This window comes from Schistocerca gregaria, chromosome 8 (assembly GCF_023897955.1).
Source record: "Schistocerca gregaria isolate iqSchGreg1 chromosome 8, iqSchGreg1.2, whole genome shotgun sequence".
Classification (NCBI taxonomy): domain Eukaryota; kingdom Metazoa; phylum Arthropoda; class Insecta; order Orthoptera; family Acrididae; genus Schistocerca; species Schistocerca gregaria.
This window is the reverse complement of record NC_064927.1, coordinates 114,157,740-114,431,138: the sequence shown is the minus strand read 5'-3', so window position 1 is coordinate 114,431,138 and position 273,399 is coordinate 114,157,740. Positions and strand designations below refer to the sequence as shown.

Sequence of the window (273,399 nt, the reverse complement as noted above, 5' to 3'; positions counted from 1 at the left end):
CTCGACTGTTATCATTGTGGAGTGGAAACGCGGAGGAACAACCATAGCGAAATCAAGAGCAGCGGACTTCATGTGCTGGCGGATGAGGACCGTCGAGTATTACGGATGGCGGTTATAAAAAAATCGCACAAAATCACTGGAAGAAATGATTCGTAAGTTCCAAATTATTAGCAGTGGCCCAGGCAGCACAATGAATATGAGTGGGGAGTTTAGTAGACTGGGTACAATGATCGAGAAGCTCCTCATAAGTCACACAATTCCGTATAGTGGTAAGCGCCGCTTGAGGTTGTGAAAAGAGCGACACCGCCAGAGAGTGAACTGGAAATGAGTGATGAATCCAGTGGAAAGTTTCAGCAAGTAGTGTACTCGTTACCAGCATGTGACGCGTTAGTAAACAAAAGATAATGTGGTCAGATTACTACTAGCGAATTTGAGGGTTAGCAGTATCTTCCACCGACACCTTCAAATGTGTGGCCTGCTGATAAGAAAAATGTTACGATCGTTCTTAATGAGAGACTATAGAAGAGTTTACCGAAATTTTTACGTTCGCACAATTAAGGCTTTCACGATCGGAATGCATAGTTGCTGGTGTCTTTTGGGTCGGAAGCCGTGGTCCAAAAAACTTTTCGGTTGCTGACGTTTCGTCCAGAGCTGCGTTGGATATCTGTGGATGTCTTCCTGGTACTACTGAGTCCTTATGACTAGTTATCCTGTTGCAGCATGGCATTTTGATTTGCCTGAAGGAGAACCAAAGCATGATGTATGACTCGCTGTCCGTACTTTCGATGCATAGACACCGAAACGACATGTTCAATAACGATTGTGTAATGATCGCGTAGCACGATTAAAGTGACGCCACCTCTCTGCAGTTGGCACCAAGGCTGTCAGTGATTTTCAGTCATGGCAGAGTGTATGTAGGGCATGAAAGCGGCAAACCAGCGACACAGTGAATCGACAAGCGGGCGAGAGCGACAACAGTATGCAGTCTTGTGTGAGGCAGCGGACCGGCCGGGAAAGCACTGTTTGCGAGCCTAACATTTGTTCACCGAAGTCTTAACTTGAACTGATGCTGCTATGCCTCACCAGATGAATACGCCAAACATGCATCCGTCAAAATTTCTTCAGCGTTAATGACAATAACATCCAGAAATCACTTTTATTTAGATTCAATTCACAATATAAGTGCCTCGTAATTATAAAGTAATTTTTAGTAAATAGACAAAATTACCCTTTTTGATTGTAATCTGAAATTAGAAAGGTATGAAAATAATATAGTCCAAGTGATATTACTTTGCAACATTTTTGACTTGTCAAAAAAGAAACTTCCCACTGTCAGAGGACACTGGCTCAGAAGGTCGTGCGAAAATTGATGAGATGATACTGACATCAAAGAAAAGAGATGCAAGGATGCAAACACGCATCAAACAAAACTCCCGCAATTGCATTAAAAACTATTTGTGATTTTATACGAGGGTAGTCATAAAATTTTCAGGTATTATCTCGAAATAATCAAGCTTCGCTCACGAAACGTGGTGGCGATGTTAGATCTCCTCTACACTGTCGCCTTTGCAGTGGGGAACATTTTTCACGACGATAACTGCCTTACCGGATACGTTGGTTGTAGAAGTCTGCATTGTGACTGTTAAGGAAACTTTTCACCTTAAAAATCAAGTCGTCTTGGTGTTCGAAAGACATCCCAGGAAATGATTTGTTCATGTGAGGAAATAACAACATAGTGGATGCATATCAGGAGTGTACAGAGGTTGACGTAAAATTTGAAAGCACACTAAAGTAGCAATGTGGCTGTATCCTATGCGGAATGAGCTGGGGCGTTCTCAAGAAGCGAAAACTTAACCTTGCACAGCTTTCCTCGAATCTTCGCCTTGACAGCCTTCTGTTATCTAACCAGGAGATTTCGTTGGTATGCCTCTGTGGACGGTTTTCCCGTTACCAGCACATCCATTCGCATCTGCAGGAATTTTTCCAAGAAGGAACAAATAGTTTTGATGTAACTGATTCGGTGAGTTTTAAAACGTGATATGCCCCAAGAGCCACGTTTGACAAGTAGTACGCAGAACTCACTGTACATCAAAAGGTCGAGAGTTATCTACTTAGTGCTTTCAATGTAAATTATTTTGATATAGTAAGCTTCTTATAACAGTATACGTGAGGTACAGCTTTTATGTTGTCGACTGAATGTGGATGCCACGTTTTCGATTCAATGATCAGAAATTACAGCCTTAAATAATTAAATACAGGGTATCCTATGACTTATGCAATTAAGCTAGCAAACATTCATAAAAAATTATTCCCATTCGTACAGTGTTAGGTTGAAATTCAAAAAACGTCACCACGACTTAGAAAATCCCACATTCATTCTTTTCGATATGAAGAAGCGGGGAATAAACGTAGAAAAGATGTTATTTACGAAAGTTCTTTGCTTATAAAACTTTACATCTGATCACATTAGTGTGTTTATGGCGCTAATTTCATGCTTTCCAATTTTATTGTGAAAGACATAACTGAAGTTGCACAAAATGCATATTATAACCTACATTTACTTTTTGGTTAGATACAGTTAATATAGGACACGACATATACGACACGATTAACGTGAGGAACATCTCAAAATCAACCTCAAATGGCCGGCAGAATCGACTTTTAGCAGACTAAGACTGCACCAACGTAATACTTGTGCCTCCAGTTTGTCACATTATTGTGCATCATCCTAACTGGAACACAGAATTCATAGCTCTGTGACGGCGTGTGATGCTACTTTGCTCACACAGAATTTGAGAAGGTCCCAATCCTCGACAGGACGCCATTTCGATCTTAAGATTTCACATTTTCCCCCTATCTTCTAGGGTACAAAATGGTATTTTCTTTTTTAGACTGACTTATTTGGGATTAACTCTACAGCGACACCTCTGCGATATATGATGACAGATTAAGTCTATAGATACACTTTTGCAATACAGAATGATAGTGTCTTTCGAAGTGTTCTACGATAGCTCTGTAGTGTGAAACTGAAAGAAGAATCAGGAACTCATCATCGACTTTTCTTGTCTACAGACTAATGGTAAGCTAGTGTTGAGATTCCGTGGTAGAACGTAGAGGGGGCATCCTGATGAGAATTTGGAAGTTATGTCTGGCGACGGAATCCGCGGAACATGATTTTGGACCGGGCTCTCTCTGCAACTCGGTAAGGGCTTGAACGAGGAAGCGGCCCGAAGAACGTTAACGACACACTTTCGCCATTGTTCTGTAGAGTTTCGCACCCTGATTGACTGCAGAACTGCTTCGAATTCACAGCCGGAATTGGCATAATTTCCCATCAACAGGAAGACATCTAAGAAAAGGCAAGATCTATAGGGAATGCTAAAAGCTGCAGTATTTTCTTTCGCGGTCAGCGATGTTATATCTGTAGTGAAGTTCCAGGCAATTAATGAAGGTACAAGTTGGAGAGAATTCTAAAGAAGTCATATACATTCTTCCTACACATCATCTGTAACATTTCGGCTGCTGCCTCGATGCGGCCGGCTTTGGGCGAGAACAGTCGCGGAACCCATCGGGCTTGCATCCAGAGCTGTGCAGCGAAGAGAGAATTGCGGTGAAGTTCAGAAGCCATCCTTCATTGAACTTCTATATCTTCTGTCAATGTAATACGGTACTCTGGAACTGTAGACAAGCAAGATAATCAGCGGGTCTATTGCACCTTCTAGGATTTCTTTCAACAAATCTTGTTTTTGGGTAGCCTTTCCTTTAAAATTTTCCATATTATTGTTCCAGTTTAATTCGTTCATATCTGTAATGCCTAAATATTTAGTTGAATGGACAACCACTTAAATTGTGCCATTTACGAGGTTCACTATGTGAGTACTACCAGAAATTCAACGAAATTCTGTTCTGGAACCTCATGCTTTTTATAGCTCAGGGAAAAATTACCACTTTTTTCACCATTCACGTATCTTTCCTAAATCATTTTATAATTAGTTTTGAACTTCTGTTAACGTCACTGCACAGTAATCAATGGCGTCAAATGCACACGATCTGAGAAGGCCGCTCAAATTTTTTCCTATTTATGTAGATCAAGAATAGCAAACTGCTTATTTTCCTTAGGTACCGCCAGGTGAATCTTCGGTTTACCTAGATGAGTTCCCACCTATCTGTGCTCTGTACTCCCTGCATTCTTGTTTTGATGCGATCTCTTACTTAATTTTGCTACTACGTGCACAAACCTGATCTCTTACTTAATTTTGCTACTAAGTGCACAAACCTGCTGTACTTAAGTTCGATTTTTCATGTTGTCATGATTGACCAGCAAGCACATCATCACTGAGTATCAGAACGGGAAGTCTGGGCATCTTATTGTTTAGCGATCCATTTACCGATTTCGCGGAAGGCCAGTGGCGTCATTCAGTTGGGGACATGTCCTGTGTTCACGGAACGACCTAACAGGGGGCTGTGTTTAGCTGCACGCCACGCGGCCCAGCATCCCTCCAGGCGCCTTGGAGGACCGTGTCATCAGCTACAAGGCCGTTGTTGTGCGTTCGCGTGACTTGCATTGGCTTTCCCAATGCAAGTACAAGGAAAAAGAAAGAAAGAAAAGAAAAACAGGTAAATGCCACGTCTCTGAATACAGAAGTTGTGAAAGATGTTCTCCCAACTACTGGAATCATCTGGAAAAGTGTTGTATGTGTTCTGTTCGAAGCGAAATAGCGAGAAAGTGACTCGAGGCCAACACTTGCCTTTCGTTTCATATAATGTCACTACTCTGTATGAAGACGTGTGAAAGTTAGCGTGCAGGGCCAGTGGAAAGGATGGTCTCATTGTTGTGGTCTTGAGTCCGAAATGTGACGCAGCTCCCCACGCTATTCGATAGAAATCTCTTCATCTGTGCATAACTATTTCAAGCTACATCCACTTGAAACAACAGTCGTGTGGGAAATGTAAAGACGACAGTAAGTTCCGCATGATGAGTCACTGCCAAGTAACATAACTCAATGAAACGTGGACCATACGTAGAAAGAAACGTTACACTGAAGTACAGAAGGTAACAAAGAAATACGCAATGAAATGAACAGAGGTGACACTTTTATTGAAAGACAATAACTACACCGAATTCACCGCGTTTTATGATAGTTCCCTGAACGTTATAAAAAAGGGAACATAGTTCGTAATAAGATGTCTGATCACGATAGATAGCTACACATACTCTGTAATGAGTTCCTAAGCTGGCCACAAGGTTGGGAAGGAGTTCTTGTGGCAGGACATTGCTCACCTCCGCCAGCACAGTTGATAATTTCTGAATCATATGGACGCTCAGCAGTACGACCCCCAAACCATCCTACAAGATCTCGATTGGGATTTATGTGGGAGGGGGGGGGGGGGGGGGAACGGACAGTTCAGTCGGCTGGAAGTCATTACGTATTTCCACCCTCAGTATATGAAGCACATCCAAGATCACTACTCAGACCAGATCTGCTCTCATTCGAGAGGAGCATGAGGCTCCACTACTCGTTGATCGAGTCGCTTTGCTGTTAGCACCATCACAAGCGATGCCGTCGATGCTCGGGTCTCAAAGGGAAAAAACGTACTGGTTGTCCAGCAAGGAGGCCATCTCCATGCAGTCGTTGTGCTTCTGTGGAGCGTGTGATTGTGTGCCTTGCAGTCCTGTTAAATGTGGTTGCAATAGCACATGCCCTTCCCTGTCTCACAGTGTAGTTGACCGTGGCCGACGATCTCCTGTCCTTCGGGCGGCCGTGCCTGCGATTTGGAACGCTCCTCTCGCACGTGGAATAGATTTGTGATCAACACCAAACTTTTAGGCTACACCCGTTGTAATCCGCCCAGTCTCCAGTATGAAGTCATCCAGATGTTGTCTCTGGGCCATGCTGTAGTAAAGAATATCACCACAGTTCGTGGTAAATACTCGCTTATCGACACACACCGTCTTTTCCCGTTCTTTCAACGGCCTCATGTTGTGCGGCCAGCCACATTTGGCGTTATAGTCAAGCGGACGTCATGACATATAACGTCAGACTTTCTGTGACCTCTGACAACTGTTTCTTTCACTTTAATTCATTGACTGATTAATACGTAATGTTTCTTTATCTATCTCGTCCTTATGTTTTGCAGAAAAGTGTACAAACTGTGATCAAGCTATGGTCACTTCTTACAGTTTTTACCCTCTGTTACCAAACTGTCTGTTCCTTGATGCCTCAGAATGTGTTCTGCCAACGTATCCCTTTTATTCGTCCTAGTTGTACCTTAAGTTTCATTTCATCCTGCTACGATTAGGTATCTGTACACTAGAAACGATATGAATTGAGACTGTTACTTAAAAATAATATTAGGAGGGCGAATGAAAAATGTGTTGTATCTATACGAGAAACTGGAGGCAAGATGTCTAGAGCACTCTTTCAGTGGCTGAAGCCCTTATGAAATAGGCAGGACAATAGGCGTCGAAAGAATTCAAAGATACCCTTCTGTAATTGTAAAAGTCGGTATAGCCCTTCCAAAAGTGTACCATAAATGCTCTGGTAACTTAAATGGGAATTCTTGGATAAAGACGATTTCGTTCTCACGAAGTTCTGTCAGGTAAATTTAGTGCCGCCGTCCTGGAACTTGACTGTGCGATCAGCATCCCATCAGCAGCGTATTTATCCTATGGTATCATGAGACAAGAGTACGAGAGATTAGCGTGCATACAAGGCAGAAAAACTGTAACTTTTCCCTCGATCAGTATGCAAATGGAATAGGGAAGAAAATCGGTAATATTGGTAATTCACCACACACTGTCGAGTGGCTTGCGAAGTATATAAGCAGATTTAGATGTAAATGCAGATATACTCATCTAATATTCAGATTTATCTTGTACTATGACGTTTCAAAAGCTACTATTCGGTTTTGTCTGAACTGTTTATCGTCCACGTTTCATTTCCGTACGAAACAGTACTTTGGACAAACACTTTTGCAAATACTTTGTAATAATTTAATTTATACTCCATGTTAGGATTTTGTGTTTCACGGAAACTATTCTTCCTATCGCTATTCTGCATTTTATATTCTTTGTGTTTGTGTCATTTTTCTACCCAAACACCAGATTGCGTCTAATCCTTTAAGTGCCTCATTTTCTTAGCTAATTCTCTCAGTATCATCGTTTTTAATTCTATTGCCCTTCATAACTTTTTTTTACTTTCCTTATGTACATCTTAGAACCTCGTTTTAAGACTCCCTCCGTTGCTTTCAGCAGCTCTTCCACGTTCTTGGAGATCTTAGAATTAAAATGTCGTCCGCACACCGCAAAACTTTTATTTCGTCTCTCTGAACTTGAAATCCTGTTCGAAATTTCTCTTTGGTTTCATTTACTGCTTGCTCGATGTACAGGTTGAATAATATCGGGTATAGGTTAAAATCGTGTCTCACTCCTTTTGCAACCACTGCTTCTTTCTCATGTATTTCAAGTCTCATAACTGCAGCCTGATATGTGTACAAGTTTGAGATAACGCTTCGCTCCCTGTATTTTAATCCTGCTACGTACAAAATTTCAAAGTTGTGTTCCAGTCAGCATTGTTGAAACCTTTCAACATTGTCAGAACCTACATGTTCTATAAACGTAGGTTTACCATTCTTTAACCTCTCTTCTGAGGTGAGACGTAAAGCCAGCATTGCCTCGTGTTTTCCTACAAGCGTCGAATAAAAGTCTTATATGCATGTGTTGTAGTTCGTACACTGTATCGCTAAACGCCTTGTCGTAATTTTGATACCCTCCTTGCAGTAGTAAAGGTGATTGTCCTATTCTTTGAGATACGGGGAACACTAACGGCTCAACGATCTGTTCAGTACACTACACGAAATTTGTCTCCCTGCAATGCGAGTGCGTTCTCCAGCGAGGCGTGGGAGCCAATACCCGCATAGGCAACTTGCCATCACCGCAGGTTTTATGGCCCGTTGCGCAGACAAGATGGTAGCAGGCGTTTCGCTTTCATCGACAGTAATAATAATAATAATAATAATAATAATTTTTTGAACATGGCCATGCTCAGCAACCGTAATTAATTAAAATGTTACAAACTTCCAGCCAACCGGTTGCAAAAAGAGTTTAAAATTTCAACGTCATCTAGGAGCGCGTTCCTCAGAAGAAACTGTTACCTTACCTAACAATATCATAGGAAGATACATTAATAGAGGGTGGGTATAGAACAAATACTTAATTTTTACAAGTTAAACTGCATAAAAATACTCACATGTGTTTAAAAGGAAAATATGAGTGACATCGCTCTAGTCAAGACGTTAAACCACAACTAAAACATTTTCCACCTGGATTCATAACAGATACAATCAAAATTTTAAAACAATGTGTAAACATACCTCTAAGGGCACTACAGAGGTGTAGGCCACGAGTAAGTAACAGCAGCTGTGCGAGCAGTCCGTGACAAATATCGACGTGAACATGATACAGATCGCGCCATCTGGTAGCAGAATTTATAAAAGCTTAAGAAGATCTACACGAAATTAATAAAATAGTGATTAATAGATTAATAAGATGTGATTATACAACCAATGGAGAGGAAAACAGTATTTAAGGGCTTGTCAAACAGCTTTTAGTAGCGGCTTTAGGCCAATGAAAAAATTTATATTACGCGAGTGCAGTTGTTCATTTAATATGAGGCCATACTTCAGAGAAAAATATTTGAAGATGTGTAACTCTTCCAAAATACACTCCTGGAAATTGAAATAAGAGCACCGTGAATTCATTGTCCCAGGAAGGGGAAACTTTATTGACACATTCCTGGGGTCAGATACATCACACGATCACACTGACAGAACCACAGGCACATAGACACAGGCAACAGAGCATGCACAATGTCGGCACTAGTACAGTGTATATCCACCTTTCGCAGCAATGCAGGCTGCTATTCTCCCATGGAGACGATCGTAGAGATGCTGGATGTAGTCCTGTGAAACGGCTTGCCATGCCATTTCCACCTGGCGCCTCAGTTGGACCAGCGTTCGTGCTGGACGTGCAGACGGCGTGAGACGACGCTTCATCCAGTCCCAAACATGCTCAATGGGGGACAGATCCGGAGATCTTGCTGGCCAGGGTAGCTGACTTACACCTTCTAGAGCACGTTGGGTGGCACGGGATACATGCGGACGTGCATTGTCCTGTTGGAACAGCAAGTTCCCTTGCCGGTCTAGGAATGGTAGAACGATGGGTTCGATGACGGTTTGGATGTACCGTGCACTATTCAGTGTCCCCTCGACGATCGCCAGAGGTGTACGGCCAGTGTAGGAGATCGCTCCCCACACCATGATGCCGGGTGTTGGCCCTGTGTGCCTCGGTCGTATGCAGTCCTGATTGTGGCGCTCACCTGCACGGCGCCAAACACGCATACGACCATCATTGGCATCAAGGCAGAAGCGACTCTCATCGCTGAAGACGACACGTCTCCATTCGTCCCTCCATTCACGCCTGTCGCGACACCACTGGAGGCGGGCTGCACGATGTTGGGGCGTGAGCGGAAGACGGCCTAACGGTATGCGGGACCGTAGCCCAGCTTCATGGTGACGGTTGCGAATGGTCCTCGCCGATACCCCAGGAGCAACAGTGTCCCTAATTTGCTGGGAAGTGGCGGTGCGGTCCCCTACGGCACTGCGTAGGATCCTACGGTCTTGGCGTGCATCCGTGCGTCGCTGCGGTCCGGTCCCAGGTCGACGGGCACGTGCACCTTCCGCCGACCACTGGCGACAACATCGATGTACTGTGGAGACCTCACGCCCCACGTGTTGAGCAATTCGGCGGTACGTCCACCCGGCCTCCCGCATGCCCATTATACGCCCTCGCTCAAAGTCCGTCAACTGCACATACGGTTCACGTCCACGCTGTCGCGGCATGCTACCAGTGTTAAAGACTGCGATGGAGCTCCGTATGCCACGGCAAACTGGCTGACACTGACGGCGGCGGTGCACAAATGCTGCGCAGCTAGCGCCATTCGACGGCCATCACCGCGGTTCCTGGTGTGTCCGCTGTGCCGTGCGTGTGATCATTGCTTGTACAGCCCTCTCGCAGTGTCCGGATCAAGTATGGTGGGTCTGACACACCGGTGTCAATGTGTTCTTTTTTCCATTTCCAGGAGTGTATTTAATCTAAAACTTTTTCTTTCGCAGTGCAAAATTCCGATGTCATGAATTTCCATAGAGTTGTGGCCTGTGATCAACAGGCGGTTGGCAAAGGTTGAGTTATGAATGTCTGAACCATTTTTCCCTAAAAGAAGTTCTTTGTATCTGGCAGAGAAAGCACGACCTGTTTGGCCTATGTAATTGGCTTTACATGTGTCACAACTGATTTTAAAGATTCCTGAGCTTTGGAGGCGAGACCGTTCTGATTTTAAATTACATATGAGGGTGCTACATAAGCTGTTGTTAGTAGAAAAGGCTATGTTGCAGTTATATTTGTTACTGAGTAATTACTGAATACTGTAAGATACTGGGCCTAGATGCGTAACGGAAAAAATATTTTTTTCTTTTCGTCAACTTCATTACTAAGACAAGTTCTGAGAGTAGTAATTCTAGCTTTGGTCTTATTTCTGAAAATTTTATCTTCTATAGTATCTTTATATTCGTTATTAACTGCAATGGTTTTAAACAGATTTATCTCAGTTGTAAGATTTTCGGCGGGCAGTGGTGTGGAAACAGCTCTACGGATGGCTGAGTGAAAAAAGGCTTTTTTTATGGGATTCAGGATGCGTTGAAGAGACCGGTGCAATCTGGTCCGTGAATGTCTCTTTACGAAAAATGTTAAAGGCTATTCTATCGTCAGCTATCGTTAATGTTAAATCCAAGTAGTTTAACTGACGATCGTTGCGTACAGGTATATTCGTATACAAAGTCTTAATATCAAACGAAACGATCTTGATATCTTGATCACATTACCAATTTTTGATTTTATGGGCTGAGTTCTGGGTATTGGATATTGAATAATTATTTTGAAAAACAAAGGCTTTTTTTAATACATCATGAAGAAACTTTGCTAAGGTGTGGTAGGCAGTAGTCATGTTATTAGAAATGGGACGAATTGGATGACCAGTCTTATGTACCTTAAACTGAGTACGCAATGTTGGAGGCTGCGGGTTCATATTGATTAACTGTTTTTTCTGGAATAGTTTCAGTAAAAATTTTGAATCATTAGCAGCGGACCTAATTTCTTGTTGCAACGTTGAGGTGGGATCATCTTGCAGCCCAGAAATACTGTTCTCCTCAAAGAACTGCAAAGTCTTACTCACATATTCATGTTTACTAGTGATAACCATAGAACTTTCTTTATCTGACCTCATTACCAGAGCATAATTTTGTTTAAGCTTCTTATTAATAGCATTACAAATTTTAGTGTCACGGCTGATGGTATTCTCAGCGGTAGACAAACTACGGCTGACGATATGACATACGTTATGGGCTATTCTAGTTTGACAAGTGTTATATATTTTTAAGCAATCGAGACCACATTTAAGGTCTGCTATCATATTTTCTACAACACAATGGTCAGATATATTAGGTTAAATGTTATACTTAAGACCTTTTTCAGATAGATTTCGTATTTCTGGATTTCCGCAAGGCATTTGACACTGTACCACACAAGCGGCTCGTAGTGAAATTGCGTACTTATGAAATATCGTCTCAGTTATGTGACTGTATTTGTGATTTCCTGTCAGAGAGGTCACAGTTCGTAGTAATTGCCGGAAAGTCAGCGAATATAACAGAAGTGATTTCTGGCGTTCCCCAAGGTAGTGTTATGGGCCCTTTGCTGTTCCTTATCTATATAAACGATTTGGGAGACAATCTGAGCAGCCGTCTTCGGTTGTTTGCAGATGACGACTAATAAAGTCATCAGAAGATCAAAACAAACTACAAAACGATTTATAAAAAATATCTGAATGGTGCGAAGGCTAACCAAAGACTGCGTTTTATTGGCAGGACACTTAGAAAATGAAACAGACCTACTAAGGAAACTGCCTACACTACGCTTGTCCGTCCTCTTTTAGAATACTGCTGCGCGGTGTGGGATCCTTACCAGATAGGGCTGACGAAGTACATCGAAAAAGTTCAAAGAAAGGCAGCACATTTTGTATTATCGCGAAATATGGGAGACAGTGTCACAGAAACGATACAGGATTTGGGGTGGACATCATTAAAGGAAGCTTCTCACGAAATTACAAACACCAACTTTCTCCTCTGAACGCGAAAATATTTTGTTGACACCGCACTATGTAGGGGGGAAAGATCACCTCGATAAAATAAGCGAAGTCAGAGCTCGTACTGAAAGATATAGGTGTTGATTCTTTCCGCGCGCTATACGAGATTGGAATAATAGAGAATTGTGAAGGTGGTTCGATGAACCCTCTTCCAGGCACTTAAATGTGATTTGCAGAGTATCAATGTAGATGTATATGTAGATGTAGATGTTGTACGTAAGACCCTTTTCTAGTAAGGATTACAGTTATGTTGTAAGATGTACGATCATTTTGTTTTAAACTGTGAACATCTTGAGAATTGTTTAGTGGCAAAAGAAAGAAAGAAAAGATATACAGATGTGAGTTAGTAATTCTTACCCAGCATCTTTCGTACATCACTGTAATACAAATTCTTCTACCGAACAGAACGAGTTGTCAAAGAGAAAATTACTAAGTTCGTTTTGCCAGACATCTTACGAGGGCTATGCGGAAAGTAAATGGAACCCACAGGGAAAATCCGGTGAAGCTTTGCGTAGATGTGCTGAACAGTGTCTCTAGTGCGCCATGTCAATCTTTTCAGTTCTGAGTGCACAGCGAGCTCGTTGAAATTCTTAGAATAATACTGTTTCCCTCCAAGTATGAGTGTCTGTGAGACATTTCTGTTGATCAGATGCAGCCCACAACGTAATTGGCACGTATTTCCTTTTTCACGACTATAATTTCTCTGCTGCACGCTGCAGGGTCAGTGAGGACGCTACTGCAGCATTTCGGTGGGAAGTGTTTGATCACCCGCTTTCAGTCCGGATTTGGATTCCTAGGATTTTCATCTCTGCTCGTATGAACCGCTGGCAGTGGAGACAGCATTCTGGCACAGGCAAAAAACTGCAGATCAGTGTGGAGAACTGAGAGGAAACAAGGGCGGCTGCCTTTTGTGGCGAGGGTACTGGAAAATTAATATAGAACTACGACAAATGTGAGAGGCGACTGTGTAGAGACGTAGCTGGAAGGTGTAGCAAGCTGTTTCAAATGAAACTTTTTGATTTTCACAGTGGTTTCCAATTCGTGACCGATTGGACCTTATTTTCCGAATAGCCCTCGTACACTCCTGGAAATGGAAAAAAGAACACATTGACACCGGTGTGTCAGACCCACCATACTTGCTCCGGACACTGCGAGAGGGCTGTACAAGCAATGATCACACGCACGGCACAGCGGACACACCAGGAACCGCGGTGTTGGCCGTCGAATGGCGCTAGCTGCGCAGCATTTGTGCACCGCCGCCGTCAGTGTCAGCCAGTTTGCCGTGGCATACGGAGCTCCATCGCAGTCTTTAACACTGGTAGCATGCCGCGACAGCGTGGACGTGAACCGTATGTGCAGTTGACGGACTTTGAGCGAGGGCGTATAGTGGGCATGCAGGAGGCCGGGTGGACGTACCGCCGAATTGCTCAACACGTGGGGCGTGAGGTCTCCACAGTACATCGATGTTGTCGCCAGTGGTCGGCGGAAGGTGCACGTGCCCGTCGACCTGGGACCGGACCGCAGCGACGCACGGATGCACGCCAAGACCGTAGGATCCTACGCAGTGCCGTAGGGGACCGCACCGCCGCTTCCCAGCAAATTAGGGACACTGTTGCTCCTGGGGTATCGGCGAGGACCATTCGCAACCGTCTCCATGAAGCTGGGCTACGGTCCCGCACACCGTTACGCCGTCTTCCGCTCACGCCCCAACATCGTGCAGCCCGCCTCCAGTGGTGTCGCGACAGGCGTGAATGGAGGGACGAATGGAGACGTGTCGTCTTCAGCGATGAGAGTCGCTTCTGCCTTGGTGCCAATGATGGTCGTATGCGTGTTTGGCGCCGTGCAGGTGAGCGCCACAATCAGGACTGCATACGACCGATGTACACAGGGCCAACACCCGGCATCATGGTGTGGGGAGCGATCTCCTACACTGGCCGTACACCTCTGGTGATCGTCGAGGGGACACTGAATAGCGCACGGTACATCCAAACCGTCATCGAACCCATCGTTCTACCATTCCTAGACCGGCAAGGGAACTTGCTGTTCCAACAGGACAGTGCACGTCCGCAGGTATTCCGTGCCACCCAACGTGCTCTAGAAGGTGTAAGTCAACTACCCTGGCCAGCAAGATCTCCGGATCTGTCCCCCATTGAGCATGTTTGGGACTGGATGAAGCGTCGTCTCACGCGGTCTGCACGTCCAGCACGAACGCTGGTCCAACTGAGGCGCCAGGTGGAAATGGCATGGCAAGCCGTTTCACAGGACTACATCCAGCATCTCTACGATCGTCTCCATGGGAGAATAGCAGCCTGCATTGCTGCGAAAGGTGGATATACACTGTACTAGTGCCGACATTGTGCATGCTCTGTTGCCTGTGTCTATGCGCCTGTGGTTCTGTCAGTGTGATCATGTGATGTGTCTGATCCCAGGAATGTGTCAATAAAGTTTCCCCTTCCTGGGACAATGAATTCACGGTGTTCTTATTTCAATTTCCAGGAGTGTATATCACTAGGTAAGCGATCAAAAAATTTTTGCTATATTGTGCACTACTTTTTGTACTCAAGACAGCCTTAATATTGAGTATTGAATGTCTACCAAGCCCCATAAAGAATTCACAGAATTAAATGCTTTCTGTAATAATATGTAAACAGCGATAGGCCATTGTCACATAAGGTAATTGGAAAATTATAACCAATAACTTAATTTAGGAAATTAACTCTTCGTATAGACCTACAATCAAATTTCGTATAACACTTGTAATGTCAGATCGAAAGGCATAATGAGCTCGATGGAATTGCTAGGGTTTCCTTTCCGATCATTGACGGTGGAAGGCAATCATCTTATCCATCCTTTCCTGTCTTTCTGATACTTTCTTGTAAATTACTGTTATCAGCACTTAATACCCCCGTTTCCTTTAAATAATTTAATTTTGTTTAGTTACACGCTATTTTTACAGTAAATATATTGGCATTTACTAATATGAACCACCATCGGCTGTATATTGGAATGACGGCAATGAAAATTGGTACCATACCGGAACTCGAACCAGGATTTCTCGCTTTATGCGAGCGGTCGCCTTACCACTTCGGCTATGCGTGAACAAATGATGCACGCAAACTTTCATATGCCGTCGTACAGGTGTCACAACCTGTACTCGTACGTTACGTATATTCCCTTCCAGGAAGGACATATTTCATGAGAGTCGAGGCCTTGATAATGGCGAATAAATACGAAACAACAGTGACAGTGTTATTATGAAGTACGAACGATTCAATGGACATGGACGACGACATATGGAAGTCTGAGTCTGGCCGTGATTCGTGCATAGTTAGCCGAAGTGTGGTTAAGGTGACCAATCGCGTAAAGTGGAAAATCGGGCTCAAGTCACATTCCATCACGAATTTCATTGTCGTCATACCAATATACAGCCAATGATGGTTTGTATTCCTAATGGTTAACAAATTTGTTGTATGTCTTGACAGCTTTAGTCGCTTCAGTACCTGTTCCTTTGGACATGCACCATAGTTCTTAATAACTCAGGCACTGCTGTTTCGTATTCGGACACTATTTTTACTTTGAGTTTTCGTTCCCGAAAACAATACTTGCTTTTATTGTGGAACAGTTTACGTTATTACATGAAAAACTGGAAATAGTAAGACTTATTTCAAAATACTAGTAATGGATCCTTAATTGTGCAGTATATGAAATAGGCTAACAGTTCTGTGGGCAAATGCTGCTGGCGCACCATCCTCAAGTGCTCTGGAGTGCAACAGCTCTCACCGACTTCTGTCGAAAGCTGCTCTTGACTGGTGTGTCCGAGTAACGGGTCGTGGTGGCAGCTTGTGTGCCTGTGCCACCACATCAACGAGTTTTATTTCTGCCCGCTTTGCACCAACAAAGAAAGTATTTGTGCTCGAACAAACACATTTTCCCATAATTCCGTGACGGATCATTTACAGGTCCAATACTGTACCGGTGATATTCGTGTAACCACAAATCTGTGGAGTCGCTCATTAGAGACGCCGAATTCGGCCTTTACCTGCCGCTACGGCAGTCGAGACCAGTAGAGTAGGTGCAGTGTGTGTGTGTATGAGGTTGCATTATGTGAAGTTATTTGTTTAGTGAAGCATCAGATTGGTCACCAATTGATAATAACCCTGCTAGTGTATTTCGATTGGCTGAAATGGAGTTACGACGAATTCTTCTGCGTGAAGATGGCAGAGGTGTAGATGATGAATCATTCACATGTTTTCTGGTGTCTGTCATAGTGCAACAATATAATCATCAGTTATAGACAGATACTACTGATGATGACAAAGGCCGAGCACGTCATTGGAAGCGGTAGTGATACGGAAGTTCGAGAAGAGTGGACTCAAACAGTGAAAGTGATTTCCAGCTTTCTCATGACAAGAATTTTAAGGTCGAAGGTGGTATCACAGTCTCTGATGGCAATCTATCAGAGGGCATACAGATGATTAAAATAGAGAGACAGAGAGAGATAGAGAGAAGGAAATCGTACGCTGCAATTCAATATCATCAAGCAGCTTGTATTGGCGAAGTCTGACGAAGCGAGAGAAAGTGGTTGTTCTGTGAGTTTACAACACTGGGCAATTGACGAAACCAGAAATGTCTGCTGTGCGAACTTTACAGCGTCATCGAGATTTATTACAAATTTTTGAAAAGGAGTTTAGGATAACATCACGCAATATAGTTCCAAAAGATAAGGACGACGAAGAGGAAATGATTCATAAAGCTCATATATTTGTTGCTGAAGTCAGTGGGCATATCACAACGCAAAACATCCAAATGGAATTTTGTGAAACTCAGAAGAACGCTGTCCATGAAATGGGAGAGAAACACTGTCAAACGTTGCAGTGAGTTAACAATGCAACAAGCATCTTGTAAGGTGTCAGGCAAATCCAACACCTTCCATGAAAACCCTGACATGATAAGCAAGTCCAGTAGTATGTCACATAGCTGCGAATAAATCGTGACATTAAATTAACCAAAGTAATACGAGTAACGAGTGAGCAAATGGAATACCACAGACTAACACAAGAATGCCTAAATGCATGTCATACCTTCCCACCGTGAGACAGACGCAGATCCGAGAGGAGAAACGAGAATAGAAGCCGAGAGCAGAACCATGTTAAGCTAGAAGGCCCTACGATAAGGGACGGACTGGACACCCACGTCGCCAGCTAACCACTAGGACAACGCCAGCTGCAAGTTTTAGCGTGAGACTTTTTCGCGTCCCTGTTACGTTGCAAACTTTAAAAACATTGCCCCACCTCGAAAAGTATAACGTTTCTCATTGGATAGACAGAATTTTTGTAGGCGGAGCTTAAGGTTAACATTGAGACCCTGATTGGTCAGATGAAAACATAGCCAGATAGTTTTTTTTAAAACCAACCTCGGTAAATGGTAGTAAGGAGAAGTTAGGAGAAATTAGTTAGTTCCGAGACGGCGAGCTTGATGGCTGCTGCGCCGGCCGCCGCCCTCTGACGAACACCAACAAGGTAATGAACGCACGCGATGCCGCATAACAGCGCATAAAGCTTCACTCAGAACTGCAGAAGTCTCATCTGTTACACCCCCTTTTTGCGTAATACTAGTGTCGATCGTCAATTAAAGCTCATGGTGTTCACATTTGCCACTTGAAGTAAAAATCTGAAACGCGATGATTTTTCTGTTATATAGTTATTGAGAAGCCACATCAGCCACTGTAATTTACGATAAGTTAGATAAGTAATTAAAGATAATTGAGGGTCACTGTAGACCATTTTGATAGTTTTCTCTTTTGTGAAAATTAATTTAAACCTAGATGATAGATGTGATATGGCACAGATCATCCTTCGATCCATTGTAGAACTTGGAAACCCATTCAGGAAATATTCGTTCACATTTTTGTTGAACGCAGTTGGTTTTTACTATCCTGTTTTAAAACACTTCCTTTTATCAATAGTGTAGTTTATAAGCAATGTTTTGTGAGTAGAATAAAATTTCCAATGGTAAACTTAATTGCTTTTTCGACGTTATTTTACCAGCTAACTAAAAATAGGAAAGCCTTGAACCGCTTCCATTAAATTTGCTTAGTATTAAGGTTCTTTTACAGGGAGTGCAGTGGAGCTGACGCTGAAATCATTAAGTATTTGGTTATATCATCGCTTGTCTCACTGAACTCTTCTGAATTCTACATGTCATGTATGGTCTGGCGTCTCCTTACCAGCAACATGTCCCAGGTTCAAACTATTCTATTCGTTGTGCGAAAGTGGTAGGGAGACACGATATAGAACAAACAGACACCACCCAGAATGTTAGAATCTAGACGATCAACTGACGAAAGACTGGAGGACAAACTCTCTACAGGTTGGTCAGAAACAGTCTGAGAAGTGAGAAGCTTGCAAGGGTGATACAGTGTATATTGTGCTGAAAAATAACTGTTAAGAAAGAAGTTCGCCACATTGTGCCGTTTCGTGTCAGTTAGCATTGAAGTTAGACAACCATGCCGTTAGCGCGGTAATTTAAATAGCCCGCCAAAGACGGTGTTGCGAAACATGTTCTTTGTTTGGTTTCCTAAAACCGAACAAGAGACCCATACAGAAATTGAACATATGATGAGTAGTAAGTATCGATCCCAGCCCAAAGGAGCAGTGCCTACGCCCGACACGCGAAGGGATTTAGTCCGGGACGCGCGTGAGTGACATTTTATTTAAAGCAGCGCTCGATTCTTACCGCCCGTTTAATAGTAAGAGAGGCAGTAAAAAGCATTGCCTCCACTTGTTCAGAAATAACAGATGTCGCCAGGAGCGTTCTGCCTGCTCATGACTGACTTCCTGGCTGTGTTTGCCACGCTGTTGTTACAAAACTTTTTTCATTCGAATATATTTGCAATGGGTCCAGTGAAACTAAAAAGAGAAAAGTAGATAGTGATTGTCGCATCTTGAATACAACGTAGCTCCTGAAATGTTTAGTTATAGAGAAAGACAACAAACCATTGCCTGTTACAGGGGCTCGTCAAAAACATGAAAAAGCCGCGACAAAAGCATGCTCGAGCATAAACGCTGATGGTAGCCAACCCTGCAGGTTGCGCCGTTGTGTTTGACCACGAACGGCAACAGTGCAACGTCGTCGGTCAGCGTCAAGTGTCGGTCGTCGTTAGAATAGTTGTCTGTGTAGCTACACTATGTGATCAAAAGTATCCGGACACCCCCAAAAACATACGTTTCTCATATTAGGTGCATTGTGCTGCCACCTACTGCCACGTACACCATATCAGCGGCCTCAGTAGTCATTAGACATCGTGAGAGAGCAGAACGAGGCGCTGCGCGGACTCTACCGACTTCGAACGTGGCTAGGTGATCGGGTGTCACTTCTGTCATGAGTCTGTACGTCAGATTTCCACACTCCTAAACATCCCTACCTCCACTGTTTCCGATATGATAGTGAAGTGTAAACGTTAAGGGACACGTACAGCACAAAATCGTACAGGCCGACCTCGTCTGTTGACTGACAGAGACCGCCGACGGTTGAAGAGGGACGTAATGTGTAATAGGCAGACATCTATCCAAACCATTACACAGGAATTCTAAACTGCATCAGAATCGACTGCAAACACTATGGCAGTTAGTCGGGAGGTGAGAAAACTTGGATTTCATGGTGGAGCTGCTGCTGCTCATAAGCCACACATCACGCCTAGCTTGGTGTAAGGAGCGTAAACATTGGACGATTGAAGATTGGAAAAACTTTGTGTAGAGTGACAAATCACGGTACACCATGTCGCGATCCGATGGCAGGGTGTGGATATGACGAATGCCCGGTGAACGTCATCGGGCAGCGTGTTTAGTGCCAACAGTAAAATTCGGTGATGTTGGTGTTATGGTGTAGTCGTGTCTTTTATGGAGGGGGCTTGCACCCCTTGTTGTTTTCTGCGCCACCATTACAGCACAGGTCTACATTGATGTTTGATGTGTTAAGTACCTTTTTGCTTCCCACAGTTGAAGAGCAATTCGGGGATGACGATTGCATCTTTCAACACGATCGAGCACCTGTTCATAATACACGGCCTGTGGCGAAGTGGATACACGACAATAACATCCCTGTAATGGATTGGCCTGCACAGAGTCCTGACCTGAATCCTATAGAATACTTATGGGATGTTTTGGAACGCCGACTTCGTGCCAGGTCTAAGCGACCGACATCGACACCTCTCATCAGTGCAGCACTGAAGAATGGTTTGCCATTCCCCAAGAAACCTTCAGGCACCTGATTGAACGTATGCCTGCAAGAGTGGAAACTGTCATCGAGGCTACGGGTGGGGCAACACCGGATTGAATTACGGCATTACCGATGGAGGGCGCCACGAACTTGTAAGTCATTTTCAGCCAGCTGTCCGGGTACTTTTCATCACATAGTGTATGAGTTCATTAGGTCCCAGCAAAGTGAAGTCGAACGTGGACAATTTGGAGGCGCTGCTATGGCGGGTGCTTCTGCAACCAGGACAGCCAAAGTCTTAGGTGTGTCAAAAGGCACCATAAGGAAGATACTTACCGCAGACGGGAAAAGAGGAAAAATATAATGTGCCAAGTCACACGCGAACGAATGTCTGTACTGAGTGATGGTCACTGACAGTCATTAAAGAGTATTGTGATGAAAACTAAGGGGACAACAGTTGCAAAAGTCGCTGGATAACTAAATGTCTCAGTCGCGACCCCTGACAGCAGTAAAACAAAACGAAGGGAGCAGGGAATTGAAGAGTGAGCTGTAAGTCCAAACCCATTCATCAGTGTTGCGAATGCCCACAACAAGAAAACGTGGAGCCGAAGCCGTAAAACTTTGCACGGTTGAGCAGTGGAAGAATGTCATTTGCTTGGCTTAGTCTTGTTCACGCTGTTTTCCAACTTCTGGGCGAATTTGCGTCGCAAGAGTGAAAAATTACGGAGGTTCGGTGATGGTTATGGCAGCCATATCACGGTATTTTATGGGCCCCTTGGTTACTCTGCGAAGTCATTTTACTGCCAAGGATTATGTGACCATTTTGATCAGGCCCAGCCCATCGTAGAATGTTTGTTTCCCGGTTGTGATACTGTGTTCTAAAATGAAAGGGCCCCTGTTCACACAGCTCGCATCGTGCAGGACTGGTTTTCTTAGCACGAGGATGAACTGTCGCATCTCCACTGGCAAACATATCAGATCTCAATGCTATGGAGCTTTTGCAGAGAGGGGTGCGTGATGGCTGTCCGCCTGCGTCATCTTTACCGAAAATTTCCGCTCTTTTTCAGGAAGAACGATATAAGATTTCCTTGACGACAACACAGTACCTGTTTTTATTCACTCGGAGACGCGTAGCACTTGTTAAGAATACCAGCGAGTTACCTATACCATGTTAGGGATGGTAATCTCTTGTGTTTTTGGTGTTTCCAAATTTCTGTCCGCTCCTTGTGTATAGAGCGAAATTATACTTGTTCTTAATAAACAAAATTTTTCGCAGCCTCTACTCAAAAATGATTGATACTCATTTTTATAAATAGACAACAACATACGTGAAGATAAATTCTAAATATTGAGACGAGAACTTTGTTTTCAATAAAACATTTCCAGGAAACGTGTTCAGTGTTCAAATCAAATGGCTCTGAGCACTATGGGACTTAACTTCTGAGGTCATCAGTCCCCTAGAACTTAGAACTACTTAAACCTAACTAACCTAAGGACATCACACACATCCATGCTGAGGCAGGATTCGAACCTGCGACCGCAGCGGTCGCGCTGTTCCAGACTGAAGCGCCTAGAACCGCTCGGCCCGTGTTCAGCAAGATGATGGTGTCGTTACAAAAGTACCTCTAAGAACTGCTAATGAACTCACCAAACAAAGCAAGCCATTCACTGATAGTGATAACATAAAGATGTTCATTTTAAGTACAGTTTAAGAACTATTTCCTGTTGTTGTTGTTGTGGTCTTCAGTCCTGAGACTGGTTTGATGCAGCTCTCCATGCTACTCTATCCTGTGCAAGCTGCTTCATCTCCCAGAACCTACTGCAACCTACATCCTTCTGAATCTGCTTAGTGTACTCATCTCTCGGTCTCCCTCTACGATTTTTACCCTCCACGCTGCCCTCCAATGCTAAATTTGTGATCCCTTGATGCCTCAAAACATGTCCTACCAACCGATCCCTTCTTCTAGTCAAGTAGTGCCACAAACTTCTCTTCTCCCCAATCCTATTCAATACCTCCTCATTAGTTACGTGATCTATCCACCTTATCTTCAGTATTCTTCTGTAGCACCACATTTCGAAAGCTTCTATTCTCTTCTTGTCCAAACTATTTATCGTCCATTTTTCACTTCCATACATGACTACACTCCAAACAAATACTTTCAGAAACGACTTCCTGATACATAAATCTATATTCGATGTTAACAAATTTCTCTTCTTCAGAAACGCTTTCCTTGGCATTGCCAGTCTACATTTTATATCCTCTCTACTTCGATCATCATCAGTTATTTTACTTCCTAAATAGCAAAACTCCTTTACTACTTGAAGTATCTCATTTCCTAATCTAATTCCCTCAGCATCACCCGATTTAATTTGACTACATTCCATTATCCTCGTTTTGCTTTTGTTAATGTTCATCTTATATCCTCCTTTCAAGACACTGTCCATTCCGTTCAACTGCTCTTCCAAGTCCTTTGCCGTCTCTGACAGAATTACAATGTCATCGGCGAACCTCAAAGTTTTTACTTCGTCTCCATGAATTTTAATACCTACTCCAAATTTTTCTTTTGTTTCCTTTACTGCATGCTCAGTATACAGATTGAATAACATCGGGGAGAGGCTACAACCCTGTCTCACTCCTTTCCCAACCACTGCTTCCCTTTCATGCCCCTCGACTCTTATGACTGCCATCTGGTTTCTGTACAAATTATAAATAGCCTTTCGCTCCCTGTATTTTACCCCTGCCACCTTTAGAATTTGAAAAAGAGTATTCCAGTCAACATTGTCAAAAGCTTTCTCTAAGTCTACAAATGCTAGAAACGTAGGTTTGCCTTTTCTTAATCTTTCTTCTAAGATCAGTCGTAAGGTCAGTATTGCCTCACGTGTTCCAACATTTCGACGGAATCCAAACTGATCCTCCCCGAGGTCCGCATCTACCAGTTTTTCCATTCGTCTGTAAAGAATTCGCGTTAGTATTTTGCAGCCGTGGCTTATTAAACTGATAGTTCGGTAATTTTCACATTTGTCAGCACCTGCTTTCTTTGGGATTGGAATTATTATATTCTTCTTGAAGTCTGTGGGTATTTCGCCTGTCTCATACATCTTGCTCACCAGCTGGTAGAGTTTTGTCAGGACTGGTTCTTCCAAGGCCGTCAGTAGTTCTAATGGAATGTCGTCTACTCCGGGGGGCCTTGTTTCGACTCAGGTCTTTCAGTGCTCTGTCAAACTCTTCACGCAGTATCGTATCTCCCATTTCGTCTTCATCTACATCCTCTTCTATTTCCATAATATTGTCCTCAAGTACATCGCCCTTGTATAAAGCTTCTATATACTCCTTCCACCTTTCTGCCTTCCCTTCTTTGCTTAGAACTGGGTTGCCATCTGAGCTCTTGATATTCATACACGTGGTTCTCTTCTCTCCAAAGTTCTCTTTAATTTTCCTGTAGGCAGTATCTATCTTACCCCTAGTGAGATAAGCTTCTACATCCTTACATTTGTCCTCTAGCCATCCCTGTTTAGCCATTTTGCACTTCCTGTCGATCTCATTTTTGAGACGTTTGTATTCCTTTTTGCCTGCTTCATTTACTGCATTTTTATATTTTCTCCTTTCATCAATTAAATTCAATATTTCTTCTGTTACCCAAGGATTTCTAGCAGCCCTCGTCTTTGTACCTACTTTATCCTCTGCTGCCTTCACTACTTCATCCCTCAGAGCTACCCATTCTTCTTCTACTGTATTTCTTTCCCCAATTCCTGTCAATTGTTCCCTTATGCTCTCCCTGAAACTCTGTAAACCTCTGGTTCTTTCAGTTTATCCAGGTCCCATCTCCTTAATTTCCCACATTTTTGCAGTTTCTTCAGTTTTAATCTACAGGTCATAACCAATAGATTGTGGTCAGAGTCCACATCTGCCCCTGGAAATGTCTTACAACTTAAAACCTGGTTCCTAAATCTCTGTCTTACCATTATATAATCTATCTGATACCTTTTAGTATCTCCAGGATTCTTCCACGTATACAACCTTCTTTCATGATTCTTAAACCAAGTGTTAGCTATGATTAAGTTGTGCTCTGTGCAAAATTCTACTAGGCGGCTTCCTCTTTCATTTCTTAGCCCCAATCCATATTCACCTACTATGTTTCCTTCTCTCCCTTTTCCTACACTCGAATTCCAGTCATCCATTACTATTAAATTTTCGTCTCCCTTCACTATCTGAATAATTTCTTTTATTTCATCGTACATTTCTTCAATTTCTTCATCATCTGCAGAGCTAGTTGGCATATAAACTTGTACTACTGTAGTAGGTGTGGGCTTCGTATCTATCTTGGCCACAATAATGCGTTCACTATGCTGTTTGTAGTAGCTTACCCGCATTCCTATTTTCCTATTCATTATTAAACCTACTCCTGCATTACCCCTATTTGATTTTGTGTTTATAACCCTGTAGTCACCTGACCAGAAGTCTTGTTCCTCCTGCCACCGAACTTCACTAATTCCCACTATATCTAACTTTAACCTATCCATTTCCCTTTTTAAATTTTCTAACCTACCTGCCCGGTTAAGGGATCTGACATTCCACGCTCCGATCCGTAGAACGCCAGTTTTCTTTCTCCTGATAACGACATCCTCCTGAGTAGTCCCCGCCCGGAGATCCGAATGGGGGACTATTTTACCTCCGGAATATTTTACCCAAGAGGATGCCATCATCATTTAATCATACAGTAAAGCTGCATGTCCTCGGGAAAAATTACAGCTGTAGTTTCCCCCTTGCTTTCAGCCGTTCGCAGTACCAGCACAGCAAGGCCGTTTTGGTTAATGTTGCAAGGCCAGATCAGTCAATCATCCAGACTGTTGCCCCTGCAACTATTGAAAAGGCTGCTGCCCCTCTTCAGGAACCACACGTTTGTCTGGCCTCTCAACAGATACCCCTCCGTTGTGGTTGCACCTACGGTACGGCCATCTGTATCACTGAGGTACGCAAGCCTCCCCATCAACGGCAAGGTCCATGGTTCATGGGGGGGTAACAAAACTGAAAAGCGAAAAGGAGCAATCAAGAAAAGGCATCTAAGTTAGCGTGGTAGTCAAAAGCCACGGACGAATCAACAGATCTACATGCCTGTCGGGTCGCATTGTTTTTTAGAAGTATTAACACTGACTTCGATGTTACTGAAGAATTAGGTGATCTGATTTCCTTCCATAGTATAACAGATGATATCTTTCAAGGGACACAGTAAACTTTATCTGAGGACAGAATCTGAAACATTTCGGAATGAGTAAAATAATCCTTTGGAAGCCCTGTCGGACAAAGTATGCCTATGGAAATTAACTTTCTTGGCTAATTTTACAGCCTATTTGATTGAATTCATTGTAATCCTTCAAGGGGAGGGCAATGTTATTTGTGAACTTTACACACACGTTAAAGCTTTCACAAATAAACTGATACTTTTTGTGTTGTATCCTGCCTACTCGTCGAATAGGGGTTCCTAGGAAACCTGCTTTCTCGGATCGCTAGACAACAATTCAAGCAAATCGTATTAATGAAATTTATTACAAAAGTAAATAATTACAACACTTAACTTTGTGAAATACAGATCTACCACAAGCAAATGGAGATAGAAAATTAAGAGGTCTCTTCATTATATACAGTTCGTAATACGAGTGAAATATACAGTTGTTGAGTCGCTGCTGTAGATCTCGTAGAACGGTTATCCTTCAACTGGTCCGTGGCCAGGTGGCGCGGCGCTTGTCCTCTTCGCTCAGAGGCCGCTGCCGCCTCGGTGTCGTCCTAGAGAGGGTTCTGACGTCGTCTTACAGCCCTCTATGCTCTACCGTTCCTTACCGTCGTGCTGGCGCTTGACGTTACGCCGGAACATTCTGAACACAACGGTAGACAGGCAATTTTCTCATACTTCGCCACCTGCCAGTCGTTGTGGGCGGAACGTGGGTCATGTTTCCCTCTCTTGTTTGCAATGATCTGAAAAAAAGGTCTCAGATTTAGATGCTATTTCCAAAGGGGTCCCAATTTCCCAGAACTCCTTTTTTGTAAAGTGGAAGATGTTCATGCAGCACTGCAAAAGGAGAAGAGTTGATATGCAAGCTGATACCACCATGAGAGACAAGTTTAAAGAAAGGAGACCTTTTTGGTTTTACAAGTTTCTTCCGGAAGGTAAATACGTGAAGATCGAGGGCTTTGCACAAGGTTTGTTCACTGTATAAACATTTTTGTTAACAAATATTTTCTTTGCTGAAATTTACATCTAGATACGGAAGCAGGGTGAGTTACGAATATTTTGAGGCGTTTTACTCATGCAAGAATCTAAATTAGAGCCACAGCTTGAGAAAATTTTGGAATCAAAAGACAGATTTCATACATGACACTAGAGTACTAAAGCGTGAAAAGGGTACCTGACGTTTCCACTAATATTCTGTGTGTTAAATGACAATATATTTCGTTATAATTTTCTTCTTTAATTTTTGAGACTACTTGTTATCCAACGCCCACTGAGATTCAAAATTTCACGTGTGAGCCTCATGGTGTAAAAATTTAGAGAATCTTGATCAACGCTGTGAGAATAATTGACACTAATTTTATCTGGCAGGCCGCTTGAATTTGCGCGAACGACGATCTGATTGGCTAACTTCAAAGCTAATTAAATCAGAAACGGTACAAAATATCGAATTTCTTTCTTGACAGTTATTTCTCAGCGCATCCTACCCTGCAACACCCTTACAATCTTTTCAGACTGTTGATAACCACCATTCATTTGCTTCCAAGAATCAAATGGAAAGTTTGGACCCCCTGTATAAAGGGAAATAGATAAATGGTGCCCTCTAAATGTCTTCTTAGACGCAAGTGCGAGCGGGAAGATGACGAAGGACATCTGAAGACGTTTCTTGTGTCAATTTTGAATCTATACATTCTGACATAGTGACTGGTACTTCGTGACTCATGGCCTGGACATATGGATAAACAAGTACTACTGGAAACTTCTGGAGGAAAAGCTGTCCTTTTAAAAATCATTCCACCTAAGGCCACAAAATATTCACAACCTCTGGAAGTGTATTTCTACAGGAAATACAAAATATGCCAAGAGAATAACAATCACTCCCGGAACAAGCACGAAAATTGCATGACAAATTCTTTCTGACGAAAAAGCATTCTGTCACTTACAATTATAGATTCATGCTTCGTTAGGCATTGCAGACCGCTAGCTACAATATTTGTGAACTTGATGACAACTTCAAGACTGCCAGTGATATGGCGTTCAGCATCGACATCATAGAACGTGCAGTTATGACATTTGATCAACTTGATGTTCTTCACTCTGCATTTGTAGTCATTCGTATTGCTGTGAGTATTTTATTGAAAGTCCTCACTTGCATTTAGGAGTAAGACATCGGCATTTCATTTGGCTTTTACATCTACAATACCATCTGGACCAAGTCTGCAGAGTCTTGCAGAAAAACGTGACTCACTAGCACATTGAGAGATGCGTAATGGTCCTGTAACCAATATTCCATACAAGTATATTCGTTCGAACGAATTTAGTTTCTTTGCAAGAAATATTTCTCACCGCGTTGGCTTGCGGACACGATTGCTACAACTGTTTTCATACTTGTGCTGAGTGTTACTCTATGGCGTTGTCTTCTAGGCATTTCAGCTAAGGTGAATAAAGTGTGTGATAAAAATATTGCATAAAGCTGATAACCAACCTCCGTGCAGAAGCCCCTTCAGGAACCTAGGATTCCTATAATTACGTACCAGTACATACGTTCTCTAATATTATTTGTGGTTAATAATGAGGCTTATCCTGTGTAGATAATATATTTGCTTCAAAGGGAGTAAGTAAAAAAAGAAGAACGAGAGGCAGGCTCACACATTTTGATTTTCATAGATTTACAAAAGGCATGTGACACCGTACCAATAAAGAATCTATGTCGCTATCTTGACGAAATCACAGTAAATAAGTCTGTCAGGGATTAGAGTCATGGATTAAGATAGGAAAAGAACACTCCCGGGTAATACGACCAACCAAAGAACTTAGACAAGGGTGCTGTAAAGCACCTTCTCAGTTTAAATATTGTCTGAACAAAGTTCTCGAAGAACAGCTGAAACAAGTATGGAGGATTGGGCTTGGACACAGATGGATGCTACCTATCGAGTTTACTATTCGCCAATAATCAAATAATATTGGCTGCAGATGACTATGGTATAGAATACATGATGAAGGAAACCTTAGAATCATACGACAAGACTTGTGTAACAATAAATTTTCCTAAAACAATAAATCTCTGTATAGGAAATTAACAACATAACATTATTATAGATGAAAAACTATTGACACATGTCAGAAGTATAAGTATCCAGGGGTTATAATCTCAGATTAGGATTACAGTAAGCAGGAAATAAGACAGATGACAACACAGTAAGCTCAGTTCCATCCTTTTCTCAAATAAGATTAAGAGAAAGATGCAAAAGGTTGTATGAATCTGTCACACAAAGCTTTTATCTATCTGGACACCTGGAAAATGAGAAAATAATGTAAAAGAAACTTTCAAGACGTTGATTTTTAGAGGAAAAGTTGTAGAATTTCATGGGAATCAGAAAGCGAACGAAAACTCCCACATACATCACCGAAAAGGGAGGCAACGGCGTTCAAAATAGCAGGGGCGTGTGATGAGATTAGGGGATGGGTGGCACTCGAAAAAAGTACTTTGTCGGCAACCTCCGTGCAAGAGGGAAATAGGAAAACCGTGTGCAGAATGGAAAAATCAGACTGAGGAAGAGACACAGGGCAGACATTTGAAAGCTATGTAGGGGTCTGAACCACCGACATTGCAGCGCACCACCTCGGACGCTCACCAATCTGCGGAGAACTTCGCCCAGCAGCGTCCGACTCACGTAATCGCCGTGGCGGCTGGATGGCCAGGCCTCGCTGGCAAGCATCGTAGCCCGTACAGGAGGCGTTGCTAAACAGGATGGAGATGGCTTGTTACCAGAGCACGATCGTAAACATCGAAGGGCTTGGCTCGGGTAATCTCTCAGCAGCTGTGCACGGTGCCGAGATGAACGACAACATAGCCCTCCCACGAAAGAAGGCCGGTGATGTTGATGGTTGCGTACAGATACCAGTCGAAGGCAGTATCGGATAGCAGGCCTCCGGAATACTGTGACAGTTGCACAGGGCGCAAAACACCACCAGATCCTCAGCAAGCTGGACGTACACTACTGGCCATTAAAATTGCTACACCAAGAAGAAATGTAGATGATAAACGGGTATTCATTGGACAAATATATAATACTAGAACTGGCATGTGATTACATTTTGACGCAATTTGGGTGCATAGATCCTGAGAAATGAGTACCCAGAACAACCACCTCTGGCCATAATAATGGCCTTGATACGCCTGGGCATTGAGTCAAACAGAGCTTGGATGGCGTGTACAGGTACATCCGCCCATGCAACTTCAACACGATACCACAGTTCATCAAGAGTAGTGACTGGCGTATTGTGACGAGCCATTTGCCCGGCCACCATTGACCAGACGTATTCAATTGGTGAGAGATCTGGAGAATTTGCTGGCCAGGGCAGGAGTCGAACATACTGTATCCAGAAAGGCCAGTACAGGACCTGCAACATGCGGTTGTGCATTATCCTGCTGATATGTAGGGTTTCGCAGGCATCGAACAAAGGGTAGAGCCACAGGTCGCAACACATCTGAAATGGAACGTCCACTGTTGAAAGTGCCGTCAGTGCGAACAAGAGGTGACATAGACGTGTAACCAACGGGACACCATACCATCACGCTGGATGTTAGCCACTATGGCGATGACGAATACACGCTTCCAATGTGCGTTCACCGCGATGTCGCCAAACATGGATGCGACCATCATGATGCTGTAAACAGAACCTGGATTCATCGGAAAAAATGACGTTTTGCCATTCGTGCACCCAGGTTCGTCGTTGAGTACACCATCGCAGGAGCTTCTGTCTGTGATGCAGCGTCAAGGGGAACCGCAGCCACGGTCTCCGAGCTGACAGTCCATGCTGCTGCAAACATCGTCGAACTGTTCGTGCAGATGCTTGTTGTCTTGCAAACTTTCCCATCTGTTGACTCAGGGATCGAGACGTGGCTGCACGATCCGTTACAGCCATGTGAATAAGATGGCTTTCATCTCGACTGCTAGTGTTACGAGGCCGTTGGGATCCAGCACGGCGTTCTGTATTACCCTCCTGAACCCACCGATTCCATATTGTGCTAACAGTCATTGGATCTCGACCAACGTGAGCAGCAATGTCGCGATACGATAAACCACAATCGCGAAAGGCTACAATCCGACCTTTATCACAGTCGGAAACGTGATGGTACGCATTTCTCCCCCTGACACGAGGCATCACAACAACGTTTCACCAGGGAACGCCGGTCAACTGCTGTTTGTGTATGAAAAATTGGATGGAAACTTTCCTCATGTCAGCACGTTGTAGGTGTCGCCACCGGCGCCAACATTGTCTAAATGCTCTGAAAAGCTAATCATTGAATACCACAGTATCTTCTTCCTGTCGGTAAAATTTTGCGTCTGTAGCACGTCATATTCGTGGTGTAACTGTTGTGGTTGCCAGGAGAGCCAACCGTGTTAGTAAAGGAGGACGAAATGCACGCGGTTTAGCTCACGCAGGCTGGCGCGAGATCTGGAACATGACAAGGGAATTAGAATTGAGAAAAACGGACGTAGCTGGTGGAATACTTAACTTTAATCAATTCATGGAGAACGTCGCTCTTTATGGTACATGATTCACAATATCAATAGTACGGATACTGGCGCCTTGCTAGGTCGTAGCAAATAACGTAGCTGAAGGCTATGTTAACTATCGTCTCGGCAAATGAGAGCGTAGAAGTCAGTGAACCATCGCTAGCAAAGTCGGCTGTACAACTGGGGCTGAGTGCTAGGAAGAATCTCTAGACCTGCCGTGTGGCGGCGCTCGGTCTGCAATCACTGATAGTGGCGACACGCGGGTCCGACGTATACTAGCGAACCGCGGCCGTTTTGAAGGCTACCACCTAGCAAGTCTGGTGTCTGGCGGTGACACCACAGTAACAATTTCAATAGCCAGTAGTATAGAAGTCTGCTAGTGTCCTCGTGAGTCGTTGCAACGTCGGCAGCTTATAGGAAATGAGGACAGCGGGCCATACATTTAGCGGTCTGAAAAGTGAAGGTCATGTAGCGAGTGATAGCGGCGAATCACAGGCTCGTCCCCGCCGTTGGTGCACCTGCAACATAAAAATGTCAAGATTCGGAAAGCTGACTATTTATCACAGCATATCTGAGGTAATGGCGATGTGTGTGGTCTGGCAATGGACGAATACTTTTCCTGCCTAGTCAGTGGTCTTCACATCCCTCTAATTCCAAGAATGACTTTCAGAGCTTCAACTCGTTGCCGTTCTGCCACATACTGTACGCAGGCTGATGGGTGTTCTTGTGAACTTTGACTCTCTCTTGCGAAATCAAACTGCCCTCTTAGAATGACGTGAGGTCTTCTCCTCGCTGGAGTCATTTTGCTGAGTTTACAATTCCGACCTCTCTCTCGCGCGCCATGCGAGGCAGTATCCTCCTGGTTTATTCTGCTTTCCACAATGTCGGCTTTCCCCCTGTTTGTCGTTCTTGATTGCGACACGGATCATTGGCGTGGCTTGCCTTTGCTTGTTTCTGGCTCGAGAGGACTTTGAAGAAATGTTACATTCTCCCATAATACGTTTCTGCTGTGTAACAGACGATTTATAAATACAAGGTTCGAGAGGTTCGGATGCGGGGCTGAGAGGAACAACCTAAGAGCTGTAAACAACGCCTAAAAAAGTTAACGAATCCAGAAATTCCCATTCACGTTCTAGAAGTACAAATACTTTCCATATAGACTTTGGATCCCTGTCTAGAGCCCAAAAGCAGTTTTATATTGTGATGCAAATGCCCATAGTAGGTTGCCGATGGATTTCAGACGAGAAATTGAAAATCCTCAAATATTTAGAAAGTACAAGAATACCTTATTAGCTACTTCTATAATTTATCATAATACTTGGACTCAACAAATCAAATTCCTCGTATCTCTAGTGCTTCTATCAGAAACATCTTGACTTTGCCAGTGCTTGGACAGGTGATGGTGGTTAATGTGAAGTTAGATAAATGCTTTGAAGTATTAGACGAAAACAGCAGCTGAGAAGGATACGAGGAGGAGAAGTGGCTTTTCCAAAGTTGTTTTGTTTCTACTGTAAATATATGTCACCTTTGTTGACAGCCATCGCTGGGGACGAGTGATCTATCGAAATTTTTTAAATGTACATTTAAGATTAAAAGTCTTTGTATACAAGATCTAAAACAAATTTTGTTGCGATTACTAGTTTCAGCTACACACGAGCCGTCTTCATATCATAGAAAACAGTCTTGATTAGTGTAATTACAATGGCAACTTAATGGAGCGCCACCAAAATTTTGAGTTTCTACATTCATACAGAATGTGTAAGTGGAGTAATTTGACACATCGAGCGTATACAGTCAGTTGGAACGTAGGTTATAAAAGTAAGACATTATATCGTTAAATATTAGCAACTCACATTTAATTAATATCTATGAGAAACACAAATACTAATTAAATGTGTCAGCTACTAAGCCTCAACAAATGTGTCAGTTACTAGGTCTTAACGGTATAATACCTTAGTTTTATAACCTTAGTTCGAGTTAATTGTATAAGAACAGTATGCCAAACTATTCCACCTGTTCGTCCTCTCCCACTCAACATTTTATGACGATACGTTAAGTCGTTATGACAGTTACACTAATCAAGGCCTTTTTTATGGCCTGAAGATGCTCGTGTGTAGCTGAAACCAGTAATCACAATAGGCGATATCGACTTCGAGGATATTCAATCGTTAATGTAAAACATACACACACGCAAACACACACAATAAATACTTAGCAAAAATTTCTTAAGGATTATATAGTCCATAAGAAATTTTTACAATTTGCAATTTGAGTAAATTAGCAAGAGTCATAGTCTGTTGTTAGTATACTCGTTCTTTGCAAAAGCAGCCAACAGGGGCTACTCCTACCTGTTGCTTATTTTGATTATTTTGACTCCATCCATGCCCCTGAAGCCTCTCACTTTAGAAGTAACGGAACACGATGTGTCAATGTGTTACTCTAGAGTCTAAACTGTGTCATAAGCTGATACGTGCCTGGTATTTCAGGCAGAATATCTTGGCCGCTTTCTAATATGTAGCTTTTGGCGTGTCGATTGCAACACCAGTCGATCGTCAGAACTTCGTTAGGACGCGTTTATGCTCTTCGTTCAGTTACCAGTCAGCAATACAAGGTGCTCCATGGGTGTGGAAAAACGCTTCTAAAACAAAAACCGGTGTATAGACAAGAATTTAATGTGTTGGGAGAAGGGGAAAGACTGTGAGTCTATGATAACAACTTGGCGGCCATTTCGGAACCCGAAAACTGGATGTAGCTCATATCTTTCAAATGGAAAAGGATTATTTGAAAGATGAAAAAGATAGCAAATGCCGCCAGAACAACAGTGGGTCCTTTCGCTTTAGGCTAGCTTCATTCGTTTTCGTCGCATTTTGTACAGAACGACGTAAATGCTGGTGGTAACGTATAGAGCTACCGTATGTGCTCGATTTGTTGTCTTGCAGTTTGTAAGGTTGTTGCTGTCTACTTCAGCTAACGTACTTTAACCAACACGTGTAGCGGAATGAGAGGAAAATCATCGGCATCCACTCCCTAAGGCGAGCAGAATTTCCGATATTCACCACACACGCACTATTCGCTTAACACGTCTCCAGAGGCAGAAATCTAATGCAATTGACGGAATATGCTGGCCCTCCAATGGATCTCCATCTCCGAGATAACTGGATATCATGCGATTACAGGTAGATGGACGAGCACAGTTTGCTCCGAGGTGCGAGCAGTATTGCTCTTAGGGCACATAGTGAACGATCCCAACACGGCCGGCCGGAGTGGCCGTGCGTTTATAGGCGCTACAGTCTGGAACCGAGCGACCGCTACGGTCGCAGGTTCGAATCGTGCCTCGGGCATGGATGTGTGTCATGTCCTTAGGTTAGTTAGGTTTAATTAGTTCTAAGTTCTAGGCGACTGGTGACCTCAGAAGTTAAGTCGCATAGTGCTCAGAGCCATTTGAACCATTTGATCCCAACACAGTCTTCCAGTCGTCTATGTCGTTTCACGCATAGCCTTTTACGATCGTCCAGCTTTTGGTTTCTCTGCAACAAGGACGATTTCGTGGAAAGCAGGGAGGAGTTTCATCACCGCACCTTGAGTGTCCTAAGCCGAAAATGAATAACGCTATGGGGAAACGGAAAACACCATTGTTTTTCTCGATTCTGTATGTCACATGACCCTTTTTTGCGAAAATTGCTATTTGCGTCGAAAGTGACGTTTTCCAAAATGACAGCCATGTTAGTAGCAGAGCCTTACCGGCTTGGGCCAATTCATTTTAAATTTAAGTTAAATCTACCTGTTTCCGTTTTAGAAAGTATGGTTCCACACGTATGGAGCAATCTGTATTGCCTCTCCCCTGGCTCAGAAAGCAGTTGGCAAGATTCTGCGTCAAGAGGAAACATCTATTTCGTGATGGCGGGAGCGTTTACTTACGGAACCTTGAACCGGATTTGAAGCGAAATCCTTCACGTAAGTTATAGCGTGCATAGAACCAATATTTATTTTCGCAGTGTTAGAGTTTGTACCCACAGGCGTTGGAAGGTTTTCTCCAGCCAAATAATACACCAGAGCTGTAGTTTTACACTCTGCAAGGACGGCACCTGTCACTTCCTGTTGACGTACGTAGCCACAGCACATTGTGGTGTCGCCGAAGTAAAAAGCGAAGCTCTGTGGAGGCGATTGCATAACATTCGGATGTAAATATGTCTCGAATTTCCAGCTGGACATATTTCCTAGACAACACAACGGCAATGAAAAGTGAAAAGAAAAGTTTTTACAGTCTTCCAAAGTAACTAATCTATGATATTTAGAAAGATTGTCAAAACAGAGAACCCATTACAACAAATTTCAATGCAAATTTAATGCCAATCTTGAACAATTTTAACAATTTAAAACCGTCAGCCTGTACCGAAGTCGTATACACACATTCGTGGAACATGTTGAATTATACTGAAATATTGAGGTGCGCTCATCTTTCTTGTGCAGCTAAGTGTGGCTAATGCGTATTTTCGCATTGTGGATGGATGCATGATTATGCTGCTTTAGGGGTTTCTGAAGAGGCTGAGGTTATAATTTACACATAAATAATTTTGATTGACGGTCCACGGAACATTTCAAATATATTAACGTAGATAATAGATTACTCCTTAATACTAATATATACGTAGTGCAACGTAGAAACATTGACATACTACATTAACGGTAGTATACTAAACCAACGTAACTAGAATGTTTGTAAACATATTTTGGAATTACAAAATGTGCAGTTACTTAAAATTTAATGCAATAATAGCCGTAAAGTATGTAGTATACATCTATAAAGCAGGCTAACCATCTAAAAAGTCAAATAATTTAAAAGATTACTAAAGTAATGCCTATCCGCTAAGGGAGCTACATGCAAGTATGTGGTTGTAATGTATTGTAACTCTTAATTTCGAGTTGCTTCGAGATTATACTGTTTTTACTAGCGCGGAATTGCTTCTAACAGTATCGAGTTGAAGAGAAAATAAATATCTGATAACGCTGTTGACGGAACAGAAGGCTACCTCACCAGTTGTTTTGCTAAATGAATTACAGTGTATTAATTTAGACTTTCAATATACACACGCAGATTAATATTTCTGATAGTACTTGCCTAATCACTATATATCCTTGCAGTCACACTGATTGATGCTGTAACAGTCCAGACAGGCTGAACCATGGGACTTCTGCCTCTGTCGCAACTCAACTACTCGTACTTGTGAATATTGGATTATTAACACACATTCCGAGCTAGGCTACTTCCAAGAGTTGAACATACTATGTACTTCTCCACACAAAAATTTAAATAATAATTAATAGAATGTAACAGCTAGTTCACTGGTTACGTAACGATAGTCTAAGTATTGAGATACGCTGATGTGTGAAACGCCGATACGCAACATCTTTGACATGGATATTGTAACTAGATTGCGCTGTGGAGTCTGAGAACGCAAATGAGAAGTTCAGCAAGAAAATTTAGAAGGGATTGTGGAGAAGGAGTAACTTCTCTGGCCAATAGAATTCTCCTAATGCAAGATACCGGTCTTAAAATGAAGAAGAAATGTCTGAGAATGTACGTTTTATACGGCGTGAAAACTGTAGGGCAAGGCAGAGATTCAAATACACTCCTGGAAATTGAAATAAGAACACCGTGAATTCATTGTCCCAGGAAGGGGAAACTTTATTGACACATTCCTGGGATCAGATACATCACATGATCACACTGACAGAACCACAGGCACATAGACACAGGCAACAGAGCATGCACAATGTCGGCACTAGTACAGTGTATATCCACCTTTCGCAGCAATGCAGGCTGCTATTCTCCCATGGAGACGATCGTAGAGATGCTGGATGTAGTCCTGTGGAACGGCTTGCCATGCCATTTCCACCTGGCGCCTCAGTTGGACCAGCTTTCGAGCTGGACGTGCAGACCGCGTGAGACGACGCTTCATCCAGTCCCAAACATGCTCAATGAGGGACAGATCCGGAGATCTTGCTGGCCACGGTAGTTGACTTACACCTTCTAGAGCACGTTGGGTGGCACGGGATACATGCGGACGTGCATTGTCCTGTTGGAAAAGCAAGTTCCCTTGCCGGTCTAGGAATGGTAGAACGATGGGTTCGATGACGGTTTGGATGTACCGTGCACTATTCAGTGTCCCCTCGACGATCACCAGAGGTGTACGGCCAGTGTAGGAGATCGCTCCCCACACCATGATGCCGGGTGTTGGCCCTGTGTGCCTCGGTCGTATGCAGTCCTGATTGTGGCGCTCACCTGCACGGCGCCAAACACGCATACGACCATCATTGGCATCAAGGCAGAAGCGACTCTCATCGCTGAAGACGACACGTCTCCATTCGTCCCTCCATTCACGCCTGTCGCGACACCACTGGAGGCGGGCTGCACGATGTTGGGGCGTGAGCGGAAGACGGCCTAACGGTGTGCGGGACCGTAGCCCAGCTTCATGGAGACGGTTGCGAATGGTCCTCCCCGATACCCCAGGAGCAACAGTGTCCCTAATTTGCTGGGAAGTGGCGGTGCTGTCCCCTACGGCACTGCGTAGGATCCTACGGTCTTGGCGTGCATCCGTGCGTCACTGCGGTCCGGTCCCAGGTCGACGGGCACGTGCACCTTCCGCCGACCACTGGCGACAACATCGATGTACTGTGGAGACCTCACGCCTCACGTGTTGAGCAATTCGGCGGTACGTCCACCCGGCCTCCCGCATGCCCACTATACGCCCTCGCTCAAAGTCCGTCAACTGCACATACGGTTCACGTCCACGCTGTCGCGGCATGCTATCAGTGTTAAAGACTGCGATGGAGCTCCGTATGCTATGGCAAACTGGCTGACACTGACGGCGGCGGTGCACAAATGCTGCGCAGCTAGCGCCATTTGACGGCCAACACCGCGGTTCCTGGTGTGTCCGCTGTGCCGTGCGTGTGATCATTGCTTGTACAGCCCTCTCGCAGTGTCCGGAGCAAGTATGGTGGGTCTGACACAGCGGTGTCAATGTGTTCTTTTTTCCATTTCCAGGAGTGTATATCCGACGAATAACTAAGGCCCCAGGGTGCAAGTGTTGCTCTGGCATGAAGAGGCTGACACAAGCAAGGAATCCGTGGCCGGCCGCACCAAACTCGTCATAACGCTAATGACAAAAAAAAAAGAAAGATGTAATTGTAGCTCAGGATTATAAACATCATTCATTTACCTTGAAATTTTCCGACAGAAGTCACAAAAAATAAAAAAAATATTTCGTGTTTAGTGCTACTTATCGGGTTATAAACATGTTTCGTTATTGAGATACGAGAATATAAAAAAGTCGAGAAATGTATATGGAGCTATTCCTCCTAACTTATAGACGTAGCAGGAAAAGGCTGTAGGTTTATTATACAAAACAACAGATTGTTGTAGCACTGTAACCTAACAGTCACGACTCTTACTTCTGTGAAAGTTGTTACCGTCTGACAGTGAAAGATGCAGTAGCGCTCCTGCCGAAATGAAATTCATTCGTCACTTAACGTCTTATACGCCATGACTTACTGTTTGTTTTTAATTCATTCCCTACTGGATTTACGAAATAATTATTACTGCATCCCAAGAGTTAAAAAGTGTTAAATGATTTTAGTAATCACAAAATAACTGTAAACAGAGCCAAAATTCATGAATGAAATGACATAAGCTAGAATGGAAAGTCTGGTAGATACAGACACTGTGGAAGATCAATTTTACCACGTTATTCAATCTACACTGAACAAGCAGTAAAGCAAACGAAGGATAAAATTGTGAAGAGAATTTAAAGTTCAGGTAGAAGTGGTTCATGGTGTGGGTTCCTGTAGTCATGACCTAGTTCATGAACCACGGCAATGTATGAGTGGCCAAGTGAGTGGTCCCGACAGTTGGGATACCAGTTACTTTGGAATAAGTGTGGGCATCTCCAACATATTCTGAGTCGTGGTCACCTTTGCGGCCATACGGCAAAGACTACCAAATCCACCGGTTAGTGCCTCAACCGTTAGGGGTTACTTTAAAAATGATGCTGGTAACAATCAGAGCAAAATGTCTCCCACCTTTGGAGGTGACGGAGTCCCACCTCTAACTGACAAATCAGGGACTCCTAAGATACGACTTGGCAAACAAATGGTAATGAGATGGGGAGCTATTAATATCAATGGGGGCTACTGTGGGAAGAAGGTAGAGCTGGCAGAGGCTGCAAGTAAGTTGGGGCTGGACGTTTTAGCTGTTAGTTACATTTGGGTAAGGGGTGAGAAAGAAGAGGAAGTGGGAGAATACAAGGTCTACCTGCCAGGAGTCAAAGCAGGAATAGCACAATGGGGTGTAGGGCTTTACATCAGGAAATTAATGGAACCCAGCGTAGTTGCAATAAGGTATGTAAACGAACGACTGATGTGGATAGATTTGATAGTGGCTAGCAAGAAAATTAGGATTGTGTCAGTATATTCGCATTGTGAAGTGACAGATCAAGATAAGATGGATAGTTTTTATGAGGCACTCAGTGATGTAGTTGTTAGAGTAAAGGACAAGGACAGTGTTCTGCTCATGAGTGATTTTAATGCCAGGATTGGAAATCGAACAGAAGGGTATGAAAAGGTTACGGGTAAATTTGGAGAGGATATGGAGGAGAACAGGAACGGGAAACAAATCTTGGATTTCTGTGCCAGTATGGGCTTAGTAATCACAAACTCTTTTTTTTAAACATAAGAACATTCACCGGTATACTTGGGAAGGCAGGGGAACCAGATCTGTCATTGGTTATATAACAACAGATCAGGAATTCAGAAAGGCTGTGAGGGACACACGTTTATTCAGGGGATTCTTTGATGACACTGATCATTATTTAATCTGCAGTGAAATTGGGATTGTGAGGCCGAAAGTGCAGGAGGTCAGGTCCATATGTAGGAGGATAAGAGTGGAGAAACTTCAGGATAAGGAAATCAGGCACAAGTACATAACAGCGATCTCAGAAAGGTACCAGTTAGTTGAATGTAGTCAATTACAGTCATTGGAAAAGGAATGGACAAGGTACAGGGACACAGTACTAGAAATGGCTAAAGAATGTCTTGGAACAGTAGTGTGTAAAAGTAGGATGAAGCAAACAGCTTGGTGGAATGACACAGTCAAGGCAGCCTGTAAAAGGAAAAAGAAGGCATATCAAAAATGGCTACATACTAGAACTCAGATAGACAGAGAAAGTTATGTTGAAGAAAGAAACAAAGCCAAACAGATAATTGCAGCATCCAAGAAGAAATCTTGGGAAGACATTGGAAACAGGTTGGAGACTATGGGTCAAGCTGCTGGAAAACCATTCTGGAGTGTAATTAGCAGTCTTCGAAAGGGAGGTAAGAAGGAAATGACAAGTATTTTGGACAGGTCAGGAGTTGGAATAGGAATGATGATGGAAATAGGATCACATTTGAGGAAGTGGAGAAAATGGTCAATAGATTGCAGTGCATTAAAGCAGCTGGTGTGGATGAAATTAAGTCGGAACTCATCAAATACAGTGGAATGTGTGTGAAAGTATGGCGCGGCGCCGCTGTGCGTGTCCAGTGTTACTGGTGGCTGCGACACTGAAGGCCCGCCTCTGCTGCTGCACCGAGGGAGGCCGCGGTGTTGACAGTCCGTGGTGCTGCAGACGTCGTCGCACTGTCTGTGTGAATACTTCACTTGCTGGAAGCTCGACCATTTCACTTGCTCGAGGTATGTGACGTGGCTGCACCGTCCTGCACAGTCGACTGATCAGTCTCCATTTTTATTTTTTATTTATTTTACCTGATTGTATTACAATAATCAGACGCTCCCTTATATCGGACCTAGATTTCACATATACAGTTTTTTGTTACCTAAGAAATATTAATTTTCATATGACAAACAGTATTAAAATTATTTGACTATCTATAGTAACAGTAAGAGTAAACACTACCGAATATAAACTAATAAGTCAGTACCGGCAGTCTTTCTACTGCTACTAATAGTGGTAATAGTAATAATAATAACGAAATTCAAAATAAAAGCATGTGTAAGGCAAGGTGACGGCCTATCTCCACTCCTCTTCAACTGCGTCCTAGAGAATATAGTAAGAGAATGGAAACAAAACCTGAAAGAACATAAGCCATCACCAATAAGACTGGTGATAAGAACATGTGTGTTGAGATTCACTGTGTAGCATTTTCCGATGATGGTGCCATTCTTTCTGAAAGCCTAACAAAAGCAGAAATACAAATCAATCTCTTAGAAGAAATAGCGAGCAAAGCAGGTGTAAGAATCTCCAGAAATCCTAGTAACAGATGTTCAACAGATAAAGGGGGTTAGGAAATTTAAATGATTCAAGAAAATACCTTAGAAAAATTCGCTGTAGAAGAAGGAGTATGTAAAATGGAGAGAGCGTGCGGTATAACCAGGAACATTTGCAACACAATGTCTCTAAAAATTTGAAAATACAGCGCTACAACACAGTATCAAACCATGATGTCTTTATGCAAGTGAATGTTTAGTACTGAAATATAAATTACACTAACTTGCAGTCATAGGAAGAAGAATCATGTCCACTAAGAAATGCAGAGGTATTGGAATCTAGAAGTAGAAGGAGATTATTCACTCTGCAGCGGAGTGTGCACTGATATGAAACTTCCTGGCAGATTAAAACTGTGTGCCAGACCGAGACTCGAACTCGGGACCTTTGCCTTTCGCGGGCAAGTGCTCTACCAACCTTTTTTTTTTATTATCAGATTGACTTGGTATATTTCACGAGAATTCAGACAACCATAGTCAAATCATCATTTAATATTAGCTGCAAAAAGAAAATCAACAAATTAGTTGAAACACAAATAAAACATTTCTTCTGAAGGGGAAGACCAACCCGTTATCCCACCCGTATGAATTTTGGGTGTATATATATACATGCAAAAGAGAAAAAAAAATTACGAAAAAATACAACAAGGGAGGGGACTCAAGCTCAGGGAAGAAACAGGAATCACAGGGGAACTTAACCAACACCTTGACGGTTAAACACAAGAAAAAGCATATTCGCAAAAAGCGTTCGGTATTGTGGTAACCGCTGCCATTTCCAATGCGCAGTTGACAAATAATGGTGAAAATCGCGGGGATCTGGGTCATTACCGCCTTCAATAACGTAGTGGACATAGTAACCCAAGAGCCAGACAATCGTGTTCGTTTTTCGTCTGAGGAAAATAAGAGATGTCCGGATGTAAGAAGATGTCGTCTGGGAATGCGGTTTCAGGCCCTCTAGTAAGGAAAGCTAATTGACGGCGGACCCAGCGCCAATGATCCCGTCCGCAAGCAACTAGCCTGTGAAGTAAGGTGTCAGTTTGATGACATTCCTCACACTGATCAGTCGGACGAAGGCCAATACGAAAAAGACGATCACCAGTAGGTATCAGACGGTAAATGACCTTATACCACGTTGAAACAATCTCCATCGGCAAAATGGGAAGACTAAGATGAGACCAGACCGTTTTCCATGACGTTGACGGGGAAGCAAGTTCAACAGAAGAAGGGAAACATGCTGTACCCCAACGGATTTGTAGCATGTTGGTAGTAATATGCGTCATAGAAAGTATATCAGCACCCAGAATACCGACAAGTACAAAGTATTCACGAATGTGCCGCAATTTAGGATTAATCCGTCCAACATCAACAGGAGGGGTCAGACTGGCCGGCCGGAGGCGGGAAAGTAAACGAGAGGTTTCTGAATGCGGAGCCCGCGTACAGGTTAAAACATTGCGGCGGGCAAATAAGATGGACGTCTTCACTTTGATATCTGAAAGACCCAATCCTCCAAGCTTCCGAGGCCTGGCCACAACTTCATACCGGACAAACAGCTACCGAAGCACGACTCATGCCCCATCCTCACAGTTTCAATTCTCCCATTACCTGGAAACATCCCCCAGGCTGTGGCTAAGCCATGTCTCCACAATATCCTCTCCTTTAGGAGTGCTAGTTCTGAAAGGTTCGCAGGAGAGCTTCTGTAAAGTTTGGAAGGTGGGAGACGAGGTACTGGCAGAAGTGAAGCTGTGAGGACGGGGCGTGAGTCGACCTTAGGTAGCTCAGTTGGTAGAGCACTTGCCTGCGAAGGGCAATTAAGAAATATATCGCAACATATAAAACATTACTCAAATACAACAGAAAGAGATTTTTGAAGAAAAAAGTGTTAAAAATGGAAGGATTCCAAGGCAGGAGGGAGAAGAAGACAGTGTTAAAATGGTCTTTCTTCTTCTTCTTTTAGTGTTCAACCCTGAGGTTGGTTTGCAGCAGAGCGCCATTCCTCTCTTCTGTCTGCTTTCCTCTTCATTTCCACATATGTGTTACATCCAACGTCATTCATGATCTGTTGCATGTATGATATCCTTGGTCGCCCCCGCCGATTCCTTCCCTCAATAACTCCTTCTGCTATTGTTCCAATGATATTGTTGTGTCGTAGGATGTGCCCTACAAGTTTGTCTCTTCTTGTTTGGATGTGCCTCCACAGAGATCTGGTTTCCTGTACTCTTCTAAGCACCTCTTCATTTGTTACATTGTCTGTCCAGCTGATCTTCATCATCCTTCTATAGCACCACATCTCCAGGGCCTCTAGCCGTCTTCTCTCTGCTCTTCCAACTGTCCAAGTTTCACATCCATATAGGGCCACACTCCAAACGAAACCTTTCATGATGCGTTTCCTTATTTTCAGACTGATGTTGTTGCTGGTGAGTAAGTTCCTTCTCCGATTAAATGCAATTTTGGCCTTTTGTATTCTGGTCGCAATTTCTTTCCGGCTTCTACCATCCCTTGTGATTTTGCTTCCCAGGTAAGTAAATTCCTGTATCACTTCCAGCTCCTCTCTTCCAATTCTAATTCTCGGAGGTTCATATTCTGCTCCTGTACTGCATACCATCACTTTAGTCTTTTTCTTGTTTATTCTCATTCCATACTGATTGTATAGAATTTTTTCCGTTGTTCTGAGGACTTCCTCTAGATCTTCTTCTGTCTCCGTGACTATAGCAATATCATCTGCATAACGTACCATGTCTATCTTCTGCCCATTAATTTTGATCCCCAACTCAGTAGTTTCTCGAACTTGGTCTATAGCTTCCTGGATGTAAGCATTGAATATAAGAGGAGAGAGAGCACATCCTTGTCTTACCCCTTTTCTAATATTTGCTTGTTGTTCCTGGTGACAGTTCCTAATCACTGCCACCTCATTCTTATAGAAACTGAGTATCACGCGGATGTCTTTGTACTTTATTCCAATTTTCCTCAGCACTCTGAACATCTCTTGCCAGATAACGTTATCAAATGCCTTTTCCATGTCTATAAAGGCAATATAAGTTGGTTTATTTTTCTGTAATTGCTTTTCGATAATGAGTCTTAGTGCCAGAATCGCCTCTCTTGTTCCCAATCCCCTTCTGAAACCAAACTGATCTTCACTCAGCATATCCTCCATCTTCTCTTCAATTCTCTTCAGAACTATTTTTATGAGAATTTTTGATGCATGTGATATTAGGCTAAGAGTTCGGTGCTGTTCACATTTTGTAGCTGCTGCCTTCTTTGGTATAGGAACAATGATACATTTCTGGAAGTCTGTCGGTATCTCTCCTGTGTTATAGATGGACCTAATAAGTTTAAGCAGCATCATTTTCATGCCGTCACCAGCATTCTTTATTAGTTCTGCAGGGATGTCATCAATACCCGTTGCTTTGTTGTCCTGTAGTTCTTTTAGAGCTCTGTCAAATTCTTCTTGCAGAATGTCATCTCCCTTGTCATCTTCGTCTACTTCCTCTTCTCTTCCTATTACTTCCTCCGAAAGAGGTGTTCCAGCATACAACTCCTCTATGTATTCTTTCCATCTCTTCAACATGTCTTCACCAAACAGCATTTTCCCCTCTTTATTTTCTATTGTGCCTGAGAGTACTGTTTTACGTTTGTTAAAAAAAATTGATTTGCTGTTCTGTAGGCTAAATCAGTTCTTCCGCTTTGCATATTTTCTTCTACTTTCCTGCACATTTCTCCAAGAAAATTTTCTTTTGCTTTCCTAGCTTCTCTATTAACTAAATTCCTTAGTCTTCTGTATTCAGCTTTTCCTTATTCCTCAGTTGCATTTTTGTATAATCTTCTGTTTTCTATAAGCTCAATAATATCTGCTGTAATCCATTTCCTCTTGTTTTTGGGTTCAGTTCTTCCAACTATCTTTTCTGCTGCTTTGTATATACCAGATTTAATCTGATTCCAGTCTTCATTTACTCCACCATGTTGAAAATTTTTAATTAGGTTAAAATGGTATGAGGAGAGAAAAAGGATACATCTACATCTACATCTACATGACTACTCTGCAATTCACATTTAAGTGCTTGGCAGAGGGTTCATCGAACCACAATCATACTCTCTCTCTACTATTCCACTCCCGAACAGCGAGCGGGAAAAACGAACACCTAAACCTTTCTGTTCGAGCTCTGATTTCTCTTATTTTATTTTGATGATCATTCCTACCTATGTAGGTTGGACTCAACAAAATATTTTCGCATTCGGAAGAGAAAGTTGGTGACTGAAATTTCGTAAAAAGGTCTCGCCGCGACGAAAAACGTCTATGCTGTAATGACTTCCATCCCAACTCGTGTATCATATCTGCCACACTCTCTCCCCTATAACGCGATAATACAAAACGAGCTGCCCTTTTTTGCACCCTTTCGATGTCCTCCGTCAATCCCACCTGGTAAGGATCCCACACCGCGCAGCAATATTCTAACAGAGGACGAACGAGTGTAGTGTAAGCTGTCTCTTTAGTGGACTTGTTGCATCTTCTAAGTGTCCTGCCAATGAAACGCAACCTTTGGCTCGCCTTCCCGACAATATTATCTATGTGGTCCTTCCAACTGAAGTTGTTCGTAATTTTAACACCCAGGTACTTAGTTGATACATAGTAAGTAGATGATAGAATACAGGAGGAAGAAGAAAGAACGTCGGAGGAAGCATTGAACGTGGCGCCTGGTCCTTCCTTAGATGACGGAAAAAGAAGAAGAAATAATACTGACAAAAATAACAATAATGATAGTGGTACACATGAAAGAATTTATTGGTGTACGTATTAGATTGTTTTTTATTTATACTACTTTTGAGAAACTGAAATTTAAGGAGACTGCTTCAGCTGAGAATACTGGGAAATGAGTAAGATCTAGTTGTAAAGAAGGCTGTACAAGGGTAACAAGTTTGTACAGAGACAATGGTAATCATTATTGTTGCTTTTGTAGGTACGCCGCTGTCCTGTGATGATCGACATGTTATTCAGTTTTCTAATATAAGTGGGAGATGATTCCAGATTCGGGTTTCTATTACTGTGAATGACTTCTAGAATGAGGCTGAACGATAGAGTGGGACAGAAAGGTCTTTGCTCTGATGGGAGCCGGTGTTTCTGCCATGTTGTTCAGACAAGACCGCTAAGGTCGAGGAGAGATATGGAGGACAATGTACAGTAGAGAAGTCAGAGCGTATGAAAAACTCATCGCATGTCTGCACACAGACGGGTCAGCTATGCATATGATGGTGCACATGACGAACGAGTCGAATATTACAAATATAACGAACACAACATTCATAACCAGCTCCAGATGATGTGAGCTCTCCTGAGAAAGCGCTTGCATCGCTGTAATCAATAATTGGAAGTATTTGTACAAGTTTGTTTTTCAGGTCAAGACGGACGAGCTGTTTATATTTTTATAGAGCATGGTGGTGCTGTCTTGCACACTGCAGTTACCTGCTCAGTCAAATTTAGATTTTCTGCTGTTGCTCCTAGACTCTTTGCTGAAGGAGAGAAGCTGTTATTTGTCCTATTTAGGGTTAAAATGCAATGGATTCTGGATAATTCGTGCTAATGAGCCTAGACCGACCATCCATTACCGCTTGGGTCCTGGATGGGTTGAACTTTAACCCTATATCCTGCGCCCATATTGACTGTGTATACAATAAATCTGTTCTACCAGGCGCTGCTTGCTTGGGAAAATTGAAACCTGCATGGCGTTGAGAATGTCCCTCCTGAACACGCCAGTTCCAATTTCAGTCGTTAGATCCTGCCCAATATGAGCAGCAATGACGTGGAACAGTCTCCACTGTATGGGCTAAGCCCATGCCGCTGTCCAGTTCTAGTAATGAGTGACAGACGTTTCTCGTCCTTGCACGGGGCACAAATAATCAGTCTGCCACTTTTTTAGATTTATTTTACTGTCATTTCGTCCGTAACACCTTACGGTCATCCTGTTTGGTTACTGGCGACGTTACGTTACCAGTACCATCCTTGTATTTTAAATTACTTATATTAATACATCTAATTAAAAAAATCATAATGGTAAATAAAACTGCACTGAAATTCCATGAATAAAATCACTTTTCGTTTTCAATGCAGTGGTTGCAGCAGGGACTTGCTCATTTTTCTCATCGGATGGTGAAATAATATTCTGTTGAAGCTGGACACGCACTGAGCTCTAGGATGAGGTTTTTCGTCGTAAATTCATATTTGCTGCAAGAGAACAACATATGCTTTAGATTCCATAGTGATTTACAACCACAGTAACGAAAAGGTGTCCAAATCTGATTTTGCAAACCGTGCTGATGGCCTGTTTTGATAAACTGCGATCTTTAAACCAGGTGCTGTTCCGGGTGGTAGGTTGCACCGCCAGGCGGCGCCACCGCAGAACGAGTATTGATTTGCTTCAATGATCGTGTATTAGGCGTAACCTGCAGTTCGTAAAATTCCTTGCCGTTTTTGAGAGCCTCAGTTTTCACATTCTTTTATTCTCCAACATTTAGATGAAAAATTTCGATATACAAATATACAATTACTTTCAGTACATTACAAATGCTCTCACCCCCCATACTCTTCCTCCCCCCCCCCCCCCCCCCTCTTCCTCTCAAACATCCACGTCTCTTGGGGCCACTGTTCTTCGTTCTCTAATTCTACAACCCCCATTGTCAAAAATATGCACTTCCAGACTGGAGACATCGTTTGCAAAATAAGTTTATCGTCCTGCACAAAACAGTTTTTACCTGCTTTTTCAGTATCCCCGGCATATTGCTAGGTTGGCTGCATAATTTCCCAGCAAACGAATGCAACCAATCTTATAAGCATACGCGAAACAGACGCTTGCAATAAATAAATATTGATCAGATGTTATCAAATATAGCTCAACATGTGTTTATTGATTCAGTTATTTCTGTATCATAGACAATCTCGGTGATACAGTGCCTGCAGAAACAAAGTACCTTGACAACATCTGGAGTTCTGAAATACATCCTTGAACTTATTATCAATGTTTCTGAATTTCTTTGCTCATAAAAACTCACTACCAGTGATCTTGTATTCAAATGATATCAACTTTCAGGAATTCTGTCTTACTGTCAGTTTAACTTTTATGTACAAAGCCAGTAACAGAACAGACTGATAAATGTTTTCTATAGTTTGCTGCCAATATATATGCAGCTGAATAGCTAAACCCATTTAAAGAAATTCTGCATCCCACAGCTAGCTACGTGTCCCTCCCTCCCCCCTCTCTTCCTCCCCCCCTCCCCCCCCCTCTCTCTCTCTCTCTCTCTCTATCTCTCTCTCTCTCTCTCTCTCTCTCTCTCTCAGACACACTTTCTTCCTCTGGCTAGTAGACTAAGATGTAGGGTGGGTTGATTGAGATCCAGTCCAATAAATCACTCTCATAATTACAATTGTAGGAATCAGTGTTGTACTGAACAAGAGTAACAGAATATACCAGTAAACCCCGAGTCTTTAAAGAATGGAACTCCCATGTACACAAGAGCTTCAAATGTCTGAGTACTTTAGAAATGAGTAAATGTGTTAGATATTTGAATTTAAGCACGGAAGCGAGAAAGTTATGAAATTATGCCTAAGGTTTGTCAAAAGTCGCTAAGGGCTCCTATTACGAAACACTGGATACGTCCCAGACAGCGCGGCTCCCGTGCGCGGCTGAGAACTTGAGTGTGATGGGAGGCACACTAGGGTAGCCCGTTCAGCTGTGCCGACCACTACCACTGTGTCTGCATTGTCACAGCATCTGCCTGCAACGCAGGAGGCCCATGTTCGAATTCTGATCTGGCATACATTTTCAACTTTTCCCCTTTGATTTAAATTAATGGCTGCTCACAGCCGTGGTTTGCAATTCCTTTTTGTCTTAATAAATTGTAGACTCATGTATAGAAAAAAAAAAACAGAACATCTTGAACGACTAGACGTAGGACTTTCATACTCACAGGACATGTACATTAGTGTGTGCTGCACGAATGATTAGCACTTGAACCGTGTTGGCACGTAGGTTCAAGGTCAACATTGATATCATGACGCAACACGACCTACTAGTAAAATGCGCCTGCGGCTCTCGCTGTTGCTATAAACCGAAAGTAATGGATCAGTGTGCCTTGAGCGGGTTTGCAGAATGCCTTGCAGACACGTGCGCGAACAGTACCATCAAGTCAGTGAGTTTGAAAGAGATTGCATTATTGACATGAGACAATTTAATACATACATTTGAAAAGTTGCTGCTTGTGTGGGATCAAGTGTTCCAGCCCTGCAACGAGCGTGTGCACAATGGTTCACGGAAGATAATAGAATACGACAAGAGGTCGTCCCACCCACCCTCCCCACTCCCGAGAAGATCGATACCTCATCCGAATGGCATTACAGGACAGATCTGCATCCTCCTCGGATCTGCCGCAACACTGACACATTGTAGCACATCATACACTATCAGGGCTGACAGTCCATCGCTGTTTATTATGACATGGGTTAGGTGCGTACCGTCCACTTCTCTGGCTACCTTTGACGTATGTGGAAAACCATACTAGACGGCAATGGTGTATGGAACGACGTGACTGCGATGGGAATGGCATTAGACAGTGTTTTTGGACGAATGCAGGTTCTGTTTGTTTGAAAATAATGGTGAAGGGGGAATGACATCACAGTGACTGCATTCTCACGAAAAATACAGCGCCAACTCCAGTCCTGTTGGTGTGGGGTGCTATTGGGTACAGCCACAAATGACAGTTGGTGCGTGTCCAGCGCACGGTGAGCAGTGAATGACATCCTGCAACGTGTAGCATTACCCTTTATTGCACAACACCCCAGACGGCATTTTTCAGCAAGACAATGCTCCACCACATGTTGCGAACACGTGCCTTCTGGGAGTCACGGGATGTCAGCCTTTCGCCCTGGCCCGCCAAGTCACAAGTCTTGTCGCCAATCGAAAATGTGTGACCCAATGTCAACTGTCAAAGACGATCTTTGCAACCAGATGAATACAATATGCCTTATACACGTTCTTGCCATCACGCATGGAACAGGTTATCAGGGTCCATGACAGACCCTGTGCCTAAGAGGCAAGAGGACACATGCTGAACTGAGGTGACTGAAATGATAATCACTTCTGTGGATCGTGGCAATGTGCATGTCCTGTGAATATGAACGCCCTATCTCTAGTTGTTCGAGGTGTTCTGTTTCTTTTGAACATGAATGTATATTCCTGCAACTGAGATGGACAAAATAAAAAAAAAAGAATTATCAAATTTTCCTCACTATTGTAGAGTTGTGGACCACTCCGAAGCAGCATGCTTCGAATCAGCAAGTCGTTGATTATAGTGATGCCGGTAACGGAGATGGTGGTAGCGGTGGCTGTGTAGTGATGGTGTGGTATAAAGGATATATGGGAATGAGGAAACTAGATGGTGTAGTTGATGGTGTGGTATAAAGGATATGTGGGAATGAGGAAACTAGATGAGGCGAGGAAGACATTTTGAGAGCAGTGGAAGGACAGTGACGCAGGTAAGAAGTGCTCTGTCCTTGGCCCCTTTGAGGTCGCCTGACGTGTGATGGAGGGGTGGGCCGCGGCCAACGCCCAGGTGGGGGCCGGCAGGCCACAGCCGCCTCCGCCGCCGCGGCCGCCGCCCCCGGCCAGCAGAAGCCTCCAGCACGCCGCCGCCAACAGACATGCCGCCCACCGCCGCCTCCGCCGTCGCCGCCGCGTCTCTCCTGCTGCTGGCCGCGGACGCCGCACACCTGCGTGAGTCGCTAGCCGTGCCTACAGGGCCCATGCAGAGAGCCGGAGTGCATAGGCCCCGCCGTGGCCGTCGCGTCTCTGAAGCCCATAGTTTCTACTGCGTTCTAACGTTATAACAAATAACTTGGATGTTAAGGCTTTTCTTACAACTCGTGGCTCGCTGCTCACGAGATGAACGTAGTGGCTATACGAGTCAAAACATCCAAACGAGAAATATTGTAAATAATTTATCGTTCGACACAGACGAATTTCGGACGAAATCAGAGGCAAGCTTTATTTGACGTCAATCAAGGAGCCCGCCCGGTTGGCCGTGCGGTATAACGCACGGCTTTCCGGGCGGAAAGGAGCGCCTGGTCCCCGGCACGAATACGCTCGGCTGATTTGTGTCGAGGTCCGGTGAACTGGCCAGTCTGTGGATGGTTTTTAGGTGGTTTTCCATCTCTCTCGGCGAATGCGGGCTGGTTCCCCTTATTCCGCCTCAGTTACACTATGTCGGCGATTGTTGCGCAAACAAGTTCTCCACGTACGCATACACCACCATTACAAACATAGAGGTTACACTCGTCTGGTGTTCCATGTGGGGGTCCACCGGGGGCCGAAGTGGATTACCGCAGTCGTCGTGGGGTTGTGGACCACTGCGGCTGCGTCGGGAACGGAGCCCCTCTGTCGTTTCCATGTTCCCGGTTAACATACAACACAATACAAAGTCAATCAATGTGGTTTTGGCAGTGGTGGGGATGAACCACGTTCGTCTACATCCACATTTTCATAAGTATTTTGCATTTCACACTTAAGTGCCTGGCAGAGGATTCTGCGAACCACCTCCACACTAGTTCTCTACCGTTCCATTCTCTAACATATTGTGGGATAAACGAAAACTTAAATATTTCTATACGATCTCTAATTTCTTTTACTTTGTTATGATGATCATTTAACCCTATGTACGTTGGCGACAGTAAAATATTTTTGCATTCAGAGGATTAATTTGGTGATACCGATTTCGTGAAAAGATCTCGCCGTAAAGAACACGCCTTAGTTTTAATTATTGTCATCCCGCTTATCTAATCTGTGAAACGCTGCCCCCCTATTTCGAGATAATACAAAAGAACTGTCCCTTTTTGAACTTTTTAGATGTCCTTCATCAATGCTATGTGGTAAGAATCCCATACAGCACAGCAGTATTCTAGCATAGGGTGAACACGGTTAGTGAAAGCATTCTCTTTAGCTGACCTGTTGCATCTCCTAAGAGTTCTGCCAATCAAACTTTGTCTTTGGTTTGCCTTCCCACAACACTATCTATGTGATCGTTCCTATTTAAGTTGTTACTAGTGGTAATTCCTAACTGTTTAGTCGAATTGACAGCCTTTATTTTTGTGATATTGATCGTGTAATTGAAATATAATGGCTTTCTTTTTGTACTCATGTGAATGACCCCACACTTATCCTTACTGAGAGACAATTGCAACTTTTCGCACCATTGAGGTAAGTCATTTTACAATTGGTTTTGATTTTCTGAGAGGAAATCACGTATACAGTCGCAGAGCTGAAGCATACTCCAAAGGGACGCAATCTGACTGGAAGTCTCTTATGAAGAACTGTGTCAAAAGCCTTCTGCAAATCTAGAATATGGAATCAATTTGAGGTCCTCTGTCGATGGCACTTATTACTTCGTGCGGATAAAGAGCTAGTTGTTTTCCACGAGAAACAGAGATTTTCTGAAACCGTGTTGACCTTGCGACAATAGACAGTTACCGTCGAGATAAATTATAATATTCGAACACAGTATATGGATCTCTAATTCAGCCAATGACTGCCATTTCCTTTTTTCAGTACTGATATGGCTTGAACAACTTTCCAGTCTTCTCGTACAGATCTTGTGTCGGGCGAACGATTGTATATGATTGCTAAAGATGAGGATAGTGCATCAGCATACTCTGGAAGAAACCTGATTGGTATTGGCATGTGCTTTTTGACCTGACGAGGGTAGGTTATTTCGTTTTGAAATTCGTGTGATTGTCTCGGACTATCAGTTATTTTCAAAACATTCAGACTGCGTCTCCAGCTCGATTGAAATTTGGATCTTCCCAAAAAGAAAATTTTAGTGACAGGTGCAGTACAGTGCCTTGGAAAAACACATAGGAATGATGTAAGACATGGGAAGAGTGGACTGATGATGATTTTCAGTAAATTAAAACGCGTGCTGTCTTAATATGACTTTATATAGACGCAAAAGACAGCAAAATCCCCATATTATTTGTGAAAGCAACGACTGCGGAAGAGACTACTGAAAAACAAAAAAACATGTACCGTCAAATAGCTCGGGGAAAAAAGAAACGATCTTTTGACACACAACCAGTACACACTAAGGAAATACCATCCTTGTGATACACATCTACTTATTTATTCACACGAAGTAACAAGCGTTATCGGCAGAGGCTCAACATTGATTCCACATATCTACTAGATTTCTAGAGGTAACTCCACACCACTGGTCACAAGCGACTTCTAATCAAATCGCGTACATGAAGAAGATCTTTTGAGCTGTAGGACTGCATTCGTCATTTTCTCTCAGGAAGTTGCCAGTTATCAGTCCTGTTCTTGAATACTGCAGCGCAGTCTGAGGTCCTCTCCAGGCAGGATTGACGGATGACGTAGAAGATATACAAGGGCATTTCGTTTTGTACTGTCACGTAACCGGTGAGAGACTGTCACGAATCTGATAAGCTAGCTGGGAAAGTAAAACTTAAAACAAAAGCGTTTTCCATTGCAGGGAGATCTTTTAACGAAATTTCAATTACCAACTTTCTCTGCCAATAGGCAAAATAGTTTGATGAGTGCCGCTTAGATACGAAGAACTGAATATCGCTATATAAAAAGAGAAATGAAAGCTCGTGCGGAAAGATTTAACTTCTAATTTTTTCCGTGTGTTAATCGAGAGGGGGACAGTAGAGGAATAGTCCGAAAGTGGTTCTCTGCAAAAGCCCCTACTTCATCTATGCTTCTCTCTCTCTCTCTCTCTCTCTCTCTCTCTCTCTCTCTCTCTCTCTGTCTCTCTCTCTCTCTTTCTCTCCCCTAGGAGCAGGCCTAGAAGACCCAACAATACCGACCGACAGCCGTGTCATCCTCAATCTATCACTGGGTGCGGATATGGAAGGTCATGTGGTCAGCACACTGTTCTCCCGGCCGTTGTCGCTTTTCGTTACCGAAGCCGAATCAAGTCGCTCCTCAGTTGCCCTAGCGAGGCCGAGTGAACCCCACTTGCCAACAGCGCTCGGCAGACCTGGACGGTTACCCATCAAAGTACTAGCCACGACCAACAGCGCTCAAATTCGGGAAGCACTGTTACCACTGCGGCAGGGCCGTTGGTGCTTCATCTAACCTTCACTCTACAAATTACTGTCAACTGCAAGGGGGTAGGTTACACGAATATGTCAGCGCGAATACGAAATAGTGTAGCGCATTCGTAAGTCCCTCATCCAAGGTTCCATGAAAATTTCTAAAAAAATTTGTCTCGCTCGGTACGCTATACTTCTGACGGTCGTCTGCTGAAATCACACTTCGTAATCCACATTCTACTGACTAAGGCGGCAGCCATGACGATATATTAATACGAGTATTATTAATACATACCTACGTCACGTATGTATTAATTAATACATACCTACGTCACCCTCCCCCCCATGAACCATGGACCTTGCCGTTGGTGGGGAGGCTTGCGTGCCTCAGCGATACAGATGGCCGTACCGTAGGTGCAACCACAACGGAGGGGTATCTGTTGAGAGGCCAGACAAACGTGTGGTTCCTGAAGAGGGGCAGCAGCCTTTTCAGTAGTTGCAGGGGCAACAGTCTGGATGATTGACTGATCTGGCCTTGCAACATTAACCAAAACGGCCTTGCTGTGCTGGTACTGCGAACGGCTGAAAGCAAGGGGAAACTACAGCCGTAATTTTTCCCGAGGACATGCAGCTTTACTGTATGATTAAATGATGATGGCATCCTCTTGGGTAAAATATTCCGGAGGTAAAATAGTCCCCCATTCGGATCTCCGGGCGGGGACTACTCAGGAGGATGTCGTTATCAGGAGAAAGAAAACTGGCGTTCTACGGATCAGAGCGTGGAATGTCAGATCCCTTAATCGGGCAGGTAGGTTAGAAAATTTAAAAAGGGAAATGGATAGGTTAAAGTTAGATATAGTGGGAATTAGTGAAGTTCGGTGGCAGGAGGAACAAGACTTCTGGTCAGGTGACTACAGGATTATAAACACAAAATCAAATAGGGGTAATGCAGGAGTAGGTTTAATAATGAATAGGAAAATAGGAATGCGGGTAAGCTACTACAAACAGCATAGTGAACACATTATTGTGGCCAAGATAGATACGAAGCCCACACCTACTACAGTAGTACAAGTTTATATGCCAACTAGCTCTGCAGATGATGAAGAAATTGAAGAAATGTACGATGAAATAAAAGAAATTGTTCAGATAGTGAAGGGAGACGAAAATTTAATAGTAATTGGTGACTGGAATTCGGCAGTAGGAAAAGGGAGAGAAGGAAACATAGTAGGTGAATATGGATTGGGGCTAAGAAATGAAAGAGGAAGCCGCCTAGTAGAATTTTGCACAGAGCACAACTTAATCATAGCTAACACTTGGTTTAAGAATCATGAAAGAAGGTTGTATACGTGGAAGAACCCTGGAGATACTAAAAGGTATCAAATAGATTATATAATGGTAAGACAGAGATTTAGGAACCAGGTTTTAAGTTGTAAGACATTTCCAGGGGCAGATGTGGACTCGGACCACAATCTATTGGTTATGACCTGTAGATTAAAACTGAAGAAACTGCAAAAATGTGGGAAATTAAGGAGATGGGACCTGGATAAACTGAAAGAACCAGAGGTTTACAGAGTTTCAGGGAGAGCATAAGGGAACAATTGACAGGAATTGGGGAAAGAAATACAGTAGAAGAAGAATGGGTAGCTCTGAGGGATGAAGTAGTGAAGGCAGCAGAGGATAAAGTAGGTACAAAGACGAGGGCTGCTAGAAATCCTTGGGTAACAGAAGAAATATTGAATTTAATTGATGAAAGGAGAAAATATAAAAATGCAGTAAATGAAGCAGGCAAAAAGGAATGCAGACGTCTCAAAAATGAGATCGACAGGAAGTGCAAAATGGCTAAGCAGGGATGGCTAGAGGACAAATGTAAGGATATAGAAGCTTATCTCACTAGGGGTAAGATAGATACTGCCTACAGGAAAATTAGAGAGACCTTTGGAGAGAAGAGAACCACGTGTATGAATATCAAGAGCTCAGTTGGCAACCCAGTTCTAAGCAAAGAAGGAAAGGCAGAAAGGTGGAAGGAGTATATAGAAGGTTTATACAAGGGTGATGTACTTGAGGACAATATTATGGAAATAGAAGAGGATGTAGATGAAGACAAAATGGGAGATACGATACTGCGTGAAGAGTTTGACAGAGCACTGAAAGACCTGAGTCGAAACAAGGCCCCCGGAGTAGACAACATTCCATTAGAACTACTGACGGCCTTGGGAGAGCCAGTCATGACAAAACTCTACCAGCTGGTGAGCAAGATGTATGAGACAGGCGAAATACCCTCAGACTTCAAGAAGAATATAATAATTCCAATCCCAAAGAAAGCAGGTGCTGACAGATGTGAAAATTACCGAACTATCAGTTTAATAAGTCACAGCTGCAAAATACTAACGCGAATTCTTTACAGACGAATGGAAAAACTGGTAGATGCGGACCTCGGGGAGGATCAGTTTGGATTCCGTCGAAATGTTGGAACACGTGAGGCAGTACTGACCTTACGACTTATCTTAGAAGAAAGATTAAGAAAAGGCAAACCTACGTTTCTAGCATTTGTAGACTTAGAGAAAGCTTTTGACAATGTTGACTGGAATACTCTCTTTCAAATTCTAAAGGTGGCAGGGGTAAAATACAGGGAGCGAAAGGCTATTTACAATTTGTACAGAAACCAGATGGCAGTCATAAAAGTCGAGGGGCATGAAAGGGAAGCAGTGGTTGGGAAAGGAGTGAGACAGGGTTGTAGCCTCTCCCCGATGTTATTCAATCTGTATATTGAGCATGCAGTAAAGGAAACAAAAGAAAAATTTGGAGTAGGTATTAAAATTCATGGAGACGAAGTAAAAACTTTGAGGTTCGCCGATGACATTGTAATTCTGTCAGAGACGGCAAAGGACTTGGAAGAGCAGTTGAACGGAATGGACAGTGTCTTGAAAGGAGGATATAAGATGAACATCAACAAAAGCAAAACGAGGATAATGGAATGTAGTCAAATTAAATCGGGTGATGCTGAGGGAATTAGATTAGGAAATGAGACACTTGAAGTAGTAAAGGAGTTTTGCTATTTAGGAAGTAAAATAACTGATGATGGTCGAAGTAGAGAGGATATAAAATGTAGACTGGCAATGGCAAGGAAAGCGTTTCTGAAGAAGAGAAATTTGTTAACATCGAATATAGATTTATGTATCAGGAAGTCGTTTCTGAAAGTATTTGTTTGGAGTGTTGCCATGTATGGAAGTGAAACATGGACGATAACTAGTTTGGACAAGAAGAGAATAGAAGCTTTCGAAATGTGGTGCTACAGAAGAATACTGAAGATAAGGTGGATAGATCACGTAACTAATGAGGAGGTATTGAATAGGATTGGGGAGAAGAGAAGTTTGTGGCACAACTTGACTAGAAGAAGGGATCGGTTGGTAGGACATGTTTTGAGGCATCAAGGGATCACAAATTTAGCGTTGGAGGGCAGCGTGGAGGGTAAAAATCGTAGAGGGAGACCGAGAGATGAGTACACTAAGCAGATTCAGAAGGATGTAGGTTGCAGTAGGTACTGGGAGATGAAGCAGCTTGCACAGGATAGAGTAGCATGGAGAGCTGCATCAAACCAGTCTTTGGACTGAAGACAACAACAACAACAACACCTACGTCACAGTTTTCTGTGACAATTACACAAACTGATGTTTTGAAATTTTCTGCTGAATATTTCCTCAAAGTTGGGAAAACAAATAAAATCGTGTTACTAGCCGTCTTCACATATTGCACATTGTTAGGTGTAGCTCATATAGCTAATTTACCAAATGTACATCAACTGTCCATTGTTATGCTTGATGATGAACTTAGACTGAATAAACAGCGAATCTGTAGTAAGTGTTAAAACTTGTCCTCTTCCGTTATTTTGTCGGGAGTGTAAGCGAAAAAAGTATTGAAATGGTTTGAAGCTATGAATAAAGACTGTTGACACTCCCTTGTACTCTTTTTTTTTTCATGAACACACCCCACGCCTCTGAACGGTACAATGGAGCAAGTGAGTCAAGGCAGATCATTATAAACAATAAAATCTGGACAGTCAATAATAGGCAACTACAGAAAAGAAGATTAATGGGTCATAAAAACAGAACAGGATGAACCAGTCGTTCTCTAATACACTCCTGGAAATGGAAAAAAGAACACATTGACACCGGTGTGTCAGACCCACCATACTTGCTCCGGACACTGCGAGAGGGCTGTACAAGCAATGATCACACGCACGGCACAGCGGACACACCAGGAACCGCGGTGTTGGCCGTCGAATTGCGCTAGCTGCCCAGCATTTGTGCACCACCGCCGGCAGTGTCAGCCAGTTTGCCGTGGCATACGGATCTCCATCGCAGTCTTTAACACTGGTAGCATGCCGCGACAGCGTGGACGTGAACCGTATGTGCAGTTGACGGACTTTGAGCGACGGCGTATAGTGGGCATGCGGGAGGCCGGGTGGACGTACCGCCGAATTGCTCAACACGTGGGGCGTGAGGTCTCCACAGTACATCGATGTTGTCGCCAGTGGTCGGCGGAAGGTGCACGTGCCCGTCGACCTGGGACCGGACCGCAGCTACGCACGGATGGACGCCAAGACCGTAGGATCCTACGCAGTGCCGTAGGGGACTGCACCGCCACTTCCCAGCAAATTAGGGACACTGTTGCTCCTGGGGTATCGGCGAGGACCATTCGCAACCGTCTCCATGAAGCTGGGCTACGGTCCCGCACACCGTTAGGCCGTCTTCCGCTCACTCCCCAACATCGTGCAGCCCGCCTCCAGTGGTGTCGCGACAGGCGTGAATGGAGGGACGAATGGAGACGTGTCGTCTTCAGCGATGAGAGTCGCTTCTGCCTTGGTGCCAATGATGGTCGTATGCGTGTTTGGCGCCGTGCAGGTGAGCGCCACAACCAGGACTGCATACGACCTATGCACACAGGGCCAACTTCCGGCATCATGGTGTGGGGAGCGATCTCCTACACTGGCCATACACCTCTGGTGATCGTCAAGGGGATACTGAATAGTGCACGGTACATCCAAACCGTCATCGAACCCATCGTTCTACCATTCCTAGACCGGCAAGGGAACTTGCTCTTCCAACATGACAATGCACGTCAGCATGTATCCCGTGCCACCCAACGTGCTCTAGAAGGTGTAAGTCAACTACCCTGGCCAGCAAGATCTCCGGATCTGTCCCCCATTGAGCATGTTTGGGACTGGATGAAGCGTCGTCTCACGCGGTCTGCACGTCCAGCACGAACGCTGGTCCAACTGAGGCGCCAGGTGGAAATGGCATGGCAAGCCGTTCCACAGGACTACATCCAGCATCTCTACGATCGTCTCCATGGGAGAATAGCAGCCTGCATTGCTGCGAAAGGTGGATATACACTGTACTAGTGCCGACATTGTGCATGTTCTGTTGCCTGTGTCTATGTGCCTGTGGTTCTGTCAGTGTGATCATGTGATGTATCTGACCCCAGGAATGTGTCAATAAAGTTTCCCCTTCCTGGGACAATGAATTCACGTTGTTCTTATTTCAATTTCCAGGAGTGTATACTAAAAGCGTCGACCTAAAGAGCTTAGGTAGAATTGAAGACAAAACACAAAACCATAAAACATGTGCCACATTCAGCTCATCATCACTTAAAAATTGGGGGCAGGTCTGTGGGTAAACAAGCTTGAACCCTCTCGACACTATATGAAACACCGTCGGTTAAAATGTGCCGAATCGTAATCAGCACCCCACATGGATCACAAACAGGAGGTTCTTCAGGTCTGAGGAGGAAGAGATGGGTCAGGGGGTTGTGGCCTATCCGAAGTAGCGTTAAGGGGGGTAGGACGTCAAACGGGCCGACTTGGAGCAGGAAAGGCATCACATGACATTTTAATTTCCAGTGTCCATTATTTTTCAAATTAATTCATAACACTTTGTCAGCATCACCAGGAAGGATTCAGGATTCACACTCATTGCAGTGGAAGTTCGAAAACATAACAAAATTTTTTTTTACGTGCGAAATTTCATCATTTTTTCACTTACTACTGACTGCATTTGTTGCTATAGGTACACTTTTCTTCATACGTTAGAGAGATTATTCGATGAATTTTGTACAGCATACAGACCATACTCACAGGTGTATGAAACTCTACAATTTATTTAATTTATGAAACAACGAATTAACTGTTATATTTTAAACTTCATGTTTAGAAAAAACACAAATTTTATAGTTAATTGCCTTAGTTTTACCACAGCTTTTAATAAATTTGGAAAATTCTAGAGTTTCATACACCTTTAAGTATGGTTTGTATGCTGTGCAAAATTCATCGAAGAATCTCTCTTACTTATGAAGAAAAGTGTACCTATAGCAACAAATGCTGCCATTAGTAAGTGAAAAAAATGATGAAATTTCACATGTAAAAGAAATTACTTCGTTATGTTTTAGAGCTTCCGCTGCTATGAGGGTGAATTCTGAATCCTTCCTGGTCATGCTGACAAAGTTTTATGAATTTATTTGTAAAAGTATAGACACTGGAAATTGAAATGTCCTGTGGTGCCTCTCCTGCTCCAAGTCGGCCCGTTTGACGTCCTACTCCCCTTACACTTCATCAACTCTATCTGGCCGGAAGGAGGTGGGCCATGGTCTCACTGTGTCTCTTATTGACCGCAGCTTATTTCTCCTGACGCCCAGCTCTCAAGGACGCATGACAGACTTTCGCAGCAAAGAGAGCGCAGCGCACAGGGCGATAGGGCACTCAGTTACGCTGGGAAGGGTACAAGCCTCCTTGGCCGTCGCGTCGGCCAACTCATTCCCACAGACACCCACGTGTCCTGGAACCCAGCAGAGTAAAACCTCATTTCCTTGTCGTTGCAAGTGCAGATTGGCGTCGTCGATGTTCTGGACAGTTCTATCCGCCGGGTACTTAGACTGGATTGTTTGCAGCACACAAATCGGGTCAGAACAGATGAGGAATTTGGACCCACGTTCACGTTTCATTTGATCCACAGCTTTAAAAATAGTATAAATTTCGGCGTCAAAGATAGTAAACGCGCATGGTAGACGGAACCTAAAGACAGACGCAGAAAAAAATGACAGAACAACCGACAGCTTGCCCCTTTTGGACCCATCTGTGTATACCACGTTACGGTCCTGTTGCTCCTTTAAAACGATAAGAAATTTATTCTTAAAAACGTAAGCTGCAGTGAACAATTTGTTGCACTCTGCCAAATCTAGAATTATCCTAGGTTTCAATAACAACTAGGGCGTAGCTTTGCACCAACCCTCTCGTTGATAGTTTTCCGGAGGCACTCCTAAATCCAATAACAGCTGCTTTGCCCGTACACCGAACGTTTCGTCCCTCGTGGATACGTGCGATAGAGTGGTTCTAGGGATGTGCAGATATTAATAGCTGCAGGGAAAGCCAACGAAGTCGGAAACGACCAGAGCTTGAGCGCCTGTTTAGCCACAAGGAACCACCGCTGAGCAGCGAATGGCGGCTCCCCTGTCTCTAGACATAGGCTCTGTGTGGGGATCGTCCTATAAGCTCCTGAAGCCAACCTTATGCCCTCGTGGTGTATGGATTCCAGCATATTTAAATATGTTGGTCATGTCGAGCCATAGTCCGTACAGCCATACTCAAGACGCGATCGCATGAAACCCTTATAGAACTGCTGCAGGCAGGACCTACCTGCACCCCAGTTCTTCCCATTCCAGCATTTCACGATATCGAGCACTTTAAGGGCTCGTGTTTTGAGCTCCTTGAGATGTGGCAGCCAAATAAGTTTGCTATCAAATAAGAGACCTGAAAACCACACCGTCTCCTTAAAATGTAAAACTGTATCCCGCAGGCCTTCGTTCAGGAGGTGTAAAAAGAGAAATATGACGATTAAAATCAGTACGTACTGTTTTCTCTGGGAAGAAATTAAAACCTGCCCGAGAAGAGCACAACTGTAACTGACGAGTGGAAGATATCGGACTAGAAGTGGAACAGAAAATAGAAAAATCATCCACAAACAATGAGCACTGCACAGGGCTCCTCAATGCAGACGATCTGCCATTGATCGCAACTGCGAACAAAATCACGTTTAAAACGTTAACGTTCAAGAAAAAAAAAGCGTAGGAAAACAGGGAGGCGCCCTCGAAGGACCCATTCGTGTAGCTTAAAAAGTATATTGTGTCTCTGCAGAGTGTCGTATGCGTTTTCAACGTCAACGACGGATATTAAAGGCTGTTTCCATAATAATGCCTCTTGTATAGTCGCCTCCAGTAGGGTGAGATTATCAAGAGTATAAATCCCCGCTGGAAACGACTGAGGAGATTTTGAGATTCCAGAGTCCAGACTAGCCAGGTGTTGACCAACCGCTCTAGCGTCTATACTACACAGCTGGCAAGAGCGACACGCCGATAGTTGCCAGGTAGTGTGCGCTTCTTCCCTGGTTTAAGAATCACGAGATTGACGTACAATTTTGCAGTCACGGTGCGCGAGATAACCACGATACGAAATCGCACCCCAGATCTTAACTCCAGGTGTACATCCATATGTCTAGCATGGAGACAGATTGGCTGCAGGCCATCAACTGGCATCCATCTAATCAAGACACGGCCATCAGTGGCACCGAGGCAGAACAGGCGTTTGCCAGAAAACGCAACAGACCCCATCCTGCCATCCAATGAGCTCTCGCTGGACACCACTGACGTCGCAAACGGTGGTGCTTCGGGGTCAGTGGAGTGCGCTTACAGGACGCCTGGCTCGGCACTCTCCTTGCAGGTATCGGTTTGTAACAGTTCATTGTATAAATCTGGTGCCAACTGCTACTCATATTGCTGCTACAGATGCAGTATGATGTGCCAGAGCCATACGTGGAACACGACGGTGTGTGTGTGTGTGTGTGTGTGTGTGTGGATGTTTGGAGCTAATGGACGCTAACGCCGGGTTTATCAGCGCCTTTACTTACACTACCGTTTATGGAAATTGCAACACCAAGAGGGAAACGCATGAATTCAATTAATTTAATACCACAGGTTAGGTACATGACAGACAAATGATTACCTTTTCAAATCTGTACATGCCCTTTGAGCCCTATTATTCAGTAATGTCGTGTGGCCACCATATGCTGCAATTAGGGCTGCTATACGCCGTGGCATTGAATCAATGAAGTTCTGAATACTTTCCTGAGGGACTTCTCTCCACGCAGTTTATATCCGAGCCCTGGTGGACTGTGACGCACCAGGTGCCGATCAACCATGTCCCAGACATATTCGATGGGCGACATGTCTGGCGAACGTGCAGACCAGGCCAGCAATGGTACCCGTAGCTCTTCGAAGAAGGCCTGTACACTCCTCGCAATATGTGGCCTGTGGAGATGCCTGAAGTTGGGGGAGTACCTCAGCCTCCACAGTCTCCGTTAGGTACCGCTTGCTGTTCAAAGTGTCCGCAGTATGTATGAGGCGAGATCGATTATTGTAACCAGTGGCGCCACAAACCATCATTCCTGGTGTTTGTCCACTATGCCGCTACACAATGCTGCTCACCACGGTACCGCCGGACACGTATGCAGCCATCACTGTAGGACACGTTGAAGCTGGATTCATCCGAAAAGACTACATGTTACCACTCAGCAGCCCAGTGTCTGTGTTCACGTGTCCATTGCAGTCGGAACGGCTTGTGGTTTCTGGACAATGGAAGCCGACGTAACGGAAAGCGTGCAACCAGTCCAGCCTGCAGTAGACCGCAACGAACTGTCGATGCAGACAAGCTCACACCTGTTGCAATGCTCCAGCGAAAAGCCAACACTGTGGATGGCGCTATACGGTCCGTAATGGGCATGCGGACAAGACGACGGTCATCCCGTGCTGTGGTCGTGTTCCGTGGTCCAGTTCCCGCTCGTCGCTGCGTGCGACCTCCCTCTATCCACTGCTTCCACACACGCATCACTGTCGTTGCAGAATGCCCTGTGCGAGCCGAAATGTCAGGGTATGACAACCCCGTTTCCCGGACACCGATCATTCTGACCCGTTCGAACTCGTCCTCGTGCCGGTATGGCTCCCTTTGAAGTTGACGTCACTGTATTTTTTCCACCTAGTGTAACAGCTCTGCACTAGGAGCAACACCGAACCTGTCGGACCGAAACAAGAGGGCTCTGCTCGGCCTACGTGTACCCCATCTCGCTGCAAGACGTATCACGCATTGCTTGCACACCTGTCGCCACTTCTACCTAGTGTGGCGCTATTCGGGTAGTTTGTTCTCCATGTTGCACTTTTCACAAACGGCACTGTATATTAAAAGAAACGAATGTGGGTAAAGTGACTAAAACCGCTACGGTCGCATGTCGAATCCTGCCTTGGGCATGGATGTGTGTGATGTCCTTAGATTCTACATCTACATCCATGATTGGTTAGGTTTAAGTAGTTCTAAGCTCTAGGGGACTGATGACCTCACATGTTAAGTCCCATAGTGTTCAAAGCCATTTTGCTATCACACAGTAAGGAGGAAATCTATGAAATGACATTCACTCACCCCCATCTCACTCGCTTTGATCCACAGAATCACATTATCTCACAGACCTTACTACAACGGAGAAGGGTCGAAAGGTGCTTAACATGCTATTAAAATAGAAGTAAAACCACAGAAGAGCTAAAGGAAAGGCACGGATAAATGTGACTGGCTGACTACTTACAAAAAATACAAGTGAACTAGTCACCGTATTAACGCATTAAAAACGTCTCCCTAAAATTTTCGAAAGTATCTTGGACAAATCACAGAACCTTAAAGCTCTCCCCACATTCGTTTGAACGTTACTTACGATAGAGGTCAGATCTGTACGCATAGCAATCTGTACGCCACAAACACCGCACATTGGAGGGTCCTCTCGCCGGAGTAGGAAGCCATGCGTCATAGGACTGTGGCCTCTACGTGGACGAGTAAGGAGTAACTCATTCCGTCGACGTAGATGAAAGGAGATACATCATGGCCGCGTTGTATGCTTCACTAGACGGACCTTATTACGTGTCACTTCCAGCCATTCATCCTCCCATCGGCGCGAGACCCTGCATCTCAACAGCGAAGCCATAGAATTTGGGGGGATGGCACACTGAACTAACTGAGTCTCGCGACACGCATTCCCGGATGCTGCATCTTCCCTTTCATTCCCTACAAAATTCATGTGCCCTGGCACCTAGCAAAAAGACACCTACATCCCGAGCCGATGTAGTTGGAGGAGAGCATACTGGATATTTTGGAGTACTTTATCTGGAGGGTACAAGCGTTGTAGAGTGCGAAGGGCACTCAGAGAATCGGAAAAGGCAATGAATTTATGACTCGAATTCCGTCTCATCTGATCTAGTGCCCGCAAGATCGTGTAGTTTTATAATTTTAGATCGAAGACAGTAAAGTCTTGAGGCAATCGGACCTTCAGGACACGGTCAAGGAAAAAAAACAGAGTCCCCCTGTTTCAAGCATTTGTATAGATAGCTGTAAAGGTGTGGGGCACAGTTAAATTGTCCTTAAGTATTGTACTCAAAAGATATGGAAGAGGGTAATGTCTCCTGCACTGCACTAAATCTAAAATGACGCTGGTCCCCTGCAGTAACCAGAGTGGCAGACAGTTGAAACACTTGATTTGGGCTTGTGTTTCCTCCACACCAGGTGGCTCCTGCATACATTTCGCAAGCATCCCAAATGGCCTCGTTGCCAGTGGACGTTTCGTAAAGAGACGTTCCATAACTGGACTAGCAACATATGGAGTGTTGGGGAAGTGGGAGTAGCGAGAAGCTGACACGCCCGACGCACGTGACGAGTATTTACATCTGATTCTTTCTTCCTTTCTTTTCGAGTTCTTGAAGCTCCATTTTTTAATTTATTTTATATTTAAAATAATGCACTCCAGAGCGTACGGGTCTTACTACGGAGTTGTAGCACAAAAAATTTATTAAGTAACTTTACTTTTTCGGGGTGACAAGAAATTAAGACTAACTCATGTGGAGTAGCGATTGCTAACTTTTTAATACGTTCTATACAGTAAGCCCATCGACTATTTACGGCTATGTTTTTATGGCTGCAGTATTTGATTAGATAAAAAACACACTCTCTTTTTAGCAACAACCTTATTTAAATTTTCTGAATGGTTGTCAAATATTGTGAGTGTTTCGAGTAAAGACTGCGGTTTCTTTGCCGAATCTGCCCTTTTAATAGCTGATTCCGCAAATAAATCCAAAAAAATTTAACCCTTCTTGCAGTGACAGACCATCAGCAATACAATAGCTTTGTGTAGATGTATGTAAGATGTAATCTCCTACGTTGCAGTGCTTCAGACAACTCTGCTGACTCTGTTATGTTGTTTTTTCCAGCCGCCGAGTTCGCCGTGTGCAAGAGGAATGCCCCTGACACGGGGAAATGTCTGAAGGCTGCGTTGCAGGACGTGATCAGCCATCTGTCGCCAGGTACGTAGCTACCCATACCCCTCCGTGTGTACGCTGGGGAGCGTCCTCAAAGTCTGACTGAGATGCGAACTGAGGCGAGAAGTGTTCGGAAGGAGTGCGACGGGCCTTCGTTCCAACCTCAACAGCAACTTCACCCATCCCTCTTCTCACTCTTGCCCTCCACCTGTTTTACCGACCTACTTGATCACAAGACACTAATCACGTCCTCCTATCACACGCTTTCAAACAACAGGATGTCAATACATTTTTGCACGCATTGCTTCAGCATTACGAAGTTTTGTAAAGGCAGCGCCATGTTGATGCAGGTACTCTTGTCTTTTTTCCGACATCTTTGCCATTTTGTTTCAGTGGGTGCAGTTTAATTCACTGATAAAATTTTATACTAGTGTTCCGGGAAAGCCTTTTGATTTTTACCGGAATTTTTTCATCTAAAATGTTTTATAGGAAGCCGTCGTGTCGCATTAGATGTCCAATTAATTTAATTTTCTTCTATCATGTTGATCAACGTCCTTTTTTCTTTAAATACTTTTATTATTTGTCCAATGGATTTTGTTTCAGGCTAGGTTGTTTTTGCTGCTCTTCTCCATTTCCACATCTCTATCGCTTTTTTATTTTCGTGTTTCCTCAGAATCTACCCTTCAAAAGCTTAACTTAAAATGCTCCACATAAATGTCTCTCTGAATTCTTTTCTTATTTATCTATTAAGACTGTTGTTTGTTGAAAACTGATTTTATGCTTCTAGCTTGTTTTCGGTATTATGCTTATTATTTTAATATCCATTATACTTCTTCGTCATTTTATCATACTTTCTCAGCACCAAAGTTCGTTTACTTGCATTAGTATTGTATTTCCTGTCTTAATGTTTCCCTTCATTTGTGTCCTCGATTTATCTGTCACCATTGTTTTAGTCTTTTTCTCTTTATTCTTAGACTGCGGTTGCCCAAAAGCACCGTTCGTTAAAAATGAAGTTGTTTACTCTTGTTTACTCTCATCAACGATATATCTCTCCATGAAATTTTTGCCAGTTTCCTTAGTCATGGATTTAAAGTTTTTTTTTTTTTTTCAGCATTCATTTGGCTGCTTTGATGCGGCTCTTCGCGACTTGTGACAACCTCTTCATCTCATGGTAGCACTTGCACCGGACGTCCTCGATTATTTCTTTGGCATGTCACAATCTCTGTCTTCCCCTACAATTTTTGCCAATTACCAGTACACTTTGATTCATGAAATTCACATGTCCAATCATTCTACTCTTTCTTCTAGTCACTCTTTTCCACACGTCCTTTTGCAAAGAACCTGATAGTTTACTATCTTGATACAAACTTATTAAAGATAGACAATGTAATTTTAGCCAATGAAATTCCTCTAAATGGTGTATCAGCTAAAAGTTGTGTAGGTAATTCCGCAATTCACTGTGTGCTTAACTTTTTGAGAAATGTTTTGACCTAGCTTTATACAAGTATTTGCTACTGAGGCTAAAAGCGTTTGCTGTGATAATGTGTCCTAGTAGTGGGATGTCAAACAAAGCTCAAGCACGATCGTAGATAAATGGAGCCCCAGTGTCGGATGGTTCAAGGCGACCAGCAAAGCTTTCTAGAATGCAAAATTGCCGTTGAAAGCTGCACATCTCTTCAGAATTAATTACAATGGTATAATTCAAGTAATAGACATTAAATTAAATTGCCTGTAAACTTTTTGTTTACTGATGTAAGTTGGTTTGGTCATGGCATAAGATTTTGTGATTAAAAGGAATGCTAGAAAATATAATAGCACAACATAACACTTTTCTTGCTCTTGCTTATGTTATTTTGTTTTCCATATGTGTTTCCACATTGTGTCTCAAATATACCAACATTAGTAGCTGAATTACCATGTTGTGGTACCAGTCAATTAACACGACTGAAGTGACCAATCTATAGGGTCAAGCTGAAGCGGCACTGTGCACCTAACAGCAATAGAAGAAGGTAAGTAGAAACTGTAATGTTTGTATTTCTCATTAAACAAATGTAAATACTGTATTCATAGCTGTTAAATTATGATGCCAAGTTAACGTGTACGCCTTGTTTCACTGCCCAAAGCCATTCAATAAGCGTATCGTCAAAATATTTGTTAAGTAGAGCCCTTTGGATAAAGTCATTTCACAATGAGTGAAAACAGACACAAACACTACAAGAAACACTCATGAAAATATTTCTTTGCTGCTGAAGCCACTGTAACAAATTCAGCAGTTGACGGTAGCGTGTTTTGTGGGGCTAGCTTGGATTTAGATGTTGTTTGGGATAGCAGAGATGCTCATTCAGAAGAACTGAGGTGAACCTTAAGCGGTCAGAACTGAAAGACATTTGTGGAGCTGTTATCGAAAGCTCTCTCAGGCAAAGAGAAAAGTTTCGGAAACGAAAAAATCAGGGAACATTCAGAACAAAGAGGCGCTGTTGAAAGTCATTAATCAGGCAGAGGGGCAGCCTGGTCACGGGGAAAACTGTAGTTGTGAAAGGAGAAGTCACTCTGTAGGCAGTCAGACCGGACGAGACCCAGCACCTTCGTATCGGGTAGCCTGCGAAAAAAAAGCACCCAGCAAAGACTGGCGAGCATCCAGCAACAATTTGCTCCTAGCATTCTTTGCTGATATGCAATACGCAACCGCTCCTGCGACAGTGCCGAAAGTGATCTGTAGGTCATTTCTGCCATTGATTAATACATCGCTAAAACCATTATATGGTTGATGGGGGACCGAAATTCGGTAGTAGGAAAAGGAATAGAAGGATAAATAGTAGGAAATTGTGGGCTGAGGGAAAGGAATGAAAGAGGAAGCCATCTGGTATACACAGAACATAATTTTATCGTAACTGGTACTTGGTTTCAGAATCATTAAAGAAGGTTGTGTAAATGGAAAAGACCTGGGAACGCTGGAAGGTTTCAGACTGGTTACCGATATATGACGGTAATTCAGGGATTTCGAAAGTAGATTTTAAGCTATAAGGCATTTGCAGGGGCAAATATGGACTCTGACCACAATTTATTGGTTATGAACTGCAGATTACAGATGAAGAAATTACAAAGATATATAAAATGAAGGACATGGACCTGGACAAATTGAAGGAACCAGAGATTGAGAGGGAACACTTTGAACTGAAGCAAGGGAAAGAAATACAACATACAACTGATGGGTAAGTTTGAAAGACGAAATCAGGAAGGCATCACAAGATCAAACAGATAAAAAGAAAAGGCATAGAAAAAGTCTCTGAATAACTTAAGAGATACTAAATTTAATTGACGAAAACCTTTGTAGCTTGCGCAACCACAGTGTAAGTTACTTGGATTGCTAGCTCATCCTTCAGCTGATGGATTACGTCTGCTTGTTATGGTTTTATTTTTATTTTAGATATTAATGGGAATCCTTACACTGCAGTCCATTTTCCTTTATATACTGCTATTATGGTGGCAAAAGTTTTTAGCCGGTGGACTGTCACTTGAGTACCAGATGATAGTGGATGTTCACTTCTAAACGTTGACGTACAGTGAATGCCTCTTACATCTCCTTTTTATACATTGTGACATTACTCAAATAATTTCTCTTCATTGTTTTTTAACGTTCACCAAAGATTCTACGGAAGCGTTCTCCACAATATCTTATTACTTAGGACAATGCCTTTTCTTCGGATAATCTGTTGCATGGAAGTGACTATGAAAGCTGGGTATTCCCGTAATATGTTATGTATATTATGACTTGACTACAAGGACTACATATTTCATTACGGTTTCACCTTAGGTTTTGGGTTATTTATTTCGCTGTTTGATTGTTTTCCACTTGTATACAGATTTTCACCTGAAGATGCAGCTGTAAGTGCTGTGAAATCTGCAGTGCCTAAGAATAAAGGGACTTTACAGCTGATGCGGTTTTATTTGTCAGTATGATTAACTGACGAAAGGAGAAAATATAAAAAATACAGCAAATGAAGCAGGCGAAAGAGAATGCATAAAGTGCAAATTGGCTGAGCAGGCGTGGCTAAAGGACAAATCAAAGACTATAGAAGCACGGACAACTTGGAAAAAGACAGACTCCACCTATAAGCAAATCAGGGAGACAATTGGAGGAAACAGAAGCACGTGACAAGCCGGTATCGAGAAAAGAAGGGAATAGAAGTAGGTGAAGATGACACGGGAGATATGATAGTGCGAGAACAACTGGACGGAGCACTGAAAAAGTGGAAACAGTGCCCCTGGAGCAGACGAAATTCCCTCAAAATTGTTGACATCCTTGGGAGGGCCTGCAATGAGAAAATTATTCCACCTTGTGTGCAAGATCTATGAGAAGGTAGAGCGAGTTGGAAATGTGATAATTCCGATTCCGTAGAAGGAAGGTTGTGGCATATGTGAAAACTAACGAACTATCAGCTTAATAAGTCATGGTTGCAATACTTTGACATGAGTTACTTACAGAAGAATAGAGAAAATGCTAGAAGCCGTCCTCAGAGAAGATCACTTTTGGTTCTGGAGAAACGTGGGAACATGCGAGGTGAAGCAGACCCTGCAATTTATCCTGGAAGGAGGCAAACCTGCGTTTATAGCATATATAGATTTAGAGAAAGCTTTTGACTATTTTAACTCAAGTACACTCTTGGAAGTTTGTATGGCCATAGGGATAAAATAGAGGAAGCGAAATGTTATTTACAAGTTGTACAGAAACCAGACTGCAGCTATGAGTCGAAGAGGATAAAAGAGGAGCCCTAGTTGAGGAGGATGTTATACAGTCCACAAATGAAACAAGCTGTGAAAGAAACTAAGGAGAAATTTGGAAATCGAATTTAAGTTCAGGGAGAAGAAATGAAATTTTTAAGGTTATAAATCGGTCAGAGGCGACAAAGAATTTGGAGGAGCACCTGAATGGTGTTAATTGTGTCTTCAAAAGAGATAAGATGATCATCATCAAAAGGAAAATAAGGGTAACGGAATGTATTTGAATTAAACCAGCTTATTCAGAGGGAAATAGATTAGAAAATCAAACACTAGCAGTAGTAGACAGGTTTTGCTTCTTGTCTGACAAAGTGGCTGAGGACGGCCAACGTAGTGAGTATACAGGTTGACTCAGCTGCCCCTACCGATGTCGTTTTATGCAGTCCGCAGTTCTTTATCTGCCCTTCAAAAACCTTGCCCGAGACTTTCATATTCTCTCAGTCGCTACGCACGATCTGTTATTCCTACAGAAGAAATGAACAGGCCCGTTTTGTAGGTAATTTAATGTAGTTAAATTTTGAACTGAGATAAATTTTTGTTGGAAGGCATGGTTTTCTAGTTATTCAAGAAATACGTACAAGAGTGAACTTCAAACGCACATCCACCCCCTCGCTTAGCCGCACCAGTCGCTATGTTGTGTGTGGCGCTCCGTCCCACCACTGTACAAACATTTCCGACTACACGAACTGTTCCCGATATTCGAACTTTTTTGGTCTCTATTGATCGGGTTATTACTCCGCTATTTTACTAACATTACCAATTTAAACGTGCCCGTGGCGGTAATGAAATGAAAAAGACTTTCTCTAAATTTTAAGCTAAAGCTAATTACGTTGATAATTCAGTCCAAACTTAACCCTTATAAGCACAGTAGTTTCGAACTCAGATGGCCTGACGAACACAATAATGAAATTATTCCTTTTATTCCATTAAAATGTATAAAATTATTAGGTAAAATCAACAAAAAATCAATTTTACAATTTGTATGTGTTCGGCTAAGCTGGTGCCCTAAAAAGACTAGCCAGTGAAGACCGAAAACGGATGAATGTGGGAAATAATTCCCGCATCACAAATTACAGTACAGTGGTAGGAGATAGTGTTATGCACAACATACTAGGAATCCTTGCTGGTGGAGGCAGAGTGTGGGAGTGGAGGTGCGTTTGAAGGTAATTTTTGTACGTTTTTCTTACCCAATTCGAAAACCTTCGGCCTCTAGCGAAAACGTATCCTAGTACAAAACTGAACTGCATTAAAATTACTACAAAATGTTACTGTTCATTTTTTCTGTAGGATTAATACTTTCACGTAGCTAGTGAGAGAATATGAAAATCCTGTGCGTGGCTTTTGAAGGCCAGTTACAGAATTGCAGGTTGCATAAAACTACATCAGTAGGGGTAACGGACTGGTCTTGTATAAAGCGCAGACTGGCAGCTGCGAGAAAAGCATTTCTGAAAAAAGTGTGGGGGAAAAATGGTAGAGGGAGACCAAGGCTGGAATGTAGTCAGCAGGCTCAAATGAGTATAGATTGCGCTAGCTAAGCAGAGATGAAGAGGCTTGCTCAAAGTAGGCTAGCATGCAGAGCTGCATCAGATTAGTCTTGGGACTGAAGTCCACAGCAAGAATTTTCCTGCCGTGGAACGAAAGTGCCTTCCATATAACAGATTATCAGTTTTATTTACAAATCTTCTGTATGTTATTCTGTTCAGAAACTTGCATGCATAAACTGATAAACTGCAGCTCCTTAGACATCTTACTAAAATAGTTATAAATAAGGGACAATCAAATGAAACGGAACACCCACTGCAACGGGACCATGGAATGATTCCTTACGCGGCAAGACATACGCGTTAAGACATTTTTCTGCTGAGAGATGAGGCTATCGAGTCCTGCTTCGTGGAACGATTTCGACCGCTGAGGAATCCAGAATTCCACAGTATCTTGCACTTCCGAGTCCGACTGAAACCGACATCCACATATCTTTCTTCAGATCGCCAAAGATGTGAAAATGACACGGTGAAAGATCCAGGCTGTACGCAGGATGATGAAGTGTTTCCCAGCCAAATCGCTGACTGGTGTTATCGTGTGATTGGCGGGTATTTTGCAACAGAATGATTCCATCTGAGAGCATTCCGACAATCCAGCGGCAAATTGCACGGCCAACAGTGAAAACTTTCCACATCTCCTTCGCCAAAGAAATCTAGAGCTTTTTACGAGCTGTTCACACAAGTCCCATTTAGGTCACGGTGACCTTCATTTTCGACAGCAGAGGCCCTCAGCTCGTCGAGTTTCTTGAGCTGGGAGCCATAATCTCTGTACAGCGCTATGAAAAGACTGTGCAGAAATTGTGACGCACCAAAAATCAAGAGACTGATGAATGGCGTAGGGGCGGAATGTTCCTATTGCACGATAACGCCAGCCCCCACACTGTCAATCGGCTTCAGACACTTGGTTGTGGAACACAGCATCAAGAAACACGTGCGTGGACGTCGGTTTTAGGCTGACGAGCAAGTGTAGCAATGGGTGCGATTGAGGATCCCTCAGCGGTCGACCGCGATCCATGAAACGGGAAATTTATCGTCTCGTCTCTCAGCGCGTTGTAGAAATTTTTCACTGCCCTTTACAGATCTGGCGTCTTCTGATGTCTTAAAGCAAACGCATTCCAGAAGGGCAGTGCTGTTTTAACGAGGGAAATTACCCTAAAGAAAAAGTCTGAGAAAACACTGAATGAATTGGGAGTTTTGGCTACACTGTCAGACAGTAAACATATATAGCTTTCATGTGACATGGACAATGAATCATTGTGCAGTCCGCACAGCAGTTGTTTCGAAACCGATTAGGGAAGAGGAGGGGGGGGGGGGGGGGGAAGATTTCACATAAATGAACAGATTCCTGCCAGCGTTGAGTGTATCTTGATTTTAAACATGTGCTGTGGCGTAAAATGGGAGATTATGAACTAATAGAAACAGTTTCGAAATTCAAATCAACTTCTGGTTCAGAAAACCAAATTAATTCATCTAAATATTTTGAATTACACAGTTAATTTTTCAGGTGCTAACACTGCTAAAATAAGGAAACTTCCTGGCAGATTAAAACTGTGTGCCGGACCGAGACTCGAACTCGGGACCTTTGCCTTTGGCGGGCAAGTACTCTACCAACTGAGCTACACTGAACTGAACATAACGACTTTCTGTCGTCATATCAATATTGATAGTAAATTTCCCATCATAAGCACAAATTACGCCACTCATGTGGATGTTACAAAATAGTGGCTTATGAATCGGTGTTCGAAACTGTGAACAATTTATAAGAGGGTTCTCTGGAAAAGGAAGGAAAATTACTGTTTAACGTCCCGTCAATAACGAGGTCATTAGAGTCTGAATGTTTCTCTGTAAGAGGAACTTCTGTCCAAGCAGGGTGTACGTGTAAACTTTTGGATCATAGGAATGTACAGAAAAACAGAAAATTATGCCTAAATATTTTCTATTGTTTTCTATCGATTATTTGTACAAATTCACACTTGAGATGTTGCAGAAAGTGTTATTTACGAACTAAACAGCAGGTATTTCCTATTCATTCTTTTACACTTCATATTTCCGAACCAGTATCAAGTAAAATCTTCAGTTCCTGTTGTCTTTTTCTTGCACCCTGTCTTTCTGGTAATCCATTATGTTTCCTCAAGTTGTTTCTGTTCTTCTGTCCATGTCGTTCCTCATTTCTTATTTATTCTACCTTCAGAATTTTATGAAAACCATTGTTTCTCTTATTTTGGGTTATTTGATGTTTTTTAGTCATTTCGTTACTTCTCTAATCCATGGAATCGTTGTCTTTTTTTACAGAAATGGTTCAAATGGCTCTGAGCACTATGGGACTCAACTACTGTGGTCATTAGTCCCCTAGAACTTAGAACTACTTAAACTTAACTAACCTAAGGACATCACACACATCCACGCCCGAGGCAGGATTCGAACCTGCGACCGTAGCAATCGCACGGTTCCGGACTGCGCGCCTAGAACCGCGAGACCACCGCGGCCGGCCTTTTACAGAAATACGAGTATATTTGTTTGTTATCCGCTTGTCATTCATTCGGTACAGCTGCCTACAGACGGTTAACCTACCTTTCCCAATAATTCTGATATTTTCTGTATACTTTGCTAGACCTGCTGATTGCTACTCATTTTTCAACCACTCGTACAGGTCACTTTTTAAGCCGTGTTTCAAGTGTCTCTATGGCGTATTAAGAATTCACACTGCTTTTCCATTGTGGTATAATGTTTTAGTTCTTCGTTACTGTATATGAACTTCTTATTGTAGACACGTTTAGCTAAGTCTTATGCTCTTTTCCTTATATTAGACCTTACATCAATTTCAGATTTTTCTGATCCACTCAGCTGCATAGTTTCTCCAAATCGCTCTATTTTTCTTACTTTTCCTTATATGTATTTTCGTGCATTTTAATATTTGTGTTGGAGTTTTTTTCAGTTGGAATTCCGAGTCCAGTTCTACTGGCTGTTTCTTCCAGAAGTCTTATTTGAATACCTATTTCTGTAAGATTTTCTGAAATAATTGCAAACTCACACTTGTATCCATTATGGATGTTTAACACTGCAACAGCGATCAGAAGTAATATGACCAGCTTCTTCTTCAGATGGTACAAACAACCAACAGAATTTGTGTCATATCTGAAGACGAATCGCTGGCGGTCGAAGCACTTTACGGTATAATAAAAATTGAACTATCACAAAAGGCGACTGGTTGCAGTTTTTTCTCAAAACCTTTATTGCGAAATCATTTGCAAATGCCAGTCTGTTTACATTAATTCCATTTGATTTTCTTCCCAGGATTGTTGGTCAAATTTTGTAAATTTTTACCTCCAAATTCTATATACACGTATTTTTTTGTAAAAGCCAGTTTATCTATTAACAGTCTTTTATCATTTAACTATGCATAAATTTTATGAAGTTCGCTTTAAGGTGGTAGTGAATATAAAATAATAATGGATATCCTGGATGTCGCTTTCAGAATTACAGATATTACAAGTATGCGTAAGACTGTGAGAGGCGCCCATTTCCTGTTTGTCATGTGACGGATCGTCCGCTTGTCGGCAGGCATCCCGTCGCTGGGTGTGGTCCCCCTCGACCCGCTGGACGTCCCGGAGATCGACATCAGGGACGGCACCAAAAACCTCAACCTGAGGATCACGTTCAGGAACGTGCGCGTCACCGGCCTCACCAATGCCGAAATCAAATCCGCCACGTGAGTACAGCACCACGTACCCGTTCCTTGCCCCCTCCTGCTGGAAGTCTAGTGGCGCGTGTGCGGAGGGCATGTATGTGGTGGAAAAAAATAGCTTAGTAAGTATTAATTACGAGCTAATATTGAAAAGGCGACGAATTCTCCGTGTAAAGACAAACACATTGTACATACTAGGTTCGAAACTTTCCGTTCGGCTCCGACGATCAGCCATTTAGGATTAAGAAGAGACCAGTCCACCATTTCTACACCCTACATAATGGAGAGCTCTCAGTACGATATGAAACGACTCAACTTCATAATCATTGACTTTTCAACAAAATTAAAGGATCACTTTTTCGAAACCCCATAATTCCCAGCCATTGGGAAGTATAAATTTGAAATTAGACTCAACGTGCATTCAACTTTTCTCTCTAATGTTACAAAACGATGATGTCCTTTGACCTCATTCTCGGACTCGGCAACGCTTGAAACAGCGATGTATAAGACTCACGAAAAAAGGCTGGAGTTCGGACGTACATGTGGCGTGTAAGGTGGGGGATTGGTGTCAAATTGGCACCAAACGTCAGCAAAATTCTGGCCAGCGTCACAGTGAACGTGTCACACTATAGGAAGGTCGTCACAGCCTGTCTTACACACACGGAGGATAGAACCGCGACCCCTCGAGCAGAAACTCGCGGTTTTCTCAAGAGTGGCCGACGGAAACATTCTAGACGCACCGCTGCTCAGAATCATCGTGAAAAGGCCTCTTGGGGTGGCGTGAAGCGCGTCAATGAAACCATCCCTGTCCCTGGGGTGTTGATTCCAACATATTTCGCAGTCGAAAATTATAGATAGAAGTGTGATGAGCAGCTGGAAGACGTTCTTGACAATCTTTGACATTGTTGACTCCCTGGGATGTTTCAACTCTTTTTCTAAGGACATTGTACCACTGCATCTGACCTGAACATCTGACTGCTTTAGAGGGCACCGTGACCGCAATTTTTGGTCTTGTGTACTGGTTGGAGTCACTAGGGACGGTTCAAAACTATTTGGCGAAATCTCAACTTGATCCGTGGCAGGAAAGAGTACTTATGCTTTTCAGCTCACCTTTTTCCCGCCCTTCTTTGACCTGATCACGGGGAGTTCAACATCAAGATGTGCGTGTGTATAAAATGGCACAATGAATCTCGAAGGCCCTCCACTTCGGCAACAGCTTCGGTGGGACCCACACACCTTAGTTAAGCATGTTATAAACGTACGCGTCTGAAATTTCCACACATATTCTGCCTCTCTGCTGCTCTAGCGCCTGAAGGCAGGCAGACACCGCTTGAGGGATGTCAAAGGGCTTACTTATCCCTCAAGCGCTAGGCCAGTCACGAAGCTTAATGCGTGTCTAAGTTTCAGTCACGTATATTTATGGCGCGCTCGAATGAGGCACGTGGATGGTTGTATTTATTACTGGAAGCTTCCGCTCCACTCAGCCTCAATGTGTGCCCATTGTTAGCGCAGACTTCCACCAATTCAGGAGGGATTGTTGTAGCTTTGTTCTCTTCAAACGGACGAAATCAATTTCAGTGCGATGCTCCGTTTTATGAGCGTGCTTCGCCATTTGGCTCTTCTAGCAACGCGCTATGGTACTGTGGCGCGGAGATTTCAATGTGTACCCGCAAGCAAACAAAAATTAATCATGTATTTATTCTTTCAGGATAATAATTAAATGCTTTATGTCTATCCTTTGTACTGTGTATCACTTTAAACTTCCAGCAACTTTCTATTGTATCATCATGTTTTCTATCATAATACACTCCTGGAAATGGAAAAAAGAACACATTGACACCGGTGTGTCAGACCCACCATACTTGCTCCGGACACTGCGAGAGGGCTGTACAAGCAATGATCACACGCACGGCACAGCGGACACACCAGGAACCGCGGTGTTGGCCGTCGAATGGCGCTAGCTGCGCAGCATTTGTGCACCGCCGCCGTCAGTGTCAGCCAGTTTGCCGTGGCATACGGAGCTCCATCGCAGTCTTTAACACTGGTAGCATGCCGCGACAGCGTGGACGTGAACCGTATGCGCAGTTGACGGACTTTGAGCGAGGGCGTATAGTGGGCATGCGGGAGGCCGGGTGGACGTACCGCCGAATTGCTCAACACGTGGGGCGTGAGGTCTCCACAGTACATCGATGTTGTCGCCAGTGGTCGGCGGAAGGTGCACGTGCCCGTCGACCTGGGACCGGACCGCAGCGACGCACGGATGCACGCCAAGACCGTAGGATCCTACGCAGTGCCGTAGGGGACCGCACCGCCACTTCCCAGCAAATTGGGGACACTGTTGCTCCTGGGGTATCGGCGAGGACCATTCGCAACCGTCTCCATGAAGCTGGGCTACGGTACCGCACACCGTTAGGCCGTCTTCCGCTCACGCCCCAACATCGTGCAGCCCGCCTCCAGTGGTGTCGCGACAGGCGTGAATGGAGGGACGAATGGAGACGTGTCGTCTTCAGCGATGAGAGTCGCTTCTGCCTTGGTGCCAGTGATGGTCGTATGAGTGTTTGGCGCCGTGCAGGTGAGCGCCACAATCAGGACTGCATACGACCGAGGCACACAGGGCCAACACCCGGCATCATGGTGTGGGGAGCGATCTCCTACACTGGCCGTACACCTCTGGTGATCGTCGAGGGGACACTGAATAGTGCACGGTACATCCAAACCGTCATCGAACCCATCGTTCTACCATTCCTAGACCGGCAAGGGAACTTGCTGTTCCAACAGGACAATGCACGTCAGCATGTATCCCGTGCCACCCAACGTGCTCTAGAAGGTGTAAGGCAACTACCCGGGCCAACAAGATCTCCGGATCTGTCCCCCATTGAGCATGTTTGGGACTGGATGAAGCGTCGTCTCACGCGGTCTGCACGTCCAGCACGAACGCTGGTCCAACTGAGGCGCCAGGTGGAAATGGCATGGCAAGCCGTTCCACAGGACTACATCCAGCATCTGTACGATCGTCTCCATGGGAGAATAGCAGCCTGCATTGCTGCGAAAGGTGGATATACACTGTACTAGTGCCGACATTGTGCATGCTCTGTTGCCTGTGTCTATGTGCCTGTGGTTCTGTCAGTGTGATCATGTGATGTATCTGACCCCAGGAATGTGTCAATAAAGTTTCCCCTTCCTGGGACAATGAATTCACGGTGTTCTTATTTCAATTTCCAGGAATGTATGACGGGTCCGAGATTCATACTGTGGGTTAGTCAACGGTTGTTACTTGTGTGACACGACTGTAGCCGTGGGCGACATGGTCACTGATGTTTATTGACACAGGGATAGCATCAGATCTCACGTAGCGGGAACAGCAACTGCCCTCCCTTTCAAAACAAACTGACCCTGAGTGAGTATAGGCTTACACATTGCAGGTTTGTAAGTTGTAAGAGAAAGAAAGAGTGGTATGGTATTGTTTGCTGGGAGACGACCCTGGAGGATTGTTGAGTGACATAATCTGCGCACAACTGGTCCTTTACTCAGCGTGTGTAGAAGTCGGGTATTAAGTGTATCTGGAGAGTGTAGGTGACTTGAAAAGGTGTGTACATAATGCGGTGTCATGTGTGTATTGTTTGACAACAAGAGAAGGGAGAGGGTGAAAGCCGATGGTGTCACACGCCATATTCCTCTTGAATAGCACCAAGGGGGCCGCCGGGCTTAACACCCCATCCAACAAACGCATCACCACCAGCAGTCTCAGCTCCTCTCACTCCATGAGACACTGCACAGAGGTCGGTATTTAAGCCAGAACATGTGTGCAAAGTTTGATGATCTGGAAAATGTTTTTCCGCCATGACGTTTCGAACCTACTGCTTCCACATAGAACGCCACAGCAAAGGAGTGATATAGCGACCTCGATTATGGAGGCGGGTAGGTCGAACAAATCAGACATGTTATTTGCCAGTATGAGTGTATGAGTCGCATTTACTGTGCGCAGTAGTAAATTCTACTGTGAAACACCTGTCTTTGTTATGCTTACATCGGATGTACCAGTAGAGCGTGCACCCAAATAGACAGACCTCCCATCCGACATCTGGATGAGACAATGTCGGTGTTATGGCCACTAGTTCCTTCAAAGGGGAACCTGCAATATAATCTTCCCATCTCCTGCTCCGTTAAAACGTCACGGTGCCAATGTACCGTTTCGACGTTTCCTTTTCTCACTCACAGTCACGTCGCTTATGCAGTTTGGTCTCGGCCCAGTCTAAGTTTTCATAGGAAGACTGTTCGTTTCTCACGATAATAGTTTTTTTGTTTAGTAATTTATTGTTTAATCTTTTTCCAAATCCAATTAGATCGTAGCGAACCATTGTAAAACCCAACGGTGCATCCACTCGAAATGTTCCGAATGATTTGTTACTGCAACATACTACTTGGCGCAATCAGCTTTCTTCTCCAGATACCCGTATGTCCCACGTGATGCTGAACCCAGAATTGAGACTCGACTGAACAAATGACGTGGTGCCACTCTTCTGTCGATTGTTGTAGTGGGCGCACTACTCTTAGAGAGCACCCTGCAGCAGCCGAATTAAGACAGGTTCCACCATGCTGACAGTTTGTGGTGCTCCACAGGTTGTCTCACTGTTCGTATGGATTCTTGTTTTGCTGCAAACATGCATACTTTTTTATTCAAAGTACGATCCTGCACAGTCAAGTGAGCAACATGTCTATCCTCTGGGGCACTGGTGGCTATGGGGTCGTAGCGATCGGACGGGGCATTTAGTATGGCACTCCTGGACCCATCACTTGAATACCCGCACTGCAGTCGTAGGACCACAACCATCATGCAAGACAGTCTCAGTTGGCCACCATCCTCTCATTGTCGAATTTTATCAGCTGCCGGTAGACGTTTCTCCTTCTGTCACCAGACACGATACCATATTCACACAAACAACGGACATTCAATTGCAGATTCTGAGTGACAAATCCGCTGTAAAGTTTTTCTCCATATAGGGTGTCCCAGGAGGTCAGTATTCAGGGATATAACAGGAACAGAATGTAAAAAGCTGTCCCGAGTACTTCAGAAAATCTTGTAATGGTAGAAAGTATTAATGACTGAGGAGAAATGCAAAGGAATTTCCATAGGTTTCAGCTTTGGGTCCACTCCTATGCCTGTGGCAGAAAGGCATCCAGAGAAAAGAGACTGAAAGCAGCAACATAGGTTGGGCTGGAATAAACCGACCCAGAGGTTGAGTGGGTAAGATACATATGTGTGCGCCACTAGCCCAGTAAAAAATGTACATAAGAAGTGTTCTGTTTCGAAAACTGTTGGGAATAGAGCATAAGTCCATAACAAGTTTTTTGCTTCAAATAAGCTTTCATGTCACATCCCTTAATTTTGTACAATTGCTCCTGCGATACCTTGTGTATAGAATGTAGACGCTGGTGGCCCTACCAGCTTTGTGTAGTTTCAGTGACTATCATTTATATGCTACTTCAAGCATATTGTACAATGATCAGCCAGAACACTGTGACCACTGACTTGCTGTCAATATAGCAGCTCAACTGGCGAGAAATGTCTGCTAATCAGATACACGCACAGCGTATGTAGTATCAGTAATGTTGCTGTCCGTGTGTATAATGGGGAGATGTGCGATCTATCTGACTCAGAGCAGATTATGATGGCTTAGACGGTCGGCACGAGAATTTGGGAAACTGCACAACTTTTCGAGTGTTAAAGGAGTGCTGTGGTGAGTGTGTCTAAAACGTGGCGAAACCAAGGTGAAGCCGTGTGCAGACGTCTTGCGATTAGGCAGCCACCTCTCATTGCAGAAGACGGACGCTGTAAGTTGGACAGACTGGTAAAACAGGACAGACGGCGAACTATGGCGGATGTAACACCAGAGTTTAATGCTGGACAGCATTCAAGTGTGTCTGAACACAAACCTAAAGATAGGCCTCCGCAACTGACGACCCTTACTTGTGCCAATGTTAACACCACGACGTCAAAAACTACAACTGAAATGGGCACGTGACCATCGGCATTGGACGTTGAAGCACTCAGTTACAGGATCTGATGAATCCCGATACCTTCTTCTTCATGCCAATGGGAGGGAACGAATCCGTCGTCTTCCATGGGAACAGTTCCTTGACACTGTACTGCAGGATAGAGACAAGCTGGCTCCAATGGAGTTCGTGCAAGGCACCGTGATGGCTAATCAGTATCGTACACTCTTTGCAGACCACTTGCACCCCTTCATGACGATAGTGTTTCAGGATAGCAGTGGCATTTTTCAGCAGGATAGTGCACCATGTCACAAGGCCAGAAGTGTGATGGAATGGTTCGAGGAACACAGTGGTGAGTTCCATTTAATATGCTGGCCGCCCAACTCGCCAGATCTAAACCCAATCGAACACATATGGGATATGACTGAATGTGGCGTCAGAGCTCATCGTCGCCCTCTCAGGAATTAAAGGAAATTAGGTGACTTGTGCATGCATATGTCATGCTAACAGCCTTCAGCGACCTACTAAGGCCTCATTGCTTCCATGCCACGAACCATGCAGCTGTTATTCCTGCCAAAGGTGGACATACCAGCTGTAAGGTAGGTGGTCGTAATGTTCTGGCTGATGATTGTACGCTTCATGCCAGTTTGTCGTTTGTTACATGCAGCTTTCATTGTGTTGCATTGTTATTAAGTAACAGAGCGTCTTCCTTGTGTAAGAGAAACAGCAGGATTTGTGTCTGAATCCTCGCCCACGCAGTAAGGGGGGAGCGGCGCCATTAAGTGTAGTCCATGCTGTTGCAGAGCCGACCTGGACACGAACAAGTTGACGCTGCAGGGGGAGGTGCCGCACATCCTGTTCGAGGCGGACTACACGATGGCCGGCAAGTTCCTCGTCGTGCCGGTCGAGGGAGCGGGCAAGTGCAAGTTCGTCTTTGGTGAGTACCGGCACTCCGTTGTTCCAGGAGTGAGTGCACCGACGAAGCCAAGCTTTGTCTCACTGTCCGTAAACAGAGTAGGAATGTCCGTGGAGTGAACATTCAGATGAGTAAAACAGGTTATATGTGGCAAACAGACATTGCCTCCAATGTCAAAAGACTATGATCCTGCTGAAGGTTTTTTCGTTTTTTTCGTATGCTCTCTGCATATTTTCAATAGCGTTACATCGCCAGTACAGACGTATGCCGCTCAATAGCTTTACGAACAGTGTACACTCGTCTCGTATTAAGTAATGTGCATCTAATATCTGGAATAAACGTGATTTGCTTGTGACAAGGGCCACAGCTCCTAGGTGGCTAATACGTTCCCTGTATGTAAAGACCAGATGACCACCCGTCCTATTTTTATGGTCTATACTGCGCTTAATGGTACTGCACAGTCTCTGTTTTAAGAAATTATGCTGCAGTAGTATTTCGAAATAGCCTTCCATTACTCCCGACTGAAAACACCTCGAAAAACATAGAATTAGAAAATAAATTTTTCCGGTTTGATTTTCTCATACGAAATGTTTTGTCTTCTTTCATTCCAACAGAAACTGAGGCCTAAATCGCATATACTCATCATCCACATCATAGCACTACAGTTTTCTATTGTGATTAATAAAATGAGGACAGTGGTTTGTAAACCTGTATAATTTTCACGTTGTGACTCTGATTGTCATATACAGGGTAAATCAGATGTAATGCCGATATTTTTATACGTGCTATCTTAACATGTACACACATCAGTGTCTCGTTTGTTTTTTCTCTTTTTTGACTAGTCTTCCCACAAAGATGTCACGAACTTTACGACCTGATGTTTTGTACATGATTGTAACTGCATCACTAAGTGGACTACGCCTGTCAGTATAGATTAACCATTTTGAGTCCATGCACCCACACTGCAACATGTGACTTACTCCCGATGGGAAAATAAGCATTAATGGCTTGCTCTCGACACATGTACTTGGAGGTAGTAGCCAACCTGAAAACATACTACTTGTAATAACTATAATTATTGGTCTGCAAATGACGTAAATACCGGTGTAGTGTTGTTCAATACGCCTTCCTCAGTAACGAATAGAAGTATCTACACTTATACCGCTAGATCCCGTATAAAACGTATCTGCAGGTGAAAATGGCGTAAAAAGTGTATATATTCAAAGGATTGGCCAGGAACATCCCTTCACATAAACACTTGGGCTTATAGTCTAATGAATTAGTCGAAGACTTGATCTCTTTGTGTCACTGTCTCTCGAAATTGTTCCACTCATAACTCGCCTCTTCGTAGTACGATAACCATAATTAGACCTTTGCTGTACCTACCTATAAAAAGTATTTTTCTCCTGTTACTTATCTGTGGTTGCATCAGTAGCAGCAACTATTATTCGCTGTTGCTGTTACTAATAAATAAATGTAAGGAGAGAGCAAATAAGTGAAGTACTTAAGTTGAAGTATTACTGCAAAGTGCTAACAAACAGCACCATACGCATTCCATTCAGCTGAAGGCGACGCTACGCTCATCCCGTATGTACTCCTGCTCCATGCACCCTGACTTCCTGCAATGCCCCGGCCGCTCGTGCACTTGCTCTGTGCTGTTCGCAGATAATATGGAGTCGCGGCTGGAACTGGAGTCGGAGCGCGTCCAGAAGGACGGCCACGACTACTGGAACCCTCAGCGCTTCCCAATCGAGATCCTCAGCCTGGGCTCCATGCAGATCGAGTTCGAGAACCTCTTCAACGGCGACCCCAATCTGGGTACGTTCCACATAGTCTTACGACTCCAGACATTCTCACGCAATGCGGCAAAAGTCTAAGTCGCAACTGTACGACCGTTTGCGTTTCTACCAAGACATGCTTTGCGCTGGGACTGAGGAAAGCGCGCTGGTGGCTCAGTGCATATCACTCATATCAGGTTCTCTGCAAGGCCACCACTGGGTCTCATCTCTGAATAAGAATATCGTCTGAAAACAAAGTCTCGTTTATTATTTACTAGCTGGAAAACACTCGCTTCGCCTGCTATTCCTTTTTTTCATTTCTTTTCTGAGAAGATTCCAAATCTCTCGAGAACATCGTAAAAGTAAGCATTAAAAAACCTCACGAATTATAGTATTTCGCGTTCAAAACTGCTCTTGAACGGTCGGAAACACTCATAAACACACTTAAATCGACTTAGGCATTCAACACTACCTTATTTTATGTCCACGTATCAGCACGGTTTTAGAAAAGATCGCTCTTGTGAAAGTCGGGTTGCCCGTTTCTGCATGGTATACTGGTGAAGGCTAACAGGCAGATACAATATTTCTACATTTCCGAAAAGCATTTCACACGATATCCTACGGCAGATTGTTAACGAAGGTACGATCATACGGAGTAGGTTCCCAGATATGTGAGTGGCTCGAAGATTTAAGTAATACAACCTATTATATTGCCGCCAACGGCGAGTTCATCAGAGACAAGCATCTCGTGAGGAGCGTACCAGAGATGTGCGGTAGGAGCGCCATTGTTTTCTATATCCAAAAATGACATAGCGGACTCGGTAGGCGGCTATCTACGGTAGTTTGCTGGTGACACTGTAGAGTACGGGAGGGCGTCGAAGATGACTGACTGTAGGATGATACAAAATGACTTAGGCAAAATTTGTAGTTGGTGTGATGAGTGGCACCAGGCTGTAAATGCAGAAAAAAATAGGTTAATGCGAATGAGTGGGAAAAAACCAGTAATGTCCAGTAGTGTCCTGCTTGAAACAGTCACGTCATTTAAACACCTGGGCGTAACGTGGCAAAACGATATGAAATGAAATGAGCATTTGATACTTGTGGAATGGAAAGCGGATGGTCGACTTTGATTTACTGGGAGAATTTTACGAAAGTGTTGTCAATCTGTAAGGAAGTACGCATGTAGGGCATTAGTGTGACCTATTCTCGAGTACTGCTCAAGTGTTTGGATTCCTCGTTCTAAAAGAATAAATCGAAGCAATTCAGAGGTGGACTGCTAGATTTGTTACAGGTAGGTTCGAACAACTCACAAATGATACGGAGATGCTTTGGGAACTCAAATGGGAATCCCTGAAGGGAAAACGATCTTCTTTCGAGGAACACTACTAAATCAATGTAGAGAACTGACCTTTGAAGCTGACTGCAGAACGATCCCACTGACGCCAACATACATTTCGGTTAGAGACCACGAAGATAAGACACGAGAAATTAGGGGTCATGTGGAGGCATATAGACAGTATTTTTCCCTCGCTGTGTATGTGAATGGAAGAGGAAAGGAAACGTCTATTAGTTCTACAGGGTACCCACTGCCATGCACCGTATGCTGGCTTGCGGACTATGTATGTAGATGTAGATATAGATTTCTTTGGCAGCGGTAACAATGATATCATTCTGTGATAGACTTTTCTTTTAATTTAAAACACAGAAATGAACTGATGTTCTTTATTCCTCATGGAAATAGTGCGAAATAACGTCTTTGGAAAACAAGCGTTCAAAGCTCTCACATTTGCGTTTTGATTCCGGATTTTCTCCGGTCATGTAATGAGATAACTGTTGTGAAGGCCGTTTCAGTGACGATAATCGAATTTTTTCACCTATGCAGGACATTCCTGGCGTTTCTCTAATGAATTACTTGGCACTGCAGGCCTGACGCACATGATATATTTTGCCAAATACAACGACGTTCTTCTTGTTGTACTCCTTACTGGGACCTGATGTAAGCATCGTTACAGGCGCCATAATCCATTCTAGGCTTTACTCCCAGTTTATCAAGGTGGCTGCACAGCTACTGAATGACGTAATTACACCGGAGTTATCGAATTTATTACAGGTGGAGTAAATACAGTTCTAACCCTTGAAGAGTGGCAACACAAAAGTTCACTAATGACCTCTCAGACTTAAAGTCGCCGGCCGCGGTGGTCTAGCGGTTCTAGGCGCTCAGTCCGGAACCGTGCGACTGTTACGGTCGCAGGTTCGAATCCTGGCATGGATGTTCTAGGGGACTGATGACCACAGCTGTTAAGTCCCATAGTGCTCAGAGCCATTTGAACCATTTTTTTAAACTGAAAGTCGTAAACAAGGTAGCTCACACGTCTGTGATCGTAAGTCCATTCGAGGGACACTGGCTTGCAGGTCTCTGTCCAGGGTGTAAATACTTGTAGACCACTGTAGAGTGCTCAGCGCCACCCTTATACAACTCGTAGAAAACTGTAAGGCAGCTCGAGCGTAGCTCACTGATGTTGGGCTATAACACGGCTGTACCACGGTGCTTCTTGGATACAGTAGGATCAAAATGGAAGGGTTCACCCGCCAGACTGTAATTTCTACTTTTTCTGGTTTGCGCTTCTCGTACACGAATGTTTTGTTCAGGCTCTTGCTATAAATGCATTTGGCGGACTTTGCTCATCTTAACTCTATTTAGTTAATTTCGTAATATTGTTTCTTCAACAGTTGTCTAGGTCTGCTTGCTGATCGTCCCACTCAGCCTCTTCTCTGGTTTCATCGCGTTGTTTTTCTGTTAAGTTTTCTTTCAGTCTACTCATACTCCTCCGTTGCGAAACTAAACGTGCTTCCCGCTCCTCATCTGTTTCATTTCTTCGCTTTTATCTCTATTTACTTCTTTTCAGTTCACCTCCGGCAATATCTCCACGTCTTTTAAGTTTCTGGATCCTATTAAATGTTAATATTACTTAACATGCTAAGATTCCACACTACCTTCAGCAATTCACCGTCACTCAAATTTATTTCAATGTCTATAACTTTTATGTGGCTCGCTATAATAAATATCAAGAATTGTAATGGTTGGTTGGTTGATGAGGGGAGGGGACCGAACAGCGATGCCTTCGGTCCCAAGAACGAAGTCGGCCGTGTCCTTTCAAAGCAACTATATCGGCATTTGCCAGGCCGCGGGTTCGAACTGTCGCCCTCCCGAATGTGAGTCCAATGTGCTAACCACTCCGCCATCTCGGTCGGTGAAATACAATAAGGCTTTCGCCTAAGCACTACCTATGTAAACCCTTCTGACTGGGGACATTTTCCTCCCTATAACAGGATAATGCAAAATTCGAGAACATTTTAGAATATACTGGAACATTCTAGAGCAGTCTCGACCATTGAGGAAAATTATAGAACGTTCTAAAATATTATCTAACCTTTGGATGATTCTATACCATTCTGGAACACTTTCAAACCTTCTGGAGGATTTTATAACATTATGGGACAATGTACATCGTTCCCGAGCATTCTAGAAAAGACCCGCCCACGGCGTGTCAAACTTCACGTGGTCTTGGTATGCGGGCCGCATGCGGGTCGCAGCCCGACCCGCCTCCATGTTGCTCGTTCCTTCCCGCCAGTACTCTGTGCAGCGCGACGTTTCATTTAGTACTGCCGTGTCGCAGTTTTCGATCGACACAACTCTCTTTAGTTCCGAATAATCGTAGTGTCAGCGCTGTTTACCCTTCGCTATGTCTTCGTGCTATGAAAGACATTCACAGATTCGGTGGAAATTTGCACAAAAAGAGGCGCGATCAATCGTCACAAGCCTTTAAAAATGAATGTAAATGACGGAAGAGGGGGGCGTCAGAATTCTCAATGTCTGTTATGCACTCGCATAAGCGACGGGTACTGCGAATTTGCCATGAAACAATATTATAAAATCATACAGAAAGAGTCGGCCGTTGTGGCCGACCGGTTCTAGGCGCTTCAGCCTAGAACCACGCTGCTGCTACGGTCGCAGGTTCGAATCCTGCGTCGGGCATGGATGTGTATTATGTCCTTGGATAATTAAGTACTTCTAAGTTCTAGGGGACTGATGACGTCAGATATTAAGTCCCATAGTGCTCAGAGCCATTTGAACCATTCGTACAGAAAGGACTTAAAGATTTGGTTGAAAATGAAAGAGCAAAAAATTACAATCCATAGACGGGATTCATTCTTCAGTACATAAAAAAGCACATTGTGCTTAAATTGCAGTACACGAGAAAATTGGCGTTATGAGTAGTAAAATTTCTGGGATCATCGTCATTACTCCACTGTCACCTGGAACAGTTTCTGACGAAGGTGAACAAAGAGTATGTGTTGGTTAAGTCAAGCGGCACGCCTCGAACGATTTCTCGATTTAAAACCCGCCATTGTTGAATTAATCAAGAAAAAAGGAGTACACGATTACAAAGAAGCATAGTCCTAAGCTCATTGTTGCTAAAGAGAATGGGAGGTTTTCAGAATTACAAGGATAGTTTCCTAAACGTTTTGACGACGCTGTTACTCTTACATCCTTTTTGAGCTCTTTTGGAGACAGTTTGTCTTTTTAGCTGAAAGCGCCACTGTATACGTCCACATGCACACCCAGGTGACAAAAGTCATGGGGTACCTCTTAAAATCGTGTCGGACCTGCTTTTGCCCGGCGTAGTACAGCCGCTCGACGAGGCATGGATCAACAAGTCGTTTCAAGTCCCCTGCAGAAATACTGAGCCATGCTGCCTCTGTAGCAGTGCATAGCTACGAAAAGTGTTACCGGTGCAGCATTTTGTGTACGAACTGACCTGCTGATTACGTCCCATAAATGTTCGATGGACGCTGCAGTCATAGACTGTGCGGCTGGTCCCGGCGGAGGTTCGAGTCCTCCCTCGGGCGTGGGTCTGTATGTTTTTCCTTAGGATAATTTAGGTTAAGTAGTGTGCAAGCTTAGGGACTGATGACCTTAGCAGTTGAGTCCCACAAGATTTCACACACATTTGAACATTTTTTTATTCGATGGGAATCGATCAGGTGCGATCAGGGTGCTCAAATCATTCATTAGAATTGTCCAGAACGTTCTTCAAATCAATTGCAATTTTTGTCCGTTGACATACCACATTTTCATCCATAAAAGTTCCATCTTTGAGAACATGAAGCCCACGAATAGCTGCACATGGTGTTCAAGCAGCCGAACATAATCATTTCCAATCAATGATCGCTTACACAATCCACTCCATACAAGCACAGTTGTCGATGACTTGAGTCCCTAAGTTCACGGAGCCTGCGCCACGCTGGTGCCCCAGCCTCAGCTCTTATCGACTAAAATCGGGACTCATCTGAGCAGGCCGCGGTTTGCCAATCACTAGTGTCACGAGCCCAGGGGAGGCATTACAGTCGATGTTGTGCTGTTAGCAAGGGCGCCGCACTGCCTTGACGCTTGCGTTCGCTGTACGTCCTACACTCTTTTCGGCGGTTATTTCAAGTAGTGCTGCTTGTCATTTAGCGCTGACAACTCCTTGCAAACACTACTGCTCTCGGCCCTTAAGTGAAGGCTGTCGGCCACTGCGTTGCCCTTGATGAGAGGTAATGCCTGAAATGTAATATTCTCGGCACACTCTTGACACTGTGTATATCGGCATATAAAATTCGAAGTGAAATGTCGCACGCGTTTATCTCCAACTACCATTTCGCGTTGAAAGTTGTTTAATTCCCATCGTGCGGCCACAATCGTGTCCCAAATTTTTTTACATGAATCATCTGAACACAAATCACAGCTCCCCCAGTGCACTAGTCTTTTATTCCTCGTACACTACCGCCATCAGTATATGTTCATATCGCTATGCCATGAATTTTGTCATCTCATTGTAATTTATTAAGATGTAACGTAATTCCAGTTTGAATGACAAATCCGTTTACGTTAAAACTGTGCAGGACGTCTACACTGCGTCCCCACAGTGAGGCTCGAAAAGTTGTGCAACGTTTTTATCGACATACTTGTGTGGAGTACCTTTATTCGATTATCAATCTAAATAATTCACCATTAGGTGGCAACTTGAGTGCGAAAATCTGTGAAATTGTCTGCGTCTATCCTTATGCCGCGTGTTACACTAGGCAATAATTATGTCTGCAGCGAGCCAAAAATAATGACATAATTCTTAAGGTTTGTTTTATTTCCGATACATATTGTTGAGAAATATGGGATATAAAACTCAGTCGGATGCAGAGCGACTGCATTGTCATTTAAACGTGGCGGGTTCGCAGTTTCTCCCTCCCCCTCCCACCCCCACCCCCCCCCCCCCCTCTCCTCTGAAGGAACAGAGAACCGAGTGGAGATGTCTCTGCTTGAAGTCAGGATATGTGTTTGAAAACCGCGAAACGACGCTCTTAAAAGATTGTTATAGTTCAGTTATTTATTCTCAGTGTTACCCAGCTGTCGTTCTTCTCCACCAGCCTCAGATGCTGCTAAGATTCTAGGTGACGTCCGTCGAGTCAGCTCCGCGTTTGAACGCCCATGAGGGGATGTCAGCGACCCTGGCGGCGCGGCGGCTGCCCGGTGGTAGAGTGGTTGAGTGGTTCTCGTGCCGCCTGCGGAGTGTACTCGCTCCCGCTCAGAATCGTACGATGAACCTTGATGACCAACCCCCCTATGTACCTCGTATCTGTAGCCGTGTAATGGGTTATATACTCCCCGAAGGCGCATGAGTGTTAAACAGGAAAGTGGACTCCAAGATGCCCTGTTGCTGGCTTTTGCAGTGAAGTCCGGTATTGGCAGCACTCTCCCTTTAAACAGTCCATCTCTTCGGCTCTTGTCGAGGGTTGATTATTGGGATCGATCCCATTCACAGCACTCGATACCATGATTACTATACTGTAATGAAACTGTATCCTAGATGCTCCAACACAGTCTAATAACTAGCGGAAGATCTTATCAAAATGATGACCTTAACCGAACTAACTTCATTCTGCTTACCGCCAACCATCTACACATGTACAAACTGATTGTCTTCCGACATGTTTGTGTAGCGGATGTCCTCCTAAGAGGCGTCGAGGCCATTTTTTTCTGGAGTTTCGCCAGATATCTGCTGTTTCCTTTCTGCAGTGTGTACCTGGAGTTAGCCCAAACAAATACTGCTCACTATGTCTTTCATGCTACGTTTAGTATCGACCGAAGGCATCGGTTTGTTTCCTGTTAAAAGTAAAATAATTTTAATGCATTATTTAACACGATCGTTCGTAGAGCGATCCAAAATTAGTATTGAGCGATATCCGTTTCAGCGACATATATCTACAGGAACATTAAAATACGATGAATAACTACTAATGCAGCACCGATTGAGCAACATGGCGGCAGCAGTCAGCCCAGACGGCGGAAAGCGAGTCGTTGCTCAAGTTATGGTTATTTACCGTTTTTTTTAAATGTTCCTACAAATACATACCGGAGAGAGCGGTTGCCTTAAATGCTTCGGCCATCCAAGGACGGTCCCTGACCGACTCAAATTTCAAACTTGCCCCCCTTCTTGCAGCGGTGTACCGTAGGTCTCTAGAAGAGCGTAGCGATTCAAAGGATTGGAAAAGGGCATAGGTCATCCCCGTTTTCAAGAAGGGACGTCGAACAGATGTGCAGAACTATCGACCTATATCTCTAACGCCGATCAGTTGTAGAATTTTGGAACACGTGTTATGTTGCAGTATAATGACTTTTCTGGAGACCAGAAATCTACTCTGTACAAATCAGCATGGGTTTCGACAAGGACGGTCATGTGATACCCAGCTCGCGCTATTTGTCCACGAGACTCAGAGGGCCATAGACACGGGTTCTCAGGTAAATGCAGTGTTCCTTGACTTTCGCAAGGCTTTCTATACAGTTCCCCATAGTCGTTTAATGAACAAAGTAAGAGCATACGGACTCTGAGACCAGTTGTGTGATTGGATTGAAGAGTTCCTAGATAACAGAACGCAGCATATCATTCCCAATGGAGAGAAGTCTTACGAAGTAACAGTGAATTCAGGTGTGCCGCAGGGGAGTGTCGTAGGACCGTTGCTATTCACAATATACATAAATGACCTGGTGGATGACATCGGAAGTTCACTGAGGCTTTTTGCAGATGATGCTGTGGTGTATCGAGAGGTTGTAACAATGGAAAATTGTACTGAAATACAGGAAGATCTGCAGCGAATTGACGCATGATGCAGGGAATGGCAATTGAATCTCAATGTAGAGAAGTTTAGTGTGCTGCGAATACATAGAAAGAAAGATCCCTTATCATTTAGCTACAATGTAGCAGGTCAGCAACTGGAAGCAGGTAATTTCATAAATTATCTGGGAGTAGGCATTAGGAGTGATTTAAAATGGAATGACAATATAAAATTAATCGTCGGAAAAGCAGATGCCAGACTGAGATTCATTGGAAGAATCCTAAGGAAATGCAATCCGGAAACAAAGGAAGTACGTTACAGCACGCTTGTTCGCCCACTGCTTGAATACTGCTCAGCAGTGTGGGATGCGAACCAGATAGGGTTGATAGAAGAGATAGAGAAGATCCAACGGAGAGCAGCGCGCTTCGTTACAGGATCATTTAGTAATTGCGAGAGCGTTACGGCGATGATGGATAAGCTCCAGTGGAAGACTCTGCAGGAGAGACGCTCAGTAGCTCGGTACGGGCTTTTGTTGAAGTTTCGAGAACATACCTTCACCGAGCAGTCAAGCAGTATATTGCTCTCTCCTACGTATACCTCGCGAAGAGACCATGATGATAAAATCAGAGAGATTAGAGCCCACACATGCCGACAATCCTTCTTTCCACGAACAATACGAGACTGGAACAGAAGGGAGAACCGATAGTGGTACTCAAGATACACTCCGCCACGCACCGTCAGATGGCTTGCGGAGTATGGATGTAGATGAAGATGTTATCGCATGCTGCAATGCAACGTCCCCCGTCCATTAACCCCCTACCGCAAATTACTGTTTCCCGTTTAGTTCGGACGATAATAATGCATCCGCCAAAAACAAACGTTAAGGAGCCGTGGCACTCTTACAGAAGTGTATGTATGTGAGTTGTGTCTGTTTTGTCGGACATTTAACGTGTTTTCTCGCAAGACATTTGCTGATATCTTCTGCGATTTCCTTGTGGCATATTTTGTCTTTCCTTTAATCTAAATAGTGCCTGGTACATTATAAACATAGGCTAAACATTTACCATTCATTTAATGTCCAGAATATGGCGTGTCTATACCTCAGATACCTTTTCGCTTTATCTTATATATTCGTCTTTATCTAAGTTAAACAGAAAGTTGGAAAATCTGTAGTACATCACACACATAAAAGATCTTTTAGTGAGTATACCTTAAGGCTCAAATTTGATGAAATAATGACTTCAATAAACTTCATGGAGAATTTTTTGTGAATTACAGAAAGTGCCCAACTAGGAGCGGCGTTAGAACGGATAAACAGGCTGTCCTGGTACCTGCTAGTGGGCGGTGCAGTTGTTGAGTCTGTTGTTGCAGTTTGCAGCACCTTGTCTCTTCCAAATAGTGCACCTGGTGATTATTTGGAATAGTGTGAGACGACTTCACAGCTGAAACACTGCAGTGCTGACGTAGTATCTGTGTAATTTCCTCAGTGCATTGTGCATTGTGAATCTCCGCCCGTCGCCGAGTTTTAGTTTCAAAAATTTCTTCCAACAATGGCACTACGTTCGGTTTGAATTAATTGTGACTGTGTCCACAGCAAACAGAATTTCTGTGAGGCACAGGTTGTCGTAGCTTCGGTCACAATACCATTTCATTACGTATTCCTCCTACTGCAAACATTCACCTGTTTAGACATTTTCTAGTGTCTGAAATAAACAGTAGACGTGACATGGTTAAAATACGTGTATAGCTCAACTATCAATAAAGTAAGAATTATTACCCTCACTGATACGATAAAAATTAGGATGAAGTAGTAATTGCATGGTAGATCACGGCTGTCACCAAATTACAGTCCGACGGCGACGTCAGTTCATTCGGTCCTCCGACAGTACTTCAATAAGTTTGACAAAACGTAGGGAAAGCGATACAATTTAAATTTAAACATTACGTTTAGAATACGAGGAGATGTACAGACGTGTGGAGGCCCTCCAGCCTCCTATGTGCTTTAAATTACATATGTTGTATTTTAAATTGTTGTATCTATATACTGTACAGAAAGATGATGTGCTCCACTCTCGCCATTTTCTCAATTACCCGTCCCTGTATGAAAAAATTTACTGACCTCTGATATATCATATTCAATGAGCAGATTCAGTTGCAATAAAACCTTAAAAATATTATAGTAAAATATTGTAGTATGTTATTACGTTTCCCTTCTATTGTAATTACAACGCCATCAGTTACTCTTCCTTGATAAAAGAAATGTATAGATGACGTGCCTCTGAGCGCTGCATGCAGAAGAAAGTAATACTACTCCTTATTCATTTTCCTATAATTAGTTCATATTCTATGTCGCTTTCGTAGATGAATAAGGATTACCTATATCTGTACGTCACCCAGAGCCGGTCCCGCCACTGAGCTTTATCTCTAACCAGCTGGCGATGAGCGATCGGTGTAGCTATCCCTTGCACGCTCTTGCACTAACAAGTGGTCGTCACAACTGTCAGAGAAACACTTGGTGTCATTTTCCTTATTTAAAGGTCTAGTAGTGTAGTAAACTATGTTATCATTTGCTATTATCTCCTACTGTATAACAACCATATTCTAATTATATTGTATACCAGGCCGTCCGACTTCTTCTTCCTTTTTGATTGTTACTTTTTCCGGACGTCTGCAATTTGAAATGCTGTGGCACTCTTATTGTTGGCTCACGGTGATCGTATTGCCTTCCTTTCAACAGCCGCCTCTCCCCCCTCCCTCCCCCCCCGCCCCTCCCTGGGGAAGAAATTTGTGCAGCCAACTTGTCTGCATCTAGAGTAGATCTGATGTTCTGTTGTGAACTACTTGGTACACAGTTGTGAGGAGAGGTGGGCTAAACAGTAATGCAGCAGTTGTCGTTGTAGGGAAGCTGGACAGGAGCGGAAATGCTTAGCGAATGTGTAAATACACTAAACAGAAGTTTTACATAACTCTTAGTTTTCTCCAAGCATCGCGAAGAAACTTTACAAACCTACAAACAGCAATAAAGTTCAGCTATTAATAGAGCCAAACTAAAGAGTGTCATGCGGGTGAGGCTCCCACCACTAACGTACAAGCGAACTGTCGATGGCTAAGACTGAAGATTGGAGACCGTCGAACACTGCGACTGAGACTGGACCGGGTAGCTGCAGCCGGCCAACATACATCGCAGTGGCAGAGGGCGCTCCTGGTCGGAGCCGGTGAAGGCGTGGCTCCGTGGGCCTGCAGCCGGCCAACATACATCGCGGTGGCAGAGGGCGCTCCTGGTCGGAGCCGGTGAAGGCGTGGCTCAGTGGGCCCGCAGCCGGCCAACATACATCGCGGTGGCAGAGGGCTCTCCTGGTCGAAGCCGCTGAAGGCGTGGCTCAGTGGGCCCGCAGCCGGCCAACATACATCGCGGTGGCAGAGGGCGCTCCTGGTCGGAGCCGCTGAAGGCGTGGCTCAGTGGGCCCGCAGCCGGCCAAAATACATCGCCGTGGCAGAGGGCGCTCCTGGTCGGAGCCGCTGAAGGCGTGGCTCAGTGGGCCCGCAGCCGGCCAATATACATCGCGGTGGCAGAGGGCGCTCCTGGTCAGAGCCGCTGAAGGCGTGGCTCAGTGGGCCCGCAGTCGGCCAACATACATCGCGGTGGCAGAGGGTGCTCCTGGTCGGAGCCGGTGGAGGCGTGGCTCAGTGGGCCCGCAGCCGGCCAACATATATCGCGGTGGCAGAGGGCGCTCCTGGTCAGAGCCGCTGAAGGCGTGGCTCAGTGGGCCCGCAGCCGGCCAACATACGAGGTGGCAGAGGGCGCTCCTGGTCGGAGCCGGTGAAGGCGTGGCTCAGTGGGCCCGCAGCCGGCCAACATACATCGCGGTGGCAGAGGGCGCTCCTGGTCGGTGCCGCTGAAGGCGTGGCTCAGTGTGCCCGCAGCCGGCCAACATACATCGCGGTGGCAGAGGGCGCTCCTGGTCGGAGCCGCTGAAGGCGTGGCTCAGTGTGCCCGCAGCCGGCCAACATACATCGTGGTGGCAGAGGGCGCTCCTGGTCAGAGCCGCTGAAGGCGTGGCTCAGTGGGCCCGCAGCCGGCCAACATACATCGCGGTGGCAGAGGGCGCTCCTGGTCGGTGCCGCTGAAGGCGTGGCTCAGTGTGCCCGCAGCCAGCCAACATACATCGCGGTGGCAGAGGGTGCTCCTGGTCGGAGCCGCTGAAGGCGTGGCTCAGTGTGCCCGCAGCCGGCCAACATACATCGCGGTGGCAGAGGGCGCTCCTGGTCAGAGCCGCTGAAGGCGTGGCTCAGTGGGCCTGCAGACGGCCAACATACATCGCGGTGGCAGAGGGCGCTCCTGGTCGGAGCCGGTGAAGGCGTGGCTCAGTGGGCCCGCAGCCGGCCAACATACATCGCGGTGGCAGAGGGCGCTCCTGGTCAGAGTCGCTGAAGGTGTGGCTCAGTGGGCTCGTAGCCGGCCAACATACATCGAGGTGGCAGAGGGCACTCCTGGTCGGAGCCAGTGAAGGCGTGGCTCAGTGTGCCCGCAGCCGGCCAACATACATCGCGGTGGCAGAGGGCGCTCCTGGTCGGTGCCGCTGAAGGCGTGGCTCAGTGTGCCCGCAGCCGGCCAACATACATCGCGGTGGCAGAGGGCGCTCCTGGTCGGAGCCGCTGAAGGCGTGGCTCAGTGGGCCCGCAGCCGGCCAACATACATCGCGGTGGCAGAGGGCGCTCCTGGTCGGAACTGGTGAAGTCGTGGCTCAGTGGGCCCGCAGCCGGCCAACATACATCGCGGTGGCAGAGGGCGCTCCTGGTCGGAACTGGTGAAGTCGTGGCTCAGTGGGCCCGCAGCCGGCCAACATACATCGCGGTGGCAGAGGGCGCTCCTGGTCGGAGCCGGTGAAGGCGTAGCTCAGTGGGCCCGCATCAATGGTTCCGCCGGGTCCCCGCACGACCGCTATCTGTGTCTGGAGACTGCTAGAGGCAGTATCGATCTATGATTCAACATGTTCGAGAGTGACAGCCTCTTCCAACGGTTTTTGTCCGCTGTGTCTGAAGCTCAGTGTGGGTACTAGATGTTGTGGTTGGCAGGAGAGCCAACACCGTGTTACTAGAGGAGGCCGAAAGGCACGCGATTTAGCTCCCGCAGGCTGGCGTGAGGTCTGGAACAGGACAAGGAAATTTGAGTTTAGAAACAACGGACGTAGCTGGTGGAATACTTAACTTTAATCCATTAATGATGAACGTCGCTCTTGACTGTACATAGTTCACGATATCAATAGTAACTGATAATGGCGCCTTGCTAGGTCGTAGCAAATAACGTAGCTGAAGGCTAGGCTAACTTTCGTCTCGGCAAATGAGAGCGTAGAAGTCAGTTAACCATCGCTAGCAAAGTCGGCTGTACAACTGGGGCGAGTGCTAGGAAGTCTCTCTAGAGCTGCCGTGTGGCGGCGCTCGGTCTGCAATCACCGATAGTGGTGACACGCGGGTCCGACGTATACTACCGGACCGCGGCTGATTTAAAAGCTACCACCTAGCAAGTGTGGTGTCTGGTGGTGACACCACACTAGACCAGTATTTACCTAGTTGAAATCCATGGCTAGCCAGCTCACCAACCCTCGTCCATATTCCGGATGGCTGATTTGATCCAGGGCCAGCTCGTCTCCCTGTGTCCTAGCTCTCAGCTAACTGGGCAGTTCATAGCAGGCCATCGAACTGTATTTTAATAATGTATATCCAATGAAAGTTCTGACTGCGATGTAACTACGTACATCTGACAAGTTATAACTTGTACGTTCTCGTTTTACGTTTTATTTCATTTGATTTTTTATCCTCTCTCCTGAACATTAATGACTTATTCATATTTGTGTTTTAACGATGATACATCTTCTCTGTTTTTGAGACAGTTGTAAATAACCATACACCTGAAACTACGCGGTAATTAAAAATACGAAATAAAACGACATCCTGATCCAAGATACGAAAGCTAGTGCGTCAGTTTACCATTATACAAAAAAATGTACGAACTTCGTCTACTTTATTTATAGAGGCGTGTGTCAGTGGCGAGCCACCAAAAAATTATGAAGCCTACCACTAGTGCATACCCGTAATGCCGCTAAATGAGCTTTATTACTAACGTTACTTAACTTTTCAAAGCACTTACATCAAGTAGCAGTAAGAAAGAAATTACCGGACTGTAGTCTGTCTGTAAACTGAACAGCTTGTGGAGGAGGAACTTGCCTTTCCTGTAAGAACACTTCCGCTACCATACCACTGCAGAGTACCATTCAGTGGTTTACGTAGATTTTGTTGATGCACCTTGCTTGTCTTGCTGAAATTAGTTACTAATTTATGTTTCCATGTATTGTCAACAAATGTACTTACTGTGTCTGAGCACTGCATTGCCGCTTATTTAAAAGATGTGTTGTGGAAGCAACGGTATTACAATGGAAAACAGCCCTTACGTGCTCATTGTGATGTTTTTGGGTAGAGAGAATGGGAAACCGCCTGCTCGCTCTGCATTTTGCCTACGCATTGTAACAGAGTTAGTGAAATATTTCTCAAACAAATAACGATACCTTTCTTTCTTTTTTGATAAGGACCAAATTTCAACCGGCTGCTGAACGAAAACTGGAGTGAGTTCTGGGCGGCGCTCAGGCCGACCTTCCAGGAGAGCTTCGGGGTGCTCTTCCTGGACTTCGCCCGCAAAGTGTTCCAGAAGGTCCCGCTCGACGAAATCTTCCCGCTGTAGTAGGTGCTGGCTGGTGGCGCCCATTCTAACGCGTTGTTTGTAGCTGTTGTACTGTATGTATCTCCAATAAAGCTAGTTTTCAAGTTGTTTATGTCTACTGTTTTGCTGTCACACGGAACCACGTGCTGTCTGCTAGCTTCCAAAGAGCATACATTGTGTAAGAAAAGTTCTTGGTCAAATGTTCGAGCGGAGTGAAAATAAGACTTTTCATAGCCAATCAAAGACTGGGAAATGGAAAAGAAGGCATCAAATTGACCAGTGTGAAGTTTAGTTTTGAAAAACAATATTTAATTGTTTTAAAGCATTCGATATAGCTTAGAAATATTTAATTAGTGATTTGAGGGAAAATTACTCAGTGAATTTTTGAAAAATTTTCTTAGTCAAACAAAGGGTGAGAAACTCACAAATGAGATGTCAAATTGACCAGCATGGAATCTAGTTTCGCAGTAAATTACGTAATTCTGTGAAAACGATATCTGCTATTTAAATCAAGTTTCAGAAAGTTCATTCATTTACGCCTTGCTACTTTTCTGACAGCAAGTTGAATTGATGAGACAATTGATTTTTAAAATGACGTCCTTCAATTCAAGTTCTAAATTTAGAGCATTTCATGAACAGTGATGGTAAGAAATGAGTTGTCAGTGAGGACATGCTTTCTGAATAAAACCTCAAAATAAAAAAAAGTTTCGAAAAAATTTATCAAATTTTTGTGAAATGATTTATCCAAGAGTAAGAAATAAAATAAGTTAGAGAAACATTTTAAATGCATCTGAATGTTGCTCAAAACCATTTACAGCAAACCAGGTGTGTCAAATATTTGTCTAATTTATTTTATTTCTCACTTCTACACAAATAATTTTTGCCCCCAGGGGCTGAGCATCATTTGCTGGGTACGGGCTTGGCGACCCCGGGGTTCCTGAGCTGGGGACTGGTAAGCGCCGCCAGTCCCCTGTCACCGTAAGCTCTGGGCATGTTTCAACGACCACCGTGCGGCGCGGCGGTGGAATGTTGTGTGTCTCAGGGAGTGGGGATCTTGGTTTGGCCGCCCGGATCGCGAGGATGGAATAAACCTCTATAAACAACATCTCAATCTCAAGGTGTGCTGCGCGCCGATGTGATGCATGGCTGCTGGGGTGGAACAGTCGTTAGTGGACAACCTCTGGGGAACCTGCCGCACCTCAGTTGTATAAGGCTTACCTAGGCACGCGGGGCTCTGTCTAGGTGGACTCTTAGTTCCCTAGCTGCTCGTGGGACCGAGATGGAACCCTCCAACTTTTCTTCTTCTCCTCCCAGCGGAGTGGGTGGGCCGCTGGTAGGTTCTAACACCCAATCTAACAAGAGGGCTCGTGTAGCCAGTCCTCCTGATTCAGGTAGTCGTAACAGAACGCATGCTGCTTCGCCGAATGTGTTTCTTGTAATTAAAAGAAAAGATGGGTGTTTCGCGAAAGTTTCACCATTTTATATCCAGAAGGGCTTTGAAGGCATTGCTGGCACTCTAAAATCTGTAAAGCGCTTTCAAAATGGCACCTTGTTGGTTGAAACATCTAGCTTCCAGCAAGCCGAGAACCTTCAGAACGCGCAATTTCTTGGGGAGTTTGCGATAGAGACTGAATTTCACAACACCTTGAACTACAGCAAGGGTGTTGTGACTTGCAAAGATCTCGTTGACATTCCCCAAGAAGGCTGAATTGTCCCGGGAAGGAATTGTCGACGTGCAACACATTATGAAACGGGTAGATGGTACTCTCGTAAAGACTGACTCGTTTATCCTTACATTTAACACCACCAAATTGCCAGAGCATGTGAAGGCCGGTGTCCTTCCTCTCAGTGTACCGCCTTATTACCCCAACCCCATGCGGTGTTTTAAATGCCAACACCTTGGACACACTACTCTCGGCTGTAGAGGGGAAGCCACTTGCGGAAAATGTGGTAAAGCCGCCCATGAGGGAGTTGGCTGCTCCTCTCCTCCCAAGTGTGTCAACTGCTCTGGGGATCACCCTGTGTGGAGTAGGGACTGCAGAGTTTTCCTTGAGGAACGGAAGATCCAGGAACTTAAAACTACAAAACGCCTCTCGTATGGTGAGGCGAAGAAAATTTACAAGTCCATGCAGCCGCCCACGTTCGCTGCTTCCTTTTCTTCCGTTCGCAAACAGCCAGTGTTGAAATCCGATGCCACTACACAAACGGAAGTTGCTACTGTCAGCACTAGCACCTGCGTTTGTCAATGTACGTGTGCTGCTGCCGTACCTGTGAAGCCTGCTGCTCCCCTCCCCCCCCCCCCCCCCGGCCTTCTGACCAGGCCGTGTGGTAGCTGACGTCATGAACTTCCTGCCCCTTCCCGGGTCCAGTCTTGTGCACTGCCCAGCGCTGCTACACCCCCTACTGCTTCTGAGGTTTTGGAACCAATGCCGCCTCAGGCCAGAAAATCGAAGCCAAAGAAAGGTGAAGACTCGCCCGCTAAAGGAGACCGACATTCTACAGTGTGCTGATGTGGATGTCATTCGCTCTGACGTCTCTCTCGACTCCTCTTCCGAGGCGATGGAGGTTGATGTCAGACTAGGGCAATCATCTCACCCTAAAACTGAGCCTCCGTATGTTGTGGGCTCTCCTCCGCGACAGAAAGTGAGAATAAAGGTACTCCCACCCTGATAGATGGCTCCCATTATACAGTGGAACATGAATGGATTCCGGGCACATGTGGAGGAACTGCACCTCCTAGCACGGCAACGCCCCCTGTGCTTGTGTTTACAGGAAACGCATTTAAAACCATCTGATTCTCCTGTACTAAGGGGCTGTACGTCATATCGCAAAGACGACCTTACTGGAGAAAGGGCCAAAGGCGGAGTTGCTGTGTTTGTCAATAATGACCACCACTCCTCTGCTCTCCCCCTGGATACTGACCTGCAAGCAGTTGCAGTTGAAATTCATTCCCATCAGACGCTTACCGTTTGCTCCCTTTATTTACCCCCTCTGGATGAAATGACCTTAGACGCTCTCACAGATCTTATCGACCAACTCCCCCGCCCATTTCACCTCCTGGGAGACTTCAATGCCCATAATGTCCTGTGGGGCTCCACTTCTCTTTGCGCTCGAGGTCGAATTTTGGAGAGCCTCCTACCATCTCAAGTGTTGTGCATCCTCAACACACGTACTCCGACTCATTTCTCTCCTGCTACAGGGCCATTCTCAGCCATTGACCTATCTTTCTGCTCTCCAACCCTCATCGACTCTGTTCACTGGGAGGTCATTGACGACCTTCATTCCAGCGATCACTTCCCTGTCCGCATTCATCTCCTGGATGGTGTATTGCTGGAGCAGCGGCCACCATCGTGGATAATTGGCATGGCTAACTGGCCACTGTTCACTCGGTTGGCTGTCTTTGACCGCCACAATAGCGTACAAGAATGGGTGGATCACATCACGCTTGTGATCCATCATGCTGCTGACCTGTCCATACCAGTCTTCTGGCACTCTTAAGCGGCGCCTTGTGCCTTGGTGGACAGAAGAGTGCCGTTCAGCCATCCGGGACAGGCGTGCGGCTCTTCGCCGATTTAAATGCCGTCCAACAACTTTCAATCTTACCGCCTTTCGAATCGCGAGAATCAGGGCACGCCGTGTCATTAAAGAGAGCAAGTAAAGGTCATGGCAGGCGTTCCTGGACTCCATCAACCGTTCCACTTGTTCCGCAAAAGTATGGGAAGCCATCCGGCGGATTTCCGGTAAACATAGCCGTTTACCAATAGCTTCTGTCCTGAACCAGGGATGCCTCCAAACGACACCCAGAGCCATTGCTCAGACGCTGGCAGAGCATTTTGCACAAAGTACTGCCACTGCAAATTAGGATCCAGCGTTTCGTCGCTACCGTGCGACTGTCGAAAGAGCGAACTTGGACTTTCGGTCGAACAGTTCTGAGGCGTACAACTCCCCTTTCTCCATGTGGGAACTTGAATCGGCTCTTAGTGAGACTTCTGACACTGCACCAGGTTACGACCGCATCCGGTACTCCATGCTTCGACATCTGCCAGCGGCGTCAAAGGAAATCCTCCTCGAACGTTTTAATCTCATATGGCAGACAGGAGTGTTCCCCACCTCGTGGCGGGAGGCAATCCTTATCCCTCTCCTCAAACCGGGAAAGGACCGCACATGTCCCAGTAGTTATCGTAGTATCTCCTTGACGTGTCGAAAAGACCCTGAAACGGATGGTTAACCGGCGTCTGGTCTGGCTGTTAGAGACCAGACAACTCCTTAGCCGCTTTCAGTGTGGATTCCGAAAATTGCGGTCCACGGTCGACAACCTGACCCTCCTAGAGACGGCTATTCAGCAGGCTTTTCTCCGTCAGCATCACTGTATTGGTGTCTTCTTTGATATCAGTAAGACATATGATACTACTTGGAGATACTGTATTCTTGCACAACTGCATCAATGGGGCTTTCGTGGCCGCTTCCCGATTTTCATTCGGTCTTTCCTGTCTCAGCGGTTTTTTCGTACCCGCGTTGGTAACACACTGTCTGATCGCTTTGAGCAAGAGAACGGTGTCCCCCAGGGCAGCGTTTTAAGCGTTACCCTCTTTGCCATAGCCATCAACAGTATAACGTCTACAGTGAGGAGTCCAGTACAGTGCTCCTTACTTGTGGACGACTTTGCTGTTTTCTGTTCCTCCTCCAGTGTTGCAACCGTGAGCCGTCAGTTGCAGCTAACAGTGCGGCGGTTCGAGGAGTGGGCTGCAAAGACGGGTTTTCGGTTCTCTGCCGATAAGTGTGTTTGTGTTAATTTTAATCGTTCTCGTCGTCTTTTTACTTTGCCTGCCTTGCATATGGGGAATACTGTCCTACATTTTAGAGACACAGTGCGGTTTCTGGGCCTAATTTTGCCATGGCTGCCACACCTACGTTACTTGAATGCCAGAACCCTGAAGGCACTCTCTCAAGTGCCTCAGCCACAGGTCTTGGGGAGCGGACAGGGCGCGTCTCCTTCAGCTTTACCGAGCTTTCGTGCGTTCACGGTTGGACTATGGGTGCACAGTATATGGGTCAACGAGGCCTACTTATTTGCAGATCGTTGACGCTGTTCACCATGCTGGGATTCGACTGGCCACATGTGCTTATCGGACCAGTCCCATACCCAGCCTCTGTGCTGAGGCTGGGGAACCGCCACTTACCATCCGGCGGCAGCTCCTGCTGGTGCGCCAGGCTTGTAAGTTTCTTGCAGCTCCCAGCTCGCCTGCTCACCATCTTGTTGCCCATCCACCTCTGGACCGCCTTTTTTCCCGCTGTCCCCGGGGTACGTTGCCGTTTGGGATCCGTGTGCAACGTGTACTAGAGTCCCTCGGTGTGAAGTCTGTACAACCCCAAATCCAGGGTTTTAACCGCCTGCCACCCTGGTTACTGAAGAGCCCGGAGTGATTTTAGATTTATTGCAGTACAAGAGAGATTGCACTCCTGCCACCGTTTTTAATGCAGCATTTTCTGCCATTTTATCTGAGCACCACGACTATGTAGCTGTTTTTACGGATGGGTCGAAACAAGGGGATTCTGTTGGTTGCTCAGTTGTTTTTCCAGATCGTGTCTTCAAGGTTCGCCTGCCTCAGACTTTCGCTGTCATAGATGCAGAATTATCTGCGATCTTGCGGGCACTGGAGCACATGAGACATTCTTCCTCTCCTAAATTTCTTGTCTGTTCCGATTCACTCAGTGCCCTTCACTTATTGCAACGTTTGTATCCGGCAGACAAAACTGTCCAGACCATCCAGGATGCCCTCCTCCGACTACAGCGACTGAGGAAGGTTGTAGCTTTCTTCTGGGTTCCGGGACATGTCGGCATTGCTGGGAATGAAAGGGCAGATCTCGCAGCCAAGGAGGTGTGTCTCGCCCCACAAGTATCTCAGTGTGCTATCCCCTTGCACGCACTCACCTCGCTGTTGAGCTCACGGGTTATGCGTCGGGGGGAAGATGAGTGGCTGGAAGTGACTGACAATAAGCTCCGTATAGTCAAGCCCACAACGCGTGTGTGATGTACTTCCTTTCAGCCCCGTCGACGGGACGAGGTTCTCCACACTCGGCTTCGAATAGGCCACAGCCCTATGACGCATGGCTACCTGCTCCGGCGAGAGGACCCTCCAATGTGTGGTGCTTGTGGTGTCCAGGTCACTGTGCGCCACGTTTTATTGGATTGCGTTTTATTTTCTGACCAGCGGGCCGCAGCTGACTTGCCAGCGGACCTGCCATCTCTTTTAGGCAACACTCGGACGAATGTGGCTAAAGTTTTAAAGTTCTGTGACATGTCAAATGTTTTTACAAAGATTTTAGGGAGAGGATTTTAATTTGCTCACTGTGTGACAAGCTAGCCCATATTTTATGTAAGTGGGCAGCCAATAACAATATCCTGTGACATTCTTGTTGCTATGTTTTCCCTTTCCTTAGGTTTTACTTTCTTATGTAACATTTTCCTTCTTTTCCTTCTTTCTTTGAGTGTGTGCTTTAGTTTTCTTAGGTCTGTCCACGTTCGTTCCTTTTAATGTGTGTCAGGGCGCTGATGACCTCGATGTTGAGCGCCCATAAGCCCCAACACACCACCATCACCACAAATAATTTCACAACAAAATTGATTGGTATTAGGAAAAAGACATTATTATGTTTAATATCATCAAATTTATATTTGGCACTTAGGTTGAGTATCTCCCCATGTTAAGAATCTGTGACAGAAGAATACTATTTATGACAACTGCAAGAACTAGATGTACTTCTGACTTGACCCCATCTTTATTTTCATGTTAGAATATTTCTCTCATACCTCAAAAATTTACGATGCTCACTTGCTTAATCCCTTCTTGTATTTTTTTGCCGCTACAGAATCGTCTGCCAACGGTAATTTTTACTACCATATAGGCAGAAATCCAGCGCACAGTTCATTCCTACGATCAGCTGATCAGTCTTCAACAATAATTCATGGACCTGAATCTTGCTACCTACCATTATCATGCCCAAAATTACCATGATTATGGCTGAAATTTCAGTTAATCCATCTGGGCTATAACTGCATAAAAATCGATTTTGTAGTTCGTTGCGGTCACTGGCTACCTTCGCCAGGCGCAACGCGCGCTAAACGGTGTCGTCCTAGGAAACCAACCACATATTTATCACTGCAATGAAAATTGAATTTTACGATTGCAGCCCCATTCTGATGACATTCGACGATGAGCGAAGTATCGGAAATACTTCTTGACAGCTGTGGCTCTGGAAAAATGAATATCTGTATCCTTCTTACGACTGATCATAATTTTCCTCATAAAATCTCTCATATCCCTTACAGTTATCGGTACGTTGAAATCGCAGTTTTCCACATCAGATTCATACCTCCCTTACTACCTAGCATATTCATTTCCTCTGCACATCTTGGAACAGTGACCACAGTAACTTTACATGCCATAACATACGTTATAAGTCTACTGATCACAGCGAAACTGTCACACATTCCTAATTAAGGTATAATACTTCGCCAATAACTGAATGATGATGGTACCAAACAAAACAGCGAAAATTCTGGGATGGACCGACATGCTCTATTTGTTTTTTCTTCCGAGAAGTAGCAGTGCGTCTCAGTAAGAGAGTCTTAATAGTATTTTAAGAGACCAGCTATTAAACATATGATCGCAGCGAGCGGATATGATACTGACGCCCTGCATAAAAAGCGGTTTGCCACACAAGCATCGCTAAGAAAATACATGTTAAAAACTATACATGCTTTATAAATCGAGAAACAGTATTCCTTCCGAATGAAGTGGTCTTCCGTACAAATACCGTGACATTGAATACCGACGGTGGTCGCGGGGTGTGTATTAACTGACCGAAATTGTGCGTGCACGTCGCCAGCGGTGTGAGCTCGTAATAACATCACCCTATTCATCGTATTTTGAAAGCGATTCGACTAAGGAACATGGTATTAAGGCGATATTTGCAACTCCCTCTTGCCGTTGCTAGACATTTCCCACGTTAACAAGCAGTATGTGTAATGCATTCTACCTCTGTGCATGCAGTCTGTGCAACAGAGGTTCTGCGAAATGTCCATGGGCTTATAGGCGAGCGAGTATGATGGCTGGTTTCGAATTATGGTTCTTACGTACAAGATACAACAGCACATTAGTTGGATGGTATAATACAGCAGTGTGCTCCAATGCATCTGGTCACTCCAATCACATATTCTCCAGTAGCAGTGTGTCTGCTCTATTTTCTGTACGAATTATATGAAGGACTATCTCCCTCCATCCAACGGACATCTAGCAAACACAATAGCGTGGGCTGGTTATGCGCCGTCAGCGTGAATCTTGAGAGCACAAAAGGATGTATGATAGGCGCAGTGGGACGTCTTGGATGATTGTTATTAATGCAGAATGTAGATAATCTCGTTACAAATCCTGATAATATATATCGTATCGAAGATGTTAAACTCTTTAGCAGGATGAGTTTAAATGTGCTTACACGCGCTGCAAAACAGTTTTTCGAATTGTATTTTACTATTACTACATAGCTGTAGTACTGTCGAAAATAAGGTACAAGTGGCTGAAATCGAGACTTCACGTTTGGTAATATGCCTACAGAGTCTCTATGTGTATGTATGTAGAGCTGTCAACGGTGGATGGTTGCGGATCAGACGCATAACTTGCTAACTTTTCATCTATAAACGACGCTGCCGGGGAGACGCACTCTCTAGCTAGAGACAGAGAGAGAGGGAGAGAGAAAGAGAAGGGAAACACTTATGGCCGAAGACACTACCTGCAGTCGACGCACTTCAAGTAACGAATAAGTTATTGCCGGAGTGATAAAAATAAATACCCGAAAGGTACACTTGTAGATGTCCTGACAGGTTTGTGGGTATGTATCAGCGGTAAAAAGTATAAATAGAAATAACGAACCACATTGGTAAGCAATAAGATCATATACTTAAGGAAAAAGGTCTGATCAGCAGCAGAAATGAACTCTGTACGCATCTCAGCTCCCTGTGGCAGATCCCTGCACAGTGGAGTGGAAGCCAAATGAACATGCAGAACTGCTTCCAGAGACTGAGTTTCCATCAAGTGCAGCACCACAAGAGTCTGCAGACAAGCTCTCTGATTGGTTGGAGCAGTACACGGAATTATTTCCAGACTGCAAGTTTCCAATACATCCATCATCTGCACCCCTCGTTGAGCCTCATATAGGTACAAGGCGACAGTTACTATAATTTTCATCGTGTTCCTATCCAAAATGCATGCATGTGAATCATCTGGAAGAGGGGAAATCTTAGTAGTCTTTAGTAGGTTGGTATATAATTCACGCAAATGCGAGTATTCTCGCAGAAAATCAAGCAGCTCACGGGTATGCCAGCCATATGACCATATACGTATGGATGACTGTCGAAAAGATATGAAAAATGACGTAAGTGTCGCACACTTTCGGTCTGTTAATACACACCCCGCTATCATCGTCTATATTCAATGAGTAGCAGTGAGGGAGAGAGATAATGTAAATTGTTCAAAGCTGAGACAGTTATGCTAATGCACGTTTAGCCGCACTGGAAATTGTACGTCCAGGAACGCAGGCAGATATGGATGCGTGCGGGTTAACAAACTCTGTGGAAGTTCCGGAACATTGATTGAAGATTAATTCGTCTGCGTTCTGGTATGTCTTGATATTTACCTCGTCTCTCCAGCAATGCCGGCGTGCCTGCGTCGGCTATTCTCTCTTCGTGTTGACTTTTTCTCCGGAAACGCCCATTTGAAAATCCAAGTCCTCATCCCATCGGGATGTAGAGTTTACGACGTTACTCGGTTGTTGTTGTTGTGGTCTTCAGTCCTGAGACTGGTTTGATGCAGCTCTCCATGCTACTCTATCCTGTGCAAGCTTCTTCATCTCCCAGTACCTACTGCAACGTACATCCTTCTGAATCTGCTTGGTGTATTCATCACTTGTTCTCCCTCCACGATTTTTACCCTCCACGCTGCCTTCCAATACTAAATTGGTGATCCCTTGGTGCCTCAGAACATGCCCTACCAACAGACCCCTTCTTCTAGTCAAGTTGTGCCACAAACTTCTCTTCTCCCCAATCCCATTCAATACTTCCTCATTAGTTATGCGATCTACCCATCTAATCTTCAGCATTCTTCTGTAGCACCACATTTCGAAAGCTTCTATTCTCTTCTTGTCCAAACTATTTATCGTCCATGTTTCACTTCCATACATGGCTACACTACATACAAATACTTTCAGAAAGGACTTCCTGACACTTAAAAATCTATACTCGATGTTAACAAATTTCTCTTTTTTGGAAACGCCTTCCTTGCCATTGCCAGTCTACATTTTATATCCCCTCTACTTCGATCATCATCAGTTATTTTGCTCCCCAAATAGCAAAACTCCTTTACTACTTTAAGTGTCTCATTTCTAATGTAATTCTCTCAGCATCACCCGACTTAATTCGACTACATTCCATTATCCTCGTTTTGCTTTTGTTGATGTTCATCTTATATCCTCCTTTCAAGACACTGTCCATTCCATTCAACTGCTCTTCCAAGTCCTTTGCTTTCTCTGACAGAATTACAATGTCATCGGCGAACCTCAAAGTTTTTATTTCTTCTCCATGGATTTTAATACCTACTCCGAATTTTTCTTTTTTTTTTCCTTTACTGCTTGCTCAATATACAGATTGAATAACATTGGTGAGAGGCTACAACCCTGTCTCACTCCCTTCCCAACCACTCATACACCTCGACTCTTATAACTGCCATCTGGTTTCTGTACAAATTGTAAATAGCCTTTCGCTCCCTGTATATTACCCTGCCACTTTCAGAATTTGAAAGAGAGTATTCCAATCAATACTGGGTTTCCATCTGAGCTCTTGATGTTCATACAAGTGGTTCTCTTATCTCCAAAGGTCTCTTTAATTTTCCTGTAGGCAGTATCTATCTTAGCCCTAGTGAGATAAGGCTCTACATCCTTACATATGTCCTCTAGCCATCCCTGCTTAGCCATTTTGCACTTCCTGTCGATCTCATTTTTGAGACGTTTGTATTCCTTTTTGCCTGCTTCAGTTATTGCATTTTTATATTTTCTCCTTTCATCAATTAAATTCAATATTTCTTCTGTTACCCAAGGATTTCTACTAGCCCTCGTCTTTTTACCTACTTGATCCTCAGCTGCCTTCACTACTTCATCCCTCAGACCTACCCATTCGTCTTCTACTGTATTTCTTGCCCTCATTCCTTTCAATTGTTCCCTTATCCTCTCCCTGAAACTCTGTACAACCTCTGGTTTAGTCAGTTTATGCAGGTCCCATCCACTCAAATTCCCACCTTTTTGCAATTTCTTCAGTTTTAATCTACAGTTCATAACCAATAGATTGTGGTCAGAGTCCACATCTGCCCCTCGAAATATCTTACAATTTAAAACCTTGTTCCTAAATCTCTGTCTTACCATTATATAATCTATCTGATACCTACTAGTATCTCCAGGGTTCTTCCATGTATACAACCTTTTTTCATGATTCTTAAACCAAGTGTTAGCTATGATTAAGTTGTGCTCTGTGCAAAATTCTACCAAGCGGCTTCCTATTTCATTTCTTAGCCCCAATCCATATCCACCTACTACGTTTCCTTCTCTCCCTTTTCCTACACTCGAATTTATTTCATCATACATTTCTTCAATTTCTTCGTCATCTGCAGAGCTAGTTGGCATATAAACTTGTACTACTGTAGTAGGTGTGGGCTTCGTATCTATCTTGGCCACAATAATGCGTTCACTATGCTGTTTGTAGTAGCTTAATTGCATTCCTATTTTCCTACTCATTATAAACCTACTCCTGCATTACCCCTATTTGATTTTGTGTTTATAACCCTGTAGTCACCTGACCAAAAGTCTTGTTCCTCCTGCCACCGAACTTCACTAAATCCCACTATATCTATCTTTAACCTATCCATTTCCCTTTTTAAATTTTCTAACCTACCTGCCCGATTGGATCTGACATTCCACGCTCCGATCCGTAGAACGCCAGTTTTCTTTCTCCTGATAACGACAACCTCTTGAATAGTCCCGGCCCGGAGATCCGAATGGGGGACTATTTTACCTCCGGAATATTTTATCCAAGAGGACGCCATCATCATTTAATCATACAGTAAAGCTGCATGCCCTGGGGAAAAATTACGGCTGTAGTTTCCCCTTGCTTTCAGCCGTTCGCAGTACCAGCACAGCAAGGCCGTTTTGGTTATTGTTAGAAGGCCAGATCAGTCAATCATCCAGACTGTTGCCCTTGCAACTACTGAATAGGCTGCTGCCCCTCTTCAGGAACCACACGTTTGTCTGGCCTCTCAACAGATACCCCTCCGTTGTGGTTGCACCTACGGTACGGCTATCTGTATCACAGAGACACGTAAGCCTCCCCACCAACGGCAAGGTCCATGGTTCATGGGGGGCGTTACTCGGTAGGGGAATGAAAATTTGCGACTTCCGTATATTTAACTTTTAACACAATATTGGAAGAGTGCAAGTAAATCAAGTAAATATGTCTTTATCGCAGCAGCGCAGAAGTTTCAATTTCTGTCAGCTTATTCAGATGTCGTCGTCTTCGTCCCCCCCCCCCCCCCCGTTCCCTGTATGTTGGGGGGACGTCAGTATACAGCAGTATACGGTGGTGGTGCATTACACTATTTGCACCTCTTTTTGTACTTTAAACTCTTGGCGGCCTGTCAGCGTACTGAGACCTTTATTGGTAGCCACGTTTACCTCGTTTACTCCCGGAACGTGTCATTACTTAAACATTTTGTTTAACGTACACCATAAAAATTAATAGTACTGGTATTTATAAAAAATTTAAGAGTTGCGTCAACAGGTGCATTTAAATTTAGGGTCTGCAGTTTGATTATTGGAATCGAACCGCTGCTATTGCAACATTGTCCAGTGCATGCACCTCACGTGACGTACGCTGCGCGCACACTTGAGTTCGTCGACGCTGTATTTAAACTGAGCTGTCCATGATTGTGCTACAATTTCTCTTCTTTACCCAAAGTCAATAACGGTCTTCATCTCATTGGGGCAGCATGGTGTGCTCAAGCTTGTGCATAGTGGAACGATCGAAGCTGAGGCAATGAGACCGTCGTTTAGGGCCCAGGCATTTGTTCCTGTCGTAATCCACATGTTGTAGTGGTTGAACCAGGCCCACGCTATCATCATCCCAAAGGTACATTAATGGGTTCAAGGTAAGTCTCCAGTGCCTTCATTCGTTTGCATACCATTTCTGTAGTAGAATATCTTGTCGATACACTAGTCCACGTGGATATACATGTTCATTACTGACCAGCACTGCCACACGTGTTTGCGGGAACACACAGAGAACTACGGGTTTCAAACCTTCACAAAATGTTCGTAGCACATTTACTGTTCACATTTACAGTTCACATACGCCATCCTGGAAAACATATTCGGCTTTACATTGCCTCATATAGATAGTTTTTACACTTCATCATTACGATAACTTAAGAATTTACATATTAAAATATATTGCGTATTTATTACTCAGTCCCGATATATTTTCATACGTAATTTATATTTCTTTACATAAATATTGCACAAAAATTTATATAAACATTGTACAGAAATTATAGATACAAGACAGTTAATATTACGAACATTTCTTGTTATGTATGTACTGTAACATTTTTCTGTTTTTACATTACAAGCTTTATCACATTTTGAATGTTCATTAATAAACAATCTATATTCATCTTATCTTACTTTGATATTACAGGTTGTCATTTTTTCAATCTAATTTTCCAGTGCTGACAAAACATTCGCATACAACATTATCACTTGATGTTTATGAGTTTTGTGTTCATACATCACACTGACGATAGTATGCATCGCAAAAGCTGAAGAAAAGAAAGCTCCATAACATGAAATCGCGATAAGCCTTCAAAACTGCGCCTCTGACAAGTTTAGTAATATGCCTCTACTGGTCTACAGGAAATGTTATGGACAGAGAGAAGTGTTCATTTTTACTCTACGACTGCCATGCTTCGTTCGTCACGAGAGAACTATTGAGTACATAGTTTCATGACTCTTTACTCGCGTTAATCCACTTACTTCGTGTTTACTACCTACTGACACATTCTGACAGTACAGTATTGTGTTGCACAAGTGTCAGTAAACAGCGTACTTCTGTGTCGGTGACTTACACTTCCTTTTGCTACATGATAATCACACGTTTGTATTCTGTTGTGCTTGAACATGTCTCCACGAGACTTGTGCCAATGAACAAGTGTAAAACAATTCAATATATTACAGTTAAACATTTACATACAAACTCCGCAAGGTGCCGTATGGTGCGAAGTCGAAATGAGCATCACTGGTCATTTCCTTTCCACTTGGCCGGCCGCGGTGGTCTCGCGGTTCTAGGCGCTCAGTCAGGAACCGCGCGACTGCTACGGTCGCATGTTCGAATCCTGCCTCGGGCATGGATGTGTGTGATGTCCTTAGGTTAGTTACGTTTAAGTAGTTCTAACTTCTAGGGGACTGATGACCACCGATGTTACGTCCCATAGTGCTCAGAGCCATTTGAACCTTTCCACTTGTGAACAGAGCGAGGGACAAACGACAGCCTATATGCTACAGTACTAGCCGTAATTTCTCGTAGCTTACCTTCGTGTTCCTTTCGACTGATAAGGCAATCACTTTCAGATAATTGAAACATCACTATCATAATGTCAAATGTTCGTATACTACATTTGACGAGACCACTAGGCTGTACATTTGACATCTATACCTAACACAGCTGAAATTAAGTTATTTGCGTTTGGCGAAATTAGTTCGAAGTAATTATGACGGACGTCTCGTCAACTATGTCTGTTCAACCAGACATGCTAGTAAACAATTTGTCATAATTCTGCTGTAACATAAGACACTTTATTACAGTATCGCTGTTACATAAAGGGCAATTCGACACAGTTCTGCTGTATCATGGAGGGCAATTTCTTACAGTTTTACTATAACATGAAATATAAGTTGTAGCATAGAGAACAACTGTACAATTTCACAGGAACATGGAGAACAATATACAGCAGCTTTACTGTGGCGTGCAGGGTAATTTTTTGCAATTTAGCTGTAACAAGAACGGAAATTTGTTAGTATTTTCCTCTAACATGGTGAGCATTTAGAAAAATTATACGATAATGTGAACAATATGTCACAGTCTCACAATAATATAGACAATGTGATACAATTCTGGTGTAATGTTATAATATATAGGGTTATTTATCGCAATTTTGCTATAACATGGTGATGTATACAGGGGCAACATGTCATATAGTCTCCGCTGTGAGATAACGAAAGATAAAAAACATTTTGAACTGCTAGGTGAAGTTAATATCGTAATAAGATATCAATATAATTTTTGGCTGACTCTGAATGTGGATTCGTGAAAGCATTCTAAACAATTGATTCTTAGCATATTGAACAGCAGCAAAACACATCTGTTTAGCTATTTCATTAAACTGTCATGTAGTTTCTCCTGTATGGTAGCAGAATATAACAAATGCTTTGAACTGCAAGATGTAGTTAATGCCCTAGCTCGGCGGTTACTACAATCTTTTGTTGACTGTAAGTGAATTAAGATGAGTTTGTGGAAAATTTTGATGTACTGATAACACGGTTTACTTTAGTACAAAGACCAAACTATTCTATTTCGCAAGCGCACTTTAATCTTTAAGTCAGATCGTCAGTAGTGCTCACGAGTGTTTTGTAATGCTAGGGCAACTCTGTGTGTATTTTGAAAAATTTAATACGATTAAAAAGATCGAATTTCGCTTGTCAGCTAAATTGCAATTTATTTCAGTAGTGCCTGTTATGGAGTCATACCTGTTTTAATAAGTACTGTAAAACAGACCATTTAGATGTGGAAATATGTAATTTGGCGTTTTATTGCGACTTTCAATGCATAGTATAATTATCCAGCTTTGGGTGTTACGGGTGTATCTTACGTTCTAAGTTTTATCAGTAATCCCAATATGCAACACATGTGTACTTTCCCAATGTAAAAGAACAATTCAATTTTAACGATAGTGCCATGTGTGTTTGTGTTTGAAATCTTATTATTTTGAGAAATAATTTTATTTTGGGGCAAAGATCTATTTTCGTTCGCAAACAGAGATCCGTAATTATACTTCTGTTTTATGATAAGCGATATGTGGTTATGTGTACTTGTGATAAAAATCTGTTTGTATTTTATTAATCATTTAATTTGGTGCAAACATTATTTTGTGATGAAAGCACTGTATTTTCGAGCTATGGATTTTTCATCTCAGTGTGATACCTTTGGTTTTATTGTTTTTAAACTAATGTATTTCATGCAGTATGAAAATCTAGGAGATATATAAGCAGTTTAAGCGGTACATCACAATAAATACCTCATCAAAACATCTTCTCTATCTAAAATAGAGCTTGGTGAGTTCGTTTGTCTTTCGTTATATTGTGTGTTTACTTGTGTTATTCTTGAGTAGTATGAACAGATAATGGTTCTAGTATTGACTATAGACATACATAGAGATCTTTGGCACCATTGCTTGTAAATGTCACAGACTTTGTTTCTGTACATAACCTTGTGTATGTTTAGACCTAGCCCATCAATAATATAGTTACATTTTGTCTGTGGTAGAACATAATGCATCATCTCCCCCCCCCCCCCCAAAAAAAATAAATAAAAACTGGTGTTTCGAGAGGTTACATTAGGAACTCATTGGTCCATCTTTTAAGCGAGTAACATACTCTTAAGTAAGCATACGACCGAAACGGCGGCACACTTTATGTATTCTGACATATTTTAGACGTTGAAATACGGTTGTGACACTTAGCGCAACCATTGAGTGTTCTTAATGTATTTTCCGACAGGATTTGAAAATATCGTTACTTAAATATCGTATTTCTGGTGAAGTACATGTATTCTTGCTAACATTTTACATGTCGAATAATTATTCTGTCATTTGACGAACATCGTGTGTCGTGTTATAGAAATTAGGTATGGTAATCGTTACAACGTAAAGTCAAAGAGCTGGCACGCCAGTCGGAAATGATAGAGCAGGGAAGTCTGTGAAGAAGACGTCAGCCAATCGCACGCTAACCGACCCCTCTCCAAGACGACAATTCGACGGCAGTGGCCTCTAGGCGAAGAGGTCATAAGCGCCGCGCCGACTGGTCGCGGCCAACTTCTACAGAAGCTTCAAGATTAGGCACTTGAAAGACCAGCGACTTAGTAATTGTATATACTGAAGAACATTGTTTGTTTTATCTCTCGCCCTTTGCTTGCGACGCGTTTGTTTAACACAAAGTTAAGTATTGTCATGTTCTTTTCGTTATAAAACTCATTAATAAGATTTGCTTGAATTGTTGCCTAACGATCCGAGAAGCAGGTTTCTTAGACATACCATCTTTAGGTCTAAAAATGAAATATAACTTATTTAGATCCGTGCACAGCATGGGGCACTGTGTGTGTGTGTGTGTGTGTGTGTGTGTGTGTGTGGTGTGTTTGTGTGTGTGTGTTTTTTTGTGTGTTGTGTGTTTTTGTTTTGTGTGTGCGTGTGCGTGCGTGTGTGTGTGTGTGTGTGTGTGTGTGTGTGTGTGTGTAAAATTCATATCATTTCGATACAGTCGATCATGGCCAAAATTGCTATTTTGTTTTAATGGGCTGTAAATTACTGGGATGTGATTGGCTCTTTCGTTCTAATGACTGGTAGAAATACTGGGATGAGGCTGAGTATTTCATTTATTGGCCTGTACAGAATTGGCTTGGATTGGATGAGAGGTGCGTATGCTGGGCTGTGACTGCAGGAAATGGGCGCGAATTACTGCCATCATGGATTGTGACGTCCTGTAGAAGGAAAGGCAGCACACACTACATGCTCTGCGACATTTTTGTGGCAGTAAGTACATCACATCCTAGATAGAAAACAACTGTCACACTTTGGGTAACATCCAAGTATACAAAATCATAATGCAACTTACCATTGTCAGTACTTCACTTAACCTTACGACTGTGAAGATAAGTCTACGCGATTGTGTAAATGAAGGAAAAATTGTTCCCTTCAATCATTTCTGTCTGTGTCCATGAAGTCAGTGTTTCTGTTGTTATTTCCTCAGCAGGGGGAAATCCTTCTTTCCGTTGCTGACTTTCTTTACTTACCTTCCTGTGGCTCAGTCCCACCTGAGGATTCTCGAAGCGTCCCGGACTTGTCGACAGCATATTAGATCAGGCCGTGAATGGCCGCTTCTGCGTGGCTGGAATTATCTCTGAAGCCTAACAAGCCGTAAGCACATCAACATTAGAAAACTGCAGAAATGTATACTTCCTGTTAAACATAGCCAGTGATTCTTTAGACTCTTAGATTTCATGTTTCTTTATTGCCCGGGAACTAATACAGAAAACTGGAGAGTGATATGTGTGAAAATGTAAGTGCTATTACTAAACTGTTCTTTAGTGGTGGATCCGTGCCTGATTAGGCTAACGGAGAGGAATGAACATGAAGTTGCCGAACTTGACGCCCACAACTGTTAAAAATAAACATCGAAGTATGATATAAAGTGTTGTTGCAAGAATGAAGAAAAATATTAGCGGAGGGTCTGTTATCGTAACACAGATCAGTTTACTTGTCAATGAAAAATACAGATGTAGTATATTTATCGAGGCAGACAAAGATGCTTATTGAGGAAGTTGCATGTAGAGATGGTGGAACGACAACGGCAAGGCGAGGTGCATAGACTGTACCGTTTTTCTGTTTTCTGGCGCAAAGGGTGGAGTGTAACACTGAGAGTACTACACAGTCCTGCTTATACCAACTGCACCATGCTTCGTCTTGTTATCTTTTTCCTTCAGTCTCGGCCAAGAGTGTTTTCGTATTTAAATCACGTGGCAATTCGTGCACTGCAGTTGCTCTTGTGTACGAGAATTCAACGAATTGTAACTTGTCTGTAGAGTAATTTGAGACTGCAATATCACCTAACGACTAACAACTCTACTTACTCATAAAACTGTTCAGTGCATCTGCGCTTTGTAAAATACTTGTTGCAGAGCTTCAATATTAAGTTTCACGCACGTGATTTTCAGCAGTGTGATTATGTATAAATTGTAAATATTTCAATTATTCACAATTAGACCCAGATACACCAGCACTAACACCGCAGTCCCAAGATGGGAAACAAGAGTCAAAAATGATTTGATAACGGTAACAGGTAGTCAACAATAGAACGAAAACTCTCGCCACTTAGATTTTATTTTTTATTTTTGTGTACCATATAATAAAAAAATAAATGAAGGCATAGTTTATTTAGAACCAGTACAAATTTCAAACTGCAGTTAGAAGACTCGAAGAACATGGAAAGGAAGCAGTAGTCGAGAGGGAGAGGAACAGAGTTGCAGCCTATCCCCAATGTTAATCAGTCCATACATTGAGCAATTAGTAAAGGAAATCCAGGAGATATATGCAAAGCGATTTCAGGAAGAAGAAATAAAAATATCGAAAGAAAGAACAACCTAGATATCTTATAGATGAGGTGATAAGGACAAGCCTTAGATGTACTCTGGACATAGGAGAATGGAGAACAGGCGCAGCAAGCTGTGCCTGCTATGATGAGTGGACGCCGAGTTACGAATGTGACGTGAAGCAAGCTGATTCAGTGGGCTCCGCAACGATGTCCGAAAATTACCCACCTAGAGCTGCGATAGAGAGAAGCCCACAGAAACTGAATCCCTTCAGTTGTCGAAAACTGCAGTGGCAGAGTTATTTGGGAAACAACATCAGCCAGACAGGTATTTCAGATCGAAAGAGACGGAGGCTACTTGTTAAAGCAATCCGAGAGATCAGTGATGTTGATGACAGAGATGATGTATGGGGATAACAATATTAGTACAGAGAAGGATCATATGGGGATCTTTATCATAGTAGTGAGAATCAAACATATCCAGTAGTACCCGCATGTGGAAAGTACACTCCTGGAAATTGAAATAAGAACACCGTGAATTCATTGTCCCAGGAAGGGGAAACTTTATTGACACATTCCTGGGGTCAGATACATCACATGATCACACTGACAGAACCACAGGCACATAGACACAGGCAATAGAGCATGCACAATGTCGGCACTAGTACAGTGTATATCCACCTTTCGCAGCAATGCAGGCTGCTATTCTCCCATGGAGACGATCGTAGAGATGCTGGATGTAGTCCTGTGGAACGGCTTGCCATGCCATTTCCACCTGGCGCCTCAGTTGGACCAGCGTTCGTGCTGGATGTGCACACCGCGTGAGACGACGCTTCATCCAGTCCCAAACATGCTCAATGGGGGACAGATCCGGAGATCTTGCTGGCCAGGGTAGTTGACTTACACCTTCCAGAGCACGTTGGGTGGCACGGGATACATGCTGACGTGCATTGTCCTGTTGGAACAGCAAGTTCCCTTGCCGGTCTAGGAAGAACGATGGGTTCGATGACGGTTTGAATGTACCGTGCACTATTCAGTGTCCCCTCGACGATCACCAGAGGTGTACGGCCAGTGTAGGAGATCGCTTCCCACACCATGATGCCGGGTGTTGGCCCTGTGTGCCTCGGCCGTTTGCAGTCCTGATTGTGGCGCTCACCTGCACGGCGCCAAACACGCATACGACCATCATTGTCACCAAGGCAGAAGCGACTCTCATCGCTGAAGACGACACGTCTCCATTCGTCCCTCCATTCACGCCTGTCGCGACACCACTGGAGGCGGGCTGCACGATGTTGGGGCGTGAGCGGAAGACGGCCTAACGGTGTGCGGGACCGTAGCCCAGCTTCATGGAGACGGTTGCGAATGGTCCTCGCCGATACCCCAGGAGCAACAGTGTCCCTAATTTGCTGGGAAGTGGCGGTGCGGTCCCCTACGGCACTGCGTAGGGTCCTACGGTCTTGGCGTGCATCCGTGCATCGCTGCGGTCCGGTCCCAGGTCGACGGGCACGTGCACCTTCCGCCGACCACTGGCGACAACATCGATGTATTGTGGAGACCTCACGCCCCACGTGTTGAGCAATTCGGCGGTACGTCCACCCGGCCTCCCTCATGCCCACTATACGCCCTCGCTCAAAGTCCGTCAACTGCACATACGGTTCACGTCCACGCTGTTGCGGCATGCTACCAGTGTTAAAGACTGCGATGGAGCTCCGTATGCCACGGCAAACTGGCTGACACTGACGGCGGCGGTGCACAAATGCTGCGCAGCTAGCGCCATTCGACGGCCAACACCGCGGTTCCTGGTGTGTCCGCTGTGCCGTGCGTGTGATCATTGCTTGTACAGCCCTCTCGCAGTGTCCGGAGCAAGTATGGTGGGTCTGCAACACCGGTGTCAATGTGTTCTTTTTTCCATTTCCAGGAGTGTATTGTCTGAAAATGAAATAGAAAGACCTGTCATGGCGTAAAATCCATAGAAAACGTGAGACCTCGACAATCACTGTACTGGTATAATAACTGGACAGATGACTTCAACCAGGTGTGTGTTCCATAACGCACGAGATGGACGCTAGTTGTTAAAGCAGCTCATGGTGTTCAGGATCTGTAATCACTGATGATGACGAAAGTGATGTGGTATTAGGAATATGCTGGGACGACAACATTAACACACAGGAGGAAGAAATGTAGGACCTGTGAAAGCAATGTTAAGAGTACAGATCAGTTAGTCTACCAAATGACAAGATCGCTTTATAATGGAATTCCCAGACCTGTGACGGAATGAAACACACAGAAATTATATCCACTTGGTAACTGTAGACTTCATTTGCAGGAGGATGTGGAGAACGACTTCAACCTGAAGGGAATTTCCGATCAAAAAAACGCATCCAGATTCTTAAATCAGTTCGTGATCTTTAGGGTCTGTGATTGGTAGGTAATGATAATAATGATAATTGTGCGCTAGGATGATGAGAGAACCAAGCACATTCAGTGATAATGATGTCTGAACAAGAAATACACAGACTTGTGAGAGAGAGGAACTCAAAGACAGTGGTTAACACACTGGACTCTCATTCGGGAGGACGACGGTTCAATCCCGTCTCCGGCCATCCTGATTTAGGTTTTCCGTGATTTCCCTAAATCGCTTCAGGCAAATGCCGGGATGGTTCCTTTGAAAGGGCACGGCCGATTTCCTTCCCCAACCTTCCTTCACCCGAGTCTGCGCTCCGTCCCTAATGACCTCGTTGTCGACGGGACGTTAAACACTGATCTCCCCTCCTCCCCCAACTCAAAGACAAAATGCACCTTTGGTAAATTAGGAATGTGTTGAGAGGAAGAAATTCAAAATGATGTCAAACATCAGGCTGACGAGTAGAAGGAACTATTTTTAAGCAGCACACGGTTTTCAAGATTTGTGATTACTGAAAGTTGAATGCGGTGGTGGTAGTGGTAGTGGTGGTGGGGGTAACACTGGAGGTGTTGAGGACACAAGTGGTGGTGGTTGTGGTGGTGGTAGAGATACTGTAGCTTTAGTTTCGATGATGGGGTGTAAAGTATTTGAAAGTATGACAAAATTAGAGCAAGGGAGAAGACAGAATGAGGGCTGTGGAAGGATAGTGTAACTGGTGAGGAGACGTCGCTCTTGGCCCTGGCGAAGGCGGCTGGCGTGGGGTGGCGGAACAGCCAGCGAGCAGTGGCCAGGGTGGGGGCCGGCAGCCCAGAGCCGCCTCCGCCGCCGCCCCCGGCCAGCAGAAGCCTCCAGCGCGCCGCCGCCAACAGACATGCCGCCCACCGCCGCCTCCGCCGTCACCGCCGCGTCTCTCCTGCTGCTGGCCGTGGACACCGCAAACCTGTGTGAGTTGCTAGTCCGGCTGCTGCGGCCGCAAGCTACCTGTCGGTGTATAACCCCTACATATTCGTAGTACACTGAGGTGACAAAAGTGATAGGACAGCGATATGCACATATACGGATGGTGGAAGTTGTTGTTGTTGTTATGGTCTTCAGTCCTGAGACTGGTTTGCTGCAGCTCTCTATGATAATCTATCCTGTGCAAGCTCCTTCATCTCCCAGTATCTACTGCAACCTACATCCTTCTGAATCTGCTTAGTGTATTCATCTCTTGGTCTCTATGATTTTTACCCTCCACGTTGCCATCAATACTAAATCGGTGATCCCTTGATGCCTCAGGACATGTCCTACCGACCGATCCCTTCTTCTAGACAAGTTGTACCACAAACTTCTCTTCTTCCCAATCCTATTCAATACCTCCTCATTAGTTACGTGATCTACCCACCTAATCTTCAACATTCTTCTGTAGCTCCACATTTCGAAAGCTTCTATTCTCTTCTTGTCCAAATTATTTATTGTCCATATTTCACTTCTATACATGGCTACATTCCATACAAATACTTTCATAAACGACTTCCTGACACTTAAATCTATACTCGATGTTAAAAAATTTCTCTTCTTCAGAAACGCTTTCCTTACCATTGCCAGTCTACATTTTATATCCTCTCTGCTTCGACCATCATCAGTTATTTTGCTCCCCAAATAGCAAAACTCCTTTACTACTTTAAGTGTCTCATTTCTAATGTAATTCTCTCAGCATCACCCGACTTAATTCGACTACATTCCATTATCTTCGTTTTACTTTTGTTGTTTTTCATCTTATATCCTCCTTTTAAGACACTGTCCATTCCGTTCAACTGCTCTTCCAAGTCCTTTGCTGTCTCTGGCAGAATTACAATGTTATCGGTGAACCTCAAAGTTTTTATTTCTTCTCCCTGGATTTTAATACCTACTCCAAATTTTTCTTTCGTTTACTTTACTGCTTGCTCAATATACATATTGAATAACATTGGGGAGAGGCTACGACCCTGTCTCACTCCCTTCCCAACCACTGCTTCACTTTCATATCCATCAAATCTTATAACTGCCATCTGGTTTCTGTACAAATTGTAAATAGCTTTTCGCTCCCTGTGTTTTACCCCTGCCGCCTTTAGAACATGAAACAGAGTATTCCACTCAACATTGTCAAAAGATTTCTCTATGTCTACAAATACTAGAAACGTAGGTTTGCCTTTCCTTAATCTGTCTTCTAAGGTAAGTCGTAAGGTCAGTATTGCCTCACGTGTTCCAACATTTCTACGGAATCCAAACCGATCTTCCCCGAGGTCGGCTTCTACCAGTTTTTCCATTCGTCTGTAAATAACGTGCGTTACTATTTTGCAGCTGTGGCTTATTAAACTGATAGTTCGGTAATTTTCCCATCTGTCAACACCTGCTTTCTTTGGGATTGGAATTATTGTATTCTTCTTGAAGTCTGAGGGTATTTCGCCTGTCTCATACATCTTGCTCACCAGAAGGTAGAGTTTTGTCAGGACTGCCTCTCCTATTTCTGTCAGTAGTTCTAATGGAATGTTGTCTACTCCCGGGGCCTTCTTTCCACTCAGGTCATTCAGTGCCCTGTCAAACTCTTCACGCAGTATCGTATCTCCCATTTCATCTTCATCTACATCCTCTTCCATTTCCATATTATTGTCTCAAGTACATCGCCCTTGTATAAACCCTCTATATACTCCTTCCACCTTTCTGCTTTCCCCTATTTGGTTAGAACTGGGTTTCCATCTGATCACTTGGCATTCATACAAGTGGCTCTCTTTTCCCCAAAGGTTTCTTTAATTTTCCTGTAGGCTGTATCTATCTTACCCTTAAATTTGTCCATTTTGCACTTCCTGTCGATCTCATTTTTGAGACGTTTGTATTCCTTTTTGCCTGCTTCATTTACTGCATTTTTATATTTTCTCCTTTCATCAATTAAATTCAATATTTCTTATGTTACCCAAAGATTTCTACTAGCCCTCGTCTTTTTACCTACTTGATCCTCTGCTGCCTTCACTACTTCATCCATCAGACCTACCCATTCGTCTTCTACTGTATTTCTTTCCCCCATTCCTGTCAATTGTTCCCTTATCCTCTCCCTGAAACTCTGTACAACCTCTGGTTTAGTCAGTTTATCCAGGTTCCATCTCCTTAAATTCCCACCTTTTATCAATTTCTTCAGATTTAATCTACAGTTCATAACCAATAGATTGAGGTTAGAGTCCACATATGCCCCTGGAAATGTCTTCAATTTAAAACCTGATTCCTAAACCTCTGTCTTACCATTATATAATCTATCTGATACCTCCTAGTATCTCCAGGATGCTTCCATGTATACAACCTTCTTAATGATTTTTGAACCAAGTGGTAGCCATGATTAAGTTATGGTCTATGCAAAATTCTACCAGGCGGCTCCTTCTTTCATTTCTTAGCCCTAATCCATATTCACCTTCTACGTTTCCTTCTCTCCCTTTTCCTACTGTCGAATTCCAGTCACCCATGACTATTAAATTTTCGTCTTCCTTCATTACCTGAATAATTTCTTTTATCTCATCATACATTTCATCAATTTCTTCATCATCTGCAGAGCTAGTTGGCATATAAACTTGTACTACTGTAGTAGGCATGGGCTTCGTGTCTATCTTAGCCACTATAATACGTTCACTATGCTGTTTGGGGTAGCTTACCCGCACTCCTATTTTTATTCATTATTAAACCTACTCCTGCATTACCCCTATTTGATTTTGTATTTATGATCCTGTATTCGCCCCACCAGAAGTCTTGTTCCTCCTGCTACCGAACTTCACTAATTCCCACTATACCTAAATTAACCTATCCATTTCGCTTTTTAAATTTTCTAACCTACCTGCCCGATTAAGGGATCTGACATTCCACGCTCCGATCCGTAAAACGCCCGTGTTATTTCTCCTGATAACAACGTCCTCCTGAGTCGTCCCCGCCCGGAGATCCGAATGGGAGACTATTTTACCTCCGGAATATTTTACCCAAGAGGACGCCATCATCATTTAATCATACAGTAAAGCTGCATGCCCTCGGGAAATATTACGGCCGTAGTTTCCCCTTGCTTTCAGCCGTTCGCAGTACCAGCACAGCAAGGCCGTTTTGGTTATTGTCACAAGGCCAGATCAATCATCCAGACTGTTGCCCTTGCAACTACTGAAAAGGCTGCTGCCCCTCTTCAGGAACCACACGTTTGTCTGGCCTCTCAACAGATACCCCTCCGTTGTGGTTGCACCTACGGTACGGCTATCTGTATCACAGAGACACGCAAGCCTCCCCACCAACGGCAAGGTGCATGGTTCATGGCGGAAGTATCGCGTACAAAAGGCATAAAAGGGCACTGCACTAGCGGACTTATCATTTTTGTACTCAGGTGATTCATATGAAAAGGCCTCTGACTAGATTATAGTAGCACGACGGGAAATAACAGACTTTGAACGTGGAATCTTTGTTGGAGCATCACACATGGGGCATTCTAGTTCAGAACTTGTTAGGGAATTCAATATTTCGAAATCCACAGTGTAGTGAGAATACTAAATTTCAGGCGTTACCTCACACCACGGATAACAAAGTACCCGACGGCATTCACGTAACGACTGAGAGGTCGTATACTTGTCAGTGCTAACAGACAATCAACATTGCGTGAAATAACTGCAGAAATCAATGTGGGACTTACGACGAACGTGAAATTTGGCGTTAATGCGCTATGGCAACAGACGGTCGACGCCAGTGCCTTTGTTAGCAGCACGGCGTCGCCTGCAGCGCCTCTGCTATGCTCGTGTTCATTTCGTTGGACCCTAGACGACTGGAAAACTGTGGCTTGTTCAAATGAGTACCAGCTTCAGTTGGCAGAGGCTGATGGTAGGATTCGAGTGTGGCACAGGCCCCACGAAGTCATGGACACAAGCTGTCAGCAAGGCACTGTTCAAGCTTGTGGTGGCTGTGTTTACGGGGAATGGACTGGGTCCTCTACTCCAAATAAACCGATCGTTGACTGGAAATGGTTATCTTCGGCTACTTGGAGACCATCTACACTCATTCATAGACTTCATGTTCTCAAACAACGACGGAGTTTTTATAGATGATAATGCGCCATGCCACCAGGCGGCAATTGTTCGGGGCCGGTTTGAAGAACACTCTGGATAGCTTTAGCGGATGATCTGGCCATCCAGACCGCTAGACATGAATCCCATCCAATAGTTGTGCCACGAAATCGAGAGGTCTGTTCGTGCGCGTGCACAAAGTCCTGCTCCGGCCACACTTTCGCAGTTGTGGGCAGCTGTAGATGCAGCATGGCCCAATACTTCTACAAGGGACTTCCAGACACTTGTTAAGGCCATTCCGCGTCGTCTTGCTTCACTACATCCGGCAAAAGGAGGTGCGACAAGATATTAGGAGGTATCCAATTACTTCTGTCACCTCAGTGCGTATCATTCTCGTAAAGGACAAGAGACTCTTTGTTCACGACGAGTAACGGATGGTATCTACAGGGGAGCTGAAGTTATTTTCGTATTTAAAGATTTGTAGAATGACTTTTGACATCGTTTCTCACAAGCAACGTCTAATCAAAATAAGTGCTTATGGAGTATCGTGTCAAGGTTGAAATTTGATTCGTGATTTCTTTTCAGAAAGGTCAGAGGTCGTAGTAATTGAAGTTATCCAGTGAAATCCAAGTTATATATCCCAAGTAGCCGATACTTACATCTACATTTATACTCCGCAAGCCACCCAACGGTGTGCGGCGGAGGGCACTTTACGTGCCACTGTCATTACCTCCCTTTCCTGTTCCAGTCACGTATGGTTCGCAGGAAGAACGACTGCCGGGAAGCTTCTGTGCGCGCTCGAATCTCTCTAATTTTACATTCGTGATCTCCTCGGGAGGTATTAGTAGCGGGAAGCAATATATTCGATACCTCATCCAGAAACGCACCCTCTCGAAACCTGGACAGCAAGCTACACCGCGATGCAGAGCGCCTCTCTTGCAGAGTCTGCCACTTGAGTTCCCTAAACATTTCCGTACCGCTATCACGCTTACCAAATAACCCTGTGACGAAACACGCCGCTCTTATTTGTATGTTCTCTATCTCCTCTGTCAACACGACCTGGTACGGATCCCACACTGATGAGCAGTACTTAAGTATAGGTCGAACGAGTGTTTTGTAAGCCACCTCCTTTGGTGATGGACCACATTTTCTAATGACTCTCGCAATGAATCTCAACCTGGCACCCGCCTTACCAACAATTAATTTTATATGATCATTCAACTTCAAATCGTTCCGCACGCATACTCCCAGATATTTGACAGAAGTAACTGTTACCAGTGTTTGTTCCGCTATCATATAATCATACAATAAAGGATCCTTCTTTCTATGTATTCACAGTACATTACATTTGTCTATGTTAAGGATCAGTTGCCACTCCCTGCACCAAGTGCCTAACCGCTGCAGATATTCCTACATTTTGGTGCAATTTTCTAATGCTGTAACTTCTCTGTATACTACAGCATCATCCGCGAAAAGCCGCACGGAACTTCCGACACGAGGTCATTTATATATAATTTGAAAAGCAATGGTCGCACAACACTCCCCTGTGGCACGCCAGAGGTTACTTTAACGTCTGTAGACGTCTCTCCATTGATAACAACATGCTGTGTTCTGTTTGCTAAAAACTCTTCAATCCAGCCTCACAGCTGGTCTGATATTCCGTAGGCTCTTACTTTGTTTGTCAGGCGACAGTGCGGAACTGAATCGAACGCCTTCCGGAAGTAAAGGAAAATGGCATCTACCTGGGAGCCTGTATCTAATATTTTCTGGGTCTCATGAACAAATAAAGCCCTCTGCTGTTCTCTATATTCATCATTTAGGAAACTATTTCAGCAGATCTCTTATATCAATTGCAGAAAATCTAAAGGAATTACAAAATAGTTTAGAGAAGCCAGGTGCTCATTTTCTCCACGTGTAAAAGGGATATTAGAAGTAAAGCTAGATCGAAAAAAAACGCCACTGACAGTTTAAAGCAAGCTATACGTGATACAGTAGTTGTGCAGAATTGAAAAAGTTAGCTTCCAGTAGGTCCGGATGGAGAGAAACAATCCAGCGATTGACGATGAAGAAAAAATAAGATTACCCATGAGCTATTCGAAAGTGCAAGTGTAGAAAAATGGTACGAAAGCTGTGCAACAAACTCTGTGCCAAACATACATGGGTGGATCGAGAGTAATCATTTATACGCAGATCTACTTCATTTAGATGTGCACTCTGCGGACTGCTGTTAGGTGCGAGATACCTAATATCTAGAGGTACCTTCGAATAAGAAAAATACTATTTGCCTTCTCACTGCTTTTACAAGACCATTATCTGTGTCGACAAATATTAAAATATTATAAGCAACTTTGGAACTAGCACCAATCCTAAATTTTCGTCTGCTTGAAATGAGACCTTGTGATTTACATTCTATTGACCAAGAACGAAGAGACCAATGGCGACCATATTTTAGTACAACGTGGTCTGTGATATTCTTGTATATCCTAAAATTAGAGTCTTGTCTGGTATGTGTGCAGACAGGTTTTGTGAAGTTCACTATAAAATATTTCTCTGACATTGGGAACTCAAGGAAGCTATGTTAGAACTTGCATATTGTTAAATGTTAGACCAACTGTTCATATATAGATATCAAATGTGCGTTAGTTAATGATAGTGTTAAATCACGTTAACGTACTACACTTCACAGAGTAGTAAGCGTTCATTAAGTACTTGTTGATGTATATAAGAGAAGCTTTTATACTCTCACTGATTTTATACAGAACGTTATTTATGTATTTATGCAGTGTGCGCTACACAAACAAGCGGCATGGAATGAACGAAGATTCCATTGATGGCGCATCCTAGATCAGCCTTCTTCTCACTTTGTGACAGCTTTCGGTAATTACGTTTAAGTGGTCGCTGTTGGCGTAAACGAAGCAGGGATGAGTCAGAAGTCAGGCAGCTGCTGGTAGGAGGGAAGCAGGATGTGCGCGCGGTTGTGGGGGAAATCGCACGTCGCCATCTCTGGCTCCTGCAGACGTCAACAACGCATCTGCCGCCTCCACAACACCGCTCTAAGAAGTCAGTACAGCGGCGCTACACCTCTAATGGGTCATAATACTGACTTCAAACAATAATAAATGCTATTATCGATCAGTTGTATTGGAAAAGTAGGAGATAACTGGAATACTAAGATTGTGCCTTGATTTTTAAGCACAAAGTAATCGCTGACCACGTACCCGCCGGCTTTTATCCGCAAAGTCAAAATTACTGGAGATATTCGTGGATAAATACGTGTCTGCGCAGACCTCTAGTTGTATCCCACCAAATATTAACTGTTCTTTTGTTCTGGTTAGGGAAGGAGATTTGGAAGAATGACTGCCTGAACGCCTCTGAATTTTGTACTCGCAATCTCTAGGGGACAGATGGGTAGGGGCCTGAACGATATTCGGAATTTGAAGGCTATATCAATGCTATAACGAATGCTATAAACATGTGTGGAACTCACAGGTTGTGTGGTGGCTATTTTGATTAATAACGCGTTTCTGTTTATAAATTATTATCAGATTGTCCGCCCCGATAGCTGAATGGCCGCCGGCATTGTAGCTCAGCGTGTTCGGTCAGAGAAGAGCTAGCCCTCTGTAATAAAATAACTGAGTAAAGGAAATAACGATCAACTTGAACGGATGTCCTGTGACGTCCGCCCAGACCAAACGCAACGAACGATACCGAACAAAATGAAAAAAAAAATGAAAAAAAAAGAAATGGTCAGCGTAACGGACTGCCGTCCTCAGGGGCTAGGATTCGATTCCCGACTGGACATGTCCGAACGAACAGATACCATCTTAGTATATATATATATATATATATATATATATATATATATATATATAAAAAATTAAAGCTCACCGGCCACTTGACCATCTTCTTCTTTTGTGCGAATGCACAAGCAGTGCCCGAACTCGTACGGTAATCGGCAACGCGTCGCTACTAATGAGTATAAAGGGCGGGGGCACTACAAAAGAAGTGCGGGACAATACGTTGAGAATGTGGGTTTCGCGGGAGGCGTGCCAGAGATAAATCCCTGCAGTCGCACTATCCTCTGTGTCCTCGGAAGCTCAAATGGATAGAGCGTCTGCCATGTAAGCAGGAGATCCCGCGTTCGAGTCCCGGTCGGGGCACACATTTTCATCTGTCCCCGCTGACGTATGTCAACGCCTGCAAGGAGCTAAGGCTGTTCATTTCATTGTAATTTCATTCTAACGAGCTGCATGGTCACCGATGGTATCTGTTCTTTCGGACATGTGTCAGTATATATTTCATTTAGTATTGCGGTGCGGCATTTTTCGGTCGGCACAGCTCTCTTCAGTTCAGCACAATCGTTCAGCACCATTCGTTTTTCGTTCGTGATATGAAGACTGTTCACAGGTTCAGTGGATGTTCACACAAAAAGAGACTCTCTAGTGATCTATCTCCACAAGAAGAGACGAAAGAGAATTCTCAATATCTATTAGGCAGTCGCATAACCGACGGGTAACGCATAGTTGCCATGAAACGAAATTACAATACCATGCAGAAAGAATTTAAAGATTTAGCTGACAGTGAAAAAGCAAAATATTACGACGATGGCAGACGGTCTTCATTGTTCAATACACCAAAAAACACTTTGTGTTAATTTTGCAGCCATGCAACATTTAAAATAATTGGTGGCAAAAATAGCAGAATTTATCAAGTCACATGAATTATCCAAGGTCATTTGCATGTATTTTCGATGGAACTGAACAGAAAGTATGGAGACTTCATGTATTACTGCAAAGTAATTTGGCTAATTTATGAAGGAAAAAGGAGTGGAATGGATTGCAGACCTCGCATTCTAAGTGGACCCGAGCGGACACTGCCCACAGTAACGCACTGCAAGGCGAAAAAAACTTCTTTCTGAGTATAACGAAAAACCAATCCAAAGTTGCACAATTTACTTTTTTATTCTCTCGATTACTAGTATCGGGCCGAAATTAGTTATTAGAAAAGTAAAATTTGCTACTTTGGACTGGTTTTTCGTTGTACTGATTAACAGAAGTTGCTGACCCACAGCTACTATCGCATGCTTGAAGTTCGTAAACTTCTTTCTGACTGTTCTGTGTGTTCCTCACATCTGGCAATTCCTATGGTAGGTCCACCGTTTTCTGCTTTGCGCTTAAAGAAAGTGTGTATCCTGTTAATTATGTCTATCGCCTGCTTATGGAGAGTTTGTCGCTTACCTTCACGATCAGTCACGACAGATCGCAACAAGCCAAATAAAAATTCACCGAATAAATACCACAAATGCATTCAACGCTCGCACTGGCTAAGGCGCTCACAGCAGAGCGCTGAGAAAACTACTGAACGTTCATTGGCTGTCGGTGCATGACGTCACGTCAGATGCGCAGAAGAAGCCTAAACTCGACCTTCGTCGTTCATGGCTCTTACTATAGCCTACCAATGTGCTAGTACTGCCTGGCGTGTGTGCAACCCTGGTCGTCTCCCATGGAGGTTGGGAATATGGAGGAGGAGACCAAACTGCGAGGTCATCGGATTGGGGAAGGATGGACAAGGGCCGTGCCCTTTCGAAGGAACCATCCCTTGCCTGGAGCGATTTAGGGACACCATGGAAAACCTACATCAGGATCGCCGGACGAGGGATAGAACTGTCGTCCTCCCGAATGCCAGTCCAATGTACTAACTACTCGGCCACCTCACGCGGTTCGCCTACCATGCCTGAAGGGTAGTCTCTGGGACAAGAGGTTTGAAACTCAGAATAGAAGAAACCCTCTCCCATCCCCTAACCCCTCTCCCCAAATAGGGGGAGCATCCTCGTCTTCAGCAGCAACTGCGGTGGGCAGATGAGATTCCCTCCACGATGACCTCTGCACTGTCTATTTTGGGATTCAACTACCTACGGTCTGGTTGCCACATGGCTTCGGCGCTGATGCTCAGATGTGGTTCTGAGCTCATCTTCCCTCCTGCAGGGTTGACGAGTTGTCACTGCGAACGATCTGTAGTCTCCAGAACTGAGTAGTACACCACATCACAGCTGGAACTGCTCCACGTGTTTTCGGCAGATATCCCCTTCTGCAGTCCTCATTACATACGCTGTGTTTCCCAATCCGCAGATCACAGTATCTGGGTACCGTTTATTCCATGATACATCTCTGAATGAGATATTCTGCATCAATGTCAAAACGCCTTTTCTTACATTTACATTCTCTGGCGATTGTTCCTTTATGTCTACGAGGTTCAGTGAGAGACAGCGGAGGTTTCATGTTTCTGCCCTAAGGAATCTCAGTGGCCAGGAGACGATAGGAACCAACGGATGACTGTAATCACGGATGACTGGGTGCCAATATCAGCCTGACCTTCCTATAAAATTTCTCCATGACAATCAGGAGCGTGGCTGAACGACTGCTTGAAACGGGTTAAATTATGCCATTGACTTCTAGACTATCGAATTCCTGCTTGACCCTATCACGCAGTGCTTAAGCGACGGGTCTGGAATTATAAAGCTTGACAAACAAGTTAGGGCTTCGTTGCATGTATATGGCAGCCTTTGACGCTTCCCGAAGTGACACAGAAAACTTGTCTGTACTTTTTTCAGAGTTGTGATTATTCCAAATCCTGGTCCGTCAGCTGTAGTTGGATGACTAAATTATGGACCATTTACCCTAGTTGTTAACAAATTTGAAGTCCCATGATAATGGCAGCATTCAGAGACACAGTCACCGGCAGCATTGCTTTCACTACCTTGTACTTATCCAAGGCGTTTAGTGTACAGCGGTCATTTATTCGAACTGCTTGAGGCTGTAACTTGTCAATGTACCCTGAAATTTGTTTTGACTGAGGTGAGCCAATAAAGTCATGCATATTCCTATTGATAATGGAATTACAAGAAGCTGTATCTAATTCTAATTGCACATTGCTTCCATTAAGTTCGATATCCACCACAACAGCTTCAGTACCAACTGACACTACTTTGCAAATTGTTTTCGAATTCGTCCTCAGAATTCTCAATATCCCCCTTCAGTACAGAGTACTGAATGTTCCTCTGATGTTCTTGATGGCTGGTTCTACTTGAGCTCCTCCTCCAACAATGAAAGTATACTACAGATTTGAAACAACAAGATCTTATAGGATGGGTAATGAGACAGTAAGCACAAGATTTCACACAGTTTTATCGATCCTGATTCGCGTTCCCAACGAATTTCGACGTGCCAGCCGCTTTGGGATGGTTTTGCAGTTCTGCCTACAATCGATACAGGAAAATTGCGGGGTTTTGAAATTATATATCGAACATGTCGGCTCTTCCCTGAGAGCCTTTCTGTTCGTTTCACCTGCTGAAACTCGTGTTAAACAGCGTCAGGGACATGTACTATGAGCATATACCCTATGCAATATCCGCTAAACCATAAACATCTACTTCGACATTACACAGGGTGGTCAGAAACGGTGTAAGAAGCATGTAGTGGTGTTGCAGGGTAGGTTTTGCTGTGAAATAACTGTTAAGAACAAAATCCGATACGTTGCTCTGTTTTCGAGTTAATTAGCTCTGAAGTTAGCCAATCAGACCGTTGTACACGCAAATTCAAGGGGACTGCCAGAGATGGCTTCAAGAGAAGTATCCTTCATTTGGTTTCTTAAACCGCCCAAGAGAGCGATACAAAAATTGGACATGGGACGGCAGTAAGAATCGGACGCAAGCCGAAGGCTGAGCAGGCTCGTTCGCTGTCATCTAACGTAATGAGAACAACTGACACTAATTGTATCTGACAGGCCGCCTGAATTTGCACGCGCAACGGCTTGAGAGGCTAAATTCGATGCTAATTAACTCGGAAACTGAGCAAAGTATCGGATTTTTTTCTCAGAACAAGCTACCCTGCAATACTCTTACAAGCGTTTCAGTCTGTTCCCGACCACCGACTATAACAAAAAGGTTCTTGGTGGGACTTCACCTGTTGATCTATGTGCCTTAAAGTGTTGCTCCATCTGGACGCTGTAACTTGTCCATTATTCCTTCTTCTGACACTATTTCGAATTTTTTGTGAGGTATTGGGAGTACTTTGAGGTTGACGGTGCGCTGTCTTTGGTGAGTCCTCCCTTTTAACGACTGAGCCCGCAGGTATGTGCGAATTGAAGTAAGCCTAGTTGTGTCAAGGTATTTAAGATGTGCTGGCGTATGTTGCAGTATTTTAGACGCCTGTAGTAACTCAGTTTCTTTGCCTTTCCAGCCGCCGAGTTCTCCGTGTGCAAAAGGAACGCTGGCAACATGGAGAAATGTGTCCAGGCAGCGCTGCAAGATGTTGCCAACCATCTCTCGGCAGGTACCGTATCTGCTCATATATCTGGGTTTGTGTACACTGGAGGACATCTTCAGATCTGAGTTAGGCACACCACTCATGTGAGGCCTGTTGGGGAAGAGTGGGGCAGGCCTTCGAACCAAACTCACGCGCAACTTCAACTGTAACAAGTCTCTTTCTTGCCCTCCACCTGTTTCATTCAGCTACTTCATTAAGACACACCTCGCGTACGTTTGCTTCTACACAATGTTTGCCGGCTGAACTTGAGGAACAAACCGAAAAACCTACAAAGTCGGACACCAAAGGCGACGTCTTGCTGTCCCAGCCGTTCTTCTCTGTATCTCGTCATGTTGACCATTTTGCTGTAGTTGATACAGTTCATTCCGCTAGTAACACTTTGCGATACGGATGTTCTAGGCGCGCCTCTTTATCTTCCCCAGCATTTCTCCTTCTGATATACTTTTTAAACAGCTATTGTGTCGAGTTAAGAGTCCAATTACTTTTTCTCTATATAATTTCAATCAATATCCTTTTCTCTCTGATTTTTTTAGTATTTGCTAATTGCAGTTTCTCTATGTTTAAGATGTTTTTTTATCTTTTTCTTATCCATTACTAATTACTTTTTATGTTTCCGTTTCACTTAGGTCAACCCTTCACAGTCATAGATTACAATATTACAAATAAATGTCCTAATAAATTCATTTCTTTCTCCTGTGTTAAGGTGATTGTTTGTCAACAAGTAACTTATTTCTGAATACTTGCTTGATCGTTAGAAGTCTTCCTTTGATATTTATTACACTTCTGTGGTCACCTGGTATTTTACTTCTCAAGAAACAAAAATCATTTACACGTAAGAGTGTTATAGTTCCTATCTTAATGTTTTTATTACTTATCTGTTCGATTTAATTATCACCATTATTTTAGCATTGTTTGCGTTTATTTTCAGTTTGTGACTGTCAAAAACAATGATCGCTAAAAATGGAATTGTTTCTCTTCATGAAATTCAGGCCATCTGAACAGTTTCTATACTCACCAGTTTACCCACTTTTTTCATCGTCAGTCTTCTGACAAACTATGTGGTTTCAAACATCTATGATGTATACATGCAGACTGAAGCGACGAATGAAAATTTTTACATAGGCTAGAATTCGAACCCGGGTCTCATGCTCAACAGGCAGTCTTCTGAATTCCCCTCCTCTGCCATTCTCTTTATTTCAGTTTAGGTTTTACACCTGAAGTCCTCAACTACGTTTTAGGTACATTCCAATCTCTATTTTCCCTGTACGGCTAGCACCAGCATGGTGGAAATTATTCTCTGGCATCATAACGTATGCTGTATCATTCTGTCCCATCTCTTCATCAGCATTTCATAGTCGTTTCCTCGTCGATTCTCCGGATAATCTCCTCATTTATTATTATATTAGTCAACATAATTTTCAGCATGCTTGTGACCAGCGGATCTGAAATGCTGTTTTCCTCATTCTTCCAGTTTAACCACAGCCAATGAATCACATCCAGACAATGCTGTACTTTTGACGTACACTCTCAGGAGTTTCTGTTTGATATTGGTAGACTTCTTTTTTTGAAGAGGAATACTATATTTGCGTATCCTGGCCTACTTCGTGTATTCTCGTCCGCCATGCGTTACTTTGCTCACAAGGTAGCAGATAGCTTTAGCTAGCTGTCATTTCGTATATTACGTGGTCCATAATTCTGATGTTAAGTTTGGCACTAATCCCATCTGCTCATAATTTCTTTCGCCATTTTATTCTCGATTCACTCCTTCTGCACATAAACTGTTTGTTGTCTTCGACAGGTCTGGAAACGCTTCCTAACTACACTCCTGGAAATGGAAAAAAGAACACATTGACACCGGTGTGTCAGACCCACCATACTTGCTCCGGACACTGCGAGAGGGCTGTACAAGCAATGATCACACGCACGGCACAGCGGACACACCAGGAACCGCGGTGTTGGCCGTCGAATGGCGCTAGCTGCGCAGCAATTGTGCACCGCCGCCGTCAGTGTCAGCCAGTTTGCCGTGGCATACGGAGCTCCATCGCAGTCTTTAACACTGGTAGCATGCCGCGAAAGTGTGGACGTGAACCGTATGTGCAGTTGACGGACTTTGAGATAGGGCGTATAGTGGGCATGCGGGAGGCCGGGTGGACGTACCGCCGAATTTCTCAACACGTGGGGCGTGAGGTTTCCACAGTACATCGATGTTGTCGCCAGTGGTCAGCGGAAGGTGCACGTGCCCGTCGACCTGGGACCGGACCGCAGCGACGCACGGATGCACGCCAAGACCGTAGGATCCTACGCAGTGCCGTAGGGGACCGCGCCGCCACTTCCCAGCAAATTAGGGACACTGTTGCTCCTGGGGTATCGGCGAGGACCATTCGCAACCGTCTCCATGAAGCTGGCCTACGGTCCCGCACACCGTTAGGCCGTCTTCCGCTCACGCCCCAACATCGTGCAGCCCGCCTCCAGTGGTGTCGCGACAGGCGTGAATGGAGGGACGAATGGAGACGTGTCGTCTTCAGCGATGAGAGTCGCTTCTGCCTTGGTGCCAATGATGGTCGTATGCGTGTTTGGCGCCGTGCAGGTGAGCGCCACAATCAGGACTGCATACGACCGAGGCACACAGGGCCAACACCCAGCATCATGGTGTGGGGAGCGATCTCCTACACTGGCCGTACACCTCTGGTGATCGTCGAGGGGACACTGAATAGTGCACGGTACATCCAAACCGTCATCGAACCCATCGTTCTACCATTCCTAGACCGGCAAGGGAACTTGTTGTTCCAACAGGACAATGCACGTCCGCATGTATTCCGTGCCACCCAACGTGCTCTAGAAGGTGTAAGTCAACTACTCTGGCCAGCAAGATCTCTGGATCTGTCCCCCATTGAGCATGTTTGTGACTGGATGAAGCATCGTCTCACGCGGTCTGCACGTCCAGCACGAACGCTGGTCCAACTGAGGCGCCAGGTGGAAATGGCATGGCAAGCCGTTCCACAGGACTACATCCAGCATCTCTACGATCGTCTCCATGGGAGAATAGCAGCCTGCATTGGTGCGAAAGGTGGATATACACTGTACTAGTGCCGACATTGTGCATGCTCTGTTGCCTGTGTCTATGTGCCTGTGGTTCTGTCAGTGTGATCATGTGATGTATCTGACCCCAGGAATGTGTCAATAAAGTTTCCCCTTCCTGGGACAATGAATTCACGGTGTTCTTATTTCAATTTCCAGGAGTGTATCACTGACTATTGATGACATCAGTGAAATTTATCATTGAATCCTTTCATCCCAGACTTAAAGCCCATTCATGAAGGTTTCTTCTGTGTAACCCATTGCTTACTAGTTGAGAAGCGTAGTTGTCCTATGCATTTTTTTAAACCGAACACCAGTCTTGGTTCTCCATTTTCATTTTACACTTTGTACATGTTTTATATCATCCTTCTTCCCTTACGCTTTGTTTCTCTGAGAATTTCAATCATGTGGAAGCCAATAAGGTAGGAGACGAGGTACTGGCAGAAGTAAAACTGTGAGGACGGGCCGTGAGTCGTGCTTGGGTAGGTCAGTGGGCAGCCAGCGCGGTAGCTCAGCGTGTTCGGTCAGAGGGTTAGCTGCCCTCTGTAATAAAAAAAAAAAAATGAGTAAATCGATCAACAACGAACTTAAAATGGATGTCTTAAGACGTCCGCCCCGAGCAGATAGAACGAACAAAAGCGAACAAAATGAGATTTTAAAAAAAGTCGGTAGAGCGCCTGCCCGCGAAAGGCAAAGATCCCGAGTTCGAGTCTCGGTCCGGCACACAGTTTTAATCTGCCAGGAAGTTTCGACTTATTTGCTCTTTGTTCTTTTGTAACGTTTCTTCACAACACTTGGAGAAAGCTATAAGCTAAGTAAACTTCTTTTTACTGCTTTTATGTGCTCGCTAATCATTGCTGCTTCGGTCCGTCCCTATGAGAGCTGTGCTACCACTCTTAGCCCACTTGTCCTTAACGCTATGTACGAGGTAGTACACAACAGATATGTCAGCCTTTTACTTAGAAAAAGAGGTCTTAACAGTCGTACGCACAGACAGACAGACAGACAGACAAGAAGACAGATGGACAGCAAATTGATCAGGTAACAGGTTCGTTTTTACCGACAGAGGAATGAAAATCTAAAAGAAACGAGGTCATCCAGTGTGTAGCGAAGGGTTCGTGCGACGATGCTGTGCGAGTTTTATGCGAGCACAAGTGTGCTGAACGCCGTCCGTGACAGCAAATACTGCATGCCATTTCATTCTGTTGGTCCCTGCCTCCTGGGGTAAGTTAATCACGATGTAGGTGCCAATTAGTTGACTGTAGAGCTTCACAATAGATTGGAGGATCCTGCTGCAATAGAGCACAGTCCTCGAGAGGCTTTCGAAATACGTACATGATACTGGCCCAAAACAAGACAAACACAGCTGCGTGCTGGATACGTGTGACTGCATGTCTGAGATGTGTGTTGGTAGCCGGTCACCTGTGGAACTGCGTGTTTGGGATGTGCATTTCAGCCAGTTGCCTCCACATTCATCTATGACGATCATGTATCAGACAGACCCTTCACTCTTGCATGGAGATGTCCACGTGCCATTGTCCCTGGCCTAATTCGAGCTCCTCGTGGACCACGGTGCTGTGAGGTTGTTTCTTTGTTTGCTGCCTGCTACCTAGAGGCCAAGTTTATAGTGTGGAGATGCTTGCGTATGCCTGGAGTGGTACAGCCTTCTCAGTCACCTATTCCATTGTCCTGTGTGCAGCTATGATCTATACGACAGACCTCGACAGCTGGTGATGTTGGCCGCTGCCGACCACTGCGAGGCAGGTCTTGAGTTGTTTTGTGTCTCCAGATAGCAGTTGTAGGTTCGAGTGACTCACTGCACAGACAGCCCTCCCTGCCATACGATGGCGGTGGAGGCGCGGTCGGCGTGTGGCCCATGGAGGTATGCCGCAAGTTGAACAGCGGACCTAAGGCGCGTCGTCCTGACCGCAGTGAGAGAGATGACTCACTCTGCCCGACTGCACCGTACGTAATCACTCCCTGTCATCTGATGTGTATTCTGCAAGAAGGTCTCCAATAAGAAAATCACGAACTGTGCGAGTCACGAGGATTGCGTAAACCGTTTATTGAGCATATTTTAAATTCGGCTCCAAAATGTCGAATACACTACTGTGACGAAGGTCATGGTATAGCGATATCTACGTATTCACAGCGCTTTCGTATCGCGTACAGAAGGATAAAAGAGCTGTGTGTTGGCGCGGCTGTCATTTGTACTCAGGTGAGTCATGTCAAAAGGTTCTCGGCGTGATTACAGCCGCGCGACGGAAATTAAGAGACTTTGCACACGGAATGTTAGTTGAAACCAGACGCAAGGGACATTCCATTTCGTAAATCGTTAGGTAATTCGATATTCCGAGGTCCGCGGCGACAATATCAAATTTCAGGCATATCATCTCATCACAGATAACGCAGTGGCCGATGGCCTTCACTTAATGACCGCGAGCGGAGTTGTCAGTGCTGAAAGACACTACGTGAAATAACATCAGAAATCAGTGTGGGACGTACGTGGAACGAATCTGCTGGGACAGTGCGGCGAAATTTAGTGTTAATGGGCCATAGCAGACGACCAGCGCTAATGACAACATGACTTCGCTCCAGCGCCTCACCTGGGGTCGTGACCATGTCGGCTGGACGCTATACGACTGGAAAATCGTGGCGTCGTTAGATGGGTCCATATTTTGGTTGGTAAGAGCTGATGGTAGAGTTCAAGTGTGGCGGAGGCCCCATGAAGCCATGGGCGCGAGTTGTCAACTAGACACTGTGAAAGCTGGTGGTGGTTCCATAAGGATGTGGCCTGTGCTTACATGGAATGGACTGGCTCCTTTGGAAATTCGGCTACTTCAATTCTTACAGACGACAGTGCACCATGTCACCGGGCCACAATTGTTCATGATTGGTTTGAAGAACATTCTGGACAACAGGAGCGAATGATTTGGCCAGGCAGATCGCGCTATGAAACCCATCGAACATTTATGGGACGTAATCGAGAGGTCAGTTCGTGCACAAAATTCTGCAACGACAACACTTTCGAAATTGCGGACTACTATAGAGCCAGCATGGATAAATATTTCTGCAGTGGACATCTAACGACTTGTCACTGCTACGTCCGGTTGTCGTACTATGTCGGGCAGAGGAGGACAGACACGATATTCGGAGGTATCCCATGACTTTGCCAGCAGGAGTGGCCGAGCGGTTCTAGGCACTACAGTCTGGAACCGCGAGACCGCTACGGTCGCAGGTTCGAATCCTGCCTCGGGCATGGATGTGTGTGATGTCCTTAGGTTAGTTAGGTTTAAGTAGTTCTAAGTTCTAGGGGACTGATGACCTCAGGAGTTAAGTCCCATAGTGCTCAGAGCCATTTGAACCATTTAAACCCATGACTTTTGTAACATCAGTGTACTTCAAGAGCAGTTTCTCTGGAAGACGATCGTCTGTCCTGGTAAAGGTAAAATTTTGAAAGATAGGAATGTAGAAACTAGAAGAAATGAATGTCTAAAAATTTTGTTTCACCTCTTGTAGCTTTTCTTGAAAAAAAAAAAAAGTGGCACTTGAGTTGCTTTCGAAACGCTTCATTTCTATACCTCACAGCAGGAATGTTCTGTTAAAATTTATTATTTTTTAGTTATATGCTTTTTTTATTATTTCATCGTATAAAATTTTACACATTTGGTTTTAATGAGAGTATGAACGTTATTGAAGATTATGGTGGATTGTCGTTTTCAAATTGTCGGCATTTCAATTATGAAGAGACATTTGCTAGAATCAAATATATTTATGGATGACGAATCATAACTTTGTGGACAGGGACCCAGTCGCTGGGCGTCGCTCCCCTCGACCCCCTGCGGGTCCCGCAGATCAACATCCACCATGTCGTCAAGTACATCCTCAAGATCAGGTTCAGGAACGTGCGCCTCACAGGACTCGCCAATGGCGACGTCAGCAACGTCACGTGAGTACAGCTGGGAGCTTAGTGGCACGAATACAAAGGGTATACAGCCTAGCACAAGCGTTAAGGTGTCCCGAAATACTTTCATTGCGGAAAATAGTAATACGGTTCATCCTTTTAACAATCGCATGAGAACCAAAATGACGGACACTGAGATAAGTGTGAATTTTAAATATTTTCCTGGCAAGCTAAGCATTCGTAGTAGTATCGGTCTTCGAGTCGGTCGCCATTCACTTTGCTTCACAATATAACGATTACGCACCTCACAGTCATCCATAGGTGAACCCAAGCGAACGACGATCAGCTGCAAGTCCGTAAGTACTTTGAATATTGAGATAAGTAGTTGTGGAACAGAAAATCAACAAGCACAGCCAAAAGTGGAAATTCTTATGCAGTTAACCTACCATATTTATGGGAACCAATATATTTTCCACAGGATCTACCTGATTTAGCAGCCTTTAGGTTTCGACTACCTGGTCCTTCTTCGTGACAAGTAAATAAAAACACCTACAGCCGTCCTTATGATTTTATTTTATTTTGTCGCTACCAATTTCAACGCTTCAGTGCGTCATCTTCAGGCTGTTTTTGATGCGATACAGGTTGATATGATCCCCCGTGCATACTGTATACGCAGTTGATGGCTGGAGTGCTGATACGTAAGTTTTCAGGTTATCTGCGTATCCAATAACGCTGGCAACAGATGTGTTATGCATGGGGATCATATCAACCTGTATCGCATCAAAAACAACCTGAAGATGAAACTTCCTGGCAGATTAAAACTGTGTGCCCGACCGCAGGCTGTGGCTAAGCCATGTCTCCGCTATATCCTTTCTTGCAGGAGTGCTAGTTCTGCAAGGTTCGCAGGAGAGCTTCTGTAAAGTTTGGAATGTAGGAGACGAGATACTGGCAGAAGTAAAGCTGTGAGTACGGGCGTGAGTCGTGCTTCGGTAGCTCAGATGGTAAGAGCACTTGCTCGCGAAAGGCAAAGGTCCCGAGTTCGAGTCTCGGTCGGGCACACAGTTTTAATCTGCCAGGAAGTTTCATATCAGCGCACACTCCGCTGCAGAGTGAAAATCTCATTCTGGAAACATCCCCCAGGCTGTGGCTAAGCCATGTCTCCGCTATATCCTTTCTTTCAGGAGTGCTAGTTCTGCAAGGTTCGCAGGAGAGCTTCTGTAAAGTTTGGAAGGTAGGAGACGAGATACTGGCAGAAGTAAAGCTGTGAGTACGGGCGTGAGTCGTGCTTCGGTAGCTCAGATGGTAGAGCACTTGCCCGCGACAGGCAAAGGTCCCGAGTTCGAGTCTCGGTCGGGCACACAGTTTTAATCTGCCAGGAAGTTTCATATCAGCGCACACTCCGCTGCAGAGTGAAAATCTCATTCTGGAACCTGAAGATGACTCACTGAAGCGTTGAAACTGGTAGCGATAAAATAAAATCATAAGGACGGCTGTAGTTTTTATTTACTTGGCACGATAGCAAACGGCCGTCGTCCCAGAGACCTCCTGCTAAAAGGATGGACATGCAAAAGCTTGATCCTTCTTCATCCAACTTTGAATCTGTGCAGAGGTGGACCAGTGCACAGCGCTGCATCAGTGCAGCAGGGCATAAAGGAACTTTCCTTTCGAATTTTGAAATCTTTTCTTTGTAAGAGACTCATGCAAGTTCCTAATGTACTTGTTTCATATTCCCGTCAGCACGATTTCTCTGATCGTACCCGACGTATGTAGAGCCTTTTTCTTCTTGAAAAGGGAAAATTATTTGAAGGTATGTGAAAACACAACAATGAAATTAAATTTTTATTGAAATAAACTGCATTTTACAGAATGATATGCTTATAAAAATGTTTTTTTTTTCTAATGGAAAGTGACAAGCTAAGTAAATAGAACACGTAATAATTACACATCGACTTTTTTCTAGACTCCTAAAACAACAGCGAGTGGATGCAGATGGCAAAGGGGTTGTGTCTTCAAGTTATACTACTTTCTATGTACTTCTTTTATAGATGTGTCGAAAATGTATCATGTAATGCGCTCATCTTCTTCACTCTATCCTTAAAGTCTCGGTTATGCACGTTCCGTGTTTCGGGGTAACTCTCTACGGCTTCAATAAAATGTTCTGTATACTGCTTCATCCAATTCCGTTTCTCCTCCATTTCTGAAATTTGTTTGCATATAATACGTAAGATGGTTGCATAAAATTCAGTCACCACATTAAGTAAAATGTCAAATATGAGTGTTATGCAGCGACATACTTACTATAACTTGCGCTTCCTACTTGCAGGAAATAGAAATAAATCCTAAAAGCTGCAAGTTACTTGCAGATACTTCTTGCGTGGTGTTCACACTGGAAGCGGAAAACGTGCAGCAATTCACTTCCGCAATAAATTGCTACGGTCGCAAGTCGACTTGGCGATATGTTTACACTCGCAAATCGCGCGGCAAGATCCTCCACGCAAGTAAATTGCTGCAATAACTTGCTAATATAAACCGAGCATAAGGCATGTTGTCACATTTCGCGCGGCTCCTCCCGTCGGGCATGAGTGTGTGTCTTGTCCTTAGCGTAAATTAGTCTAAGTTGGATAACGTAGTGTGTAAGCTTAGGGACCGATGACCTCAGCAGGTTGGTCCCATAAGATCTTGCCACAAATTTCCAATTTCCAATGTGCTGTGGATGACAGTCTCAGTTGGTAGGAGTATGTTTATGGATTTTTCGGGAATGTGTCGTATGATCTTACAGAGGTCGCTCATGAGCATGCTTCGAAGGATGTTTTCGCTAATAACTGCTCTGTGTGTTGCTATTCTGCATGCAGTATGTATGAAGCATGAGCACTATGTCGTGTCGCTGAAGAAATGCATGCATTCTAGCACATTTTCATGAATCCCGCAATGTTATTGGGATTAAAGAAGGTAACAAATGATTGTTTTACCTCTAAAATTTTCCGCTTTGTTCCACATAGGTGAAGATGCACAGGCGTTACAGTCAATCAGTAGAATACTTCCACTCCATTCTGCTGCTGCTCTAGCGCCTGATGGCAAACAGCCCCTTTAACACCCCTTAGATTCTGCATGTCTGCAAGCAAGCACTGTACCAGCAGAGGAGTGCCACTCAGCTGAGCGGGTGACGAAATCTCTGTAGTGAGGGTGTTGCCCATACCCCACATCCATTATGACATAGTCTGTAAGGTTACTGGTGAATGCAGCTATGCTGAGTGGTTTCCCTGATTCTCTCCATTGAATCCATTTATTCGTATCGCGATAACCCCTTCTTCACCATACAGCACGTGCATAGAACATAATGTGTCCAGCAACAGCAAAATTATTTTTGGTGTGATCTGTTTGGAGAATAAAATGTATGTCTCATAGCTCTCAGGCAGTATGTCAATCTGACCTGTGGGCAATTTGAAATCACCTAAGTTTTCAACGATGAAATGTGCACCACGTGTACTTAAATTGTGGAAAAATTCACCTATGTGTTGTGGCACTTGTTAGTTCAAGTTGCATATGTGCTGCATCGCATAACTTTTCCGTTAGACAACTGTGGTGTTTATTTGGAATTTCCACTTTTCTGTCTAATGACAGCCCACAAATTTGACAGAACAGCTTTCTTGCATACAGCACCATTCTCCTGTGATTCAGTCATGGGAATGTTGGTACAATGAATGTAATCAAAACGCCATGCAGTTTGTTCGGGCTAAGAGAGTAGTCATCTTGCAGAATTTTCCATGATGTATGATTCGAAACAACAGGGACTCATGTCATAAGGCATGCAACTTGACACAAATCTGCATAGGGTATGTGCCTGTCTGAGAAGGTTCGTGGGAGGCAGTAGGATTGCTCTCACAGCACCCCACAGCAGCGAAGAGGCACTCGTAATCTGTGTACACTGCAAAGAGCCAACGCTCCTGGTAGTGGAAATTCTTCAACTTTAAAAACTTGTTTCCCTCAGAGAAGGTTTAGACATGTGCCAGTTCCTGACCAGAGCAATCTATTATATGCTTTGTTAAATGCTAGCTTGAAGTAAACGAGTTGAGGCATCTAGCACGAAAATGCTGTGCACAATGTGAAAACTGATGCCATCAGAGATATAAAATTGAAAACCATTTCGCATGTTTTCAGATTTGCTCCATGTTTCGTACAGTCTTTTTCTCAAGCCGGTATGAGCAAGTGAAGCAGAAATAGTTTTCAATATTTTGTACATTAATACAGGCCTTGTTAGCAGATATATTCTTAGGAAGCTTGATATAACTGGACCACAATTTAATGGATCAAGGGCATGCAAGTGTACCTGCAAGTGAAATCGATGATAGTGGCTTACCCACCCATTTCCTGCATTTTAAAAAAATGGCCTAATGTGACACTCAAGTCAAGTAACAACCCATTTGAGTCACCCTGCAATATCATGCAACCCCCACCCCCAACCCAAACTATATATTTCTCCTCCACACCATTACTGCCTTCTTCATTTGGGGGCATGTTAGCTCACAGCACAGTACAGCACTGGGAAACTGCCGATCATAGACGAGCTTGCGGATCTCTCTTTCCAGAATGAGTAGATAAATGTCAAGAAAAAAGACTGGTCTGTGTAGCCTGCAGTACATTTACATATGTGAGCATATATGTTCTGCTCCTCAAAGGCACCTACAACCACAGACTACTTTAAAGCTGATATGTGATTCACCTGGTGCTGTCCTTAACCAATCGGACGTGCAAGGGAGCTGCTGCTAACTGTCTGGTGACTGAAACTAGCCGTTGGAGGTCCCAGACGAGGTGACGTTGCCATTGACGACTCCAGACGCGGGGAGAACAGCGTTGATGACACCAAGTGTGGGGAGTGAAGCGTTGATGGGCCTGGACACAGGGAGCATGTGGTTGACAGCCCCGGGCGAGCTGACGGCCCTAGATGTGACACCGACAGTCCGAAGCTGTTCGATGGAGCAGGTGCGTCACTGACAGGACGAAGTGTTGGATTCTCACAAAATGCCTGTGAAAGAAACAACCTCAATAAGAACCTTGTGTGTATATAACAACTTAGAAGGCAAGAGTCATACGCAAGCGTCAATGATAACAATAATTCCTGGTACTTATGTAGACATTCATCTGCATCTGCATCATTAAATATGGTGAACTGTCTCTTAGCACCATATTCATATCATCTTCTTCCGTCACAATGTCACTATGAAATCACTGTAGAATAAAAATGTATCTGACTAATGGGTTGGACCGATCCCTAAGAACTCCTGTGGGAAAATGATATCATGACCTGGACTGGGTCATTCTACTCTATTGCCACTAACGTGACATCGACACATTCTCCCATGGCTTCACTGTTGCCTATAGCATCTAGGAACAAGAACATGTCATAGCAATACATGCACGTATGGACAGTTATTATTGTTGAAGAAGATGAATTACTGCTTCTACAAACATATATGCTTGTCTATGATACATACACATGTTTTACACTTTACAGACGAGCAAAAACAAATGCGGTCTCAATATGGCAGTCCTACTAGATATGCCACTGATAAACAGTATCTGTGGCACAGCCCACTTTTCACCCTACATAAACAGACCAAGTATCTGTCCACCGCAATCTCAAGTATAAACACACATATGTGATGTGGGCCAAGCCAGGTTGGGCGGTGCACTCAACGACGTAAACGTGCTGTTAGATACAACGGACAGGACAAAGATAGTTGGTTTGCAGATGAAGAAATTCAGTTCATTGAATGATCGTGTGAACTTTCGCGTATTGTATCATTTGGGAGGAAAGAGCGCACGATTGATACCATTTCAAAAGATGTATTTGGGAGATATATGAAACTTTATCTCTCATACTACACACAAAAAAAAGTTTTGCATCACCCCGGTTCCCAGAACTCCAGAAGATAGACGTTGACAGTGGATATTTATTCACAGGCACAGTCCCTCTGACTGTTCAGAGATGTCACTAAACGCGCCCAAAAACGTAAACGACCATGTATGAGCAGGGGATCTGACGGCGGATCAGTTCCAGTCATACCACCAGGAAGGAGGTACACGGCTCGTGTTGTCTGTAGTTCAACCATGCCTAGATGGTCAATACCGCAGTTCGATCGCATACGCATTGTTACTTTATGCCAGGAAGGGCTCTCAACAAGGGAAGTTCAAAAAATAGAGCTGAGTACTATGGGACTTAACTTCTGAGGTCATCAGTCCCCTAGAACTCAGAACTACTTTAACCTCACTAACCTGACGACATCACACACACCCATGCTCGAGGCAGAATTCGAACCTGCGACCGTAGCGGTCGCGCGGTTCCAGACTGTAGCGCCTAGAGCCGCTTGGCCACGCCGGCCGGCCAAGGGAAGTGTCCAGGTGTCTTCCGAGTGAACCAAAGCGATGTTGTTCGGACATGGAGGAAATACAGAGAGAAACTATCGACAGATGGGCCCAACAACATGCCGAATGGACCGCTCAGGATTGGCATCACGTCCTCTTCACCGATGAGTGTCGCATATGCCTTCAACCAGACACTCGTTGGAGTCGTGTTTTGAGGCAACCCGGTCAGGCTGAACGCCTTAGACGCCTTGTCCAGTGAGTGCAGCAAGATGGAGGTTCCCTACTGTTTGGGGGAGGGGGGATGGAATTATGTGGTACTGACATACGCCGCTGGTGGTCATGGAAGGCGCCATAACAGCTATACGACACGTGAATGCTATCCTCCGTCCGATAGTGCAACCATATCGGCAGCATATTGGCGAGGCATTCGTCTTCATGGACGACAATTCGCGTCCCCATCGTGCACATCTTGTGAATGACTTCCTTCAAGATAAAGACATCGCTCGACTAGAGTGGCTAGCATGTTCTCCAGAAATGAACCCTATCGAACATGCCTTGGATAGATTGAAAAGGCCTGTTTATGGACGACGTGACCCACCAACCACTCAGAGATCTACGCCGAATCGCTATTGAGGAGTGGGGCAATGTGGACCAACAGTGTCTTGATGAACTTGTGGATAGTATGCCACTACGAATATAGGCATGCATCAATGCAAGAGGACGTGCTACTGGGTATTATAGGTACCGGTGTGTATAGCAATCTGGATCACCACCTCTGAAGGTTTTGGTGTGGTGGTACAACATGCAATGTGTGGTTTTGATGAGCAATAAAAAGGGCGGAAAAGTTGTTTATGTTGATCTCTTTACCGATTTTCTGTACAAGTTCCGGAACTCTCGGAACCGAGGTGATGCAAAATAACTTTGATGTGTGTAGATCCAGAGTATAGAGAACATTTGTGGCTATGAATACATACATTCTTAAACCTGTTGATGGATGAATGATGTTGAATAAAGATATATGATTTGTTTTTTGATAAGAATCATTTGCTGGTCAGCCAGCTTAAAAGTAATGACACTGTATCTGAAGTGCACATAAAAACATTTTTTCTTTTTCCTGCTGCGTAGCTCTGCTTCATTTGTAGGCATACGGATATTTGTGTAATTCCAGGTTCTGAATAGAAATTTTCTTGTAAATTTATTGCATGCAGTACATCTTCCCACTATCTATGATGTAAACGACATTGTCTCTGTGATAGAGACTCCAAAGTGACATCGGCATATCTCTGTAACCCAATCATGGATTGTCCCAGCATACTGAAAGAAAATTATGAGTTTTGTATAGAACTCGTCGCCACGGCTATGGAGGCCGAGTTGTCACTGTTGTTACGGTAGGCCGAGTTTGTGAGTACATGAAACGGCTTCTGATGCAGTACACCGCTAAGACGATTTCTCCCTGCCACTATTACACAGCTATACCCTAGTGTTAGATAACAGAATAGGACAACAAAGGCTCTACAATAAACCAACAAATTAGAAGCAAAATCACACAAATGAGTTAAAAAGTTTTACTTATCTTTCTCACTTGTCGAATAATGAAGTCTGAAACACTGCATGTATTATAACACGAAAAAGGCCAGCAGTGGCTACGTGAAAATAACCGTAGGTAAACTTCACGGTACATAGCAAATGCAGTTTACAACAACAACTGTCTGTTCACTAAATAACTTTCCCTGTCTAAGTCAGCCCTGGACGACGATCTACAGCCAAGTGGCCGAGAGGTGCTCTTCCATCTTCCGAGTAAGTTTCTGTCCGATGTCGTCCGGATATACGCGGATTGTACTCGACCGAGACGAAGTCGATATCTTCATCCTCAGCGCCGCCCGTTGCGCTATTGGTACTCGCGCAAATGGCTACTCTACGGGACTGGCACCAGATCGCATCTTTGCGGCTGTGGTGCTTTTGCCCTGGCTGTGTCTTCTTCGGACGACACAGCAATGAGTTAATCATAATACAGTCTGGCACATCTAAAGCTTCTGAATGGTCTCGGAGAATGTCATTACTACTTGTCCAGTATTTATGAATGCAGTGAAAGTAACATCCTTAAACACAAAACATCCACATTTGTCGTAGAAACCTTGAGTGTCTGCGATGATGTCTGCACTCTGAGGTTTATTCACGGAATGTCCCGGACGTATCATATCACTTGTTCATTAATACAACTGATCACACAATCCCAGTTAGAAGGGAATAATTGACTACACGGTCATGTAGCAATAATATGTATGCAGAAGTTTATTTATGGACTTTTTCTGATGATTAGAATTCTACACATATATCCACCGACCTATGTTTTATTTTCCTGTTTTTCTTTGAGCAATGTATCATAATGATGAGCACTAATTTCCTAAACTGTTGCTCCCTCATAGCAGAAAGGACGAAACCTCGCATACAAGTCATACAATATACTATGTACATTATTATCCCATTTAGCTGTAAGATAAGATGTCTGTTTGAACGTGATCGATAGAACTGAATATTCATACAGTACCCATGAAAGGAAAATTAATGGTAGTTCAACGCTGGAATTCAGTACCCTGAACATTTTCGGATATCCTCGATCTGCTACAGTAATTTGAGGCATTTTACATACTAATTTTCCAGCACAATGTTTGTATTCTTTTCAGGATTAGGATCTACCTGAATACACTCATGGAAATGGAAAAAAGAACACATTGACACCGGTGTGTCAGACCCACCATACTTGCTCCGGACACTGCGAGAGGGCTGTACAAGCAATGATCACACGCACGGCACAGCGGACACACCAGGAACCGCGGTGTTGGCCGTCGAATGGCGCTAGCTGCGCAGCATTTGTGCACCACCGCCGTCAGTGTCAGCCAGTTTGCCGTGGCATACGGAGCTCCATCGCAGTCTTTAACACTGGTAGCATGCCGCGACAGCGTGGACGTGAACCGTATGTGCAGCTGACGGACTTTGAGCGAGGGCGTATAGTGGGCATGCGGGAGGCCGGGTGGACGTGCCGGCGATTTGCTCAACACGTGGGGCGTGAGGTCTCCACAGTACATCGATGTTGTCGCCAGTGGTCGGCGAAAGGTGCACGTGCCCGTCGACCTGGGACCGGACCGCAGCGACGCACGGATGCACGCCAAGACCGTAGGATCCTACGCAGTGCCGTAGGGGACCGCACCGCCACTTCCCAGCAAATTAGGGACACTGTTGCTCCTGGGGTATCGGCGAGGACCATTAGCAACCGTCTCCATGAAGCTGGGCTACGGTCGTGCACACCGTTAGGCCGTCTTCCGCTCACGCCCCAACATAGTGCAGCCCACCTCCAGTGGTGTCGCGACAGGCGTGAATGGAGGGACGAATGGAGACGTGTCGTCTTCAGCGATGAGAGTCGCTTCTGCATTGGTGCCAATGATGGTCGTATGCGTGTTTGGCGCCGTGCAGGTGAGCGCCACAATCAGGACTGCATACGACCGAGGCACACAGGGCCAACACCCGGCATAATGGTGTGGGGAGCGATCTCCTACACTGGCCGTACACCTCTGGTGATCGTCGAGGGGACACGGTACATCCAAACCGTCATCGAACCCATCGCTCTACCATTCCTAGACCGGCAAGGGAACTTGCTGTTCCAACAGGACAATGCACGTCCGCATGTATCCCGTGCCACCCAACGTGCTCTAGAAGGTGTAAGTCAACTACCCTGGCCAGCAAGATCTCCGGATCTGTCCCCCATTGAGCATGTTTGGGACTGGATGAAGCGTCGTCTCACGCGGTCTGCACGTCCAGCACGAACGCTGGTCCAACTGAGGCGCCAGGTGGAAATGGCATGGCAAGCCGTTCCACAGGACTACATCCAGCATCTCTACGATCGTCTCCATGGGAGAATAGCAGCCTGCATTGCTGCGAAATGTGGATATACACTGTACTAGTGCCGACATTGTGCATGCTCTGTTGCCTGTGTCTATGTGCTTGTGGTTCTGTCAGTGTGATCATGTGATGTATCTGACCCCAGGAATGTGTCAATAAAGTTTCCCCTTCCTGGGACAATGAATTCACGGTGTTCTTATTTCAATTTCCAGGAGTGTATAAATGTTATTATCCATCGCACTTCTTGTTTAAGGTTCCTGATCACTCGTTGCACGTTCTCAAAGAACCCCATAAGGATCTTAAGTGTAAACATACACTAAAACGGTTGTATTCACTTATTGATACATCTATGAACCAACCTGCATACAGTAAACCATTCACCCCTGAAGTTGATGTGGGGACATATGTTTTGATGTTTGATGTGATTCCAACATTCCTTTATGGTCGACCTCAATACCATTTAGTTCGTGTCTTCTTCCTTGAACCCTAATCTTCCTTCCTTTTTCTTGAAACAGAAATGGGAATGAATTATATGTAAATCACGATGTCGATGTAGGTTCTCCATAGTAGCTTCCAGATATTCCTTCTAGGTACAGGAAACAGTTGCTCAGAATTTTTAATGAATCCCGGTGGTGAATGAACATCCTAATTTGCTCATTATTATTAAACATCCCTGAAGTAAATGACTTGTGGGAATAATATTCATTACAGGTGACTTACGTGTAATACTGAACACGTGATGTTGGGGTATCATCTTTTAATAGTTATCAAAACTGGTGGGGCCCTGGTTAAAACCTCGCCAGTGCTCAAAATTTTGAATAAGAATCAGTAATGGCAGCCGAATATTTCTAGCATAAGAAGTTACCCTCACGCTATCAACGGCATTTTCAAAGAGGGCACGAGAGTGGGCAAAGATTCAGGACACTTCTTTGTTACTTGCCCTAGGGGGTGGGGGGGGGGAAACTATCCTTAAAAGACAATAATCAACAGCATGATGATGCAGAAGGCAGTGGAAAAGACTGCATTAAAGGCAAATAGTATTTATCCACAACAGATTTGGCGTACAAGTGAAAAAGTGTAACGATCTGTCCATTTGGAAAAGATTCCAGACTAGTTCCCCATAAGGGTTCCGAGAGTGGACTGCCAAGAGGGGAGCAAAAGATTGAATAGTCAATGTAAAGGTAACACATTACTAACCGGAGTGTGGAATGTCAGAAGTTTAAACGTGGTAGGGAAACACGTAAATCTGAAAAGGTAAATGCAAACGCTCATTTTAGATACAGTAGGGGTCAGTGAAGTGAAATGGAAAGAAGACAAGGGGTTCTGGTCAGAAGAGTGTAGGATAATATCAACAGCAACAGAAAATGGAATAACGGCAGTAGGATAGTTATAACAACGGAAGGTAGGGCAGAGAGTGAGCTAGTGTGAACAGTTCAGTGGTAGGGTTGTTCTCATCAGAATAGATAGCAAACGAACGCTGATAACAATAATTCAGATATACATGCCAACGTCTCAAGCAGAAGATGAAGATACAGAGGAAGTATATGAGGATATTGGGTAGGCAGTTCAGTACGCAAAGGCAGATGAAAATCTAAAATTAGAAGAAAGGGCTATAAGTATGGGCTTGGTAGTTGGACTGAGTGAGAAGAAAGACTATTTGAATTCTCCAATAATATTCAATAGTAATAGGGCATAATCTCTTCAATAATCATGAGAAGAGAAGGTGTACTTGGAAAAGGCCAAGAGACAAGGGAAGATTCCAGTTATATTACATTATGGTCAGGCAGATATTCCAAAATCAGATAGGTAACCAGGAGCAGAGACAGACTCAGATCACAATTTAGTAATGATTTAGAGTAGGCTGAAATTTAAGAGAGTAGGCAGGAAGAGTCAGTGCAAAAGGAGTGAGGTACGGAAATACTAAGTAATGAAGAGGTACGCTTGAAGGTCTCTGAGGCTATACATACTGTAATAATGAATACTCAGTAGGCAGTTCTGTTGAAGACGAATTGACAGATGTGAAAAGGGTAATCACAGTAGTTCGAAGAAAAGCATAGCTACAAGGAAGGTATCTACGAAGATACCATGAGTAACGGATGAAATACTTCAGTTGGTCAACGAAGGAAGGAAGTACAAAAATATTGGTGGAAATTCACGTGTGCAGAAATATAAGACACTTAGGCATGAAATAAAAAGGAAGTGCAGGGAGGCCAAGGCAGAATAACGGCATGAAAAACGTGAAAAAATCGAAAAAATGACTGTCGGAAGGACCGACTTAGCATACAGAAAACTCAAAACAAGCTTTGGTGAAATTAAAAGCAACGGCAGTAACACTAGGAATGTAATGGGAATTCCAATATTATATGCAGAGGAGAGAGCGAATAGGTGGAAGGAGTATATTGAAGAAGGCCTTTATGACGGGGAGGAGTTATCTGATGACGTGATGGAAGAAGAAACATGGGTCGACAGGAAGAAATCGGGGATTCAGTACTAGAATTATAATTTAAATGAGCGTTGGAAGACTTAAGGTCAAATAAGGCAGCAAGAAGGACATCATTCCATCGGAATTTCTAAAATTATTGGGGGGAAGTGACAACAAAACGACTTTCGGAAAAGCATTATTCACACGTTTCCAAAGGTAGCAGCAGCCAACAAGTGCGAGAGTCATCGAGAATTACCTTAACAGATGCATCCAAATTGCTGACAAGGGCAGTATGCAGAAGAACGGAAAAGAAAACGTTATGTTACACAACAATCCATGCCTTAGGAAAGGTAGGGGCATCAGAGAGGCAGTTCAGAAATTTTGGTAGATAATGGAAACGAGACTAAAGAAAAATCAAGACACGTTCGTAAGATTTGTCTGCCTGGAAAAAGCGTCCGACAATGTAACAGAGTGCAAGATGTTCGAAATCCTGTGAAAAATAGGGATAAACTGTAGTAAGAGACGGGTTATATACAACATTCACAATAATCAAGAGGGGAAAAAGAGGAATGAATGAACAAGAACAGGAGTGCTCTGATTAAAAAGGATGTAAGACAGCCATGTAATCTTTCATCCCCACTGTTCAATCTATACATCAATGAAGCAATGTCGGAAATAAAAATAAGGCTGAAGAGTGGAGTAAATATTAAAGGTCAAAGGATATCAATTATAATATTCGTGTATGACATAGTTATCCTCAGTGAAGATGAGGAAGAATCGTAGGATCTGTTGAATGAAATGAAGTCCCCAACACAGAATATGAATTGAGAATAAAACGAAGAAAGACGAAAGTGATACGCCCGCAAAACCCGCTGGTCAGAACAAGTAATTAGGATTGTGGAAAGGGCCAAATAAGGTTGGGGTCAGTTCCACCTTCTAACTGTAATTTAACAACACATTTATAACCAAAGCGGCACACAGCCGAACCTTTACCAAATGAAACTTTCACCGCTGAAGGCCTCCAAACAAAAAATCTAAAAAAAAATCAACAGGTCAAAAATCCAATTAAAATATCAATAAAACAATTAAAAAAACATCTGTCACAGCTAGATGGAAAGCCTCAAAGCAAAGTAGATAGAACAAACATATGCAAGGTGCAATACCAATGGCTGAAGGCCACAATTAAGTTTCAAAATTGTTAAATATATTACCACAATCTTTTAAAGGCAGAAGGCCGCAATGTTTAAACTTGAAAGATAATATTAAGAATAAGGTTGCAAGACTGAAAGCCCACAACTAATTTTGCAAAATTATTAAAAAAAAGAAAAAAAGAAATTTCAGGAATACAAAGACTTGGTGTTGTTCACAAGAAAATCTCCCCAACAGCGAACCACCGAAACGAACCACCTCAACATGAATGGACGTGGCTTGAGTAGTTGAAACCACTACTCAACTTTGACGTCCTGGATCGGTGCACCACGAAGCTCGTAGCGATCGGACAGCTCCACACACGCATCAGACTGCGCAGGTACCGCCAGCGGACCCAGCCGACTGCACCACGCAGACATAACTTCCGTCGTCTGCAACAACTGACCGACTGCCTGCAGACCCCCTAGCCGGAAACTATTTGCATCAAACCAAAGATGGTACACGGCGCAAATATCGGTACACATCACTGCTACCACAGATAGGAGGAAGAAGTACCACGAAGTAACGGCAATAAGGGTGGGAAACCAAACACAGATAGAGAAGTTCACGAAAACGCTTAATTGGGAGTGAGGACGGCTCAGAAAGTAATTACAAGTAGCAGAAATGAGAATAGCTAACCATTTAAAATCAAGACCGGCAATAACGAATTAGGTGATTTCAGAGAATTCTGTTACCTAACCAGCTAGGAGGACATAAGAAGCAAACCAGCACCGGCAAAAGGTCATTCCTGGCCAAGAAAAATCTACTAGTATCAAATAGAAACCTTAAATTGAGGAATAAAACCTGAGAATGTACTTTTGGAGCACAGCACTGTGTGTTAGTGAAACATGGTCTGTGGGAAAACCAGAACAGAAGGGAACTTAAGCAATTGAGGTGTGGTGCTACAGACAAATGTTGAAAGATAAGTGAACTGACAAGGTAATAAATGAGAAGATTTTCCGCAGAAGCTAGGACAGAATTACAGGACATCTGTTAAGACGTCAGGGAATAACTTCCATGGTAATGTGGAGAGTAAAAACTATAGAGGCAGAGAGAACTGGAATATGTCCAGCAAATAATTGAGTTGAGAAGGTTGGTACAGGAGAGGAATTCACAGCGTGCCGCATCAGACCGGACAGAAGACTGACAAAAAAAAAAAAGATTGGATCCGTTATATCAGGTGAGGTCGTTGCACGGCTTCAATCCTTTTGATTTAAGGAACTCGTGATTCCTTTGTGATATCGCGCAGTGCTTCTACTGCGAAGTGTTGTACAGACGTAGGTGTGTCTTGCTTTTATATGTTAGATCCATGATGCTGCTGCTTCAAATGGAAACGTACAACGAACTCTTCGCCGTGAAAGTCAACTAACTACCTGTCTTGGTCTACATTATTCAACTCGAGCTGGTCTAAATTCTGGACGGTCACTGAAAGATACAAGGAGTTGCATGCATCTTGACGATCTTATATCCTCTGTCTACTGCAGGAAAGTGCCCGTAGACGGTATGAATCAGTCTGTCATTGAGATTCGAATTCGGTATAATATTATACTTTACACTGGTCTTGCTAACCTGTAGTATTTCTACAGTTTATGCTGACCCATATTATTTATCGGATTTTTGTCCAAAAATTGACCTCTTGAGAAATCAAGTTGTGTTCCGATTGTAATTTCCAGGCTAAAGCCTGTTGCCTGTTCTGCCATTTTCATTTCCGTTTCAAATGTATTAACGTTTGCACATAAGGTTTCTACATATGGTTTTACAAATGCACCTTAAGTGTTAATATCATATGAGCCAGGGGGTATTTCCTCAACTATACCATTCCTAGATCTACTTTATTGTTCACCTGATTAAAAAACTGTTTTTTTTAATTAATCAGTACCATACTCCATTCCTCCTTGCTTAGATCGGTTGGCGCCGGATGGTGTGGCAGAGCGGTTATAGGCGCTTCAGTCTGGAACCGCGCGACCGCTAATGTCACAAGTTCGAATCCTGCTTCGGGCATAGATGTGTGTGATGTTCTTAGGTTAGTTAGGTTTAAGTAGTTCTAAGTTGTAGGGGACTGATGACCTCAGATGTTAAGTCCCATAGTGCTCAGAGCCATTTTTAGTTCGGTTGGCTGGAAATAATCCGCACTGACTGTCGTTCCTTTAAAGTGAGAATGTAGATGACAGCCTCAAATGACGCACTGATGTACATCCTGCTTGCCTTTAAGCAGTCTTCATGAGAAGGATGGGGCACAAATGGTCACAGAGGCATGTATCGAAGTCTTGGTAGCGTCTAAAATTGAAGAGCAGATATTTGTTGCTGGTAAAATAACGACGCAATTCTTGTGGTTGGCATACACGTTATTCCTATTTTCCCTTATCGCATACGACCTATTGAGTTGCAGCACCTCTTGCAACATCTAGGTTTATCGTCCCACAATCCCACATTCTTTATCGTTCTACATTGTCTTCGACAGCGTATTCTGCATAAACACTCCAAAAAACCTAAGGATGTGGTACTTTTTGACAAATTTAATCAAATTTTTATTCATAGTGTAACGCTGGGTAATACAGCCATGAGGTTTTTTTTTCATGAGCAGCCCAAATCCCTTCCTGTGTTGAGATATGTTTGAAGTTCGAATACGAACACTCACCAGCTTTATAAGGGAAGGGCGGCGATGGAAATTTCCGCCAGACTGGAACAGAAACTCCGATTTCTTGCTTTATGCCAGCGGTCGTTTCAACTGCTTCTTCTACCCGTGCACGACCCACGGCCAACCAAAACTTCCATATGCCGTCATTCCTGCATCACAACCTGTACTCGTGCACACGATATGTAATTCTCGTACCGGCGAGGACGTTTTAATTGAAAGTCGATGCCTGGTATCCGATGGCGGATACATGCGATGTTGCTCTACCTGTGTTCTTAAGGAGAATGATGCAGTGGGCCTGTGTATGTATGCATGCTGATTCGAGCTTAGGTGTGGCACAAGTTTTCATTGTCGTCATTCCCTTGTCCATCTGATGGTTGTTCGCATTCGCATCTGCAGATGTGTTTCATGTATTTTATAACGGCTGTAGTCTCCGCAGTGCCTGCTCCTTCAGACATGCATGCCCGTCTTAGAGATTATCACATTGTTCTTCTCAACAACACAGGCACTGCACTATCGTACTTTCTTGTATGGTTTTAATTAAGTCCTTTCTTCGAAGCGACATATTGCACGTTCCTATCCTGCCTCTTAGCCTCCTGAAGTTACTCTTCTTCACTGTATAAATTATTCACTGTTTGGGCTACAGCTGCCATCCCTCCAGCTGAAGAGTCAACAACTGATAATCGGGCTCGTGCTGGAACTAGGTATGGGATAGTCCCGCCCCATGTCTTAGGTATTGACAGAACCCTATGTGTTTTAACCCATCTGTTTCTTATTCATTTCCACTTCATTTCACTTTTAGCTGTCAACAACGATGATTGGATGCAATTTCTTAAACATCCTACAGATTTCTTCTTACGTGGGCGACGAGCAGCGCTCATAACTTGACAGAAACTTATTCCAGCACCGAATTTAAGTTTAGTTCACATTACTTTATCAATTGCGAATACCTCTGTCCCTTCTGCCATACATTTGTTTCGCTTTAAGAGCTAAAATTCGATCTGCAGCATGACGTTCTGCCAAACTTCTGTTTCCAGTCTATACTAAATAACGTATCTTTGCAGGCCTCGTCCGACACATTAATCTCTTCATAGCCAACTGCCAGCCATTTTTGCAGCTTTTTTCTAGGTCTACACTAGTTAATTCCGGGGATGTTTCAACAGGCTGCTTTTGGAGAATAATACCTTTACCATGTATGTACTAATTCTACGAGAAGTTTATGCTACAGCATGCTTGGAATGTTTGTATGCCTTAATGTATGCCACATCTGTAGCATGCACTGCAGTGTTGACCAACAAAAGGGAATCTGAGTCATTTAACTAAAGCCCTGTTTCCTCAAAGTCATGTGCTATTAGAAACTCGTGAGATTTTTAGCTTCTCTGTAAGTCTTCTCTAGCAAAAGCTCTTAGCAATATTTTCACCTGTATCAGGAAAAGTAGGATCTTGGGTTTGTTCGTTGGACTATGTAAATATCTGCGTGGATCAATTTGGCAGGTAAGATTTCTCAAACTTGCATGAGTATTAAGTTGGAATATCCATGGAAGCGGATAGGAATATTAGTACATGCATGAGTGGTACTTGGTGTCGTTCATACGAGAGGCCTGAAGATGACGCGATTTGAACGTCGAAAGCGGTTGCCTAATAAAACAACATCAAAATAACTACTGTTGTACGGCATTATTAAATTTCGGTCTCTTTCCTTGCCAGTTAAGGATTCCGCCTATCTTACTATTCGCTGTCTCACGAAATGAAGTTGCGTCGTGTGTTGGTCCTCCTGCAGTGGTTGAGCGACATCACGTATTCCTTTCCTAATATCATGGACTGAATATCCATTCCTTATTAAAAGAAAATGTCATGAGCTCTTTGTACTAGGGTGCTCAGCATACTTCTCCTCTGAGATGGATGGAAAAAACTACGCTCGTCAGGATACAAGTCCGTATGTGTCTGTGTTCAATGCACAGAATGTCTGAATTGTCTATCATTTTTCAGTTCGAGCAAAAGACAAATCCTTTTCCATCACCTCTGTAAGTCTTGTATTTGGCTGCACACTGTTCATATGGTCGATGAACTGCAACTGAGCCGCGTCACCAGGCGACCACATTGAAAATGTATCATCAAAATGTCTGACATAGAGGCCATAGGGATGCAGTAGATTGGTATTAGGGAATGAGTGCAGTGTGGAAAACTGAGTGATAGGAAACATGGGATATGGGATAGGTGTCACTAGGTTTGAGGCCAGGCCATAGTCATGTGAACATGAACAGAGAAGAAGTAGCCCTGACATGGTGGACGAAATGGAGTGGATTGGATCTGGTAGGACGGGAGGGGGGGCAAATGTCTGGGCGGATTTTATCACCACGGGAAGGACTTGAAGACTGTAGCGTAGAGAGACGATATGGAGAGGGCGTCAGTGCTTGTTTGGTCGGGTGTGTTCGTGTGGACGCACCAGTGTACTAGCAATGGAAATTAGAGGCATAATAATGAGGTTGATAAAATCGAGTTAGCAGGATGTACACTGACTGAAACGCCCTGCTAAGCCTGCAGGACAGGACAGGTAGTTGGAACTGTGGAAAGGGGTCAAAATGAGCGGCTGTCAGTTACACTCGAACACATATAACTTTATTTATTTGATCAAACATTACAGTACAAATTCTGAATACGCCACACAATCTTAAGCCTTAAGGGCACAACCACTTTAATTTTAAAAAATGGCTAAAAGCCGTTAACTCAAAATTCAGACGCCAAAAAGAATATTGAAAAGGTAGAAGGCTTCACGTTAAGTGAATTCTATAACTTGGCTAAAGGCCCAAAATTTAACACTAGCCAAGCAAGGAACTTTAATTTTCAAGCGGCTGAATGCCCATGACTTAAAACACCACTAAAAACAATTCAACTTTAATTCAAAACCATAGGCTGTGAGCCATACAAATACACACAACAGAAAATAAGAAAACTCAGTGCTGCTAATGGCGCTCAGAAGTTTCGGGAGTCGGCCAGCACTTGAAATACTAACGATCACTTAGGTGAGACAGGCAGTCAGCCCAACCATTCGCGATCCAACGACAACGCAAACAACAGACAGTCAACGAACCCACCGCCAACGTAACTTGCGCTCCATTCGACCAGCCCACAACCGGGAGTTCAATGCAAAACGTAAAAGGCATGGACGCCCACAACCAAGCATACATGAGGCTGTCAAACTACACACCATCCTGGATAGCGGCAGCACGGTGAGGAAAAGACACTGTCTGAATTTACGTCAACAGCAGGGCAGGTAACCGGAATGTTAAGGGCCACAAGGCAAAAAATCCCTCTGGTACACTTCAGTTGCAAATAACCAAATACAATTAGATTCCACCGGACAGTGGATAAACCTTCGCCAACTCGCATTGCTGCTCACGGGAATGTCCCAACAGCCAACAACGAGAACCAGACGGCACAATGTGAACAGTCTTGACTTGCTGATAAATTAAATCCAAACTCAACTTTCGTGTCCAGGGTGGGTGAGCCTTGTAGCAATGGGAACAGCCCCACACATTCTGACACTGCATAGAGACCGTCAGCAGAAGCGGCCAAACTATGTCCTGCGGAGATTTCCTCGCTGCTCCAAGCCAACCGACCGACTTCGCACATCAGCACGGAGACAGCACTAAAATAACTGAGCAGTCGACATCACAAGCTACACACAGTTTCACGAACACTTGCACGAAGGACTAGACAATACTAACGGCAGCGACTGTACAATAACAAGGACGAATCACGAGCCTGCTTGCAGGCAACCCATAAGCGATCGCCGGCCAACATACACGTCGTACGACAAGACGACCAACGGACGACCAACCAAGGTGGTCCACTCTCAAGTGATATGTATCGGCAACCGCTGGTCGAGTCATGGCTGACCGGACCTCACTGCAGCCGCGCCCTGACTGAACTTCTTCCGCGTCCTAAGTCAAACACTGCCAGTTCCGAACTGCACAGCTAGCGCCTCCCAACTCACTAGCAGATCCGAACTAACTCCCAACACACGACAACTGGGAACTAATAACAGTCAGCAAAGATAATACGCCAGGGTTTATATCGATAAGCGCCGCTGCTGCCGCTCATGGGCAGGCAAGGCGGCAACTCAGTGACACCAGTAATTGAAATTTACATAACGAGGTGGCAGTACAGTAAAAACAGGATGTCAAATGAGATATGGCACTAACACAAACCACGCACGGCTCACTGACGTAGCAAATGTTATGGGACAGTGGGGTACAGATGTCGCAGGTGTGTTTTATGTGCACCAAACGTCCGCTGTGCCAGCTGAAGTTGTATAGGAGACCTTCTGAAAAGTGGTTGTGCTAGCGATGTCTGTAACATGTAACATCGTCGCAAGCTGACGCCCTTCGGACGGGGTACGGCGCGCGTTGCCCTATAAATGGGACTTTGGATTATGCCAGTGGTGCAGGAATTCTGCTTCACACGTTCAACCGTGTCCAGGATGTATCATGAATTGTTGAATGAGAATGTCAAAGAATAGACGAATTACTGACCACGGTGACCGTGACCGACGACATCTGGGACAGACCGACAATAGCGACGGAAGGGCAACAGTGCAACAAATTCAGTACAGATCGTGTTAGACACATCTCCCAGTGGGCAGTCTGTATGGGAACCAGCACCACACACGGGTTCCACTGTTAACCCAACGTCAGTGGGCGCAATGGCTTGCAGTGGGTCACCAGTCAGGAGAAATGGACACTACAACAATGTCGTAATGTGATATGGTCGGACGAATCACGATTTCAACAGTACCATGCTAAGAGGCGGCATTGTGTGTGGCCTACCAAGAAGGTGTGGTCCAAGGCGGTGGTGTCTCTGTTATGGTTTGAGGTATATTTTCCTGGTATGGTGTATGGAATGGGGCCCCAAGTTGTTCTGGATGGGATTTTGAATAGTCCACGGTATGTTGAACTGCTCGGGGACTATTTCCACGCACTTTCGACCTTCAAATACCCTGGCGGTTCTGCTGTGTTTCAAGATGACACCAAGCCGCCACATCGCTCCAGCGTCACCTCAGAATGGTTCCAGCAACGTGCAGTGGCAGGCCAAGGACTGAGTAACCTTGGAGCCCAGGTTTGAACCCTACCAAGCATATCTGGGATCTAATGGAATGCCATGGATCGTGCAACCACGAATATACGAGAATTGGCTGCCTTTCTGCAAACGAATTGGTGTCAGCTGCTTCCAGGTTAGTACCAGAGACTTGTATACACACTTCGACGGCGTCTCATTGCACTCTGCAGGGCCAGAGGAGGCCCCACGTGATATTAGGTGCATATTGTTCTGTCTAGGAAACCTGCCTACTCGGTTCGCTAGACAAACAATCAAACAACTCGCATTAATGAGTTCTATTTCAATAAGAAACTTACACACACTTAACTTTGGCAATTACTCAGATATGTCGCAAACAAAAGATGAGTGCTGATCTCTAACTTACAAAACTCTTTACTGAAATGCTATCGAATTGCGTAACGTTGGCGTTGCTATCCAAATGAACTTCCACCAGTCGGGCACGCAACTTATTATTTCTTCACGTAGGGACCAGAGATGTCGCGTTGTCATCCTGGAAAGGAGGTCAGTCTGCGTGCGATTGGCTGACTTCTTGTCACAGCCTTCTCTTCCCTGTCATTCCTGACTGGCGTGCCAGCGCTAGACTTTACGCCGCCGCCGCCTCCCCCCCCCCCCCCCCCCCCCCCCCCCGCCGCAAAGCGAAGGACCGTCGTCGAATATAGAGCACCACAACGGGGGGTGCTCCATCGGTAGGGCGAGATGAGGCGGAGGAGGCAAAGACTGTCTCCATTGGGGCGTCCCGCTATGTCGTGATGACATCCTCTGGCGCCTGCTGTGGCCGCGTTGTCCTCGGGATCCATGAACCTGGGGGAAGAGACAATGAAAGATCACTGCACATAACAATGCCCAATTTGTTTGTGATGTCGGCGCTGCAATCCGTCTGGGACCGAAATGAGATACATGCAAGCGCCAAGTCGACGAAGGATCTCGCCTCACGCCCACTGTCTGCTGCCGCTATAAACCCTGAAAAACAGAATATCACGCGGCGCGAAGCGTCAATTGCCTTGCGGCCTTCCTCCTGCACCGGATGCTGAGGATGGTGGAGCAGGTGGAGCTGTGGCCTATGGCGGCGGCCGTCAAGCAATTCCGCCGCCGATGGTCCATCTAGTGGGTGCGAACGATATGAGGCGAGAAACTGGAATGCTTGATCCCTGGTGTGTGCAGTGCGAAGTCTAGCCATCTGCTGCTTGAAGGTTCTGACCAAACGTTCCGCTTCACTGTTTGACTGTGGATGGAACGGTGCACTAGTTAGGTGCTGTATGCCACTGCGTTCACAGAATGTTTCAATTTCTTTTGACGTCAACTCAGGACCGTTCTCCGACATTGTGACTTCAGGCAAACCTTCGAGGCCAAAATTAGAGGACAATGCTCCTGAACTGTGCTAAGTGACGTTGTCGTGTTCATTGGCACAACAAAAGGAAACTTCTATAAGAGTCGACCACAATCAACCAACGAATGTTGCAAGAAGGTCCCGCAAAGTCTATCTGCACACGTTTCTACATCTACATCTACATCCATACTCCGCAAGCCACCTGACGGTGTGTGGCGGAGGGTACCCTGAGTATCTCTATCGGTTCTCCCTTCTATTCCAGTCTCGTATTGTACGTGGAAAGAAGGATTGTCGGTATGCTTCTGTGTGGGCTCTAATCTCTCTGATTTTATCCTCATGGTCTCTTCGCGAGATATACGTAGGAGGGAGCAATATACTGCTTGACTCTTCGGTGAAGGTATGTTCTCGAAACTTTAACAAAAGCCCGTACCGAGCTACTGAGCGTCTCTCCTGCAGAGTCTTCCACCGGAGTTTATCTATCATCTCCGTAACGCTTTCGCAATTACTAAATGATCCTGTAACGAAGCGCGCTGCTCTCCGTTGGATGTTCTCTATCTCTTCTATCAACCCTACCTGGTGCGGATCCCACACTGCTGAGCAGTATTCAAGCAGTGGGCGAACAAACTTACTGTAACCTACTTCCTTTGTTGCCGGATTGCATTTCCTTAGGATTCTTCCAATGAATCTCAGTCTGGCATCTGCTTTATCGACGATCAACTTTATATGATCATTCCATTTTAAATCACTCCTAATGCGTACTCCCAGATAATTTATGGAATTAACTGCTTCCAGTTGCTGACCTGCTATTTTGTAGCTAAATGATAAGGGACCTATCTTTCTATGTATTCGCATCACATTACACTTGTCTACATTGAGATTCAATTGCCATTCCGTGTACCATGCGTCTATTCGCTGCAGATCCTCCTGCATTTCAGTACAATTTTCCATTGTTGCAACCTCTCGATACACCACAGCATCATCTGCAAAAAGCCTCAGTGAACTTCCGATGTCATCCACCAGGTCATTTATGTATATTGTGAATAGCAACGGTCCTATGACACTCCCCTGCGGCACACCTGAAATCACTCTTACTTCGGAAGACTTCTCTCCATTGAGAATGACATGCTGCGTTCTGTTATCTAGGAACTCCTCAATCCAATCACACAATTGATCTGATAGTCCGTATGCTCTTACTTTGTTCATTAAACGACTGTGGGGAACTGTGTCAAAAGCCTTGCGGAAGTCAAGAAACACGGCATCTACCTGTGAACCCGTGTCTAAGGCCCTCTGAGTCTCGTGGACGAATAGCGCGAGCTGGGTTTCACACGACCGTCTTTTTCGAAACCCATGCTGATTCCTACAGAGTAGATTCCTAGTCTCCAGAAAAGACATTATTCTCGAACATAATACGTGTTCCAAAATTCTACACCTGATCGACGTTAGAGATATAGGTCTATAGTTCTGCACATGTGTTCGACGTCCCTTCTTGAAAACGGGGATGACCTGTGCCCTTTTCCAATCCTTTGGAACGCTTCGCTCTTCTAGAGACCTACGGTACACCGCTGCAAGAAGGGGGGCAAGTTCCTTCGCGTACTCTGTGTAAAATCGAACTGGTATCCCATCAGGACCAGCGGCCTTTCCTCTTTTGAGCGATTTTAATTGTTTCTCTATCCCTCTGTCGTCTACTTCGATATCTACCATTTTGTCAACTGTGCGCCAATCTAGAGAAGGAAGCACAGTGCAGTCTTCCTCTGTGAAACAGCTTTGGAAGAAGACATTTAGTATTTCGGCCTTTAGTCTGTCATCCTCTGTTTCAGTACCATTCTGGTCACAGAGTGTCTGGACATTTTGTTTTGATCCACCTACCGCTTGGACATAGGACCAAAATTTCTTAGGATTTTCTGCCAAGTCAGTACATAGAACTTTACTTTCGAATTCATTGAAAGCCTCTCGCATAGCCCTCCTCACACTACATTTCGCTTCGCGTAATTTTTGTTTGCTGCAAGGCTTTGGCTATGTTTATGTTTGCTTTGAAGTTCCCTTTGCTTCCGCAGCAGTTTTCTAACTCGGTTGTTGTACCACGGTGGCTCTTTCCCATCTCTTACGATCTTGCTTGGCACATACTCATCTAACGCATATTGTACCATGGTTTTGAACTTTGTCCACTGATCCTCAACACTATCTGCACTTGAGACAAAACTTTTGTGTTGAGCCGTCAGGTACTCTGTAATCTGCTTTTTGTCACTTTTGCTAAACAGAAAAATCTTCCTACCTTTTTTAATATTTCTATTTACGGCTGAAATCATCGATGCAGTAACCGCTTTATGATCGCTGATTCCCTGTTCCATGGTGATAGCGACTTAGGCAAAGCAGAGAATTTTTATGGCAGAGCGGACTTACTTTCCGCACATGCTTGACACTTTCACGTCATCCGTTCCATTTGGGTGTCCATACCCTGCGAAGTACAGAGTCGACGCGCTAACTGTTTTGTTTAAACAATCCCACAGTGTCCTTGGTGAAGTAACTTGGACACCTATTTTTGCAAAGCTATGGGTATCAACGCAAGTGAATGTCCACTGTTATTCTGAACAAGAATCACACTGTGCTGTACAGCGAGGCTGTGCCGACGTGCAAAGTATCGACGCGCAGCAGAGTTCTTTATGCTAAGCAATGAGGGAGGCCAAGATATGCGAATGTATTTTAGCGAAATGTTCAAATCTGAATAAGCTTCCGTGGCCTGTGCAGTTTCGCTATAGTTGAGAGGAAAGGATTGAAGTAATTCAAAATCCTGAGCATCGATGGGACAACAAGATGCAGCAGCAGAAGCGTCGAAGTCTCTATCAAGGCCAAACGGAAGACGTGAAAGTGCGTCCGCATTACCAGGTTGAGCAGCCGGGCGATACACGATCTCATACTGGTACTGAGACAGCAAAAAAGCCTATCTTTGCAATTTTTGAGCAGTTCGTACAGGAATCAGCTTCATCGGATGAAACAAGGACCGCAACGACTTGTGATCCGTTACTAAGAAGAATTTTCTTCCATACAAACAGTAGTGGAATTTGCTGACACCATACACAATAACCAATACCTCATTCCCTATTTGAGAATAGTCACACTGATTTTGGACAACACTTTTGATGCGAAAGCAATCGACCAGTCTTTATCACCAAAGCACTGCACCGATTCCGTAAGAGGAAGCGTCAACTTTATCAGGATCAAAGTGAACCAAGCATCAAAAACATGGCTCTGAGCACTGTGGGACTTAACTTCTGACGTCATCAGCCCCCTAGAACTTTGAACTACTTAAACCTAATCAACCTAAAGGACATCACACACATCCATGCCCGAGGCAGGATTCTAACCTACGACCGTAGCAGCAGCGCGGTTCCAGACTGTAGCGCCTGGAACCGCTCGGCCACACCGGCCGGCGAACCAAGCATCGATCGCTCAGCAATGCATCTTTAAGTTTTTGAAAAGCTTCTTGGCACTCATCTGTCCAAACAAAGAGCACGTTGTTGCGACGCAAGCGATGCAATGGAGCTGCAATTTGTGCAGCAATCGGTATAAACGGAAGATAGTGGTTCATTTTCCCTAAGACTGTCATTCTGTGACATTGCGAAAAACTGGCAAACCACGTATGGCTAACAAACTTGACCGAAGAGGATGTACACCTTGATTATTGATGACATGACAAAGATACTGCCACTCAGGTTTAAAAAAATCACACTTGTCCAGTCTACACCTTAGTCCTGCTACAGAGAACACAAAACAATGGACGCAAATTAGCAGTGTGTTATTCGGCTGTACGACCTGCTACGACAATATTGTCTAAATAGTTTGAACAGTTTGGTACTTGAGCAGTCAGCTTTTCCAAATACAATTGGAAATGGTGATTGCGGAAGCACTGCCAAAAGGCAAACGCAAATATTTAAACAAGCCCAAATGAGTATTCACAACAAACGAGGTTTCAGATTGTGCAGCTAGTGGTATTTGAAGGTATGCGTCGCGCAAATCAATTTTTGAGAAGTAGCGACCAGCGCCTAATTTGTCCATTAGGTCTTCTGGACGTGGCAATGGATAAGTATCAATCACAGTTTGCGGGTTGACTGTAGACTTAATGCAGTGGACTTGCTCACTGACTAGCTTGTATGAGCGCAATGGTTCCGCCATCTTGCAATTCTTTAAGTTCAGCAGCAACTCCGTCCCCTAATGAAATGGGAACAGGCCTGGCCCGGCATAATTTCGGCTGAGCATTGCCTTTCAGAGTAGTATGTACAAAAAGTTGTTAACCTTGCCTAAACCTTCAGAAAATAGTTCAGGGAATTCTTTCAGCAAGCTAGTTACATTGTCCTGAATCTGGCCGGCAACTGTCGCCGAGCGGTTCTAGGCGCTTCAGTCTGGAACCGCGCTGCTGTTGCGGTTGCAGATTCTAATCCTGTCTCAGGCATGGATGTATGTGATGTCCTTAGGTTATTTACGTTTAAGTAGTTCTAAATCTAGGGGACTGATGCCCTCAGATATTAAGTCGCATACTTAGAGCCATCTGAACTATCCTGAATCTGAAAGACAAACAAACGAATCAAGGACAAATACCTTCTCACAATCGCGTGATTGTAGACAATGAAAGTCACAGTTCGCGTATGACAACGATACATGTCAGACAAAGTACATTTTCCGAGAACGGGAATGTCTCGGCCATTATAAGCCGTTAGGTGCGTGCTAGTTTTAGACAGGTGTGGGAGCGTAACAGTTCATATGTGTTACAATTCAGTAATGCAACAGAGGCACCAGTTTCCAACTGAAATGTCAGACGTTTTCCACTAAGGTGCAATTGAAATGGCGTAGCACTGAAGAAACTGTTTGCTTGCTAGATTTGCTAATGCCTGCAGCAGGCTTTGAATACACTGCACTGATGACATGGGCCACCATTCGGACGCGGGGCAGCAGGTGTGTTGTTGTCCTGGTATGGAAGGCGGTCGCTTGCGATCGGCTGACTTCTTCTCACAGCCTTCTCTTCCCTGTCGTTCCCGACTGGCGTGCCGGCGCTTCACTTTATGCCATAATACATATCCCATGACATTTGTTAAGTCACTGTATAGGGCACACAGAGGTGTCCATTGTGCATGATGCGGGAGGGGAAAGTATGAGCAGGTAAAAGAGGGGAGCTAGTAGAAGAGGAGAGGGTAAGCGGCTGTGTAAAGTGAGGTGGTGTGCATGGCGTTCAAGGATTTGAAAAGAGTGACAGAACATTGGTTGAGAGGACATCCAGGTTATACTGGACTAGCAGAGGACGGGGCACATGAAGCCTTCATAAATGTGGTGGTTGATGGACAAACGCAATCCTAATAGTTGGCCGTTTGTTGGTTTTAGTAGTTTTAGTGCACTGTGCACTTACCAATAAATGGTTAGTAGGTGGAAATTTGACCTTAATTTTTAGTCGAAAATTAGTCTGAGGTAATTTTAGGACGTTAATTAATTGGATGGGACGGCCATGAACAGTTAGGGAAAGGTCATGAAAACAAAAGCTGTAAGTATTTCCTGCTGTAACTATTGCCTGGTCTTCTGAGAAGTTTGTTAGAGGAGCCAATGGTTGCGCCAATATTTAAATGGATTGAGGTAGAGATAAAAGTATTGGTGAGATTTCTTTAAGGTTTGGGTCAAGGGCTAGAAAACCAGTGTTATCGTCGTAACGCAGCAAATGGCAGCAGGTGGTGGCCTCGTCATGTCAACAGTGTGAAGTACATAGAAGCGGAGAGAGGATGGAGCAGTGTGTCACTCCTGTAGCAGAATAGAATTGGTGTTGTTCATTACGTCAAAGGATGGGCGATTGGACAGAAAGAAGATCGACCAATTCCATATGTTTTCTTTAGGAAAATTAATAGAATGAATTCTGCTTAATATTGCTTCTCTGTGTAAGGAAAAAAAGCAGGATTTGTGTCCGAAATCCCGCCTACGTAATAAGGATGGAGCCGTGGTCCATGCTGTTCCAGAGCCGACGTGGAGACCGACAAGCTCTCGCTGGTGGGAGAAGCGCCGCACATCCTGTTCGAGAGCGACTACGATATGCTTGGCAAGTTCATCGAGGTCTTTGTTGTGGGATCCGGCAAGTGCAAGTTCCTCTTCGGTAAGCACTGCTCGCTTTGGTTCTTGATTGTTATAAGTGGATTGTAGCAGCCAGCGCCGGTTCTAGGACGGGACGGGGGGAGGGGGGAGGAGGGATACACCGCCCAGACCGGCAAGTTTCTGCGGGCGCAAAACACTTAAATTGTAATGTGCCTCCAAAAGAATTAATTAAACAAGACAACGAAACTCAATACATAAATATAAGGCAAGACAGCCAATAATCTATTCAGTCGAGATGCGCACCAGGTCCGAACTCTTACGGAGATGGGCCAGACGTATCCTATAGAGCAACTTTAAACACCCATAGTAGTATCGCTGAGGAACGAACTTTGTAATAAATACGTAAAGAATAAGTAAAATACCAACGCCAATGTTTCACATCTGTTTCGCATGACTGGTGCCCATATAAGGCTCTGGTTTTAAGACTATTCACATCATAAAGATGTGTGAGTAAGCATGATATATGAAAATAAGAAGACAAGCGTGAATTAGATTATGAAAAGGGTTGACTGAGTCTGAAAAGGCAGGAAGCGAGGATTTTTGGAGGCACGCGAAATTTAATCACGGAGCAGCAAAACCCCAGGGGCGGGCCCCATAGCAGCAAAACCCACCACACATTGTCTCAACATCGAGACAGACTATAGGTGCATCATCTACACAGTAAGCATTCAGATGTACAGAGCAGAATTTTTTTCTCCAACATTTGTTGTCTCCAAAGTGATGTTACTATGGTGTGGTGTAATGGTTCAAATGGTTCAAATGGCTCTGAGCACTGTGGGACTTAATTTCTGAGGTCATCAGCCCCCTAGAACTAGAACTACTTAAACCTAACTAACCTAAGGACATCAGACACATCCATGCCCGAGGCAGGACTCGAAACTGCGACCGTAGCCGTCGCGCGGTTCCAGACTGAAGCGCCTAGAACCGCTCGGGTTGCGTAATGTTTGAGCTTAAGTGTTTTGCAGATTGTCTGTGTCATTGTGTCACTAGTGCAGACATATTCCGTTCAAATATACCATGGATTTGGCACACACGTTCCATACGCTTCTTACTAATTGCCATCTGATGAGTGTGATTTGAGGCTTTAAAGAAACCAGTGCAAAGTATTTAACTTGTTTGCGACAAGTGCCACAACCGATATGTCTGTGACGTCTTCGTCATAGGAAAATAATGAATTGGCACCAAAACTTTTTTAATGTTTTGTACTGCTTTAGATGGCATTCCCGAATGTCTTTTTTAACAAATTCTACTGCGGGTGTATTACAATATGGATTTCTTCCCCCAAAGTGAAAATGCTCCGAAAAAATCTAATTATGAATGAACCTCACTGTTTTACTACACGTCCTATCCTCTTTCATCTACTCATATACGGAAACTAAAGTTTCAATCGCACATTCACATCCGCCACGTTAGAGCAGGTCAGTTACTTATTATGATTAGTATAAATCAATACAGTTTGGAAATCTGTGTAATGTGGGAAAAATGACTCAGACTGCCATGTACAAATCTTATCTGCAGATGAAAATTGCTAGAAACGTGTAGAGATTCAATCACAGACTGCAGCACACTAGCACACAACGGAATTTGTCTAGCACTTTTCTATAAACATATATCCGTGCACACTTGTAAATCAGCCCTACAACCTTATCTATTTGTTACTCTGCGTCTCGATATTTGTCAACACGTAAATGTCATGCTTTTAGTATGATTATAAACAGAGCTTTGTGAGCTTTGTGTTACTTAACAATGTAATGTAATTTTTCCTGCTTTGCCATCTCTCTGTTTTCATCAATAGCAGCAACGATTATTCACTATCCCTGTTGCTGATAAATTTGTAAAACCAAGGCATACATGCAATATTTTAGTTCCAGCCTTACGAGGGTACGTCATCAACTTGAATTCATATTTTAAAGAGAAAAGAAACACACACACGCATACTTGATACCAGCCCTAGTAACGGATACCGCCCGAAAATATGAGCCATGACCCTACCATAAGCAAATAGGATCTTCTAGGAGTACAGCTTTCAGACTTTCACGCATACCGGTTGTATGTCATTCACTCCTCCTCACTGCAGCCGCCTAATGCCCGAGCAGGAAGTAGGTCTACTTTAGAGTGACAACTCGAGGCCTCCTATTCGCGTGATATTGAAGGCTTGGGAGGAGTAGGGAGAAGGTGAACTCATTTTGCCAAGGTGTTTTGAAATATTGTTTGAGAACACGTTATTTTACGTGAAAAATCGTACGTAATATGAGAACTTATTCAGCAAACCCCACAAACCTACGAGTATATGTTCACTATTATTTTAACCATGGTCTTGCACTGACATTTTGCGGGCTGAAATGTTATGCCTTCTAATATTTATACTGTTTTCAATGTCATTTGATGTATTACACTCCATTACACTGCTACTCGGTCAGTTTTTCCGCTTCGTTGACTCAGGTTGCAATCGTTTCCGAGTTAATTGGCATTGAAGTTAGCCGATCAGGCCATTGCACGATAAAATTCAAGCGGCCAGACAGATACAATTAGTGTCAGTTGTTCTCATAGCACAGATGACATGCGCAAGATACTGCTCAGCCTTTGGCTCGTGTCCCATCTTTGCTACCGCCCCACGTCCAGTTTCTGTATCGGTCTCTTGTTCTGTCTGAGGAAATCAAACCAGGAACAGGTTTGGAGACACCGTCTCTGGCGGGCCGCTTGAATCTGCACGTGAAACGGCCTGGTTGGCTAAATGCGATGCTAATCAACTCAGAAACAGCGTATCGTATAGAATTTTTTTCTTAACCGTTATTTTGCAGCACGACCTGCCCTACAGCACCTTAACAAACTTTCCAGATTGTTCCTGACCACTCAGTACAAGCTACAAAATCGAAATGGATAAACGTCAGCAACTTTAGAATTATTATCAAATGAAGTTAACGATTTCCGATTTATAATTTAATTGTGCCAAACACGTTGAAGCATCTTCTGCAAATGTACTTCACTTTAACAGCGTCACCTTTAAAACCCAAACAGAAAATAGAGCACAACAACGATGTTAATCATTCAGTAGCGCTATCCCACTTCTTTAATGACACAGTCGTCTGTTTCATTCATTTACACTGCATTTGTGAGTTACAACACAAACATGTTCAGAGCAAATAAATCTCTGGCACCAGCTACAGGCTAGAATCCAATCACTTTGACATAATTAAAAAAGCATATTACCAGTGCCAAAATACAATGGTCAGAATAAATGTTGGATATTGCCGAAACTTTAATACTGAATGTTGTGAACCAGAAATATGTTATGATACCAATATATCGGTTTGTTTGTATCGTTATTCTTGCAGAAACAGTGTTTGTTTCCATGCTGAGGGTGCAGTATGTGCAGTCTGTGGCAACCGTGTCACCTGCAGACATTGCAGCACTTGTGCTGTGTGTCATTTCTGAAATCTGGATTGGCAGTGGTAGGTTGTGGAAATGGGCCAAGATCAGTTACTGTTAGTCACTCAAGAACACACAACTTTATTTCTCGAAAACCAGTGCACGGTTTTTTTTCTTTAAAACAACAAGTAACTTCTCAATAATAAAGTTTAAAACACAAGGATTTAGAGAAACGGCTGAAGGCCTTGGTTAAATAAAATTAAAATATCCGTAAATAATTTCTTTTAAGGCACCAGAATTTAGACAAACGACTGAAGGCCTTACTTAAGTAAAATTAAAATATCTTCTCTGTTAAAGGCCCAAATAATATTTCAGATCAGTTAAGGAAATGCTTTAAAAGGCAAGCACTTACAAATCTCGGCTAAAAGCCATGTTAAGAAAAATTTAAATTAATTCCTCGGCTGAAGGCCCAATAATTTTTCAACATAACAAAAGGCAACCTTTAAAGACAATCATTTACAGAGTTCAACAGAAAGCCATCTTAAGAAAACTTGAAATATCTTGACGGATTAAGGCCGGAACAATTATTCAAAATAATTAAAGACAAACCTTAAGATCAGCATTTACACAGTACGGCTGAAGGCTATTTTCAGAATTCAAGATAATTAAAGAGAAACCTTACGGACAGGAATTTTTTACATTACGGCTGAAAGCCCCAGATTTTACAACAAACACGGTTGAAGGCCTAAATACAGAGCAAATTCGAATTTTAAATAAAATACGTCTGAAGGCCTAATCTTAAAATACTTCACATAAGGTGCGGCTGAAGGCCATATACTGAACATAGAACAGACAAAATTAATGCACGGCTAAAGGCCTGGCACAGTAGTTGTGACAAAAGAAAATTACAATCAAAAAGAACCGAACGGTGGTGCCCAGAACTGCTCGAAGGGTCGGCCTGACGAGGTAACTCTAACATAAGGTTAGATGAGATAGGCAGCCAAGAATAAGTAATCAGATGGCAACCCAACCCAGGAACGGCTGAAGGACCGACCAACAACCTAATCAATTCCCTTCCAGCCGACCAACGGCATGACAACGGAAAATGTTAGCGAGGACGAAGATACCAGCAGCGCTACGTCTACAAATATTGGCGTCTAAATACAGACAAGGCACAATAACCACTCAAAAATATGAACAAACACAAAGGGCTGTCGAACTACACGCCGTGCCGGACAGCATCAGCACGGCGAGGAAACAGACACTCGTTGCTCTGGCCCAACCGACCGACTGCCTACTCCAGTACGCAGACAGCATTAACATATCTGCTCAGTCGAAATTATACAAGCCAGTCACAGTTCCACGAAAACACTTACACAAGAACTCCAACAATCCTAAAATCAATCACTGTGGAACGACAAGGAGAAATCACGACACACAGAGTTTCCATAAGTGGTCGGCAAGCGAATGCACCTCGTCCGATGAGACGACCGACCGTACGACCAACCAAGGCCGTCCCCATTCAAGTTATGGGTGTCGGCGAAGGTCGGGCGAGTCTTGGCTGTCCGTAGCTGACTGCAGCTCCAACCCGACTCAACTCGGTATCTGTTCGGAACTCGGAGACACGGCGACCCGGGCACACTGGCTCTGACCCACCCATGCAGAGATAACTCTTGACCATCGACGACGACATTACCGCAGGAGGAAGGAACCGACCCACGTCCGGCAAGATGACCAACTGTCGAGGCCCAGAAACGGTCAACAGACCAAATACACGTCGCCCAATGAGACGACCAAAGGAACGACCAACCATCGGTGGTTCCCGCTCCAGACTCCTTCCGCCGGACAGTCCATGTGTGTGGCCAGCGATCGGCGAGTACTGGCTGTCCGGACCTCACTGGCGCTGAACCCCGACACACGACGAGCCGGCAATACTAGCGGTCGCTTAAAAGATAATACGTCAGCCCTATTATCAATAAGCGCTGCTGCTACCACTGAAGGAAGGAACTTAGTGGCGCCAGTAAATCGAATAAGAAAACGAGGCGGCAGTCCTGTAAAGAGAAGATGACAAACAATAAATGGCATGAACACGAGCCACGCACGGCTTAATTTCGAGAGTTGGGTTGCAATAGGATGGTTCTGAAAACAATAACGTAAACAGTAACGTATACTTATTGTAATAGGGGCATGGAATGTCACTGTGAGTCAATGGAACAATGGAACAAGTTTCTAGCGACAGAAACAGTTGAGGATCATCACAGAAGTGGCCACGGAAGAAAAACACTAGGTGTACAGGAGCGATATCTGCGTATGACAGCAGGTAGTTACCCTCAACCCAATGCGATACGTCTCCAAACAGCTGCAGGAGTGCAGGTGTCAACAGAAACGATGTGAATAGGCTCCAGGAGCAGGGACTACGTGCCAGAAGGTCTCTCAAGGCCTCTCCTCTACATCGGGTTCGGAGAGCGGCTCGTGTTGCATCGGCACGAAACCAGTCTTTGTGGACTAGGCAGCAGTGGGACACAACGCTCTTTCCTGATGAGACCCATCCTGACACTACCGATACTCATGTGTGAGAGCAACGAGGACAAGCTTTACACTCTAACTGTATCATAGACCGGCACCCTTATCAAGGCGGTTCAGTCGTGTTTTGGGGTGGAACCACGTATGGCTGCAGTATTCCTCTTGTGTCAATACCTGGGAGATTGACTGGTGTGAAGTATCGGGACGACATCCTCGCACGGGTTGTGGCTCCATGGTGTGAACGTATTGGAGCGGGATTCATTCTCATGGACGGCAGTGCACGTCCCCATCGTCAGAATATTGTGGACACCTCCCTATTGAAACACAGAATCAGTAGGACGGAATGGACTCCATATCCTCCAGATCGTAGATGCATTGAGATTGCTTCGGTGCAAATATAAATCGAGCTGTTTACAATCGTTGTGACCCACCAGGACCTCAAGGGCCTCATAGAGGCCGTTGTGGATGAACCGGGCAATATTGACAGGCCTATCTCGACAATTTGGTAAAGCGAATGCGTAGCCGCGTTCAAAAATGTCTCCAGTTGCGAGGAAGGAGTTGGGTTCATAACCAATGTGTCTACAAGGCGACAGAAAAAATTGTCGTGTTTGTGCTGGAGCCTTTTGGAAGGTTTTGTTTTTGTTTGTGTCTGCCAAATGTAAATGTGTTTATTTTCGTTATTTTTGTTTTCTTAGTTGACTGTAACGGCAGAAAAAATCAGCTTTATTACATATTGTGTCAACTATTGACAGTAAAGTCAGATGCAACATTTATTTTGACCACTGTAGTATTGCACAAATCTCTTACTCGTTCCGTTGCACAGTACTTCGCGTTCGGGCGGCAGCAGTGTGGTTGAGCGCGTCTCAAACTAACTTTGCGCATGAAAAATTAAAAGCTGTACTTTCAGAAGGTCATAACTTCGTGCTGTTACAATTATTTTTTACGTGACAGCGACTGCTGGGGTTGGTAACTTGCTAGTGTGCTTTATCATCATTAAAATATGATTTTAAGTTGGTGATATTTTCTTGTGAGTGCAAACGAGCAACATGACGGTGAAGTGACGTCACCATTTCCGTTTGATGTTGGCTGCACCCGTAGCACGCTACGCTCACACCACAGGTGTACCCAGACTCCCTGGCCGTATTTTCGCTCGTTCGCTGTAGCCCCGGCCGCTCGTGCAGTCAGGACTGTCCTGTTGGCAGGTAACGTGACGGCGCTGCTGCGGCTGGAGTCAGAGCGCGTGCAGAGGGAGTGTCACGTGCACTGGAGACCGCAGCGCTTTGCTCTGGAGGTCCTCAGCCTGGGCTCCGCGCAGCTCAACTTCGGCGACCCCCTCACGATCGGCGCACTCAGTATGGGTACGTTTCATACACTCTCAGTTATCCAACCATCCTCGTACAACGCAACGTAACTGTACTTTACAAAGATATTGCCCCGAGCTATGGCCCGCACAGTGAGGCATAGCGGTTAGCAAGTCAGTTTCACATCAGGCATCCAGCGGTGTTTTCCGCGGATACTCGGCAGCACCCTACGAAATGACAAATATGACAGGTGGAATGACCTGATTTGTTTACCAAACGTATACTTCAGCTTGGATGGCACAGCCCAACAGTGGTTCGAGAACAATGAAGAGAGCAACAAGTCCGCTTAACGGAAGAACAGTTGAAGAACAGGGCGCAGCATCATGTGCAAATGACACAGTCTTACATGCACAGTGGTTCGGCCCTATGCTTCGTCGTGAATCCGAGTACGAAAGAAGTCGACAAAATTTCACACAGGATGGAAGTAGTCGCAGAAGATGTCTACCAAGCTTTCCCGGTGAAGTACGGCACGACGACAGGGGAATTCATCGAGTGGTGCCAGCGAATCGCAGATATGTAGCAGAAGACATTCCCATGAACGAGGTATTACGGACAGCCGAATGTGGTCACTATGGCAGTTGTGGAGGACTACCATGAGCTCATCTCTCTCAGACTCCAGATAGTAAGGGAAGAGATACAAACAGTGTATGGCCGCCAGAAATGTCGGACCGAGTACGCGAGAGATAACAGTCACGAACGTTGACACCAGTCGTCAGGAGGTAACATAGAATGTTGAAGGAGAAGTGTATCGTTCTGTGACACCAATCTCCGCTAGTAGCAGAGCGTGCCGTCAAACGACAACCCAGCGTCGACCAACGCAGGTACAACTCCCCCACTAAAGAACAGGGATTTGCAGCACATATAACAACAGGCTGATATGTATTCACTGTGGGCATCTTGGACACGTCGTCCGCTACTGCAGATAGAGAGACGTGTGTTTGACGAGTATTATTCTGCCAGTCCTATCTATTCCAGTCGATTGCAGGCGATTATAGTCAACGTGTTGGACAACGTCCCCTGCCGTACCCTGAATGATTTCCATCCAAGTAACCCCACAGTCATTTCCCTCCACCGTACAGTGGTAGAAGTCACTCGCCGACTTCAAGAAAACTGGAAGAGGCTACCATTTATGAAGGTGTTGTCGACCTGAGTGAAAATCCCCCATGGGCGACAGTCACAGCCATGTCACTAAATCTGTCTGATGTCACCGTCAACGGCCAGCCTAGCTGATACCGGGGCTTATTTTTCTATAATATTGGAAGCTTATTGTCCCCAGATAAACAAGTCCACGTTCCGCGACAGAAGGTGAACTTAGGATAATTAATCATCGCGAACAGCCAGAACTCATCTCTAAATGTATGTGCGTAGTGACAGGCGAAAATGTCGGGTAGGGTAACTTAGCGTCATCAACAAAGAATTGTCCTCCGCTACCACAACAGACAATACAGGAAAGAAAGCTACAGTCGAACTGCCAATAGGATATGGCCTGACAGAGGAGCAACGTCGGCAAATGATAGCTGCTCTGCATCAATTTTCAGTTGCTTTCAAATCAGGAGTGGCGAAACGACACACGAAGCAGCCCTTGGTAGAATACCATGTCAACACAGGGCCACACGGGGTAGCCACGTGGTCTTGGGCTCCTTGCCACGGTTCGCACGGCTATCCCTGTCGGAGGTTCGATTCCTCCCTCGCCCATGGGTGTTTGTGTTGTCCTTAGCGTAACTTAGTTCAAATTAGATTAAGTGGTGTGTAAGCCTAGAGACCGATGACCTCAGCAGTTTGATGCCATAGAAACTTACTATAAACTAAATATCAACACCGGTGAGTGATAATCCACTAATTATCCAGCTGGCTGAAGAACAGATAATCCGGGAGGGTGTAGAGAAGATGCTGCAAAATGACATCATCGAACCTACCCAGAGTCCTTGGTCCTGTCGTGTGATCCTGTGAAGAGGGAGGATGGCACATGGCGTTTCTGCATCGACTGATGACAACTAAACAGAATCGTGAACGAAGATGTCTACCCATTACTGCATGCTGATGACACCCAGGTCTACTTGAAAGGAGCAAAGTCTTTCTCAGCTATGGACATGTAGACAAGTCACTGGCAGGCTGACCGGTGAAATACTATCTTCACAACTCCTGACACCCTCCATGTATTTTACGTTTAGCCGTTTGGACTGTGTAACTCTCCAGTCATCTTGGAATATGTGGTAGACAACCTGCTTCGTCGCCATAAATGAACGACGTGTCTTTGTTGTCTGGATAACATTGTCGTTTTTCCGAAAACATTTGCAGAACATCTAAGCCACCTGACAACAGTGTTAAAAGGTATGTTCAAACCACAAATATCCTCCTGGATCTGAAAAACTACCTCTTTGACGAAATACAAATTTTGGGACATACAGGTAATTGCGTAGGAGTCCGTTCCAGTCTAGAGAATGTAAGTGCAATCATAGATCTTCAGCTCCCCAGAATATTCATACTATGACAAGTCTTCTCAAAACGTGGTCGTACTACCGGCGATTCATAAAGGACTTCTGTACCAAGACACGTCCCTTGCGATAACAACTGCAAAAGGCAGTATGTGGAATGAGGTGCAGAAAAGGTGTTTCCTCGTCCTTAATAAGGCGATAATATCATCTCTAGTTCTAACATGGTATAATGAGACAGAGAAAGAATTTATCACTAGCCGTATTGGTGCATGTGCAATTCTAGTGCAAATTCAGCAAGGTGCTGAAAAAGTGGTAGCTTACGCTTCCAGATAACTGTCCAAGATGAAATTCTCTAACACCGACAAACAGGGCCTTGCAATTGTGTGGACCATGAACGAGTCCCTGCCGTATTTATTTGGCAAACCATTTACAACTGTGATGGACCGCCTTTCTCTCTGCTAGCTGACTAGCATGAAGGGTCCGTCTGGGGAATCTGGTACCAATTCCGTCATTCCACCGAACTGGAACCAACCTCCTGCGGAGTGTCCTGAAGCCGACAAACGCGAATCGATGGACTCACTGATTGTCTTGCCCTCTGTGTGTCACTAGAGTTGTGGCGACCACTCAAGCTCTGGAATATTGCAAACTTCCTAGTAAAAGGCATCACTTTGAAACACGGAAAACCTCGTGTGACGATCTCCGATCTCTGAAAAATCTTCCAGTGGACAATAGTATCAGAGATAATTTCACGTTGCTGTATCGCTCACAGGATGCCACGGCCTGTGATCCACAAACGTGTGGCCTCAGATAACGCTGGAAGATATGCTCTCGATGTACACTGATGACGAACAGAGAGACTGGGATACAGTGCAGCCCGCCATGATGTTCACATACAGCAGAACGAGTTCTTTCCGCTGCATGGTCTCCAGGCCGCAACGACAATGGATAGTGTTCCCGTTTCAACGGGGCGACTCAGGATGCCTACGTGAAATGCTTCATCTTCACGACCGAAGAAGCAAGCTCGCTAGTTCGCATACAGTCCCTGGGCGCCCAGGTAAAGGACCGAAATCGCTACAGTGCCGAGCACCGACCCGTGAGACACAGCCCAGGAGGCTTGGTTTTGATAATAGCGCATATGCGGAAAGTAGGGCTATCGGAAAAGCTACTAGAATGCTACTTTCGGCTTTATCATATCATTCATTCCTTGTCCGACGTCATACAGGGAGTCGACAATTATGACACTACATCTAGGAGACAAAAGCGGGGAGATGTCGTCCTCCGTATGAAACCCTGCTACAGTCCAGACACGCACATCAACGATGAGACATTCAAGAAAGCGGAAGACCCACTCGACAATTGCGAAATTTCGACGAAGAGGTTACTTTCAACGCTTATCTTAGTGAAGCGGATGTAACAACAGGACCAGAACGCGAGGATCCACCAACGTCGTCATACAGATGATCATTCACGTGGTGTTGCAGTCGGCTCCTATGAGAATTTCTGAAACAACGGATCGATGTTTGTGCAGCAGAGGTAACGCGCGATGTGTTACGCCGAACGCAGTGCGGTGTGCTGGTTGCCACCGCTTTACGTTGTTATTGAAATGTCTTACGTTTGCAAAGTTTTCTGATTCAGAAGCACTCGAAGTGCCTGAAAATACCGGTATTCTGGAATATTCAATGTTTGTTTTGGTTGTGCGGTGGTTTTAGTAATAAATGTCATTTGATTTCTAAGTGTTGTACCTCGCTCACTGAACTGTCTTCGGATTTGAATTTCGTTGTACGTTTCAACGTGACAACAGGACCGCTAGCCTTATAAGAAAATCACGCTATGCGGTGATATTGAGGAAAGCGATATTGCAACAACTCAGACGCTTATAATAATGTTATCTGTCAGGCTTTTTCAGCGCAGTTCATTAATATGGTGTTGTCGGGTGTGCTGCCCAGTTATTGCTTCATATTTACGCAATCATTTTTCTACAGGCGATCCAGGTGCTGTTTTGGAGCTATGTGTACTCGTTGCTTGAAGGCCATCCAGGCAGCAAGGACTCAAACAGCTCAAATGTCAGCATCTGAGTCGGGTGTCGAAATATGAATGCATAAACCGAAAAAGACAAGTTGGCAAAACCCTCGGGAGTACACGATTAACTTGAATAATGCTAGACTAACACTTTCTTTCAAATCTTCTGTTTACCATGTAATTAGAAGTTATCGTTCCCCGTGTCAAGCGGCGAAAAGTAATAATAGTAAAGAATACCGGTAACATTTCTGTTTGTTTTTAGACGCAAGACTGGATCAGAGCAGTTTAACTATCATTGTGACTAGTAGCGTTGTACCACGATGTGTCATTGAACTTCTGCATCTGCTGTTTCAGTGTGAATACTGATTATAAAATAATTCTGTCCAAGACTCATGTTCCACTTCTGATTAATAGAAGGCTCTCATTCTATTTCTTAATATTATACCATTTCTGAGACAATCATTGTTGTTGTTGTGGTCTTCAGTGCTGAGACTGGTTTGACGCAGCTCTCCATGTTAACCTATCCTGTGCAAGCTTCTTCATCTCCCAGTACGTGTCGGCCGCGGTGGTCTCGCGGTTCTAGGCGTGCCGTCCGGAACCGTGCGACTGCTACGGTCGCAGGTTCGAATCCTGCCTCGGGCATGGATGTGTGTGATGTCCTTAGGTTAGTTAGGTTTAAGTAGTTCTAAGTTCTAGGGGACTAATGACCACAGCAGTTGAATCCCATAGTGCTCAGAGCCATTTGAACCATCTCCCAGTACGTACTGCAACCTACATCCTTCTGAATCTGCTTACTGCAGTCATCTCTTGGTCTCCCTATACGATTTTTACCATCCACGCTGCTCTCCAATGCTAAATTTATGATCCCTTGACGCCTCAGAACATGTCCCACCAACCGGTCCCTTCTTCTTGTCCAGTTGTGCCACAAATTCCTCTTCTCCCCAATTCTATTCATTACCTGCTCATTAGTTATGTGATCTACCCATCTAATCTTCAGCATTCTACTGTAGCACCTCATTTCGAAAGCTTCTGTTCCCTTCTTGTCCAAACTATTTACCGTCCATGTTTCACTTCCATATATGGCTACACTCCATACAAATACTTCTAGAAACTACTTCCTGACACTTAAATCTATACTCGATGTTAACAAATTTCTCTCCTTCAGAAACGCTTGCCTTGCCATTGCCAGTCAAAATTTTAAATCTTCTCTACTTCGACCATCATCAGTTATTTTGCTCCCCAAATAGCAAAACTCCTTTACTACTTAAAGTGTCTCATTTCCTAATCTAATTCCCTCAGCATCACCCGACTTAATTCGGTTACATTCTATTACCCTCGTTTTGCTTTTGTTGATGTTCATCTTTATCCTCCTTTCAAGACACTGTCCATTCCGTTCAACTGCTCTTCCAAGTCCTTTGCTATCTCTGACAGAATTACAATGTCATCGGTGAACCTCAAAGTTTTTATTTCTTTTCCATGGATTTTAATACCTACTCCGAATTTTCTTTTGTTTCCTTTACTGCTTGCTCAATATACAGATTGAATAACATCGGGGAGAGGCTACAATCCTGTCTCACTCCCTTCCCAACCACTGCTTCCCTTTCATGTCCCTCGACTCTTATAACTGGCAACTGCTTTCTGTACAAATTGTAAATAGCCTTTCGCTCTCTGTATTTTACCCCTGCCACCTTTAGAATTTCAAAGAGAGTATTCCAGTCAACATTGTCATAAACTTTCTCTAATTCTATTAATGCTAGAATCATATTTGCCTTTCCTTACTCTTTCTTCTAAGATAAGTCGTAATCTCAGTATTGCTTCACGTGTTCCAATATTTCTACGGAATCCAAACTGATGTTCCCCGAGGTCGGCTTCTACCAGTTTTTCCATTCATCTGTAAAGAATTCGTGGTAGTGTTTTGCAGCTGTGACTTATTAAACTGGTAGTTCGATAATTTTCACATCTGTCAACACCTGCTTTCTTTGGGAATGGAATTATTATTTCTTCTTGAAGTCAGAGGGTATTTCGTCTCTCATACATCTTGCTCACGAGGACTGGCTGTCCCAAGGCCGTCAGTAGTTCTAATGGAATGTTGTCTACTTCCGGGGCCTTAAATCGACTAAGGTCTTTCAGTGCTCTGTCAAACTCTTCACGCAGTATCGTATCTCCCATTTCATCTTCATCTACATCCTCTTCCATTTCCATAATATTGTCCTCAAGTACATCGCCCTTGTATAGACCCTCTATATACTCCTTCCACCTTTCTGCTTTCCCATCTTTCCTTAGAACTGGATTTCCATCTGAGCTCTTGATATTCATACAAGTAGTTCTCTTCTCTCCAAAGGTCTCTTTAATTTTCCTGTAGGCAGTATCTATCTTACCCCTCGTGAGATAAGCCTCTACATCCTTACATTTGTCCTCTAGCCATCCCTGCTCAGCCATTTTGTCGATCTCATTTTTGAGACGTTTGTATTCCTTTTTGCCTGCTTTATTAAATTTTTATATTTTCTCCTGTCATCAATTAAATTCAGTATCTCTTCTATTACCCAAGGTTTTCTGCTAGCCCTCGTCTTTTTACCTACTTGATCCTCTGCTGCCTTCACTACTTCATCCCTCAAAGCTACCCATTCTTCTTCTAGTGTTTTCTTTCCCTCATTCCTGTCAAATGTTACCTTATGATCACCCTGAAACTCTGTACAACCTCTGGTTTAGTCACTTTCTCCAGGTCCCATCTCCTTAAATTCCCACCTTTTTGCAGTTTCTTCAGTTTTAATCTACAGTTCATAACCAATAGATTGTGGTCAGAGTCCACATCTGCCCCTGGAAATGTCTTCAATTTGAAACCTGGTTCCTAAACCTCTGTCTTATTATTATATAATCTATCTGTACCTCCTAGTATCTCCAGGATGCTTCCATGTATACAACCTGCTTAATGATTTTTGAACCAAGTGGTAGCTATGATTAAGTTATGGTCTAAGCAAAATTCTACCAGGCAGCTTCCTCTTTCATTTCTTAGCCCTAATCCATATTCACCTTCTACGTGTCCTTCTCTTCCTTTTCCTACTGTCGAATTCCAGTCACCCATGACTATTAAATTTTCGTCTCCCTTCAGTACCTGAAAAATTTCTTTTATTTCATCATACATTTCTTCAATTACTTCGTCATCTGTAGAGCTAGTTGGCATATACTGTAGTAGGCATGGGCTTCGTGTCTATCTTGGCCACAATAATGCGTTCACTATGCTGTTTGTAGTAGCTTACCCGCACTCCTATTTTTTTATTCATTATTAATCCTACTCCTGCATTACCCCTATTTGATTTTGTATTTATAACCCTGTATTCGCCTGACCAAAAGTCTTGTTCCTTCTGCCACCGAACTTCACTGATTCCCACTATATCTAACATAACCTATCCATTTCCGTTTTTAAATTTTCTAATCTACCTGCCCGATTAAGGGATCTGTCATTCCACGATTCGATCCGTAGAACTCCAGTTTTCTTTCTCTTGATAACGACGTCCTCCTGAGTAGTTCCCACCAGGAGATCCGAATGTGGGACTATTTTACCTCTGGAATATTTTACCCAAGAGGACGCCATCATCATTTAACCATACAGTAAAGCTGCATGCCCTCGGGAAAAATTACGGCTGTACTTTCCCCCTGCTTTCAGTCGTTCGCAGTACCAGCTCGGCAAGGCCGTTTTGATTAGTGTTACACGGACAGATCAGTCAGTTATGCAGACTGTTGCCCCTGCAACTACTGAAAAGGCTGCTGCCCCTCTTCAGAAACCACACGTTTGTCTGGCCTCTCAACAGATACCCCTCCGTTGTGGTTGCACCTACGGTACGGCCATCTGTATCGCTGAGGCACACAAGCCTCCCCAACAACGGCAAGGTCCATGGTTCACGGGGAAGAGAGACAATCATATATGCAACTATTAACGATATCTTCATTTTCCAGGCAATAAAATAAAATATACGTGTAACCCAGGTACCTCAATATTAAGAACTGTGTGTATTACAGTCGTTGGCCTGATGAGAAGCGGAGGCGTTTGCAGCCCAAGCATGGGACAGTAAGTGCCTGATGTGGCTACTGCTAGTCTCTGACCAGTGGGGCAACATTTTGTGCCATCCCGCGTCGTTGGTGTGAGAGCAGCAGTAGCCACACTAGGGAGTTACTGTCCCATGTATGGGCTGCTGTTAAAACCACAACTCAAACGCCTGCGTTTGGAGTTGTGCGATGACCGGCCAGCGTGAGCTGCTGATGAGGGACGTCGCACTCAGTTCAGTGATGAATCGCAGTTCTGCACAGCCCCAGAGCGTTACGGTGTAAAGTCAAGCGCCGGCACGCCAGTCGGGAACGATAGAGGAAATATGGCTGTGAGAAGACGTCAGCCTGTCGCATGGTGACCGACCCCTCTCCAGGACGACATCGCGACAGCAGCAGCCCCTACGTGAGAAGGACACGAGCGCCGCGACCCACTGGCGACGCCCCAGTTGAAAAGCAGCTTCGGGTTAGGCACTTGTATAGAAACATCGACTCTAGATACTACTCTTGTGCTGTCTACGTAGCACAAACTTGTGATTGTTTATTTCACATGTCGCACTTTGCTTGCGACACATATGTGCAGTTGCAAAAGTTAAGTATTGTTTCTATTATGATTGTAATAAAACTCACTAATACGATTTGTTTGATGTGTCTGTCTAAGAATCGAGTGAGCAGGTTTCCTAGACGCCATATATTTGACGACGAGCATGTAACACAGAGGAGCGCCGTCGACGAGCACGGCAGTGAGCCATTGTTTCCGTGTTTTGGAGGGGCACAGCAGTGTAGATCCTGGCACTGGTGCGGCGAAGTAATGGGCATGCCTTGATACTTCAAGTTAGGCGTGGCAGGAATTCAAAGAATTCTGACGGCGCAACAGTACGTCACAGAACTCCTCAGTCCTCATGCTGCTATCTTTCATGAGACTGTATCGCGGTGCTGTTTTCCAGTAGAACAAATATATTACACACATGACATGTGAAGCTGAGGTCTTCCCATGATCAGCATGATATCAAAATCTGTCCCGGATAGAATATGTGTGGTATCAGCTCAGACGTCAACTCCGTTTTGGTCTCAGCATTCCAGGGCCAGTTAGAACAGTTGTAAGCCAGCTTGCCTCAGGAGAGGAAGTAATGGCTTTATGAGAGACTTCCAAACTGGATCAAGACGTGTACCTGGACTAGAGGGTGTGCTGCGTCATGCTGATAACGGGTCTCGTACTACCGAGTTGTCACCTGACAGCTGCAGCTCATCGCAACTACAGCACCGGAAGGACTCCAGAACCATTACCCAAAGCCCAGACAACTACAACCTGGACCTCGAATCACATCTCAGGGTACGGGAGTGGATCATAAACGGCATGCACACACATCTAGAATACTTCCGACTGTTCCTCTGTTTTAAAATTTTGTGACTAAAGCTTTATCACTTGATCTTTATTTTATACGTGACATGCCAGTTTGAATGTTTTACTTCTCATGAAGGCATACTTAGTAGTTGCCGAATCGTAGGTCAAAACATTTTTGCGACCGAGGGCTATTATTACTTGCTTTACATCTACGTGTGCTTTTTAGCGAAAACACACATGACCCCAGGGGTCAGTCTGAAAGCCACCAACAGTTGGTGAAGGGGAACTCACCTCCCTGTGGCTTGTACTGCTTTTTACACACACCGCACCCTACTATATCATTAGCTAAACTTACCAGCCCTGACGACTGCTGAGCCAACTGCTATCGCCGTCGAAACACACCGAGATGAAAAACCTTTACAGTAACTTTCAAGGCGCCACATGGCAAACTCGAGATCAACGATTTTGCAGTGTTATTATCCCTTCCATGCATTATTGTTTTCGGAGAAGATTCAAAGTAAAACTGCTGCACGGCATTCAGGGCTTACGAACGTCAGTGGCAGGAGATTACTACATGTCTTGGAGCAACAACAATCAACTGTTATTGGCCTCCATGAGCCGACATTCTGCGCATCTCTAAGACAATCATAAGTGCCCTATGTGTGCATGGTCAGAAGAAAGGGCTTCTGAACATCATCACAGCGGAATTAACGGACATCTTCAGATCTGACCATTTATCGGTAAGATTTCGTATTGGCCCCGAAGCCGTCTTCATTGCAAGGAGGATCACTAACACAAAGAACACCAAATGTGAACTATTTCTAGAACGTCTCTCTGCGGACCTCGCAAAATTTTTCTAACCCAACAGCCTTGTGCACCAAAATCCCTAATGCACAGATACTCCAACAAAGACTTCAGATTGTGATAAATCAGCGTGGCGACGGGGCGGCTAACTTTCAACCTAAACAAGACAGAGCCATGGCGTACGGCCTGAGATATCCTAGGCAAAGAGCTCCGGCAGCCATTACTTTCTTACGTGACGAACAACGGGAAACAGACAGCTTGGTAATCCGCCACAGTAACAGACGAAGAACTGCAAGAAGTGAGGAGACGGTGGTGTTTGTTTTAGCTGCAGTACACCACAATCCTCATGTCAGCTTACGAGCCGTTGCTGCAGTCGCTGGTGTCAGTCTTACATCTGCGTGGTTTATAGTACACGGCAACAGGTTTCACCCGTACATCCTATCACTGACCCAGGAGCTGCGTGCCAACGATTTCCGTGCGAGAGTTACATTCTGTGAATGGGCCATGCGTAATTTCACGCTGGAGTCTTTACAGGGTGTTACATTCTCTGATGAGTCCTCATTCACAAATTATGGTGCAGTGAATCGCCATAACGTGCACTACTGGGCCGCAGAAAATCCTCTGTGTGTACAACCTGTGGACCGTCAACGTAGGTGGTCTATTAATGCATGGTGTGGAATCCTTGGGGATGAAATCATCGGTCCACATTACTTCCCAGGTACACTGACAGGTGAGTTACATTGCGCGTTTGCAGTCGACTGCTTGGGCGGTCTCCTTGAACATGTGTGTCTACACACTAGAGTCCATATGTGGATGCATCACGATGGTCCAGCCTATTCTGCGCCTGCTGTTGTGGAAGAACTAAACAACAGGTTTGCAGGAAGGTGGTTGGGGCGCCATTGTTCCTCATTCATGGCCCACAAGGTCGCCCAATTTGACACCATTAGATTTCTTTTTTGTGGGGATATATTAAGGATCGTGTTTATGTCACTGAGATCACATCCCCAGATGATCTAAAACGGCGCATCGAGGATGCATGTTGCTCTGTGACACAGGCGATGTTACATCTCGTCCGCAGATCCTGTAAAAGGTGCATTGCATTGTGCATTCAGGACCATGGACAAATGTTTGAACATCTCATTTAAATCAACTTCCCACCGCCAGAACATCCATCACCCACCACACAGCCATGCGTTATGTACAGCGTGTGGTATCTACCCGTGAAACTTTGAAGGGTTGTAGCTCCCAAACTAAAAGTGACAGGAATGTAATTTAAATTTATGTTTATATCGCTGGTGTTACTGATTGCAGTGCATGATAAAACAACTATTGTTCCATTTTAAAAACTGTATCTTTTTGCTGTAATTCTCTGGATAATAACAATAAACTATGTTCATAGCTCCGCAGTCAGTGTAATATTTCTTATGGTGACCTATCGCAATAAATGTAACCGTCGCCTATTACTTCGTAACTTACAGAGGCAAACACATTTAGTGAAATATCCTGTATGTCCATTTTCAAGAATGGTGGGAATTTTAAATCAAACACTGGACATATTTATACTTATTTCGAGTATAAGACATATGTGAATTCCGGAGGCAATTTTTCGAAGGAAAAAATGCGTCTTTATTCTGTAAAATACGATAATAGGATCCTCACCATAAGTCTCACACAGAATTTCATGAGCCTCAGCCGCAGATTTCTTCGTGTTAAAGTAAAAATTGAAACTTTGAACAAAAGATGAGAACTTTGCTCGTAAGTTGACATATTCAATCGAGAATAACTTTACGATGCAATCACAAGTCGATTAATATTCTGATGGATTTACAGTAACAAATACGTAAGCTTATTGTATCTGCACCACCAATTGTCGCTGGTGCCATCTATTGCAAAACGGTGGAAGCAAAGTTCTAGAGCTAATATTTTAACGATATGACGTCGGTGCAACGGTAGAAAGGACAAGCTACGGCAGACAGCGTGGCAGGTTATTGCCATGCCAACAACTTTATTACTATTTATGACTGGTAATGAGGAGCCGTTAGAAAATCGTAATTGTGAACAGCACTTATGTTTCTAACTGAACATTAGTACTATTATTACTTAGCTTTCATAGCACTTACATCGGGTAGCAGTCTGCGGACAAACTGAATACAGAGCAGTGCTTGTGGTGGCCTAAGTGGCATTTCTCGGACGAATGCCTTACCTGTGGTACAGGATGACCAGGAATCTGCACTGCAGCCTGCGGTGATTTATGTAGAATTTCTTGATAAGCTTCTCTTTAGTTAGTATAGCTACTAATTTCTGTTTCCGTGCATTGTCAACAAGTTTAGTGGAAAATATGCACTCCTAGGAGTATCTGAACGCTGCACTGCCACTAATTTAAAACACGCGCACTGCCACTAATTTAAAGCACGCGCTAAGGAATGAGCGGTACCGCATTGGGGAACATCCTATAGATGCTTCTTGTGATGTAGTGAGGTAGAGGGACTGAGCACTCACCTCAGATTACCAACAGGCAGATCTTTCCGATAATAAGTAACGACGCCTTTTCTCTCGGCTAGGCTCCAACTTCAGCCAGCTGGTGAACGACAATTGGAGAGAGTTTTGGACGGTGCTGAAGCCCACCTTCCAGGAGAGGTTCGGACTGCTCTTCCTGGAATTCGCCCTCAAGGTCTTCCAGAAGGTCCCACTGGACGACGTCTGCCCGCGGTAAGAGGAGCCGCCTGGCGGCGCCAACTGTAACAGGTCCTCTGTGGCTCCTGCACTGTACGTATCTTCAATAAAGCTGATTTCCGAGCTGTTTGTCTTTACTGTTTTGCGATCGCATGCAACCCACCAGAAGGCGTACATTCTGTAAGTAACATTTTTATAAGAAATGAAAAGCAAACTGGTGCTTTTCATTTATTATAATGTTGTTCTACCAACAACCGACAGAAGATTCTGTTAACATAATATTTTTATGTTCAGTATCGACGGATGCTTATTGGAAACGTGTATTCAGTGAAGCTCTGATGTAAATTAGACGCCTAAACACCTGTAGTGAAGCTGTGATGCAAATTAGACGTTCAAAACATACTTACAAGTACTTACGAGACAACTATATATAATCTGATATGTATTATTCGATGATGGCTTGTGCTTCACACAAGTCGGACAATATTGCATGACTGTGGCTCCAGAAAAATAAAGAGGAAAGATCATCAATTTTTTATGTTCCATATCGTCATTTGGTTATTGGAAACGTGGGTTGAATATATAAAGGTATCATACTCTTTTATCGATCGCAGGTTTCCCATTCTATTTTCAGCCACAGTCAGAGGATTAAGAATGTGAACTGTAAATCTGGGATTCAGAAGCATATTCCACTAGGGAATGGACAGATACCGCCTACAGGAAAATAAAAAAAGGCCTGTGGAGAAAAGAGAAGCAGCTCAATGACTATCAAGATCTCAGATGGAAAACCGGTACCGAACAAAGAAGGGAAGGCTGAAAGACGGAAGGAGTATATAGAGGGTTTGTACAAGGGAGAAGAAATTGAAGGCAGTATTAAAGAAATAGAAGATGTAAATGAAGATGAGATGGGAGATATGATACTGGGTGAAAAATTTGACAGATCACTGAAAGACTAAAGTCGAAACGCAGCCCTGGAAGCAGATGACCTCCGTCAGAACTACTGACAGTCTTTGTACAATCACCCATGACGAGTCTCTTCCATCTGGCCTGAAAGATGTATGAGACAGGTGAAATATCCGCAGACTTCAAAACGATGTAATAAATACAGTTTCAAAGAAATCAGGTGCTGACGTATGTGAATATTACCGAACTATCGGTTTAAAAAGTCATAGTTGCAAAATACTGACAAGATTGTTTTGCAGAGGAACGGAAAAAAAACTCGTAGAAGCTGACCTTGGGGAAGATCAGTTTGGATTCGAGCGAAATGTAGGAACATGCGAGGTAATACTGATCCTACGACTTATCTTAGAAGACAGGTTAATGAAAGGCAAACCCACGATTATCGCATTTTTACAGGGAAAGCTTTTGACAGTGGTGACGGGAATACTTCTCTTTGAAATTCTAAAGGGGTAAAATACAGGGAGCGAAAGCCTATTTATAACATGTACAGAAACCAAATGGCAGTTACAGCAGTCGAGGGGCGTCAAAGGGAAGCAGTGATTGAGAATTGAGTGAGACAGCGTTGTAGCCTATCCCCTACTTATTCAATCTATACAATGAGCAAGCAGTAAAGAAAACAAAATAAAAATTTGGAGAAGAAATTAAACTTCAGCGAGAAGGAATAAAAGCGTTGATGTTTACTGATGACATTGCAGTTGTAACAGAGATACCAAAGGACTTGGAAGAGCAGTTGAATGGAATGGATGGTGTCTTGAAAGAAGGATATAAGGTGAACATCAACAAAAGCAAATAAGCACAATGGAATTTAGTCGAATAAAATAATGTGATGCTGAGGGCATTAGATAAGGAAACGAGACACTATAAGTAGTATATGGGTAGTATAAAGCAGCACAGAGAGATGAATTAAGCCAGTCTACGGACTGAACACCACAACAACAACGAGTTGCATCCATGTGCACACCCGTAGATATTAAAATACTGTACACCACATTAACCTTTTTGGCAGGCCGGAACTCTGACGGTAGGGTTTCCCGAGCCTGAATTTTAGTCTAGTAACATTCTACAGATTATAGGGACGCAGCATCTGACCGTTAACAGCTTACTCTACAACACAGCCTCTGATATTATTCATACGTTCCTTAAATATCGACTGTCTATCGTAATTATTGGAAAGAATTTTGTGAAATTTTCTGGAGAATATTTCCGCATGGCAAGGGAAATGAAATGGTATTACAAATTTTCGTCATATTTTGCATATTGATTATAATCGTTTTACTGAGCACTTGCAAATATATTTAGAGGATCGCTGATGGATTCACTGATTTCAGGGCCAGCGTTATTGGTGTTGTATGTGATACACAAACAGTAGTCACAGAATGAAGCGAAGCTAATGGATAGAGCATCCTGGAAAAGCGTTCAGATTACTGCTACTGCATACGACACAGTAATGGCACAGGCGTAAGGCAGCTTCCGGTCGAACGGAAACAAGGCATATCGCTATATCTATTTGTTGCAGATGACAACATCGCGTATCTACGCCATCCAGGACACTGAATATTCAATCGAATGTAGCAGCACTTCGTCTCCAATAAGTAATAATAGTCATTAAAAAAATAGTTATTATTAGATACCAAAGTTACGCGAAAGAACGAAACTCGTAATACTGACATTATTCTTTCACTTTTAACCACAAAGTAATTATTATTGCTAATATTAGAGGTGCAGACCTTTCTCCGCAGAGACCTTTACTTATTAGAATAACAGTTCAGAAACGTACAGTTCATTTCGTCAACAAATATAACGTTAACACCGTCTGAAGTACAATATTATCTCGCTTCTCCTGGTCCTGACGACAATGTAATAATCCAGGGTGGGCCAAAAGTTAGAAAGGAGCTTTAACTGACAATAACTTCCATATTTGTCATTAGTTTCCATTCATATTTCACGAGCTGCAAGACCAGTGATCGGAGATTCTGTACTCTTATGTGAGCCACAATTTGAAACAGAGGTAAGGACAGAGGATTGAATAAAAAAATATTCTCAGCTATAATCTTTTCTTGATTTTTGACTCACACTGCATAATAAATTTCCTTGAATAGAAAATCTTATATTTACAGATCAACACGGATTTAGAAAGCATCACTGATTTGAAATTTAGGTTGTTCTTCTCTCCCACAGTACCATGGATGAAGGGCAACAAGGAGTTTTCGTATTGTTAGATTTCCGGAAACTATTTGGTACAGTACCACAATGCACAATGTTAAAGAAGTTCCGGACAAACAGAACAGGTTGTCAGCTGTGTGGAGTGGAGCGAAGACTTCTTCAGTATTTGAACACACTATTTTGGCCTGGGCAGCAAGTGTTAGTCTGAGTGTCCCAAAGGAGTGTGCAGGGCCGCTGTTGTTCTGTATAAACACACACGGTCTGACGCATAGTGTGAGCAACGATCTGCAGCTGTTTGCTTCTGCGCTGTACTGTACGGGAAAGTGCCGTCTTTTACTTTCCCTTCTTGTGGTCAACCTATTTCACGTTATTAGTATGGCATGATTTGTGTAGTCCCATATTAAATTTATTTGGAATTAAAAAATGGCATGTTCTGATTTTAAAAATTGGTGAGAAGTTACCCTGACAGCTCACATTAATTACAAAAGTTTTAATTTTTCCATAACCTCATAATTTTCTGAAAATTCTAAAAATTCTTCTAGTTTTCAATCATAAGCTTCACATTGTCAGGAATAGGAGTAATAATATTACACTTATAGTGACCTTATTTTATCTGTAATGAATAGTATGTTTGCACATAATATCTGAAGCAAATTGTGTTCAGTCAGTGTCTTCATCATATTTGTATCCTCATTTACTCGTTGGAACATGTAAGCACAAAAATTCACCACATTTATGACACTGAAGTTTTGTTTTCGTATCTTTGTATCTAGCCGATATCATGCACCCGCACTGTGGTGATTCTTTTTTTTTTGGGGGGGGGGGGGGGGGAGGGGGCAGTTTCATTCGAATTTGTCCTACACTTCCGCTTCAGTTGCAGTTGAAGATTTCGATGTAAATTTCGTATACCAGGGAAATTTTGTGACACACAACTTTTCTGAGATGTTAGCGGTAAAAAAGTACATACTGAGTTTCAAGTAATCAAGGTATAAACTACATACAATACAATTTATTTTACAGTTTTAACTTACCATATTTGTGGAACCAGAGAGATTCCACTATTATTTTGATACCACTCGGTGACGGAAAAAGCGTCTGTTTTCTCCACAAACAAAGATTAATGCTTAAGCTTGACTGATCTTAATTACAATAACGACATCTACAGCTTCTGAAAGTACGCTTCCGAGGAGTTAAAGTACAAATGATGCACCATCGCATGACAACGTCGAGAAATACATCAACTAGGGCTTGTGAAATCCCAGCACAGTAACTAAGGTTAAATCATTGCAGGAGGATACAAGATGATTTGCGTAGAATTTATGTTTTGTTTTATGAATGGTAACTTACCCTAAATGAGGGAAAATGTAACTTAATGACGATGAGGAGAAAAACTGTCCTATAATGTTCAAATTATTAGTGGTGTGTTCTTTAATGCAGTCATGTCTTTTAAATTTCCAAGCGTCACGATGCAAAGCAACACGAAATGGAACAATCATGTGAGTTTGGTTCTAGGGAGGCGAATGTCGATTCCAGTTTATTGAAATAATTCTGGGAAATTTTTGCTGATCTGTAAGGTGACCGCCTACGGAACACTTGGGTGACCCATTCTTGAGTACTGGTCGAGTGTTTGGCGTACCTAGCAGATCGAATCAGTTCAGGGACATGTTGCTGTATTTGATACCAATAGGTTCGTTCGATTAACAAGCATGTGTTATACAAATGCTGCATGAACTCTAAGGCTATTTTCTGGAAGGAAGGGGATGTTCTTTTTGCGAAACACCATTCATAAAGCGGCATTGGCGACAGAGTACAGAATGATCTTACTGTCGCCATCATATATCTGGCGTAAGAACCGCGAAGACAAGATAAGCCAAATCAGGACCGGCAAGGAAAGATATGGACTGTTTTCTCTGGCTTCATTTGCGAGAGGATCAGGAAATGGAGCGACTAACAGCTTTGTCACTGTGAGAAGGGTACCAACACTGACTGCAGCGATTGGCAATTTCTCTCATCGACCTGAAACCTATTCCACGAATCACACAACATTCTTCTGTGAGTCGATCTCACGTTTTGGCGTTCCTCCTGATCAGGGAAAACAGAATCATATCTACAATGAGATGTTCACTCTGCAGTGGAGTGTGCACTAATATGAAACTTCCTGGCAGATTAAAACTGTGTGCCGGACCAAAACTCGAACTCGGGACCTTTGCCTTTCGCGGGCAAACGCTCTACCAACTGACCTACCCAAGCACGACTCACGGCACATCCTCACAGCTTTACTTCTGCCGGTACCTCGTCTCCTACCTTCCAAACTTTACAGAAGCTCTCCTGCGAACCTGGCAGAACTGGCACTCCTTAAAGAAAGGATATCGCGAAGACATAGCTTAGCCACAGCCTGTGGGATGTCTCCCCAATATTTTCACTCTGCAGCGGAGTGTGCGCTGATACGAAGCTTCTGTAACGTTTGGAAGGCAAGGGTCCCGAGTTCGAGTCTCGGTCCGGCACACAGTTTTAATCTGCCAGGAAGTTTCAGAGTCATATCTCTTTAAAGCATTCTCACCATTGCTCGACATGAACTGTATTCGAACCCGCATTTACCACCCAGCCGCTAACCGTCTTTTGGAACGACTTCATTGGCAAAGGCCTCGCCCAGATGCCATCGCACAGGGCAACGGACTGACAGCCTATCTATTATTCCACTAGGTCTCCAGACAGCCTCCTAAGAAGATCTCAACGCAACAATGGCTGAATGGTCAGATACTTCGATTTCCGGGGGAGCTCTTTGTCAACACGTCAAACAGTGTTTTGAATCCTTAGATTTTGTGCCACATCTTCGTTCGCAGATCCACAATTACGAAACACATAAAGGCAGACCACGACCTTCTTCCATAAGCGGATAGGACGCTTCGACGTTCGCCTCCGCATCAATACTGACCAGGGCAAGCAGTTCGAGTCATATCTAAAGCATTCTCAGCATTATTCGACGTGAAATGTGTTCGAATCCGCATCTATCATCCAGCCGCTAAAGGTGTTTTGGAACGGCTTCATTGGTAATTAAAGGCCTTCGTCAGATGCCATGCCACAGAGCATTGGACTATGAATTCCAAAGAACATCTTACCCAGCTAGCATTCGTTTTTCGCGACTTTAAGTTGTGCAAGCACGTTTTCGTCCGGAATAATGCTGTTCGAAAACCATTGCAACCACCTTATGATGGTCCAGTGCTGGTATTGGCAAACCACAACAAAACGTTCGATGTTGACATCAATGGCTCTTCTGTCACAGTATCCACTGACAGACACGAGCAAGCCTTCGTTCCATTTACCACCGAGACACTACCCACGTGTAGTTCCACCTGGATACTGGTCATAGCTAGTATTCCACTGCCATTCCACGTGCCTCCAGGTGAACTGCACTTGACAACTCCTTTTGGGCGCCATGAAAGTTTGACACTTGGATGTGGGGGGGGGGGGGGGGGGGGGAGTGACGTGGACAATGATGTGAACAGTGAATTTTCTGCTTATTTTTTCATGTGTACGGAGCAAACACTTTTACTCTCCGCACTGCCTATGAGCTAAATACAAAATACAGACATAGGTGTTCTTTGCAGTCTTACAATTACGATAGCCCATATTAAATAACTGTTATGTTGTGTAGCCTTTTCGTGTGACAAAACTATCCAGTATCCTTAACAAAATCTCCATTTATGTGGGGTGTAGTATGAAATACAATTTGTAACTGTCATAAGGTTTGTTTCGCTAGTAAACCTCAGTATTTTTAGCATATTATTTCTTTGTGAAGATACAATTAATTCTGAGAGCAATTGTGTTTTAGATTTTACCTGTATTGAAATTTACATTCGCAGTGTCTAGTGCAATAGATATGACATTTTTTTAAAATTTACTGCACAACCGGTATTGGTATTGTCGTTCAGCAACTATCTGTCAAATTCTTAATTTATTTATGTAAGGTGACGAAAAATGTAGAATTACGTCTGAGTACTGATGCTTCTTTTAACCAATCTTGTATGAAAATAACAAATCATTTTAATAATTTTAATAACTTTTAATCCTCTGTACCCACCTGAAAGTATTTTTTCAATTGTAGTAAAGATATATGGAAGATTATAAACCAGAGATATAATGGTGTGTAATAAATTTTCTATCAATTGTACGTTTTCTTCTTCTCCTTCTTGTGATTATTGAAAACAATGCTACATTTTCATTTTCTTCCTTGATTGCGGGATCACAGAGAAAATAAAACACTTATTTAATTTTTTTTAAATTTATAATAAAATAATTAATCTGAACCTGATAAGTTTGTGTTGCTAACAAAGAGAAAGTAAGATAAATCCCATATGTAGGGCAGTTTGAAGGAAATTGTGCTGAAGATTTCTGTTTGTCTCGGTAGCAAGAACAAGGCTAAACTTAATCTACAAAAGTCCTGAAGAGTATATCATTCTTCAGGACTTTCTATGGGTGTTTTAAGACATATTAACAGAATTCGTAATTGAGTGAAGTATCTTCTTCACTATGTCCAAAGACTGCAAGCAGTTACCAACCAATTCAAATTTGTTTATATATACAGTTCCACTATGATCACTTGCAACCTGTAACTTCGAAGTTTTTGTTTATAAAATGGAGTGACCAAAAACATATGTTAATAGTAGAAAAATGAAAACAAATTTTCCTTTGATGTATTATTTATTATGGTACATGATTTGCTGCGGCTGTTCAAGTTGGTAGCTTTTACAAAATGTTTGATACGATAATGTGTACACTAATGAGTGAGTTAGAAATCACATTCATTGATATTTTAACCTGGGGATTAAGGTTCTAACATTCCTTTGAAGTAATTATGGATCAATGGACATATATTGGCTTCCAATGGACTTCCTGTTATCTGCTAAAACCTTCGAATGTTGTGTAGGGCTACAGTACATCAGCTTGGTATCTTAGCTCTGTTGTTCTATCCATTCTATGTGTATTTAACCTATTGCAAAATAAAGTTTTACTGGTAAAAACATTCAGTATTCAATGCACCTGTAAATATTGGGCTAATTTGTCACTAAGGCAAAAGGAGCACCACTTTTGGTGAGCAGATGTAGATAGCAGCTGCCCACCTAAACGACGACATTTATACGTAATAACACTCACTTTGTGAGATATCATGTGCTCACTAGCAATATATGTGAACCAGGTACGACGTCAGATGTATCTGCCACAATCAGTCGGTACTGTGTAACTGGTGAGATGAGAGAATGAGTTAGCAAGGCGACAATCTAATTTTAGTTAACCATGCACGTACTTAAAATTTCTTGTCACATCGTTCATCGTTCAGTTTGGTAAGTGCAAATGGTAAAAACGAAGATCCTGTCTGTAAAATATTGACAGTTGTTACTCTGCTAATGAGAATATCTTGGATGATGAGCCTCATTTATGAGCAAAGTTTGCTGACAATGTGTGACGGATTGTAGAGAGAGGAGCGGGACTGCACGCTACCCATGTGTGTAGTGCTGTGCTTAGGAGCAGCTTGGCAGGAGAGCGATGTAGTGCGAGCCGGCAGCGTGTGTTGGGAGGGTCTGCATCTATTTTGGAAGGAACACCTCGTCCAATGGTACCTTCCCAAACACGTTGGCCGCTAAGGACTTGAAGATGAGCCCGAAGGACTCCTCGAAGGTCGGACGCAGGGCTCCCCAAAACTCAGTCCAGTTTTCGTTCAGCAGGCGGTTGAAATTGGGACCTGTTGGGACATCAGAGTTCAATATTAGTTATGGAAAGGAGCGCTTATACTGCTGTAGGTGGAAGAGTTCACTTTTAATTGAAAGGGTAACAATGGGGGTATTCAAATCCAAGATGAAAGGTACAGAAATGCTACACGTCAAAAAATATAGACTTGCTAGTGGGAGAAATAAAGAAGGAAAAGAAAAATTAGAGTTTAACATCCTGTGGTGCATAGTTCGGTCAGAAATAAATAAGGAAAAGCAAAATTTGAGCTTAACGTCCTGTGGTACATAGTTCGGTCTTTTGTTTTCGCACTTCTAGGGTTTACTGTTATTATCTAATTGTTTGTATTCGCACTTTTTTCAATTTGGTCCAGTGCCAGTAGGTGCACATGGGAGTATGTGTTTCTTGCACAACTTTCCTTGTTCTTCTTCCAGCTGAAGTTCATTGGCTGTAACGGGGAGTTCTGTTGCCAAATTGTGTATCATAGATCTTGGTGGAATGATACATTTGTGTCTGGATTTCGACGTTGTTCAGGGGCAGTTGTCAGGAGTGGTGGCATGTCGAATCTGGTTTTTGATAGATGCGTTCAGGAATTTGTTCACAGTCTGGCTGAACTTGTTTGAAGTGGGATCACCTACACGACCTCATGAGATTGTGGTGTGTGTGTGTTCGAGGGAGGGAGGGAGGGAGGGTGGGGACGGGGGCTTTTACGTTGTAAGCTACGAAGGAAGTAGCGTTCAGTCGTGTACTGCAGTTTCGCCTCAGTTGTGGCCATCCTACTAGGAAAGCCGCAGGATGCTCTAGCAGGAGTCTGATGAAGATATCTAAGAGATTATTGCTGTCATGGCAATGCAATTTCAGACTATTTTTCAACCGCTCCAGTCCAATAGCACGCAGGAAAAATGGACATCTAAACATTTCCGGGCATACTTTGATATTTCTTCTTTTATGACGTAGATCATTTCTCCGTATGTAGGTGAGAATCAAAAAAATATTTTGGCATTCGCAGGAGAAAGTTGGAGATTGTAATGTCTCGAAAAGATCCCACCGCAACGACAAATGATTTTTTTTAATGATTGCCACCCCAACTCGCTTGCGACATCTGTGACGCTATCTTCCCTGTTTCGTGGTATTACAGAACGAGCTACTTGATCTTTTCCGGTGTCAGCCGTCGGTCCTATCTCTTCCGGACCCCATATCGCGCAGCAATACTGAAGAGGGCGTAGAACGTAGGGTAGACTGTCTCTTTAGTACATTTGTTGTACCTTCTAAAAGTGTTGTGTTAATAGAACGTAATCTTTGGTACTCTTCCACACAGTACTTCCTATGCCATGTTTTCAGTTTAAGTTATTTATAATTACAATCCCTAGGTATTTAACTGAACTGTTAAATTTTAAACTTGTATGATTTGTCGTATAACCGAAATTTAACGGAATTTCTTTAGTGTTCATGTGAAGAAGGTGAAATTTTTTATCAACGTCAACTGACACTTTCCACACCATACAGACAGCGTGTCGTGATCATTTCGTTTTGATCTTCTGGTGACTTCACTGTGTGGTAAACGACAGAATCATCTGCAAGCAATGTAAGAAGGCCGCTCACGTTATCTTCTAAATCAATGGTATAGGTTAGGTAGCACCACAGGACCTATAACACTTCCTAGGGTAACCCTAGGTTATACTTCGGTTTCATTTTCTGACAGGAGTTCACTAATCCAGTCGCACGAGTAAGATGGTATTCCACAGCCGGGCAATCCGATCAGGACCCACTCCGATTCTAGTTTCACAGCGTTACAGAAAAGCCTATGTGCATTCTGAAAGCTAAGGGACAGCGCAAGTGACCACTTTAAGCTTTCAATTGGCTCTCGAGGACTGAAAAATCGAGACGATGGGTAAAATATCCCCACAGCGACGCGCTGTCTGCGCTTGAGCCGCTATCAGGCAGTCGCCCTTACACTCAGAACATTTGGTTTCATTTAACAACCTTCAACCTGGTGTCCTATGTCGTAAAATTGTGCTCTGTCTCTTCCTCCGGGATGCAGCAGCGCCACAACACGATGGCAGGGTATCTACTAAAACCTGAAGAAACCATTTCAGGCTGTCGTAGGAACTTGTCGTCTCATATATGCAGTGGCAAACGGTTCGTAGTTAGTTACAGATGCAATCAATTGTGGGAGTTCTCGAAATTTCAGAAAAAATCCTGTCTGAAAGACTGTAGCTGCAGAGAAACTTGTAGTCACCACCACACAAGCAGTGAACGCAAGCCACTGATGCTGTTGTATGCTACTTCCCGCATCCGAGCAGGCAGAAAGAACAAATCCACTGCTACAGAATAGTCCCCTGCAAAGTAAACCATAGAGAAAAGAGTAGGAAACTCAGGAAACTGCTGTAGACCGTCTAACTGTGTATAGTCAGCATCCACAACAGGAGAAGAGAAAAGCCTCATTGATACACTCCAGCAGAACATTGGTGGGTCAGGAGTTATATGGAGGAACTGTATCTTTTAGCACAGGTTAAGCCATGTCAACAACAGACACATATTACGACTTTTTATAGCACTCTGCTCGACAGATATGGCATACATAGAAGAGACAGTCTCAGTGGAGGGTGGGAGGGGAGGGGAAGGGGAAAAAAGTTGCCTTCATTGTTAATCAGTTGTACAATGCCTTCCCTGTTACCCACAGAACTAGTTGACACAACATTGTACATGCGTCATTTCGCCGTGGAGAATGGAGCTGGCCTTTTCGTGTCTGCCTGTTTGCGTGTCTGTTTTGTTTTGCCTCTATACTAATATCGCTGAGTACTGATCAATCGTCAAAAACTTCTACATCGTGGAGAACTATGGTTTGCAGTATATATTTAAATTCTGTATGCAGTAGATAGTTAAATTCTAAAAGAAGCCGTTAGTGGTAGGTCAAAACGAATCTAAACGTGTTTGTATTTTATGCTCACATTCACGTGAAATATTCCGAGATATTGCGAGATAACTACGAATGTGTTATTAAGGGCTGCCATAGACTTCACTATGAAACAGCGTCTTGCATACTGTTTTTGAAATGTAAAGTTTTCGAACAAGACCCTCTCTAATTGATCTCAAAATTCGCACGCGGCCTACCTTAACAAGAAATACAATACAGCTGCAACATGTTACGTGTCACATTTTACTGTACACTCGTTTCTGTTAAGAGAGATGTTTCACGAGTCATGCTCGAATTTATTGCAATACTGTACTGACGTCTTCAGAGAGATACGAACTTTGTCAAGCACATCCCGGATTATCAGGTAAATGTCAACAAGACAGTACAATTTGCTGCTCCAGCTCTTTAACCTGACCACCAAGACTGCTGTACACTCCGCCTTCAGATAAACATATACAGAGAATTCCGGAAGCTTGATCTTAGAGACCAAGATACAGGCTCTGTCCTGACCTATCCATCTTGGGTCGTACTGGCGAGTTAAGTGTCATCTTACAACACCAGCGAAATGTGCCCATACCCCGTCATGAACGTACCACATTGCCGTAGGTGAAATATCAGGTAGATTGTATGCGAGTTTCATCGAAGTGATAATACATCAGATAAATTTGTACTATTCTTTGAACTGCAGTCAGCGGTGGTCCATAGTAGCACCTTCGCATGTATCCCCCCATTTTATGTTTACTGGAACGGTTGTGTTTCTATTGTTGTAAGCACTTGCGCTGTGACACTTTCAGCCCCAGCTGCATTGTTGTCAGATTTCAGCTCTTCCCCAATATGACATCATGCTGTGTTGCCCATTATTCCATTTCCCTTAACAAATAATAATTTTCCAATGTATAAAATGAAAGATGGTGCAAAAGTTTAAAAAAGCCAAGATTTTCCCGACTCCTGTAACATCGTTGTGGAAATATGGCGGCTGTCCTAAGAATAAAATAGCGTAAATTCAAAAATCCAAGATGGGGCATTGTCCTGTTGCTGTGAAATTAAAAAATCAAAACTGGTGGGCTTTGGGATGGTTTACTAACCTGCATGGTTGTCAGATTTTCCCAGCCGTAGTGTCAGAATGCGAGATCGCAGACCCCTGGATACTGGCCCAGCCTGCATGGTTGCAGTGTCACTTTTGTCCAAGTGTGAAGAATGTGATTTCCCCCCAGTCCTATGGTGTCAATATCCAAGATACCACTCCTGGGGATATAAGCCCAGCCTGCATAGTCGTTATAGGTCCTAAGTGTAGAATGACAGTAAATGGAAAAATCGCTGTGTTCCCCTGACATAACATTTCACTTCTCTAATTTTACAATCAGTTGAGCCCCCAAACTTAGCCAATTGCCCCATATCTCATAGTTTAAACAGATTTCCCCACCTTAGTAACCTTAAACAAGTAATGCACCAGGGAGTGCACCACACCACACAGTACCTTGCGACACTCCAAGTGGAAGGTGACTCGACTGTGCCACTGCTGCCACTGGAGGATTTGACCACAAGCATTGAATCCCAGTCACCAGGGGCACACCATCAGAGTGTTCAGACTTATCGACCACCACCACAGCCACCAGCCACTTCTTCTCACTGAAGAGACCCACACAGAAATATCATACACATGCTCTTCCAAATGTGAAGTGCAGCATAATAGTTCTTGTTGTTTGTGATGGCGCTGCAGTCACAGCCCATGTTGCATAAATTAAAATGGCCGGGAAATTTAAGATACAAGAAGCACCAAAAATCGTGGAACAATAGCCCACACATACATTCTGCAGGGAAATGCGAAACTCACAGAAGTACACTCTTCCTCTGGGAGATCATATGAAAAGGTTCAGAAACTGATAAAAAAGTATTGTGTTTTTTAAAATATTCACCACAAAAGTTAATATGTGGGAATAGAAACATTAACAAGCCATTAAATTACTGCGAGTACCTTACAATGTGTTTTAGAGAGTACCTGAGGTTTTTGTAACCACCCCTAAAGTTTTACCACTCAGTATTCTGGGCTGTATCTAGCTTGGCAGCCACAGCGCCACATTAGACATGTTAGCTGAGGGTGCGCCAGTGCCTCACAGTACCTGTAATCGCTACCTGAAACTAATCCAGTCGCAGACCGCTTGACTAGTGGCTTGGTCTGCCATTTGTTTGATCCATATAACTGCTCATGTTTATGGAGTGTACTGCTCTCTCCTGGGTCAGAAGTAGCAGAACGGACAGAGTGTTATGGTGGGCTACTGTGTTCATCATCTCTTCACTAGACGAGCAGGCGCTCTGCAGCTGGTGATACATGAGTTTCTTCATCATGAAATTTGTTGTGCAAATATGTTACACAGTGCTGCTATTCTTCTTTCATCGTATGTATTTACATTGTTTTCGAGGGCTACCGTTTGACTTATCGTTTGGAATAAAGATGCTTGGTTGTCAAATGCGGTTTATTCATGGTGGTAGTAAGTAAAGTCATTGTGTTCATGACTGAACTGCAGTGCCTGGCTATGACCAAAGCAAGTTAATGGTAGCTATCATCACCTCACACTTCTCTATTGTGGTAAATCTTATAAAAAACATAGTTTTTTACCTTCCGTTTTGAGCCATTACATATGTTCTCGAATGGAAAGGACATGCTTCTATGAGTTTTAATTTCTCTGCTGAATGTATGTGGGGACTATTGTCCAGCTTAAACTGATGAGAATTTTTAATTTTCCCCATGGGTTAAAGTATAAGTGTGCTTCTTGCATTTTCATATTTCTGTGCCATTTTGACTTAGGCCACATAGGCTGTGGCTGCAGTGCATTCATAAATAACACACTGGTGGCGGGAATCGGAGCTACCATTCTGCACTTCGCACTATGCAGCCTAATTGGCAGTATTTGTCGAGCATCCCTGTGCAGTTCTTCTCCAGTGCAAAGAGTCTAGTGGCTGTGGCAGCAGCTGAGTGGGTTCAACAATCTGGTCTCGCTTTACACCAGTAAGTCAGTCCTCATGACCCGACCCCCTGGTGGCAGCAGTGGCGCTGGTCACTCAACTTGAACTTAATGTGATATAAGACTTAGCGGGTGCGTGGAGCACGCACTGGTGCAGTATTTGTTTAAGATCACTGTGTTTTGGGGAATTTGTTTAAGCTGTGTCATCAAGGGGACAGATGGAATTGTTTAACCCTGTAGACTGTACTACTTTTAAACATAAGGCAAGTGCACTGTGAAATAAGGGAAAAACCAATCATTTTTTTATCTTGCCACCAGTTTCTACAAGGACAGGATTTTCTATTTGGAAGACACTACCTAATCTGACAACCATGTAGCATGTGCCCAAATCACCAGGACTGTCATCTTGGATTCTGGCATCATAAATTTGGGGGGAAATCCCAGTGGTCATCTTGGATTTAAGTGACCTGGCAACCACGTATGCTGTGTCAGTTCCACATGGTCCACTCTCTTTGACATTGTAGCACTGGGAAAGTCTGACGGCCATGCAGGTTGGGGTAGGACCCCAAAGTCCACCATCTAAGAATGCAGGGTCAGCCACTACACCAAAGTCCGTCATTTTGGATTTTTAAATTTCACACCAGCTGGACAACACCCCATCTTGGAGTTTTTAACTTCTCGCCATTTTACACTTACGACAACCGTCCTATTTCCACAGTGATAACATAGGACTGGAACAAAATCTTGGACTTCTTTCAATTTTCCAGCCAGTTCTTGAATTTCCTGCCATTTTATAAATAGGACAATTAGCCTATGTCAGAGGGGAGATGGGAGAGGTAGGGAGAAATCTTTGCACGAAGCCGTAGGGGTGGAGAAAGAAAGTCTAGCATCAATGCAGCATGGGCTGAAAATGTCACAGCACCACTACTGTCTTATACATTAACCATTAATTCTGGTATCCCTGTGTTAACGCATGTTATGCACAAGGGAAGGCATGAGCCTATGCAGCAGACATCTTGCAGAGTTGGCAGTGCGACTTACCTAGTGTTTGGTCACCATTGAAGAGGTTCTCGAAGTTCACTTCAAAACGCTCAAGTCTTGGGATGTTGAGGAGAAGTTGCTTCATGTCCCAGTATTCCTGGTTTCCTTTCATTTGGCGTTCAGATATGAGTTTTAATTCTGCTGCCAAGTTGGCTGTAATAAAATTTAATAAAGTTATTAGCACAGATGTGTGGCACACCCTAGGTACAGAGTGGCACTTCTATCAAGTTCAAGGTATGAGTTGGCCCTCGGGGTGTGCTGTCACTGAGCAGTTCTTAGCGTAGTGCCTGCGAAAGCCAGCGCCTGGGTTTTAGATCCTGTCCAGCACACTGTTTTAACTCGCTACTCACAAACCAGCCAACTCCTTTGAAGGGTTAAGCTTTCTCTTCTCAAGTTTTGCAGTTGCATGCAGGCGTAAGGATGTTCTCTCTGCGCCTCTTATTAACTGAAATGTTTATGACTAATTTTGAACAAACATTTATAGATAATAAGTTCTAAGATAGATTACTGGACCTGGTATGTGGAGGATGAATACGTTTGTGGACAGTTAGTATCACTTAAACGAATTTTTCCAACATCTAAACTCACACCACAACAAAATTAAGTTTATATTTTATCTGGGAGGAGACTCAATCTTTTTCTTAGACCTTATCATTGATATCAGCAAACAAAAACATTTTTAAAGATATATAGGAAAGTAACTTCTTCAGGCACAGTACTAACTGCCAGTCCCGAGCATCCTGCAACACAGAAACCTGCAACCTTCCACACTGTGACCTGAGGTCTATATCACAAACCGAATCAGATTTTGAAAGTGAATTACAAATTATTTTAAAAGTTACACATGGTATGTTGTTGTTGTGGTCTTCAGTCCAGAGACTGGTTTGCTGCAGCTCTCCATGCTACTCTATCCTGTGCAAGCTTCTTCATCTCCCAGTACCTACTGCAACCTACATCCTTCTGAATCTGCCTAGTGTATTCATCTCTTGGTCTCCCTCTAACACATAGTAATACATTGGAAAAAAATCACAACATAAAGGACTTGTACGACGAAACGGAAGTTCGTTGGCATGTTTCTAAATCCGAAAGACGATGTCTTTTCAAATTTGGCCTCAGTCTGGTAAGAGCGACGGTAGCAGTGACACTATGAGGATGCAGATCAAGTTTTCTTTAAATACACCCTGTAACGGTGGTGAGCATTAGTTGCCTTTGACACTGGACGAGCTGACTTGATGTTAGTGAAGAATGCCTTTAAAGCGACAGAAACGCCATTAGCAATACCTCATTGAGTTTGAACGAGCTCTTGGAGAAGCTTCATGTTCCTTCAGCGATATTGCAGAGAGGGTTGGCAAGACTATAGCCAATGTACATGACTGGTGGCAGCGGCGGTCGCGGGAACGTACGGTCACCATGATTCATTCTACGTTTGATTTATGCTTCGGTTTCCGTGGATCTTCCTAAACAGAACTGTATTTCGTACACGTGTCTACCACTTGGACTCACATCATTTGGCGCCGAAAATAAGCACCATAACTAAAGGAAAGAGTCGTGTGGTATTTCCGGTTTAGAGATCGGGGTTTGTTGTTAAGCTACATAATCGGAAAACATTTTCCTCCCCCACACAAAATCATTGCTGTCCTTGAGATGTATGAGAGTTGTGCCTTAAGTGAGTCTGTTAAATTTAGGTGACTATAATGGATGTGCGTGTTGTGTGGGGGTCATGTTTGCACTGATGCGCTCACTCCATGGGGAACAGCGGGAACTTTGAAGTTTGGTTCACGACATTTGTGCAAATTCTGGTGTTCAAATGACGTCTCCTCCCCTTGCTGGCCACATACTAATGATTAAACAACAAAAGGGGACGGGAGTTTTGTAACATTGTTCTCATGGGTATCTCTATTAATGTACATAGTTGTTTGTTATGGTGACGTGCGGTAGCGTTCTCACTTCCCGCGCCTGGCTTCCCGGGTTCGATTCCCAGCGGGGTCAGGGATTTTCTCTGCCTCGTGATGACTGGGTGTTGTGTGATGTCCTTAGGTTAGTTAGGTTTAAGTAGTTCTAAGTTCTAGGGGACTGATGACCATAGCTGTTAAGTCCCATAGTGCTCAGAACCACCATTGTTATGGTGATTTGGTGATTTAAAAGGTTTTCCTTTTCTGCTTTCATTCAGTGTGTATGAGTGGGTCTTCTAGCGTGCACTTCCAAGAAAATTACCTCCAGTTTCTTTGGTTTCCCTGGAAACGCGGTGACCACTGGTGTACAGGATCGAAGAACAGCAATTACGAATGATAAATAACAATTTGTCAAGTGTTTCCGACTTGAGTCTGTCAAAAATTCGGAAGATTTCGCCTCCACATTCATGAAACTGTGCAACGCCTAGAATTCAATACTGTTTGCTGATATTAAGGTCCTGTACCTAAGAACCATTATATCTTAATCAAAAAGTTTCAATTAAAGTTAGAGAAGAAAGTACAAACTGGATCAGACTAGGAAAAGGAGTAACACAATGATGCTGTCTATCACCTACTCTTTTCAACCTCTACTTGGAAAATATGACTGACCAATGCTCATTAGATGACTAAGGAGTAGAAATTGGAGGAAGAAGAGTAGAGGTTTGCTGATGACATGGTCCTTCTAGCCACAGGGGAAAAAGATTTACAGGATTTGGTGGACACCATTGAAACTAACTGAAAAAAAATATGGAATTAAACTTAACACAAATAAAACAAAAGTATTGGCACTGGGAGGAAATAAGAAAATAGTGAGTATTGCTTCACGTGTTCCAACATTTCTGCGTAATCCAAACTGATCTTCCCCAAGGTCCGCTTCTACCAGTTTTTCCATTCGTCTGTAAATTATTCGTGTTAGTATTTTGCAGCTGTGACTTATTAAACTGATTCGGTAATTTTCACATCTGTCAACACCTGCTTTCTTTGGGATTGGAAATATTATATTCTTCTTGAAGTCTGAGGTTATTTCGCCTGTCTCGAACATCTTTCTCACCAGATGGTAGAGTTTTGTCAGGACTGGCTCTCCCAAGGCCGTCAGTAGTTCTAATGGAATGTTGTCTACTCTCGGGGCCTTGTTTCGACTCAGGTCTTTCAGACCTCTGTTAAACTCTTCACGCAGTAGCGTATCTCCTATTTCATCCTCATCTACATCCTCTTCCATTTCCATAATATTGTCCTCAAGTACATCGCCCTTGTATAGACCCTGTATATACTCCTTCCACCTTTCTGCTTTCCCTTCGTTGCTTAGAACTGGGTTTCCATCTGAGCTCTTGATGTTCATAAAGTGGTTCTCGTATCTCCAAAGGTCTCTTTAATTTTCCTGTAGGCAGTATCTATCTTACCCCTAGTGAGATAAGCCTCTACATCCTTACATTTGTCCTCTAGCCATCCCTGCTTAGCCATTTTGCACTTCCTTTCTATCTCATTTTTTAGACATCTGTATTCCTTTTTGCCTACTTCATTTACTGCATTTTTATATTTTCTCCTCTCATCAATTAAATTCAATATTTCTTCTGTTACCCAAGGAATTCTACTAGCCTTCGTCTTTTTACCTACTTGATCCTCTGCTGCCTTCACTACTTCATCCCTCAAAGCTACCCATTCTTCTTCTACCGTATTTCTTTCCCCCATTCCTGTCAATTACTCCCTTATGCTCTCCCTGAAACTCTGTACAACCTCTGGTTCTTTTAATTTATCCAGGTCCAGTCTCCTTAAATTCCCACCTTTTTGGAGTTCCTTTAGTTTTAATCTACAGGTCATAATCAATAGATTGTTGTCAGAGTCCACATCTGCCCCTGGAAATATCTTACAATTTAAAACCTGGTTCCCAAACCTCTGTCTTACCATTATATAATCTATCTGAAACCTGTCAGTATCTCCAGGCTTCTTCCATGTATACAGCCTTCTTTTATGATTCTTGAACTAAGTGTTAGCTATGTTTAAGTTGTGCTCTGTGCAAAATTCTACGAGGCGGTTTCCTCTTTCATTTCTTTGCCCCAGTCCATATTCTACCTACTACGTTTCCTTCTCTCCCTTTTCCTACTACCGAATTCCAGTCACCCATGACTATCAAATTTTCGTCACCCTTTACTATCTGAATAATTTCTTTTGTTTTATCATACATTGCTTCAATTTCTTCGTCATCTGCAGAGCTAGTTGTCATATAAACTTGTACTACTGTAGTAGGTGTGGGCTTCGTGTCTATCTTGGCCACAATAATGCGTTCACTATGCTGATTATAGTAGCTTAACCGCATTCCTATTTTCCTATTCATTATTAAACCTACTCCTGCATTACCACTATTTGATTTTGTGTTTATAACCCTGTAGTCACCTGACCAGAAGTCTTGTTCGTCCTGCCACCGAACTTCACTAATTACCACTATATCTGACTTTAACCTATCCATTTCCCTTTTTAAATTTTCTAACCTACCTGCGCGATTAAGGGATCTGACATTCCACGCTCCGATCCGTAGAACGCCAGTTTTCTTTCTACTGATAACGACATCCTCTTGAGTAGTCCCCGCCCGGAGATCCGAATGGGGGACTATTTTACCTCCGGAATATTTTACCCAAGAGGACGCCATCACCATTTAATCATACAGTAAAGCTGCATGCCCTCGGAAAAGATTACGGCCGTAGTTTCCCCTTGCTTTCAGCCGTTCACAGTACTAGCACAGCAAGGCCGTTTTGATTATTGTTACAAGGCCAGATCAGTCAATCATCCAGACTGTTGCCCCTGCAACTACTGAAAATGCTGCTGCCCCTCTTCAGGAACCACACGTTTGTCTGGCCTCTCAACAGATACCCCTCCGTTGTGGTTGCACCTACGGTACGGCTATCTGTATCACTGAGGCACGCAAGCCTCCCCACCAACGGCAAGGTCCATGGTTCATGGTGGGAGTCTTAGGTCATCATCATCATCATCAGCTATCTGCTACATTAGCAGGTCCTTTGCCTCCCCATTTTCTGCGATCCATTGCTTCCTTCTTAAGGCTGCTGTATGTTGTACCGTCCATCATGTCATCCAGTATCTGGAATCTCTTCCTTCCTTCCTTCCTTTTCCCTTCTACATAACTTTCTAAAACTGTTTATCAGTCCGTCATTCATTCTTTATTTATGCCCAATCCAATTTCTTTTTCTTTATTACATCTAGTAACCGTCTTTTCTCTTCCACAATGGCAAAAGAGGCGTTTTATAAGAACAGGAGAATTTTCTGCAGCGGTCTGGACATAGAACTCACGAAGAGATTCATAAAATGTCTTGTATGGAGTGTTCTTCTACAAGGCGCTGAAACATGGACTATGAGGAAGAAACACAGAGAAAGGCTGGAGACCTTTGAGATCTGGATATGGCGTAGGATGGAAAGAATAAGTTGGATGGACAAAGTAAAAAATGAAGACGTACTGAGAAGAATGGGAGAGAAAATACAGTTACTAGATGTAATAAAGAAAAAGAAATTGGATTGGGCTTAAATAATGAAAGAATGACCTACTGATAAACAGTTTTAGAAGATTATGTAGAAGGGAAAAGGAAGGAAGGAAGGTAGAGAATCCAGATACTGGATGACATGATGGACGGTACAAGATACAGCAGCCTTAAAAAGGAAGCAATGTATCGCAGAAAATGGAGAGGCAAAGGGCCTGCTAATGTAGCAGATAACTGATGATGATGATGATGACCTAAGAATGTCAATTTGTTCAGATCAGGGAAAACAACCGGAAAACTCACATCATTTATCATGATGAGAATGTTACCTACGGCATACGTCGTCAAACAATTATTTGACGGAAGAAATTAAAAAATTATATCTCGTTGCTCATACTCACTGTATCTGTGGCCTAACATCTCCTTTTAGTTCGCAAACACAACTTGTGTGCACAATATTTGCACCATCCCAAGAAGTTGTTGAACGCTTCCACAGCCATATTTTTGAGATACCAGTCTCAAACTGGAGGGAACATTTCCAGAATCGGTTCTAACACAAATAAAAATGTATAAATTTAAAAGGTGAATGATTGGTGAAACACAAGAACGACTTGTAACAAATGTTGTTTGCCCTTTACTGTTTGTGTAGAACGTTAAGAGACAACCGTCGTAGTAGAAACTGAGGGTAGCGTAGAAGAATGTGTAGTCGCGTTTAGTGGGTCGTGGCGGTATCTAGAGTTGCTGCTCAGTTACTTCATCACATACATGTTCCGTGAATATTGTTATGGATTTCGCAGATGCTCTCTGGTCGAGCACTCCACAATGGACACCAGTGCAGGGTGCTCTGCTATCGAAGCACAGTGTGAACAATAAAGGTTCCATTCGACTTCCCAAGATAGACCTGACACAACGTCCGATCCTACCTCTCTCGGTACACATATTAGGAAAACAGCGACTGTCGTTTCCCACATCTCTCCAACTGCTGTATATAATGGGGTGGAAAGCTGTTGGATATGACAAAAAGACAGATTTGATAATTGGTGAAGGGAGGCACAATCCTCTGGTATGTGGCAAAAATGGTAAATCCTACTGTCATACCCTTCATGGCCACTTTAGCAAAAGGCCTATTCGAGAAGGATAATGCAGCCGCTGATCTGTCAGCCTTTGAGCATGACTGGAATGCGACGGAGAGATGTGTAATTTGATACCAGCCTCCATTCATCAACCATAATGAACTTACGCACCATCTGCTTCACACACGATACGAAATTCAGAACTTGAAGTTGCAGAGTTTGCTTACTGAAGATGAACCTGCAGCGGCCGGAGCCCTCCACAGGCACCACCAGGAACTTGCCACTCATCTCGTAGTCCGCTTCAAAGACAAGATGGGGCTCCACTCCGGAGAGTTCCAGTTTGTTGTTGGCCAGGTCCAGGCTGGAAAACATAGACAACACGCTAGTACACTCTCTGCGCTCAACAAGACAGTAACTAAATAATTAACAAGTCTGTGTACCCTCCATGTACTGCATTACCACTTCGTGTATAAGACCAGTGTTACCCATAGTTCCAGCAGCTCACGGATACATTGCTGTGAACAGTTGGACATACACTCAGTCCATGAGGCACTGCGGAGAAGTTTGGAAATTATTGTAGGAGATGGATCCAAGATTTCGCAATAAGAAATTATATGCCGCCACCCCTTCTCTTGGTGGCCAGATACTGCAGGTGAAAATTTCTTCTACCACCAGGAATCGAACTGGCAGCTACCAAGTCAAGCAGCCACCGTAAAGGCCTGCATTAGCAACCTCTACTATTGACGTAGATGTCAACAGAGCTCTCTCTGTACACTTCTTCTTATCTTTTGAATCTCAAGCTGGAACGCTAAGAACGGAAGGAGACATTTTCATGTGTACAGAATTAGACACAGAAAACTTACAAAATAGAGAGTAATGTAGGCATTCTGTGACTATGTAGGACAACCAGTGACTCGCCCTGGCTTCCGTCGGAGAGCACTAAGTACTTACGAATGGACAATTAGTACAGCGTAGCGGTAATCTCTTTAAGGCTCACTGTGCAATGAAAATACTGGTGCGAGCTGTGACCACTTGTCGGCTGCCAGATTACAGTGAAAGTCCAGCGTGAGCTACATTTTCTGTGTGATCCTTTCTCTCGTTTGCCAACGTAACATCGCTACAAAGCAAGCTCTTCCCCGCAACATCACTAAGATCACCCCACCAGACCTTCCTTATTTCTCAAAGTCCTCAGCTGTCTACATAAATTTCTCTCCGATAGTTCTCGCTTTTTAAAAAAATACCATTTTTACAGATCTGTAAATACATTTTTATGTGTTACTATCACTATTACTAATCGCAGAATCTGTAGTAGTAGTAGTAGTGTTGTCGCTATTATATTTTTGTCAGTACTATTGTCAATATCATTGTCTGTTGTCGGTAGACAGATTCAAATCTTATTTAAAATTATTTTTAATTTTATTACTACCATTTTATTACTATTTCTTCTTCACTTCGTTTCCTTAATCTGAGAACCATGTTAATTAGGATCATCTTCTTTTCTTCTCGTCTTTTTGCTTATTCTTCCATTCTCATACTCTGGGTCTAATTCTGCCATGGAAACCTATGTAAGTCTGAATTACAAACATAAAAGTCATTCTCTTACATATGTCTGTTTCCTGTATTCCCATTTCTTCCACGTCCCGTATATACATCTTGGGTCCAGGGTAATTTGATTTTCTTGTTTACAAGAAACTCTTATTATTGTACTAACTTCCTCTGACCATTCTAAGAATGTGTTCGAAGGGCATGCTCCTTCTTTTCTTGATGGTTTCCGAGATTCTCTTTATCTAGATGGACGGTTCTCGTTGAGCTCGTCTTCTATACTGACCGTGGCCTGTTCATCGAGATCTTAATATCCCGCTAAGAATTCATCGTTCCACAAGATATAACCTCTTACGTGATCCTGTTCTTCCGTAATTCACGTTTCCAGCTGTATATAAGGGTTCATGGCGGATCACTATCTGGTAAAGTCTCAATTTTGCATCGATGATTTTTCTTATTATACATGTTCATAGTTAGTCTGACGCTAAATTCATTTGGTTTATTCCTGTTCTCATACTTTCTTTTTCTGTCAGATCATTTACTATCCATTCTCCTTGGTATATAAAACTCTCAGCCATCTGAACTTTCCCTCTTTCTACAGCCTTGATGTTCGTCGCGTACTGTGTCTTCCCGACAGAGAGCTGTAGACCTGCTTTAGCCTGTTTTTCTGTAGATGCGTGGTTTGATTAGCCGCATCTTCTAATGATACCGACAATACCATGATATAATTAACAAATGGTAGACAGTCTGCACATATTCCTTTTCTCTTGCATTCCAGTAATATTACACCCACTCCTTTCATTTCTCGTCGCCGTTCCCTGATCACTCGTTAAGAGTACAGTCAAAGACCACAGGTGAGAGTCTGTCTATGTGTCTGATTCTGAGATGCGGTGTTGCGTGAGCCTGTTTAATCAGTGCAGTGGATTTTCTATCCGAGCTCATATCTTCCAAAATTTGGAACTGCGTAGGTGTATCTACTGCATCATAGGTTTCCTTAACGTCTACGAATGTGAGCACGAAATGCTTGCTACTCTGTTTTCGATACACGATCCTAGTTTTTATTTTCAACATTTGTTCTGGCCATCAACTGCTCATTCTGAAGCCTCTTTGGTACACACCAATTTCTGATTTAGTTGCTCTTCCACTCTGTTAGTAATGCTATTGAGAATACCTTATGAGTCACTAGAATTAACGACATCCCTCCGAAGTTCCTAGGCTCGAATTGGTGTCCTTTCTTATGTGTAGGGTGTATTAGTGCCAACTTCCATCCCTCTGGAAGTAGTTCAATGTTTTTATTCCCATTAACATATTTCAATATTTCTGCAATGATCCCCTCTTTCCCAGAGCCTTGCTATTCTTCAAGGTATATTTACGATGGTCATAGTTTCGTCTGCACCTGGTGATTCCGGTTTGGGATTTGGTTCTTTCTATTTATAACGGAAGGTATCAAATGGCGATTCACAGTTTAGGAGCTCTTCAGGGCACTCTGCCAAGATCTGTTTTCCATGTCACCTTACTATACTTTCTTTTTATTTCTTAAAGCTTATGTTTGGGGCAAATTATATACTTAAGCTAGGCTTGAATGTTCCGTAAATTTTTCGCTTATTGTTCTGTCGGAAGTCCTCTTCTACCTCACTTCTTTATGCTGGAACTCCTTATACGTTTTCTTACTTGTTGGAAGTTCTTTAGATTTTATGGTGTTTCCTGAGAGTAGCGGTCGACCTACTCTCTCCGCCGGTCTTCGATTGGCTTATCTCCTTCTGGAGACCGCTATGCGTGTCTTCTGCTTTTCTCCAGGTAAATTGTTTCATTGCTACTGTCAATAAGTGCATAGTTCTTCTGAGACTAGCGCTCCTTGAAACGTCTGCTGGTTCCAAGTTCCTGTGTATCGAACTTTACTATACGGATAGTTTTTTAGTTTGATGGGTTCTTGGTCGAATTTTGAACTTAAGTTTTGAAAGATAGTAACAATCTAAGGTTGTAGCTCTGAGGGCTTTGAGATTTTGAATTTCCTTTCCCACATGTCTTGAGACCACCATACGATCAATTTTGAACTCATTAGTGGAACGCCGGCCGCTTTGGCCGAGTGGTTCTACGCGGTTCAGTCCAGAACCGTGTTGCTGCTACGGTCGCAGGTTTGAATCCTGCCCCGGGCATGGATGTGTGTGATGTCCTTAGGTTAGTTAGGTTTAAGTAGTTCTAAGTTTAGGGGACTGATGACCTCAGCAGTTAAGTGGCATAGTGCTCAGAGCCATTTGAAGCCTGTAGAACACTGGAAATGTTTCCTTTTTTCTTGGAAGATGTTTAAATGAAGTCGATTCCATTGAGAGATCAAAATTCTCCTATTTATTAAAAGCATTTAGTTTTTTAACTTACTATGCCGTAAAAAGTAGTATATGTGTAAAACCTTGCCCCGTCATATGAGGTTCGTTCGGGTTTAAGGTCTTTGGTTTCTTCTTTTCCGAAATAGTTACACACAAAATTTGAAACTTCTGCCAAGTATCAACGTAATCTCTCTGCAAACATACAAACTTTTAACAACATCAATACCAAGAACCTACGGTAGCTGTGATTGCTTCTTTAGCAGTTTGTTTTGGACACTGGAAGAACGTTGACTCAATGACGGCGAACCTGGAGGATCCGATCATTCAGTGTATGAGAGCAGAACAAATGTACAGGAAGTTTCTCCTCCGTATGAGGATGAATTGCAGGATTGAGTAACATGGAATTTATTACTAAATTAAAGTATTATGTTCGGATTTTAGCCAATAACCTGTTATTTCTCTGGCTATGCTCTCACAGACCGATTCTGTCCGTTCACGACCCACAAGCCTCCTCCACATTCTGAAACTTTATACTTTCTCCCAGGTTATCTAGTCTAATAAGATATATAAAAGAAATTCTGTCGAGTTTTGAATGCATATGAGAGTTACAGGGGAACCTCGTTTATTGATATTAGGTAGGCACTTCAGAAACCCGCTTGGGTATCCGCGTGAAGTAGCACGCTGCTTCCGGGATTCTAGGAGGCGCACCGACCCTGGATCAATGCACCCAGCGCACTTACGACGAGGAGCGGTGTGCCGGCCAGCCTAGATGTGGCTTTTAGGTGGTTTCCCACATTCGAGTAGGTTAATACCGGGCTGGTCCCCACATGCCGCCCCCCCCCTCCCCCTCGAGTTGCGCGTTTCGGGAACATTTCGAATACGTCCTCACACTTTCTTATCATTAACACTAGACGCAAACAGATGAAGTACACAATTTGCGTCCCGGGAGGAAGGTGGAGCGATCACTCCCTACCACTAACATTGCGAAATCGAGATTAACGCACTGATACAGGAAGAAATAGGATAAGCCAATAAAAAAGAGGACTAACATAAGTGACTCATGTCGTCTCACGCTGAGACCATTGAGCAACAGCAGTGGTGCATTGTGGGAAGGGGACACATGTTCCAAGTTTCCTGCAGACACGGCCTGCGTAAAAAGGTGTACGCAAGTGTCCGACTGAAATGGCGCAGCAACCGGGCACGTAAAGAGTGGGGAGTTGAGGGGGTTATGGGTACTGCATTAATTATGCACGTTAGTATGTATGCATTCAAATATTTGTGATATGATCCTTAATTAAATGTAAAAAGGTACACATTTTTTTCTAACAGCGTGTCAGTCCAGCGATGTTGAGACCCAAGAGAAGGACAGGCCACGGCGCGCACGTCATAGCACGTGACACTGCAGGTCTTAGGAGCGCCAGCCTCCAGTGTCACGTGGTATGAAGTATGTGCCACAGACGGTCTTTCTGTTGGGCGTCGGGCCGATGCCACTCTACAGGAATAAACAGCCGGGCCATTGGGAGGTCAGGAGTTCATATATTGGTGTAAACATGAAACGTAGGAAGGGGAAGTAAAGGGAAAGGAGGAGTAAGAAATCATGACGGCAAGGCGCACAGGGTATTGTGGTAATACAAGGGAGGAAGTTGAAAATTTGTGAGGGGCCGGGATTCGAACCAGAATTTACTTCTTCTCATGAGCGGCCATCCGAACATGGTCCTTGCTGACTCATATTTCCAATTTACGGTCCCTAATACTAGAGAAAAGTCTACAGCCGAATGTTTGACCTCCAGGGGCCGAATATCCCTGGCTACCCTTCATTTCCTTTCTTTCCACGTAATTATTATGACTGTGAAAACTGTTATTATTAAATGATTCATTTATTATTTCCATAATCTTTATTCTGAGAAAGGGAGAAAAATTTTTCGTACTAAGAGTGGAAAAAATGGATGCACAAGAAATTTCAGTCCAATTAGTATAGTGGTTTTATTTATATTATTTTATCTACATGCGCGGCAAGCATGATGTGTTACCTATGGAGCATTGTACGAGCCAGGATGATGATGATGATCATAGAAACATGGTAAACAGTAATTATTGCGACGTACAGCACTTGCAATGAACTCCGAACCTTTGCATGTGCACAGTTTTTTCAGTGTGTCTATTGATAAACAAACGTGAGATGCATTCGTACGCGGTACTCGATCATTACACCATAACGCGGCGTACCATGCGTATCTGTCGTTACAGTTGCGTGACACTGGAATAAAAGCAGAGCGCTGGTAGCGGGCGTAGATCCACAGACATCGCGTTTATAAAACTAAGCGTTTACTCGCTTGCTAACTAGCGACCATACGAAGTATGTAAGCACGCGTAAAATTTGCAAACTTTATTTTCTCAACAACGGTTGAGAGTTGCGTCTTTCCGCATACGTCTGTTGAAGTCCAATTCGTGCTCTTCACAGCCTGTCAATAGGAAACATGTCGGTGAGGGGAAGTTCGTACGATCTCCTTGTGAACGTAAGTCAGTCTAGACTATTCAGAGTATTTAGTGATGCCAAACGGACAAATGTTGTAGTAATTGTATTTGGAACATTCACAATTCAGAATCTACCGGCTTCCTATCTCACACAGCTCAATGTCTTCGGCTGCTTCTTTTTTAATCAAGATTCATACCTGTACAACCATTCCACGCCTGCTTAACTCAATCATAGCAGTGGAGAGCTACGACAATGAGTGAAATTCTATACCAAATAAAGAGTTGTTTTATGTGACTGTGTCTCTACCTTCTCATGCTACTCTTTTTTTAAAAAAAAAAAAAGATTTTCGTCGTCTATGTATTATTAATTTCAGTTTTTCTGGCGTGTTACGCAACGTCGGTGTGCTCATTAATATGTGTGTCTGGAATGAGCAATATGTCTAATGTAATCTACAGTGTCGATAGAATCACAATGGACCAGCATACTCTGCAAAACCACGCAAGCTGGGTGCCTCCTCAGTTGGTGTAAGTGTTTCGAGAGAGTGAATTTGTGTTTAGTTCTGAACAACTCCATCGGTATGAGATTTTCACTCTGCAGCGGAGTGTGCGCTGATATGAAACTTCCTGGCAGATTAAAACTGTGTGCCGGACCGAGGCTCGAACTCGGAAGCTTTGCCTTTCGCGGGCAAGTGCTCTACCAACTGAGCTACCCAAGTTTGGAAGGTAGGAGACGAGATACTGGCAGAAGTAAAGCTGTGAGGACGGGCGTGAGTCGTTCTTGGTAGACCACTTGCCCGCGAAAGGCAAAGGTCCCGAGTGCAAGTCTCGGTCCGGCACACAGTTTTAATCTGCCAGGAAGTTTCAACTCCATCGATCTCTCGCAGAGGTATGCACATAGTATTCTGTACCCATTCACCAAACAAGAAAAGCGGAAGCAACGCCGCGCAGCAGGTGCACTGCTGAGGTGCAGGACTCACCTGGCGCTGCTGACCGACGCCTGGGACAGCCCGGTGATGTGCACGTTCCGGAACGTGATCCTGAGGTTGATGTTCTTGGTGCCGTCGCTGATCTCGATCAGCGGGACGTCCAGAGGATCGACGGGCACCACGCCGAGCGACGGGATACCTGTGGGCACAGCAGCAGCCTGGCTCAAGGTCAGAGTCTAGGAGTTGCTGTCTTATGTTGATTGTCACCCCGAGGAAATCACTCTGTAGCTACGAAACTTTAGAGCAGTCCTCTGTATATTCAGCTTTAAGTGCGTCTTGCTTTTTTTCAACTATGAATGACATGATGGAGATCTCTGTTGTAGAAATCAGCACTTTGATGCTCACGAAATGTCCCGCCTCAAAAATAATTCTCCAAGTATCTTCCACGCGATGGATTCTTCAATCAAGAACCCAGAAATGCAGCAATGGATGCCATGTCGGGAAAATACGGGGAGCTGCGCTGAATTTTGTAAGCCAAAGTAGCAACATTTCTGTTTTACACGTGTAGCGCAGTAGGACCAAACTGAGGAACAAATAGGCATGGGCACGTAACGAGTGACTAAATGAAACTGACACCACAAAAGTAACAGTAATATAGGATGAATTTGGCAACGGCCTTGCCGCAGTGGCTACACCGGTTCCCGTAAGAGCACCGAAGTTAAGCGCTGTCGGGAGTGGTCGGCACTTGGATGGGTGAACACCCAGGACGCCATGCGCCGTTGCCATTTTTCGGGGTGCATTCAGCCTCGTGATGCCAATTGAGGAGCTACTCGACCGAATAGTAGCGGCTTCGGTCAAGAATACCATCATAACGACCAGGAGAGCGGAGTGCTGCCCCATGTCCCTCCTATCCACGACCTCCATTGAGGATGACACGGCGGTCGGATGGTCCCGATGGGCCACTTGTGGCCTGTAGACGAAGTGTATTTTTTTTTAGATAAAATAAATTTACACAAATCCTAGGCAGACGACAAGCTGTGAGTACATACTAGAATCAGACATGTTTGTCTGTCTGTTGAAAGACGCTGTCTTCACAATTACTAAACTAATTTTCATGGAGATTTCAGGTTTCAGTAGTACAGTTGTTTAATTATCAAGGCACAGTACACCAATGAACCAATAAATAGCGCTCTCAGTCTTTTTTTAAGTCAACAACAAATGTATTTTCTGAACGCGACGTCACTGATGGATTTAAGTACCTCAATCGTACCCTTACGAATAAAAACTAAGATTCAACTTATTAGGCTAGGATACACGGATGTACTGATTTCGTCATTTGGATTTGCAGCTCCTTGTGTTCTCCGTTTCTGCAGTTAAAATTGTTCGATGTAAGGTCCATCAGTTTAGCGAAACACCGTTTTTTGGAAGTTCCCAGACATCTTTCATCACCTCTGTGCCATCATTAGTGGGTTTCTGTTTTATTAAATCTGTAATGTGAACATTTTTACTAAATGATTACAAAATTATGTGGATATATTGCGATGAACTAAATTACGTTTATAGCATAAAGTCATAGGTTAACTCTTAACAAAACTTCTCATCAACATCGTTTGGTTGCAGCTCACAAGCTACTTGTAATAAATAACACACAAGTGGTCCTGAAAAATCATCCAAACTGAGTGTAAAGGTATTAAAAAAAAGAATCGAATTGTTTTTTAACTAAATATCCACATAATTTGGTAATCATTTAGTAAAAATGTTCACATTATAGATTAAGTAAAACAAAAACCCACTGATGATGACACAGAACTGCTGAAACATGTTTGGGAACTTGGAAAAAACGATGTTTTGCATAACTGGTGGACCCTACATCCAACACTTACTGATTTCGTTATGTGCATTAAAAACTTCACGACATTGCTTTCTTTCTTTTGATAAGTTCCATTTATATTCTTTGCTGCAAATAATGAATCTATTATTTTGTGCCCGCCCATGTGGACGAGCGGTTCTAGGCGCTTCAGTCTGGAAACGCGCGAGCGCTGCGGTCGCAGGTTCGAATCCTGCCTCGGGCATGGATGTGTGTAAAGTCCTTAGGTTATTTAGGTTTAAGTAGTTCTAAGTTCTAGGGGACTGGTGGCCTCAGATGTTAAGTCCCATATTGCTCAGAGCCATTTGAACCATCTTTATTAAGTTGGTTTGTTGTTTGGCCGCTTATTCGGTGTACGTTTTACGAATAAAAATACCTGAATACTCCTGAACGGATAAAGGCCTGAGACAACGTGGTCTCAAAGGTCCAATGATGATCGTGAGACAACACTTGCCGCGGGTCGATAACATTAATTAAACTCTCTTCTCGGGACTCCCTCCTAAAACGTAGCGCTACTTAACTCTGAGAGAGTCATTCGTTGTATCAATCCTCAGAACACTTCATTATCAGGCGTAAAGTTGCCTCTCTCTAACGTAACACCACGGAAGCGGAAATTCTGATGAGAAATGGCGCAATGTGTGCGAGTTTTTGTAGCATGATCCCACTTATTACTAACAATTTACCGTTTCTCTTTAAATGTGAACAATTCCCATCTACATCTACATGACTACTCTGCAATTCACATTTAAGTGCTTGGCAGAGGGTTCATCCAACCACAATCATACTATCTCTCTACTATTCCACTCCCGAACAGCGCGCGGGAAAAACGAACACCTAAACATTTCTGTTCGAGCTCTGATTTCTCTTATTTTATTTTGATGATCATTCCTACCTATGTAGGTTGGGCTCAACGAAATATTTTCGCATTCGGAAGAGAAAGTTCGTGACTGAAATTTCGTAAAAAGGTCTCACCGAGACGAAAAACGTCTTTGCTGTAATGACTTCATCCCAACTCGTGTATCATATCTGCCACACTCTCTCCCCTATTACGTAATAATACAAAACGAGGTGCCATTCTTTGCACCCTTTCGATGTCCTCCGTCAATCCCACCTGGTAAGGATCCCACACCGCGCAGCAATATTCTAACAGAGGACGAACGAGGGTAGTGTAAGCTGTCTCTTTAGTGGACTTGTTGCATCTTCTAAGTGTCCTGCCAATGAAACGCAACCTTTGGCTCGCCTTCCCCACGATATTATCTATGTGGTCCCAGTGAGCCTATGTAATGCCGTGTCTATAAACAAAGCGCAAGACGAGACGCTGCGTTTTGCGAGTGTGGACCTCAGTGTCAGCTGCTTTTTGCACAGCCGTCTCCTGTGTTAGTGCAGTAAACAAGCTCTTTGTCCCCAGACATACTATTTCGAACGTTTTATACAATGAAACTTTATAAATTATACGTGTATTGCGCTAACTTCCCATTTACGAGCCAAAAATAAAAAAGAAATGGACAAGCTTCTCCAGAATATAATGCCACATGTCATATGCGAATTAAAATAAGCAAAGTACACTAATTTGCGTGCTTGGCTACTAAAATTGCAGACACTGTTGTAATTGTAAGTATAGCAGCATTGAGTTTTGGAACAAGACCCTGAATATGGACTTACCACGACAGCTTACTATCTAGCTGAACGCCTAGGAATTTACGTTGTGTAGGCTCACTAATCGTATGCCCATTCAAGCACAATCAGAATGCCAATTTTAGTTGTTTGTGAACGGAATATTGCTATGATTCAGCATCAATTTCTTTTCTACAAGCTATGAACTTACATCTTGATTTGCCCTATTTTTTACCTTACCTATGTTGCTCTCGACATTCTTCACTACCAAGTTGGTGTCATCAGCAAAAAAAAAAAAAAAGGAAAGAAAAGTTCAAATGTGTGTGAATTCCCAAGGGACCACTGCTGAGGTTATCGGTCCTTAGACTTACACACTAATTAAACTAAAACTAAGAATTACGCTTTTTTTTTGCATCTGCTCGGGGCGGACGTCGTAAGACATCCATTTAAGTTCGTTGTTCATCTGTTAACTCAGTTCTCAGTTTTTTTTTTATTACAGAGGGCACATTACCCTCTGACCGATCACGCTGAGGTACCGTGCCGGCTACCGCTCGGCTACTCCGCGCGGCCCACCAGCAAACGGAAATATTTTTGAATCACCTGTCACAATGGAAGGTATATCATTTATGTATGTACGGAACAGTAGTGATCCCAGCACTGACCCTTGGGGCATGGGTGACTGTGTCCTGTGCAGTATGAAATGGGGCGTTATCACGCAGCAAAAATATCCTCTTGCACAGTTTCCCCTGACATTTCGTCTTGGTAGCCTACTGTAACCCATTCAGGAGAGTCCGATAATATCCTCAAGCAATATTTTGCCCCTACCAGCATAACTGGGTAGCCTCACAGCATGGCACACACACACACACACACACACACACACACACACACACACATAACCACTCAATATTTTCTTGCCGGATAGTGGTTGGGTCTTCACGCTTTGTTGCCGTGATGAATCCAATGCTACGATGGTCAATGAAGCAATATTTTCAGATAGTGAAATTTTTCCGAAAATACGGTTTCCTGGTAATTATGAAGTCAACAGTTTTTAAATAAATATTGATAAAATGGTACTGGCAACATTGTAGAGAAATGTTGTTAGCAATGACCCATAACTATCGAAAGAAGCGATTAAAATACTTATTCCATTCACCACAACGTGGAGATGAGAAAGCGTATTTTCGACTATGGTAGAAATCAAAACAAAAGCGAAAAACCAAAGGACCTTTGAAGGTGACTAATGATGCGCATTTATCAACACCAAGCTAAAAACTGGAAACAATTGTTAGAAAGAATCAGTATCAGCCCTCTCTTGGCTCATTGCTCTTTGTTTTCATAAAACAAAACAAATACGAGGAAATTCATTGTAAGTTTACATAGTTACACTTTTTCTTTATTTGCTACAGACCGGTTTAGCACCATCTTAAGGTAATCTTTATCAAAAAGAAAGTATTCCAAAACAAGCGTACGTACGTACAGTGGGACCTAACTAGTGTGGACTATTTGGGATGAGTTCCATTCTGAATTATAGAAAGTAAGAATTACTGATGCATTTCTTCTTCTGAAGCAATAATTATTGGTAAACATACATCACTCGTAGCGGCTAAATTAAAAGTAGATGACCTTTAATAATATGTGACATACAGTATATTTTACTTAATTTAGTGGCAAATAAAGTAACATCACCTAATGACACATGAATAAACAACTTAAAGTTAAGATATGCAATATTCGAAGATTATCTTAAACAAAGCTAAGATATATCTCACTGTACATATACATTACTGTATGTATTTAAAAATGAAAACCTGTACCCAATGGAATTTTATACACTTCATATACTGTAGCAGGGTAGCTAATTTACTTGTTATTTGCTGCCGTTATCCTAATTTACAATGATGTGGCTCACAGCATCCCAAGCAGTATTAATACCTGCCAATATTTTCATCCCCAATACATTCTAAACTCAACGAATTACTTTTACTCCTAACATTCACCTTGGTTACCGCCTTGTGCTCTACGAACTTTCATATACTTTCAACCAATCATGGCGTTGGAATTTAAGAAAACTCGCTTTACAGACTTCAGCAAGCGGACTGAGCAGGTTTTCAGTTTATTGCATTCTTGTTACGAACAATTATATATTCCTTATGCATGATCAGCGACGCGTGTAGCGAAGTGGAATGTACAGAGGCGGATGCGTTCACCATTTTACGCCAAATAAGCTTGATGCGAATGACGTTCTTTACAGTAAGGCGGATTTTCACTTCGCGACAAAGAACTAATCATTTCAAGTCCCGAATTAGTGTACCAATGTACAAACACATTGAAAGGAAGTTACAGTAATACTTACATCAGACATAATTAGCACAGTATAACATATACTTTTTTAATAAAATATAATCTGTTCTGTAGCATTATAAGCTTAAAACCTGTCGAAACTTACATACAGAGATGATATGTAAATTGTAAACACAGTTACTGTGTTGACCATTCAACAAATTTTCTTAATTTTAGATGAGCCGACATGACACAATTACACAAATGTTGTTTTACCTGCAAGTCAGTTAACACAGGATTCCTCGCACTGTAACCTATCACAAAATGAAGATCATATGTGACCTGCCTATTGACCAAACAACATCAGTGACAGTGTAATACAGTCACGCATGTTACCTCTGTCGATACACTGTGCAGACTTTTAACCTACAAATAATTTACACTTGGGTGGAGCGCGGTAAACTGCTTTTTTGAAACTCACGTTGTGGCGCACTGTTGGTAGAATAGAGGGGAGACTGGGTGTGGTTTACAGTGACAGACGGGAGGTTTGTATTCAATTGTTTTTCAATTGCGATAATGCAGTGGACATTTTAGGAACGCTCATTTTGTATTGAAGACTATTTCTCGAATTCCCACTCGATCATTGCAGTGCAGACGCCCTCCTGGATCGTCGTATTGTAAGGGCGGCAGCAGCAGGTCGTACAGATACCACAGCACAGATAAGAGGACTTGTGAGCCTGGAAATGTAAACACGAACTGTTGTGAACCGATTATTAGCAGTGGGATTACGGGCACGCACACATCTAGCCCTTCTTCCATTCCCGCCGCTGCATTGACGTTCATGGTTCGACTCGTGCCGTCAGGGGATCACTTGGAAGATTAAATAGCGCCCCTTGGTTCTTAGCGATGAAAAGAGATTTTGGCAGCATGTAAGTGACGATCGACTACGCGTACGACGTAGACCCCGTGAGCGCCGTCTCGTCCAAGACACACTGGCCCTAACTTAGTGCTCAGGCGGGTAGAACTGACCCTCACGCGTCTTCGGATCGGGCACTCCTCACACACATACGACACTGGACCACATCCTGCTCTCTGCAGGCCTCCTTGACAGCCTTATCGACCTGTTCATTGCCCCATTTTCCTTCTTTCCAAACACAATTTTTATTTCGGGCCAGAGTTTTTGGATGTGTAGGTCGACATCTGATCTCGTCCAGCGGTGATATTGTCTCGTTCAGCTTTGGTGTTTCTGGAGGGGACTCTAACCGGCGCTCGGTACGTGAAGAATGTTCTTAGACCCCTTTTGTTGCCGTTCTTGCAACAGGAAGATGTGTTGTTCCAACAGGCTAATGCTCGACCACACACTGGCCGTTAAACTTAACGTGTTCTGCCCTGCATAATCTCCGGACTTGTCTCTAATTGAGTACCCATGGGATATGATAGGTCAAAAAGTTACTGGAGCGACTCGTCAACCAACAACTCATACAGAAGTGTGCGAACAGATCGAGCAGGAGTGGCATAACGTATCGCAGGACAGTATTCACCGTCTGTATGATCTGCTGGATGCCAGAGTCAGCACTTGCATTGCCATTCGTGGAGACTACACCACGTACTGATATGTGTGTCTCAGCATGAGTCGTTACCTCAGTACCGCTTGTACTATTTATCTGTAAATGTGATCATTTCATGTACTCTACGTCCACTGTTGCAACAATAAATCTTGACTCAACTGGAAACATCTAAAAGGGTGTACTGTCATTTTCCCGTAGTGTAGCACTTATCTTGTGTCATTTTAAAAATAGTTTTTCTTCTTTTTTTCCAACCACAATTTTTATTTCGGGCCAGATTGTTTTGGTCGTGTAGGTCGACATCTGATCTCGTACAGCGGTGATATTGTCTGAAAGGTTGGCAGCGACTGCAGTACAGGCGGGAAGCGCCGCTTCAGTGCATGGTCGTGTCTAGAAGTCCCGGAAGTTGAATTTTGCTCACAAATTATTAGCATTATGCTGAAGTACCTCCAGGAGCCTCCCTACACATCCTTCTTTAATCATGGTGGCAAGTGACTAGCAAATGACTGTTTTGCTCCATTATTTTCGTGTTTCCGTGAGTTTGCAGCTTTATGCTGGTTGGTACGGAAGATCAGTGTGTCTGCATAAAATTTTGTTTTAAACTTCAAAAAACAGCAGCAGAAACGCTCCTAATCTTGAAGAATGCGTTTGGAAGTATGCACTTGGAGACAACTCTTGGGTCAGACGCAGACTTGAATTGGTATGAGCGTTTCAAATACGGGCGAACATCGACTGATATTGAAGATGGGCTTTCCAGTCGGCCGTGGACTCGTATCACACCATAAAATGTTCAGAAGAACTACCCAGAAGAACGATTCCGGTGGAGTCTGTGACACACCTGCCCCAAGACATCAGAAGGAACACGTGTTAAAACCTGCAGAGAATTGCTTCAAGATTATGCAGAATTTCTTCCAAAGATTGTCTCTGATGACGAAAATTGTTTTATAGCTACCATTCTCAAAATCACAGCAGTCGCCACAGTGGAAGAATCCTTCTCCTCTGCCAGAAAATCTCGATACATCAAGAGTAAAATTATGTCCATATAAGGTAATGTGCAAAAAGATGTCCTCTATCGCATATCATGTACATTACACAGCACATTTTTATAAAATCAAAATGCTAGAAGTATGAACCATATGATCTCTCCCTCAAGATGAAAATAAAGTTGACAGGGCAAAAATCTGAAACAGCAGAAGACATGCAACACTGTGAAGAAGACCGACTTTGAAAAGTTGCAGAAAGGTTGTCATGGGCGTATTCGATCCAAAGATGACTACTGTAAATGTAATGATGAACAATAAGAAATAGGTAAGACGTAATAATTTTAATTGATCCATGTCTTCAACATTGGGATACGGCCTTGTAGCATGCCGGCACAATGCCTGCAGCTCCTTTAAGGAACTGATCACATTTGTGTTCCGCTCAGCAACTGTCACGCTCAGTACGTGATCTGCAATCTGCTTTCACAGAACGGCGTTAAGAATTTTTGCTTTTACGCTTTTATTTAAATTAATTTGAGGTCCGATGTTTTGACGTTGTGGCAACAAGTAGTGTACGCAGACAGCCGCCAGAGTGGTCCACTCTCCACAGTGATAGAAAATCATTTTAAAGTCTTTGTCTCATACAAAATGCGTTTATGAATTCTGATACTGACGAATGATATAGAACTGATAGTGTTTCTAAACATGCCAGGGAACAGTTCTTAACTTAAATTAGGGCTACAGTCATATTTTATTTACCTATTTATTTATTTTTTGTAAGTAGTGAAATTTTCCCGTCTTGTGTCTCTGAATCTGTTATCCTTAGTGAAAGACAATTTTCTTTTGTTGATTACAATAAATTACGTATGCTGGTACTGGATCTTTTTAAGTTTTGTAAAGCACTGCGTTTGGTATATGGTAGAGCAAAACTAGCCCAGAAAATTCAGCTTTCACCATAAGATGGGCAACACAACTTACTTAAGTGTATGAAGTGCATCTTAAAGTGCATGATATAACTTCCACGCCAGTTTCACTTTGTCCACCCAGTATAAGCTAAGGAAAACTGAAAAAAAAATCAGTTTTTTCACAAAAAGTATGAAGTTTGAAGTGACTGTTTGCTCCAAACATCACGTAAAAAGTTTGAAATTCTCCCACGATAGGCACCTTTGGACTGTCAAATCAGTGCTGGAACTATGCTCTTTCTTGAAATGTGTCTAATCTTCGCATTAAGTACACTTTACTACATGAGATCTGTCAGCCGCAACGAATGCTTTGTGCGGCAGAATGGCAACACAAAGGGAGCCACAGCACTAGTTGGTTCATTGCTGGTGGTTGTATGTCAGCCAGCTATAGCTATCAATAACCAACTACTTCTCACTCGTCACTGTTTTCTTAAAAAAATTGATGTTCCAGCAGACCCATTCGCTTTTCAATTTCTTTCCAAATGTTTGTATCGGAAAAGTGTAAAAGGTGCTACGTTTCCTTGATGTGCTTTCACGAGAGCTGTCCAGCTGTGTGCTCAGATGCTACTGATCCTTCAAGTATGCAGCTGTCAGCATTTTATAGGGAGTAAGTAAATTGCCAAGGGAATTTTTCCACGTCTGGAATTGGTACATCACTTTAATAGTTAGTTAGTTAGTTAGTTAGTTAGTTACGTATTCCATTGATCAATAGCACGGAAAAACCATTATGATGTGGAACGTTTCAAATGCACAAGAAATGCGTACAGGAAACAAGTTTTTTTTGTTTACATTATAGTGTTATACCTAAATATTTCTATTATACATCCCATTCCCTTAAATGGCACAAAATGCATATATTATGTCTCCAGATTTATTTACTCATATTCAATAATTCATCTATGGTATAGAAGGAGTTTTCAAGAAGATATGATTTCAATTTGTTTTTGAAACTATTACTGCTGTCTGTCAGATATTTTATTTCATCTGGTAATTTATCAAAAAATTTAAAGCAGCATATTTTACCCCTTTCTGTGCCAAAGATAGGTTAAGTAAAGGCTAGTGTAGGCCTTTCTTTTTTCTGATATTGTAATCATGAATGTCGATTTTAAACTGGTCCATGCTGTTGAGAAAAAATTTCGTTACTGCGTAAATGTACTGTGAAGCAGTTGTAAGAATTCCTAACCTTTTAAACAGATGGTTCAAATGGCTCTGAGCACTATGGGACTTAACTTCTAAATGCATCAGTCCCCTAGAACTACTTAAACCTATCTAATCTAAGGATATCACACACATCCATAACCGAGGCAGGATTAGAACCTGCGACCGTATCGGTCGCGCGGTTCCAGACTGTAGCGCCTAGAACATCTCGGCCACCCCGGCTGTCTTTAAACACATGGCTACAAGATGTGCGACTATGAACTCTACACATCATTCTGACTACTTTCTTTTGAGCAGTAAATACTTTTTCCCTAAGTGTTGAGTTGTCCCAGAATATTATTCCATATGACATCAGAGTTTGGAAGTATGCAAAGTATGTTAGCTTACTAATTTCTACATCCTCAAAATTGGCAATTATTCTGATTGCAAAAGTTGCTGAACCTAATCGCTTTAAGAGAACAAAAATTTGAATTTTCCAATTAAGATTCTCATCTATATGTACACTCAAATACTTAGTATGTTCTACCCTGGCTATTGACGTCTTTTGATGTGTTATGTATATTGAAGGAATTATACTTTTTGCAGCAGAAAATTGGATGGACTGTGTTTTTTCAGAGCAAGGCCATTCGCAGAAAACCAATTAATAACTTTTCCAAAGACCTTATTTGTATCATTTTATATCGGACTTTCTTTTACTCTATTAATAATTATGCTTGTATCATCAGCAAACAGTGTCAGTTCAGCATCTTGTTTCACATAAGAAGGGAGGTCATTCGCATATATCAAGAAAAGGACGGGATCCATGATCGAACCATGTGGAACACCTAATGTAATTTCACCTCACTTAGATGAAGTGGCAAACTCCTTTGAATCACTTGACGCATATAAAGAGACTTTTTGCTTCCTGTTCTGTATCCATGACTTAAACCGCTCATACGCTGTTCCATTTATACCATACAATTGTAATTTCTCTAACATAATGGCGTGGTTCACACAATCAAATGATTTGGATAAGTCACAGAATACTCCTACTGGTGACATTTTACTATTTAAAGACTCTATTAGTTTGAGAATGAAATTGTATATTGCTGTCTCAGTGGAACAGCATTTCTGAAATCCGAACTGTGATTTACTAAGTATCCCATTACTGTTGAGATGGCTAACCACTCTTGAATACATTACTTTCTCAAAGATTTGCTGTAAGCAAGGATACTGACCGGTAATTATTGACATCTGTGGTTTCCACGTTTTTGTAGAGAGGCCTGACAATGGCATATTTTAACCTGTCTGGAAAAATACCCTTAGTCAGTGATACATTACATTGTTGTTGTTGTTGTTGTTGTTGTTGTTGTGGTCTTCAGTGCAGAGACTGGTTTCATGCAGCCTTGCATGTTACTATATCCTGTGCAAGCTTCTTCATCTCCCAGTACTTACTGCAACCTACATCCTTCTGAATATGCTTAGTGTATTCATCTCTTGGTCTCCCTCTACGATTTTTACCCTCCACACTGCCCTCCAATGCTAAATTTGTGATACCCTGATGCCTCAACTAATGTCCTACCAACCGGTCCCTTCTTCTTGTCAAGTTGTGCCACAAACTCCTCTTCTCTCCAATTCTATTCAATACCTCCTCATTAGTTTTGTGGTCTACCCATCTAATCTTCAGCATTCTTCTGTAGTACCACATTTCGAAAGCTTCTATTCTCTTCTTGACCAAACTATTTATCGTCCATCTTTCACTTCCTTACATGGCTACACTCCATACAAATACCTTCAGAAACGACTTCCTGGCACTTAAATCTATACTCGATGTTATGAATTACATATGTGACTCAAAAAATCAGCTGTAATTGCTCCACATTGTTTTAATAACTTGTTAGAGGTGTCATCTACTCCAACGGAACATTTATTTTTCAAAGATTTAATAATTTTCCTTATTTTACAGGAGGTTGTTAGATGAAACTTAATCTGACTAAACTTTTTCAAAGCTGGCTCTTCCAGGTACTGCCTGGCTTTTTCTTTTGAACTATTCTCACCAATTTTTTATCCTACACTTAAGAAGTGATAGTTAAATACATGGGCTACCTGTGTACTGTTGGTTAAGATGGTCTCATTCTCTTTAAGAGTAGCACTACCTACGTCACTGGTTACTCTTCCTGTCTCCCTTCTAAAAACATTTCATATTGATTCGATTTTATTGCTGGATTTGTTAATTTCTTCTCTAACATACATATTTCTTGATTTTCTTACAACTTTTCTCAGTATGCTACAATAATTTTTATGGTTTAAAACTAATTCTGGATCTTTTCTAGTTCTTGCTGTCTCATACAGTTTTATTTTCTTTCTTAAGACACTTTAATACCTGTAGTAATCCGAGGTTTCTTTGAAAAGTTTGTGGTGTTACATTTAGTAATTTTATTTGGAAAACAATGTTCAAAAAGGGATCTAAATTTATCAAGAAGTATGCTGCATTTATCATTAGCGTTTGGCTCATTATATACATCTTCCCAGTTACATTTCCTAAACTTTCTCTGAAGTAATCTATAGATACCAGGTTGAGCACCCTCACACTTTTACTTAATGGATTCTGAAGTGTACACCCTGTTAGGTTATGTAAGTTAATCAGTTGTGCATTATGGTCAGATAATCCATTTACCACATGGAAAGCATGCTCACTGATTCTAAGCTATATGTTGTTAACAACACTTCTAGTTCCCTTTTCCTATCAGAATTGCTTAGAAAGTTAACACTGAAATCACCACAGATTAAAAACTTCTTCTCTTTGTCTGACAGACAGCATAATAGGGAGTCAAACTTTTTTATGAATAGCCCCAATCTCCTAGTGGAGACCTGTACACTGTTGCTAATATCAACACAACATTATCTAGCTGAAGTTTACATGCACAAACCTCAAAGTGCTGATCAACACAAAATTTGCTTACTTCAACATTTCTGTATTTATACAGATGTTTTATGGAAATGGCAACTCCTTCTTTATCCATACTAGATCTACAAGTGTAAGACGCTGAATTACACCCATTTATACTAACATTTTCCATCCCCACAGTTACATGATGCTCAGACAGACAAAATATATCAATCTCATTTTTATTTTCTAGATAATTTCAATGTTTTCCCCCCTGCTCCGCGTGGGCATACACGCAACAGCAGTGAGTGGACCAAACGTAATTATGAGTCTCACCTGTGGCCAGCAGCTTGACGACCACGGTCAGCGCCTTCTTTAAACAGTCGTTCACGTCGGGGCTGTCCCTCTTGCAGACTGGGTAGTCAGGAGCTGGAACCAAATGCATAATGATAATTAAACTGAAGTAAGTAGGAAAGTATCAATGTGGTCAACAGAGAAAGACAAACACACATACGCACAATACTGCAGTGTTACAGTTATTTGGACCTTGACGCATGGTGCATGTCAACATATTTCACTTCAACAAATAATGCCAGAGGTGAAAGTAGTAACACTCAGAACTCCTAGGACTGACCATGATCGAAAGCAAGACCTCTGTATTCATAGTCTAACTTTAACATCTTATTGCCTCTCATGCTGTCTGCCCAAACATGATGTGTGGCTAGTTCCCCATGCTATAGCGTTGAAAGTTTTGCTAATGCTTGTAATACTCTTCAACGTAACATAATGACCACGATTCCTGTTCTAAGCGTCAAATAAACCCCCTTTTCAAAACAGGTGTACAATATTTCTTCCAAAACAAGCAGCAAATCTCTTCCAAAGCCTTAGAAACTGTTCTTCTAATGAAAATCAGTGTTAAAGGTCAGTGGTTCTAAAGGTATAAATGATTGCAACAATCCATATTTCACTGAAGAAGTGTAAATTGATTTGGCCACATTTCAACTCTAAAGAATAAGAAATGAGAACCTTAGTTTCCTTTGAACACTACTCTCAATGAAGAGATAAAATTTACTTTCTGCAGTTGTTGATAAAACCGGGGGTTCTTCGTTTTAGATTGAAGAAGGAGGCAGTCTTTAAGAAAAAGAGTGACACGGGCCTGTCTTCTTTGTTCTATAAGAGGAGCATTATTTGTTTCAGAAGAGGAGCAATGGCCATTTGAGGAGAGTAGTCTCATCTTGTTTGCTTTTTAGTAGAATCTTGTTCATTTCAGAAAAAAAACTTGTTTGTGTAAGAGACTCTCACTCTATAACAAATAAGTCTTTTTTTTTGAAACGAACGAGATTCTACTAAAAACCAAACAAGACAAGACTACTCTCCTGGAATGTCCATTGCTCCTCTACTGAAACAAACAATGCTCCTCTTATAGAACAGAGAAGGCAGGCCCGTGTACCAGACCAAGTTTTCTCTTTTACTTTATTTTTAGGGCCACCTGCCTGCCATGAAGCCCTTCATCTTCGCTGGCCATAGGGGTCTTGCTTGGCCTAATTTTCATCAGCCATTGTTTCACTGTTTTTCTTAAAGAATGCCTTCTTCTTCAATCTAAAACGAAGACCCCTCGGTTTTGTAAACAACTGCAGAAAGTAAATTTTGTCTCTTCATTGAGAGTAGTGTTTAAAGGAAACTAAAGGTCTCATTTCTTATCCTGTAGAGTTGAAATGTGGCCAAATCAATTTACACTTCTTCAGTGAAATATGGATTGTTGCAATCATTTATGCTTTTAGAATCACTGATCTCAAAGACGAATTTATTCATCAACACTACTATCTCTTTGTAGCCGTTAGCTACTGATTTTATAAGACTCTTTTTATGATTGAAAATATTCCTTTTACTAAGTTATATCTTTCCTCACATTCGGTAAGTATAATTCCTTACATTGCTACGTGCTGTCTGGATGTCTATTTTTGAGAAGTTCTAGATCTGCAAGATCTGGTGCCGCTCTCCTACACACATGAGAAATTTGACTGCATTCGTTATTTCTACAGAGCTTGTTGCTGCTATCCAATTGTTTGGAAACGGAGTGAAATCTTGGATCACCATCGTGTTGGCTTCGAAATTGTTTACTGTTCTGCGATAGATAATCCGTAAGATTCCTCTTTTATATGAGCGTGGCCATTGTGACGCAGTGCTCCATTGTGTTTATACACTGGTCGCCTATGATAAACATCTTCGTGTGGTAACCACTCACAATTGATAAGTGGCAGCTCTAGCAGTGGAGGGAATATAAAGTGTGTCAGGGCGATGTGGGAAACTGATCCATTTGTATGACGTCCGGGAATGTGAAGGGTAGAAGCATTTCGGAAACAACTAAGCTCACAAACTGTTCACATGCTGCAGTGGTGAGTGTACTCTTTCGCGATGGCACAGTTGCATAAATCATTCTCAGACTTCTTGCTGCGTGAATCAGGGTAAAACCCAGAGGTTTAGCCGACTACTTCTTCCTCAGGAGGAAATGGCTGTCTAAACAGCTGCTGCTCACAGGGTATATTATAAATGAAATGATAATTAAATGGACACCCTAGCTGCAAACAGGCGTTGATGTACTTCATTAGGGACATGTTGAAAATGTGTGCCCCAACCGGGACTCGAACCCGAGATCTCCTGCTTACATGGCAGATGCTCTATCCATCTTTATTTTTTTTTAAATCTCGTTTTGTTCGTTATAGTTCGTTTCACTTGTTCGTGGCGTACGTCCCATGACGCCCGTTGAAGTTCGTTATTGATCCATTCACTCAGTTTTTTTTATTCCAGAGGGCAGCTAACCCTCTGACCGAACACGCTGAGCCACCGTGCCGGCTAATCCATCTGAGCCATCAAGGGCACAGAGGATAGTGCGACTGCAGGGACTTATCCCTTGCACGCTCTCCCTAAAACCCACATTCCGAACATGTCCACACCACACCAACTAGATTAATCTGCCACTAGTTATGAGTGTGATGGGCAAACATCTCTTAGGCACACTCGAATGTAGCGGTGTGGACATGTTGGGAATATGGGTCTCACGGGGAGCGTGCAAGGGATAAGTCCCTGCAGTCGCGCTACGCTCTGTGCCCTCAGTGGCTCAGATGAATAGAGCATCTGCCATGTAAGCAGGAAATCCCGGGTTCGAGTTCTGGTCGGGGCAAACATTTTCGACATGTCCCTAATGAAGTACATCAACGCCTGTTTGCAGCTAGGGTGTCCACTTAATTATCATTTCATTTCTAGCAAAGCTGCATGGTCATCTACGGTAACTGTTCTTTCGGGAACAGATACTATCGTCATGTATATATTATAAATCCCAGTCCTGGGAAGACGAAGTGTAAGATCTTTTTTCCGACCTCTTAAGAAGATAAAGAAGACAGTACACCCTGTTAAACATAGTCTTCGCCTTAGAGTCCCTGGGATTTATACCATCCCTTGTGAGTGGGGAAGTTTTTAATTCGGTCAGTCTATCATGCCATTCCCGACGGCTATGCAGACATTTTATTTATTTTTATTTGCGCGTTTAGTTCCGTAAGATCAAATAGAGGAGTAAACATCCAAGGTCATGGAATGTGTCAGTACATGGAACTACAACGTAAAAGTAGTAACAGATAACGTGTTTATGAATCCAAAAAAAGTCAGACCCTAAGTTTAACTAAACGCAATCAACAATATGATACGAATCAGCTTAAGTTTTCAAGGGACTCCTCAACAGAATAGAAGTAGTGACCCGTGAGGAAACTCTTCAGTTTCGATTTGAAAACACTTGTATTACTGCTATGAACTTTGAATTCTTCTGGTAGCTTATTGAAAATGGATGCAGGAGTATACGGTACACTATTCTGCATAAAAGTGCGATACAAATGCAGATTGGATTTCTGTCTGACTGACTGAAAGATGCTAATTCTTGGGAATAAGATGATATTGTTAACACGAAACGACGGTAAAGGATATATATATTGAGGGGCCAATGACAGACTACTCACATTAGTGAACGTCAACAAGAGGTTCACGAATTTGCAACACTTATTGTCCGAACTACCCGTTTCCGAGCCAAAAATATCGTTTGAGAATGGGAAGAGTTACCCCAAAATCCACATATGAAAAATGTTTTGCATCACCCTGGTTCCCAGAACGCCTGATGATAGGCGATGACCGTGGATATATTGTATCACAGACACAGCCCTTTTGACTGTTCAGAGATGTGACTAAACCTGCCCAAAGATGTAAACAATCATGCGCCTGTTATACGGAGGGGGTCCAACAGCCGATCATTTCCATTCATTCCACCAGGAAGGAGGTACACAGATCGTGTTATCTGTTGTTCAACCATGCCTAGACGGTCAATACCGCCGTTCGATCGCGCCCGTATTGTTACTTTGGGCCAGGAAGGCCTCTCAACAAGGGAAGTGTCCAGGCCTCTCGGAGTGAACCGAAGCGATGTTATTCAGCCGTGGAGAAGATACAGAGAGACAGAAACCGTCGATGCAATGCCTCGTCAAGCCGCCAAAGGGCTACTACTGCAGTGGATGACCACTATCTACGGATTATGGCTTGGAGGAACCATGACAGAAACGCCACCATGTTGAATAATGCTTTTCATGCAGTCACAGGACGTCGTGTTACGTCTCAGACTGGCCGTGCGGTTCTAGGCGCTTCAGTTTGGAACCGCGTGACCGCTACGGTCGCAGGTTCAAATCCCGCCTCGGGCATGGATGTGTGTGACATCCCTAGGTTAGTCAGGTTTAAGTAGTTCTAAGTTCTAGGGGATTTATGACCACAGATGTTAAGCCCCATGGTGTTCAGAACCATTTGAACCATTTTTGAACGACTCAGACTGTGTGCAATTGGCAGCAAGATGCGCAACTACACTCCCGACGTCCATGGCGGGGTCCATCTTTGCAACCACGACACCATGCAGCGCCGTACAGATAGGCCCACAACATACCGAATGGACCGCTCAGGATTGGCATCACGTTGGTGTGTGTGTTATACGATACGACGCAAGCGAATGAGAATAAACAAAGCAGACTAATTTTCGGGTCGAACGATCACTTACTTCAGATACCGTTCGAATATTTCAGTCTTTGAACAAGATGCTGAATGTAGGCTTTCCACGACAGTTTATTATCAGTTTGAACACCTAGAAATTTGGACTGTTCAGCTTCACTAATCGTATGCCAATTCTGTGAAATTGAAACGTCGTGTTTTGTTAAATTGTGTGTTAGAAACTGTAAAACCTGAGTCATACTGTGGCTTAGCATTAGTTTATTTTCAACAAGCCATGAACGTATGAACTGCACACCCTTTACTAAAAGCAAACACAAAGGTTTTAGAATTATATGAAATACTAGAGGGCATATTAATTATATAAGGAACAGGAGTGGCTCCAACACTGATCACTGAGGCACTCCCCCTCCTCCCCCCCCCCCCCTCCACATTTGACAGTGCCCCACCCAGACAGCACATCACAGCGATACTCAACACTGTGCACAATGTTCTTTTGCTATCTGTTGTTAAAGAGAGGAACCAATTTTGAGCTATTACCCATATTCCATAATGGTCCATCGATATATTAAAAATCTAGAACTTGAGAGGTAGGAATATGTTGAGTACAGCCTTACAATCAAACACAAAATATTATGTGATGAAACAAAGGTTTTACAGTCTGGAACCGCTCGACCGCTACGGTCGCAGGTTCGAATCCTGCATCGGGCATGGATGTGTGTGATGTCCTTAGGTTTAAGTAGTTCTAAGTTCTAGGGGACTGATGACCTCAGCAGTTGTCACATAGTACTCAGAGCCATTTGAAACAAAGGTTTTTTCCAGGCTCCAGCGTACTTGGATTCTGTAATTAACGAGGCTGTGGAAATAAGGATTAGTGAGGACAACTTCAACCTCGACAGCGGATATAATCTCAACGGTGCGCGGAAGCGGGCTCTCGATGCAGAGAGGAACCAGAGATATTCATCTCAATGTTTACGCTACGACGGGAGTGGTGGTGCCACCAGCGGTGACGTCGTCACCATCTGTTATAGCATTACCTGATTTCTGACCAATCAGACGACGTCTGTGGGCTGTATAAGGCTGCCACAGCAGCCCTTTCCTGATGAAGACGATGAGGGTGATTCTCAAAAATTCCATGTTTTACTCTGAATTGAAGCCGAGAATGTTGTGTTCTTAGTGCTCGAGAGTTTGCGATCTTGTTCAAGTGTGACTAACAGACGAAGTGGAGGGATTTGAGGATTGGATTGCTAGTATCGTAACACGCCTGTGTAGCCCAGACGGAATTACGTTACGTACTGAACTTAAAGACCAGTTGTTGAAAGAGTGGTAGCATTGTACCTGCCCCGATAGCTTCCAGACTGGTGGAAACGCACCAGTTCCGGGTCGAATCCGACAAGCGGATTAACGACGAGAGCCGGTGAGTCGGCGTGTCTGGATGTGAATTTTAGGCGGTTTACCACACCTCACTTGGTGAATTCCGGCCTGATACCGACTTTTCCCCTTACACTGAGGTGACAAAAGTCATGGGATACGTCCTAATATAATTTCGGACGTCATTTTGCCCGGAATAATGCAGTGTCTCCTTGTGGTATAGATTCAACGAGTTGTCTGAAGTCTCGTGCAGAAATATTGAGCCGTCCATATTTGCCGAAGTGTTGCTCGTGCAGGATTTTGCGCACGAACTGATCTCTCGATTATGTCCCCCAGAAGTTCAATGGGATTTATGTTGGGCGACTGGATGGCCAAATCATTCGCAAATATTGTTCAGAGTGTTCTTCAAACCAATCACGAACAATTGTGACCCGGTGACACGACATCGTTGTTTCGTATATGAAGTCCATGAAGGGCTGCAAATGAATCATTTCCAGTTAATGATCGGTTCAATTGGACCACGCAGAACATTCCATGCAAACACTGCCCACATCATTGTGGGGCCACCACCAGCTTGAACCATGCCTTGTTGACAACTTGAGTTCATGGCTTCGGGTGTTTGAGCCACACTCGAACCCTACCACGAGCTGTTACCAATTTAAATTATGTCTCATCTGACCAGGCCATAGTTTTCCAGTCATCTGGGGTGCAACCGATATGGTCAAGAGCCCAGGAGAGGTGCTGCAGGCGATGTCGTGCTGTTGGCAAATGAACTGCTGCCACACCCCATTAATGGCAAATTTTGCAGCGCCGACCTAACGGATACGTTAGTCGCAGGTTCTACATTGATTTCTTTGCTTATTTCACGCAGAGTTGCTTTTATGTTGGCAGTGACTCTGCCTAAACACCGCTGCTCGTTGTGACGGCCGTCGGTGATTACGTTGTCCTTGATGAAAGGTAATGCCTGAAATTTTATTATTCTCGGCACATTGTGGACACTGTGGACCTAGGTATATTGAATTCCCCGACAGTTTTTGGAATGGAATGTCGTATGCGTCTAACTCCAACTACCATTTCACGTTCAAAGTCTGTTAACACCCGTCGTGCGGCCAAAGTCATGTCAGCAATCTTTTCGTGTGAAAAGAATACAAGTGACAGTCCACGAATGCATTGCAGTTTCATTTTTTTTGTGTACGTGATACAACCAACATCTATACACCAGCTTATGGTATTCCATGACTTTTTTTACCTTGATGAGATATACGTTACGCAAACATTTAGAAAACTTCCTCAGATATTGACACAGAATTTACTCTTAACGCAGACAGATGCGTTTCACTGATGTCATCCTAGGAGGGGGTGAATTGGGGAGAGATGGCCTTACATGTTTATTCTCCTTAAATCCTCTGTTAACAGCAGACACATTCTTCTCTCTCTCTGTTTCTCTTTGTGGCGTTGTTCCAGAAGATGCCAGTTGAGGAAATTTATGACACCAGCAGCGCACGTAGACTGTGGCATATATCTATTGCCTACATCACATAACTCGTGATCTCGCGTATTGACGATGACAATAAAAAAAGAGAGATTAAAGAGCTAACAGAAACTTAAGGATAGTTTTTTTTGCCCCTAGCTGACACGCAAATCCAGTGGAACGGAGAGCGACTAACGTTGGCACTCGCCGTGTATTATGAGACATGAAGATTAGCTGTACAAAACATGCCGCATCACGGCGTAATCTCCTCCTTCTATCGTTAATATGTAACCAGTTACACTAGCTTTTTGCAGGGTCTGAACAACATGTCTCTGGCAGGTACTTTGCCTCTTATTCTCTAGTGAAATTTTCCTTCTGGTAACAAGATATTGCACAATATAAACTGCTCACTTCCCGCAGAACTGGTTGTGAAGGCTGCTGTCGGCGACAGGGGAGACTTTTCCGTGGCGACTGGAGAAAACGAAAGCGACGTAGCAAAGCTAATAGCTGGGTACACATCAGCAGGTTGCGAAGCTGCTGTCGGGGAGTGCCTCAGAGCCTTCATCCACACTTTTACTGATCTACCACAAGGCTCCAAGTTGGATTCGCTAATATTCCCATTGTACGCAAATAAACCTACACCATACACCGGTAAAACAGCAGTAATATTTGTTATCTATGCGAAAGCCAAAATCAAGTACACCAAAAAAGTTTTAAGGAAACGGAGATAGCTGATTACGTATCCAATGAGGAAATATGATTGCCCTGAACATTTAATGCAACACTTTTTTTCTGATAGCAGTTTAGGTTTATTCAGGATTCCAGTACACCATATTATCCCCACTTTTTATGCTATAAGCCCTATTTTTCAATATCATCTCCGTTCAATGCGACGGCCTCACTCCATGTTAAAGGCAGTGCCTGTATTCCCGCGTTGAATCAATCTACTAGTCGACGTCGGACCCATAATCTTGCTCCATCAATGATCTCCCACGTTCCACACACCGCTTCCCGCGGATCGCATCCTTCATTGGGCCAAACGGATGGAAGTCGGGAGGTGCGAGGTCCGGGCTGTATGGTGGATGAGGAAGAGCAGTCCAATGAGGTTTTGTGAGCTTCTCTCTGGTGTACAGAATACAGTGAGGCCTTCTGTTGTCACGGAGAAGGAAAAGTTCGCTAGAATTTTTGTGGAGTCGTTTCTTTAGCTTCTTGAGGGTAGCACGACAAACTTCAGAGTTGATCGTTGCACCATGAAGGGTGACGCCAAATATAATAATCGTTCCACAGTCCCAGAAGACAGTCATGACTTTACCGGTTCAGGGTGTGGCTTTGAACTTTTTCTTGAGAGGAGAAATGGTGTGGCCCCACTACATGGGCCGGCCGCGGTGGTCTCGCGGTTCTAGGCGCGCAGTTCGGAACCGTGCGACTGCTACGGTCGCAGGTTCGAATCCTGCCTCGGGTATGGATGTGTGTGATGTCCTTAGGTTAGTTAGGTTTAAGTAGTTCTAAGTTCTAGGGGACTAATGACCACAGCAGTTGAGTCCCATAGTGCTCAGAGCCATTTGAACCCACTACATGGATTGCAGTTTTGTTTCCAGTTCGAAGTGATGGTGGTGGTGGTGGTTAGTGTTTAACGTCCCGTCGACAACGAGGTCATTAGAGACGGAGCGCAAGCTCGGGTTAGGGAAGGATTGGGAAGGAAATCGGCCGTGCCCTTTCAAAGGAACCATCCCGGCATTTGCCTGAAACGATTTAGGGAAATCACGGAAAACATAAATCAGGATGGCCGGAGACGGGATTGAACCGTCGTCCTCCCGAATGCGAGTACAGTCGAAGTGATGAATCCATGTTTTTTCGCCCGTGACAATGTTCGACAAGAAAGTGTCACAATCAGACCCGTAACGTGGAAGCAACACCGCATAGATGGTCCTTCGTTGCTCTTTACGGCCTTGTGTTAGGTGACGAGGAATCCAGGGAGCACATATCGTTGAGTATCCCAACTGGTCGGCGAGTATGTCAACACTACCAACAGAGACGTTCGATTGTGCTGCGAGGTGTTTGGTGTGATCCGTCGATCACCTCCGATGAGAGTGTCCGCACCTTCCAACACTGCAGGAGTCACTGCTGTGTGCGGCCGACCGGCACGCTGGAGATGGGACAAGTTTGCGCGACCTTGTTGAGATGACAGACGCCTCGCCAAACGGCTCACCGCGTTTTTGTTCACAGACGTTCTGCAAGCGCCTACGAATATCTTCCTTGCTTGGCTGTTCGCCAAAAGAAACTCAATCACAGCTCTCTGCTTGGAACACTCTTCCGCTACAGACGCCATTCTAAAGGCTACGTATAGCGTCGCCATCTACCAGCACTTCATGAAACTATGGCGACAATATTCCATGATATCGCACAACAAATTCCGCATTTTTTCAACCTAAACTGACTAAGAAAATAAATTATTACTTATTGAATGCCTCTAATACTGTAAGTAGGCTGTTTAGGTTTTTTTTATTGGTAACGCCGCCGCCACGTAGCGCTCTGTATGAAAATCACTGGCTGCGCCGTGTGCAGTCTGTGGCTGGTTTGCATTGTTGTCTGCCATTGTAGTGTTGGGCAGCAGCAGCTGGATGCTAGCAGCGCGTAGCGTTGCGCAGTTGGAGGTGAGCCGCCAGCAGTGGTGGACGTGGGGAGAGAGATGGCGGAGTTTTAAAATTTGTAAGACTGGATGTCATATATATTATGACTATTAAGGTAAATACATTGTTTTCTATCAAAATCTTTCATTTGCTAACTATGCCTATCAGTAGTTAGTGCCTTCAGCAGTTTGATTCTTTTATTTAGTTGGCAGTAGTGGCGCTCGCTGTATAGCAGTAGTCAGGGCCATTCTTTTGTAGGGATTATTAAAAGTCAGATTGCGTTGCGCTAAAAAATATTGTGTGTCAGTTTAAGCACAGTTATGTATAATTTTTCTAAGGTGAGGTTTCAATACCGTATTTCATTTGGTAATGAATATTTTATATTCCAAATTGATGACTGTTCGGAATCAAAAAACTGAATAAAGAAAATATGTTTTAATATTTGCACCCATTGTTGCTCAACTGGAACTCCAGCGATGTTTATTATGTAGCTAAAAATTAATACTGCCCGTCTTTCGCAGCTTAATTTTTGTTATGAGCCGGCCGGATTGACCGAGCGATTCTAGGCGCTACAGTCTGGAGCCGCGCGAACGCTACGGTCGCAGGTTCGAATCCTGCCTCGGGCAATGATGTGTGTGATGTCCTTAGGTTAGTTAGGTTTAAGTAGTTCTAAGTTCTAGGGAACTGATGACCTCAGAAGTTAAGTCCCATAGTGCTTAGAGCCATTTTTTTTTCTTTTTGTTATGATTTTTACAAAACGTCTTACGTAATCGTATAAGACATCTTTAGCAGCTCTATAAAAATAATAGCAGAAAACTGTTGAAATATAAATATTTTGTGGTCACATATGTACTGTTTCCTGACTGCACATTTCAATGTTCTACCCGTTCCGTTCAACTGATCTTCCAAGTCCTTTGCCGTCTCTGGCCGAATAAACATGCCATCAGCAAGCCTTAAAATTTTTATGTCTACTCCCTGACCTGCCAAATTTGTCTTTGGTTTCATTTTTGTTTGCTCAATGTAGAAATCAAATAACATGAGGGATAGGCTTTAACCCCGTCTCAATCGGTCATCAACTACTTCTCGTTTCTCTACAAGTTTTAGGAAACCTTCCGCTCCCTGTATGTAATCCTTGCTACCATCAGGACTTCCGAGAGCGTATTCAGGAAAATGTAGTTTTCCCTTCTTCAGTCTACCTTCTTTGTAAGGTCAGTATTGCCTCACATGTTCTCATGTAAAGAAGTATATCACGTTGTTTTTCTTAACCTATCATATACTGACGGAAAAAAATCGCAGCAACAAAAAAAAAGTAGAGTAATGAAATTTCGCCAATACCTTTGTGTAGGTAACATAATTGAGTGATTACCATTGCAAGAAAGCAGGTTGATGTATGTGTCTGACAGGCCATTGCAAATGTGAAATTTTGTACCTTAATAACCCTGTAACCGCCAGAATGTTGACTGCAAGCGTGCAGACGTGCATGCATTCTGTTGTACAGGTGCCGCTTGTTAGTTTGTGGGATGGAATTTCATGACTGTTGCACTTAGTCGGTCACTAAAGGGACGGTCACTGCTGGATGTAGTCCGATGATGTGCCATAGGTGTTGGAGACAGATCTGGTGATCGAGCAGAATAAGAGCGCTATGTGGGCGAGCGCTAACCCGTTGGAAAATACTCCCTGGAATGATGTTCTTGAATGACACCACAACAGGTCGAATCACCACACTGACGTACGGATTTGCAAGCAGAGTGCGTCGGATAGCCACGAGAGCGCTCCTGCCGTCATGCGAAATCTCACCCCTGAATGTAACTCCAGGTGTGGGTCTAGTGTGTCTAGCATGCAGACAGGGTGGTTGCACGACCCAAACTGGCCGCCTAACAAATACACGGTGATCACTGGCACCGAAAGTGAACCAGATTTCATCAAAAAACACAAGAAACGTCCACGCTGCCCTTCAATGAGCTCTTGCTTGTCACCACTGAAGTCGCAAAAGACGGTACTTTGGGCTCACTGAAATGCTCAAAGTGGCGACTGGCTCGGAGCTGTCCTTGAAGTAACCGATTTGTGACAGTCCGTTGAGTCACTGTGGAGCCAATTACTGCTCAAGTTGCTACTGCAGTTGCAGTACGATGCGCCAGGGCCATACACCGAACGCGAGGTTGTTTGCTCTCCGTTGTTGTTGTTGTGGTCTTCAGTCCTGAGACTGGTTTGATGCAGCTCTCCATGTTACTCTAACCTGTGCAAGATTCTTCATCTCACAGTACATACTGCAGCCTACATCCATCTGAATCTGCTTAGTGTATTCATCTCTTGGTCTCCCTCTACGATTTTTACCCTCCACGCTGCCCTCCAATACTAAATTTGTGATTCCTCGATGTCTCAGCACATGTCCTACCAAACGATCCCTTCTTCTAGTCAAGTTGTACCACAAGCTCCTCTTCTCCCCAATTCTATTCAATACTTCTCATTAGTTATTTGATCTACCCATCTAATCTTCATCATTCTTCAGTAGTACCACATTTCGAAAGCTTCTATTCTCTTCTTGTCTGAGCTATTTATCGTCCACGTTTCACTTCCCTACAAATACTTTTAGAAACGACTTCCTGACATTTAAATCTATACCCGATGTTAACAAATTTTTCTTCCTCAGAAACGCTTTCCTTGCCATTGCCAGTCTACATTTTACATCCTCTCTACTTCGACCATCATCAGTTATTTTGCTCCCCAAATAGCAAAACTCCTTTACTACCTTAAGAGTCTCATTTCCTAATCTAATTCCCTCACCATCACCCGACTTAATTCGACTACATTCCATTACCCTCGTTTTGCTTTTGTTGATGTTCATCTTTTACCCTCCTTTCAAGACGCTGTCCATTCCGTTCAGTTGCCTCTTCCCGGTCCTTTGCTGTCTCTGACAGAATTACAATGTCATCGGTGAACCTCAAAGTTTTTACTTCTTCTCCATAGATTTTAATACCTACTCCGAATTTTTCTTTTGTTTCCTTCGCTGCTTGCTCAATATACAGATTGAATAACATCGGGGAGAGGCTACAACCCTATCTCACTCCCTCCTCAACCACTGCTTCCCTTTCATACCCCTCGACTCTTATAACTGCCATCTGGTTTCTGTACAAATTGTAAATAGCCTTTCGCTCCCTGTATTTTACCCCTGCCACCTTCAGAGAGTATTCCAGCCAACATGGTCAAAAGCTCTCTCTAAGTCTACAAGTGCTAGAAACGTAGGGCTGCCCTTCCTTAATCTTCCCTCGTCGCGCCTCGTATTCGTCCGGAGCCCGGCCTTCGTGCGACCGTACATTCCCCTGACCACCGCTGCAAGCAGTCACGTGCAGTCGCTTAATTCCTGCTTTCTGGAATATCGCCGAAGGATCATCCAGTTTCTCGCAGCCCCATTACGCGAACTCGTTCAAACTCATTGAGGTGATGGTAATGGTGTCCTTGTCGCCTTAAAGCCTTTCTCGACTAATATCAACTCACCATGTCCACTCTCAAAGGTAACTAACGCTCAGGACCGTTACAGCGTGCATTTGAAGCAAGCCAGATTTGCTTTCTCGTATTTTGCTGCTAGGACTGGTTCGTAATCTGAAGAGACATCATCTTTCAGATGTAGGTACTACCTGCTAAGTTTTGTTCATGTCGCCCAACTCCTTGGTGACACGGTTTTTTCGCCATATGTCTTGGCATATTTATGCCGTCATCAAATGATGGAATTTTATTATATTTTTAGAAGTGGTGTCCCTCAGCTCGTACCATCAAGTACTCGAGGAAAGGGGGAGGGGGGAGGGGAACGATGACAACATAAACTGAAACTGAAATTTCTGTTTGGTAGTTTTGGTATGGCGATACATTATCTGCAACCGCTGATACGTGCTATCTGGGGAAGCGCAATATGGTAACACCGCAGAGAAGCTGACATCAGTTTAACGAACGTATAACTATCGCCGGACCTACGGAGAACAGGTTCTCTGCACCAGCAGTCTGTTAAGCTCTTGAGGGCTGAAATTTTTAATGCCAAGAATAACAGAATGTGAAGATGAAATGATACCTACGGCCAAGTGCCTAGTGTGTAGCGTAACTGTAAACTGGGGAATCACTGTTTGTATTAATTTGTCTCTTATTGAAATAGTAATTCGAATGACGCCTGTTCTAATTTCTGTCTGAGTAACATCTCTCGGACATACATGTATGAAAACACGCGTAGTGGACAAAATGAGGAATACTACTGAATGATAATGATGATAATTAAAATTCTGCACGTACAGATCATTATTTTGTAAATAAATCAGTAATTTTGTACTCCTCGAATAACAACATATTAGTATTCTTTCTTGGTTTTCTGTGCTATCAAAAGTTTTTTCTTTCTAAATATAACGAACTAGTTGTGCCTTGTGCCATTCATAGTGAAGATAAGCTATGTGAAGATAAGATATGTAAAACATGAATCCATACTGTTTTAAAATTTAGAAGGGTAAGTCGAACTTAATACATCTTTGTGAAGCAATCTCTATAATTTGTTGCTTCTTTTGTTACTTCCTCCGTTACCTTTATTTATTAATATGTATCATTGTAAGCTCATATAAGAGAGAATAACTACTTATCTTTGTCAGGCATTGGCTCATATCTCGTTATTTGTTCCCACTAATCTCTTAAATATCTTATTAAAAGGTTCCCAAGTGGAAATGTGCGTGAGTCGTGTTGTATGAAAGGAAATAATCGGCTTGGGCGATACCCGTTTAGCCGCCATCGCGGCCATCTCGGCGAGGTAACTACGAATTGTAGTACCTGCTTAGAACTGCGAATCAAACTAGCGGACTTAAAATATTCCAGTCTTATACTTCCGCTAGAAACGAAGAGAATAATATTTGGGATCTCAAAAAATATCAGTCGCTAGACTTTTCGTCCACTTAACTCGCCCGGTCCTTAATATGGAGTGTTAGAGACGTGTCTAATGATGGTTTCTTTATTTTTCACAATTAAGAATAACAGGTTGACTTTACCTTCTGAATCTTAATAAATATAGGAGGGGGAGAATGGTAGTGTTTAATAGCCCGTTGGCAACGAAGTTATTAGAGACGGAGCATCACCTCGGATAAGGGAAGGATTGAAAAGGAAATCGGCTGTGCCCTTTCGAAGAAACCATCGCGGCGGTCGCGGGGTAGCAATGACGGCAAGCGGTACCAGACACGGAAAATCTAAATACTGCATTTACTAACGTAAATAACACAGACTTTTTCATAACTTCTTTTTAATGGAACTACAGCGCTTAGCTAGTGTAGCTACAATAGTACGCTATACTAATTCATGTGAACTAAATCCATGGGCGAAATGTCCACAGCCACATTATACTATCATCTACATTTCCACCTAAATCTTTACACTGCGAACTACTGTGAAGAGCATGGCATAGTGCACTTAGCATGGTAACATGTATAAGGGTTTCGTCCAGTTCCATTCACGTATACAGCGGCAGACGAATTACTGTCTAAACTCCTTTGCAAGTGCTGTAATTAGTCTGACCCCGTCTTTGTGGCTCCTTCTGTAATGACATGCAGGGGACGGTAGAATATTCCTAGATTACTCACTTTATACTCGCTCTTGAAACTTTGTAAGCAGACTTTTGCGTCATGTTTGGACGATTATCAGCACGCGTCTGCCGGTTTAAGTTTCACAATAATCCCGAGACGCTGTCCAGCGGGCAAAACAACCTTGTAAGCAACTTGTTCTGCTAATCTTTGTATGCATTCAAGCTTCGTTGTTACTGCAGTCCTATTTTGTACGGGTTCCACAAAATCGAGTGATCTTCTAGAATGTATCACACAAGTGTTTTCAAGGGAATCTCATTCGTAGACTGACTGCCTTTTCCGAATATCCTTCCAGTTAACTATAATCTGCCACCAGTTTCACCTACAACATTCCATTTCATATCCTTATACATTGTTCCACTCAGGCATTTATAGGCAGTGAGACTTCCAGAGGCGAATGAAATTTGATTTTAATATTTCGTACCGATACGCACGCGACAGCATGCGCTACTTTATCTTTTCAAAACGTCTTGCGTAAGAACGTGTTCCTTCCGAGGTTCATACCTCGGTTCTGTTGATGACAGAGAGGTGGGATCAACTTCTCTGTAGAGTCCTCGGACTATGGAATATTTATATACCCATCAAGAGGATCGTCTTAATGTAACTATTCTACAGTACAAGGTCAACAGATGATTATTTCATACTTTCTCGAAATGGAGCAAATCGGTTGACCATTTCTGCATTGGATGTGATGCACGGAAAGTCTTGAGGGGCTTATGGAGGCACCGTTACTTTATGGGCGATTTATTAGGAAACCCCAAAGAATGTTTTTTTTACTATTTTTTCGTACCAAAACGGAACCACGGATTCAAAAAAGGCTCTGCACAGCAAATGACTGAAATTACAACGATATATTCTTAATATCCACATCTCGGAATAACTTGAAAATTTTGTCTTATTTATGTTAGTAATTGCAGTATTGCAAGATATTTGAGACATCCGTTTCCGAGGTAGAGAGTTTCAAAGTTATCCTACTTCTACACGTAAAAGGTGCACGCAAAATCCGGTATGAAATTAGAATTCTATTAATACCTTCAGCTGCTGACGGGTGTTGATATATATCAACGGGGAGAGCTGAAAATGTGTGCTCCGACAGGGACCCGAACCCGGGATCTCCTACTTACATGACAGACGCTCTATCCATGTGAGCGACCGGGAGCACAGTGGATGCTGTGACTGCAGGGACTATCTCACGCACGCCTCCCACGAGACCCACATTCCCACATTGTATGTCCACACACTACATCCCTAGTGTCCCACCCCAACACACTCATTGCTCATGGAAGACATTCTTACCAAGTCCCGTAAGAGTTCGGGGAATATATGTGCATCCGCACAGAAGAAGAAGGTCATGGCCGGTGTTGCCAGTACGATATACTTATATGGATATTGTGTCTGTCCGAAAGAACAGACACCATGTCCATATAAGTATATAATACGGTATGAGGAGAAACCTAAATAATATATAACCGCAGTAAAATTTTCAAGTTTTGACGGTATATTCTCTAGGCATGTATCTAGAAGTGCCATTTTCGCATTTTCAAAAATCTTTATTAATTCATGGTCCGTTCCTTAAAAACCCACGAAAAAGCGTTATTTTTACCATTTTTATACCAAAACCGAGCTGCGGATTCTAGTACCGGTATGCACAGCAAACGGCTGAAATTTTTAGGACATATATTTGTAGGATCCCGATCTGGAACACCCTTGCAAATTTTATTGTTATTTTCAACTGTTACAGAGATACAGAGGTTCAAAGTTACCTTACCTGCACACGTTAAACAAGCACGTAAAAGCCGATACGAGGCGAAAACGAACTTTATAAAGTGACTAAGCTCGGAGAAATACTCTGTAAAGTGTCTCTATTATCATCAGAAGGGTTCTGGGAACTCCATAATGTAGTATTAAAGCACATGCAAAATATTTGTGCACAGGAAATCGGATACGAGATGTAAAACTGGTTTTTCGTTATTTCATTAAAGCATTATAATTTTACTGTCCCATAAATTTCTTTTCGTTTGAGTGACATGCCCTGTTGTAACAGGGAAAAGAGGGGAACCAACGGGAAAATGCAGCTCACAAAGAAGCGAAAGATGGTTCAAATGGCTCTGAGCACTATGGGACTTAACAGCTGTGGTCATCAGTCCCCTAGAACTTAGAACTTAGAACTAATTAAACCTAACTAACCTAAGGACATCACATACATCCATGCCCGAGGCAGGATTCGAAACTGCGACCTTAGCAGTCGCACGGCTCCGGACTGCGCGTCTAGAACCGCGAAAGAAGCGAAAGAGGCAATGGTAGTGTGAGAGAAAGAGAGGGACACAGTGGCAGTGGAGCATAGTAGACAGTGACAGAACAGCGCTAGGGAAAGAGTGAAGGGGACAGTGCCTGAGGGGAAGGAATAAAGAAAAGGAGAAATTGGGCGAGAGTCAGAGACAATAAGAGATATAGTGTATAACAAAGACAACAAGGAAGAGAGAAATAATGACAGTGAGAAGAGGGAGCAGCAGAGGACAAGAATGATAGATATAGTAGCAGTACGACAGAGCTACAGGGAGACAGTGGCAGGAGGCGGTGGAGTTAGGAGAGAACGAAGCAGACCGTGGCTGTGAAGCGTGGGACATTGATAATTGGAGAGACACAAGAGCTAATGACAGTGAGTTGGGCTAAATGAGTGAGAGAAAGGAAGAAGTGGGAGTGGTAGGGTATGAGCGACATACAGCAATGCATTAGTGTATGTGAGCGAGTTACACGTAGGGGAACTTGTGGGAGTGAAAGGTGAGTTTCATTTTAAAAAGTGCGCGAATATGTTCGATTTTTGGAGAATTTTTGGAGGTGCTAGGGAAGCTAGAAAGAGGCAGCTGGTATCCCACTTTATAGTCAGTCTTTCAAACAGAAGCAGGAGCATATTCCACCTGTAATTATTGATCTAATTTAAAAACTTACAATGCCGCTACAATCTGCTCATTACGAGGTATAATTTTAAGTTAAAGGTTTAACTCCACAAGTCAATTATTGCGTATACGTCTTCAGGCAGTGTTAATCACGGATCTCAAACTACACAGATTATATTTATACAATATTTGAGAATGAGAGCACTTACCGACTTCGTACACACTATACAAATAATTTCAAAATTTTTCGGAACTTTTTCGCTAACATTCTCCTTCCCCCTCTCCCCCAAAAAACAATGAAAAGAAAAACAAAATTTTGTTTAGTAAATTTTCTCTGTTCATGCAGAAAACCTTTAGCATCAGATACGATATTTTAAATTGTTTCTTCTTTACTACCAGCCCGATTCCCAACACATTTTACGGACAACGATATCATTCTATACCACTGAATCTACCTATAAAATTACACCACTGTACGACACATGGTTCGGGAGATATGTCATAAACATACAAATGCCTGAAAAACTTGCTTCTCTTAAAACAGAGAGCAGATTGCCCACACTGTAGTCATCCAGTGTTTGATAATGAGAGGAGTTAGTGACTTTCACCGAACTTTAAACATAATTTCTTTTCTAAACTTTTTCTTTGATCTACAGGTCTATAATCCAAAACAAATAAAAGTAACATGACTGAGGTTTTGCATCGTAGACGATAAATCTTTCAGATGCTTAACGTCAAATCTGGAGAGGAATTCCGCCTTATGCAAGACACTGTTTGTTTTATTTTACTCGGGTATGTTTCAACACTTTATGCTCTATCTTCAGTGGGATTCCCCTCCGGGGCTGGGTTCGATTCCCGGCTGGGCCGAGGAATTTTCTCCGCCCAGGGACTGGGTTGTGCTGTCATCATCATCATCCTATCATCCTCATCGACTGCAGGTCGCCGAAGTGGCGACAAATTGAAAGACCGGCATCCGGCGAACGGGGGGCCCTAGCCATACGAATAAATAAAAAAATGGGATTCTTGTTTATTTTCTCTCTCACACGATGCTATTACGTATATACGACATAGCTTTAATTCCACTACACTTTCTAGAGCTGCTAGTGGTTTCATGGTTTTTCGACGTTTCGGTGGTGTTCCACTTGCTTGTGTCGTGTTAAAGCACTTATTTGTCTTGCTGCAGTGGTTTCTTGGGCTCGACACACATTTTGAATGGTTTGTCAGTAACAAGAAACGACAGCAAGAAAGAAATGAGTACTTTCAACCCTTCCGCTGCTACAGACGACCTCTTAGTGTACTGTGCCCAGGCGGCTTCTGTTTCCGCTGTACTAATAACCAAATGCTGATACTGTGCTGAGGGAAAGCGTCCGCCCGATATGAAACACTTATACGATTTTACGAAAACTATTAGATGCAAAAATTTTATTTTTGCACAACTTGTAGTTTGATATCTTCACTCGAGAAAGGATTGAATTTTCTTTCGTTTTCCTTAATCCTTAGTGCACCGTATCAAAACAAGTAAAACATTGCGCAAAATTTTAAAGAGATCGCTGTGGTTGCAACGTTTTGCCTAAACTTTGCGAATGATTAAGTTTAGCTCATACATTGCGATGAATGAAATGTAGATAAGATATTGAAGTTTTACTTAAAATTGACAGTGGAACGACATCTGATTGCACTCTCGAGATATTGGGTTTTGTAACCCAAGGCCGGTCGTTCACGGCGCATCCATTCACGTCGTTCGGATTTCGCGAATTGTAATGCCGTAACAATAGTTATATCTCACAAACGTCTACATGAGTTTTCTCTGTTCTTTCGGACATGTCATCAAGAAGAGACACCATTCATATATATGCTCCGTGAATGCTAATACGAGGCGTGTTTTTTAAGTAAGTACCGTTTTGAAATTGGAAAAAATCGTGCAAAGATGTCTCAATAATTTTATTTTTACGTGAAAGCCTGTACCTTAATCTACTTTTCTACATAATTTCCGTCAATATTGAGGCATTTTACATAACATTGTACCAGTTTTTGAATACCCTCCTCATAGAAGTCTGCCGCCTGACTTGTTAACCACTGCATCACCACTGCATCGTGTTGAAGACGCTGACCGCCCAGATGTTTCTTAAAGTGCAGGAACAGATGGTAGTCAGTGGGCGTAAGACCGGGGCTCTACGGAGGATGATCTAGGGTGTCCCACCGAAAAGATGTAATGAGATCTTTGGTCTGATTCGCCCCATGCGGACGGGCGTTATCTTGCAACAAAACGATGTCCTTGCTCAACTTCCATGGTGTGACGTAGGCCACCCATGTTTCATCACCCGTAACAGTTTGGCTTAACAAATCATCACCGTCGTTGTGGTACTGCGCAAGGAAAGACAACGCACTGTCTAAACGTTTGGTTTTGTGCGCATCCGTCAACATTTTCGGTACCCAACGTGCTTTAATTTTCGGCAATTCAAGTGTTCGGGTACAATGCCATACAAAACACTGCGAGAAACATTAGGAAAGTCATTCCTCAAGGAGGAAATCGTAAAGCGTCTGTTTTCTCTCGCCTTATTGTCCACTTTCTGCACCAAACTTTCATTAATGATCGAAGGACGCCCACTCCGTTGTTCATCATGTACATTTGTGTGGCCATCTTTAAGTGCTCTCACCCACTTTCTAACCATTCCATCACTCATAATGTTTTCTCCGTAAACTGCGCACATCCCCCGATGAATATCGATCGCTTTTAGGCCTTTAGCACTAAGAAATCTTATAGCAGCCCGTACTTCACAGTCGGCGAGACTCACGATTATCGGAGGCATCTTAAATAAGGAAGAATCGGACTGTAACGGCGTCAGTGCGTAGATTAAGGTACAGGCTTTCATGTAAAAATAAAATTATTGACATATCTTAGCACGTCTTTTTTTAATTTCAAAACGGTACTTACTTTTAAAAAAAACACGCCTCGTATGATCACTCAGTGTAGAACAGCGTTCGCCCGACCTCGTACGGGATGCGACTAGCAGACGGAGGAAAAAGGGCTAAGGGACGCTACTGTGGTATAATAATAATAATAAGAATGTCGTGTGACTAGGGCCTCGCGTCGCGCAGACCGTTCGCCGGGTGCAAGTCTTTCGATTTGACGCCACTTCGGCGACTTGCGCGTCGATGGGGATGAAATGATGATGATTAGGGCAACACAACACCGAGTCCCTGAGCGGAGAAAATCTTCGACCCAGCCGGGAATCGAACCTGGGCTCTTAGGATGGACAGTCCGTCGCGCTGACCACTCAGTTACCGGGGGCGGACGCTACGCTCGTAGAGTGCGTCAAACGGGAGTGGGATTGACAGGCAGAGAGGAGGCGCGGGAGGCGTGCGTAGAAAGCAGGAGACCCGCGTTCGAATCCCGCTATTGGTACAAATTTTCATCCGTCGACAAAGAATTCTTTCATTGCCCAGATGGCACAGAGATCGGAATTTCTCCTTTCTGAATATATCTCGTGAACGATTCACGATATCGAAATGAGGTTTTCTGCAAACGATAGCGCGCAATGAGCCACGCAGTAAGCTGTATGATAAATACTCGAAGCTTTTTCGTTCACCGAGATGTGGAAGTAACTCATCTGCAGCAGTTATAGGTCAGCGGCTCATAGATTCACAACGCTGTAGGAAAATACAAGCAGCGTGCATATACACGTCTCCGAGACGGGTGATGATGATATTGCTTAGTGGGGCACTTAACATCTACATCTACATTTATACGCCGCAAGCCACCCAACGGTATGTGGCGGAGGGCACTTTACATGCCACTTTCATTACCTCCCTTTCCTGTTCCAGTCGCGTATGGTTCGCGGGAAGAACGACTGCCGGAAAGCCTCCGTGCGCGCTAGAATCTCTCTAATTCTACATTCGTGATCTCCTCGGGAGGTATAAGTAGGGGGAAGCAATATATTCGATACCTCATCCAGAGACGCACCCTCTCGAAACCTGGACAGCATGCTACACCGCGATGCAGAGTGCCTCTCTTGCAGACTCTGCCACTTGAGTTTGCTAAACATATCCGTAACGGTATCACGCTTACCAAATAACCCTGTGACGAAACGCGCTGCTCTTCTTTGGATCTTCTCTATCTCCTCTGTCAACCCGACCTGGTACGGCTCCCACACTGATGAGCAATGCTCAAGTATAGGTCGCACGAGTGTTTTGTAAGCTACCTCCTTTGTTGATGGACTACATTTTCTAAGGACTGTCCCAATGAATCTCAACCTGGCACCCGCCTAACCAACAATTAATTTTATGTGATAATTCCATTTCAAATCGTCCCGCTCTCATACTGCCAGATATTTGACAGAAGTAACTGCTACCAGTGTTTGTTCCGCTATCATATAATCATACAATAAAGGATCCTGCTTTCTATGTATTCGCAACACATTACATTTGTCTATATTACGGGCCAGTTGCCACTCCCTGCACCAAGTGCCTATCCGATGCAGATCTTCCTGCATTTCGTTGCAATTTTCTAATGCTGCAACTTCTCTGTATACCACAGCATCATCTGCGAAAAGCCGCATGGAACTTCCGACACTATCTACATCGTGGTCATCAGCGCCAGTAAAAGTTCACAATCTTTCCATTTCCAGTCTCGCCACGACTCGAATGATGAGTTGAGGACAAGAGAAACACCCAGTCCCCAGCCGGAGAAAATCCCCGACCCGGGCGAGAAGGGAACACAACACCTGGGGAATGGTGTAACAGAATGTGTACACACGCCGACAGCAGCGAAATGGTTAAGGAATTGGGAGTGGCGTGAGCTGTTACTGGTACTTTGAGAGATAATAGAGCTGTGAGCGCAGAAGAAACGTTCTCCCTGAAGTGCGTATGTAGAGGCGGCGGCGGTACTCACGCAGGTGCGCGGCCACGGCCGCCCGCAGAGGGCCGAGCAGCAGGGCCGCCCCGCAGACCAGCGCCACTGTGCAGCCGGCGGCCATGTCCGCGTCTGCCGCACTGCCGCCGCGGCCGCGGTATAACCCGCCGGCCCCCACCCGCCCGCCACACAGTCGCAACTCGTTTTCGCCGGTAATTTGCCAGTCAGGCAGCAACATGCGCGCCTTTCGACGCACGTGCATTGCGCACGGACGTTCGTGCTCCCGTGTACTGGTGTTTCCTGTACAACCCTTGTGTGTGGCCGTCAGGTTTTAGGTTCCTATCGTTCCTGTTACTCTTCACTCAAAAATGCGTCTATGAAATGGGAAGAAAACAGAAACCACAGTAAAAAAGTCTGTCACGAGGCAGCCAGCCGCCGTGACCGAGTGGTTCTAGGTGCTTCAGTCCGGAACCGCGCTGTTGAAACGGTCGCAGGTTCCAATCCCGCCTCTGGCATAGATGTGTGTGATGTCCTTCGGTTTAAGTAGTTCTAAGTGTCGGGGACTGATGACCTCAGTCCATAGTCCTTAGAGCCATTTGAAACATTTTGTCACAAGGCAGAACATACTCAAACAAATGCGATTATCCTTACGAAGAGGGGAACTCATCTTGAACATCAATACACACTGGTGCGCATAACGTAAGGCCGAAAGTAAGTTTCGCATGATTAACATAGCACAATGAAACTACAACGTTACATACACTATGTGATCAAAAGTATCCGGACATCTCCCCAAAAACATACTTTTTTGCTATTAGGTGCATTGTGCTGCCACCTACTGCGAGGTACTCCATATCAGTGACATCAGTACTCAACAGACATCGTGAGAGAGCAGAATGGGGCGCTCCGCGGAACTCTCGGACTTCGAACGTGGTCAGGTGATTGCGTGTCACTTGTGTCATACGTCTGTACGCGAGATTTCTACTCTCCTAAACGTCCCTAGGTCCACTGTTTCCGATGTGATAGTGAAGTGGAAACGTGAAGGGACACGTACAGCACAAAAGCCTACAGGACGATCTCGTCTGTTGCCTGACAGAGACTGCCGACAGTTGATGAGCGTCGTAATGTGTAATAGGCAGACATCTATCCAGACCATCATTCACGAATTACAAACTGCATCAGGATCCACTGCAAGTACTGTGACACGCGGGAGGTGAGAAAACTTGGATTTCATGGTCGAGCGGCTGCTCATAAGCCACACATCACGCTGGTAAATGCCAAACGACGCCTAGCTTGGTGCAAGGAACATCGGATGATTGAACAGTGGAAAAACGTTGCATGGAGTGACGAATCACGGTGCACAATGTGACGATCCGATGGCAAGGTGTGGGTATGGCTAATGGTCAGCGAACGTCATCTGGCAGCGTGTGTAGTGTTAAAAGTAAAATCCAGAGGCGGCGGTGTTATGGTGTGCTCGTGTTTTTCATAAAGGGGGTTGCACCTCTTGTTTTGCGTGGCACTATCACAGCACAGGCCTACGCTGATGTTTTAAGCACCTTCTTGCTTCCCAGTGTAGAAGAGCAATTAGGAAATGGCGACGAATAAGCATCTGTTCATAATGCACGGCCTGTGGTGGAGTGGTTACACGACAATAACTTCCCTGTAGTGGACTGGCCTACACAGAGTCCTGACCTGAATCCTATAGAACACCTTTGGGATGTTTCAGAACGCCGATTTCGTGCTAGGCCTCAACAACCGACATCGATGGCTCTCCTCACAATGGGCTGCCATTTCCCAAGAAATCTTCCAGCACCTAATTGAACGTATGCCTGCGACAGTGGACGCTGTCATCAAGGCTAAGGGTGGGCGAACAGGATATTAAATTCCAGCATTACCGATGGAGGACGCCAAGAACTTGTAAGGCATTTTCAGCCAGGTGTCCGGATAGTGTAGAAAGATTTGCTGCAGTATACCAGAAACGGTAACTGAATACGTACTCAGTGAGAATAACAGAAATCATACTTTTATTCAAACACAGTAATTACTCTAAGTTACCGGGGTTTTTGATCGTTTCCTGGATATTATAAAAGAGGGGACATGGTGCTCAGTGGGGTACGTGATTACAACGGACGGCAGTGCGTGTTCTGCAACGTGCTCCCATGCTCACCAAGATGTTGGTAAGGACTTTTTGCGATACGGCGTGCCATTCCTCCAGCAGCGCGGTTGGTCTTTACAGCATATGGACGTTCTGCAGTACGTCTCCTCAACGCATCCCACACTTGCCTCGATGGGATTTAAGTCGTGGGAACAGGCTATCCCGTCCACTCGCCGAATATTACCTCGTTCCAAGAGCTCCTCCACATACACAAGTGAACATTCATCCGCCAATCGTCGATATAAGCGAACGCAGCAGGGTGCAGTGTCAATGTTTCCACCAAGCATCGAGCCCAACATCGTAGTGCACGTGTATCAACAGGATTGCAACACTACCCATCAACTGCGCCATTAGCAGATCCCGACTGGATACTCTACTGCACTGATGTGTGAGACTCGCACGGTGCGTCACTTTCAAGTATCATAGCCAGACGAAACTAGTATCATACTCAGAAAGGAAGTGTCACAGTACAGTACACTACAATATAGAACGTAACCAAAACAAATACGCAATGAGACGAACAGAAATGACACTTTTATTCGAAGACAATAATTACACTGAAGTCACCGCGATTTGTGATGGTTCTCTGGACATTGTATTGTATGTTAACCGGGGACCTAGAAACGACGGAGAGGCTCCGTCCCCGCCACAACCGCAGTGGTCCACAGCCCCACGACGACTACCGCAGTCCACTTCACCCCTCCGCCGCCCCACACCGAACCCAGGGTTATTGTGCGGTTCGGCCCCGGTGTACCCCCCAGGGAACGTCTCACATCAGACTAGTGTAACCCTTATGTTTGTGTGGTAGAGTAATGGTAGTGTACGCGTACGCGGAGAACTTGTTTGCGCAGCAATCGCCGACATAGTGTAGCTGAGGCGGAATAAGGGGAACCAGTCCGCATTCGCCGAGGCAGAAGGAAAACCGCCTAAAAACCATCCACAGACTGGCCGGTTCACCGGACCTCGACCCAAATCCGCCGGGGGAGTTCGTGCCGGGGAGCAGGCGCTCCTTCCTGCCCGGAAAACCGTGCGTTAGAGCGCACGGGGCACTGGGCCGGCTCCCTAGACATTACAAAAGGCGTCACGCGGTTGTTAATAGGGTGCGTGATCACCACGTGCGGCAGGGCGTGCTCTGCCACGTGACCCCAAGCTGACGCCGAGGTTGGTGAGGAAGTCTTGCGGTAGGGCGTTCCATTTCTCCACCAGGTGCATCTGGACGTACTCTCTCCCTCACGAGCTCCATGGGATTTAAATCAGGGGAACGAGCAGGCCAGTCCATTCGGCGAATATACTCTCGTTCCAAGACCTCCTCCACCTGCGCTGTTCGATGCGGGCGCGCTGTCAAGCAAAACAATGAAGTCGGGGCCCAATGCGCCGTTGAAAAGACGCACGTTGGGAAGGAGTGCAGGGTCACCATAATGTTTACTGGTGACTGTATCACGTGCTAAGGTTTGCAGGCCAGTACACTCGAGCAACATTATATCCCTTCGCACCGTAACCCCTGCACCACCAAAACGGTCGTGTTCGACAATCTTCCGCCTTCCGAGATGCACTACGTGTTCCCATCTCTCGCCACGTGCGTCGAGCATACAACATTTTAACAATCCTACGACCAGCATGCACTGCCATCCGAGCTGATCGCACACCTTATGAAGGGCGGGTTCTAATTAAAAATGGTCGAAAATTCGACTTTTTATTCCATTTTTTGGAAGGTATGTGTGTGAAGAATGTCGAGACGAAAAGGTTTTTCAATCTGTACGTTGCAAAAGTTTCTACTGCCCATCGTTCGAAGCAGTCACTGCCGCCATGGGACTGCCTCAGCCGAAGACGTCCGGCTCAGGTAGAAAACTTATCGTGCCGTTGCGCACGTTCACAAAATGATTTGTATCGCATTATGCGTGCAAACATATTCGCCAAAAAGTTGAGGAATAACGTGTGCAGACTGCCGAACGTAGCATACGAAGCTCAGCCAGATCGGCTTGTCTCGCCAAGAAGAAGGAGGGAATTACTCTCCAGCAATAATTCGAGGTTAGGGGAAGGGTTGATATACGGTCCTGAAATTGCAGATTAAATGTAAGTAAAGAGAATACTTTGTTTTGGTCAAATTTTCGTCAAAATTTGTTAAAACGTAGCTCTTGCTCCGCCATATTGGACTAGCCATATTAAAAATTTAATTTCAGATTTGCGTTCAATGACATCAAAAACATATAATAACATGTAGTTTTTATTAAATTAAACTGACAATACATATAAAAGTTTTCCAGAATCTTTAAACAGGTTTTTCTCGAGAAACGGTTTTTCTACTCAACGTGGAAAATAAAAGAAAAACAGTTCAACTTATTAACTTCCAATTTTGACACCCTAAACAAAAATACTTTTCTTGAGAGCTTATGTATGAAATTTGTTAACATTAATTATTTTTTGTAAAGCCATAAGGAGTGAAATAAACTCCTAAAAATCGAATTCATAGTTCGAGTTAACACCATATCGTTAAATTTAAGGTTATATCATCGTCGTTAGATATCAGCTTCTATATATTTAACACAGCTTCGACTGATGTTATCCATTTTGGATTTCAAATAACTGCTGAGGTGCTACACTGCACGCCGTCTGCGAACATCAAACCGGCAGACCGTTGATCTGACCATAATTACGGGCCCCATTTTGTTGTTCTTTTTGCATTCAAAATCTAAACTAATGTTCAAAGCATGATCAATCATATTGTCGAAACATATCCTTATTACGTCTTTTCATTGTCTCAAAAAAGTTCCAAAATTTGCCTTTTTTGCTCATTTGAATGGTAACCTAACCTTAAGAGCCATGGCCCGCCATTAATAATGTCGAGGGGACCTTCATGAATCGCGGTGACTTCAGCATGAGTTTTTTCTTTGAATAAATGTGTCGATTCCGTTCATTTCACTGCGTATTTCGTTCAATTACCATCAGTATTATGCTGTAGAAGTTCTTACTATGTATAGTCCAAGTAACACACCATGAGATACTTACTTTCGTCCTTAATTTTTGCAGAATAGTGTATAAAATAAATGCAAATGTGGTTCTACAATGCTTGCCGTTGTAACTCAATAACTTACTCACGCAGCCTCATGGGGATTATATGGCATGGCAGCTCTCCAACCCCCATCCATGAAGAAGGTTTCGATTTGGAACTGCAGGGGTTGAGTTCGAAGATTTGTCAAAAGACGACATCACACCAATGGATTTGTTATTGGAACCCGGTGCATCAGTTGGAAATCGAGTGTTAAAGTGGTTGAGACTGGCCAGTGTGTTCCTACTTGAATGTTTGACAATGTTGGAGGATCTTTAAGAATATTCCAGGATTCTCTTCACTCCTCGAATATTTACGGGGTGTTCTATAGAGAGATGAACAAGTGAGTGACAGAGTAGTTTATTTCGAAGTGGGGTATTGTAAAACCCCTAAGTAGATTTTAGACTGCTTAGGAGTACTTTTGAGGATTCGAGGGTTTTTTGAGCGTAAACACGATTTTATTTGGCGTTCTCAAATGTTCTCGAATTATGTGGAATTTTTACAGAAAACAGATGAAACAAACTACGAAGCAGGTAGTTTGCAGCTAGTACAGTTTTACAGCTAAGCATTAAGAATTTATGTACCAACGAAGAAGTGACTCAGAACAACTACGAAAAATTTTCTAGGATACACGTATCGTTCTATTTCTTTGACGGTTCAAATCATTCAAAGTAGGTTTGCAGCATAAGTTGGTTCGTTGATTCGGAGGAAGGGACCAGACGGTGATTTATCGGTCCCATCGGATCAGTGAAGGCTCCCGGCATTTGCTTAGGGAAATCAAGGAAAAACTAAGTCAGGATGGCCGGACGCACGTTTGAACCGTCGCCCTCCCGAATGCGACTCGTGTGCCAACCACTGCACCACCTCGCTCGGTAGAGCGTAAGTTTGTGCGCAGACGGGCACGTAGTTTTTTTGTAACTCTTGTATCAGGGGAGATGTCGAAGCAAGTTTTTTTTAATGGAACAGTGTATTTTTTGGTGGCATTCGAAAACACTTCAAAAAACAAGTACACTTACACTGAGCTTGGGAATGTGGGCGTTGAAGAATTACAGAAACGTATCCCAGAAGTGTGCTTCAGTTGAGAGGGAAGGGAAGCGGGATCGGTAATTGCAGTGTAAAAATGGCCAAATAGAGCTCTCATGTCGGAGAAATCTACCTCAGTACTCCGTATGCCACCTTACGGAGGGTAATTTGTGTACTTCTGTCACTTTACCGTTTACCCGTTCCATTCTTACTACACGAGCCTGTTATGGAACACGCTGCGATTCTTTTCGTCTTCTGTTTCGGCTGATATAACAGTTAAGAGTATTCGTCAATAAAGACATTACGTGCTCCTAACACCCCCCACCCCCTCCCCCCTTGCAAACACTCATTGCTGAATGCCTAGTTTCGATATCTTGAACAGTGCATGAGAGAAAGAAGTGTTTGGCTTGGCTCTGAGCACTATGGGACTTAACATATGAGGTCATTAGGCCCCTAGAACTTAGACCTACTTAAACCTATCTAACCTAAGGACATCAGACACATCCATTACCGAGGCAGGATTCTAACCTGCGACCTTAGCGGGGTTTTTTTTTTTTTTTTCCATTGAACCAAGTAGGGGACCAGCCGATTATGGATCCATGTTTGGTCCATTCTTACCACAAATATTGTGATATGACATACCCTACAAGATTTGCTGGTCTCTTCGACCAGTGGTCAAGTTATGTCAACCTCAGGCCACCCTCGATGTTGCCTGTCCGGTATCTTACCCTTTTTGCTTTTTACATACAGTTTGTTTACATTCACTTATTTTGTAATGATTTAGCATAATGGTATAAAATAAAGTGTAATGAACTAAGAACATGATAAAACAATGCAACTAGAAGGGAGAAATATAGAATTAAAAAGTTTTAATAAATAGGGACTTCGAAGAGTTACAATAGGACGGTCATACAGAGAGAGAGAGACAATAGGAATTGTGATTCATCTGAGCCACCCTAGCATGGAGGACTCGGAATTATCATCAAGCGCTTCATTTCTGGACTGCTACATCTCTATGAATACTTACAGCACTAATACTAAAAGTAATTCATTTAGCATAATATTACTGTTGTGAAAAGGGGGGTATCTTTCATGTGTCTTACCTATCTTAACGAATGAGAGACTTTTATGAAAATCCACATAATCAAAAATAATTGCTCTCTACATGAATACATCTCGTCGTTTGTAGACTGACTTAGCACAGAAATAAACATTTTTGAAGTTTTAACAATTAAGAAGTTACAGTTCTCCTCTGTATCAGTGCTACTTCGTGATAAACAGAAAAACGTGGATTTACGAAATTCTAACAATTAAGATCCAATAATTCGTCGCCAGATTTTACTACTTTTGTTTGCTAATCTATAACAGTATGAAATTTCACAATATAGCCGGTACATCAAAGGGAGCAGATGATGGACAAGGGCTGCTTGCTATGGAGAAATTCTTAAGAAAATTGCTTTGGGGAATTTCCAGATGGATACAAACAGGCCGGAGACACTGTTAAATAGCATTACCTGATCACGTAATAGGTCCGTGGTGCTCTAGTGATGTACGCGCGTAACTTTTAGGTATCAGGAGAGGACACAAAATGTCCGATTCGCTGAAATAAACTGGGAATGAGTAGAAGTGGCGAAATTATTGCGCAATTTGAAGGTACGCCCTTTGCGATTGGTGGGGTGGTTTCAGGAGATGAAAGGAATGCTCCCATTGGTATAAAAAAGCCGTGACGTGAAGCATGAAAGGACACAGGTGGGGGACAGTTTGCTACGAAAGACGGAATACCGAAAACTTCAGGGGCTCTCCTCTGAACCAGCGTCAACTGTAGAACAGGGTGCATCACGCTCTGCACGACGCAAAAAAAGAGGAATTTTGTGTGAGCACTGCATTCACTTTGGATGACATTCAGCTAGAAATTATCTGAAAGGTCTTTGAGTTACGATAGCGGAGAAACGAAACAGCCACGTAGTTAGCTGTTCTTGCAAGAACTGAGAGGACGTTAAAGAACACACGCTACTCCATCTATGCGCGTGTATATCGCCATATTTTCCAGGCTGGGGAGGACTGGATGTTTTCTCGCCTAACGAGAAACGTGGGGCAGTTTCAGCTGATAAAATCAGTAAGGATTTTGATTAACTTTCTATAGGATTTTCAGAGGGTGAGGGAAGCCATCAGCTGACAATACGCCGCAGGTAAAGATAAATGTCACTGGCAGAGGCGTAAAAATATTGGATCACCAGCTTGCATCCACTGTGAACGCGAAAAACCTCGAGTAATCTTTTTCATACCTTGTCACAAAAACTAACCATCCTCTGTAGACTTGATTGTCATCCTAAATAGTACGGAACTTAAAACCTGGAATCGGATGATTTGACGTAATACTAGCCAACTCAGACAGTGCTTCACTTTGTAGATGAAAGAAAAAACTTGCAGAGAACCTTCAATTTAAATATGACATTGTTGTGTTCAGTGTTATTTCTGCTAATCAGGACGTAATACGTTATCTTGCCAACTTTACTGAAATTGTCATGTCACTCTCTATGTACACAAGTGTGCTTCATTGACAATAATACAGTGAATAAACCAATTTTGTACAGGTAAACACCGATGTGCTCTGTGGTAGAATAAGGGTCCACTATTATCTCGTTAATTTATTCTAGTGACAAGAATGCACTGATGTATGACGAATGTGAAAAGGAGTGGAGCGACAGATAATGGTGGCTCTGCCAGGATAGCAATTGGTCGCCAGGATACCAATTAGTCAAATTGGAAGGAGTAATTAAAATTGTGTATTAACAATTCAGAAAAAAATATTTTTCGAAAAAATACAGTGTCAAGGTTACTCAAAGTACGTACCGGTGGTCAGATTACTGTAAATGTGTAATCCATAAAGTAGAAAAGGTTGTATTAACGAGTAAATCAAATTTTTTTGTGCTTTTGAGTAAAAGTGGCTTGTGGGTGATCTTTCTGGCCCGCGCGGTGATATTCACGGTGTTATTGAGTCGGTTTGAGTGCCCACAGACTATGAACGATGTTGATAATGATGTGTTAATGTCACAAGAGACTTTCTATGACATTCTGGAGACATGTCAGGTCGTATAACTTCATGTTGACTTGAGCTCAGGCACACGCTAATCGTGAAAGACAGAGGTCAGTTACATGGTCTGAGATGGCAGGCGGACGTAGATCATCGCATGTAGGGCAAATTGAAGATCCTGATAGGATAGAAAACTGCGTACAAGAAAATGTATCGAATGAGGTCACGAAATCGAGCGAAGTGATAATGCAGAGGGAACGGAGGCAGTTTCGCAATCGGTATCTCAGGTTGTGACTGCACAAAACCAGGCAGATGATGGATCTAGTGGTTCAGAAGCAGAATCAGATGACGTGGAACGTCGGTACGTTGAAACAAATATAATTCTGAATCAAACGAGACAGTTTCGTACGAAAAGTTGTGTGTAAGTGCTTCAGCACTATGCACAGAAGTCGGTGAAACGTTACATGAAAGACGCAAACGGTAAAATTTACACCAAATGGTGACAGGTGACGATGGCGAACCATCTGATAGTGTGTTCGCAATGTTGAAGCAACTCACTACTTTTGTCAAGCAAACAAGTGAAACGACGAGTGCAGGGTTAGCAGACTTAAAAACAGAAACGAATGTAGGGTTGGAGGCTTTAAAAACCGAAACGGCGAATTTAAAAACCGAGATGAATGCAGGGTTAGCGGCCCCAAATGCAGCTTTAAGTGGTCTCAGAATTGAAACCAATGCTAGGTTGGAAAAAGTTCGCAGAGTTCAGCAAAAGATGCGAAGTTGATGAAATGTTTATTGAAATCCGAAAAGAGGTTAGAGACTCGCGCGTACTAATTCAGTCGCTTATGGCCGATAAGAAAAAGATGCGTACTGACATTGACCAGGTGCAGGACGCAGTGTCTGATGTCAACCAAAGAGTTGATAATTTAGTACGTAGGCGTCTGGTAAGACGCAACAAATCGAGGAAAAACTCAACGTCAGAAAACGTGTCACGCGAGCCGCGTCAAAAAAAGATTCGATACACGCATTGTAAATACCGTCTCCAAAAAGAAGCAGCAGTATCAACAGCATCGTACAGAACTGAAGCAGCGTAATGAGAACCGTAAAGAAAGACGTAGTGAGGCGACGGAATCAGTAGTATCATCTGACGTACTGGTGAAAAAAAGTCCAGATGTAACCAATCCCGTTATGCAGTCTATCGTGTCAACTGCGGAAACGCAAAAAAAAAAAAATGAGATTCCACTTGTATCTCCACAAGATGTTGCGTCAGTATTTTCCGATCCAAAACAGAAACAAATGGTAGAAGTACTGTTGAGATAGGTGAGCGAAGCAGGTGATGTGCCTTCACAGCCGACAATAGTGCAAGAAGCGGTAACTGCGAGCATATCAAAGGAGCAGCAGCCGACCCTCCGAACGTACGCGAATGACACGACAACACAGCAGTTTACTGCGCCGCACGTATCAAATTCTCAATTTGTGAGTTACAGCACATCAGGCCAGATACCACAGGTCAGTACGAAGCAAGTACAAGGACAAAACACAGATCCAGTAACGGGAAATTTGAACGTATCTTTCAGTCCGAAACACGGTACGGTGTAGATAATTGCACACCATTGCGTAGATGCGATACTAGATGGGACTCAAATATGTCGTCTCAGTATCCAAATGTGGTAGTACGAATAAAGCAAAATATGAGGCAAATGAAGGGAACGGAAAAATGTTGCGCAACCACAAGCGCCATATGGTGCAATAGAGAAATTTGACATTGATCATTTTTTGACAGTAAGAAGATTCCAGCATTACAAACAAAATGGGAACAGCTTACACCCCCGCACGTTTTTACATGAATTCCAAATCGGTCCACCAGAACATTGGTCACTTAGACATAAACTAGATTTCATTAGTGGTCATATGGAAGGCCCAATAGTGGAAACGATGCAACGAGTCGCTGAAAACTGTCAATCGTTCAATTCAAGTCTGCATTCGTGGAGGGATACCGTCCGCGGAAACTCAGAATAGGATAAAATATGAATTGTTACAGAAGACGTCATTTGAAATGTCGAAATGTCGAAAAAGAATCAGTGTTTAGACAGTCCATACAGTGATGAAGAATTGATACGTATATGCACAATGAAGTTACCCTTGCCCTATCAGCAATCGTTAGTTGGCAGAGCTGGAGATAATACAAATGCATTTAAAGGGACGTTAAGAGAACTTGAATTCATCTTCAGTGAAGATGATGCGAATAAACAACGTGCAGCGAGAGAAACTAATGGTACGGGGAATGGTCTTTAGTAATACTTACAATGGCAATAGTTATCTTGGTAAAGGTAATCGTTTAGGAAACGATAGTAATCGTCCATGGAATAATAGTGGCTATGGTTTTGGCAACTCACAGACGTCAAACAATAACTATGGTTTTGGTAAGCCACGGAATTATAATGATGGGTCTGGTTCCAGAAATTATGGCGGTAACAATAATTCACGATATGATCACCACGCAAACGAAGCAGGAAGGTTTAGAAGTTCTCCACCACAAAATCCAAATTGTTCTGGCGGAACTGGAATGCCTAGAATGCAGAAAGGTGGGGAGAATCTGGCTGCAGTGGGACAACGCACGCCAGATGAACTGGTACAGGAAGTCGAGTTGAGGGCACTAAACCCTGGTAAGAAGCAGAATTGACAAGATGAACGGTACGAAGACCAGTCACGATGGATTCAATCTACAAATGAAGTTGATTTTATAATTAAATGTGTAAATAGACTTATCTTTGATCAACAAGGATTCTGAAGTAGGTTTAGGGCGTGATCAGATACAAATGCCAGCATGCTGGGAGACAATTAACTGGGAATCGTCTGATAATGAGGAACAAGGGTTGTCAACAGTTGATGTGTGCAGGTATACAAAAACTGATGATGACCAAATTGTTGAGGATTTAGTTCAGTTATGCAAAACTAAGAGAGAAATGATATGCCAAAAGAAGAATGCAGCATCGGCAACACCAGAATGGATACACACGTCAAATGATGTACATAGGACAGGTACTTATGAACAGATCATAGATGCTTATGATAAAGAAAATGGGCAAATAACTCGACCCCAGAACATTCAGATGACAGGTGTTAAGAGTAATGAGGAGAATAAGGTGACTGTTGCAAACCAATGGGAAATGCAGGCCAAACACATTGACTTGTTAACATGTGACTCGAAAGAGGATACATCAATGCATGAAAATGAAACTAAAGCTCCTCATGGGGTGCAACCGATCGTTCGAGTTGAGGTAGGGGGCACCCTTGTAGATGCCATACTTGACACGGGGCGTGAACTGACAGCGATTTCGGAAGAACTTTTCGAGAAATGTAACGTTGAACATGCGCTACCAGTTTGCAAACGAAACGTGTTAAAGTTAAAGGACCGATCATGGGTTCGTCAATGGTAGTTAGACGTGTGTATCTTTTTCCTGTTAGGGGTATGAAATACAAGCTAACATGGCAATTGTGTCGAAACTGTCTGTGCCCATAATTGGAGCCAATTTCATGTTTCAGAATTGTCTTACACTCAATATGGATGAAGGATATATGATGCTTCGCAAGGTACATCTACATCCTGAAAAAAAAATTCAGACATGAAGCGATGCCAGGCGCTTACAAACAAATGTCTATGCAAATGGATCTGTATCAATCGTATGAGGGACATCCACAATATAGGTATAAACAATGCTTGCAGTTGATGAAGTAATGGTGGAAATTCATTAAGAAATAGATAAGAAATAGCTACAAGTAAGGGATATTTCAGAAACAGACAAAGCCGAATTAGAGAAAGTACTACAGCAAAAAGCTGAGGTTTTTCTACGAAAACCAGATGCCTTTAAAAATTTTCAGTACAACGTCAGAGATCACAAGCTATTTGGAGTATCACCTTATACAGTTCCACTGTTTAGAATCACAAAAGGTGCTAGATGATGACATTATTGAAACTTCAAGCTCAACGTACAATAGTCCATTGCAAATCGTGGATAAGACGGATGAAAGTATTCGGTTGGTCACTGATGCATGACAGATAAACTTCATTATCATTCCTGGATCAGATCGTCTTTACTAAAGTTCTTTGGAGTCACGATTTTCTCTTCCTTAGATTTGATGGATAGATTTTTGGCAAATAGAACTAACACCTGACTGTAGAAAGTATATGGCTTTTATCGCATTCGGATGTTATCAATTCAAAAGGCTTCCTTTGAATATATCCTCTGCTGCCTTTATAAGAGGTTTAGGAACTGTACTGCACAAAGAGCTCCAACGGCATCTCACCTGTTATGTCGATGACATATTAGTAGCTGAACCGACATGGAAACTTCATAATGAGGTGCTCAATAAATTGATAAGAACATTAAAAGAATATAGAGTAGCTGTGACCATGGTGAAGTCCAGTTTTGGGAACAAGAAGGTTGAGTTTTTAGGCCATAGTATTACTGAACAAGGAATTGAACCAAACCCTAGGAAACTACAAGCAATACAAAATTTAGACACTCTGTACAACAGGAAGGCCTTGCATGGCTTCTTGGGGCTCATTAACTTTAAGTTCATTAGCATAGAAACTCTTGCTACCTCACGTTTATGCATGTCAACTAGTAAAAAGATGCCCTGGGTGTGGGATGCCCAATCAGAACAGGAGTTCCAAGAACTAAAAAAGTCATTGGTAAAAGCCCCAATTGTAGCACATCCAAATTGTACGAAGAAATTCCGTATGGTGACGACAGTGCTAAAAAAACGTAGGTGTGGTACTCTTTCAACAATATGAAGACAGAAACTTGATAAGAAAGACGTTAGCTTTCGCTGGTCGAGTACTTACCAAATGTGAGAAAGATTACTCAATCATAGAGTTGGAAGCCTTGGCAGTAGTATGGGGTTTTCGTAGATTCAGATACTTCCTGTTTGGTCAAAAAGCCTGTCTATTTTCCTGGCCATAAAGCACTGAAATTTAT

At 43.6% G+C, this 273,399-nt stretch overlaps 3 protein-coding genes across 4 annotated transcripts; 2 read left to right on the top strand and 1 right to left on the bottom strand.

Moving 5' to 3' along the window:
• Window positions 1–51,085: 51,085 nt before the first annotated feature.
• Window positions 51,086–100,687, top strand: LOC126285295 (protein takeout-like). The gene is made up of 6 exons (XM_049984585.1): window positions 51,086–51,291; window positions 66,969–67,061; window positions 76,898–77,045; window positions 83,819–83,952; window positions 85,597–85,749; window positions 100,445–100,687. Exons 1-6 carry the CDS (start codon window positions 51,219–51,221, stop codon window positions 100,594–100,596), a joined length of 753 nt encoding a protein of 250 aa, XP_049840542.1. The 5' UTR covers window positions 51,086–51,218; the 3' UTR covers window positions 100,597–100,687.
• Window positions 100,688–123,349: 22,662 nt separating this feature from the next.
• LOC126285294 (uncharacterized) lies at window positions 123,350–192,590 on the top strand. Of its 2 annotated transcripts, XM_049984582.1 has the most exons (6): window positions 123,350–123,432; window positions 135,762–135,854; window positions 142,731–142,875; window positions 171,771–171,904; window positions 178,998–179,153; window positions 192,362–192,590. In XM_049984582.1, the coding sequence occupies exons 1-6, from the start codon at window positions 123,360–123,362 to the stop codon at window positions 192,511–192,513; spliced, it is 753 nt and encodes a 250-aa protein (XP_049840539.1). In that variant the 5' UTR covers window positions 123,350–123,359; the 3' UTR covers window positions 192,514–192,590. The 2 variants fall into 2 exon arrangements, with proteins under 2 accessions (XP_049840539.1, XP_049840540.1); XM_049984583.1 differs by lacking the exon at window positions 135,762–135,854.
• A 7,688-nt stretch (window positions 192,591–200,278) lies between these two features.
• Window positions 200,279–259,364, bottom strand: LOC126285293 (protein takeout-like). The gene is made up of 6 exons (XM_049984581.1): window positions 259,202–259,364; window positions 235,650–235,742; window positions 222,070–222,217; window positions 214,979–215,112; window positions 208,242–208,394; window positions 200,279–201,336 (listed from the first exon to the last, which is right to left on the bottom strand). The coding sequence occupies exons 1-6, from the start codon at window positions 259,284–259,286 to the stop codon at window positions 201,182–201,184; spliced, it is 768 nt and encodes a 255-aa protein (XP_049840538.1). The 5' UTR covers window positions 259,287–259,364; the 3' UTR covers window positions 200,279–201,181.
• Window positions 259,365–273,399: the final 14,035 nt, after the last annotated feature.

Excerpts from the sequence above, each read along its gene's own strand:
- LOC126285295 (XM_049984585.1), top strand. The coding sequence starts at position 51,219 with ATGCCGCCCACCGCCGCCTCCGCCGTCGCCGCCGCGTCTCTCCTGCTG. Across the intron at positions 51,292-66,968 it reads CGCGGACGCCGCACACCTGC|CCGCCGAGTTCGCCGTGTGC; the intron begins GTGAGTCGCTAG and ends TGTTTTTTCCAG. Across the intron at positions 77,046-83,818 it reads GCCGAAATCAAATCCGCCAC|AGCCGACCTGGACACGAACA; the intron begins GTGAGTACAGCA and ends ATGCTGTTGCAG.
- LOC126285294 (XM_049984582.1), top strand. The coding sequence starts at position 123,360 with ATGCCGCCCACCGCCGCCTCCGCCGTCACCGCCGCGTCTCTCCTGCTG. Across the intron at positions 142,876-171,770 it reads GGCGACGTCAGCAACGTCAC|AGCCGACGTGGAGACCGACA; the intron begins GTGAGTACAGCT and ends ATGCTGTTCCAG. Across the intron at positions 171,905-178,997 it reads CAAGTGCAAGTTCCTCTTCG|GTAACGTGACGGCGCTGCTG; the intron begins GTAAGCACTGCT and ends TCCTGTTGGCAG.
- LOC126285293 (XM_049984581.1), bottom strand. The coding sequence starts at position 259,286 with ATGGCCGCCGGCTGCACAGTGGCGCTGGTCTGCGGGGCGGCCCTGCTG. Across the intron at positions 222,218-235,649 it reads CGTCAAGCTGCTGGCCACAG|GTATCCCGTCGCTCGGCGTG; the intron begins GTGAGACTCATA and ends CTGTGCCCACAG. Across the intron at positions 215,113-222,069 it reads GCGTCGGTCAGCAGCGCCAG|CCTGGACCTGGCCAACAACA; the intron begins GTGAGTCCTGCA and ends TATGTTTTCCAG.